Raw genomic sequence first — 236,399 nt, forward strand, 5'->3', positions numbered from 1 at the left:
GCTCTGAGGGCCTGCTTTGGGCTGGTCCGGGTCTGCCTTCCCTGTAAGCCTACTGCATGAAGGTTTGGCTTCAAGTCCCCTAATCTACTTAACATCAAGAGGGGCTTGGAATCAGCAGGCAAGAGGCAGAGTAACGTGGGACACCCGGACAGCACTCCTTCTCTGGGGCCTGTGGCCCTTCCTGCTTATCTGTTTCCTTCCCTTGTCCCTGCCATGGACCCGCTAAAGGGCTGATGTCCCAGTCTCCCATATCTTCCACTTGGGCACCAGCCCTGGCTGACCCCATCTCTCACTCCACACCAGGTTTCTGGGACAGAATCTGACTGCCCGGCTTGGAGTAGAGGTCACTGCTAATCCAATAAGCTGGGAGGGAGAACAACTCTTGTGATGTTGAAGGCTTTGTTTGGGTATGGAGTATGGTCGGCTCCCTTAGAGGTCCTGGCGAAGGCCAGAGAGCTCTCGTCCCAGGTTCTCAGCTGCCTACTTGCATCCATGCCACATCCCAAGGCTGCCTGTGTCCTAGCTTGACCAATGACACCTAGAGAAGAAGTATTCAGTGACATGAGATTCAAATTTCAGCATTGTGTGAGTTTCCAAGGGCGGCTGTAAGAAAGTTCCACAAACTGGGTAGTTTAAAACAATAGAAACTTACTGTCTCACAGCTCTGGGGGTGTAGAAGTCCAAAATCAAGGTGTTGGCAGTGCCAGGTACTCTTTCAAGCCTGCAGGAGGATCCTTCCTGGCCCCTTGAGCTTCTGGTAGCCCCAGGTGATCCTTAGCTTGTGACAGCATCACTCCATCTTCACATGGCCATCTTTTCTCTGTCTTCAAATGGTGTTCTCTGTGTGTGTCTGTATCCAAATGTCCCTCTTTTTTTTCTAAAAAATATTTATTTATTTGGCTGCATTGGGTCTTCATTGTGGCACATGGCCTCTCTGTTGCAGCACATGGACACTCTAGTTGTGGTGTTCAGACTTAGCTGCCTGGCAGCATGTGGGATCTTAGTTCCCTAACCAGGAATCCAACCTGAGTCCCTTGCCTTGCAAGGTGGATTCTCAACCACCAGACTACCAGATTCTTAACCACTGGACCACCAAAAGTTCCTGTCCTTCTTTTTATAAGGATGTCTAGTCATACCATAGGATTAGGGCCCACCTTAATAACCTCATCATAATTTGATATCTACAAAGACCCTATTTCTTAAGAAGGTCATAGTCTCAGGTACTGGGGAGTTAGGACTTCAGCTTATCTTTTTGGGGATGACAATTCAACCCATAACAAATGTCCCTAAATAAAATGTAATGGGATCACCACCCTGCTCATTCTGTGGCTAGCTGTGACAGAGACCACGTGTGAATTGTGAAATACTTATCTGGTCCTTTACAGAAAATATTTGCTGACCCCTCCTTAAAGGATCAGGGTGGCGGTGAGGGGAGTTCACAGAAGGAGAAGGCTGGGGGTGTGGGGCATCCTGGGCTGAGGGGACAGCAAGGCTAACCACAGTGAAAACCAGGATGTACCTGAGGCACCATGAGCCTGGAGCTGTCACAGACCAGGTGTTTCAGGAGCTGGAGTTAAAATCACAAAGCATCTCTGGTTGAAACGTCTTCAGAAATGCTCCAGGGTGGAGTGGGTGTGGGAGCCCTTTTGGACAAGCAGCGCAGGGCACACCAGGAAGGAGACGCCTGGGAGGAGCTGTGGGGGTCCCGCTGAGGAGAAAGCCCCGGTCAGGCGACTTTCTCAGGAGCGCTGTATCAGAAGCTCCTCTCCCATCAGGCCCCATCTTCCTCTGGCTGCTCCAAAGGAGTTTGCTTTTGAGGATGACGGTCCGGTTCTCGATTCTCAAGTCAGGCCCTCTTTGGCTGCAGGTGTCCTGGAAGCTCTTGGGCATGTCGCCTGCCAGGTGGCGAGATGGCAGGTGGTGAGATCTCTCGTTGTTTCCGTAGCAGCTGGGCCACGGGAGCCGCCCATCTCCCACGCCCCAGCCCAGGGCTCATCTTCTGGCTGGGCTGGTGGCCTGACTGCACTCGGGGCCGATGACATCACCCGAGTCCGGCAAAAACAACCCCGCAGCAGCCCTGTTATCGAGGAAGCGCCGGGGGACTGCGCCCCACTTGGCTGCTGGCAACTGCGGCTCCAGGGACGTTCCTTGACTTGCCCAGGATCACAGGGCTAGGCTGGGTCTGGCTGGGCGGGCACCTCAGCCTCCTGCAGCCCTGGTCCAGGCCCCCTCATCTTTTCATTGATAATATAGCAACACTGAAAGAGAAACAGTGAAAGGAAAATCTCTCAGATCCCACCACCTTCACACAGCTCTACACATGCTAAGTGTGTGCTAAGTCGCTTCAGTCCCGTCCAACTTTTTACAACTCTATGGACTGTTGCCTGCCAGGCTCCTCTGTCCATGGGATTCTCCAGGCAAGAATACTGGAGTGGGTTCCTATGCCCTCCTCCAGGGGATCTTCGTGACCCAGGGATCAAACTCGCGTCTCTTATGTCTCCTGACTTGGCAGGTGGGTTCTTTACCATGAGCACCACCTGGAAGGCCCTATACATGCACACATTCTTTAAAAAAGCATTCTGATGTGCTGAAATTGTAGAGAACACACACACACATGAGTATAATAAAACTGGGGAAATCTGAACGAGGTCAGTGGATTATATCATTGTCAATATCCCCATTTTGCAAAATGTTACCGATGGGGAAGATTGTAAAAGTGGCAACTCTCTGTATTATTTCTTACAACTGCATGTGAATCTGCAATTACCCAAATAAAACATCAATTAGAAGAAAAACAATTGTATGAAGCTGAAATCCATGAGTAGGCAGCATTTCATGTTAAACCATTTTACCCTAAGATAATACTGCAAACATTTCTGCAACCCTGGCAATTTGGCAATAACCATCTCCTTGCTGCACAGCATTTCATTGTGAAGGTGTAAAATCCTTTATTTAACCATTCTTCTTACTACATCTTAAAACTTATTTCTTTTTTTTTTTTCTTTTTTGACTGCGCCTTGAAGCATGTGAGATCTTAGTCCCCTGACCAGGGATGGAACACGTGCCCCTGCTCCGGAAGTTTGGAGTCCTAACTCCTGGACTACCAGGGTCCTTGTTTCTAAATTTTAGGCACTGTGAATAATGCAGTAATGAAAATTACTGTGCATATAGCACCTCTAATTCTTTTGAACTACTTCATTAGACTAAATTCCCAGGGACTGGGAGTACTGGGCTTAAGGAAGGCTGGAGTTCTGTGGTTGTATTGTATTCTATTAATGTTTTGATATCTTTATTATTGCCTTTTTCAACCTACAGACTGGCTTTTTCCCAAGAAGTGAAAATTCTCTGCTGAGCCTTTCAGCATTCAGATTTGTAGGAAAGAACCAAGGACAGCCCCACTTGTTCCTACCCACATAATGTCACCTGGGATTTGAATGGCAGAATGCAGGGGCAGCAAAGTTCAGCGAGAGGAGCTGTCACCGCCCACGGGGATCTTGGCAGGCATCCCGGGACCTCGCCGATCCGGGTGGGGTGACACCCAAGACTTCCTCCCCAGCGAGACAAAGCGGCAGAGGCTAGGCGGGGCCTGCGACTTCCCCGAAAACAGAGCGGGCACTTGCTCGGTCTTCTGGGCGCTCCTTTCCTTTCTAGAACTCTGGGATTCGGCTAGGGGCGCCAGGTGGGGAGGGCCCTGGGTGACAGGCCCACACTTTTCCTGGGTGATCGCCGCCCAGGAGGCGCAGCAGGGCGAGCCCTGGGCAGCTGCCCATCTCCAGCTTTCTTCGGGCCTGGGCCCCGCCCCACCCTCCGGGGTGAGCCGCCCGCTGCTTGGGGCGCAGGTGGGCGCTAGTGTGGGGGCCACTAGCCACACAGCCTGCTGGGAGCCAGGGGCCAGCCTTCGCCTGCTGGGGCTGTATTATTTCATATTATTTTATCTTAATGAATTTGTTTTATTATTCAAAAATTTGTTTACTGTATACTTTACTTAAAATGTTAATATTTTATTTTATATTATTAAAAACAATTTTATCATTTCACTTTATTTTTATATTGTTTTATTATTACATTTTGTTTTATTCTTAATTTAATATAAAGTTTTATTAATCTAATTCGATTTGAGGAGGCAGTTAAGATGGCCAGATTAAAAATAGTTGAAGTTGAATTTCAGATAAGCAGCAGATTTTTTTTTTCTTGTTTAGTATGCCCTATTTACTATATGTGTGTTCCAAATATTCTGTCTTGTATTTTTATTTAAATCTGGCAACCCTGAGTGGCAGAAAGCCTTTCTTTGTAGGGATCTCACTGAGAGCCTCAATACCTTTCAGAAAGTAATTGAGGCACTTCATGTGAACTGGGGGTGGGCAAGAGGCAAGACTCTGTGTCCCCTAGCTCCTCCTCTGGCTGGCCTAAAAAGCCCCACTGGACTAAACCGATTGCCAGCATCTCTACAGGGGCCAGAGAACAAGATGGCGGGAGTCACAGCGTCTGTGGTCATTGTTTCTGTCCCCCCAGATGTGAGAAGGGGACCAAGTGGCACTGAAGAGCGAGCAGATTTGATTTTCCCAACCGTGACCAGTCCACAGCCTCTGAAAGTGTTCCTTGTATCCATCTCCTGTGAGCCTCAATCTCTGAGTGTGGGTCCGGGGTTGTTGGCAACTGTGGAATCTGGGCAAGAGGTAGACACCTCAGTTTCTCCATCTGTGAAATGGGGCTATCGTTGGGGTTACACAAAGCGAGGAGTGGTAGGAAATTGCTTGGTAAACTGCAAAGCACATATACTCAGTGGTTCGAATATGTTGTACTTTCTCCATCAGTTTTCACTGAGTTGCTAGGTTGTGTCTGACTCTTTGCAACCCCATGGACTGTAGCCCACCAGGCTCCTCTGTCCTTGGATTTCCCAGGCAAGAATACTGGATTGAGTTGCCATTTCCTTCTCCAGGGGAACTTCCCAACCCAGGAATTGAACCATATACCATCTCTCCTGCATTGGCAGGCAGATTCTTTACCACTGAGCCACCAGGGAAGCCCTGTCAGCTTTACTGTGGTATAATTCACAAACAGCAGCATTCACCAGTTTTAGGTCTTGACCTATGTGGATGCTTATGGTAGAAATTCATATGGTAAAGGAGGATATAAGGTAAAATGTCCAAGACAGAACCCTCTCTCCCTCATCTGCAACCTCCAGACCTGCTCCTCAGAGGCAACCAGTTTCTTCTATGTACTTCTGATTTTTTTAAAGCATGCAGATGCTTTTCAGTACGTGTGTATTTGTAATTGCATAGAGGTATATATGTGTATATGTACGCAAGCTTATAAAACATACTGTGCAGACTTCTGCACCTTGTGTTTTTCACTTGCAAGTGCATGCTGGAGCTCTTTTCCTGTGGCTATATCCAAAGACAGCTGTCCTGTTGTTCCCAACCATTTCCTCTTATAAATAATGCTGCACTGCAATCAATTCCTACAAGTGGAATTGCTGGCTTAATGGAGACATGCGATTAAAATTTGATAGCTGTTGTCCAGAGCCTCTCGGAATGGCTTCCCATTTCCTTTTCCACACTCTGCGATTTTGCTTCACCCTCACCAACTTCCCCATATTTTTGTCACTCTGATAGGTAAAAATTGGCAGCTTATTTTAATTTGTATTTTTAAAATTATGAGTTAGGCTGAACTTTTCACATATCTGTTACACACATGAATCTCCTTTTCTGTTGAGTCACCTTGCCTGTTCTTTCTACTGGGTTCTTTATCTTTATCTTTTAAGTTCCAAGCATTCTTTGCAGTTAAGGAAATTGGAACATTGTCTTTTGTATTGTAACAAATATTTCTCTCAATTTTTCAATGGTCTGACTTTCTGTATTTTTGCCAGGAAAGAGTTTTATGCTTTTTAGAATCAAGTTAATTAATCATTTCCTTCTAGGTTTACGGAATTAATACCATACTTTTCTACTTTGACATTACAATAGAAATATATTCATGCTTTCTTCTTATGCTGTCATGGTTCGATTTTTACATTTAAATCTTTGACCCACCTGCAATTTATTCGATGTGAAGGAGAAAGGTATGGATCCACATTTAATTGTTTTCCAAATGGCTAGCCATTTTCCCAGTACTATTTACTGAATAATCCATTCCCCTAAGCAGGTATTGCCAGCTTTATCATATTCTAAATTTCTACCTATAGTGAGTCTATTTCTGAACTCTTTATTTTGTTCTATTGATCTTTCTACCTATTCTTATATCTGTGCCAAATTTATCCAGCTTTATCATGTATTTTTTTTTTACTTAGTTTTTTTTTTTAGAAATTTGCTGGCCATTTTTCACTCATATTTTTTCCAGGTGAATTCTAGTGTTATTTTATCAATATAGTGGGTAGGCAGCCTGAAATAGGTATTACAAAATAGTTTAATCACATCTTGGTATGTGATTTGGGGGAAAGGTAGTAGGAGTTGGGTAAGTGTAATACACTAGCCCTATAATTCAGAAAATTATATTATAGGTATGTGGCAAACATACAGATAAGCCTAAGGAAACGTCACATTTTCACAATACTGTCTTTTGTTCAAGACCAAACATGTCTTTCCGTTTATTCAAGTCTTCTCTTTTGTGCCTCAGTAAAGTTAACAGCTTTTTGTTAGATTCATGTTACTACTTCTGCTTCTCTGGTGGCTGAGACCGTAAAGAACCTGCCTGCAATGAAGGAGACCTGGGGTTGACCCCTGGGTAGAGAAGATCCCATGGCAACCCACTCCAGTATTCTTGCCTGGAGAATCCCATGGACAAAGGAGCAGGGGGACTCCAGTCCACGGAGTCGCAAAGAGCTGGATTCGACTGAGCGGCAACATAAGTGATGATAGAAGTGATGGCATCAGGATAAAAGGGACAGATTGATTATAGCCAGAATGTAAGTGGCACAAATACAGTAATTGATTTCTTTTACTTGCTTGTTCACAGCCATTGCCTGGAACAGTGCCTGGGTCATGGTGAGCACTCTGAAGATGCTTGACTGAATGAATGAACTGGGCATAAAATTGGCATAAGATTGGAGGTTCAAGCAGCATCAAAGGTATTAAGGTAGTGTGATTAATTTTTATTCCCTTATTTTATGTCTTCCCCATTATCTATAATGGAGTTAGGTAATGCCTGGAATGAAATTTTTTCCCTATGTTTTTGGTCAAAGCGTTTCCAAGGTGGCATTGCACTAGATGGCCACCAGAGGGCAGGGCTGCCCTACTGTCCGGGACAGTAACCACCAAGTTTCTTCTAAAGCCTGGAAGTCACGTGGAGGTTTAGTTACACGTCTGGGGACCTTCCTGGTGACAGGAATCAATCCCACTTCTCCCTCACTCAGGTATCAGCTTCCCAGATTGGAGGCAAAAGCTTTTGTGTGAGGAATACACCCTGTCCCATTGGGTCCTGCGCCTTCTCTGAACCAGCTTTTTATTTATTGACTGCTGAGCCCCTTCTGAGCATCTTCTCTGGGATCAGCAGTCAGTGGGACTTGATTACCCCCACGAGGCTTGTCCTTTCTGATTATAACCTTCAGATTCACACAGGGAAACTCGGGCTTGGAAAGATGCCAAGCTTGGCAAAAATAAATAAATAAATAAAAAGAGCTTGATTTAGGAACCCATCTTATTTAAATGTGTGTGTATTCAAAAAGCAAGTTGTACTGGTGCAGAAGTTAGGACTTGTGAGAGGATCCATTCATTCTCCCCAGATAGGCACCAGGTCCCTTTTCTGCTCAAGGCCCCGGGGGAGCAGCAGACCCTACCCTCAAGAAGCTCACAGTTTGGTGGTGGTGGTGATGGGGGAACAGACAAGGAAACACAGAGTGTGAAAGTGGTGATTAGTCCTATGAAGGAAAACAGGTTGGATAAGTGCATTGAAAGTGATGGGCCAGTGGTGCTGTTGGTATCAAGAAGTCAGGGAAAACTCTGATGAGGTTAATTTTGAGCAGAGACCTCAGTAAAGTGAAGGGGCAGAACTAGTGGCCTTCTGGGAGAAAGCAGCCAGGGACAAGATGTGCAAAGGCCCTGAGGCAGGAGTGTGCTCAGGTGGGAATCTGTGTGCGGGTGGAGAATGCAGGTCCTGGAGAGGCACACGACCCCACAGACCCTGCAGGCCATTGTGGACTTTGCCTTTCCCTCTCAGCAGTTGCATTGAAAATTGTGGAGGCACAAGGTGGTGGCAGGGGGATTGGTTATCCGGGTGAATTCATAGTGGCTTTATACCCGGAACTGTCAATAAACGCTTGTTGAACTAAGCTATTCTGGTCTGATTTGGCTTGAAATCATGACTTCCTGGCTTGCTGCAGGGAATGGAAAAAGCACCACAGGAAAAAACCTCCAAAGGAAAAACTGCCCCAATTTTGGAGGTTGAGAAAATAAAAAGGAAGACTTTTTTTTTTTTTTCTCACTATTCTCCATCAGGAACCAGAATTCTAGCAGGGCAAAGCTCCTGGCTAGAAATGCCCAACCAGACCTTGAATTTGGCAGACGAGCTGTCTGAAGTCCAGGGCAGTGAGGTGACTCATCCAGCATCATGGTGGCCACCTGGGACTCAGGAATGAGGACTCTTGCCCTGCACTGTGTATCTTTCACTGCTTCCTTCCTTTTCCCAGGCTCCCAGATGGGCCATGTTCCCACAGTATGAGTTGCCCCTGGCCTGGGATTCTGCTGAGGTCTGGCTACTTGCCATCTTGGCCAAGTTGCTCCCAGCCTCCCCAATCTTGCCCTGTTCTTCCCAGGACCCCCAGTCGGCTCTGGTCCTCTTTCCTCTTGGCTGACTCCCTGGTTCTCTCACTCCTAATTCAGAGCAGAAATAGATTTGATCTATGGCTGATGCTGTCATGCAGTGCTGATGAGAGAGAGAACTTGCAGTGTCTGTCAAAATTATAAGTGCCATGTCCTTAGACCTAGAATCCCCCTGCAGGATTTATCCCATGCAGACACACGGAGACTCGTGCTCAGGGATCACTGTGGAGGGCCCTGCATTGCGAAATAGCCCCCTCTGAAGTGACCCCTCTTGAGAGTCCCTTGGACTGCAAGGAGATCCAACCAGTCCATCCTAAAAGAAATCAGTCCTGAATATTCATTGGAAGGACTGATGTTGAAGCTGAAGCTCCAATACTTTGGCCACCTGATGCGAAGAACTCACTCATTGGAAAAGACCCTGATGCTGGGAAAGATTGAAGACCGGAGGAAAAGGGGACAACGGAGGATGAGATGGTTGGATGGCCATCACCAACGCGATGGATGTGAGTTTGAGTAAGCTCTGGGAGTTGGTGATGGACAGGGAGGTCTGGCGTGCTGCAGTCCATGGGGTCACAAAGAGTCAGACATGACTGAGCAACTGAACTGACTGACTGAAGTGACCCCTGCATCCTGTGACTCTGCCACCTAAGCCCTGAATGTGACTGTTGCACTGGGCACAAGGCCTCCTCCCTCTCTCCATTTCTGGGTGGGTCTCATTCAACCAACTGCCTTTCTTGTTGTTGCTGGCTGCACTGGGTCTTTGTTGCTGTGTGCGGGCTTTCTCTAGTTGTGGTGACCAGGGACTGCTCTTCGTTGAGCTGCGCGGGCTTCTCTTTTTGCGGAGCACAGACTCTAGGCACACAGGCTTAGTTGCTCCTTGGCATGTGGGATCTTCTCAGACCAGGAATCCCTGGTCCCATGTCCCCTGCATGGGTGTGCTCAGTTGCTCATTCATGTCTGGCTCGTTGCCCCCGTGTGGACTGTAGCCTGCCAGATTCCTTACCAGGCTCCTCTGTCCATGGGATTTCCCAGGCAAGAATACTGGCGTGGGTTGCCATTTCTTCCTCCAGGGGATCTTCCTGACACAGGGGTCAAACCCATGTCTCCTGCATTGGCAGGCAGGTGCTTTACCACTGAGCCACCTGGGAAGACCCCTGCATGGGCAGGTGGACTCTTATTCACTGATAAGAATCAAGGAATTCCCACCCAATTGTCCTTTTATTTTTTATTTTTGAGATATAATTCACATACCATAAAATTTGCCATTCTGAAGTGTGTATTTCAGTGGTTTTTAGTGTATTCACCAGGTTGTGCAGCTATCACCACTGTATCATTCCAGGACATTTTTGTTACCTGCAAAAGGAACCCTGTACCCATGAGCAGCCACCCATCCCCATTACCCTCTCCCCTCAGCCTTAGGCAGCTGCTAATCTGTTTTCTGTCTCCATGAATATGCCTGTTGTGTACATTTCCTGTAAATGGAATCGTACAATAGAGGGCCTTTGTGTCTGACTTCTTTCACATAGCATAATGTTTTTGAGGTTCACCCATGTTGTAGCATGTATGAGTACTTCATTCCTTTTTTGTGTCCAAATAAAGTGTCATTGTATACCATAAATGTAAATCACATTTTGTTTACCCATTCATCAGTGGATGGATATTTGGATTCTTTTCATTTTTTTAGCTGTCATGAATAACGTTGCTGTGAACATTTGTGTACAAGTGTTTGTTTGAATATGTTTTCAGTTCTCCTGGGTCTATATTCAGGGATGGACTGAATAGCTCATTTGATAACTCCCTGTTTCACTTTTTAAAAAATATTTGGCTGCACAGGGTCTTAGTTGCGGCATGTGGGATCTATTAATAGTTCCCTGACCGGAGCTGGAACCTGGGCCCCCTACATTGAGAACACGAATTCTTAGTCACTGGACCACCAAGGAAGTCCCTCTGCTTCACTTTTTGAGGAACTGACGAACTGTTTTCCAACCAGCCCATCATTTTACATCCCCACCCGCAGTGTGTGAGGCTTTCAACCCCTGGCCTCTTGAAAGTCCCCACCAGGATGCACTGTCTCCTTTCTTGGGATGAATGACACACAGCTGTGCAAGCCAGACACTTGGGAACCGTTCTTCAAACCGCCTGCATTCTTGATCCCTTCAGCCAATAAGTCCTCTCAATTCTACCTCTGCAAATAATCCTCAAGCCTGTCAGTCCCTCCATCTCCCTGCACACACCCTGTCCACCGACATGACTCACTCAAACAGCCTATGTCATCTCCTCTTGGGATCTTCACCTCCAACTTGCTCCCTCCAATCTATTCTCTAGCAGAGTCACTTCTTTAAAATAAATTTTTTCATATTTTATTTTAATTGTAGGATAATTACTTTACAGTATTGTGATTTTTTTTTGCCATACGTCAACATGAAACAGCCACAGGTATATATATGTCCTTTCCATCGTATACCCCCTGCCACCTCCCTCTGCCTCTTATACACACCTCACACCTCCGCCTCCCACCACTAAAGTAAATTTTTAAACATTTAAGTAAGAGAATTTCCTGGCAGTTTAGTAATTAGGACTTTGCGCATTTACTGCCGAGAGAGCATTTAACCCCTGGTTGGGGAACTAAGATTCCACAAGCTTCAAGGTGAGGTCAAACATAAAAAAATAAAAGTAAGTTTTAAAAATAGAAGATTTAAGTAAAAGTTATGCATTGTGCTTCTGTTCTGTCATGTCTGACTCTTTTCGACCTTATAGGCTGTAGCCCACCAGGCTCCTCTGTCCATGGGAATTTTCCCAGCAAGAATGTGGGAGTAGGTTGCCATTTCCTCCTCCAGGGGATCATCCCAACCCAGGAATCAAACCTACGTCTCCTGCGTCTCCTGCGTTGGCAGGCGGATTCTTTACTACCGAGCCACCTGGGAATCCCAAAAGGTATACATACACATGGTAAAAAGAGTCAACTACTATCAGATAATACAGTGGCCCACAAGGCCCTCTGTGCTCTGCCTGTTACCTGCCTGGCCTCGTCTCCTGCCTCTCTCTCTGGCTCACTACAGTGCAGCCTCCCAAGTCTCGTCACTGTCCCTCAAACCCACCAGGAGTACTCCGACTGCAGGGCCTTTGAACGTGTGGTTCCCTTTGATTGGTATGGTACACTCTGTCCTTTGTCTCTTTCACCTCTTTACTTAAACATCACTAAGCGATACCATCTCTGGCCCATCTTCTAAAACTGTAACCTCCTTCTCTTATTTCATCTTTCTTTCCTGTTTTTTTTTTTTTTTTTACTCCCCATAGCACTTACCACCCTGTGTCCTACATTTTTTGGTGGGGGTGTTTGTGCACATGCTAAGTCGCTTCAACTGTGTCCTGCTCTTTGCGACCTATGGACCGTACCCCACCAGGCTCCTCTGTCCATGGGATTCTCTGGGCAAGAATACTGGAGTGGGTTGCCATGCCCTTCTCCAGAGGATCTTCCCCACCCAGGGACTGAACCCATATCTCTTAGTGTCCTGCATTGGGAGGTGAGTTCCTTACCACTAGTGTCGGGGTGCTGCTCCTTAACTTCTTGCAGGATCTTAGTTCCCTGACCAGGGATGGAACACAAGTCTTTGGCAGGGGAAGTGCAGAGTCCGAACCACTGAACCACCAGGGAATTCCCCTGTATTCTACTTTGGATTTTACTTATTTATTATCTCCATTTCTAGAGGAGAAACTCCATTTTTTGGCTGTTTACATCCATATCCCTAGTGCCTTGAATAAGACCTGTCAGCCAAGTAGCTCAGTAGATACCTATTGAATGAATAAATGAATGAAAGAAACTCAACTGTTCTGCCTCTCATCTCTTTCCCCTCCTCCAGTTCTCTAACTCAGGGGTAACCATTCTCCATTGTTTCCCTGTTTCTCTAAATAACGTACAGCTGCTGCTATTTCTGATTTACCCATTTTAAATATCTATCAACTTCCTCTGACTGTGCTACCTCTTTCCATGGTCCCCAAACTGATATTTTACATTTAGTTAAATCATTAGGACTATGGAAATATTGTTCACTGCAAAGACAAATTTGCACCCTCATTATGTTTCCTTCCTTAAACAGCTTTTCCTTTTCCTAGAGCTTCTAATTGCCTGTGTCATTCCCTGCGATGTTTATTATTATCATCATTCTAATCCTGATCACTTTTGAGTGTGGCACTATATTAGAGATTCTAAGTTGTTTTTTTTCCCCTCCATGGTGCTTATCACAATTTGTTATTATGTATTTACTTGATTGTTTACTTTCTTAAATATCTGTCTCTCTTTGGAACGAGCTTCTAGAACAAAGCCTGTTTTGTTTACCAGGGTAGTCCCCCACATCCAGTACTAATAGATCCTCAATATATATTTACTGAATAAACGAACAGCAAAAACTGGCAACATATATGTCCACCAGTGACTGGTTTGTTAGGCAAATTGTAGAACCTGTCTCTAACGGATAGTATTTAGTATTTAGAAACAAGGAACTATGAAGGCTGCATACTCTTTCAGATTATCACTGTTTTGGTTCTTATCGCTGCTAAATCTCCTAAATTTTGCAGCTTCAAAGTAACTACTTCATTACCCTCAAGGATTCTGTGTGTCAGGAACTGACTTCCGCATTGCTTTTAAAACTTAACCTAACTTGTGTTTTGTCTTATAAGACTGAATGAAATATGGTTATTGCAGAAAAGCCAGAAAATGTAAACAAAATATCAAACAGAAAAGACTTGATAGTCTCCCTCCTCTAGCAATGAGCACTGTTAACATCTCCAGCGTGTCCTCTCCAGACTCTTTGTGTTTGTTTTTGTGTAATTCCTTCCAGGCTTAAACAAATGTATATACAAATCCTTCGTGCTGGGTTGTGATCTGTATTTTCTACTCACCAACACACTGTGGCTGTCTGTTTGTATCAGTAGAACCAACCTCAGTTTCTTTCCTCTAAAACACTTCATAATATCATTTTATGTTTGTTCATTTGTTCTTTTTTTTGGCTGTGCCAGGTCTTAGTTGCAGCATGTGGGATCTAGTTCCCTGACTGAGGTTTGAACCTGGGCCCTCTGCATTGAGAGTTGGAGTCCTAGCCACTGGACCACCAGGGAAGCCCCTGTTCTTTTCTTCATTGAACAAATGCCTGCTGTGTGCCAGACCCTGTTCTATGTGTTCAGTGTACTGTGTTTGTGGAGCAGATGTCTGCTCTGTCCTTGTGGGGCTTACAGTCACTCCAACATGTGGAAGCACCATGGCTTATCAAGCCCATCCCCAGTTCATGAGTGTTTAGGTTGTTTTTAATTTTTCCTCTTACAAACACAAAAGCCCTCCTTTATATATCTTCATGGACGTTTTCATGCACTTTCTTTTTTAAAATGTAAAAAATTATTTTATTTTTTAATTGATGATTGCTTGACAATGATGTGCTTGTTTCTGCCATACAACAGCTTGAATCAGTCTTAAGCATTTTTGTATCCTGTTTCCTGTGAGCCTTCCTCCCCACCCCATCCCCATCTCACTCATCTAACTTGTCACAGAGCACTGGGCTGGACTCCCTGTGTTATATAGCAGCTTCCCACTAGTTATCTGTTTTACACATGGTGGTATGTATATGTCAATGCTACTCTCTGAATTTATCCCACTCTTTCCTTCCCCCACTGTGTCCACAAGTCCATTCTCTACATCTGCATCTCTATTCCTGCCCTGCAAATAGGTTCATTGTACCATTTTTCTAGATTCCATATACATGCATTAATATACGGTATTGTTTTTCTCTCTCTGACTTTCTTCAGTCTGTGTAACAGGTTCTAGTTTCCTCCGCCTCACTACAACTGACTCATATTCATTCCTTTTTATGGCCGAGTAATATTCCATTGTATGTACGTACCACAACTTCTTTACTCATTCATCTGTTGATGGACATCTAGGTTGCTTCCATGTCCTGACTATTTCTTTAGCATAGAATCCTAGAAGTGAGACCTCTGTGGTAACAGGCAGGCACATTGGCAATATGGAGATGCAAAACCAGATTGATGTTCAGCCAAGTTGCTTCAATTTACTGACTTCCTCACCCGTGCCCAGTCATGAACGCAGTTGTTATTCAGTTGCTAACTTGTATCATGAATGAGAGTCCATTTTTTTTTGCCTCTCCCCTGGCCCCGGGTATGAGCACACCTGAAAATTTCTGTGGATCTGAAAAGTGGGAAATAACTGTCATTGACTTACTTTCCCACTGTGTCCTGTGTGGATGCGGTGGCCAGGATCCTGAGGCTTCTTGGATGCGGTGGCTGTGCCTTGTTCTATTTTTGTTTCTGGTGACCTTATTCACACCCACTGGTGCTTTGGTCTCTCCGAGCATACTACCTGTCAGCCCTCTTAGGGAACAGGCTGTCTTTCTGACTCCTTTCCTGGTCTTTACAGAGAGCCCAACTGTGTTAAACACACAGCTCCTGCTTTGCTTTAGACTCCCCCAACCCCTCCATCCTCCTTGCTCTGCATTTGTTCCCAGCAACTCAGAATCTCACTCTCCTGTCACCTGTAGCCTTGAAAGACTGATGTCAGTTGAAGCCCTCTCTTCAAGGTCATGAATGAGAGTATTTCCAAAGACAAACAGACTTTGCCCAGACCCCCTGAGCCCCACCACTGAGGCTGGGCCCGTCTTACTGTCACACCAGGATCTGGTTTGTGACTACACACTCCCCGCCTGATGGTGACACACCTTTTCTGAGGCACTTCTAGGGGAGAAGACACATGACAAAGGCCTGAAGTGTGACGAGACGGGACTCAGCTGCACCGACACTGATCCTTCAAGGCCCTGTCCCTCACTCCTTAAGACAAGGCCTTGACCTGAAGGATTATTATGGGGTGGGGGGCTTCAGACACCGCAGCAGAACGTGAAAGAGGGAGCATTGTGTCATTCATTTAAAATTTATTATTAATAAAATTGCTTTCTTACAAAAGGACTATATGCTTATTTTAGAGAATTTGGAAAATTTAGAGACAAGTGAAAGGAAGAAAACAAAATTTCCCAGTTAGTCTCTGAATAAGCACTGTTAGCATGTGGTGTGTGTCCTCTGGAGCGTCTAATTCTCTTCTGTACACTCTGTCAAAACGGTGAAAACAGTGTCAAAACACCATAGATACTGATTTATCACTTGCTGTTTATTACTTAATAACAGCTTGAATGTCTTGCCCTGTCATTACAGGGTTTTCTATTATGGGAGGGATTTCTGGACCCTCAGGTCTGCAGCAACCTTCTCATTCACTTAGATTGCTGGCCCTGCCCTCTGGCCCCAGGTCCCCCCACACCCCCACTCCTCCAGGCCGTACATATGGCCAGTCTCAGGACTGGGGGAGGGTGCGTGTCCTTTTCCCTCCCCTCAAAACCTTGAGTTTTGAGTCTGTCCTTCCAGAAGGCCAAGCAGACTCCCAAGAGGGGGGACCAGGGGAGGTGGGTTGCAGAGGAAAGACCCCAGGGTTTCTGAGAACTTCTGAGAGGCACCCCCTTCCTAGCCTCCCGCCTCCCTTCCTTAACCCCACCTGCAGCCCTCTGCTCTTCACATCCCATTACCCTGGTCTGGCCATCATTAGCGTCTAAAACATTCACGGGGCCGCGAGTCACCGGGCTCCCAGGCCTTTGTCATCCATCCACTTGAGCGGAGCACAGTAGGCTGAAGGCCGCGGACACAATGGCAAATGGCTACCCGCCTGCGCTGATGCAGGCCCTTGGGCTCCCCTGAAAGCCTCTCCCCTCCTCAAACTAACCGCCCCTCCTGTTCCATCTGGGAAACCTGCCTCTTCAGCTCAGGACCCAGCACACCGCTTCTCCTCTCAGCTCCTGAGCTTTTTAAAAGCAGCAGAAGAAGATGTACCCCTTTTGTGCCCCCCCAACCCCCCACCGCTGTGGCCCTCCCTCCGCCCCCTTCCCATTTAGGCCTGCGGAATGGAGGCAGCAGTCGCCCAACGAGAGGCCACGTCTTTGTCAGGGGAAGGCAGGGCCTGGTTGACTCTCTCTCTCCCTCTGGCTTCAGCTGAGAAGCCAGGGCCCTTGGATGACCTTTGTTTCCTCTCAGTGATGGTCCCAGGGCCAGTGTCTTCAAGGGCTGGATGGCAAATGGTCCCCAGAAAGACCAAGTCGTGATTAGAGCTTAGAATTTTCAACCCCACTCTTCACCCTTGAGAGAAGGGAGAGGGGCTGGAAATGGAGTTTCCTGCCTACGTGAGGAAACCGCCATAAAATCCCAACAGTGCAAAGTTTGGGGAGCTTCCAAGTGGATGAACACTTCCACGCCAGGAGAGGGCTGCACCCCGACTCCACAGGGACAGAAGCTCCTGTGCTCGGGACCCTCCCAGACTTAACCATGTGTATCCCTTCATCTGGTTGTTCATCTGTGTCCTTTATCATATCATTTAATCAGCTGGTGAATGTGTTTCCCTGAGTTCCGTGAGTGGCTCTAGCAAATGAATCAAACCTGAAGAGGGAGTCACCAGAATCTTCGTTTTTTAGACAAACTGGACAGAAGTTGTGGGAACTTGGGGACCGACTACTTACGGTTGGCATCTGAAGTAGGGTGGCAGCAGTCCTGTGGGTGGGACTGAGCCTTTAGCCTGTGGGATCTGACACTATCTCCAGGTAGCGAATTGAGTGAAATTGTAGGTCATCCGGCTGTTGTAGAGAACAACACCAGCCACATGTGGGGAAACCCCAGCCCCCAACCACATATTTGGTGACCAGAAGTGTTAGAAGTGAAGTGTTTGGTGTGAGTAATAAAGGAAACACACAGGAAAGAGAAAGAGGAGGGGAAAACTGGGTGGTTTTTCTTGCACAAAGGAATGAAAGGTCACATCTTTGTACCTTTGCCCTCCCCTTTAGCTATGTTGAAAGACAATGCATGGCTTTCTCTGTAGTCACTTCTCTGTCTTTCAAAAAATCACCCCCTTTTTAGTAACAGTTTATACTGAGATATAATTCACATCCCATACAACTCACACACTTAAAGTGTACAGTAAAGTGACATTTATAATATTCAGAGCTGTGCAACCATTACCACAATCAATTTTAGAACATCTTCATCACTTTACAAAGAAACCTCATACCTGTTAGCAATCACTCCTTATTCTTCCCAGCAGCCCCAACCCCTGGCAACTATGAATCTACTTTCTGTCTCTACGGATTTGCCTCTTCTGGGCATTTCATATAAATGGGATCTCACAGTATGTAGCTTTTACTATCGTGTCTCTTCTTCCAATTAGCGTAAAGTTTTTAAATATTTGTCCATGTTGTAGCATCTATTTTTACTTCATTTCTTTTTGTTGCTAAATAATATTCCATTGTATGGATATACCACATTTTGCTTATTCACCAGTTGATGGACTTTTGGGTTGTTTTTCCACTTTTAGATACTATGAATAACACAGCTACGGATATTCATGTATAAATTTGGGGGTATATATCTGGGGGTGGATTTGCTGGGCATATGGTAACTCTGTATTTTTAAAAGATTAAACCAAGGCATGTTAAAAATTTTAAGAGTTTACTTGAGCAAAAATTGATTTGATTAGGCAGCATCCAAATCCAGCAGATTAAGAGGACGTCTGAGGAACTGTCCAAAGTAAAAGACTTTTGGACTTCCTTGGTGGTCCAATGGTTAAGAATCCAGTTGCCACTGCAGGGGACATGGGTTCGATTCCTGATCTGGGAAGAGACCCCTTGCCGTGTGGGAACCAAGCTGTGTAGCAACCAAGCTGTATACCGTAACTACTGAGCCTGTGCTCTAGAGCCCACGTTCTGCAACAAGAGAAGCCACCACGATGAGGAGCCTGCAAACTGCGAATAAGACTCAACGCAGCCATAATAATAAATAAACAAAATATAAGGCTTTTATGTCAGAAGGGATTGGGAACAAAGAGATTATACTAGCAAAAAGCAGGTTGGTTATTGCAAAGTTACTTCCCTTTAGGGATGGCCAGGGCTCATCAGGCAGATGACCTAACTAGTGCTGGTCAGGTGATTTCTGAATTCTTGATTGACTGGTTTAAGATCCCATTTCCGGGAAAATGGAAACTAATTAAGTCTTGGTTTGGTGACATGGAGCTTAGCGTAAGCAACTCCATCTTGGGCCTGTTGTCTTGTTTTTAACAAATGTTTAACTTTTGGAAGAACTGCAAACTATTTTCCAAAGCAGCTACATTATTTTGGTATGGTATGGACCTAACAGAAGCAGAAGATATTAAGAAGAGGTGGCAAGAATATACAGAAGAACTGTACAAAAAAAGAGCTTCATGACCCAGATAATCACAATGGTGTGATCACTCACCTAGAGCCAGACATCCTGGAATGCGAAGTCAAGTGGGCTTTAGGAAGCTAGTGGAGGTGATGGAATTCCAGTTGAGCTATTTCAGATCCTAAAAGATGATGCTGTGAAAGAACTGTGCTCAATATGCCAACAAATTTGGAAAATGCAACAGTGGCCACAGGACTGGAAAAGTCAGTTTTCATTCCAATCCCAAAGAAAAGCAATGCCAAAAAATGCTCAGACTACTGCACAATTGGACTCATCTCACACACTAGTAGAGTAATGCTCAAAATTCTCCAAGCCAGGATTCAACAACATGTGAACCATGAACTTCCAGATGTTCAAACTGGATTTAGAAAAGGCAGAGGAACCAGAGATCAAATTGCCAACATCCTCTGGATCATCGAAAAAGCAAGAGAGTTCCAGAAAAACATCTACTTCTGCTTTATTGACTATGCCAAAGCCTTTGACTGTGTGGATCACCACAAACTATGGAAAATTCTGAAAGAGATGGGAATACCAGACCACCTGACCTGCCTTTTGAGAAACCTGTATGCAGGTCAGGAAGCAACAGTTAGAACTGGACATGGAACAACAGACTGGTTCCAAATTGGGAAAGGAGTACGTCAAGGCTGTATATTGTCACCCTGCTATTTAACTTCTATGCAGAGTACATCATGAAAAATGCTGGGCCGGAAGAAGCACAAGCTGGAATCAAGATTGCTGGGAGAAATATCAATAACCTCAGATATGCAGATGATACCACCTTTATGGCAGAAAGTGAGGAAGAATTAAAGAGCCTCTTGATGAAAGTGAAAGAGGAGAGTGAAAAAGTTGGCTTAAAGCTCAACATTCAGAAAACTAAGATCATGGCATCCAGTCCCATCACCTCATGGCAAATAGATGGGGAAACAGTGGACACAGTGGCTGACTTTATTTTTCTGGGCTCCAAAATCACTGCAGATGGTGATTGCAGCCATGAAATTAAAAGATGCTTACTCCTTGGAAGAAAAGTTATGACCAACCTAGACAGCATATTAAAAGCAGAGACATTACTTTGTCAACAAATGTCCATCTAGTCAAGGCTATGGTTTTTCCAGTAGTCATGTATGGATGTGAGAGTTGGACTATAAAGAAAGTCGAGAGCCAAAGAATTGATGCTTTTGAACTGTGGTATTGGAGAAGACTCTTGAGAGTCCCTTGGACTGCAAGGAGATCCAACCAGTCCATCTTAAAGGAAAGTATTCCTGAATATTCATTGGAAGTACTGATGTTGAAGCTTAAACTCCAATAGGTTGGCCACCTGATGTGAAGAACTGACCCATTGGAGAAGACCCTAATGCTGGGAAAGATTGAAGGAGGTAGAAGAAGGGGACAACAGAGGATGAGATGGTTGGATGGCATCACCGACTCAATGGACATGAGTTTGAGTAAACTTTGGAAGTTGGTGATGGATAGGGAGGCCTGGTGTGCTGCAGTCACAAAGAGTTGGACATGACTGAGCGACTGAACTGATACTGATACATTATTTTACATTCCAGCCAGTCACAAAACTCCCATTTAAGAGTAAATATACTATAAGATCTTATTTACTATCTTGAAATGAAATTTATACATAAGATAACCTTCCCACACCCATCATGAATAGAAAATATTTCAATATAAAGGCCCAACTACAGTGTAAAGGAAAAATAAAAGGAACATAATAGATACATTAAAAAAATGTGATCCTGGACTCAAAGACAGGCCTTCTTGGGTGACTTAGAAACTAACCCTGAAGGCGGCTCCCCCAGAGGGTTTGCCAAAAGCTGGAACCCCAGCCCCATATCTCTGGCATTAAAGACACTGGCCCAGGGGACGTTTTGAAGGAAACCACTTTCACCTGATGTAGAGGTTTTGGCCAATTTGTTAAAAAAAACAAAACCGCCTTTCAGACATCCTTGCACGACTCAGATCACATGCTCACACACATGTGTGGGCGCAGATGCAGAGTCACGGACTTGGGGCCCTGGCAGAGCAGGTCACGATGCACCAGCTGTGAGGGCCTGGCGTCACTACCCCAGGGCAACCAGACATGGGGGCTCTCTGGGGCTCAGGCCGGCTGCTTGAGGATTTGCTGTCCAGGTTGCTTTGTGGAGAGCGTGGAAGTGGAAGTCAGGCCCCCAGCAGGCAGGGCGCAGAGATGGCACTGAGCTGAGTGCCTGTAAAAAGGCCACTTCAGCCCACTCCATGCAGCCATTGTTGGCTCTGGAGGAAGGAGGACGGTTCCGGGGGCTCTGAATGCACTAATGGATGTGCATTATCAGCGTCCTTCCTGGCCACACGGCACTCTCCCCACCTCCACCCCTGGCTGGAGAACTCTGCATTCTTCTGGAAAAGCGGCTGCCATTCTGGAGGCCCTAACAAAGGCATTTCCCCACAAAAGGACCATTAGGACCACCACTGCGTCAGGCGGTAGCTGCTGGTTTCTGGGTTCTGGAGTCTGTTTTGTTCTCAATGTCCGGGACACCTTCAGCAAGACCCCACCTTCAAGAAATCTGCTCTGATTGCAGAGGAACAATTCCTCCGTTTGGAAAAAAGGAATTAGGGTAGGGAGCAGTTCTTTTTTTAAAAAAAGTTACTTAGTTTATTTTTCGCTGTGCTGGATCTTCATTGCTACACCCAGGCTTTCTCTAATTGCAGTGTGTGGACTCCTCATCATGGTGGTTTCTCTTGTGGAGCACAGGCTCTAGAAGTTTGGACTCAGTAGTTGTGGTCCATAGGCTTACTTGCTCCACAGAATGTGGAATCTTCCCAGACCAGGGATGGAACCCATGTTCCCTGCATTGGCAGGTGGATTGTTATCCAGTGGACCACCAGGGAAGTCCCAGGGAGCTGTTCTAAAGGAACACACGTGGTTCCATGTGGCCACACATTCATGTATAGCGTGCAGGAGAAGAGAGCCTGACATTGCTAACACAGAACTGTGAACCCAAACCCACAGGCCCCTCTCCTGGGGCGTTGCAGGGTATAGAGAAGCAAGTGCAGAGTGCTCTTTGCCTGGGGCTGGCCACCTGCAGGCTGCCTGGACCCCTAAGGTGGCTCTGACCAGGAAAAGAGTCGATAATTAGTCGAAGGACTCCATGGGCTTCCTTTGGAATTTGGAGAGGAGAGAACAGACAATTGACTGGCCCCTGAAAGGGGATTCAAGTAGAAATTTAAAGAAAAATAAGGCATAAAGGAGACCCAAGAGAGTGATGAACAGAAAGGGCTTAGCTCCTTGGCCCAGGGAGTTCTGCTGTCTCCACTCTAGGCCATCTTCTGTGAGACTAGTTATCATCCACTACAGAATTTGACTCTAGATCTGAGCTTAAAACCATAGAACATCAGGGACTTCCCTGGTGATCCAGTGGTTAAGACCAGGCTCCCAATGCAGGGAGCCCTGGTTCAATCCCTGGTCGGGGAACTGGATCCTGCATTCTGCAACTATGAGTTCTTATGCTACAACTAAGACCTGGTGCAGTCAAACAAATAAATAAGTGTAAATATTAAAACAAACATAGAACATCAGGCCTGGAAGGGATTGAGGGGCCCTCTTGTCCACATCCCTAGTCCTGGCCTCTGTTCAGGTAAAGAGCCTGAAACCCAGAGGAGAGACACCATCCAGCAACAGGGCTGGGCCTGGAACCCGGGTGGGCTGCCCTCCCGCTGCCCCTGCCTGCACTCTTGACTCCACTTTGGGCCTCAAGGGGGCTGCAGACCAGTTCCTGGGAGGGTCATGGATGCTGGTTCCCCAGCGCCTCTGGCCTTGCTCCCCTGCCCCCAGCATCCTGGGCATCTAGATGGAGGCCCAGGAGGTTGCAAGGGTGCGGGCATTAGCGGATAAAAGCAGTCTCAAGAGTCTCTTCATGAGGCTCCTTTGGCTGTAATAAAGCAAATTAAAACCCCATTCAAAGGTCAATTGAAATCTCTTCCATTCCCATTCTTTGCACAAATTGATTCCTCTTTGCCCTTGGGGTCAGACTGAAAGCCCTTGAAATGGTCCAGCCACAGTGCTGAGTGGGGGCGTGCAATAAGTGAAATGGGCTCTGAGTAGGAGTGTGTTGCTGGGGATAAAGGGGGCTGCTGGGACCCTCCCCCGGTCCCTGGGCCATCTGGGGCCCGGGAGACCTTCTCCTCCATGGTGCTCCAGACTTCAGGGTCCTTTGTTGGAGACTAGCCCTACCTCTGCTCCCTGACTCCCATCAGGCTCCCCTCGGAGGAATTCATAATTAATGTTTCTATTGACAAGAATCTAATGGCATTATAATAATAGTTTGAATTTCTTGCACTTGCTTATGAGTCTATTTACTTATAGCTGTGTCAGGTCTTATTTGCGGCATGCGGGATATTTCATTGTAGCATGCGGGCTCTCTAGTTGAGGCACACGGGCTCAGCAATTGTGGCAGGCAGGCTTAGATGCCTTGTGGCATATGGGATCTTAGTTCCCCAACCAGGAATTGAACATGCATACCCTGCATTGGATGGTAGATTCTTAACCACCAGACCACCAGGAAAGTCCCTGCTCATGAGTCTTAAGCACTGTGGACTGAAGCTTTGGAGGTGCCCAGAGAAACTTACAGAAGTTAATAACTTGCTCAAGGTCACAGAGCTCATGCTTTCTACCTCCACACCAAACTGCCCCTTAGTCTTCTCCAGATCACTGAATGGCCCCACACCTCATCCAGCTGCTCAAGCCAGAAATCTCTGAACCATCTTTAACCCCATCCCCTCCTTTGCTTCATTTCCACATCTGCTCCAAGTCCTATTGATTCTGACCCTGCCTTCCAAAGAGGCCATTGGTTGTTTGCTCTCTGATTGGTTCTTGCTCCCTAAAAGCTATCTTTTCAAGAAGTTGTACTGGATCTTGTCATTCCATTGCTTAAAACCCAGCAATGTTGCCCTCTGTGCTTGGCATAAAATCTAAGTTGTCATCTTACAACATTCACAGCCTTCAAGGCCTGGCCCCTTGTGTCCCTCATTTCAAGGATTACTCCCCTTCCCTGCTTCCTCTCCAGCAGTGCCAGGAACCCCTTCTTTTCTCTGCCCCAGGGCCTTTGCACACTCTTGCTTCTGCTAAAGACTTTCCCCTCCCCTTCCTTCATAGTCTTTATCATTGTTGTTATTGTTTAGTTGCTAAGTCATGTCCACTCTTTTGTGACCCCATGGACTGTAGCCTGCCAGGCTTGTTTGTCTATGGATTTCCAGACAAGAATATGTATTTATCACAACTTGAAGTTATTTGTGGACTACTTCATTATTATTGACTTCCCTTTAGAACTGAAGTCCTCTTGGGAGCATAGACCGGATCTCTCCTGGTACACGGAGTGGTCTGTAAACATTCCTTAAATGAATGAGGCCCCCAGCTTGACTCTCCAAGCCGCACTTTCCCCACTGCCCGGGAAGCCCCATGTGAGCATCCACTGGAGGCCTGGCACTTGGCGGCAGGCATGTTGAACAGCAGCTGCTTCACCGTCATGGGGTCTCAGCCATTCCCCACCAGACACCACCCCCTTTCTGATCCTCCTGGTCCACTCCCCCAGAGCCATGCCTAAATCCTGCCTGACTTCCTCCTCTCATCCTTTCTGCCCAGCATCCAGTCAGACCCCAAGGCCTGGCCCTGGCCCTTTTCTGACCCTTCCTCCCTGGGGTCCTTCAGCTTGTCTCTTCCTCTCCAGACTCTCTCCGCACTGTGTCCTCCCTTCCCTCCTCCACGGCTGGAGGGCAGAGAGCCCCTGCCCAAAGCCTGCTCACCTTCCCGCCCTACTGTGTGCTTCCCAGGGGCCCTCCTCTCTGCAGGGCCGGGGTGGGCGGGATCCTGCCTCCTGCTCCCATTCATTGCCCCTCCCACCCCCGTTTCCCTCACTGAGGATCCACCTCTACTTTGCTCTCTCACCAGGAAGCCCCCCTCCCTGGCACCCATAACACACTTGCTGTCCTCTCTTCTTAGCTCTGAAAGAGGAGTCATGGGGCGCCAGAGATACCCCAAAGCGGCCCGTGAGCCATGAGCTGCTATAGCCAGGGAGGGTTGAGCTTCTTCCTGCCGTCCCCACCAGGCATGTTTATGAAGGGGCAGGTGCTGGGCTATTTGTAATCCAGACACATTGTAAGGAGGGAGACGACCTCTCAGATTCAGGTTCGAGTAGCCTACAGAAGAGGTCTGGAGAACGTTTTAGAGGATTGTGAGCAGTGTGGATCACAATAAACTGGAAAATTCTGAAAGAGATGGGAATACCAGACCACCTGACTTGCCTCTTGAGAAACCTGTATGCAGGTCAGAAAGCAACAGTTAGAACTGGACATGGAACAACAGACTGGTTCCAAATAGGAAAAGGAGTACGTCAAGGCTGTATACTGTCACCTTGCTTATTTAACTTATATGCAGAGTACATCATGAGAAACGCTGGGCTGGAAGAAGCACAAGCTGGAATCAAGATTGCCGGGAGAAATATCAATAACCTCAGATATGCAGATGACACCACCCTTATGGCAGAAAGTGAGGAAGAACTAAAGAGCCTCTTGATGAAGATGAAAGAGGAGAGTGAAAAAGTTGGCTTAAAGCTCAACATTCAGAAAGAGACATGTGCACCCCAATATTCATTGCAGCACTGTTTATAATAGCCAGGACATGGAAGCAACCTAGATGTCCATCAGCAGACGAATGGATAAGGAAGCTGTGGTACATATACACCATGGAATATTACTCAGCCATTAAAAAGAATTCATTTGAATCAGTTCTAATGAGATGGATGAAACTGGAGCCCATTATACAGAGTGAAGTAAGCCAGAAAGATAAAGACCATTATAGTATACTAACACATATATATGGAATTTAGAAAGATGCTAATGATAACCCTATATGCAAAACAAAAGGAGACACAGATGTACAGAACAGACTTTTGGACTCTGTGGGAGAAGGTGAGGGTGGGATGTTTCGAGAGAACAGCATCGAAACATGTATATCATCTAGGGTGAAACAGATCACCAGCCCAGGTTGGATGCATGAGACAAGTGCTCGGGCCTGGTGCACTGGGAAGACCCAGAGGGATCGGGTAGAGAGGGAGGTGGGAGGTGGGATTGGGATGGGGAATGCATGTAAATCCATGACTGATTCATGTCAATGTATGACAAAAACCACTACAATACTGTAGAGTAGTTAGCCTCCAACTAATAAAAATAAATGAAAAAATAAAAAATAAAAAAAGAAAATGTAAAAAAAAAAAAAAAAGCTCAACATTCAGAAAACTAAGATCATGGCATCCGGTCCCATCACCTCATGGCAAATAGATGGGGAAACAGTGGAAACAGTGGCTGACTTTATTTTTCTGGGCTCCAAAATCACTGCAGATGGTGATTGCAGCCATGAAATTAAAAGATGCTTGTTCCTTGGAAGGAAAGTTATGACCAGCCTAGACAGCATATTTAAAGCAGAGACATTACTTTGCCAACAAAGGTCCATCTAGTCAAGGCTATGGTTTTTCCAGTGGTCATGTATGGATGTGAGAGTTGGACTATAAAGAAGGCTGAGTGCCGAAGAATTGATGTTCTAAACTGCGGTGTTGGAGAAGACTCTTGAGTCCCTTGGACTGCAAGGAGATCCAACCAGTCCGTCCTAAAGGAGATCAGTCCTGGCTGTTCATTGGAAGGACTGATGTTGAAGCTGAAACTCCAATACTTTGGCCACCTGATGTGAAGAGCTGACTCATTTGAAAAGACCCTGATGCTGGGAAAGATTGAGGGCAAGAAGAGAAGGGGAAGACAGAGGATGAGATGGTTGGATGGCATCACCGACTCGATGGACATGGGTTTGGGTAGACTCTGGCAGTTGGTAACGGACAGGGAGTCCTGGCGTGCTGTGGTTCGTGGGGTGACAAAGAGTTGGACACGACTGAGCGACTGAACTGAACTGAATTGAGCTTCTGCAAACTTAGGCTTCAGAGAGGCTCCCTTCCTCAGTCACTGTCTCCAGCCTTCTCTCTGCAAATAACTCTTGAGCACCGGTTCTGACCAGGCACACTTGCCAGGAACTTCTCATACACTGGTTTGGGAACTGTCCCCTTATAGGCCAGGGGCACCAGCTGAGTGGGCCTGAGGCACGCCCCCCTCCACCACCCCGTGACCCAGACCATAGCAGGAATGAAGTGCTCCCTTCAGCAGAGACCCCAGATGGGCCCAAGGAGCCCTGAGAAAGCACAGTGGTTCTGACTCGAGATGGGACTGGCAGCCTCCTTGGCTTGCCCGCTGCGACTTGGAGCGTAGACTTGGAGTGAAAGTGAAGAAGGGAGGCCAGGATGGAGGTGGGAGTCACTCTGACCCTCCAGGCTTGAATTGGTGCTCGTCCTAGAGTTTTCGAAATGCAAGCCTTGTCCCAGAGTCTTCTTCTCCCCAGTGAAATGATGTCTATTGCCTGACCCCGGGGGCCTGGAGGCTGGGGGGCCAGGCCACCCTCCTCATGTCCCCTCCTGTGATGGGCTCTTGGCCACCTGGTCCTTGCTGCCTTCCGCCCAGCCCTTCCTCTCCCCGCGGAGGCTGCCTCCACACCTGTCTCTGTTACGCACTCACACCCTAGTGACATCGCTTTTCCAATTAAACCCTCAGAGGTGAGAAGCTGAGGTGACGAAAGGAGCCCTGGCCCTGTGCCCACAGCCAGGTGTAGACGCATCACCCCGCCCCAGGAATCCTCACCGCAAGCCCTCCGAACAACGCATCTGCTCCCCGCCAAAGACTCAGGTTGGTTTCGGTCTCCTTCCATCTTTTGCCCCTTCCCTTCTTCCTTCCCTCTTCACCTCTCTCCCTCCCTCCCGCCTCCTCCCTCCTTCCTTCCACCCAGGCAGTTTCTCTTGTCCCTAGCACTTCCATGATAATAAGGATAAGGGCTGACTAAGGCCAGGCCCTGCTCTACCATCTTTACATGTATCACTTCCTTTCAGCCACATGACAGCCACATGGGCAGGAGCAGTCATTTCTCTCATTTTGCAGATGGGACAACTAATACAGAGTAGCTGGGAATTTACTCCGAGTCACCCACAGCTAGGCAGTGGGTGAATAGAATTAGAACCAGCCATTCTGGCCTCAGAGCTGTGCCTTGTTTTTTTTTTTTTTGGCACCACACACACACACACAAATCTGTATTTCTACATTGGAGGAGTAGAAAAGAAAGTAGCCCTTATACTGGGCCCTATTCAGTGGCAGTTTCTTGTTTCATAGGGTTAAGGCAGACTTTGAGGAAATGAGAGCTGTTTGGAAAAATCCAGGTGGAGTTGCTTTGTATGTTGTGATGGGTAGAAGGGATGAAGTGAAGTGAGAAGGCCCCTCACACCCTCCGTCTTGCCTCAGACTATGTCCTGGGGGCAGAGAAAGTGCCACTTTCATTTCTGCTTCTTGGGATTGTTGACGGCCATGTGGTGATAGAGAATGACCAGCAGGAAGAGCATGTTGGCGAAGATGGCGAGCTGCACATCTGTGATCATGCTGATCAGCTGGGCTCGGCTCCCCAGAGGTGTGTTGTTAACCCTGACACCACATTGTGCCATCCATGCAACCTCAGATGGAGAGAGTGTCCGTGACTTCTTCCCTGACACTGATGCCACCTCTTAGGTATTTCAAGAAGCTGTCTCTATCTGCTCTCCTGCCCTACCTTCTCCCACTGCCAGCTGGACAGGTCCCTAGGCCCTGGAGCAGAGCACTGGACTCTGGATCACCCCCTGCTGGCTCCAGGCTCCCACTCCTCTGATCATTCTCCTCACTGCCACAGAAAGCTGGTTCTATGGCTCCTTTGACCCAATCACTGAATGGCGCCCAGCTGTTTGCCGCTGGCCTCTGACTGTTTCCAGTCTTTTCCCTCTCCCTCTACCACCTGTACCAGCATTCTGTGGACATAAGGCTTTTCCTGCTTTGAGGCCTTTGCACATGCTGTTCCTTCTGCCTGGAATGACTTTCCTCTCTTCATCCCAGTGACAGACTGTATTAAGGCTCAACCCACCTCAGCATCCCATTCTTGGGGAAGCCCTTGCTAACCCCTTCTACCCGGCAGAGCAAGTCACCTCCTGATGCATGCTAGGGAGGCTTGAGGCTCTGTGGAAGCAGTCTAGCTCCCCTAAGGTATGCTGAAGAGGTCATGTGGCCAGACTGCATGGAGATGAAAATGTCTGAGGATCCCCAGCTTTTCTTGCCCCTAGTTGAGTCTTCCCAGTCAGGAACCAGTTACATGAGTGAGCGGCTTCAGATGATTTATAGAAGCCAGGCTTTGAGCTCCCCAAGCTGATGCCAAGTAGTGCAGGGATGTGTTGGTCCTGCCAAACCTTGGCCATACTGCAGATTTGTGAGCGAAATAAATGTTGTTTAAAGCCATCACATTGGACTTCCTTAGAGGCTCAGTGATTAAGACTTTACACTTCCAATGCAAGGCATGTGGGTTCAGTTCCTGGTCAGGGAAGGTCCCATGTGCCATGTGGCCAAAATGTTAAAACCAAATAAGTAAATAAAATTGGGCCTTAGCAAAAAAACCCAGCAAGTTTTGGGGGTAGGTTGTGATCTAGTATTAAATAACCAGAACAACCATTATTAACACTCTGGTATCTTTTAATTTTTTTAAAAAATGTTTTCTCTATTTCTATCTCTCTGTATTTATAGTCATTCCCTCCATTTCCAACGATGATTGGCTCCAGGACCCACTCAGATACCAAAATCCACAGATGTTCAAGTTCCACAGTCAGCTACCCCTATCTGCAGTCCCACTGCCATATTTCCTCCCCTCAATATACAGTGGTTATTTTTTATGTTTAAACATCTACTTTATTTTGAATGACTGCAAAGTACTCCATTGCATAGCTTTACCATAATTTTTATAAGTATACTCTACTGTTTCTATAATTACACCCTAGATGTTTAGTGTATTTCATTTCACTGCCACTATGAACAATGTTGTGTGAATAGTCTTAGATAGCATTTAGGATAACTGTCAGGTATTTCCTCAGGAAATTCTGGCTTAAAAGGTAAAGGCTTTGGTACAGAATCCCTCATCTTTCCATGGCTTTTCTTACAAGTCTCCTGTGTCTATATCACCTTCTTTTTTGGAAGAGGAAAGTGTTCCACTGTTGGGAGGCCAGGTTCTTCCTCTGAACCTCACTCTGCTTAAGACTTGGATCATTTGTGTTTTCTGACTCTCATCTGCAGCATCAATTTTCCCTTCTCTACTGTATTATTCCCATATGCAACCATGTTCTAGTAACTCTCTGCCATCTTTATCCTAGGTCTTATATTACCCTCCACCACTACTCCATATTCATCATTAGATTTCTAGAAAGAGTTTTTTTTAAGCCAGGATCAAAAGTGGAAGTAGTTAAATTCACAAAATTAATAGGGAGACTTAAAAAACATATATCTATTAGTAACTAATGAATTAAGATGATAATCAGAAAGAATATAGGTATAGAAAGGATATAGAATATTTGAGCAATCATATAATACATATTCTTTTGAAGTTTACATAAAGCATTAATCAAAACAGACCATATGTTCATCTATTAAGCAGTTCCCCAAATTTCAAGGGACTAGAAGCAAAGTGTGTTCTTTGACCACAGAGGAATTATGCTAAAATGTAGTTTCAAAACAGATCTAAAAAACCCCCAATGATTGACAGTTAAACAGAGCACTTCTCAATAACCTACAGGTCAATTAAGATATCTCAATGAAAACAAAATATTTTAAACTACATGGTGATAAAAATATGATATATCAAAACTTGTGAGATGCAACTGGAGCTATACTTAGAAATTTATAGCCATAAATACACATGTCAAAAAGAATAAAGGTTGAATATCAATTATCTAAGTGAAAGCATTTATTTATAATATCAAACTCAAGAGAATAGAAAAAGAATAGCTAATTAGAAATTAGAAGGTAAGAAATTACAATAAAAGTAGAAATTTTGAAAATAGAAAAAAGTAAAGGTAGCAGAATATCATCAACATTGAAATTCATTCTTTAAAAATACTAATAAAATTGTAAGCCCCTAATAAAATAAATAAAAAAGAGAGAGGACATATTAATAAATTACCAGTATCAGAGATAAAAGAGGACCATAGAGATTCCATAGATACTAAGATGATAATAAGAAAACACAATAAAAATTTCAAGCCAAAATATTTTAAAAATTTAAGTGAAATGGACAAAATACCTAGAAGTGCTAAACTTACACAAAGAGAAGTAGACAACTGGAATAGTGTTATTTAAGTAATTTAATCTGTAGTTTAAAACCATTCAACAAACAAGCAACCTTAAAGACCTAGGTGGGACCACTAACAAAGCAAATGTTTGGGAAAACATTTAAGGAAGAGATAAACACCACTGTATATAAACTCTTCTATTAAATTAGAAAAAATGGGAGCCAGTGGAGGGATTTTCAACTTGTTTTAGAAAGCATAATTTTGACACCAAAACCTAACAGGAATCCTACAAGAAAGGAAAATTACAGGTTGATCTCATAAACATGGATGCAAAAATATTAGATAAAATATTAGCAAACTGAACCCAATGCTATATAATGGTAGCACATCATAATCAAATTGGGCTCACAGAACAGGAATGCATGGTAGGTGCAACACTAAAATAAAAAATGTAATTTACCACATTATCGGGGAAGAGAGGGGTAAATCATATTATCATCTCAGACAATCAGAAGCACCTGCTCCAGGCTTTCAAAGAGGAGCTAGTGATACAAAGAAGCAAGGGCAGTGACATCCTTTCTGGTGACATCAGTCAAAATGGGAATAGCAAGCTCCCAACCTGAACATAGAAGTGACATCTGTGTCCAAAGCCTGACTTGTGGCCTCTTGTTCCCAGTAGTGGTCTGTTTGTCTTTCTCATTGGATCTGATCAGTGGCCATGATTCCAGCCACCTTTTGTCTCTGCCCATTTTTGGATCCTGGTTGCCCAGGCTTCCCAGTGATTCTAAATGTGATTCAATGGTCTGTCAGTTCACATCCCCTAAAGTTGGTTCTGCTACATGTAATTAAGAACCCAACTGACAGAGCAGGACAGAAGCTGGGTCAATCTGCACTTTTCCTGGTCTGGCTCTTTTGCCACCATCAGCTGCCTCTTAAAGTTATAAAAATAATACAGAGAAAAATGAGAAACTCTGATCGAGAGGGCTCATAAGCCTGGCAGTGGCAGGGGTGGGGCAGGAGTGGTTGGAAGAGGAAAGATGGACAACAGTGGAATTTGTTCCAGCTGTGCAAGCTACATATACAGATGAGATGAGTGTGGGCTTCTCTGGAAAACAGAGATGATCATGTTTCATGCCTTTGAAGGACAACTGACCAAGGAGATCTTCAGGGAACTGGCGGTGATGGATAAGCTAAATCTTACTGCAAGAGTCTAATTTTCCCAGGTGGTTGGAAGGTGAAAGGGTGTTTTAGGAGGAAATAGCATAGACAAAGAGGTGAGGGCTCGAGAAAATAGTGTTTATGGGAATGTGAATGCTGTGGATGGTTGAAGTGCCAGGATACAAGATGGAGAGGTGAGAGATGACCCTGGAAAGAGGCCAAGGCCGGTTAATAATACCTTATTTAACTGTTAAGGAGCGTGAATCTCTCTTGTGACCCCAAAGAAAAGGATTGCTTTAAAGCCAATGTTGCCAACCAGAAATTCTCAAGGGTGTCCTGGAGTCCAAAAGAGCATCTGAGAATAAAGAAATTTCCTGCAAATGACACATTAAGCAAGAACCTTTTTGAAGTTCAGTTTAGTTCCAGAACTCCTGTTCTCCCCCACTGTTTCCCACAATTTGCTTTTGCTTCTTTACTCCGGGTTAAGATAGAGTCTTCCATTGCAGGTTTGAGTGCGATTCTTTCCTCCTTGGCTTGACACTGGGGCCCTCCAACCTGTAACTGAGGGATTGTGACAACTCCTGACATTTTCTCATCACAGTTTCCAAACGTTGGGGAAATCAGAGGCATCACAGACGCACTCCCTGGGTGGTGATATTTACCTCCAAATGTGAAAGAGGCAGATGCCAGCCCAATCAGGCACACAGGTAACTTTGCCCTCTTGTCAATGATCTCAGCTGGCAGGCTAGGCCAGCCCCACACCGGGGTGCTAAGCCTCCTGCTCACCGTAACTGGAGACCCAAAACCATCCTTAATTAAGTTCTTTCCTGACGGCTGCCAGGTGTGCCCTTCAGCAAGAGAGTGTTAATTCCAGCCTCCGGGGGGACAGAGATCCAGACCCCTTTCCGGACACGTCTGCTCTCCAGTTCAGCCCCTACCTGGAAACCCCCTCCCGCGCCCCCACGGCCCCCCCTTCCTATGGACGGGGGAGTTGCCTGTTACGTTGCAGCTGCCGGGAAGTCCACTCAACGTCTAGCGCCCACCCGGGCGGGCCCCGCAAGTATATAAAGACCGCGGAGAGCGAGTGGGACAAGACGGCGCGACGGAAGAGAACGAAGGGAAGAAAAGTGATCGAGAGGCCGCTGAACATCCTCTCCCCGGCGCAGCGGGAGCCGCCCGAGGCAGCTTCCCGGTGACAGGTAAGGGCGCAGCGGCGCGGAACCTCAATCTTATCCCCGGACCCCCTGCTCCGGGGGGCCTTGGGATGCTGTCGCCCAGCTCCGATCTCAGAGGCATCTTTTGTCTCGCTGCCGTCCTGAATTCTTTGAAAACTTTCTGTGCTGGGCGCGGCGTGGGAAGCCGCTGGCAGCGGAACCGCAAAGACTGGCCTCTCTGGACGGCCGGAGAGCCGCTGCGACGCTGAAGGTGGTGACTTTCAGGAGTTGGCGGCCGCGTCTGTCCCGGGGAAAGGGACTCGTGAGGAGTCCTACCCGTATTCTGGGGAGACTCCAGGAGACCCAGTCTTTTGGGACTTCTGATTTGCCGGGTAGGTGTCACTTCTTAAAAGATACCATATACTCTAGCGTAAATTGATGTTGAAAACGGGGGCAGAAAAGAAGAGGCTAAAAGTCACAACAAACTCCCTGCGTTCCAGACTTCTTTGAATTCAGATTTTTGAAACTTCGTTTCCCTGTCCACCTTAGCGACCCCGACGTGGCTGCGCTTAGAGAATGACACAGTCTGCTCTACAGGAGCTGCTGGTGTTAAACAGAGGTGGCCGGATGGGAACTGTCCACGGTCCTGAACCACCCCGTCTCTGCCCTCAATAGGATCGCAGAAGGGACCTCCAATCCAGCAGATCTTAGATCGCAGGGCAGCAGCAGCAGCACTAGGAGGTGATGGAAGCTCAGGCAAGACGCAGGCTCAGGCAAGGTGGGTTCCCAGTGAGGGAGGGAGAGTCTTCAGAGCATTTGGATCCCCCAAATTCTTCGTGTATAAATGGGGAGCTGGTGGTTCTCACAGAAGTGCTGGAGGAAGCACTTGTCTTGTTTGTGTTAAGATCTACAGATCATGGCTTATTTAATGACATAATATTCCTTTGACATTGTTTTAGGACTTGATGGGTGTGTATCCAGGTGCCAGGATGAAACTCTGCTCCTCTGTTACTCTAATCTTTGCAGACTGGCATGGCCAGTGTGCAATTTTAGAGGGCCAATTTTACAGGGGGGTGGGGGAGAGAAGGACTGGGAGTGTGGGATTAGCAGAGGCAAACTAATATATATGGGATGGATTAAACAACAAGGTCCTACTGTATTCAATATCATGTGATAAACAATAATGGAAAAGAATATTAAAAATGAAATTAAATAAAACAAAATGTTTTGTTTAGCTCATAGATAATTTACCAACACATATCAATTTCTAATTAGTGTTGTTCTGTTATAGTTAATGTCAAGATTAGCAAATTACAAGTTCATATTTACTTTTCCAAGATTTCAATTATTTGACACTCCCTACTTACAAAAAGCACATTTGACATCTACCTATTACTTTATTGCTTTAAAAACATGACAGTATAATATTTGTTTATTGTAGAAAAATACAAAAATATACATGAGCAGAAAGAAGATAAGTTGCTTTCAGGAAGCTACCTAATATTTTAGCAGGAGACTGCAGCTCTGAGAGGTGGGGAGTGAGGATGTTATCATGTTGTATAATATAGCCCATGGGGCAAGAGAGGAAACACTGTCTGAGACTTTTCAGGAAGGTCTGATATCATGAGGTAGGTTTTTAGAAAATGGAAGTCATCCCAGAATGGACAACTTTGAGAAGAACTGAAATATAGTCGAGGTGACTGTCAGACCTGTATGACTTTACTTTCTTCTCTACTAAGATGCTATTTTACACTTGTCCATAGTATATAAGGCTTCCTAGGTGGCAGTGATGGTTTAAAAAAAAAAAAAAAACCCAATTGCCAATGCAGGAGATACAGGAGACTTGGGCTGGATCCCTGGATTGGGAAGATTCCCTGGAGGAGGGCATGGCAACCCACTCTAGTTATTCTTACCTGGAGAATCCATGGACAGAGGAGCCTGAGGGGCCACAGTCCATGGGTTTGCAAAAGAGTCAGACACAACTTAGTGAGTAAACAATGACAACAACAACATAGTAGTATAAAACTACCACTTTTCTGCTTCTCTTTTAAACTTGGGCATTTTTACTGAGTGAAATGTGCTGTGTGGTCTCAGAGATTTAACATAAATTACCTTGTCCACCAAATTCAGGCTTGTACTTGAACTGGAGCACCAAAAGTCTACAACAGGAGCAGCCTGTCCTCGGTCACAACTGGACGCCAGGTTGACCAGTGTTCTCCTAGTTACCCTGTGATGCAGATAGGCCGGCTCACTGGCTACCAGCACCATCTAATGGCTGCTCTGAAAACACTCGGGCTGTGCTTGGCAACCATTCAGAAGGGAGCCCTTTTGGCTCAGCTTTTGGGGAAAGGAGTGGGGTGGGACAGAGAGAAGGAAGTGGCTTCCTGAAGCAGACAATGAGAGCCAGGGGGAAATTTCACTTCCAAAGCTGTCCCTATAAAAAAGATTTGGCCCATGCCTCCACAAATAGGAGATTCCTTTGGGTAAATATTTTTAAATCAGAAGAGACAATTAGTCATCTACACCTTAATATAAATTTCTTTTCTTATTTCTTCCATAACGGCTGGGTTGAAAAGACCTGAAATCTAGAATGACTGTGGCGTGCATGGTGACAGGGCTCAGGGTCATATTGGAGGGGAGACCTTTGTGAGGGGTGGCAGGGCAGTGTGAAAGCTAGAGGGATGGGGGAAATGTTGGGCACAGCGGGCAAAAGGCAGCATTGATTCTCCCTTTTACTGCGTCTGGACCTCTTTAAGCATCTGCCCAGTGGTGCTTCCTGATTTCTCTGAGAAAGTGTCTTTGGAAGGTGTTCATGATGTGATGTAGTTCTCTTCTGCTCTGTGTGATCATGTTCTTCCTTTCCACACCAACAGCATCTTCAAGTCCAGCTATTTCAGACTATATTTGAGAGACTCAGAGAACAATAGGAGGCCTGACGTATATTGTATTCAGGAGATGAACCAGTTTTAAATGGGGGTCTACTTTAAAAATAAATCTCTAAAATGTCTGCTTCTCATATCTTTGGAAGCAGGAATACGTCCATAACATGCTACATTAAAAAAAGGAGTTCTCAGGGCTGCCAACCTTCCAGTAGAGGTTGAGTAGTAGTATATTTCTCCTACATTAGAAAAAAATAAAAATAAAATAATAAATAAATCTCCAAAGTCACAGGGGTCTAGGAAATAGTGATTCCCTGAGTGGTTTATGTACAGGACATCAAAATGGGTTGGCTGAGGTTTTGGCTCAGTTGGACAGAAGTTTCATTGGCCATTATGCAAACCAACTATTCATAGGAAGTGGAGTTTCTGAGGAATGATAGAATCCTGGTGGAGAGGAGTAGACCATCTCAAGCAGGAATTTCACAGTCGTTTGTCTTCCAAAAGTTACTCCTTGAATCTAGAGTGTTAGAACTTTAGTTTCCTGAAGATGGGGAAATAGAAAAGATCAGTGATGGAAACAAGAGAACTTGGCCATACCTCATTGTGAAAAACCCAAGTCATTGTCTCTTTTTGGGTCTCAGTTTCCTCATCTCTCAAATAAGGGGCCATACCAAATGACCCCTAAAATAGTTTCCAACCCTAACATCCTTTGGGGTCTAATTTTTAACAGGCGATAAAGGGAAAACTGCAGTTTACCCACTGCCCTCCTCTCTATTACAACTCACACGACCACCCTGCACACCAACCTGCTCCTTGAGCTGCTCTTGTCCTCAAAAAGCCTTGAGCTCCACAAATGAGAGTATTGTTAATGTTGGCTCACGGTCCTTCCTGATGAGTGGCCAACATTGTTCTGCTCCTTGCAGGGGTCCCACTCATCTTGTTTGCCTCTGCAGAGCCTCAGCCAGCCTGGAAGATGCCGAGATTGTGCAGCAGTCGTTCGGGCGCCCTGCTGCTGGCCTTGCTGCTTCAGGCCTCCATGGAAGTGCGTGGTTGGTGCCTGGAGAGCAGCCAGTGCCAGGATCTCACCACGGAAAGTAACCTGCTGGTATGTGGGCTGTGGCCACCATCTTGATTTGGGTATCAGATGGTACTGGGGTGGGGACAGCACAAACAAAGGAGCATGCAAAAGGAGAGATTCATTTCCAGAGATATGGCAAACTCAACCAAGGGCAGGAATAGACCTCTAGGGTGAAGTAAGAACTGGGCCAAGGAAGGGAGGAAGCAGCTTCAGGGAGATGGGTTTACTCCATAATGTCCTCTTGATTATCTTTACTTCCTGCCTTGTCTTCTTGTAAAGAGATCCACTCCTTTTAAGCTATTTAGAGATAGTGCCATTAAAATAAACAATACTAATGATAGTAATAGCCATAATTGCTCCCTCGACTGACCCTACCTCTTCTTTCAATCTTTTAGCCTTCAAATTATTCCTTTTTAGATAACCTCATATGACTTTCCATTTCCATTCAATTTTACTTTCCTCGTATCTGCTACCAGTTACAAAGTCAGGAAGATAATATCACAAACCGTCTCTAGAAGGAAAAACTCAGGTGCCATTTTCCACTAACTGGTGCCAAATGCCTTTTGCTTCTCAAGGACTGACCTTCTGCAGCCTTTCCATAGCATATAAAAGCCCTTTGTGCCAGGCTGGAACTCCCTCTAGGTCACCATGGCTTGTGTGTGTATTTGTTATTATTTATTTGTATTGGGAAGTATAAATGAGGAACAATACCAACTAAAGGCTACAAGAAACACTACTGGTGGCCATGACTAAGTTCCATCCTACTGCCCTGTACCTGCCTGGCGAGGGTGGAATGCACATCACTACATTCTGTGTGTTTTGTCAGTAGAGAAGCTGAGTTAAGGTGGAAAAAGACTTTCTCAAAAACAGATCAGATTGCATGTAGAATATAAAATAGAAGTAAAGAGTCCAGGAATCCTGTGAGCTCTATTTCCGAGAGACCCAAGAGACTCTTGATTAGAGACACCCATTGCACAGTCTTTCCTGTTGAGAGCTCATCAGGGAAGAAGCACTGGCTGTGGTCAGAGTCTGGAGGTTCTAGTCCCAGTCCCAGTTCTGTCAATGGGCTGTGGAACCTTGCCAAGTTCCTTTCTCCTCTCTGAGAAATTGTGTGTCATTATGTGTCCAGGGGAGAGGAGTATGAGATAATTTTTGTTTTCCACTGTTACTATTCTGCAGTGTTATAATTCTAAATTCCTGGAGTATGAAGTTCCCAACTCAACAGAGTAGGTGGGATCCTTCTTTTTCCTCCTTGGTTGTCCAGAGTAACTGAAAACTCAAAGGCTGCAGTCCCAAGGTCATTTTCCTAAGCAAATATGTGCCACAGTTGTCTAGTCACAGACAGCAGACAGGGCTCCATGTACAGGACTCCATGACCCCTGCGATGGAAATAATCCTGACTTCTTATCCTTCCATCCAGTTAGAAAGGCACAGGGAAGTGAGTCGCCCCCTCTCTAAGCTCACTGATTGAGGCAAAGACAGGATCAGCTCGGAAGACCTGAAAGAACCAGAGAAAGTGCCAGATGGGTGTGGGCAAGTTTGGAGGGAGATGGCTAGGGGAGGGCATGAGGTACGTTTGCAGACCACTGGGGTACGGCTGAGGCATTATTGAAACCACAGGCCCTAGAAGCCAGACTTCTCCCAAATTTCAACCCAATGCCCTTCCCAGACTCGAACTGAACCATATTTATTTATTCACTATTCATTAAGTGCCGACAACTACCACCCACCTGCCATTTACTGACGAATTCCTATATATCTGGCTTATAAAGTTTAGGACGTTTACCCTACCCACAAAGCTACAACACAAGTACACCATGGATTGGGACGGGGATTTTGTTGTAACTGCTGGGCAGGGGTACCAGGAGCCCAGGGGACAAAAAAGGCGCTATCCGAGCTGAGTCTCAGACGTCTGGGGATGCTCAGAGGTGGGAGTGGGTAGATATCCTCCGCAGTTAGCCCAGTGGACGACCCCGCACGTGCGGAGGGAGTGGAGGGCGCTGGCGGCGCGCGTGAGGGGCGGGGGAACGCCGCGGGCCGGAGTGGGCGGGGCCTGACGCTCTCGCTGCTCTCCTGCAGGCGTGCATCCGGGCCTGCAAGCCCGACCTCTCCGCCGAGACGCCGGTGTTCCCTGGCAACGGCGATGAGCAGCCGCTGACTGAGAACCCCCGGAAGTACGTCATGGGCCACTTCCGCTGGGACCGCTTCGGCCGTCGGAATGGTAGCAGCCTCGGCGGAGTGAGCGGCGCGGCCCAGAAGCGCGAGGAGGAAGTGGCGGTGGGCGAAGGCCCCGGGCCCCGCGGCGATGGCGCCGAGACGGGTCCGCGTGAGGATAAGCGTTCTTACTCCATGGAACACTTCCGCTGGGGCAAGCCGGTGGGCAAGAAGCGGCGCCCGGTGAAGGTGTACCCCAACGGCGCCGAGGACGAGTCGGTCCAGGCCTTTCCCCTCGAATTCAAGAGGGAGCTGACTGGGGAGAGGCTCGAGCAGGCGCGCGGCCCCGAGGCCCAGGCTGAGAGCGCAGCCGCGCGGGCTGAGCTGGAGTACGGCCTGGTGGCGGAGGCTGAGGCGGCCGAGAAGAAGGACGAGGGGCCCTATAAGATGGAACACTTCCGCTGGGGCAGCCCGCCCAAGGACAAGCGCTACGGCGGGTTCATGAGCTCCGAGAAGAGCCTAACGCCCCTTGTCACGCTGTTCAAAAACGCCATCATCAAGAACGCCCACAAGAAGGGCCAGTGAAGGCGCAGCAGGCAGGGGTCTCTCTCCGCGGAAAGTTGACCCCGAAGGCCTCTCTTCTGCCCTCCTGCCGTCTCGCAGCCCGGGTGAGGACTCGCCCAGGCAGTGATGGCGCCAGGTATCCCACTTCTTAAAGCTGTCTGTAGTTAAGAAATAAAACCTTTCAAGTTTCACAAATATTGACTGGGTGAATTAAAAACGCATATCCATCAAGTAAAGAGCAGCACATATTGGAGGGGCGATAGTGGTTTCCATGTTACTACGTGTTAATATGTTTCACAGGATATACTGAGAATCAAAGGAAAAGGTACTTCCTCCCCGCCCCTAGCAAATGGGTCTTCTAGGGGTCAAATAAGGTGATGGTTCAGTGTGCTGCATTTCCCACTCTCCATTGAGTGCGAAAAGGCTGATCAGCCAGCTGATGATTCCTCCGAAAGACAGGATTCCTCCTATTACTCTGGTTCCCACCTAAGTCCAAGAGCCAGTGAGTCACAGATGAGCCCCAATGGGAACTGGGAGGGCTCTGGGCTCCGAGGTGGGACGTTGTGGTTAATGCCTATGTGGATCTAGCGATCTGTGAGAACTTAGGCAAGTCTTTGAACTTCTCCAAAGTTTAGTTATCTCATTCCTTCCTGTTATGAGTGCTGTGTGAGGGTTAATGAGAAACTGGAGAGGTCATCTTTTCATCACTGAGAGGCTAAGTGTGAGATTGGTATGGGTTCAGATTTGACTGCTCTCCCAGGCTACCCTCAGATACTCTCAAACATAGGGTCTCACCCACACAGACATATACCCATGGAGACACGTCTGTAGAAATAAAGTATGCACAGATGCTTCTTTCAGCCTCTGGGGCGTAAGATTGAAGTCTGTCTTGACCTGCTTGTCATGCCCAAGCTCCCTCTACCCCAGGTTGCCCAGTTTCAGCCTTCTCTTCCTGCTCAGGCCTCAACTAGCCTAATAGCTCCCTAACCAACTGGTATCCTGGTCTCCAATTGCTTTTCCCCCAATCCATTGAACAAACTCTTCATATTAATGTATATATAGAAAATCTTGCTTTCTCCACATTAGTTGGCTCAAGACACAATCACCCCACTGCCACTCTTCCATCAATTCCCAAACAACTGGGCATGACACATACCAGGGCCCTTCTCTGTCAGTTTCACTCTCCTTACCAAACTTCACTTCCCTGGTTTTATCACTTCTTCCATCCTCCTCCACCTTCTGCCTGGAATTCTCCACCATTCCCCTCTATTTTGAATGTTACACTGTTTTCAACATGAATCCGGGCTCAAGTCAACTTCTGCTGGGAAAGATGGGATGTTTTGCAGTCAAGCCTGCTCATTTTCAGGGTTTCTGAAGTCAGCCCCTCTGCACTTGGAGAGCTGTCCAGCCCAGATGGCAAGTTTCTTACCGCACACACATATTGTGCTCTTTTCTTTCAAGGAAAGTAAGCTCCACGAGGGCAGAGGCCAGGGGTTGTGTTTCTTATGTCACCAAGATCTTTTCACAAAGTTGGGGCCACTGGTTTGTAGTCACACATTCAGAGAGTGCATACACAGAGATGCACATGGCCATGTCAACTGCATCAGTCGATGATACAGATCAAAACCAGCTGGGGAATATTTCTGTATGGCACTTCTATATTTACTTCCATATTTTGATATGGATGTTCACAATTAAAACTGGAATGCACCTGGGAAGTCCTGATAGGGGACAAGAAAGCCAGACTCAAGATAAAGTCTCCCTCAATGTGGGTTCTATGAAATGGGGTTGAATCCTAGTTGCTGTAATGAAGCAATGTTCCAGGCCTCATCTGAGGATGCTCCCACGCTGGGAATCCTGGGCCTCCTGTTTACATCTTGGTAGCTTCCTTTCGGAGAAGGCAATGGCACCCCACTCCAGTACTCTTGTCTGGAAAATCCCATGGACGGAGGAGCCTGATAGGCTGCAGTCCATGGGGCTGCTAAGAGTTAGACACAACTTTGCAACTTCACTTCACTTTTCACTTTTATGCATTGGAGAAAGAAATGGCAACCCTCTCCAGTGTTCTTGCCTAGAGAATCCCAGGGACCGTGGAGCCTGGTGGGCTTCCATCTATGGGGTCGCACAGAGTTGGACACGACTGAAGTGATTTAGCAGCAGCAGCAGCAGCATCCTTTCACTTACTCCCCTTCCGTTCAAGGCAAGTAAAGTAATAGTAGGTGGGGGTGGCTAAATGTCAGTGGTTAATGCTGGTGGTATTTTCAGATCCTGTTTGCGTCTCAAAAAACCATTTACTTTAAAGAAATCAAATACACAACTGTGCAGTGACAACATTAACATTTATTTGAAAAGGGCACTGGGAATTCACAACTAATAGTCCCAAAGAATAATCTTGCTAAGAGTCCTTCTTCCTACACACTGAACACCCCCCACCCCCACCCCAGTCCTCCTTCCCCTTCCTTCAAATTACTTTGATTCGATGAGTTCAAAATACAGAAAACTTCCACAGGCACTAATTCTGCACTCACATATAAATACATCAGCAGTTATATACAAACACTGTCAACTATGAACTACATTATACACACATGCACACGCACGGGCACACACACTCAACCAGGTCATGAAGGTCTTAAGTGGACACAGACATGTTATAATGTATGAGTAACGCTGCAGCATTTGTGGATTTACAGCCCTGCCCTCCACAGGCCAGAATCAACAGCCGTGGAGGAAGAGCTCAAAAGGGGAAGGTGATGGGCTGGGGCCCCAAGGTCCCCTGAAGGAGAAAAGCCTTGGTCAACCTAGTTGGTGATAAAAGACAGAATGGAAAACAGATCACAGAGCCCTCCCACAGGTCTGTGTCCCCTCCCAGCTCCCCCACTTGGCAGGCTGCACCAACACCCTTCTGCAGACTTCAGTCCTAGGCCAGATTTGGGATAAGGGGCATTTTAACTAGAAGGTTTCTAGGGTCATGAGATGAAGAAGTAACACGCTGCCCTAAGCCTTCTCCCCGGACATAAGGCAGATATCTTGTTTCAGCACAACCTGCCTTTTCAGGGTCTATGGGTCCAGAGAATTGGGTGTGGCCTGCCTTGAGGAGCCTCCCTCCCTGTCTACCATCAAACTTAATATTCAGCCTAACAGCTCAGGTCTAGTCTCTTCCCATAAGCCCCAACTGGCCAGCTGCCATTTCATGGTCATGAAAACGAATTGGGAGAAACAGCCTCACTTCTCAATGAGACACTTTCTACCCAGGGACAATGGAATAGTATCTGGAAGGTTTCCTGACCCAGGGGCCCCAAGTGAAGCCAAGAGGTCTGGCCTTTTAGGCATCAAAGCAACTGCAAGGCTGTTCTGATCCTTAAGCCAGTTGAAACATATCCTCTGGGACTGAGAACACCCGGAGCAAAGGGCAGTGCCTCCTTGACCCTTGCACTTCAGGCACTTTAGATGGTCCCAGCCCTGCCTTTCACCGCTCATTCGTCTATACTGATGCTTGAGGTGGAGGGCTGGACAGAGGAGAATGTCTGAAGACTTTTCTATTTCTTCTTCTGATCCACCCAGGCTCCTTCTCTGGGGAGGAGGTGTTCAGAAGTCAAGAAATCACTTATTTCTACTTTTCAGAAAGAGGAAAATGGGAACAGGCACAGGCCATGGTGGATCCCTTTGCAAGGAAAACCAGAAGGAGCCTCCAGGGTCACACTGGGGCTCTCCTCTCAGCTGCTTCTGACACACTCATGTGACTCAACCAAGTTCAGTGAACTTCCAAATCCCCAGTACATCCGTGCTACTGGGTTCTGTCAGCATTCGAGCCAATGGGCCCTACCCCTTGCCCATGAAGATGAGTCTTCAGTGGTTTGGGGGAGAAACTGGTTTGGATGGCTTTGTTAACTCAAAATCATAACACAGAAGGGTAGCAAAGAGGGTTGGTCACTTGACACAGTGTCACTAGATCCCATAGGGCTTGGAAGGCAGGAAGAGTGATGCTAGGCTGAAAGCCTGGGTACCCACCATCCTCTGCTTGCCTTCTCTCCTAGGGTTTGGGAGGGCCAGGGGAGGGTGAAGGAGACTGCTTAATTTATTATTGAATTGTTTGAATTAATGTTCATCTTAAACTTTCTGATTCCGAGGCGTCTTTGACTAGAAGCCAGATTCTACAGCATGTCAGCAGGCAAGCCAGTATTCCACTGAGTGTGATTTTAAATTGAAACTGAGAAGAAAGCCACTCAAGATGCAGTCAGGTCTCCAAAAGCAGCACATCTCTGCTAGGCAGCGATGACATAGAGAGAAAGCTGTTTCAGACAGAGGAAACAGCAGTGGAGTGTCTGAAGACAGACATCCTGTACCTTTTCCTTCACTCTGTTCCCAGGGTGGGGATGAGGGAGTGACAGTAGACGGACTCGGAGGTCTCTGGTTCTGGGGCTGGCACTAAGAAGGAGGCTCTAGGGAATGACTCCCATGTCCCAGAGCCAGGACCCCCAGGCAGGGCTCAGAGTACAGATGCCACGGGGTGGACCCCACAGTCAGAGAAGCATGAGAGAAACAGGGCCTCAAGTCAAAGCCGAGCAGGGGAAGAGCCAGTGAAGACATGATTGTGGTTCAAGATTTAGATTTTCTCCAACATGTCTTCCAAAGGTTACTTGTCTTCAAGTTTGTTTCTAGTTATTTTAATCTTGGTTTCTTAATAAAGAGATATTAAAGTAAAGAGAGATCTCAGTCCATGCTTATAAAGTTGGGTTGAGCATTAGCCAAAAGCCATAGCGCAGAGCCAAAGGCCATGGTGGGAGCAGGGGCCAGCCCCCCTTGTCCCCAGAGTCATGTAGACCCTCTGCAAGTTGCAGGCTCACAGCACAGAGGCAGCGATCAAGGCAGGAAACTACAGGAATGAGGGTCAGACAGCCCCCCTATCCAACAAGTTTACTGCACATGCAGTAAGAAAGTACCTAGGTTCAGATTCTTCTGGTTTGGGCAAATACAGCTCTCTGTTCTGATAACCCGGCTCTCACAGTGCACCTGCGTTGGGCCATGCACAGGGGTGTGATCCGGGGGTGGGGGGGGGTGCGTCTCGAGAAGACTGACCTCTCCTTAGCAGAAAGGGCCTGCTTCTGACCCCACCCCACACTGTCTAAAACTGTACCCTCAAAAGGGGTTCCTTTGGGTCAAGAAATCTACTCACTCTCCCTCTTTTCAAAAGCAGTTTCTCCAGGGAGGAATCATTTGACCATTCTCCCCTTCTTGTGAGTCATATCAGCTCAAAAGTTACAGGAGGTTAGACTGGAAAAGAAGCAAAGGGCTACCCTGGGCCAGAGGGTGCTTCCCCAGAAAGAGGCCCAGGGAAGGTTCTGCCAGAGGTGGCTCACATTGGGATCTTCAGGAAGAAAGGCATCAAAGAGAGAGAATCAACTTGGAAGAACATGCCTCTGGACGAAGGAGCGGAGATGCTACAGAGGGGGACAGACTTGCCCACTTCTGCCTGCTGCTTCATAACAGGAGGCCAGCAGTTGGGGAGCAGGAGCCCCCTCTATTAGCGGCTTCATCCTCTGCTGCCCCCCACCCCTGCCATGGGGTGTCTACCCCAGCTCCTGTTATAAGGGCTCAATATTAACCAACATTAGAAAGAACCATGGAGAGGCAGCAACTGGCAGCGTGAGCCAGGGAGTGGAAGAGACATCAAAGATTTGGAGGCCTTTGGTCCCTCAAATGGGGGAGGAGGAAGGGACGCTCTGGAGATCAACGCCCACATGCCACTGCTTTGCAGGAGGAGCTGCCCTCACTTCCTCCTTATCACGTCTTCAGCTTCCTGTGACCAACTGTGTCTCCATCTAGTTCCCTCCTGGGGGAATGGGAACTGTGCCGCTCCCTGCCCAGGACCCGCCACCCCCATCCCCCGCCGCCCCCATAGAAGCCATCACTCACTACATTAAGCACAGCTTCCTGGGACCTCAGCCTCTCTCTGCAGGACCTCCCCTCCACCCCCCGCCCCCTCACTTTTGGCCCCAGGCTGACACAGAGGAGGAGACAACAGGCACAGGTGGGATGCTTATTGGCCCCAGAGGGGCAGGTGGCCGGATCTCCCTCAGGGAAGACAAGGAGGAAGCGGGGAGGGGAGGGGCCCATAGGAGGTGAGGGGGCCCGGGGCTCCACCTTGCTTCACTGGGGAGGTGCTGCTGTCCAAGGTGCTTATTCTCTGAGATCCCAGTTAGATTTCCATGTCATAGGGATGGGCGTGAAAGCTAGTTCCTCCCTCAGACCCTGCCCCTCGAAGAAGCTGTGTCTTGAATTCAGTATACGCAGAGATCAGGAAACTTCATCTCGTAGACAGGGATCGAGTGGTTCTGAGGCTGGCCATAGGCTGCAGTGATGGTTCCTGATGGGCTTGGAGGGGGCCTGGGGCAGAAACACAAGGAAGAGACATGAGGAAGGGGTCCAAGGGTTCCACCTTGTGCACCAGAGCAGCTGATTGAGGTTTCTCTTTGAATAGGGACCAGAGATTTTGTCAGTCCGTGGGTCCCAAGGTTTCAAGCTGTTCTAGAACCTTCAGCTTGAAGTCAAGCTTCATTGCTGGTTCTATAGTGACTGTTGCTTTAGAAAGTAAAAGTACTAGCTTGGGACACTAGGACCACTGGGTCTTTTCCAGGGTTCACTGAGCTGTCTTTTTCTCTGTTTCCTTATCTGGGGAGAACTGGTGGCCGAGCCCTGGAGACAGAGGCTGCAGGCAGGGAGGGCTAAAGACAGGTGTGAAAGGAGGACTTGGGGGTGGGGTACCTACACTGGGCCACAGAGGTGGGGATACCCTGCCCAGGGCTGCCACTTACCGGATAGTGATTTCAAAGATCTGATTGAGTTTGCTCTGCAGCAGTGATGCCTAGAGATAAACAGAGAAGAAAGTGAACTAGGGGTTCCCCACACCTTGACTCCCAAGCCTACTGGTGCAGCATGCACTGGAGGTACGAGGCACTGCAATCTTAGGAAAGAAACTGCTGTGAGATAAAAAAAAAAAAAAGAAAAAGGAGCTGCTGTGGGCTTGTTTCCAGTGCTTCTCAGTGGACCCTCACAGTGAGTTCAGATCAGACAGAGGGGCCCAGCAGAGGCCTGCCGGGGACAGCACAGAGGCCAGGCACCCCAGAAAGGACTTCAGCAGCAGTTCTAGAAGGGCCCTTAGCTCCTCCAGGTGAGGCAACAGGGCCTGCTGGGAAGAGTCTGGAGGTTTGGAGCTGGTTCCAGCTCTTTCCTTAACTCCCAAGGAGCAGCTGTGCAAAGCTCGTGTGTCAGGGAAGACACTCTCTCTGGTCCTCTTTGGTTCCAACTAAGCCCATGGACACAAAGAGTGAGATTGCACTCAACTCTGAGCTCACAAAATAAGCACCTCTCGAGATGGGACAAGAACTTAGTATAATATAGACCCAGGAAAATCTGTATTATACTTACTTCTATTTTTATATACCATAATGCATATTAATATAATTATTATATAAGAGGTTTGAATATATGTATATATATTAGAAATATATATATTAGAAAGTTACATGCATTTTTATGGAGAGGAAAATGTACAATAAAGTATATTATCTGTAACTTCAGATATTTACAATTATGTTTCATTGTTACTAAGATGGACCCTGGGTCTAACAAATCCTGGTCTATCATTTTCAAGAAATGTTTGCACTCCTCCCTTACCCAGAGACTTCAGACTGTCTTTTTACTTGTCTGGTGCCCTCTCATTCAAATTTCTTTTCCAAGGCCAGGTTGTTCCATTCTACCCACCAGTGTCCCCTAGTTGGAAGCAGCCCCATAGCTAATGCTGGCCATCTTTCCTGTGTCACAGCCCCTCCTGTCATCACTCCATAATGTGAGAGTCCTAATGGCAACCTCACAGAGAAATAATGGAAGATGCTCTGGTGAACAGTGAGTGCTATTTATGTTCTTCCTCTGATGATTATTATTATAATCTGTTCAGTACAGGACATGCTGAGGTCAGGATTTCTCCCTTATATGAAAATTTTGACGTCTGGAGGGATATGACTAATAGGCTTTTGGTTCGTAGGGAATCAATGCAGTGTTGGGATTTAAATCCTAGTGTCTGGTGACAATGGTACCAAGATCTCCTAGAAGCTCAGTCCTGCTCTGGACACACATCCTGCGTCCAGTTGGTCCTGGGATGGGCCCCATTCCGCCTCACTTACCCGGGCCCCACAGTGCGCTGCGATCTCCTCAAAGGGCGCCTTCTGGAACTTCTCCACCACCTGTCGCCGCCGTTCCCGCTCTTGCTCCTCAACAGCCACGCTGTCCACTGTGGCAGAGAGCCGGGTCAGCACGTGGGTCCTGCCCGCTGATGCGGCCCCAGATGGCCACCAGCTTTCCCCTCTGCCGACGAGGGGCAGGGTGGCACGGAGGGTGCAGTGCCATCACTTGGTCCTGGGAGGGCTAGACCCTTTCCTGATTCTGCCCGAGAGCTCAGCCCCCTTCCCTGAGAGTCTGAAAACTAGTTAAGTAGACCCTTAATCGGGGCTAAAGCTCCATGTAGCTGCACTTGCTACTGGGACTTTCTCTCTCTCTCTCTTTTTTTTTGGTGTGTCCTATTCAGAATTTTATTTCAAAATGATGATTCACTTCCCCACTCACATAAATGTATTGTACATTCCCACTCCTTTGAGACTTTAAATGAAATGTTTTCATCTTTATCAAGAGTTAACTGACATATAACATGGTATAATTTTAAAGCACCAGATGTTATGATTTGATACAGATATGTATTGTGAAATTATTACTACAATAATTTTATAAATAATTATAACATATCTGCCACTGGGACTCTTAAACTAAGTTTCTGGAGCAGGGTACTATGGGGGTAACATGAAAAGGGACATTAACAATGGAAAAGACAATGAAAAACCCCTAAGGCAGAGCAGTCTGAGGCCATTTAGTTTAAGGCTTCTACATATTCCTCATGGCCTCCAAAATGAAAAAAAGATATATATAGAGAAAGGTATGAAGTATGTTCATCATGCCCAGCTTAAAAATACAGAGCAGTGAAACATTCAGAAAGAGTACCAAGAATGATGACAAAAATAAACATTTGTTATCAGCAGAAAAATTCTCTAATTCGGGATACTTTACTACCCAATAATTCAGATGAGGTAATAATACCGCATTTTAAAATCCACTGCCATTATTATGTATTAATAGGATTTGGTCTTAATAGCTTTCATTGATCAGCTTGCTCTTTTGTATCATACGCCACCAAAAAAATTGTCAAAGTATTTATACAAATTAAAATTCCTTTTTTACTGTCTGATTGGCCATAACCCTCAACCAGATACTTTTAACGGCAACCGTTAGTAGAAAAAGGGTTCCTGGCATAGGACACTGACCCCTGTTAAGAGGGGGGACTTTTAATTGCAGCTTTGGTAGTTGTGAAGAGTTTAGAGGAAACTGCCAGGCTCTCCCCTGACATCTGTGTGAACCACGCTTGGGAGGGCAGCAGACAAGTCTCAAGCACAGCCACACACACCCCAGGACCCAGTCCCACCTGCCTCTCTTCGGGGGCCTCCCACTCACCAATGGCCTTCTTCAGCGTCTCGTAGGTGATCTCCTCGGCAGGCACTCGCTGTGGGAAAAGGGAGAGAAGTGCACAGAATGCTCAGGAAGGTGGAGAAGGGGAGGGAGGAGGCGGCAGCCTCAGCTTCCTCAGTTACCTGGTAGCCCCTTCACTTCTCAGAAGACTGTCCCAGTGGGCAGAAACTCCCTCAGGACACCCGCATTCTTGCCAGGGTCTCTGGAAGCTCTGTGCCTCTAAGCAGGCACAGACCCGCTAACTGGAGGGGAGCAGTGAGCGATGGAGGCCATTCCTCATGAGCCACCAGTCTCACCTGAAGGAACTCACTGTCCCTTCCCTCTCCTCTCCCTCCTCCCAGAGAGTCCGCTTAAGTCCCCTGGGAAGAAAGCACTGTAATTCAAACAAGTTTTCAGAAAAATGTCACAGAAAATATTCAAAACAAGAGAAGGCGGTTAGCAAACATAATCTCCTATGAAAATTTCAAAAACTGACTAACATTTTTGTTCCCTTGTGGCTCAGCTGGTAAAGAATCACCTGCAATGCAGGAGGCCTGGGTTCAAGCCCTGGATTGGGAAGATTCTCTGGAGAAGGGAAAGGCTACCCACTCCAGTATTCTGGCCTGGAGAATTCCATGGACTGTCTAGTCCATGGGGTTGCAAAGTCGGACATGACTGAGTGACTTTCACAACAACATATGTGTAGGATTCGCGGCGAGTCACTCAATTGCACCTGCAAAATATGTTATCATAGAGAACAATTGTTTTACTCTGAAGACTCATTCACTCTGAAGGTTTATTCTTTGTATGTACATTCATCCATCCGTTCACCCATCCATCCACTGTCAGTATTGACCAACATCAGGTGGAGACAGGGAACCATGCGGTAGTGAGAGAATAAAGGAAGACAGATCACAGGCTAAGGGCAGGTAGAGAGCAGCTGATGGAGGAGGTGGGCCACAAGCTGGGCACTGAAGAAAGGGAGAGTCATGAATGTGGAGGTGGAGAGGAAGGGTGATTGCAACATGGGATTCCATACTAGCAAAGACACGGAGATGAATGAGATAGCAGGGGGGAGACTGAATACAGACCAGCCAGACAGGAGGGGAGACGAAATGGCCAGGCACCCCTGCTTCCAAATGGCTCTGAATGCCAGGCACTGGGTTGGGAATTTGACCAAACCAGCATTTGTTGATCACCTGCTACGAGCCCGGTATTTGAGGGTTACAGGGAGTCACCGAGGGACTCTGGAGGAGTGGGGAAGGGGTATGGTGGGCTGGCTTGTAAACCTGGCTTGTGACCCACCTCCCCCATCAGCTTCTCTCTACCTGTTCTTACCCAGTGATCTGTCTTCCTTTACGCTCTCACTACCCCATGGTTCCCTATCACTTCACCTGTGAATATCTGATGTTGGTCAGTACTGACAGCAGATGGATGGGTGGATGGATGGACAGACAAAGAATAAACCTTCAGAGTGAATGAGTCTTCAGAGTAAAAGTGTAAAAGGAAGTGGAAAAGCGTGGCAGAGGGTGGAGGCCCCCACATCTCTGCTCTAGCTACTCAGACATACCTGGGCTGAGCTGACTCTCAAAGAGGGGGAGGAACCCGTGTCAGTGATGGGGAGGCCAGCAGGGAGCAGGTGGCTGTGTACCCAGAGGAGTATTTCTCTTCCTTCTGCTGCTTTACTTTATTTATCCTTTTCTAAGGGTCTCTCAACTCTTGGGAAGGAAGAATTATAACTACGGAGGGGACAGCAGCCAACTACACTGTGGTCCTAACACGTGTGAGTCTTCCAGACCTGCAGAACCAGAAGGGCCTTGGAGGACACCTGGCTCAACCTCATTCCACTTCTTCAGTTAGCCCGAGTCAGAGCTTCCTTCCTTCCATGGGCTTCCAGACAAGCCTTGAAAAGCCCTGCCCTGGAGGTCTGCCCCAGTAACTGAGGAGTTGAAGGAATGGCTGAGGGCATGGTTGGGGGAGGCTTGATCTTGATCCCATTGATTTGTCTTTGCCCCAAGCCCACTGGGGAGAGGCTGGGTGTCCAAGCTGCCCTCCATGGCTATGCCAGGCTGTTCTTGCTGAAGGACCCTGCACATCTTGTCCCAATTCCACCCAGATGTATGTCCTCCTTACTTCTTGCTAAGATCCCTCTCATCTCTATTAATTCCCTTAATTGGCAGTGAAGTGTGAAAGTCACTCAGTCGTGTCCAACTCTTTGCCACCCCATGATTATACAGTCCATGGAATTCTCCAGGCCAGAATACTGGAGTGGGTAACCTTTCCCTTCTCCAGGGGATCTTCCCAACTCAGGGATCGAACCCAGGTCTCCCGCATTGCAGGCGGATTCTTTACCAGCTGAGCCACAAGGGAAGCCCTTAATTGACAGAGTCACCATTAAAAGCATCTGTACTGTGGGGAGGGGATAAATTGGGAGATTGGAATTGACATATACACACTACTATATATGAAATAGAAAATTAATAAGGACCTACTGTATAGCATGGGAACTATACTCAATACTCTGTAAAGGCCTATATGGGAAAACAATCCAAAAAAGAGTGGATATATGCATATGTACAACTGATTAACTTTGCTGTACAATGGAAACTAATACAACATTGTACAACTACACCCCAACAAAAAAAAACTATAAGAAAAACAAGAGTACTGTGTCCTGAAGCTTCTGCTCCCCCGGGAGGCCTTTCTCCCTCCTCTCTGCCCTGCCCCCATTTCTTTCTCATTTGAGGGAGTAAATTTGGTATTTCCACTAGGACTCCTTATTCTCTCTTACTTGTGGGTACATCTGCTTTATTTTATGAGGCAGAAGTAATTATAGCAGAAGAGATATCACATGTTAATTTAAACAGAAGAGATGATAGAAGAAACAGCGATCTTTAAGCCACATCGTTCTCTTTAAAAAGCACCTTTCTTGACATATATGGAAGAGACATTGTGAAAGCTATTTTTGCCTTCATCTTCTGCCTGAGGCCTTCCAATTTCCAACACGGATCAGGTTTACCTCCATTGTGAATGGGGAATGACAACCAGCAAACCTTTCAAGACTGATTTTTAGAACATCCTCATGGGAGTGTATGGAGGTTCAATTACTTTTTCCAGATGGATGGAAATGTCTAGGATATATATGATGAGAGTCAGAAAGAAAACAGCACTTACTTGAGAAATTTACCTTCCATGCATCCTTAAATGCATAATGCAGTTAAGGGGGCTGGATCATGGAGTGTTTGACCACCTGATCAAGAAGGACACTCACCTCCTCCTTCTCTGGGCTGTTTCTCGATTCCACCTCCACCTGCAGGGAAATGGTCTCTCCAATGCTCTTCCTCTTGGATAAGCGATCCTCATCTGGGAAAAGAGAAGCCTGGAAGCTACAGTCCCCCAGCCCGGGAGAGGGAGCCAGAAGCATGCCTCCAGCACCATCTCCCATCTTCCCGTCCTCCCTCCCCCAACCCCTCCTGGCTTGGCTGGGTCCTCGGAGGGTTCAAAGGGATTTATACCCTGAGGGCTACAGCTGGAGTTTATAGAGGACTGAGCGACTTCTTTGCCCCTCTTAGGCTGGTGAGTTTTGTTCTTTAGAGCTAAGATTTTGCAATCATTGATGAGCACAAAGAAGCTGCTTATGACCAGAAAGCATGGGCGTCGCCTGCTAACAGCTCCAGCCGCTGTCATTTGCGTAGCATTTGCTCCTACAGGCATTCGCGTCTTCCCTCTAAGGCAGGTATTGTTAACATTCCTATTTTACAGCCAAGGCAACTGAGACTCAGAGATGCCAACGGACTCAGCTAAGAATTTTCAGGAGGGAAGCTGCAGAGAATTGGGTCTCTGACTCCGCAGGCCATGGGCGCTCTTTACAGCACAGTGAGGGGTCTCCCACGCACAAGCCAGGCTATCTTGTGGGCCAGTTACTCCAAGGACCCTGCACGGAGGGGCAGAGGTGGGGAAGTTGAGGATCTCACCACGGAGTCCCAGTGTGACATCCAAGTTGCCGTAGAAGGTGACGGAAGAGCTCACAGGTCCCTTTCATTCCTGCCCTTACCTGGCCAAGAAAAGCCAGAGGCAGGCTTGGAAGTGCTCGAGCAAGGCTCCTACCTGTCAGCTGAGGGATGTAGGGCACACAAAGCCTGTCGGCATTGTAACCACTGCCACCCAGGACTTCACTGATCTTGCTCTGGCGGAAGAGCAGCTCAATCACCACTCCGTCAAGGTTGTGAGTCAGCCTGGGAGACAAGAGAGCGGGGAGAGGCACGTGAGAGCCCTGGGTAACAGGCCGACTTCTGGATGCCCTTCCTTATTATAAATGTAACACTCAAGGGAGTGCCCTGGTGGCCCAGTGGTTGGGATTCCAGGTTTTCACTGCCATGGCCTGGGTTCAATCCCTGGTTGGGGAACTCAGATCCTGCAAGCTGTAGCAAGTAACACTTATTATACGAAATGAAAGACGAGTGAAAGGAAAAAAAAAAAAAAAACATCTGCAGTCCCACTTCCCAGAGAAAACCATATCCATATTTTGTGTAGGCTCCCTCAGTCATACACATTTATGCACACATGCAAACATTCCCCTACCCTCCACAGTCCTGTTCCAGGACCTATTTTATTCACCTAGTATGCACTGACTATTTCACATGAACTACTCTTCCAAAACATTGTGGGTGGGCTACCAGTTGTCTAATGGTATGGACAGGCCATAATTTATAAAGCCATCCTTTATTGTGGGATATTTTGTTTTTGCAGAATATCTTTTCCTTGAGTTCCCCTGATGTTGAAGTGACGCTGGCCCACAGACTACAGTCTTGAGAAGGCTGCTTGGATTGGTGGAGTGCCTTCTCCAGGATGTGCTCCCCTGGGCTTGGCCAAAGTATCTAGAGGCTCTATCCCATACTTGATCATACAGCATGCTGAGACAGCTCAAGGCGGGGATCACAGTCACGTGAGGGGGATTAAACTTGACCCAGGACTTCTGCGTCACAGGCAGGGTCCTTTTTCTGCCTGTGAGCCCATAGAAGCCCGAGTCCCTGGCCTCAGGTCACCCACTTTCTTGCTCAGATGCCCTGGGTGTTTTCTTGACCGTGTTCCCGCTGTGATCCTTACCTGGGCCTCTCCACAAACACGTCCTCCGGAAGCATATATGGGGCCTCTTTCTTCCTGGTCTCTATCACCTGAGGTTTGGGAGGAATTGAGAGAGGAGCTGGGTTCAGTGGGGAGAGGGAGATGCAAACGGGCCAAGAAAAGAGCTCCCGCCCCAACAGAGTACTTCCTCTCTCCCACGCAGTCCCTGGCAGAGCCCCCAGAGCTGAGGGAGAAACTCAGACCACCTAGGACCTCGGGGCAGCTCAAGAAGCCCAGGAGGACTGCTCAAGCTGTCTGTAGTGACACACACGCACTGAATGTCCTCCATAGACAGGGCACTTTGCTCCCAGGAGAGTTCAGTGTCTTGCTCCCATGTCCTATTCCTGTTTTCTGTTTATGCGTGAGAGAGGAAGCAGATCGCACTGTTCCCAAAACCCACAGGCACCCAGAGCATCCTGATGGAAAGCGACACAGTGAGTTTCCCTCATCATCCTTTGCAAATTTTTGACAAGAAAAGTGACAGCTATTAAGATGGTGAGAAGTGGGAGGACAGTTGGCAACAAAGTACGTGCAGGAGGTGAGGAAGCCATGAGGCAACTATTTGTACTGAAGAGGATGTCAGCATTGCTTTTCCTGTCCTCCTGGATCAGCCCACGGCTGGCAAGGTCCTGCTTCGTTCAGGGTGGTCTTTGGCACAGCAATACAGCATTTTCCTCCATGCCCCCCAGCCGGTCAGGTTAGCCGAGACCTCGGCTTTCTTGTTTACTTTTGTATGGCTGGTGTATTTTAAAGTTAATCCTACATATGATATCATTCTACCTATACACAGTTCAGTATGTTTTAAAATGTCTTTTTGCAATAACTGAGAACATTGGATTGTAGACTGGCTATAAGACAATACCAAGGCATAATCAGTCATTTAATTAACAATTTTATTATGTAAATAGCAGAGCAATTGAGCAGGAAGGTGTCCATATTTTTTTAGATATGAATACTGATGTATTTAGAGGTGAAACGATGTGATAATCAAGGTTTTTTTTAAGCATATTTCAGCAAAGGAAAAGAAAAAGAGACAGATGAAGCAAATGTGGAAAAACCTTCCTAAGTGTTTAATCTGTGTGATAGCTGTGTGGATGTTCACTGCCCTACTCACACTGCTTTTGTGATATTTGAGAACTTTCACAACAAAAACATTTTTTAAAAGTAGTTTCAGTCCCAGATGACCTGAGAGGTGTGTACATGTGTGCTTCTGGGGGTGAGGGGGGCATAGAGGGGCAGGAAGTAGAGGGGGGCAGGTAGCAGGCTGGGAAGAGGTACAGGATACTGACTATGTTTGATTGCACCCTGCTATGTCATGCCCTGCAGCAGAAGATGCTCTGCTGGGGATTTCTCATCATTAATTCTCATGCCTAGACTAAGCACGGAGCTCATACAATTCAGCAAAAGGTTTTTCTGGGGAAGCCCCAAGTCAAGGGCCTCCTGAGCTCTTGGGGTCATGAGGACACCAACCTCATGGATGTGCTGGCAGAAGGCAGGCACCGTCGTGAGTTGGCTGATAAGGTTCAGGTAAGCGGCGCCCAGTGCGTAGAGGGCACAGCGGTTGTAAACAGGCAGGTTCTCTTCATTGACCTGGGCCACATCCTGGGACAAGACAGAGGGAACAACCCACTGTCCAGAGGGTGCCCACTCTCCACCAACCTCTCCCAACCTCCCTTAGAGATGACCCACCACTCTAGACGAAGTCTCTCCCTGCATTTGTCCCATAACCTTCTGGGGGACAGAAGTCACTGAAGCAAACGGTCCCTAGAACAATCCATGAGTTGGATGCCCATAAATACTCAAGTGGAGAAGCGATAACCTCAGTGCCCCACTTTGCAGTTCCAGCTGTAGCAACCTTGATTGTCCAAACCCTCATGAATCCCCACTTCAAGGATGCTGTCTCCTTCACTACAGACCTTGGATAATTCTTGGAGGACTGGATTGGTTTGCTATGCTGGATTCACACGTTAAACTGACAAAGCTATGAGAGTTACCAGGGGCTGGGACACAGAGGAATCTCACATTCTAGAATGAAGACTCTTATAGCATCTGGGTTGATCTTGCAGGATTTAGTACCATCAAGCAGGTAGCTAAAGAGTCTCTGTGACAGAATTCCCGGGTTCACCACCATTCAGAATATGATGCCCACTTAGCTTCAGGACCCTGTGGACCCTGGCCTTTGAGGTCTTAAGAACCTACTTCAATTCTTAACATCCTGGGGAGTGTACTTGCACCCAGGCAGACCTTGGAAGTCTAAACTGTGTCTAGTGCCACACTGGCTGCCTGAGAGTCATGACGGGGGCTTGTTGAATCTCTAGGTCCCCGAGCTTGGGTACAGTATGGGGATTATATATTTTTAGCAAGTGCCTAAGGCAATTCTGAAAGCACAGCTAGTTTTGGGAACCAGGTGACGTTTACACAAACAAATTTGTTTGGGAATCACTGCTTCCCTGGTAGCTCAGCTGGTAAAGAATCCACCAGCAATGCAGGAGACCCCAGTTCAATTCCTGGGTTGGGAAGATCCCCTGGAAAAGGGATAGGCTATCCACTCCAGTATTCTTGGACTTCCCTGGTGACTAAGATGGTAAAGAATCTGCCTGCAATGAGGGAGATCTGGGTTTGATCCCTGGGTTGGGAAGATTGCCTGGAAGAGAGCATGGCAACCCACTCCAGTATTCTTGCCTAGAGAATCTCCATGGACAGAGGAGCCTGGCGGGCCACAGTCCATAGGGTCACAAAGAGTTGGACTGAGCGACTAAGCACAGCACCAGGCTATGAGTACTCTCTTAGTAATCTATGAAGTCTCATTCAGACCTTGCAAGAGACCTGAAATACTATGGGTGAAGTGATGTTTTTGAAAGATCCTGTTCCCTGGGTCTCCTTTACTCTGAGGATGGGTCAAAGCCATGAATTCAGCATTCTTTGGTGGTTACCCCAGCAGGACCATGGTTTGTGGTCTTCAGAGGCATGGCCGATTAAGGGCACAACATACCTGGGCTCCAAAACACAGTAGTTAAAACAGTGGCCACTTGGCACTCTCATTAGTGTTCAAACAGGTCCCCTCCCCTGACCCTAACCTCTGTGTCCTGCCCGCACCAGGCCCCACCTGGACGGCCAGCACCAGGCGGATGAGGTCCACCACCACCTCCTCATTGGCCAGCTCGATGCTGATGAGTGCCAGCAGGCCATAGAGCGCCTCGTAGTGCTTCTGTAGGTTCGTTTCCTCCTTACAGCTCAGGTAGATGTGTCTGTAGAGCTGCTGGGAGTGCTGGAGAAGTGGGTGAGGGTGGGGGCAAGGCCACGGTGGATGGGGACAGGAGGGGTCAAGGGCATGGAAGAGCAGTCTGAAGGGGGTGACGCAGCTCCACCTCCTTCCTCCTGTACCCCCCCTCCGTCCTCAGGGACAGGATACCTTTACAGTAGACCCCAGTGGAATGGAGCACACGCAGGAATATGTGCTTAGGGAAGGTGGGGCCAGTGAAACCAGCAACAAAAGCTGCCGCCCAAACACAGGGGAAGATGGTCAAGCGATGGTCTTCCTCTGGCTTGGGATGAGTATGAACTGGGGGCTTGATTCCCTAGAGGGGTCGGCTGGTCATTCTGACTAATCATAGTCAGAGAGGAGGAAGCGGGCTCTGTAGGCATGGCCAGTGGTGATGGCCGCTGGGGGCTCAAGGCTGGGGTCCACAGGGCCTGACCCACCCAGGTTTCAATGTGTCTTGAGGACACGCTTGCTCACCTTCTTCATGAAGATGGTGTCCTGCCGGGAGCACTTGTCCACTTTCAGCTTCAGAATAGAGATGTCACTGAGGGTGCTGTGGGGGGACAAGAGGGGTCACCTGAGACCTGGGGTGAGGCCAGCAGGGCTCATGTGGTATCACTGGGCTCTGCCCCAGTCCTTAGCTGTACTAATGTCTCCCTGTGTCTTCCCACCCAGGTTCTTAGCCTGATTGCCACTTTCTCTCAAGTTCTCAAGCTCCTGTCTCATTTTTAAAAAACTGATCCAGATTACCTTCTCCCTCACTTTCTTTCCTCCCTTTCAGCCCCCAGGCTACTGATGACCCTGCATCCTCTTCTTCCCTTCCTACCAAAGAGCTCCCGTGAGTACCTGCTCTTTATCTCCCAAATCTCCACTCCCTCCTTCCCTCTCTTAGACACAAGCACCCTTTCAATCTCCTTCCCTTGCAAGAATCCTGGGTCCACGTCCATGGTCAACTCCTTGGTGAGGGGTCCCCACTGAAGATCTGCACTGTCCTCCCACCTGAGGGTGAGACCCTAACGGGAGCCTTCTCCCCCATCACATATCAAATTGTGGCAGAGGGGGAGACCCCAAGTTCACCTGATGGTAGAGAACTTGTGACGGTTGCCATGACGATCAATGAAACTGATGAGAATCTCTAGAACGAAGAGACGGATCTCTGCGTCCTCCATGAGGGCGGTGGAGAGAAGGCGGTCAAGGAAGTTGCTGGGCAAAGCTGACATCATGTTGTTGCTCTGGAAGCCAGTGGATACCTGCAAGGGAGCCCGGGACTGCATGCCTAGGAATACTGGTCCTCCTGGCAGCAGGGAGGAGATGGAGAAACAGCCAGCAGAAGCTGGGTCCCAGGCACCCATCATCTCTAAACATCCCCCAGTCCAGTTCCCCCTGTCCTTCACCTTAGGCAGCTTTGGGGAACCCTCCATCATCTACTGAGGCAACCTGCCAGCTCACTTTAGCTGAGCAGATGGGGACAGTATCCAGGGACATTAAACTGCTAAAAGCAAGCAGAGGATGAGCATTGGAGGGGAGCAAGGAGCCAGAGAGTATCTGAATCTAAAGTTCCAACCCATTACGGCACACACAGTGAATGTTCACCATGAACACACTTCATCAGGAGCATGAACAGCCATAAAGAAAAGGAGAGATAGCGGAAGAACTTACAGCTGGGTTGGCGAATTAGAACCCACAGACATAGTCACAGTCAGAGAACACACATAGAGTTTGTTTACACCTCTTCTAGCTAGGCCATGATGGTGGTCTTTGGATTAAAGCCTGTTGGCATACTGAGACATCTCATCTGCGATGTTGTCAAAAAACAGCCAAACAGATTTACTGTTAAGTCCATATTGCAAAACAATGCCTGTGATGATTCAGCAGGCCCTTGAGGCTCTGGTAAAGCCTAGTGGCATCAGTGTTCACTGAAGGGGGATGTATTTAAGGTGTGTCCCCAACCATCACCTTGGTAAGATGCTGGGTACAAAATTAACCAGGGTAAACTCAGCAAAGAAATGGCAAGAATACACAGACCAAGGAGGTAGCCAGATGAGGGTATCAGTAGAAAAAGCCTTTCTAATAAGGGGTGACATGAAAGGTGTGGGCTGGGAAGTGGGGACGGAAGGCCTGATCAGGAGCAAGGGGGCTGTGCCGACTAGCATGGTTAACACAAAGACAGGTTGAGGGATGATATGGAGGTTCTAGGGAGGGAATGGGTACTAAGGGCCTTCCAAGTTCAGTCTGAGAAGTTCGATGTCTGGATGTACATCAATTGAAAACTGAGATCCACTCTTTAACAAGGAGCAATCCATGAGGAACAACATTTCTAGAAAATTCTTCTTGGTTGTATTTAAGATAGGTAAGGAGTGAGGGAGTAACCAAGAGAGTAATCTAGTTGTGAAATGTCCAGAGTTTAGGCCAGGGCTGTGCACAAAAATACCTGTGGCGCTTGTTATAAATACACATTCTAGGACCTCACTCAAACTGATGGTTCAAAGTCTCTAGGGAATCTATATATTAAACAAGCTGATCATGGGAATGGCATTTGAGAACAATAAATCTAGGCTCCAGTGATGGCTGCAAAGATGGAAGGAAGACAAATGCAAAAATATTGCTAAATGGAGGGTGGGGGCGGAGATTCCCTGGTGGTTCAGTGGTTAGTTAGCACTTGGCACTTGGCACTTTCACTTTTGGGTCCCAGATTCAATCTCTGGTCAGGGAACTAAAGTCTTGCAAGCCATATTTGCATGGCCAAAAAACTTTTAAAGATAATTTTTAAATTAAATTACCTAAAATAATTATAGTTATTATTTTTAAAAAACTGATAAAGGTAAAGATGGTGACTGGGAGACTGAGGTGTGCATAAATGCCAAAGGAGAAACAGGTGGAGGGCACCTGGTGAGATACCTGGAAGGAGAAAGAGCAGGAACCAGTAGATTCCATCTCAATACAGAGATAAGGTTTCAGTGACAAGACCATCAGTATCTGAGAAGGTATCTTTGTGAAAGTTAGAAACAGGTGTCCTGCCTGCTCTGGATAACCTAGCCTTGTGGGTGCCCAGCCTGCCTAGTGAGTGGAACACAGGTTAGATTTCAGTCCCCTACTCACCCCTCTGGCTGGATATGTTTGTGCAGTGTGCAACCTGTACAACAGAAAGTGGCAGCCTTCTCTTGGTCCCTTGGAAGGAGCTGCCTCCTGCGGAGGCAGAGCAGGAATGGGGACAGGAGAGGCTTACCTGAAGGAGGGATTTCAGCAGCATAATCTGGGTCAGTCGGTTCCTGTTCTCCCTATAGAGCAGAGATACAGATGATCACCAGGATGGTGGTACAGATACAGAAGACCCCACACTTGTGTGCCCAGTGCTCTCTTGTGATTAGATTCTCCACGAGGCTAAACCTGTTGGGTTACCCAGGACAGTGACTTCCAGAGGAATGACGCTGACCAGCCGGTGGTAAAGAACCTGCCTGCCAGTGCAGGACACATAAAGAGATGCAGGTTCAATCCCTGGGTCAGGAAGATCCCCTGGAGAAGGGCAGAGCAACCCACTCCAGTATTCTTGCCTGGAGAATCTCCATGGACAGAGAAGCCTGGTGGGCTACAGTGCATGGGGTCACAGAGAGTAGCACACAACTGAAGTGACTTAGCACACACCCCCCTCAAGGTGGGAGATTGTTACTGATGGGACAGTCAGTGGAGTTACGTAGGATCCAAAGGCCCATGAAAGGCTGTGGAGGGATTTGAGAGCAGAATGAGAGAAGATATGTGAGAGCAGAACCAGGGAAGTTAAGGTGGAGGAGGAAGACAGCCCAGAAACGTGGGAAGGGGAGTTGGCGGAATCCAAGAAGGGAGAAGAAAGTAGGGTAGACTCACCCAGTCCTCCCTGTCTCCATGGGATGGTGCAGGGAAGGCAGCGGAACCTTGCTCATGATGAAGAGGATCACCTCGGAGCGCTGGTAAGTAGGCAATGTGCTGGCAAAGGAGCCTGCGGGGAAAAGACAGAGGAGAGGGTTGGCTCTTGTAAGGCTGGCAGCTGCGGGGGGGCCCCTGCTCAGCCTTTCAGCCAAACAAACTACTGTGAGGAGTGCCAGCTGACTCTTCCAGGCTCCCATCCCTTGACCTGTTATTCCCGTGGCTATGGTGAAGGCCTGTGGGACCTAGAGGGGACGCTCCAGTGGCACTGGAACAGGAAGACTCTGAGGCCTTACAATTATGTGTGGACTTCAGAGTTCTCCCCTTCGATATCCATGTGCATACCCACAGTTTCCTCCCTGTCCTCTTTCCTTCCTTTTGTCTTTCTTTCTCTCACCTCCCCTCCAATACTTTGGCCACCTGATAGAAGAGCTGACTCATTTGAAAAGACCCTAATGCTAGGACAGATTGAGGGCAGGAGAGAAGGGGACGACAGAAGATGAGATGGTTGGATGGTATCACCGACTCAATGGACATGAGTTTGGGTAAACTCTGGGAGTTGGTGATGGACAGGGAGGCCTGGCGTGCTGCAGTTCATGGGGTCACAAAGAGTCGGACATGACTGAGCGACTGAACTGAACTGAACTGAACCTGTCCAATCGCTCAGACATGGAAGGATCAGGCAGGCCTAATGGGGACTAGGGTGCAAGAAGAGTTCACCTCTGTTAGCCTCTGATCTGAACTCCAGGCTGAGAAACCCAGGGAGATTGTTCTGTGATCTAACTCAGGCCTGGCCCCAGGGATGCTGTGAGCTGTGTGCACTGTATGCTGACTCCACTTCCTCCAGTGTCCGTGCATTAACACGAAGTGCGAGGGTGCGTGCTTAGTCTATCAGCCGTGTCCGACTCTTTTCGACCCCATGAAAGGCAGCCCGCCAGGCTCCTCTGTCCATGGGGATTCTCCAGGCAAGAATACAGGCAAGAATACTGAGTGGGCTGCCATGACCTTCTCCAGGGGATCTTCCCCAGCCCAGGGATCGAACCCAGGTCTCCTGCATTGTAGGCGGATTCTTTACCAGCTGAGCTACCAGGGAAGCCCTAACGCGATGTTGAGTGGATGACAAACCTACAAGGCCAGGGACTAACATCCTTGGGGGAATGGGGACTGCCCATCTGCCCCTTCTTCAGCAGGTCTAGCCCGGTCGACTCCCCCCGCCACTCCCAGGCCCCGCCCCTCCCGGGGCTCACCTATGGTCTTGATGACTGCCTCCTGGAACATGCGCTCTTCGTGTTCCTTGATGATCTTGGTGCCGAGGCTGATGGCCCCGTCGTAGCTCCCAGTCAGAGCGTAGTCGATGCTGAGCCGCAGCTGCCTCAGCAGAGTGTTGAACATCTCCAGCACCGTGGGCCCTGAGCGTAGCGGGGTGGGAGACCTGACATCTGGGGCTGACACTCCTGGCTCACTGTCCCCTGCCCAGGCTTACTGGGCAAGCCCAGGCCCACTTCCAGCCAGGGGCTTCCTCTGACCCCCCACCTTCCCCGGCTGAGTTCTCCTCCTGGATAACTGCTCTGACACCTCCCTACCCTTGCCCTTTTCTGGAAGGAGGGACAGCCCACTGCTAAGGGCAGTTCTTCATCCTTGAGGGGGTTCCCAGCCCCCGTTCCGCTCAAGATCCCCCCCTTACCCACAGAGCCGGTGGCGGCGATGACGGCAGCTTCCGACAGGACCTCCACGATGCCCGCCCGCACCGTGGCCGCGCTGCGGCTGTTGGCATCCAGGTGGCTCAGGAGCTGCTGGATAACCAGGTGGGAGTGCTGCGGCTGGGGGGGAGGAAGACGTGCTGGTCCCCAAACAGCAACCCCCCACGTGGCCTCTGAGCCAGGGCAGCCCTCCAGGAGGACCCAAGGTTGTGTGGACAGAAAGTGAGGTCCCAAAGCTAGCGGGCACTAGAGGGGGCGCCCAAATACCCTGGCTCCTCTTCCTAAGTCTCTCCCCCCTCCGTGGTCCAAGGAGGAGTTGAGTCAAATCCCAATGAAGACTTGGATTTCCACGTATTTCCTGGGCCCTTTCACTTCAAGTGGGTCAAAAGTCAGTTTAAAAATACTGTCTTCCTTTTCATTTCCCCCAGGTCCCAGGTCTTAAAGTAAGGGCCACAAGCGGTCACATGGTTTAATCCAGTGCTGCTCAAAGTGTGGCTGATGGTCTGGTGCCAATTCAAGATCTGTCTGATGCCCATTTACATTGAGCTAAGGACAGAAATTGAGAGTAAGTGTTGAGTAAGCAATCTGACAAAGCCATGGCAGCCAGTTACGGTCTGTGGGTTTATATTTAGCATGAGGTTTTTCACTTACTTTTTCTAGGAATTCTTTTTGTGTTTTATAAAGCATAAGTCTCTGACATATTAGAAATAAAATGTTTTAAACCAGTCCTTCTCCACGACTAGGCCAAGCAGCACCAGTTCAGATGACTAGGGGCTGGTTTTCTCCAGGTGTGCACCATCCCACTCCCAGGGGTACCCTTGACCAAGGGGACAAGCTGAACCTGGAGAACCATCATACCTGAATTGAGTACATGATGATTTTAAAGCAACGGATGGCGAACACCTTGGGTTCCCAAAGAGAATGGTTATCCAGATGGCTGTGAGGGAAAAAATGTGGAGAGTAACTATGAAATGCAGGTGATGCGAAGAAGGAGGAGAAGTCTTGGTGGGAACATAACCTGTCCTGAGAGACTCAGTCCCTCTTGAAGCTTCCAGGTAAGTAGCAAGGGCTTTCAGGTGCAGGTGAGAGAACCATGAGAAGTCAAGAAACAGGGTCTGTGGCTGTGGACTTAGGAATGAAGCCGAGTGCCTTCCTTTAGCCTTGGGACTCCTGCCAACTCCTCTCCCCAAAACTGTGATTGGCCACTACGTGGTAGCTTTTGATGCCACAATGCAGAAGAATGTGGGCACAGAGAAGGGACCAACTTGGCCGCAGCCCCTCAACTGTGACACCTGCTTCCTTCCTCCCGAGTCAGCAAGGAGGTGCTGGACCTGAAACAGTTCAAAGCTGGAGGCCGGTGGGCAGGGAAGGGGAACACTCACATGAGAACAGGCTTGATGGCGTTTTTGATGTTGCCAAAGGCAGCCCGGCCCAGCAGTTCCCGAAGGCACCTCTCAGCTAGCTCTGCCGGGTTCTCTTTCTCCTTCTCTGGTGCTTGGAGAGGGGAGGGGGACCGGCTGCGGAAACACACAGCCCGTGGGTGAAGAAGGATGGAATGCACAGTCTGAGAGTCAGCTTTGTGCAGGCTTCCTGTGCTTCCCTCATGCAAATGGACCCAGAAGGACAAGCAGGAACTTGATGTAGGCTGTGCAAGGTCACAGGGAGATGACAAAGCTCTCAGAAGTTGAATGGGGTAAGGAAGCCCAGAGTGGAGAAAGATGGTGGGAGGAGGGATAAAGTTCTTTTTCTGGACACCCTAGGGATAGACCTGATGGGTCTCTATGGGAAGGAAGGTGCCCTGAGCACCATGGACATGGGGAGGTGCAGACCATAGGTATCTCCATGTCCCCAAGGCTTTGGAAGGGACAAGAGATGAGATAAGAGAGGGATGCAAGCAGAGTTGAAGAAAGCAAAAGAAGAGGGGAGAGAGGAGGGAGGGCAAAAAGCAGGAGGGAAAAAAAGAAAGGCTCAGGAGGGAAAAATGGGTGCTGGCTTGGGTGTGACTCAGTGGTACCCGAGTCACAGGGAGTGGGCTCAGATCTGGACAGGAGTCCCAGGATTCCTCATCCTTAGACCACCTGAGACCACCAAGGAGCTTGTCAGAGATAATGCTATTCCAGGAACAACCACCAGAGGGCATACTAAATTTCCCAACCAGCTCTAGTAACACAGTATCAACGGAAAGAAAGTGGGGAACTCAGATCTTCACTTGGTGTCACGCAGAGCGGAGGTGGACAGCACCAGGAACCTTTCTCTCCATCCCATTTCACAGAGGGAAAGAGCAAGTGGCATGAACAGGATGAATTCATGTCTGGGGGTTCCCAGATTAAAATCTAATATCTGGAGCTCATGTCAAATGGCTGCTGGCTGCTGGGCATTTTTTAAGGACCTGAAATATCATTAGGAAGTGAGGGAGAAGAAGGGCCCTCTTCAGCAAATTGAACCATGTTGTTCAGTTGCTAAATCAAGTCCGATTCTTTGCAACTCCATCAACTGCACCAGGCTCCTCTGTCCTTCATTATCTCCTGAAGTTTGCTCAAACTCTTGTCCATTGAGTCAGTGATGCCATCCAACCATCTCATCCTCTGCCACCTGCTTCTCCTCTTGCCCTAACTCCCAGCATTGGGTTCTTTTGGCATTTAAAAACCTCTTTGTCCTGCTGCTTCTTGAAAGACCGAGGAAACCCGACTCTTGGTTTTTTGTGTTCAGCACACACTCACCCCAGGGAGCCCAGCACCATCACTGCTTTTCCTTCAGGAATTCAGACCTTAGGGGGTACAGAGGGCTAGCAGAAGGACAGAGCCAACGTTCCCAAGGAACCAACTTTGGGTGTGCTGTGGAACAAGCCACAAACGCCAAGATCCCTGGCCTTGGAGCTAGGTTTTACTAACCAGCCCCAGCTGTCTGGTTGCCGAGCACCCTGGGAGGGCTGCAGAGTGGCCGTGCAAGCCGCTCCCTCGCCTGCTCACCTCTCTGCCTCCTCCACGTGTTGCAGATTGAAAAGCAGTGATGGCACGATCTTGTCCATATGCTGTGGGTCCCAGATATTGGCCTGCAGTTCGTCATTCACCGTCTTCCTCACCACTCCTTGTAGACCTTTGATGCCTGACATTCGGATTCTGTAAAGAAAAGGGGGACAGGGGCCATGACGTCTGCAAACCTTGGCAAGTCCAGCTTCTGTGACAAGGAGGGGAGCGCAGCAAGGGGTTTACAGATGCCCATAAAGGCAGAGGGGAGCCCACCTTCCACTCTTCGTGTGACTGGGCCTCCTGGCTGGCTGCCTGAAAGCCATGTCTTCCAGCTTGTCTTGGAGATTCCTTGACTGACCTTGCCCTGTACCACCCAGGTTTCATCCCTAAGGTGCCAGTTTTCTCCAGGCTTCTTAGTACCCAGCTGGGTTTTCTCCAGCTTGAGACTAAGATATAAGGGCCCAAAGGTTTGCCAAGAATTGACAAGGCAGAAACTAGGGTTGAGGGCAACTTACAGGGGGAAGAGATCTGGAGGGGGAGGCACAGAGCTGTCAGGCTCTCGGGCACAAGGGGGTCTTGGCTGGGACTAAACTGGCTGAGAAATCAGAGGACACGTGAGTAACAGCACAGAGTGAACCCCTTTTGCACAGGTCCATTCTCTGATGAAAGTGAAAGTCACTCAGTCGAGACCCACTCTTTGCCACCCCATGGAATTCTCCAGGCTAGAATACTGAAGTAAGTTAGCCTTTCCCTTCTTCAGGGGATCTTCCCAACCCAAGGATCGAACCCGGGTCTCCATTGCAGGCGAATTCCTTGCCAGCTGAGCCACAAGGGAAGCAATGGAGTAGCCCTCATGGTCAACAAAAGAGTCCGAGATGCAGTGCTTGGATGCAACCTCAAAAATGACAGAATGATCTCGGTTCGTTTCCAGGGCAAACCATTCAGTATCACAGTAATCCAAGTCTATGCCCGACCAGTAACGCTGAAGAAGCTGAAGTTGAACGGTTCTATGAAGACCTACAAGACTAGAACTAACACAAAAAAAGATGTCCTTTTCATTATAGGGGACTAGAATGCAAAAGTAGGAAATCAAGAGATACCTGGAGTCATAGGCAAATTTGGCCTTGGAGTACAAAATGAAGCAGGGCAGTATTAAGAAGAAGTGGCAATAATACATAGAAGAACTATACAAAAAAGATCTTCATGACCCAGATAACCACACAGGTGTGATCACCCACCTAGAGCCAGACATCCTGGAATGTGAAGTCAAGTGGGCCTTAGGAAACATCACTACGAACAAAGATAGTGGAGGTGATGGAATTTCAGTTGAGCTATTTCAAATCCTAAAAGATGATGCTGTGAAAGTGCTGCACTCAACATGCAGCAAATTTGGAAAATAGCAGTGGCCACAGGACTGGAAAAGGTCTGTTTTCATTCCCATTCCAAAGAAGGGTAATGCCAAAAAATGTTCAAACTACCACACAATTGCACTCATATCACACTAGCAAAGTAATGCTCAAAATTCTCCCAAGCTAGGCTTCAACAATACATGAACCGTGAACTTCCAGGTGTTCAAGCTGGATTTAGAAAAGGCAGAGGAACCAGAGATCAAACTGCCAACATCCGCTGGATCATCGAAAAAGCAAGAGAGTTCCAGAAAAACATCTACTTCTGCTTTATTGACTATGCCAAAGCCTTTGACTGTGTGGATCACAACAAATGGTGGAAAATTCTGAAAGAGATGGGAATACCAGACCACCTTACCTGCCTCCTGAGAAATCTGTATGCAGGTCAAGAAACAACAGTTAGAACCGGACATGGAACAATGGACTGGTTCCAAATTGGGAAAGGAGTACGTCAAGGCTGTATGTTGTCACCCTGCTTATTTAACTTATATTCAGGGTATATCATGCGAAATGCTGACTGGATGAAGCACTAGCTGGATCAAGATTGTTGGGAGAAATATCAATAACCTCAGATATGCAGATGACACTACCCTTATGGCAGAAAGCAAAAAAGAACTAAAGAGCCTCTTGATGAAAGTGAAAGAGAAGAGTGAAAAAGTTGGCTTAAAACTCAACATTCAGAAGACTAAGATCATGGTTTCCAGTCCCATCCCTTCATGGCAAATAGAGGAGGAAACAATGGAAACAGAGACTATTTTTTGGGCTCCAAAATCACTGCAGATGGTGACTGAAGTCATGGAATTAAAAGACACTTGCTCCTTGGAAGAAAAGCTATGACCAACCTAGACAACATATTAAAAAGCAGAGACATTACTTTGCTGACAAAGGTCCATCTAGTCAAAGCTATGGTTTTCCCAGTAGTCATGTATGTGAGAGTTGAACTATAAAGAAAGCCGAGAGCTGAAGAATTGATGCTTTTGAATTGTGGTGTTGGAGGAGACTCTTGAAAGTCCCTTGGACTGCAAGGAGCTCAAACTGATCAATCCTAAAGGATATCAGTCCTCAATATTCACTGGAAGGACTGATGCTAAAGCTGAAACTCCAATACTTCGGTCACCTGATGTGAAGAACTGACTCACTGGAAAAGACCCTGATGCTGGGAAAGATTGAAGGCAGGAGGAGAAGGGGATGACAGAGGATAGATGGTTGGATGGCATCACTGACTCAATGGACATGAGTTTGAGCAAGTTCCGGGAGGTGGTGATGAACAGGGAAGCCTGGTGTGCTGCAGTCCATGGGGTGGCAAAGAGTTGGACACGACTGAGTGACTGAAATGCACTGAACTGAGTATCCACTGTGCTGACCCAGGTGACAGGACAGCCCTGCGGGGGGGGGGGGGGGGGCCTCTTTCCTGGCTGTTTATTTCATCCTGAGGTTCCTTTTTTTAACCAAAACTTTTTCTGATGATAACATAAAACATGCTAATTATAGAAAAGTGCAAAGATGATTTATCCCCTGCCATCACCACTTAAAGATAATTATCATTGGCATTTTGGTGTCCTGCTTTTCTTCTGTGTATAATAGCTAACAGAATAAAGAACTTGCTGCATATCTAATTTGTATTGGTTTTTTTCACCCATAGCATTCTATTACAAGCATTTTCCTATATCATTAACTCACAAACACGTTGAATGGTTACTTGATACACTGTTATAAGAACTTTCTAAACTAGTCTCCTATTGGTCATTGGTTGTTTCTAAATTTGCTTCTGTAATAATGCTACAGTGGACATCCTTTTATAAAATGCTTTGTTGTTGTTGAGTTGCACAGTTGGAGTTGCTAAGCCAAGTCCGACTTTACTACATTCCAAATCATTGCCGTGAATGGAATTACTGAATCGAACGATAAGAAATAAAAGGCTCCCAATTTTGCCAGATTCCTCCCCCACCCCCATCACACAAGCTGCAGGAGATGGCTAGGACGTCCTCTCTGTTTCTGCCTCAGCACTGGGGATCTCATTTTAAACAACCGCTCTAATTTTGTAGCTCAGAAAAATCCTCACATCTTGTAGCCATTTCAACTCCTATACCCCTTATTGGAGTTGAGCAGTTCTTCTGAACATTTAGTTGCAATTTGTAACTTCAACTTCAGTTTTAAGTGCTGTTGCCAAGGTTCAATCCCTGGGTCCGGAAGATCCCTGGAGAAGGGAATGGCTACCCACCCCAGTATTCTTGCCTGGAGAATCCCACAGACAGAGGAGCCTGGAGAGCTACAGTCCATGGGGTTGCAAAGAGTCGGACACAGCTGAGAGGCTGAGTGCATGCGCACCAGGGTGCTAGGCTGAGCTTTTAACCCAGAGAACATAAATGGGCAGTGGGGTTTGCCTAATGCACCAAGATGCCCTGGCCCAGGACCAGTTAGACTGCTGGCAATGGACACAGATTCCCTGGGCAAACAGCTACTCCCATCCTGAGCCCCAGTCAGCACCCTGAGCCGAGGCTTTTCAGATTGGAGAAAAAATTAACTGGAATACAGTTCTGTTAACTATTGTTGGCTTCAGGTGAAAGGTTCTCCGTCGTGCAGTCCAGAAATAAATCCCAGACATGCTGGACTCCTGTCCCACCCAAGAGAGTCTGGCTGGAAGGGAAACCAGGCCCGGGGGGTGGAAAATTTCCTATTCAGGGTTTCGCTCTTCATGACTATGAATTAATTTTTATTCACTCTTTCAATTTCCCTAGAATCCCTTCCACATATGAACACATTTCATTCCATGACACCCAGCGCTGACTGACTGGGCCTGAAGAAGCAGCTTCTTACTGCTCCTTGTAATGGGCTCAGTGGAGGTCTGCCTGCATGCAGGGGGCCTAGAGAGTGTGAACCCAAGGGATTTACAACACACACACACACACACACACCCCCCACACCCCTATTTACGAGACCCAAGGATAGTTCTTAGAAGGGAGCTCTGGGCTCTGCAAAGGCTGCGAAGGACCAGGGGAGAGCTCCTGGAGAAAGGATGCAGGGAGGTTATGGATGGGAGACAAGAGGAAGAGAGAATCGCTTTTCACCCCTCAGCCTCCCTTCCATGGGTGGCAGGTGCCAGGCTGTGGGTGCTGAGGGCACTACCCAGCTGTCAGGAGCAAACCTCAGCACCCTTCTCCCAATGTTCATTCGCTGTCCATGTCAGGACATGGTGTGACTGCGCCTGCTCCCCTCCTACTGTGGATTGTGTATATGTGCACGGTTGTAGGGGTATGGATGTGTGATTGCGTGTGGGTTTCCCTGGTGGCTCAGACAGTAAAGAATCTGCCTGCCATGCAGGAGACCCAGGTTCAGTCCCTGGGTCGGGAAGATCCCCCGGAGATGGGCATGGAAACCCACCTCAGTATTCTTGCCTGGAGAATTCCATGGACAGAGGAGCCTGGAGAGCTACAGTCCATGGGGTTGCAAAGAGTCCTACACGACTGGGTGACTAACACAACGTGACACGTGGGTTTGTGTAGTGAACGTGACTGTGTGTGTGTGGATGTCATTGTATGTATGTGTGTGGTTGTGTATGCAATTGTGTATTGTGTGATGGTGTATGCGTGTGAGTGCGTGTAAAGCGGCACGAGAAGTGTCCCCTCCCCTCCCTTCCCCAAAGCAGGGCTCTGCCTGGGTGATCAGCATCCCTTACAGTCACACCTGGTTACCGCCCTGGCTCTTCCTCATCGCCTGCTTCTGGACACACCCCACCTGCTCCATCCCCTTGTGCCTCTTCACAGCCACCTGGAGTGAGCTGGCTGCTGCGGGAACCAGCACTGGGGAGACAGGGGGCTCCTTCCTCCCCCTGACCCCCACTGGCCTCACAGAGGCACTGCAGCAGCACCCAGGGAGCCCCTGGCTGGTTCCAGAGAGGGGAGACTGGGGAGCCGGGGTACTGCCAGCCAGTCACACGGGCCCTGCCCCAGAGCAGTCCTGAGGCTCAGAAGCTTTGGGAACTGGCAGCCCGGGGGATGGAGGGGTTTGCATCCTGGGGTTCCTCCAACCCAGACGATCAGCCATGGTTTGCAAGCAGTCGTTAAGGGCACACGGGGCTCCCTGACCCTGCCATCACACATCACGTGGCACTCCCGAGTCCCTTGGGGTGCTGACGTGATGCAGGAAGGAGCCAGCAGCTGAGTTCCGGAAAAAAGCCATGGAGAACTGGTCTCCTGCGGGCGTGCTGGCCACCCAGCCTCAGCCTTCCAGCCCCTGCCTCCTCCGGCTCCTGAAGCTTTGTCAGGTGAATGGCTCAGCCCTTCTCCTTCCTCCCTCCTCCTTTTCCTTGGTTTCCCATCACCTCCCAGAGTTGATAACGTACTCTTCACAGGCAGGGGTTTACTTTTCATCCTTTGCACCTTTCAGCTCCAAGGACGATGCTTAGCACAAAACACCAATGTACTGCTTCATCGGCCTGATGCTGTGTCGTGATTTGTCTATCTGTGTCAGCCTATATTTGTGTGAATTTCTCTGTGATGTTATTTGAGGGGTTTAATTTCTATGTCAACGAGTCTATTTCTGTGAGTGAAGTATTTTTGTATGAGTGTGTGTGCATGTGTGTGTGTAAAAGTGTGCTCTGTCATTTAAGATGTTCATCTGGGAAGCACTTATTCCTTCACTCACTTACTCAACAAGTATTTCTTGAGTGCCTGCTGCTCTCCAGGCACTTGGCATGCTTCAGTGAACGAAACTGATTCCTGCCCTCACAGAGCTGACATTGTAGTGGGCAGAGATAGACAATGAATGAGAGACATATGCAAATGATGAGACATGTTTGAAGGGGAAATAAAAATAGAGCAGCATGAGGGAGAAAGGGATGGAGCATGTGGGAATTTTCAGGGGAAGGCGTTGTTGACAAGGGGATATTTGAGCAAGGCCTGGAAGAGGTGAAGGAGTGAGCTGTACAGATCCACACAAGAAGCATTTCAGGCAGAAGAACAGACAGTGCAAAGGCCCTGTGGCAGGAATGTCCCTGGTGTGTTTCCAGGCAGCAGGGAAGCCTGTGTGGCTGAAGGGGAATGTGCAGTGGGAGAGGGGATGAGATGAAGTCAGGAGGGCAGCAGGGATCGACCAATGCGAGGATTTTGGCTTTTTATTTTTGGGTGTACATTTGTGGGCTTCCCTGCTGGCTCAGACAGTAAAGAATCCACCTGCATTGCAGGAGACTCAGGTTCAGTCCCTGGGTCAGGAAGATCCCCTGGAGAAAGGAATGGCAATCCACTCCAGTATTCTTGCCTGGAGAATCCAATGGACAGAGAAGGCTGGCAGGTTACAATCCATAGGGTTGCAAAGAGTCAGACACTACTGAGCGAATAACACTAACACACTGTTTTGATGGAGAGTGGTAAGTGGGAATATTTCTGGGGTGTGTAAGTGCATGCACTTCTGAACAAAAGAGAGCATGGGTATGGGTGTGTGTGTGTGTGTGTGTGTGTGTGTGTGACTGGCTCTCAGATTGGGCTCAGAGGACCATGACCTTACACCTGACTCTGTTTTCTGCCCCTTGAGGCTATTCCTTTAGAAATCACGTATTGGGAGCACAACTCTGCCCACGCACTCGCCTAAGTCCTGCTGGGAAACTTTTCCCTGCCAACAACACCAGAGCTGTGGTAAATGTGGTAAAATTAGACACGCAGTACAGGCTGGGAGCTCTGGGGACCCACTGATGCTCCTGCCTTATACTCACTTAGTCTTGATCTCCAAGTCCTCGTGGCTGGAGTGGCACATCTCACTGAAGCGAGACACAAAGAAATCGTAGCTCCGATGGTAGGACGGGGTGTCCTCCTCGATGTTGGCGAACTTCACAAACTGTGTGTGGGGGGGGAGAGGGAGAAAAGACAGGAAGGTGACCCGCCATGCCCCCCACCTTTGGGCTCTGGCACTTCGTGTCCCCAGACCCTTTGCCATAGGAAAGCCACAGGATAACACATCTGAGGAAACACACAAACCCCTGGATCCAGCTCTAGTATGCTTCCCAGAGCACACTGTGAGATTTGAGAACCAGATTCTGGAGATCTGAGTACCAAATTCTGCTTCCCTTTCTTGTCTACATGAGACAGGAATCCCTGGCCCGTCCCTGCTAGGTGAGCAGAGAATGGAAGAGAAACGGGGAGCTCCGTCACGTAAACTCCTGTTCCCATTAACATCCAGAGCTGCCCCAAACACACAGGCTTCGTGGCTTCACGGAGCAATGCTGCAGTTGAGCAAAAGTCAATCCTAAAGCACAGAGCACCACCCTAGAAGGCATTCTGGGAAACCAGGGCAAATCTGAACTTTGATTGGAAACCGTAACTACATTTTATTGTGAAAATTTTGAGTACATGTTGAAGGTGTACCATTTCAGTTCATTAAGTCTTGCTCAGCATTCTCAGCTGCTAGATCCCTTCTGCCATCACTGTGCTGCGAATTTGCAGTTCTGAATAGGGACTTGATTTCTACTGAGCCCCGCAGGGAAGCGAGAGTCACAGACTGAGTGGAGTTAAATTACCCAAAATGAAATATAATTCTTACAGCTTATTTTGCTTAGTACCACAAACAACTCTAAACAGATTTGATTTAGACTATATTCTCCATTATTCTGCCTTGTACTATTATTCAATTTTTACAAACCTTTGTTGGTTCAAAAAGGACATACTGTTATTACTAAAATTATCTAGTTAGTACACTCTCACAATATTCAGTATCATCAACCTGTTTTCCCCATTTAAATACTTAAAAGTTGCTAATAACTTTTTTTCAGATGAAAATTAGCAACCCACAAGCATTTTTAATTATTATAGTGTTTTGTTCTTGCAATAATAAATACACATTTATTTTCTGCTGACTCATAGATCTCAACATGCAAAGCAAATAAGGAAGTCTTTCCTTCAAAAATACATCTAAAATGTACATATGTATTTGGAAGTGATAATTCTGCTATTAGCAATAAATCCAAATGACATTGTTTGATTTATTGATGTGGCAATGCAGAAGAAGTGTAGTGGTAATCCATGTGATCACAAGATCATCAATTAGACATAAGTTTGGGAGTTCCAGAAACAACGATAAAGCTGTTGTTTGGCTATGTGATCTTCCTAAACCCTGCAGGCTAGAACACAAAGTCAGGCTGATACCAAGTGAGGGAAAGTCACTCAGTTATGTCTGACTCTTTGTGACTGTATAGTCCATGAAATTCTCCAGGTCAGAATACTGGAGTGGGTAGCTGTTTCCTTCTCCAGGGGATCTTCCCAACCCAGGTATGGAACCCAGGTCTCTGGCATTGCGGGCGGATTCTTTACCAGCTGAGCTACCAGGGAAGCCCAAGAATGCTGGAGTGGGTAGCCTATCTCTTCTCCAGTGGATCTTCCTGACCCAGGAATTGAAACAGGGTCCTGGTGGCTTAGAGGGTAAAGTGTCTGCCTGTAATGCGGGAGACCTGGGTTCGATCCCTGGGTTGGGAAGATCCCTTGGAGAAGGAAATGGTAACCCACTCCAGTATTCTTGCCAGGAGAATCCCATGGATGGAGGAGTCTGGTAGGCTTCAGTCCACGGGGTTGCAAAGAGTTGGACATGACTGAGCGACTTCATTTTCTTTCTTTCTTTCTCCTGCGTTGCAGGCGGATTCTTTGCCAGCTGAGCTACCAGAGTTGATACAGAGGTTGGAGCTAAATACGGGTTCATGGTTGCTCTTAACCACCACCGAGATGGTCCCAGGCTTCCCTGCTGGAATCAGAAGCCTGGCTTGGTCCATCAGGTGAGAGAAGTCATGCAGCTATGTGGTTCTAACTATAGATCTGCCTCTAACTGGTAGGAGGACCTCTGAGTGAGATATTTGACTTCTCTATGTCTTGGTCTTCCCATGTGAGGAATGAGCAGCCCAGTCTTCATTCATTATAGTTTTCTTTTATTGATACTCTCTCTACTTCAAATATGAAAAGGCAGTTTAAGGTACGACTGAGTATGCAAGAGTATGTGCATTTCAAAACAATTAAAACAAGACTGAAGAAGAAAAGAGACCAGTAATAAAGAAGGAGAAATTGTTAAAGAAAGACTTGGCCCCTGAGACTTCCCTGGTGGTCCAGTGGTTAAGAATTTGGCTTCCAGTGCAGGGGGCACTGGTTCGATCCCTGGTCGGGGAACTAAGATCCCATGTGCCCTGGAGCAACTAGCCCACCTGCGGGCAACTATTGAGCCTATGCACTTCAGAGCCAGAGCTCTGCAATAGGAAAACCCTGAGCAGCACAATAAAGATCCAGCACAGCCAAAATTTTAAAACATAATAATAACTAAAAAAAAAAAAAAAGACCTAGTCCTAAATATATATTGACTGTGTAGACCCAAATATATATTAGGAGAATGAATAACCAGACTTCATGGTCACTGGTGTGGGAGTTGATGGGCTAATAGCAATGATGTTTAGAACATACACGTATCAGGTACTACCCTAAGCATTTTATATGCATCAGCTATTTCATTTCATGAAATGACTCTAATTTAGAGAGATTATTATTCTCACTTTGAAGACAAAGAGACCAAGACCCACAAACGTTACATAATTGCCCAGGGTCCTGCAGGAAAAACCTGGGTATCAACACAGAGGCCTCACTGCAGGTCTCCCCAGCAGAGCTCTCTGGCTTTGCTCTTGATTCTGGCTTCCTCTAGCGCCTCAGACCAAATGACCCAGGAGCATTGCTTTGGGGATGGGGGCAGTTGTCAGGGGTAATGGGCAGAAGATGAAGACACCGCTGGAGAGGACCTTGTGTAAACTAAGTCACTTCAGTCGTGTCTGACTCTGTGAACCCATGGACTGTAGCTCGCCAGGCTCCTCTGTCCATGGGGATTCTCCAGGCAAGAATACTGGAGCAGGTTGTCATTACCTTCTCCAGAGGATCCTCCCGACCCAGGTATCGAATTCGCATTTCTTATGTCTCCTGCATTGGCAGGTGGGTTCTTTACCACTAGCACCACCTGGGAAGCCCAGGTGGGGACCTCTGTTGTTGTTCAGTTGCTCAGTCGTGTCTGACTCTTTGCAATCCTGTGGACTGCAGCACACCAGGCTTCCCTGTCCTTCACCATCTCCTGGAGCTTGCTCGAACTCATGTCCACTGAGTCAGTGATGCCATCCAACCATCTCATCCTCTGTCGCCCCCTTCTCCTCATGCCCTCAATCTTTCCCAGCATCACAGTCTTTTCTAATGAGTCAGTCTTCGCATCAGGTAGCCAAAGTACTGGAGCTTCAGCTTCAGCATCAGTCCTTCCAATGAATATTCAGGGTTGATTTCCTTTAGGATGGACTGGTTGAATCTCCTTACAGTCCAAGCGACTCTCAAGAGTCTTCTCCAGCATCACAGTTTGAAAGCATCAATTCTTCGGTGCTCAGCTTTCTTTATGGTCCAACTCTCACATCTGTACATGACTACTGGGAAAACTTTGACTATATGGACCTTTGTCGGCAAAGTAATGTCTCTGCTTTTTAATAAACTGTTTAGATTTGTTATAGCTTTTCTTCCAAGGAGCAAATTCTCTGTCTCTGAGGCCTAGAATTGCCCAGGAGGCTACAGCCTCCCGGCTTAGGCAGATTATACCATTGCCTCGCTCTCCAAGATTCTTGCTCTGTTACAAGATCTGGGGACGAGACTGTACTTGATGCCATCCAGAGGGTGTGAGCCCCATTTATTACATTATGAGTGGCATCAGGGCTAATAAAACAGCCACTTTTTGGTACCAGGATCTCTGAGCATCCTTGGGAACCTTTGGTTTGGTAGCTTGATAGGAGGAGCTTCCCTTCCCTGAGTCTGAAAGTTGGACAACAGAGATGACCTGGTCAGGGAATGCTGGCCTGAGTATCCCCATGGGTGCTGCTCCAAGAGAGCCCACCTTAAGCTGCTCCTGAGTCCTCCAGGACTGATGAGAGGAGGCCAAAATGGAAACTTTGGTAATCGTGGTTCAGAGGATCAAATCGGAGGGCCCTGGTCATGGGGCCACACTCACTGTAGAAGTCCACCTGGGGAACATGCCCAAAGCTGGCTGAGACAGGGGCTGAGACTCTGGGCTTTAAAGCAGAGCCTCCATTTCTCCTATTAGAGGCAGAACAGTGTCATGATTATGAGAATAGGTTTGAAGCCAGACTACTAGGAGGCTGATCTGAGGCTCTCTGTGCCTCAGCTGTCCCATCCGTACAATGGGGCTAGCAAGAGCAGCTGCCTCATAGACTTGTATGACCAGTCCATCACTGTTAACAGTTGCCACCCCATTTTTCCCACAGTGGATTTCGGGCTTGCTGTCAGTACTCCATGAGTTTCCACTGGGCCTCTGTACTTATGTGACCCTCTAATGTTGTTAAATGCCTGAAACAGTAGGAACTTCCTGTCTATTTCATGCCGATCACCGCTAGTTCATACCTTAAGAATGGCTTTCGTTAAAATGCTGCTTGTCTAATGCATAAGATTGTGAAATAATAAAGTAGGGTTTGTTTTATTTTTTAAAGACATTGCCATGATGAAGAAGGTCTACATAGCAACAAACTGGAGACTGTGAAGATGTGACACTTTAAAGGTCATAGGCACCACTAGAGCCACCCTTTCAAAGAGCTAATCAAAGTTTCAGCTCTTCATACACAACAAAGGGTGCTATGCTTGCAGGAGTTGCTCACCCACCCTCTGGCATAGGCAGGAAAGAGCCACAGTTGTATGAAAACTGAGAGTTACTAAGGGATTGGGTCAATAGAGAGAAAGCAAGCTCCAAATATTGACATTGCAAAACCAGCCCTCCCTGGGTCTGGAAAATGGAAGCTGAGCTGCTGGTCGGCCTTACTTCAGCGCTAGCCAAGTCTCTCCAAGCACAAGCCAGCCTTCTCTCTTCCGTAGTTGGCTATTCTGAGCCACACAATTTCCTGCTGTCAACAACAGAACCATGGTTTGAAATACTGGGCATAGAGAAACCCCAACTCTGTGGATCTACGACTGCAGGCCTTTTTACTCTGTTCACCTTCATAAGAAGAAAGTTGTTTTGTTGCTCTAAGATGAACCCTAGCTGGAAAAGATCTCATAAACCGCACTTTTCTTTTTTTAAATTAGAGGCTAATTACTTTACAATATTGTGATGGTTTCAGCCATACATCAGTATGAATTGGCCATAGGTATATATATGTCCCATCCCTCTTGAACCCCCTACTGACCTCCCCCGCTCCATCCCACCCCTCTAGGTTGTCAGAGAGCACCAGCTTTGGGTTCCCTGCGTCATATAGCAAACTCCCACTGGCTATCTATTTTACACATGGTAATGTGTATGTTTCAGTGCTATTTTCTCAAATCATCCCACACTCTTCTTCTCCCACTGTGTCCAAAAGTCTGTTCTTTATGTCTGTGTTTCCTTTACTGCCCCACGAGCAGGATCATCAGTACTATCTTTCTAGATTCCATATATATATACATATATGTGTTAATATGCAATATTTGTCTTTCTCTTTCTGACTTCCTTCACTCCGTATAATAGGCTCCAGGTTCATCCCCCTCATTAGAACTGACTCAAATGCATTCCTTTTTATAGCTGAGTAATATTCCACTGTGTATGTGTACCACAACTTCCTTATCCATTCATCTCTCAATGGACATTTAGGTTGCTTCCATGTCCTAGCTATTGTAAATAGTGCTGCATTGAATATTGAGGTAGATGGGTCTTTTCCAATTATGGTTTCCTCAGGGTATATACTCAGTAGAACCACACAGTTTGACTTTAACATCCCCTACCCACTACCCATTCTCCCATCTGCTTTTGTTTACAGCTACTCCTGGGAGAAGTTTTCCTTAAAGCCGAAGGAACAGTCCTACTGTGACATGTTGGTGCCTGCAAATTGCCTGACTGCCGGCCAAGGTGAGTCCCTCCACCTGGGGCACCCTCCCCTGTGTGCATGTGTGCTAAGTCACTTCAGTCGTGTCTGACTCCTTGTGACCCTACGGACTGCCCCACCAGGCTCCTCTGCTCATGGGATTCTCCAGGCAAGAATACTGGAGTGGGTGGCCCTTTCCTTCTCCAGGAGGATCTTCCCGACCCAGGGATTGAACTCGTGTCTCTTACATCTCCTCAACTGGCAGGCAGGTTCTTTACCACTAGCACCACTTGGGAAGCCATAGGACACCCTCCCCTGTCTACCCATAGGACAGCTTTCCTCCTTCAAGATTCTTTGCAAAACTGATGGTGGCTTCAAAAACTCCTGGGAAAGCCCAGTGTTGCTGCCCGAAAAGGTGACCTCTCTGGTCCCAAGTAGCCCCATGTACTAGCCAGCCTCCAAGGCCTACACTCGGGAAGTACAGACCCAGGGAAGCCTGGGCTGCCTGTGCTCTGAAACCCCCATCATTTGCTGGGGCTGACCCCCATGACCTGAGCTATTCCCCCGGCATCACAGTTCTGCCCCCACCTCCCTTCATGGAACCCACTTCTAGCCTGCTGGTTTTTAGCACTGCTGACTTCTACCGTGGTGTGGGAGACAAGAGGATTTCTAGTCTATAGGTGACAGTTAAAACCACAAGAATTGATGAAATTGTCCAGAGGGAGCACACAGAGAGGAGGATAGAGCAGTAACCTCGGAGACCACAGACATCTCAGGGGGACATGGAAGAAAAGAATCACTGAAGGAAACTGTATTAGTTTCCTATTGTTGCCATAATAATTTAGTGTTGTAATAAATACCACAACTTAGTGGTCTAATGCAACACAAATTTATTACTTTATTACTTATTACAGTTCTGGAGGTCAGAAGTCTAAAATGGGGGCTTCCCTAGTGGTCCAGTGTTTAAGAATCCACCTTGCAATGCAGGGGATAAGGTTAGATCCCTGGTCCAGGAAGATCCCATGTGCCACGGGGCAACTATGCCAGTGCGCAATGACTACTGGGCCAGTGCGCCTTAGAGCCTGTGCTCAGCAACCAGGGAAGCCGACACAGTGAGGAGCCCAAGCACCGCAACTAGAGAGTAGCCTCCTCTTGCTGCAACTAGAGAGAGCCCGCATGCAGCAAAGAAGACCCAGTACAGCCAAAAATAAACATAAATTTTAAAAAAAGTCTCAAATGGGTCTGCAGGGTTTCATTCCTTCTGGACGCTTCCAGGAGAGCATCTGTTTCCTTGACTTTTCTAGCTTCCAGAAGCCACCCACATTCTTTGGCTCATGGCCCCCTTCCACCATCTTCATGGGCAGCAGTGGAGCATCTTCAAATTTCTCTCTCTCTATTCCTGATCTGCTGTCTGACTCTGATCCTCCTGCCTCCCTCTTAGAAAGATGGGAGCACATGGAGAATCTCCTTATCACAAGATCCTTAAGTTAAGGATCCTTTGATCCTTAACTTGATCAAACCTGCCAAGTCCATTCTGTCATCTAAGGTACATTCATGGGTGTCAGTGATTAGGATGTGGGTACAGGTAGAGGACCATTATTCAGCCAACCATAGAAACTAAGAAGGATGGGCCAGGTGGGAAGAGCTGGGGTGACAGGGCCAGAAGTCAAGGGAGTATGAAAAAGGTGCAAATCAACAGGGAGAAATGCCACCAGAGATAGAAACATCAGCTGGAAGTTGAGTGAAGAATGGGTTGTTTGCATGGTTTCCACAGATTTCTAAGTGTAAAGACCAAAAAAACCCAAAAAAAAACTTTTACAATTGAGAGAGCTGGCTGTAACCACCCTGACTTGGGATGACACTTAGCATCCATAAAAGTGGGTTGCCAGACACTCCTGCTACTTTTAGATGCTCAGTGCCCAGCACACTCCATGAAACATTATGCCCCAAAGTATTTAACTGCATCCAATCAAACATTCAGACCCAATTCTAATCTGTGGGAAGTCTAGGAGACAAGAGAGCAAAACGAACACCACAAGGAGATAGTCAGACAAATCCAGAACATGGGACATTCTACAAAGTGATGACCTGGTCAATACCATGAAAAATGAAGAGGGACAGGAAAGGGGCTGGGACAGGTTAAGAGACGTAAGAGACATAGAAAACAAAATAAACACATGATCTATGCTGAATCCTGATTTGAAAGACAGTAATACAAGACAATGTGGGGACTATGAGGGAAATTTTAATTTGAATTAAATAATTTTTTAAAATCAGGGAATGATGGCTAGTTTTGTCAGGTGAGCTAAAGGTACTTTGTGGTTATGCAGAATGTAAATTTTTTTAGTTTTCTTTCCCTTGCTTGTTTTGTTTCTTTCGTTTTATACTGGAAGAGACTTGAACTTATATTTAGACTAAAAGAAGGAATCAGAAAAAGGGGAAGGGTGGAGATATGGAGAGAAAAATAATGGATGTAGGGAGATTCCTGAGGAAAAGGGAACCTGTGGAGAAGAAAAAGATGGATAAAAGTTGAGGGACCCTAAGCAGATAGTCCCCGTTTTCTCAGTGGACAGAAGAAGGCAAGGCCACCTCTGAGACTGAGGAAGCAGATTCAGGATGGTGCTTGAGGAGACAACAGAAGGTCTCTAGTGGTTGAGAGAAGGCAGTGGTCAAAAAATGGATAAGGAGCTGCCCTGAAAGCCCAAGTCAAAATTTAAAGCATGCCTCTGTAGATGCCCCAATCCTCACATTAGGCGGTTTTCTGAGGGTGGTTCTTTGAGTGGGGCATTTGGGTGCAGAAGGCAGAGCATGGCTGCAGCAGGTAGACAAGGAGCCTGGTTCCTACTGGGTCTGGCGGGGAGGCCAAGAAAGGGCTCCCCAGAGGGAGCTGACCCAGGTAGAGGGGAGGGAAGGCGTCTGAGAGATGAGGTCCTGAAGCAGTGAGGGTGGTTTCTTAGTGGCTCAGACGGTAAAGAATCTGCCTGCAATGCAGGAGACCCGGGTTCAATCCCTGAATTGGGAAGATATGCTGAAGAAGGGAATGGCAACCCACTCTAGTCTTCTTGCCTGGAGAATTCCATGGACAGAGGAACCTGGTGGGCTACAGTCCATGGGGTTGCAAAGAGTCAGACATGACTGAGCGACTTTCACATTCACAGAGCCTCCAGGCAAGTCACAGCCCTTCTGCTTTACCGGAAGGAGAGACCCGCCCCCCCACTACCAGGTCCCACATCACCCCAACACGCTTCAAGAGCTTCCCTCCCCTCCCAAGGGACTTGCTTCTGTGCTGCCTCTGAGTGTGCTTGCCTTCAGGCTGGGGTGCAGTGTAAACACAAAGGGCTGTATGCCACAATCTGAGATGAAAGCACAATTTTTAAAAATTCGGGTAAAATTCACAGAACAAAAAATGAACCCTTTTAAAGTGCAAAATTCAGTAGCATTCAATCCGTTCACAATGTTTTGCAACTAAAGCAGAACCACAAAAGGAAACCCACATCTTGGTCATCAATCAGTCATTTTCTATTCCTGTCCTCCCACCCACCCCAGCCCCTGGCAAACACTAATCTGCTTTCTGTCTCTATGGATTCACCTATTCTGGTATCTCATCGAAATGGAAATACAATATGTGACCTTCTGGTTGTTTCCACCTTCTGGCTACTATGAATAGTGCGGCCAGAAACGTTGGTATACAAGTATTTGTTTGAGTATCTGTTTTCTGTCCTCTTGGGTACACATCTAGGGAGAATTGCTGAGTCATATGGTAATTCTATATGTTTAATTTTTGGAGGAACCACTAAACTGTTTTCCACAGTGTCTGCACTGTTTTACATCTCTGCTAGCAAGGTACGAGGGTTCCAATTTCTACACATCCTCACCAACACGTCATTTTATAGGATTTTAATATATATAAACAACCTAGTGGGTGTGAAGAAGTAATCTCTCTATGATTTCCGACTTGCATTTCTGTAATAATTAGTGATGCTGAGCATCAATTCATGTGCTTTCTGGACATTTGTATATCTTCTTTGGAGAAATGTCTATTCAAGTCCTTTGCCCATTTTAAATTGGGTTTTCTTTTTGTTGTTGAGTTGTAAGAGTTTTTCATATATTCTGGTTACTGAGCCCTTATTGTATATGAGAATCACAAACATTTCCTCTCATTTTGTAGTTGTCTTTTGTTCTGTAGTGTCCTTTGAGGCACAAAAGTTTTTAATTTTGAAGAAGTCAAACTTTACTTTTTCTTTTGTTGCTTTTGTTTTTACTATCATATCTAAGAATCCATTGCAAAATTCAAGGCCATAAAGATACACCCATATATTTCTTCTAAGAGTTCTATAAGTTTAACTCTTATATTTAGGTCTTTGATCTATTTTGAGTTAAATTTTTAAAAAATTTATTTGTTTATTTGGCTGCATTGGGTCTTAGTTGTGACCAGAGGGCATTTGGAATCTTCCCAGACCCAGGATTGAACCTACATCTCCTTCATTGCAAGGCAGACTCCCCCACCACTGGGCCACCAGGGAAGTCCTTGAGTTAACTTTTATACATGCTGTGAGGTAGGGATGAAAGTACAAACTTTAAATCCATGATCCTTCATAGTATTTTTTAATTTACACTAGCTTCATATATTAGATCATTTATGTAAATAACCTCAGCATTTTCATATTTAATATTTTCAGTTTATCCTTAGAGTGACCTCAAAAGTCAGGGCACATGATCACTGCACTGTTGCCAGAACTTACATTTGGATCCACCAGGCAATAAAGCAGGTGTGCAGAAGTAAATCTCTAAGCAAATAGTTGAGCTTAGTTGGCTCCATCATCTCCTGACTCCTGATCCCTCAATGTCACCTCAAGTTCAGATATTCTCATTAAAGACTTGAAGGGATCAAATAAATTAAAAAAACTATACTGCATATGATATTCAGGAATGGTATTAGCAAAATCATATTTTTTTGGTGACAAATTTCAGCATAGCTTCAACCCTTGGGGTGGTCAAGCACAGGCTGGATAAATATCCATTAAGAAAGAAGAAACAGAGAGAAGTCTCAGGCTTGCAGAGAGGGAAGGAGCATCTTTCTGCTAGCAAAGGCTGCCTCTGAAGCTGAACTCCGAACCTACTGCAATTATCTGACTCATTTATAATCACCTGTCCTTATATAATCTCCACTGTCTGCAGTACACCAATCATTAGTCAACTGCTCTCATGCTAATGCAGTGATTCACTGTGATGAGGAATCCAGGAATTTGCAGGACCTGGAATTTTCAAGGCTGTTGCTAATAAAATGCCTACCAGAGGCCAGGATGTGCTGCAGGGAACTCTGGGGCTGGCAGCCACCTGCTTCTATATCTCCCCCTGAGGAGATGCCCTGTGGACACACTGATGACTGGTTTATCTTCCATTTAGATGTTCTTTTCCAGACTATAGTTATCTTAAACAGAGCAAGTCAAATGGTATCTGAAGCTGTTGCCAGGGCAACATGACAAAAGACTTTACCCTTGCTACTGTATATGTAATTTGTCAAAGGCAGCTGGTTCACAGAGAGAGGAAAGAGGGGAACAGGTAGTTAGTTTTGGTCTTTGAAAGAAGAGTTGAAAGACTATCTTCTGGTTAAATCAACTTTAGAAGAGGAAAGCAGTTGTGACCTATGTAATAAAAATTCAGAAAAGTCAGGTTGGGAAGGCTAAGAGTGCAAACCTTAAACTTTCCTTTTTTTTCTGGTGATATCTGTAAAATAGTTACATGTCAGGGCTTTCAACACCAAGCTGCTTGAAGGCCTAGAGCTGAAAGTATTCCCTGAAGGGAAAGAACTGAGAGAGAGAGCAAGAAATTGAAGAAAGCAACTGAGATATTCAAGTAGGACAGATGCTTAGGAAGTTGGGAGTTCTTTTTGTTGTTGTTGTTTTAAACTTTTTATTTTGTATCAGGGTATAGCTGATTAACAGTGTTGTGATAGTTTCAGGTGAACAGTGAAGGGACTCAGCCATACGTATCAGTTCAGTTCAGTTCAGTCGCTCAGTCGTGTCCAACTCTGCGACCCCATGAATCACAGCACGTCAGGCCTCCCTGCCCATCACCAACTCCCGGAGTTTACTGAAACCCATGTCCATCAAGTCGGTGATGTTATCCAACCATCTCATCCTCTGTCGTCCCCTTCTCCTCCTGCCTCCGATCCCTCCCAGCATCAGGGCTTTTTCCGATGAGTCAACTCTTTGCATGAAGTGGCCAAAGTACTGGAGTTTCAGCTTTAGCATCAGTCCTTCCAACGAACACCCAGGACTTATCTCCTTCAGGATGGACTGGTTGGATCTCCTTGCAGTCCAAGGGACTCTCAAGAATCTTCTCCAACACCACAGTTCAAAAGCATCAATTTTTCAGCGCTCAGCTTTCTTTATAGTCCAACTCTCACATCCATACATGATCACTGGGAAAACCATAGCCTTGACTAGATGGACCTTTGCTGACAAAGTAATGTCTCTGCTTTTTAATATGCTGTCTAGGTTGGTCATCACTTTCCTTCCAAGGAGTAAGTGTCTTTTAATTTCATGGCTGCAGTCACCATCTGCAGTGATTTTGGAGCCTAGAAAAATAAAGTCTGACACTGTTTCCACTGTCTCCCCATCTATTTCCCATGAAGTGATGGGACTAGATGCCATGATCTTAGTTTTCTGAATGTTGAGCTTTAAGCCAACTTTTTCACTCTCCTCTTTCTCTTTCATCAAGAGGCTTTTTAGTTCATCTTCACTTTCTGCCATAAGGGTGGTGCACAGCCATATGTATACCTGGATCCATTCTCTCCCAAACTCCCCTCCCATCCAGGCTGCCACATAACATTGAGCAGAGTTCCATGTGCCATATAGTAGGTCCTTCTTGGTCACCTATTTTAAACATAGCAGTGTGTACATGTCCATTCCAAACTCTCAAACTATCCCTTCAAAGTTGGGAATTCTTGACACAACTGATAGTTCTTCTCTCCACACACCAGAAGCAGATAGCAGCCACTTGTTCAGGGACAAGTTATGTTATAAAGTTTGGACTGAGCTCAATCCACTCATGTTATCAGTGAAAAGCCAGGCTCATGAAAGATAACCTGCTTGAGGTTACCCAGCTAGGAAAGGGCAGAACCAAGCCAGAAGCCCTGCTTCCTGCTTCCCCGTGATCTTTCCACTTATCTGATGCCTCTGTCCTGTGAACATCAGTTTGTTCTATCTTTGAAAGAAGCACAACATGGACAGCTTTCAAAGTATGCTCCATGGAGTCAGGGGCCAAGCTTTGAGGGTGCTGGGCACCGCCTGCTCTCAAAGGAATACCTCCCTTTCTACTTTAATATCTATTGGGGCTCCACCTACAATTATTTAAGGGAAAAATCATTTTAAAAATCAGAAAACAAATAGGGTTGGATCATAACAAAGCTGACCCAGAGGTTCTGCCCCACTCTTTCCACCATGCCCACCCTCCAGGACCCCTTGGACCTCCTTACCGAGTTGGTGCCGAGGATCTGCAGATTGGGTTTCTCCGACTCAAGCAGCTTGGCCACCATCTTGAGGAAACTCTCCACGAAGAGGTTGATGCTCTGGCAGTGACAGGCCATGAGCAGTTGGTCCAGCGCCTCCATGGCGATGCACACGTATCTGGGGAAAGCAGCACCACTGCCATCACTCAGCCTCATGCTGAGTACTCAGTACTCATCACAAAGTACTCAGCCTCATCACTCAGTCACCTGCATCACATGTCTGGGACAACCTCGATGGCAGTGCAGTGACCACCTGGCAGCATCCAGCTAATACAGCTCTTCCCAGGTTGCCACGTCTGGACAGCTGCTCTATCCAGCCCAGCACGGAGAAGCAGAATGAAGCAGAGCTGCAAAGGAGCCCAGAGATGAATTCATCGAGCCCCTTACTTTACACACGAAGAATATGAGGACAGACAAGGTATACTGTTTCATGAGGAAATTTGAGCAGAAAGAAAAGCAAGCAAACCCTAATAACCTCTATCCTTTATTCACAATTCTACTTTCAGAAGCAGCAAAAAACAGGACTGAACATTCTGCTACCTGCCAGCCCTTTAACCACTTGGTAACAACAATCTCTTTTACCATGTTCTTTTCTTCTCCGTGCTAAAAATACTCAGTCCTGGGAATTCCCTAGCAGTCCAGAGGTTAGGACTCTGCATTTTCACTTCTGAGGGCCTAGATTCAATCCCTGGTCAGGAAACTAAGATTCCCACAAGCAGCGTGGCATGGCCAAAAAAAAAAACATTACATTGAAAAAGTAAAAATACCCAATCCTTTCCAGGCTAGCCTTTGTAGAACAACCCCTAATTGTTGTCTTCTTCAATGCCTCTCTTAAATCCCAAGAAAAATGCCACAAATCAAATTCCTACTGAGAATTAGGGATGCATGCCTAAACTCAAACCCAACATTTATTCCACGATAGTGACATAATGAGCATATGGTCAGGTAAGGCATGTCAGGAAAGATACATCCCCCACTTACAAAGCATTCTAAAGAAAGCAAAGCAGACATACACAGAAAAAGGTTATTTTTAACTTCTAATAAGCGAGCCTCAGCAAAACTAACCTGGTTAAAAATGTTATAGTTTTCATTAAGGAGTTAGGTGTTTGGGGCAGAATGCTAGATGTCTCCCCTGGAAACTATTTTTGCCCTTCTCACTGGTTATTTAGAAGTTTCTCTGAACTGTGGCTGTTCACCAGGAACATTTCCCAGCCTCTTCTGTGGCTAGGTGAGGCCACATGACTTAAACATTGCCATTAAAATGAGGGGGAGGGATGCAAGCAGTGTTGAGCATCACTTGCTTGAAAAACAGGCTTGCCCTGTCCTCTGAGTCCTCTCTTCTCTCTTCCTGCTGTTTGTGGAGTGGGAGCAACTGGATGGCCAGAGGTGAAAGTGCCAGATGACCTTGTGGAGCAGAGCCCACTGGCCCAGACTGGACTATTGCTTGAGAGAGAGAAAAAATACTTCTTTACTGCTGGTTGTTTTTCAGTCGCTCTGTCATGTCTGATTCTTTGCAATCCCATGGACTGCAGCACGCCAGGCATCCCTGTCCTTCACCATCTCCCGGAGCTTGCTCAAACTCAAGTCCATCGAGTTGATGATGCCATCCAACCATCTCATCTTATGTCACTCCCTTCTTTTCCTGCCCTCAATCTTTCCTAGCATCAGGGTCTTTTCTGAGTCAGCTGTTTGCATCAGGTGGCCAAAGTATTGGAGTTTCAATTTCAGCATCAGTCCTTCCAATGAACGTTCAGGGTTGATTTCTTGTACTGCTGGAGCCAGTATATTTAAGTCTCTTTATACCTAAATAACACAAGTATCTGATAATCAGATTTAGGAGTGCTTTAGCAACCTGAGGGCACAAATAAAAGTGAATCCTGAGCAATCCAAAGCAACTCACAGGCAAGAGAAGTAAGGGCTGAACATGACTCCATCCTGCAGGAGGGGGGAGTCACTTGAGACTCCGTGGATGAGGAGTGTGGCTCACGTGCCTATTAGAGGGCGGAGATCCCTCTACCTGCAGAGCCGAACCACATGGAACAGAAAAGTACTTCCTGATACAAACAAAATGCAGGCCAGACAGAGAGAGTGGACAACTCCAAACCTACCTGGGTGCTGAGGAGTCAGGCTGATGCCTGTAAGTCAAAGCAAGTAGGAAAAGGCCTCTCTTCAAGAAGCTGCCAGAGTCAGGTTTATAGGCCGTGTGTATAATAGGGGACCAATTAAAAGATTTATTCTGAGGACCTCCCTGGCAGCCCAGTGGTTAAGACTCCAGAGTTTACCGCAGTGGGTGCAGGTTCAATACATGGTGGGAGAACTAAGATCCTACCCATGCCAAAATAAACAAGTAAGTAAAAATTGAAAACAACTTAAGATACTAGTGTCTTAAGTTATTAAAATCTTAAGATCTTGCAGACCCAAGCCTGGCACATTCTGGGTCCACTGTGTAGGTCATGAAGCAGGCTGACTCTTGCAGGGTTGAGGGAGCAGTCTTGGGTGGGGCCCTTCCAAAGGGCTGGCAGTGGAACAAGGACACATTCTGGCAATGAAACACAGCAGGTGGGAAATGGGAGCAGGCAGCAGCATGGAATTCTATTCTTCTATGAATCATCCCAGAGCATCCCAGGTGACACAGTGGTAAAGAATCCGCCTGCCAATGCAGGAGATGCAAAAGATGCAGGTTCAATTCCTGGGTTGGGAAGATACCCTGGCGAAGGAAATGGCAACCCACTCCAGTATTTTTGCTTAAAAAATTCCATGGACAGAAAAGCCTGGCAGGCTATGGTCCATGGGAGTCACAAAGAGTCAGACATAACATGAATCATCCCAGTGTCCTTCAATATGAAGGGTTTCACCATTATTTTACAGAGTTTAAATGAGGGAAAGGAAGGGATGGGGTGGGGTTTGGCAAAAGAAGAAACTAGAAGACCTCCCAAGCCCCAGAGTTTAGATTGCTGCTTTTCCTTTTCCTGTAAAAAATTCCCAGAAAATCCTGATAAGGAAAACTGTCCTTTGCTAGCTGGGGTGGGGGTGGGGGGTGGGGGTGGAATCGGCTACTTACCAGGAGTGGAAATTTTGATGCAAAGTGAAAACTATGGTAGAAGTGAAACTGAAAAGTAATGAAGTTTAAGGCCCCTTCTTTTTCTTGAAGATTTTTATTTTCTTTTGATGTGGATCATTTTTGAAGTATTATTGAATTTGTTACAATATTGCTTCTGTTTTATGTTTTGGCCTTTTGGCCAAGAGGCACGTGGGATCTTAGCTCCCCGACCAGGGTCAAACTTGAACTCTGTGCATTGGAAGACAGAGTCTTAATCACTGGACCACTAGGGAAGTTCTAAAGCCTAGTTATTTGAATACGTACATGCTGTGTGCTAAGTCACTTCAGTTGTGTCTGACTCTGTGTGACCCCATGGAATCTGTAGCCCGCCAGGCTTCTCTGTCCATGGAATTCTCCAGGCAAGAATATTGGAGCAGGTTGCCATTTCCTTCTCCAGGAGATCTTCCCAACCCAGGGATCGAACCTGCATCTCTTAAGTCTCCTGCATTGGCAGGCAGGTTCTTCACCACTAGCGCCACCTGGGAAGCCCCTTTGAATACACTCTCTTTCAATCCTCATCTTTAATCCTAACACTAGGGATGGAAGGGCTATAATTGAGAACTTAAACTTTTCAAAGTATCTTAGAAGACTAGAAGTTAATGGGATCTTGGAACCTCCTAGCCTAATGCTCACTGCTTTGGTCCTATCTTACCATAACCTTCCTGGGTATATCCTATGCTTTAAATCCATATTCTCAAAGGGAAGAGAGTATGGGTTTCTCAGGTGATGTTCACTGAGCAGGACTGGGACAGGGTCAGTCTCAGCAGAGATCTAATCTGAACTTGGGATCCTGGAAGGGGTCCAGTGTAATAATAGGTCTGAAAAACAGACCTGAGTTGTTAGAGCAGGGTGGGGAAGGTTGAAGCTGGTGAAGACTAACCTACTGCAGGGGCCGAGGGGAGAAGGCAAGAGCAGGGCACAGACCACAGCAGCAGGGGATGACCAAGGGTCTTGGATCCACTAGTAGGGCTTCTCAGCAGGTGGAGAAGGCAGAAATCAAGGAATCTGGGATGGACTGGAGTTCATAGGCAGTAACCGAGGTCAGGAGTAGCCAGTTAGTAGGTTACAACAACAGGAACTCAGGGTCATGGGCCAACCAAAGCAGAAGGTGAGTTATAACAACTGAGAAAAAGACGCAGGGGGCCCGGTGCTTGGGGAGAAGCAGGAAGTTCCTTGAATTGAATTCTAGAATAGGCAGCTGCTTCTGCTTCCCTGGTGGCTGGGATGGCAAAGAATCTGCCTGCGACGCAGGAGACTCCCTGGGGGAGGATCCCTGGGAGCAGGAAATGGCACTCCTGGAGAATTCTTTCCTGGAGAATTCCATGGATATGGGAGCCTGGTGGGCTACAGTCCATGGGGTCGCAAAGAGTCAGACACGACTGAGCTACTAACACGGTCACACTTTCTGCTTGAACACCTCTTATTCAGCAAGGAGTGGCCTTAGGACCCTCTGGGAAAGGAGGAGCCAGCATGCAAGGTCTGGGAACCAGACTTGGTGGGAAAGGAGTGCAGATCTAGGGTCAGAGATGGGGACCAGCCAGCAGAGAGAGGGGGCAGCTTTAGCTGGGCCAGTCATCACTTGAGAATCACTCAGAGTGCTGCAGCCTTGACAAAGAACCTCTCATTCTGGGCAGTCTGAATGTATGTAGTCAAGTCCCACCTACCGGACAGAAACTTCCTGGTTTTAGGAGCCCAGAAGCAGGGGTTGACGTCAAGGGAAGGAAGGATGAACCTTCCCGTCTGGTAGGAATCTGCAAATCTCTGTTGAAGGGTCAGCTCCACTCTCTAACAGGGTTCAGGGTCCCTCTGGGGACTGTGTATCTCTCGGGAGCCCCACTAAGTCAGTTCCAGGCCCAGGCTCCTGGAGAAGTAGCCCAACTCTTTTGGCATGGGTGTCTCCATCCTCCAGTCACTGGGAAACCTGACGATTCATTTTTTAAAATAATTTTTAAAAAACTGATTTATTTGGCTGCACCAGGTCTTAATTGTAGCATGTAGGATCTTGGATCTTCATTGTGACATTTGGGATTTTTTTTTTCTTTTCTTAGTTATGGTGTTCAAACTCTTAGTTGCAGTATGTGGGATCTAGTTCCCTGACCAGGGATCAAACCCTGGGCCCCCTGCACTGGGAGCTTGGAGTCTTAGCCACTGGACCACCAGGGAAGTCCCACTCTGACAGACTCTAATGTGGCCTTCTACACATGGTCATTGCTCTGGGGTCACTGTCAGTCGACCCCGAATCTCAACCACAACTGCTGTTACCTCCCTTGCTCTTCAGTTTCTAGGGGTGTTCTAGCAATTGGGCTGAACTGGAAGTAGGAAAATAGGAGGAATTCTTGCTTTTTGTTGCTCTGCATCTCACTGTTCATCGTAGCCAACACCAAGGAGAAATACCTTGAAATTCTTATCTTATTCTCTCTCTGTCCACATTGAGTTATCACCCCTGATGCTAAACATGTGCCTATCGAGGAGGGTGGTTCTACCACTCGGTCAAACACCCAAAGTTCTCACTTATATGGTCAAATCAAAAACACAAACACGATGGCAGGGAGACAGCTCCTCACACCATCTCACCTGTCTGCAACTGAATATTCTGCTACTCCAAAGCTGCCATCAGTGATTAGGACAATGGTGATGAGTGTGGTAAGAAAAGGAAAACTGAGTGGGGTAAGGAAACTTGGGGAAGAAGCAGAAAGAGACCCAGAGAACAGATCTAACAGATTTCTCTTCTCCCAGTGTTTATGATTAGAGCCCCCAGTGAGGCCATCAAGGCTTTAAATACTTAGATGCTGCAATGGCTGTTTTTAACAGACTGATGCCAATTTTGAGTGACAGTTCTGAGGGTAGTGGAATGCTTCTAAGTGGCTCTGCTGGCTACAGGACATTTTTTACTGAGAGAACCATCACTGCACAAAGGGCAGGCAAAATTAGTATTAAATGTTTAATGTCATTGCGTGCATATTAGTTTCAGGTTCAATCTAGGATAAAGATATTTTTACTGTACTTGCTTGAGCCTGCTTTATAATATGTCAAGGCGATTTATATAATCAGCATGTTCAGTATATTCATGCCCTTTTTATTGAGCATGTTAACCTAATTTTATTATATTAATAGAAAGGGATCATAGAAATGAATTGCTTTCAGTCTTGCTTTTCTATCAGGGATAGCCTAATGTAAGAGTGGCTGGTGGACCACTATACACTGTTGGTGGACCTCTATACACTGTTGGCACAGTGAAGACTTTCACCCTCTGGTTCTCACTCCACCTTCCTCATCAGGGGGAAGGGGCCTTGGAGGGTGGTGGGGGTGACAGGTGGTAGCTGGGGGGCAGGACAGAGAGGGTCCAGGGGGGTGATCACTGCAAAAGCACAGAGGCCAGAGGGTGAGGAGGCGGGTTGTTAGCTAGTCCATCTGGAGTAGGTGGAGAGCAGCTATGGCAGGTGTGGTGGGTTTGCCTGGGGTTAAAGGCAGTTTGGGGCTTCCTTTGTGGCTCAGTGGTAAAAAAAATATCCGCCTGCAATTCAGGAAACACAGGAGATGCAGGTTTGATCCCTGGTTCAGGGAGATCCCCTGCAGGAGGGCATGGCCATCCACTCCAGTATTCTTGCCTGGAGAATCTCATGGACAGAAGAGCCTGGCATGCTGTCATCCATAGGGTTGCAAACAGTCGGACATGACTGAAGTGACTGAGCACGCACGCAAAGGCAATTTGGGGGCAGGTCGTGGAAGACCTTAGAAGTCAGGCTGAGGAGCTTGGACTGGAAGCTAAAGGAGCCAGGACAGTATAGCTTTGGTTCTGTGTTTTGAAGATCATAGCTAGCAGTATTGACCCGGAAGGGCCAGAACAGGAATGATGGGAAGCAGGGAGACTATTTCCAAGGCCACTGCAGTAACCCGGAGTCTGCACCAGGAAAAAGGTGGGAGCAGAGGAAAGTAGAGGATGGATATAAAAGGCTTCATGGAGAATAGAACCAATGGGACTTACAAACAACTGCCCTGGATCTGCTTTTCCCTCTGTCCCATCAACAGTGCCACCAGAAACATCTTAGTGTCCCCCTTTACACCCACCCCACTCCAGATTGTGACATTAACAGACATGTCTCTCTTGCAGTTGCTTTTTTCATTGAGGACCCCAAGTATTGCCCTAAAAATATAATATTATATAATTTCTGAAAATCTCTCTCCTCCTCTCACACTACTTACCCATATCGATGACGACCCACGTCACGGATGAGCCTCTCAGAGAGGTAGGCACCAATGCGATCAAGCTTTTCAGGAGCTGAGAGGGCATAGAAGGTCAGCTTCTCCATGTTGGTCTTCACCAGGCCATCCTGTAAAAGACAGGTAATCCTCACTGGGGCCATGTGATGGCTAGAGGAGTTCAAGTCCAAAGGTAAGTGATCATTCAATTTAATCAATTTACCAGAGTTCCCATCATGTAGGTGACAGGTAACATGTGGGTTTCGGGGATACAGAGATGATTAAAACATAGACCCCACTCTCTAGGAGCTCACAACTTAGCCCAAAGTATGCTAGCTATAAATAAAAATAGTAAGTGATAGAAATGTACATATGTATGTGCATATGTATATGATATGGGTTTACACACTTATATGTATATGCTCATGAATATATATATATATGTGTGTGTGAAAGCATGTGTATATGGATGGATGACAAGACTTCAATGAAAGCAACCCAGAATTAAAACGTTTTGGATCTCCAAAACCAAGAAGTAAATAGAAAGAAGGCAGCTCTATAGCTTTCGGGGAATTGTCCAGAGGATGCTGGAAATGTAACCCCCCCACACCTGCCCATCAAGAAAGGCCACTGATTTCCAGAGAGCAAATCAAGTACATCAAACCTTGACATTTCTGAAACCACACGACCCACATTGCAGTCTAACAGTTGAGTGGCGGCTTGGAAAACCAAGAAACCAGGCGCCTCGTGTGCCCACCTGACACCTGGCAGATACCAGAGGGAGCACATAGGAGACCATGAGCTCTAGAGCCAAACCCAGGAAGGGAAATGCTCACACCTGATGTCAGGGAAATAGTACCCTCCAGAGAGTTAGCAGCTCCAGGAACTATCACCCAGAGAGAGACGAGTGAGTAAGGTGCTCAGCAGCGGCCAGAAGCACCAAGACAAACTTCTGAGCCCTCGGCAGATCTTGCCTTCAGAGGGGTCCGAAGCTCCTCAGCCTTCACTTCCAGCTGCCTCTGGTCATTGACAGGGCTATGGCTGTGGTTCCAGGCTGAGGGACCACAGGCTGTGGTTCCAGGCTGGGGGGCTCGCCTCCCCTTGTGGCCCTGGTCGGGTGAGATGGTGAGGGGCACTCTGGCGCCAGGAGATGGACCCACCTCAGGATCCTCAGGGAAGATGTTGTCCACCAGCCTTTTGTACCTGGGGCGCAGGGCACCGCAGCAGCCGCACACACCTGGAACAGGAACGAGAATGCCCTGTGAGCTACGCCTCCCGGGACCAGGCTAGGCGGCTTCTGAGAAACCAAATCCAGGCTGGAAACAGAAGGGTCCCTCCGTTAGAGCACCAGGGCCTCAGTCCTTCCTGCTGTTTCCCCGCCCCACTCCCACTCTGAGACATTGCCTTTCTTGTTTGGTGTCTTTTGCTTGGGGATCAGGCATAGGTGCCAGCAGATCAGAATTTGTTCAGGAAACCGGGCCATTGAGCACACGTGTGTGCGCACGCACACACACACACACACACACACACACACACACACACACACACATACACTCACACACTCTGGGCCAAGACTATATAAAACTGCCTCTTGCAGCCCAAGACTCTTCCCCAGGTCCTGGGAGATCGTCCAGCTGGGAAGAGCAGTTACTCCACCTACTCCACCCTCTCGCTTTCTGTCCACTTCTCCACTCTGGTCCTCAATCTCCTTTACCATCCTCTCTCCTGGGGCCATTTCTATTATAGAATGTTCTGTGAAACTATGATAAATTAACATTGCCATTAATTATTAACCTTTGAAAATGCATCTTTAATACAATGAGACCACGGTGTTTGAAAGCCGTGGTCTTTGAAAGCTGGAGGGCTTCCGGGGGCCACAACACTAGCCCTCTCCCACCGCAGATTCTCACCAGTCTGGGGCAAAACAAAAGCTAAGAATAACGTGGGCTTCCTTGGTGGCTCAGTGGTAAAGATTTCACCTGTAATGCAGGAGCCATAGGAGACTCAGGTTTGATTCCTGGGTCAGGAAGATCCACTGGAAAAGGTAATGGCAACCCACTCCAGTATTCTTGCTTAGGAAATCCCATAGAGGAGCCTGGTGGGCTACAGTCCACGGGGTCACAAAGAATTGGGCACGACCGAACTGACCGAGCAAAAGAATAATGTACGTTTTCAGAAAGCTGCAGACTGACGTGAGCTCCTTTGTGAGACAGTGTTAGGAAATCAGTGATAATAGAACAAACCTTGGGAAAATAAAAAGTTGATGATTCTAGAGGTCCCACCGTAAAAAGTTTTCAATTAGAACCACTGCGCTTTTCTTCCCTTTCAACCTCTGCAGACACCTTCCTTGGCAGATCCCAGCTGTACCCTCCCAGAATTGGGAAGGGGAGCAGTGACCCCTGAGGGAGAGGAGAGGATAGCAGGGAAGGGCCTGGGAAAGTCCACCCGCTTCCAAAATAATTGCCTTCTCACTCTACCAATTAAACACTTAATTTTGTTTGTACAAATGCTCTACTTGAAATGCAAAAGTGCCCTGGAAGAATCAAGCCTACGGGTCATTCAGAGAAGAATGAACTACTTTAGTGGGAATTACTTTAATCACACAAAGAGCCACAAAGAGCTTTACAGCGGAGAGAAAAGCGGCTGGGGGGCGGAGCAGGGGTGGGGGTGGGGGGACCTGGACTGGGAGGGGGTCGGGGGTGGGCGGCACCACCAGGAGGAGGAAGGAACGGAGCAATCTAGGCTCCCAGGGAGACTCAGGTGTTAGGGGATGGGCGAGTCCCTGGGGAAACAGGGGCACTCCAAAGGCAGGATATCAGATTTCTGATATCAAGGGATCACCAGAGTCCCAGTGTGTCCCCCAGTCCCCCACCCACCCCAGGCACAAGGAGGATGGTGGAACCAGTCCATGGCTGCACACTGGCCTCTGGGTTCCATCTTTCTGGGCTGAACTGGCACTGGCATCGCCTCATCTCCTCCCTGCCCGCCTGAGAGAAGGTGTGAGGGCTCCAGCTGGCTGGCATCCAGAGCTATCTCTTGTGATGGGGCAGCTCCCTGGGGGGACCCTGACCTCAAGGCTCAGGATTGAAACCTGCCCTTGGGCCCTCTACTCAGAGCAGCCATCACTGCACTTCTTCTAGGATGCCCCGGAGCACGGGCCCTGCACGCTAAAACAGGGCCCGTTTGCATCTTCAAGGGAGTCAGAACTAGAGACAAGGAGAAATTAGAGCCCCCAAACCCTCCAATGTCTGTCCCATTTTCAAACCTTTCTGAAGGACCCATGAGCTGGGACCTGCCCTGCACTGAGGCCAAGCTCACGGTTGTTAGAAACCCGGACTTGTCTGAGAAAGCACAAGCCTATTTTGGGTACTCGGGGTAGAAACCTCGGTGCAGGGGACCCTTTTCCAGCATAGAGGCCCCCAGAAGCCATAAGGCAGGGGGAACCTATCATATGGAGGCCCGGGCATTTCCCTCCTGCGGGGAGAGGTGAGAAGACCGAAGAACAAGAGAGGTGAGTAGGTGCCCGGTCAGCAGAGCTGCCCTGCTTCTGGGTGCTTCCAGACCTACAGGCTTCCCCGGGGGCTGAGACGGTAAACAATCTGCCTGTAGTGCAGGAGACCCAGGTTCAATCCCTGGGTCAGGAAGATCGCCTGGAGAAGGAAATGGCAACCCGCTCCAGTATTCTAGACTGGAGAATCCCATGGACAGAGGCTACAGTCCATGGGATTGCAGAGTCGGACACGACTGAGCACCTAACTTGACCTACACCCTAGCAATTCCTTCTTGTCCACACTTTCATTCCAGCCTCCTCTGACCCCTGGAGGGCAGGGGCTATTTGAGGCCAAGTGGGCAACAGCATAAGTTTCCAGTCAAATCCTGGCACTGCCACTTCCCAGATGTGACGCTGCGCAAGGAGTGGCATTCTGTGGGTGTGGGTGTCCTGGTTTAGCGCTTGGGGTTGCTGTGAGGCCAAAGCGAGTTTATGCTGCAAAGCACTCAGGGCAGATCACCACCAGCCGCCCTCCCCTCCGCGTTCCCCAGCCCAGGGCGGCAGAGCCGTCCCCAGACTGCCAGCTGGTCCACGCTGGCTGGTACCTCTAGTGCAGCTTCCCCACCATTCACTTACTCAGTAACGGTGACCAACTGGAGGCCTAAGAAGTGAGAGTCCCAGAACATTCCTTCAGAAGACCTAACCTCACTGGCCTATGGGTCTGCAATGATAACGACCTCAACCTCCAGTCACTGCCGGCCGGCTTCTCAAAGTCAGCATTCCCGAACTGCAGCAGCCTCAGCACCAGCTCCACAAACCTCAATGCAAATATGACATATTTCCAGCATACACAACAGACCAGAGTCAAATGCTGTTGAAAGATAAAGCAAGAGGCTCACTGGAGAGAACCCACGGGACTGGCTGGCTGTTGGAGGGTCACCAGGAGAGCAGCTGTGGTGGGTAACTAACAAGCACTCTTCAGAAAAGGGTCTGAGGATGAATAAATCTATGAAACCATGCACACCAAATCCCCCATTTTAGATTCGCAGGCAAATAAGCTTACTAAAGCCTCTGAAAAGTCATAAGGCAAAGAAATCTATTTAAAATTTCAAATCAACATCTCCCCATTTTCCACTGTTATAAATAGCAACACGATGAATACTTTTAATATTCTTTTTTCAAGGCATATGTATTGCCTACTATGTGGGAGGGCTTTCCAAGTGGCGCTAGTGGTAAAGAAACTGCCTGCCAATGCAGGAGATGCAAGGGACATGGGTTCGACCCCCTGAGTCAGGAAGATCCCCCAGAGGAGGGCATGGCAACCCAATCCAGTATTCCTGCTTGGGAAATCCCATGGACATAGGAGCCTGGCAGGCTACAGTCCATAGGGGTTGCAAAGAGTCAGACACAAGCAACTTAACATGCATGCACTAGATGGGAACAGAAAGCTATACACTACTGTAAACAGAGTACATTGGAAACAGTGCTATTTTTTTAAGGTCTTAAATAGGATTTTATTTTAGAATACAAGAAATAATTAAAATAAGTGGATTAAGTTTGAAACTTAGCAAAATGAAAAGAGAAACACAGAGTTAAAATATGAGAAGATGTTAAGGAAACAGAAAACAAATAGCAAAATAATCACAAAATATAACCTCATTATTTGAAAATACTCATAGGCAAACACCAAAAGATACATCAAAGAAAAAGAGATATACCAAATAATAAGTTTAGGAACAAAAATGGAACATACACAGGGAGAAAAGTGTTGAAAAAGGAACACCAGTAAATGTGAATATCAGATGAAATGGACACTTTTTAAAAAGTGTAAAATTAGTGAAATTGGCCCAGTAGTATACTTGAATAGACCAAGACCAGAAAAGAAATCCAAATGGTATTATTGATCTGTCTCTACAGAAGGCACCAAGGTGACTGTTGTCAACTCTTCAAACAACAGGGGTTATTGGTGGCAATTATGCTCCATAGAGTCACTATTAACAGAAATAGTGCTAATTTTGGAGTTTAAAAGGTTTTGAGTTTAAGTCCCAGTTCTGCCATTTGATCTTTGAGACTCAGTTTTCTCATTAATATAATAAGAGAAGATTTCCATCTAAGGTACAATCCTATGATTAAAGTCCCAGACCATGTGCAATAGAATCTAGAAAGGGAGAAAACACCTTGAACTCTGCTGGTTGGGGGAAGGCTTTTCAGGAGAGGACAGACAAGAAGATGAGGGGCAGGAGTCACAGGGCAGTGGCTGCTTTACTTCTTATGTTCCAGTTCAGTTCAGTTCAGTTCAGTTGCTCAGTCGTGTCCGACTCTTTGCGACTCCATGGTCTTCAGCATGCCAGGCTTCCCCGTCCATCACCAACTCCAGGAACTTACTCAAACTCACGTCCATTGTGTCAGTGATGCCATCCAACCATCTCATCCTCTGTTATCCCCTTCTCCTCCCACCTTCAATCTTTCCCAGCATCAGGGTGTTATCCAATGAGTTGGTTCTTCACATCAGGTGGCCAAAGTATTGGGATTTCAGCTTCAGCATCAGTCCTTCCAATGAATATTCAGGACTGATTTCCTTTAGGATGGACTGGTTGGATCTCCTTGCAGCCCAAGGGACTCTCAAGAGTCTTCTCCAACACCACAGTTTAAAAGCATCAATTCTTCAGTGCTCAGCTTTCTTAATGGTCAAACTCTCACATCCATACATGACTACTGGAAAAACCATAGCTTTGACTAGATGGACCTTTGTTGGCACACTAGATGGACCTATGTGTCAGACACAGTGCTGAAATACTTCACAAGCATCAACTCATTAAGCCTGTAACCCCATGGGGTAGGTATTGTTTTTATTCCCATTTTACAGATGTGGAAGTTGAGGTACCAAAAGGTTAAGTTACCTGCCTAGAACCTCACAGTTAATAAGCGGCAGGATTTGAAACCCCAAAATCTACCTCTAGAGACAGTAGTGTTCTTAGGTACTATTCCAGAGAAGGGATGCATTAGCTAGGGAGCTAGACCAGGCTCATACAGAAAGGTAAGGACCACTAGGGCAGTGCATCTTGAAGGAAACCAGAGTATGTCATCCCAAATATGCCTCTTTGACATAAAAAACTGTCTTGAGCTAAGGCAAGCAAAATAGCAGCAAAAGGCAGAAAAAGCTCCCCCCCTTTTGCCTAAAGACAGGAAATAAGTGTTTCTCTTACTTTAGCAACTAAACAACAACGACAAACTGGAGGCAGATTTTTAAGAAGTCACCAGAGAAATCTGCAAACAAACCTTGTTAAACTAACCCTTATCCTCCCACTTATTTCTTCACCCTTTACTACCCACAGGTCAGTTCTTCACAAATGCATTGTTTCTTTGCCTAAAAGGTATAAAACCTTTGCTCTGGTCACTTCTTTGGGTTTTCGTTCTCTTGCGAAGGCTTCCATCACATGTGAAAATTCAATCACACTTGTCTGCGTCTCTCCTGTTAATCTATCTCTCTGTCAGCTTCATTTTCAGACTCAGCCAGGGACCCTAAGAGGGTCAAAGAAAACTTTTTCCTCCCCTGCAACTACAAACTGTAAAGAGCACACTCATCATCCCTCTGGGGATCTTATTAAAATGCAGATTCTGCTTCAGCAGAACAGGGCTGGGGCCTGAGGCTCTGCATTCCCACCAGGCTCCAGGGGATGCTGATGGCCCTTGTTCAGGGACCACACTTTGAGATTGCAAGGCACCAGAGCACAGCAGCTAAGAATTTGGGCTCTGGAGTCAGGCAGGCTCAGGTTGAAACCTCAGCTCTCCTAACTTCTTACTTGTTTGATCTTGAGTAAGTTACTTAACCTAAATCCAAGTTTCCTCGTATGAAAAATGAAGATGATATGGTTCCTTCTTAGCAGAAAGTGAAAGTGAAGTCACTCAGTCGTGTCCAACTCTTTGCGACCCCATGAACTGTAGCCTATCCGGCTCCTCCGTCCATGGGATTTTCCAGGCAAGAGTACTGGAGTGGGTTGCCATTTCCTTCTCCTGCCTTCTTAGAGGGCTGCAGATTAAATGATAGCATCTTCCTGGCTTCTCTCTTTTTCTTTTTTTCCTCTAAATTCCTAGAAGGAAAAATACAGAAGACCAGACTGGGGCCAGACTGAGCACCGCCTTGAACAGGATGAAACGATTCGATTTGGCCTAGATGAACCGTGAGCTCTGGGAACCTTGTGAATCGCCCCAGGTGAGGGGCAGATGCCTGAACTGGGTGATATCAGAAGAATCAGCAAGACAAGAGGGCTTCTGTGGGAAAGAAGAGGAAGGTACGAAACACGACTGGGGGCTTTCTGTTCCAGCGACTGGAGACCACAAACTCCTTGACTGAAATGGAGGAGACCGAGGTGGCTGGGACTAGGGGAGCGGCATCATCTAGTTTGGATCATCCAGTTAGTCGTGGGGAGCGCTGAGACTCAGGAGAGACCAGGCTGAAGATCTGAGGGTCACCGGCGCTCAGTGACCACTGGTGCATCAGAGAGAACCTGATTGCTCAGGGGAGGAGGGGCAGGGTGGAGGAGCAGATCCCCAAGGACTGCTGCCTTGTCCACTTCCTCTGTCACTTTCTTCCTGTTTTCCCCACCCACTACTTTCCTATAAAGCCTTTCACCTTTCTTTTTCTCATTTCTCTGCCCGTTCCCCAGGGTCCTCCAAGCTAAGGCATTTGGGGACTTCAAGTTGCTCACACTGACCCCAGAAATACTCCCTTATTAGCACCCACTCCATCAAAACCCCTGTCTGATTATCTAATTCAAGAGATGCTGGTAGCTGATCAATAGTCTTCCAGAGGGCTTATGCATTTTTCTTCATATGCATTTGTAAAGGCTTGAAGCCAAGTAAAATAACGTCTAACAGTTGAACTTTGAAAAAATTTAGGTAATGAAGAGTATTTACATGAGGAAATCAGCATACAAGTATCTGAAAACTATCCTGCTATGTTGGGCTCTAAAGTTTGTTTTTTAACCCCTTTACATACCCAGTTTTAAGAAAAGTAGGAAGCAAAGTTAATAGCATTGTTTTGGCCAGGGGTTGGGGGTGGGGGAGTATAGAAAATGTTAACCACTTTTTGTTTGTTTTTAAGGAATCACAGTAACTTTCAAAGGAGGATGGGGTAGACAACTATGAAGCCATAGAGCTGACCATATCCTAATTCAAGGAAAGGAACACAAGAAAGGATCATTGAGGGAAATAAACCCAAAGCTATTTACCAGTTTAAATCTGCTCTACTTAGAAAGTAGATGATCAGTCATATAAGTGAAGAGAGTTAGAATCTCAGTCAGAAGGCAGAAAACCCTGAGTGGCACATAAAGCTTCCTGGGTAGGTAATCAAAGCAGCAGATAAAGGTCTCCTCTCTGATAAGGCAAAGAGCGGAGGGCCTGGTCAGGAACCCCTGGCCTCTGCATGCAGCTCAGGAGGTGACCGGAACTCACAGGCACCCCTTGAAAGCTTCCCACCAGAAGAAGGTCATTTCAAAGTAGCCACAACCAGGCCAAGGGAAAAGAAGCCCAAAGAATAGAAGATATTTAAAAAGAAATTGAAAACAGTTCTTTGTTATGAGAGATTGTGATACATTTTAGCATATATTTCTTTAGTCTGGCTTCTAATGGTATTTATTCTTAATGTTCATACATAGAAGTATATGGAATTCAACTCACAGCCAAGTGCCTATTAAAAGAATCTTTTAGATTCTGAGCCATTTTATTTCTAAGAGAGAAGCACTCTCTACTAGGGCCTTCTCCCCCTCTCTGGGGATCAGGTCTGGCAGATTAAACCATGGATGCCAAAAGTAAATTTAATAAGGATGCTTTTCTGTCACTAGGACTTGTCTTACCTAATAATTTTATACCATTTTTTAAGAAAGAGAGGGAAACGTGATATGGCCAGTTTCACTGGTAAATATAAAGCTGCTCTGGTTTTACTTGAAAAATCAAATCAGTGAGATTAACAGAGTGTCTAATGACACTCAGTGGCTTCATTCCAACGGCTTCCTCCAACTTTCCAAACTCTAAGAATCTTTAGACCTGCCCCAGTCATCTCCCTATAGTTCATCCTGCCCCAACCTCAGGGGCCTCCTTGCACACCATCCTGCTTCAGGGCCCTTGACTTAACATTACCCACCTGGAGTGTTTCTCTGTGTTTCCTCCAGGCTCCCACGCTCATTTCCCTCAAGGGTCTACCCCAGTGTCACCTAACCAGAGAATTTCCCCAACCACCATTCTCCTTTCATTTTCTATCCCTATTTCCCTTCACAGCATTTTTTACCAATCAACATCCTTTGTTTGTGTCCACACTCTGTCCCCCCCACTTTGAAGGTAAGTTTCTGGAGGGCAGGAAACGTGCCTATGCATCCCAGAGCCTGAACAGGGTGTAACCTGTGGCAGGGAGGTGGGGGGAATGGTCACACACGTCTGTTGAATAAAGAAAAGAGTGTGTGATTGGGAGAAAAGCAATCATGGATTTCAAAGTCAGTAAGGGAAAGGAATGGCAATCTACTCCAGTATTCTTGCCTGGGAAATCCCATGGACAGAGGAGCCTGGTCGGCTACAGTCCAGGGGGTCGCAAAGTCAGACACGACTGAGCGACTAACACTTCCATTCACTGTAAGGGAATGACAGGGCATTTAGCAAAAGATCCCCGGGTGCTCACAAGACCTTGTCCTGGGAGGGCTAGGGGAATGTTTCTATTGAGAACCGTTGGCTGCAGTTCCTGAATCCAGCTCAGCTTGTCTTCTGGGGTTGGCACCTGAGGCTCAGAGCCAGGCTCCCTGGGGCCAAGCTCTCTCCAGGTGTGTGAGTGGGGCAAGGGGGTCTTTGGTTTCCACTGTTCTGCCCCTTCCTCCCGCTGGCCCTCTGCCTGCTGGCCCCAAACCCCGCCAGCCCCGCTTGCTGGCTCCGATCCAGCCTGCTCATCTGAATCTCCTCCTGTCTCTGAGGAGGGGCCCGAGGTGATCCTCTGTGACTCTGGCGCACGGCCAGAGTAAGAAGCCCTGGCCCAGCTCTCTGCCTGGCGGCATGTGATGGCAGATCTCACAGTTGCTGGCAGCGTCTGTGGACTCTGACCTCTCACTGGCAGCAGCTGTGTCCTCACACCTCCCGCATACAGTTGCCCTGGCCTCTTTTGCTCTGCTTGCCTGATTCTGTTTTTTCGACTCAACTGACCCCTTGATCAGAGCTTACTCACTACCTAGGGTGATGGGAGGCTTGAAACAAGCAAGCGCTCTCAAACACCAAGCGCATCATGCTGCTAGACATCCAGGCCACTTTCCCTCCAATTCCCTATTTCTAACCCAGCAGTCTGCCAGGCCCCCTGAGGTATAACATTAGATTCTTTAGATTGATTCATCGCCAATCCAGCCTCTGTCATGCTGATCTTTAATACCTAAAAAATACCACGGTTTACCACCTCTGTGCCAAGCACTAGGCCAAACACTTTACAAATATTTTTCGTATGTATAATACTCATAACAAAGCACCAAGGTATGTGCTATTGTTTTCATTTTATCCAAAAGAAGCAGGATCAGAGATGTCAGATGCCTTGCACAAAGTCACACACCATGTACTCGTCTGCAGTATTATGTGTGTGTGCACTCAATCATGTCTGACTCTTTGCAAACCCGTGGACTGTCCCATGGACCCCCACGAGGTTCCTCTGTCCATGGGATTTCCCAAGCAAGAATACTGCAGTGGGTTGCCATTTCCTTCTCCATTTCTGCAATAAGGCTCCCCTAATTTTTATTTCCCATCACTCTCCCTCAAAATAAATCCTCAACAGTTTCTCAGTTCACCTTGCACTCTCCTTTGCCACAGCTTCCACGCTAGGTCACCTCCTTGACACCTGATATCCAGTCCTTGTGAATGCCACTGGGCCCATTTCTTTGATTCCATTCATTCTCTGGGTAGTTTTGAGGTAAATCTTCACTTGATTTAGTTTGCCGCACAGCCAAGCCGTGAACGTGGCTCACCACTCCATTACACGTCAACCCTGCCACTTAGCATTCAACAAGGAGATGCCCTGTAAAGGTGGGGGTTGTTCTGCCCTCATGTCCTTCCTCTTGGCACAGCTCTTGTCCAGCAGCCAGAAGCCACAGCAGAGTCCAGCTGTGAGAAGGACAGGGTGGTCTGAGGAGCAGACTGAGGGGGGCCATGCAACCATGCTGAGGCCCACAGCTGCAGAGGAGAGAATGTTCAGGTGATAGGGACCAGGCAAAAACTGGAGACGGTAAAGGAGCAGGGCAGTCAGAGCCCCAAGAGTGTCCTGGGGGCCTAGAAGTCATCACACTGGACAGGGTTGAGGGGCTGGCAGACCCCAGCTCCTGCTGAGTCCTCCTTAGAAGACCTTCATTAATAACACTCCCAACTCTAGGCTTTACTTCCTCTCTGCCAGCTAACTTCTGTATACCCCTTGTACCATATTATCTTTCTTTAGAAATTAAGTAATTAATAATTTTTGGCTGTGCTGGATCTTCATTACTCAGCATGGCTTTCTCTAGCTGCGGAAAGTGGGAGCTACTCTTCACTGTGATGTGCCAGCTTCTCATTGTGGCGGCTTCTCTTGCTGCAGAGCATGGGCTCGAGCGCAGGGCTCTGTAGTTGTGGCACACAGGATTTGTTGCTTCCCAGCATGCAGAATCTTCCCAGACCAGGAGTCAAACCTGTGTCCCCTGCAATGGCAGGAGGATTGATTCTGAATCACTGTGCCACCAGGGAAGTCCAGTACCACGTTATATTACATGATCTTCTACTTGCTTCCTGCTTGCTCAAGCTGTTTTTCAGTGAATCATATTTTCTACCCCCAGATAAACTGTAAATTCCTCAGGTCTCATTTCCTTCCAACCTCAGTACAGTATCTGGAGCCCAGCAGGACTCGAGGAAAGCTGGCATGACGCGTGATGCCTTTGATCAGCGTGAGATCCAGGGAAGTCACCTCCTCTCCTAGACCCTGGTTTCCTTTTTATAAACATCAATGCCATTATCCCCATTCACCAAGAAAAATGCCTTTTTGCTCAAAATAGTTCATATTTATTTTCTTAGCTTTACAATCCCCTTGTAAAGGCAAGGGCTGGACTTGCTCGTCCTTACCAAAGAAAACTGAATTCTTTTTAAACAATTTACAATAAAACTTAACCCACAGCTAATGGCACAGACACTCCTTTGAAATGAATTGGAGGAAACAGAACAAAGTTCAGACAGAAAGGGGCGTTAGATTCAAGTACCTCCCATGAGGACCAGGTCTTGTGTCCAGCTGATGTGAACTGAACTTTAGCACTTTGTACAGTATTCTTGCTGGGTGGGGTGGGGAAAAGGAAAAAGTTTGAAATAGATAGGTTCTGCCATCAAAGAACTTACTCTCTCGTTTGGGACATAAAACCCACCCACATTGAAAGTCGATGATATTTCACAATGAGACTGAGAAGCCCCAAAACTGAAGAAATCTCTGGGAGTTTGATGAGTCCAGGAAGGCTTCCTGGAAGAGGCAAGACCTGAGGCGGAGAGAGCTGGTAAGTACTGGTGAACCCATGAAAGGAAAAGTCAACAGGTCTTCAAAGGGAAAAACTTTAAGAAAATCATAAAGGTTCTCTTTTCTCTTTTCCCCTTTTTCCTTATTTCAGATTTTCAAATGAATACATGCTCATGTATATAAAAGTGTAAAATAGGAAAAAAATTTTAAATGAATGCAAACATCACTTATAATCACACTGTTTGTGATTATTAACATTTTAATGTATTTGTTCTAGTTTCCATGTTTATGCATATTTTGAAAATAGGCACATAAAATTGGGATCATACAGTATAGCATTAAAACCTATGTTCTTATACTGTATCATCTCACTAAATTTTTTCAGAACCTCATTTTAGATGTTACTTATTATTCCATCTTTTGACCAGATCCTCATGGCTGTTTCCAATTTTTCATTATTCTGAATGATACAGTGATTTCCCTTCGATAATTAAAGCCAGAAATTGTACTGGGAGAGCCTGATCTGGTTTTATTGGTGATAAGGAAATCAAATGGCGCCAGGTGGCTGAGAGGCCAGCAGTACAGTGGAGGGGGCATCTGTAGGCACCAGGGCCTGGTTGTCTTGTCCAAGGGTGATTCAGGATCGAAAGACCAAGAGGAGGTGCTGACGCAAACGTGTTTGGGGAATGAGGCAGAGTCCGAGTTTCCAGACAGATTTTATTGGAAGTGGAATTAAACAGCAGCTGAATTCTCCCTGGGGATACAGTTTGGACCAGGCTGTGTCTGAATTCACAGACAACCAGTAGCTGTCAGTAGCCTGACTTTTTCAAACTCCATCACTTCCAATACGCTCACTGCTTTCCGGCCAATCTTGGCTAATCTGATTGCCATCCTAATTGAGGATGGGCATTTAAAAACAGAGAAATGTGTCCAGTTGGGCTTCTATTCTTTACCAAAGGTAAGCTTCCCTGGGCTTGGGTATCACACTTCAAGCAAATAATAGATAAAAATAAACAGAATATTTTTCCATTCCTTGTCTCTTGGAAACACTAACAGCATGAAAAATGTATCCCAACTATTTTCAGGAACCAGGCAGCCTAATTTCCAACCCTAGTTCCAGCTCTCACAGGCTGTGCAAACTTAGGCAGGGTTTCATGCTTTCTGTGCCTTGGGCTACTCATCTGCAAAATGGGAGCAATAGAGCCTACTTCACAGGTTTGTGGTGAAGCCTAGATAAGCTGCTGGAGAAGGGCTAGGCTACCTACTCCAGTATTCTTGGGCTTTGCTGGTGGCTCAGTATTCTGGCCTGGTGAATTCCATAGACTGTATGATCCACGGGGTCACAAAGAGTTGGACACGACTGAGGGACTTGTACTCACTCAGCTCTCACTAGATAAGGTAACACAAGTGAAGTTATTAGAACTGTCCAGGCATATAATAAGCATTAAAAAAACAGTATTGGCATACCAATATGGTAGTTATTATTAAAATCTCTTCCCTAACTTAGAGAGAAAGTGTGCTAAGTTGCTTCAGTCATGTCTGACTCTTTGCGACCCTATGGACTGTAGCCCACCAGGGTCCTTTGTCCATGGGATTCTCCAGGAAATAATACTAGAGTGGGTTGCCATTTCCTCCTCCAGGGGATCTTCCTGACACAAGGATTGAACCCTGGTCTGCATCTCCTGCATTGGCAGGTGGGTTCTTTACCACTAGCGCCACCTATTTAGGAGAGAGAAGGCAGGATAGAATAAAATGGAATTTTAGAGCAAGAACAGCCCTTAAAGACTTTTGTTTTCATTTTATACTTGGAGTGCACAAACAGCTATTAAGAAATCTAAATCCAAATCCACATAGACAAACATGACCTCTGGGATGCCCAAGGACAAATCTCCGAGTAGAAGCACAGCTGATTGGGGGTTATTCTGACCAACGGCAGCAGCTACTGTGTTTTCAGGTAGGCTGTGCCAGGCACCACTCTATGTGTCTCACCTGCATCCATGCATTTACTCTTTACAAAAGTCTATGAGGTTGATACAAGTATCCTTGTTCTGTAGATGGCACCAAACCAAGGCTCTTTCAACATGTTGGCTTGTAGAAAATAAAGCACCGAGGTCTCAGGCCTCCAATACCATATATTGTTGATAGGTAAAAACAGAAATGAAAATACAATCAACAGAAATGTGGACCAAATAATCAGGATCAATCTAATTAAGTGTTACACATCCAGAGTAGGATTGCTAAGAAACGGAATTGGAACATGTCAGAGGAGGCTAATTTTGAACATTATTTATAAGAGAAGGATCCCATTCAATTGTGACAAAAAGAGAGCCTTCCATGAAGCAAGAGGGTAGAAAGAAAACACTGACAGTTCCTGAATGCTTATTATATTATGTGCCTAACTTAAACACTTTCCAGTTTTTTGTTTGTTTTTTTAAAATCCCATGAAGTATTATCACTTTCCAGAGAGGTTAATTATTTTGCCCAAGATCACTCAGGGAGCAAGGAACAGGGCCAGCAACAGAACAAGGAAGGCCCTCTGATTTCAGAACAACACAATTTGAAGTGAGAGTAAATATGTCAGGCAGGGATATGAAGAAAAAGTACTTGAGTAGAAAATGATAAAATTTATGTATAACTGATGATGGGGGAAATCTAAGCCAGCTCCGTGGACTGTACCCACACCAGTTTCCTGGTATTGATACTGAACTATCCTTCTGCAAGATGCTAGTATTGGAGGAGGCTGGGTGAAGAAGGTACGGGGGCCCTTCCTGTACATTTCTTTGTAATTACTTATGAATCTATATTTCAAAGTAATAAGTATTTTAAAATTTGTTTATGGCTGAGCTGGGTCTTTGTTGGGGTCTTTGTTGCCGTGCTCTGCCTTTCTCTAGCTGCAGGGCATGGGCTTTTCACTATGGTGGCTTCTCTTGTCGGGGAGCATGGGCTCTCGGGTGTGCAGGATTCAGTAGTTGTGGCCCGGGGACTCAGTTGCCCCGTAGCAAGTGGGATCTTAGTTGTTGGATCAGGGACTGAACCCGTGCAAGGCAGATTCTTAACCACTGGACCACCAGGGGAGCCCTCAAAGTAAGAAGTTTTTTTTTAAAGGGTGGCATATAGGACTTCCCTGGTAGTACAGTGGGTAAGAATCCACCTGCCAATGCAGGGCACACCAGTTTGGCCCCTGGTTGGGGAAGATTCCACATGCTGCAGAGCAGCCAAGCCCATTGCCACAACTACTGGGCCTGCCCGCCTACATCCTGTGTGTCCCAACAAGAGAAGCCCACGCACCGCAGTCAATAGGCCCCGGCCACTGAAACTACAGAAAGTCCATCAGAAAAAAAAAAAGAAAGAAAGGCTGGCATATAACGAAGGCAGAGTTCACCTCCTTTGAGAGGAGACTGTAACTAGGAGAGGAACCTGACACGGGACTCATCTGCTCGTGGGGTGGGGAGCACGGTGTCACACCAGAGCCTCTCCCACAAGTCCTTTGGGTGGCCAGCCAGCCCCACACTCAGTGGCCGACACCTGGAGGGAGAAATAAGGTTTGCCAGCACAGATACTGAGCACCTCTCACGGGCCCCTGTTGTGCCAAAGGCTTCCTGGGGATGTGAAATGTTAGCAGGACACAAGTCTGGCTTTCGGGGCCCTTGCAGTCCAGTGGGAGAGAAAAGGCGCAGTCAGTCAATAAAATCTAAGCAGGCCTGGGTGTACTTTTCTTGACGTTTCTCAAGGAAAGTTTCATGTGTTAACAGCAGTGACTCAAAGGTAAAGGCACGCTCCCTAGGCTGGGTTGGTTAAGGAAGACTTCTCAGGGGCAGTAGAATTTCAACAGAGCCTTACAGGAAGTGCAGGGGAGGGGGAGGGGCAGCACAGGCAAGAGAAACTGCTAAGTAAAGGATTACATGGGGCTTTCCAGGTGGTTCTAGTGGTAAAGAATCCACCTGCCAATGCAGGAGACATGAGACGTAGGTCCACAATGAGGTACCATTACACGCCAGTCAGAATGGCTGCTATCCAAAAGTCTACAAGCAATATATGCCGGAGAGGATGTGGAGAAAAGGGAACCCTCTTACACTGTTGGTGGGAATGCAAACTAGTACAGCCACTATGGAGAACAGTGTGGAGATTCCTTAAAAGACGAAATAGAACTGCCATATGACCCAGCAATCCCACTCCTGGGCATACACACTGAGGAAACCAGAACTGAAAGAGACACGTGTACCCCTGTGTTCATCGCAGCGCTGTTTATAATAGCCAGGACATGGAAGCAACCTAGATGCCCATCAGCAGACGAATGGATAAGGAAGCTGTGGTACATATACACCATGGAATATTACTCAGCCATTAAAAAGAATACATTTGAATCAGTTCTAATGAGATGGATGAAACTGGAGCCCATTATACAGAGTGAAGTAAGCCAGAAAGATAAACACCAATACAGTATACTAACGCATATATATGGAATTTAGAAAGATGGTAACAATAACCCTATATGCAAGACAGAAAAAGAGACACAGATGTATAGAACAGACTTTTGGACTCTACGGGAGAAGGCGAGGGTGGGATGATCTGAAAGAACAGCATCGAAACATGTATATTATCAAGTGTGAAACAGATCACCAGTCCAGGTTGGATGCATGAGACAAGTGCTCAGGGCTGGTGCACTGGGATGACCCAGAGGGATGGGATAGGGAGGGAGGTGGGAGGGGGGTTCAGGATGGGGAACACATGTAAATCCATGGCTGATACATGTCAATGTATGGCAAAAACCACTACAATATTGTAAAGTAATTAGCCTCCAACTAATAAAAATAAATGGAAAAAAAAAAGAGAGACGTAGGTTCGATATCTGGAGCCCCCGGAGGAGGACATGGTAACCCACTCCAGTATTCTTGCCTGGAGAATCCAGTGGACAGAGGAGCCTGGTGGGCTACAGTCCATAGGGTCACACAGAGTCAGATATGACTGAAGTGACTCAGCATGGGACTATGAGCTGTGTGACCTCAGACAGGTCATTCAAGCTCTCTGCTGATTTCTTCATCTGTGGGAAATGAGCAAGGCACCTAGCATGAGCTGGTACACAGTGGAAAGTGGAAAGTGAAGTCGCTCAGTTGTGTCTGACTCTTTGAGACCCCATGGACTGTAGCCTACCAGGCTCCTCCATCCATGGGATTTTTCAGGCAAGAGTATTTGAATGGGTTGCCATTTCCTTCTCCAGGGGATCTTCCCAACCCAGGGATCAAACCCGGGTCTCCCACATTGCAGGCAGGCTTTACCTGCTTAGCCACCAGGGAAGCCATCACACAGTAGGCACTCCATAAAGGTGAGCTCTCTGGTCCCTTCTTCCTGTTTCATAAGCATTTTTCCTGTTGCTGAATCGTCATCAGAACTATCATTGTTAGTGTGGCTTAAATTTCCAGGAAGAAGATCTATAATCATTTACTGAACTATTTCCATATTATTTGACATTTATCTCGTTTATATTTTCATGCTATTAAAAAGTAAGGTTGACTATGACTGTTTCATGTTGATGTTGGAAGAAATCAACACGATTCTGTAAAGCAGTTATCTTTCAATTAAAAAATAAATAAACTTAAAATTAAAAAAATAAAAATAAAAGGTTGAAATGAGTTTGTGTACCTTACAGATTGTTTCACTTTCTGGATTATCTCCTAGGATAGAGGTCCAGAATTTGAGTCAAGAGATATGGATGTTTTTAAGACTTGAGACTTTGATCTGCCTCTTCAGGGACAGAAAATGGCCAAGACTAGATTGAGAGCAGGTTCCAAGCAGAAGCCTCTCAAGTCCATAGGATATAAGAAGCTCTGACTGCCCAGGTAAAGACTCCAGATTTGATCTTCTAGGTAAGGGGGAATTATTTGAGGGTTTGTTGAAAAGGAGGTGTAAGAGGATGAGACTAGTGTACTTTAGGAAGACCAATCAAGAGTAATATGATCACTGGAGTTTGAGTTTAGAGACAGCAGAAGAAGGAAGGCCATCAAGAGAAGGAGCTGGAACCAAGACATAGGGAAATACAGGTGGTGGGGAAAAGAAAGAGAAAGAAAGAGCCAGATGATGCCAAATCTGGGACTTCCCTGGTGGTCCAGTGGCTAAGACTCCATGCTCCCAATGCAGGGGGACCAGGTTTGATCCTTGGTCAGGGAACTAGATCCTGCATGCCACAACTAAGACCCAGGGCAGCCAAATAAATATTTTTTCTTTTAAAGGAGCTGGAATGAAGACATAGGGAAACATGGGTAGTGGCAAAAGAGAAAGGAAGAGCCAGATGGGCCAAACCTGAGTGAGAACAACCCACAGCTGAGACTGACAGCACAAAGGTGAGGGGAGGGGCCCGAAGTCTGGAATTAATGACAGAAATGGGCCTGTCTCACCCCCCAGCAGTGGCTTCCTGCCCACACTGGTCTTGGAAATGGATTTAGAAACTGCCACTGTGGAATGACAATGTCAGTAATATCATATCACCACAGTGATGTGCGAGGTTGGGGACCGGCCATGAGAAAGAAGGTTGATTAGGGCCAGAACACCACCCAGTAAAAGCAATGCACCGAAAGCCGAGTACAAATCTGGAAGGCAAACAACAGAGAGAAGCCTGTAGCATTGCACTCTGTTTTCTGATGTCTATTAATCATAGGCATACACTACCACCACGATGTTTGCAAATGAAGGAACCCAGTGTAACTTAGCCAGCTGGCTGCAACGTATATGAATGAATAATTTAAGTGCAAACCTTATTAGCATACTTTGGAAGACCAGGTGACAGCTTGGAAAAGTGCCTAGAGTGGAATGTTGGATGAGAAAGGTTATGTATGTACAAAACTATATCCACAGTATGGCCCAAGCTATGAAAATCAAGGGCTTCCCTGATTGCTCAGATGGTAAAGAATTCACCCGCAATGCAGGAGACCTGGGTTCGATCCATGGGTTGGGAAGATCCCCTGGAGGGGGAAAGGCTACCCACTCCAGTATTCTGGCCTGGAGAATTCCATGGACTGTATGGTCCATGGGGTCACAAAGAGTCGGACACGACTGAGAGACTCACTTTCTATATTTCATATACTTTCACATGAAAATTATGATTAAATTAGGACAGGGGATTTGGAGAAAAGAAAAACAGCTTGACCTGCTGGTGTATCAAACCACAGGGAATTTTCTCCTTGATTTTCATTTCCATGAGCACTGTATGGATATTTGCAATTCCCTCTTGCCTCAGTTTTGCTTGTCTGTAAGCCTAGAGAAGGAAATGGCAACCCACTTCAGTATTGCTGCCTGGGAAATCCCATGGACAGAGGAGCCTGGCAGGCTACGGTCCATGGGGTCACAAAGAGTCAGACACGACTGAACGACTGACAACAACAGTGAGCCTGGTGAGCAGGGTCTGCCTTCTCTGAGCCTCTGCTCCCTTTCCTGGGCTCACTTCACTCCTCTCTCCTTTCCCCAGCTCTTTGTTGCACAGGGAACCACTCCCACTCTTGGCTGTGATGGGACATTTCTAATTTAAAGGATGCTACCGGCTGCTCACCCTTTTCCTCCTCCATTTTTCATTTCAGCTCAGCCGTCACTAACCCCTCCAGGGTTGAATTTTAAATCACTACTGGGAGAGGAAAAACTTGCTGTGGAATTTTTAATAACTTTTATTTCAGTACACTTGGAAAAGGGAGGTGGGGTGGGGGGAAGTATGGCATGAGATAAACTGTGGCCACCACAAGTGCGTGACGGCTTCTCTTTTCACTTTAATGTCACTGACTTCCAGCCATCCTCAGGGCCTGGACCTCCTTTCCCTCATTTAGAAAGTGACTCTGGTGCAGATCAGACAATGAATCTTTGTTTTACTCGTTGCTCAACACCCAGTATCAAATGCTAGCAAATACAGAGATCTTTAAACCGAGTTATCTTATCAGTATATTTGTGTCCCACGATGGGTCTAGCGAACACGGTTCAGGAAGTCTAACTAAATACGAGGCACTCAACATTCCAGATTGTCCAAGTCTGCACTGAACTCAGCTTGTAGATGGATGCTGTCTGCGCCTGTCATCTTCAAACTGTTATTAATGTCTCAGTATTATCAGAGCTCATCACAGCCTGCTTGATAAAATCTAGGTTTCAGCTTCTCAGCATGGGGAGTGAAAACAAAGATCAGACTAGAACACAGCTGCCAGCTTCCTACAAAAAAGCAATAATAATAACAAGGACTCCCCGACACTGTCTCAGATACGGGGGCTGGTAGGTAACATCAGCCCTGACCCTGTACGATCAGCCCGGGAGAACCAGCGCTAGGAGGTTCAGAGATGGAATATCAGCACTTTTCCTCTCCTTGGCTCAGAAATCCCATTCTTGTACTGGCACCTGCTCATATGTACAGGGAAGCAGATATGAATGAATTGGTGGCTTTGTTTGGAATAACCTAAATGTACCTCAATAGGGAAATGACTACATAGACCAGGGAACATTCATGCAATGGACACTGTGCAGCAGTTGAGATGAATAAAGCAGAGCTGAGAGCACCACTATGATAGCTCTTCATGATGTCATGTGTGCAAAACCCTCACTGGCCAAACCCTCACTGGTGCATGTGTAAATATGTGGGTGAAATATGCTGTAAGGTCACACAGAGCAGGGTCATCAGGGATCACCTCCAGCGTGGAATGAGGAGATGAGGGAGACACCAGTCACTTGTGGTTATTTAAATCAAACAAAATTTAAAATTCAGTTCCTCAGACACACTAGCCACACTGTATGTGTCCAATAGCCAGAGCTGGCTAGTGGCTACCTTACTGGACAGTATAATAAAAGAACATTTGCATCATCGCACAAAGGTCCTTGAAAAGCTCTGATTTCAAGCTTTACTTTTTATTTGAATTTCCTTTGCCAACAAAAATATTTTATATTACTCCTCACCAAACTTGAAATAAATGTAACTGTTAATGTTTCTCCCATTTTCTTCTTCAGGATGAAACTCCTCACAATATCTGATGGGAATCACTTTCTGTTCAAAGATATGGAATCCAAGAGTTCAACACACACACACAAATACACACACACACAAACCGTTTTCTGTACTTGCTCAGCTTGGTTCTCACTGGAGCTGATTAAAGACCTGGCGTCATCTCATTTATTCATGCACACACCAGGCAAACAACACAAATGAATCGAGTCCATTAGACATAGGTAAAAAAAAAAACAAAAAAAAAACCAGGATGCACAAGTCCTCATCCATAACATGTTCTCAAGCAGCCATAACAAAAGGACAAGTGTCACTTGAGTCAGAGAGCCAGCGTGCTGGGACATCAGAGGGTGGAGGTGTCATTTCAGCTTAGGTGCTTCCCAACAGAAATGAGGAACAGATAAGGTGGTGACAGAGAAGGGAGGGCCTTCCAGGTAGGGGGAACAGCACCTGCAAAAGCTCGGAGGAGCCAAGTCCAAGTCCAAGAGAGCCTTTGAGAGAAGTCAGTAGACCAGTCTGTCCAGGGCTGTGTGACAGAAGCTGGGGTGTCAGGCAAGGGTCAGGTGGTGAGATGCTCCCGGATGCAGGGAAGCTGGGGTGTCAGGGAAGGGCAAAGTGGTAAGATGCCCCCGGATGCCAGGCCAAAGGGGAGGACTGTCATTACACTAAATAACAACCGGGTCACCTTTTATTGTGCTTTACAATGCATAAGGAATCTACTTTCAGAGTCTAGATGGTTGGGGCATGGCCAGGAAGTCACAAAGAATGTGACGGCCCTGGCAGAGGAGTAAGACAAGACCCTGAACTAGGTATGTGCAGCTGGAGGTGGGACACATGTGGGGGAGTCATGCAGGGTGAGCCTGCAGTGCAGGCGGCCGGGACATATTCAGTCTCTGGCCCGGGGTGAAGCAGAAATAAGTGGAAAGGGGAATCAGTAGGAAGCAGAGGCTTCTGATGCGGGGTTTCACCAGCCCCAGAGCCGAGGGGCGACATTTGGGAGCAGGACCAGAGATGGGGTGGGCGGAACGCAGGCTAACCTCAGTCTCTCTCCCTCTTTTTACACAAGAGGGCCACCAGACAGAGCTGACAGCTGAAGGGGGGGTGGAGGGGCTCCCTAGGAGCCACGTTAGAGACAGGAATGGCCGGGCCTCTTGACTTTGGCACAGCATCCGCCATCACAGAGGGAGGCGAGGAACCCGGAGGGCACCGGGCCACTGCAGTTTGGGGCAGGGAGTGAGTTTCAAAAAGTGAAAAAAGTCCAGAGAGGAAAAAAAACAGTGAGAACTGAGAAGGCAAAGGCAAAGGGCCCAGCAATCAGGACTCAACTGGTGATCTTCCAGACAGGTTTTCAGTGGAGTTGACCTCAGAATCTCAAATAAAATGAGCCAAGGGGGGAATGACTTTTTAAAAAAATATTTATTTATTTGGCTGTTCTAGGTCTTAGTTGAGGCATGCAGGATCTAGTTTCCTGACTGGGGATTGAACCCAGGCTCTGTTGCATTGAGAGCGCGGAGTCTAAGCCATTGGACCACCAGGGAATTCCCGAAACGACTCTTAAGGGAAGAGAAGAGGTAATCTCAGCTTCCATGACTGCTGGTTTAGAAACATTGGGAAATATTATATGAAACATTGATTTAAAAACACCACCACTGACAGTGCTTGGTCTGCCTCTGTGTGGTTCATGGGAACACACGGCGTTGGAGGCTCAGCCCTTACCAGGTGTGAATAACTGAGGAAGTCCAGACTGCCTCCAAGATCAGCAGCAGCACAGGCCCCAGGGCTGAGGGTGAACCTCTGAGGTGGTCTTGAGACCTTCTGCTTCCATTGTGGCCTTAGGACCCTGGAGCTATTTTTATAGCTTTGATGATAGAATTACTGCTAACAGAGCATTGTTGGCATTTTATAATTTAATTGGTACTTACTTTACAAACTTCATCAGTATAAGCAGTGTGTTGGTTACATATAAAGAAGGAAATGCTTTGTGGGCTTTTAAAACCCAGAGAATCCAAATAAATGAGATCAAGGAGGGTGGGGTGGGGGTTAATAATTATGCATAGCTGTCTGTAAGGTGTTCTGAGCTCATGATAAGAATTTGTTCATCTGAAATTTATCCATCTGGATATCTACAACTCAGCACATTGAGGCATTCATTTTTTTTTTTTCCAAGAACACAGAAACTATGGGGTTAAGAAGACTTCCGATGGATAACTCGTGCCCTCAAAGGGTCTGCAGCTCAGAGAGTAGAATCCATCACAGGAAAACAACACAGTGTTAGAAATTTCACTGCTGATTTGGTTTAAGTTTGAAGCTAAGAACCATAAACCAGGACTCGGGATTTACCATTTATGCTTTCCCCATTCCCATGATATTAATATGTCCAGTTTCCTACTGTGGTCACCAGGCAGCCTATAAAAAGTAAGGTTACTCACCTCTCTCTTTCCAACTAAATACATCATATCAAATATAGAAACCGGAGGAAGCTTCATTGTTACAAAGCCAAAATGATTGAGAGCAAGAGTGAGTGCTTTAAATATACAGACGAACTAACATTTAAGACGCAGACTCTTAAAGGCTAAGATTCCAAGATCAATCATTCAAAAGTCCAAATATATAATCAGAGAGTCTGTCACAGCATGAGCAGTGGGGCTGGAACACAAAACAGGCACCGTGCCCGGAGCTGCTAAAAGATAAAGCCGGACCACGGGGTGACCCTGGCGCCAGAGGGGAGTTTCAGAAGCAACACTTCTGAAATGCAAAACAGAATTAGGAGCAAGCACAAGAATTCTGCAAAAAAAAAAAAAAAAGCAAAACAAGTGCTAGGTTGAGCCACACTAAAACTGTCATGTAAGCAGCAGTTTAAGCACAGCCAAGACCCATTTTTAATGATGCAGTTCTAGCGCACATGGGCCTACTGGGTATATACCTGCATGAAGAAGAGTGTCCCTCCAGTAGGGCCTGCCCACACTGCAAGAAGCAAAAAGCAGACAGTGTGAAAAAGCAGCTGAGCAGGCTGGGTCCTGAAAGCAGAAACCCAGCTGGCCAGGGACAGCTTCTTAAAAAGTTCTGAATGAGGAGTGGTGATTACATTCTCTAAATCAGACCCTCAGCCTCTGGAGGGGTGGCTCTGTTACTGCTACGTTGTCATTAAAAAGGATCTGTTGATAGTAAAATATGTATTATGACCTCTCCTATTAACATCTACATCAGCTAACATTAAGCTCGCACTTTGCATCTGGAACTGTTAAGAGGGTTGAATGAATTATTTTATTCAATCCTCCCAGCAACACTGAGGTGGGATCTATGTCCCCATTTTACAGATGAACAAAACGAGGCTTAGCACAGTTGAGAAACTTATCCAAAATCACACAACTGTTACCTGGGAGAGTGGGATTCAAATCCAGGCCTATCTGACTATAGGGTTTTCACACTTCACCCCAGAGCTGCAAAGGAGATACTGAGATTTATCCACTTCCATGTGCTATTAGAAAAAAAAAAATCCAATTTTAGCTAGGGAGATGTAGATCTTTGTGCAGAGATGTCACAAGCCAGCACATTATTAAGAAACAGGTGAATAATAAGGCTATTAAAAGGCTATGCATTTTTAGGAGATGACATCCCTGGGAGATCACAGAAGCCCCAAGGAAGAAATGGAAAAATCAGTCCTGCACAAACACCCAGCCCTGCTTAGCCACTGGCCATGTCTGTGCTGACGCTGAGACAGAGCTGCAGGCCTGGTCAAGCTGGCCTGTGTCCTGTCTTTAAGGTCCAGCAAGAGTCAGCAATGCCATTGGCAGTGCTCAAAAGGCCTTGCACCAGATGGCTCTCTTTATAGGCTCTCTGCCCACTGCTCTGCCGGCTCTGTCAGCCTCCCAGCTGCCAACACCAGGCTGGACTTCCTGGGTCAGCTTCTTCCACTCTCCGCTCAGTACGTAAGTTTTCCAGCAGTGTGTGCCCCGACCAGCAGCTCTCAATGAGCGCTTTCACTGGGGTGCTGGGGACCCTGCTGGGCTTCGGGTAAGAGCTCGGTGCTGGCTGGCACAGGTCCCTGGCTGTCTTCTGGCACACCAACTGCCAGCAATGCAAAACAGACCTTCGATTGTTTGCATGCCTGTTTTCTTCTTTCCCTAGCTTTCCTGCTGTCTTATTGCAATATAATTCACATGCAGTAGATGCACAGATCTTACCAGTTCAGTGCTGAGACTCTTGACAACTGTTTGTACACTTGTGTAACTGCCGCCCAAGTAAGACAGAAAACTTTGGGATGTCCCCAAAGAGTTCTCTTTTCCAGCCAACCCCTGCACCCAACCACTATCTGATTTCTAACTTCTATCAGCATTGATTTGTTTTTGCATGTATTCTTGCCTAATGAGAAATACAACTGCCAACATCCGCTGGATCATAGGAAAGGCAAGAGAACTACAGAAAAACATCTACTTCTTCTTCACTGGCTACCCTAAATCCTTTGACTATGGGGATCACAACAAAATGTGGAAAATTCTTAAAGAGATGGGAATACCAGACCACCTTATCTGCCTCCTGAGAAATCTGTATGCGGGTCAAGAAGAAACAGTTAGAACTGGACATGGAACAATGGACTGGTTCCAAACTGGGAAAGGAGTACATTAAGGCTGTATATTGTCATTCTGCTTATTTAATTTATATGAAGAGTACATCATGCGAAATGCTGGACTGGATGAAGCACAAGCTGGAATCAAGATTGCCAGGAGAAATATCAATGACCTCAGATATGCAGATGACACTACCCTTATGGCAGAAAGCAAAGAAGAACTGAAGAGCCTCTTGATGAAAGTGAAAGAGGAGAGTGAAAGAGCTGGTTTAAAACTCAACATTCAAAAACTAAGATCATGGCATCTGGTCCCATCACTTCATGGCAAATAGATGGGGAAACAATGAAAATAGTGACAGACTTTATATTCTTGGGCTCCAAAATCATGGCAGATGGTGATTGCAGTCATGAAATTAAAAGATGCTTGCTCCTTGGAAAAAAAGCTATGACCAACCTAGACAGTGTATTAAAAAGCAGAGACATTACTTGCTGACAAAGGTCCATCTAGTCATAGCTATGGTTTATCCAGTAGTCATGTATGGATGTGCGAGTTGGACTATAAAGAAAGCTGAGTGCCGAAGAATTGATGCTTTGAACTGTGGTGTTGGAGAAGACTCTTGAGAGTCCCTGGGACAGCAAGGAGACCCAACCAGTCCATCCTAAAGGAGATCGGTCCTGAATATTCACTGGAAGGACTGATGCTGAAGCTGAAGCTAAAATCCTTTGGCCACCTGATGCAAAGAATTGACTCATTGGAAAAGACCCTGATGCTGGGAAAGATTGAAGGCAGGAGGAGAAGGGGACGACAGCGGATGAGATGGTTGAATGGTATCACTGACTCAATGGACATGAGTTTGAGTAAGCTCTGGGAGTTGGTGATGGACAGGGAAACCTGGCATGCTGCAGTCCATGGGGTTGCAAAGAGTCAGACATGACTGAGTGACTGAACTGAGCTTGCCTAATTATATCTAAAACATAATTAGAAGATGTTCGATAACCATCCACAGGCCTTTGATGATGAAAAACACTTTGGATCATATCTATGTTCTGCCATTAAAAGACATGCTCACTATACAACATGTGAAAAATATAAAATAAGGGGGTTTGTGTGTGTGTGTGATTTAAAAAAATTTTAATGAAGCATAGTTGACTTACAATTTTGTATTAGTTTCAGGTATACAGGAAAGTGAATCAGTTGTACACATACATATAGCCACTCTTTTTTTAGATTCTTTTCCCATATGGACCAGTACAAAGTATTGAGCAGAGTTCCCTATGCTCTACAGTAGGTCCTTATGAGGTATCTATTTTAAATAGTTTGCATAGGTCAGTCCCAATCTCTCAATTTATTCCTCCCCCCATTTATCCCCTGGTAGCCTAAGTTTTCTTTCTACATCTGTGACTCTTAAAAACTCTTATAAACTCTTTTAAAAACTTTCAAAAAATTAAAAACAGAGCTACCATATGATCCAGTAATTCCATCCCTAGATATATACCAAAAGTTTTTAAAAGAGTTTAAAAATCACCTGGGGTCCTATCACCCAGAAATAACCACTATTAGTATTCTAGTGGGTTTCTTTCAGGGTTAGTAGACATGCATTGATGACAGGTTCTCTAGCATGGCATTAGCATTTTTTGTAAATAAATAAAGCTTGTTGCTGCTGACCTCAGAGCAGGTCATGTGGAGTTGCCTGTGTAAGAGACAGCTCCACCAAAAATCAATCTGCAATTTCAAGCACCAACTCTTGTGGTTCATTTGGGGCCAACATCTGAATTCACTGCTTGTTTTCTTCGGGGGGATATGTCTGACACTCTTTTTTCCACTGGCAGTCACATGACCTCTCCTGGGACCTGAGTTTTACTGCGCAGAAGGACAGTGGCTAGCTCCTTGAGATATACTTTGACCATATACCTCCACAACGTGAATAACGCATTTGCCATTAAATCAGACCATCTATGGGCTTCCCAGGTGGCGCTGTTGGTAAAGAACCCGCCTGCCAATGCAGGAGACACAGGAGATGCAGGTTCAATCCCTAGGTTGGGAAGATCCTCTGGAGGAGGAAATGGCAACCCACTCCAGTATTCTTGCCTGGAGAATCCCATGGATAGAGGAGCCTAGTGGGCTACAGTCCATAGGGTCACACTGACTCAGATACAACTGAAGTAACATAGCACACACACAGATCATCTGCAACAAAATCTCCAAACTGGACCATCATTTCTCTAGCTACTTTCATAAGAATGCAGTCACAGACATGCCCTTGATATTATATAGATTTTCTTTGAAAGATGGCACTTTAATAACATTCTTAATTTTAAGTTGGAGGAGTTTTCTAAGGATCCAAGAATACGATGGTGTCAGTTGCTGAATCTTCTTTTATATACATCCCAAGGAACAAGGTAACCAACGCTAGGTCATCTTCCCAGCATGAATTATGCTCCAGAACTCTTTTTATCTTGCAAAACTCTGTACCCATTAAACAACTCTCCACACCCCATCCCCTCAGCCCCTGGTGACCTCTGTTCTACCTCCTGCCCATGAAGCTGACTGCTCTAGGTATCTCACATGAATGAAATCACACATGGTGTGTCATTTTGTGACTGGTTTATTTCACTTAGCACAATGTCCTTGGGGTTCATCCCTTTCATGGCACATGTCAGGATTCCCTTCCTTTTCAAGGCTAAATAATATTCCACTGAGTGTGTATACCACATTTTGTTTATCCATTCATCTGTCTAGATATATTTAGCTAGCTCCCACTTTCGGCTGTTTCTCATGATGCTGCTGTGGGCATGGGTGTACTGTATCTTTTTGAGGCCCTGTTTTTGCTTTTTTTGGTACATATCTAGGGATGGAATTACTGGATCATATGGTAGTTCTTTTTTTAATTTTTTTGAAAAACTGCCATACCATTTTCCATTGTGGAAATTATTTCCATTTTACATTCCCACTGGCAGTGCACAGGGTTCCAATTTCTGTACACCCTCACCAACAGTTGTTATTTCCCACTTTTTAAAAAAATATATAATAGCCATCCTAATCAGTATGGAGTGGTTTCTCACTGTGGTTTTGATTTGCATTTCCCTAATAATTAGTGATATGGAGCATCTTTTTATGTATTTGTTGGCCATTTATATATCATCATTGAAGAAAGGTCTATTCAAGTCCTGTTCCTGTTTTTAACCAAGTTGTATTTCTGTGGCTGAGTTGTAGGCAGTCTTTATATATTCTGGATAGAATTCCCTTATTAGATACAGGATTTGCAAATATTTTCTGGGTTGCCATTCCATAGGCTGCCTTGTCTCTCTGTTGATGGTGTCCTTTGGTATATCAAAGTTTTAAATTTTTAGGTAGTCCAATTAATAATCGTGTTTTAAATAAGAATCCATTTGAACTAGAAGAGAAAAGTGTTGGAAAAAATCCAGACCTGGGTTTTTTCTTAGTTAAGCCACTTAATGAGCTGGATGACCCTGGACAAGGCATTTAATTTCTCTGAATTTCATTATCCTTATGTGAAGATTGTGTGTGTTAGTCGCTCAGTCATGTCCAACTCTTTGTGACCCCACGGACTGTAGCCTTCCAGGCTCCTCTGTCCATGGGATTTTCCAGGCAAGAATACTGGCGTGGATTGCCATTTCCTTCTCTAGGGGATCTTCCCAACCCAGGGATTGAACCTGGTCTCCCGCCTTGCAGGCAAACTCTTTACCATCTAAGCCACCAGGGAAGCCCTATATGAAGATGGGAGAGGGGAAAAGAATATCTACCACGTAAGGCTTTTGTGAAATGTGAATGCACATAGAGCAAAAATCAGAGTTCCCAGCACTTGGAAGACACACGCCTCTTCTCCATGCCTACCCCAGCATACCTATCAGCAAGTATCGATTCATTCAACGGGACCCCAGGACAGGCACTGTTTGATTAACAAAGGGATCATTATCCTGGTCTTATCAATGAGGAAATGGACGCATGGCCAGGTTACATAAAGAACCCAAGACCACAGTGCCTACACAGTTACCACTTAGACCTTCTGCTATGGATGTACCCCTCACCCCCAGTCCCTGCTGTCTCACTCACAGGACAGACCAGTCACCCCAACCCAGGTGCAGACATAAGAACTGGGAAACCCTTAAAGACCATCCAGTCCAGCTCTCCCAACTTAAAAGATGAGAGAATATGAGGGAAGTTGAGAATCTTGCCCAGATTCACACAGCAACATTGCCTGAGTCACTCTGCCGGCCAACCCTCCCTTCCAGTGCGGCAATGAATGCCCTTGAGAGAGCAGAAGGGAGGCCTTGTACCAGGTCCAGCACCACCCACTCCTCCCCGGAACGCTCAGCCCTGTTCTCCTCTGACAGTGTTGTCTGGGGAAGAATAGGACATTCTCAGCAGTGCTGGAGAACAGAACAGCTTTAGGGGTGAAATTTCTCAAGACAGACAGACAACTGGATGTGTTTATTTAGCAGCCCCTGGATCCAGGCCTGCTAGGAGGGCCAGGCCTCTCTCGGGGGTTGAGGAAAACAATGGGATGACCCTGGTATTTTTTCCCCTTTCTACCCTATTGTATAAGCCCCTCAGCCAAGGTCAGCATACCAATTAATGCAGGTGTCCTTGCACTCCAGCCTTGAGACAGAAGGAGCACAAGGGAGCAGAGTGCTTTATCCAGGAACATTTTGGCCAAGCGCTTCCAAGCAATGAGAAACAGACATTTCATTGCTTTTGCTTCAAAAGGCCTTTTCATCTTTCTTGTTTTGTGAAGGAATAATGCACAGATGATATGAATGGAAATCAAAATAAGGATTTGCCCATAATTATGCCACTAAGTAACCTTGCTTTTTGAAGAAAATGATTGTATCATTTATTCTGAGATCCATAAGCCAAGAAAGAAATGTGTAGGAATGACTCTCTAACTGCCTTAACCATCTCATCGGTAGGCCAAGTGGCTATTTCTCATGACTAACACCATTAAAATCTGGAGGAAAAGCCAAGTGGTTATATTCTGGCATATTCTTTATTCTATAAAGAATATTTTATTCTATACAAAATTATGATCTATGCAGGAAGGCATAGTAAGATGATAAAATATTATTGTCTCTGACCTTGGAGAGATTCCTCAGCCCACCATCACTGGTATATTAGAAACCTGGATTGCCACGTGTGTATGCATAGTTGGATGAATGACACATATAACTATTTTACAGTTCAATGCAAATATCTGAGCTCTTACTACATACCAGAGATTTCCCCTAGGTGCCAGGAAAAACAAAGAAGATTAAGATAGAGGTTGTGTCCTCAAGAGGTTCACAGATCTACTGTGTAAAGAAATAAATGACATTTAGTGTGACAAACACATGATAAAAATAACAGCAAAGTATAAGATACAGTTGGGGACACAAAGAGGGCTTGGCAGAGGCTGCAGAGCTCTGAATTTTTTCAGCATCCATCCTGTATGATTCAGCTCTAGGAGCACCTCCCGCACAAGTAGTGAGAGGCTAGGAGTGATGCTAGGAATGCATCGCTTTAATACAAGCAGGGCCTTTCTAGAGATCTTCACCCAAGGTCTTTATAAATGTGCTTGTACCTTAGAGGTTCTGATTTATAAATGCTATTTCACATGCCATTCACCTGAAAACAAAGTTTGGATATGGAGAGAAGTCTTTCCAAATAGTTATGATGAAGCTTGGAGCCCTACCAAGCTACGAATCTCCTGGTTCCCAGGTGCTTGAATTTACCTGAGTCATTCTATAGGGTAAGGAAAAAGTTGGCATTTGAGCCCAGAAATCCTAATTCTCAGATTTATAGGCAGACTTCAGGATGTGCATTAGGGCACTGAGCTTCCAAGTCCTCACCAGGCAGCCATATTCCTAGATGTAAAGCCACAAATAAACTACGTACAAGCTACTAAAATATTCTGTTTGGAATTCTCTTGTGGGGAAATGTGCTGTTTGGCATAAGATACTGGTCAACGCCATCAGGTACAAAAGCAGTGTTTTAATCTCACATGCAGTTCTGTGACCACTTGCTCAGGAGACAGTGGAGAGAATGAACTTCACCCAGCTGTGTGACCTTGGCCAGATGATTGGTCTTCTGAATCTCTGTGTTCCCAGCTCAGCCACTGATGTAACAACATCCACCACCATAATGGTTGTTCTGAGTGCGGACAGTGCACCAAATGACTAAACATCGCTACAGTTTAGTAACGCATAAGGATTTAGCATATTCTAAGGACTTAGATGAAGATGTCATTCCTGTCCTCTTTGTGGTCTAAGAGATTTTCTCATCTTTCTGGTACAGAGATGAGAGGGACACAGTCATGGCCCACCAATCTGTGGATGGTCTTCTAGGAGACAAGCAAGTGTTCAACAGAATGGGCGTTATGCCCCCTCTCAGGGCTCCCATCTGGCAGGCAGACTTCCCAGGGTCAGGGGCTCAGCTTGCCATTTCTGCAGCAGCTCTCGAGTTTATATTCTTATTACCCAAAACTTCTGTCTAAGGATTTTAACAAATACAGTCAAAGTATGACATAATGCATCCTCATAAGCAGGGATTATCACTGTTTCTGGAGAGGGCATGGCCATGCCCCAGAAGCATCCACAAGAATTACTCAGATGGTGATAATATTCCCCTTCATAGGTACCATGTTTTGTAAAGTAAATACATTTTCTCATTTGACCCCCTCTCTCAGGTGTTGCTAGTGGTAAAGAATCTGCCTGTCAATGCAGGAGACGTAAGAGATGAGGGTTCCATTCCTGGGTCAGGAAGATCCCCTGGAGGAGGGCATAGCAACCTACTCCAGAATTCTTGCCTGGAGAATCCCATGGACAGAGGCACCTGGTGGGCTACAGTCAATAGGGCCGCAAAGGGTTGGACATGGATATGACTGAAGTGACTAAGAATGCAGCATGCACATACAGAGCAAATTAATTATCCCCATTGTTATCGGGGAGGAAATACGCTCAGAGAGAGGAACTAGGGACTTAAGGCTTGCAGGTGGCCACTGGGGACTTGGACCACCATCCCTCTCACACACACAGCCAAGTCCCAACCCCACCTCTCAGAGGCAGCAATCGCTGCTTCTAGACTGGGTGCACCTGAAGATGTAGGGAAGGAGTTTTAAATTCATGAACAAACTATCAGAAAAGCAGACGCTCCTCCCGTGAACAAACGTCTCGATCTCTAGAGTCTTTCTCGGTTCTCCAAGCCCTGACTTGGGACCTTGTTGTTAAGAACAATGCAAAGCAGGCATGTGTGGGACTCAGTGCTGGTTGACAGCCCCACCCTTCTGCCCATCTGTCTCTCTTTGTTTTCCGGATCATTAATTTTATTTTTTAATTGAAAGATAATTGCTTTGCAGAATTTTGTTGTTTTCTGTCAAACCTCAATGTGAATAAACCACAGGTATACATGAGAGGCAGCCCATGCTCCCGTTTTTCATGACGTCCCTGGCACTTGCCTTCTGTCTTCCACTCAGCCTACTCTCCTGACTCCTCTCTTACTTACCCTTTCCTCATCTAGGTCCACAGACTCTTCCTGGGGCCCTTTCTCTCTCTGACAAAGTAAACAGTCATAAAGGAGGTGGGCAGGCTGCCAAGAAGCAGAGGCTCCAACCAGAAGTGACAGCTCCTAGCTTCTCTGCTGACCGGCCTGTAAGCAAACAGAAGGCATGTCCCCTCAGGAGTTCATGCCTATTGTGTGCACTCTCTTCTCTCCCCAGATTAACATGTGCCACTCTCTGCGGTACATGGAGCTCTGCAAAGGAAAGACCCATATTCTCTGAAACATCTGGAATATTCTAGGGACAGCAGTGTAGGAGTTGGGGCAGGGGTGAGCCCACTCTGGAGTTGGAATGCCGAGGTCCAAATCCCAGTGCAGTCACATAAGTGTGCAGCCACAGGTGGGTCACTAAAACTCTCAGTATCTCAATTTTCTCATTTCTAAAATGAGAATAATAATTCCCAATCCCCAGAATTTGGGGAGGATTAAATCAATAAGTTCTTTTGAATTCTGATGCTAGAGAAGATTCCTGAAAGTCCTTCGGACTGCAAGGAGATCAAACCAGTCAATCCTAAAGGAAATCAACCCTGAATATCTGGAAATCAACCCTGGAAGGACTTATGCTGAAGCTGAAACTCCAATACTTTGGCCACCTGGTGAGAAGAGCCGATTCATTGGAAAAGACCCCGATTCTGGGGAAGACTGAAGGAAAAGGAGAAGGGGGCAGCGGAGGATGAGGGGGTTAGATAACATCACCAACTCAATGGACATGTATTTGAGCAAACTCCAGGAGATACTGGAGGACAGAGGAGCCTGGTGTGCTGCAGTCCAAAGGGTCACAAAGAGTCAGAAATGACTTATCCACTGAACAACAAAAAAAATCAGTAAATACTTAAAAAGTGCTTAGACTACTGCTTGGCATATAGTGGTGCCCAATGGATGGAAACGAAGTTATAAGGAGATAAATTTTAGAAAAGACCTCTAGCTCAGGGTTCATTCATTCAAGAAGGATCAAAAAGTAGGTTTTCGAGCATCTGCTCTTCACCAGGCAGTGCTCTGTGCCCTAAAGATGCAGAAGGGAACAAGAGAAGTGAACGGTGGGAAACACAGACAAGAGGAATACTAGATTGTGGTCAATGGCTGTGCAGTGAATTAAAATATAATAAGTCCCCTACATACAAGTGAGTTTGGTTCGAAGATCAAGTTCATAAGTCCAACAAAGTTAGCCTAGGCACCCAACTAACACAATTGGCTATGTAGTACTGTACTGTAATAGGTTTCTAATAATTCTCACATAAATAATACATACATAAAAAACAAACACCAAAAATAAACATTTTAAATCTTAGCGTATAGAACCTTGAAAAGTGCAGTAGTACAGTACAACAGCTAGTATCTAGGAGCTGGCTTCAAGTGAACAGGCAAGAAGAGTTACTGACTGGAGGAGGGAGACAAGGTGGGAGATGGTAGAGCGGAAGGAGCTTCAGCAAAAGGAGATGGAAGGAAAGCTGCAATTTCACTCATGCCATGATGGCACAGGTGCAGGTTCCTTGCTGGAACCAGATACACATTTGCCTCTTTGAAAGTGTGCAACTTGAAGGTTCGTATGTAGGGAACTTACTGTAAGGCAAGCAAATGAGAGGGATAGACAGCTTCCATGGATTGTAGAGGCAAGAATGGCTTCTCCAGGGAGCAATTCTCAAAAGACATGCAGAGTGACATTCATCCATGAAGGGAGAAAATAACATCCACAGCTTCGAAGGTGGGCGAGAGCCTCGGCAAGTCCTGGCTCATCTAAACTAGGAAGGAAGCCATGAGCAGAGTCTCCAGCAATTTCTGAGGGAGGAGTCAGAACCCACAAACTCCAATTTGGACCAGTCTTCATATTCTACAAGGGGCTTCCCTTGTGGCTCAGCAAGTAAAGAATCTGCCTGCAATGCGGAAGACCTGGGTTCGATCCTCGGGTTGGGAAGATCCCCTGGGGAAGGGAAAGGCTACCCACTCCAGAATTCTGGCCTGGAGAATTCCATGGACTGTATAGTCTATGGAGTTGCAAAGAGTCAGACATGACTGAGCGACTTTCTCTTTCTTTCTTTTCTTTCATACTCTACAAACTGGGATACAGCCAATGAGAGGAACTATATTTTCAAAAGAAAAATAGAATTTAGGTCAATACTTTTGAAATATCTCCTTCTTAAGGAGGAACTCCAGGAGGAATTTATTGTAGCATCTCAAAAAGCTGTATTTGTCCTAAACAACTGCTTTAAAAAAAAAAATTTATAGATGCCATGAGTTTTGCAAATGACTTTTCTCCTGTGAGCTACAGGAAGCTCAAAACTGAATTTGCAACAGGGCTAGGTGGTAGGTACTTTTTCCCTGATATGACTTTATTTTTGGCTTTTTTCCTTCTGTTTTACTCTTAGATTTTCTTTGAGTTGATCTCTTTATTGTAGCACAGTGTGTGTGTGTGTGTGTGTGTGTGTGTGTGTGTGTGTGTGTGTATGTATGTGCATGTGTAAAATATATGCTCCAAATCCTCTTTAGTACTAGCTAGATTATAATAAATGTACTGTTTGAGGTAATTTAGCACCTATTTAAAAATAAACAAACTATTTTTTACATCTTCTTATATAACCCACATTTTATGTACCACGGTAATTTTTTAAGTTTCAATTTACCTTATCCCCACCTGCGCCCACTCTCACCCACCCACACCCATCACTATTTTTTTTAAGGGGCAAACATCTTCTACTATATATGCACAGTTGTAACTGGTCCAAAACTTTCTCACTCCTGCAGCTGTAGCATCTATCTCTTTCTCTTTTCTTCACCTTCCCATCACCCCCCCCACCCCCGCCCACGTACATTCTGCACAGTGCCCCCTAGTTTTCATTTCTTTAAAGCATCAGTTGAGCAAAATCAGCCATTGGACAGTTTCAAACTCTTCCCCAGCTCCTACTGCTCAGAGGGATGAATGGAAAACTCCTTATCCTGACAAAATCTCCTTCTCATCACACACTTCATCACCTGAACTCTGCCCAGTCCCAGGTAGCTCCGCTAACTGCCCCTGGACGTCTTCGTTCCCCGCCTCTGTGCACTGACACTGCTGTGTCTATCTGGCGCCCCGCCCGCCCCGCCGGGTACCCACCCTGACAGCCCTCAAACCCTCACACAAACGCTTGCGGTCCTCTGAAGCTCTCTAATGGTTCCACCTCCCAGGGGTCTCTTCCAAATCAAAATGTTGCTGGCTGACTGTTTGAAGAGTAACTCCATTCCACCCTGCAAAACTGTGTAATTTTACTGAACCTGTCTCTGTATTGTTAAGTTTTTTGCAGGTTGTTACAACTCGTTTGCCCACTGGAATTGGCATCTTTTTGATGCTCAGTGTGGTATCATATAAAGTTGATACTCTCCAAATACTTGACAGTTCATGTCTCTTTCCCTTCAAAATACAAAGCATAAAGCAAATGACAGACAAAAGGTTAAATCCTCAATAAATAAACTAGTCATATTCATATGACAATTCACTAAAACGCAAAAGGTTAGAAAACATAGGAAGTTTTAACTTCACTAGTAATGAAGAATACAAGTTAAAATGTTGTTTGCTATCAAATTAACAAAGATAAGGGAAAAAATCTCAATCTTTAAAGCTTTTGAGAGTGAAAGGAGATAGGTACTCTCATAACTGCTGGTGTAATCAATACAAATTGAAAACAATTTGACAATATGTAAAAGCTTTAAAATGTCTATACACATTAGTGTGTGTGTTCATGCATGCATGCAAGTCGCTTCAGTCATGTCTGACTCTTTGTGACCCCACAGACTATAGCCTGCCAGGCTCCTCTATCCATGGGATTCTCCAGGCAAGGATACTGGAATGGGTTGCCATGCCCTCCTCCAGGGAATCTTCTCAACACAGGGATCTAACTCACATCTCCTGCAGTTTTTGCATCGCAGGCAGATTCTTTACTGCTGAGCCACGTGGGAAACCCCAACTCACTGGAGGGTTAGGGACATATTCCGAAGTCCAGAGAGAGCCCTGGGCACCAGGGACTCCTCCCAGGGTTATAATACTGAATCTTTATGAACAACTTAAATGTACAATAAGGAAATTATATGTCCATTAAGTGGACTGTTACAGGGCATTAAAAATGGCAGCCAGTGATTCTGTGTTAACTTGGGGCTGGGGGAATGCTTATATGTAAAGTTAAGTAGAAAAAAAATAAAATACCAGATTATAGGAAATGAATAATTCTAACCACATAAACAAATGCATGAAAGAAAAGATATCAAAACAGTAAAAGCAGTTATACTTGCTTATAGTTTATTGTGCTTTCCAGGTTTTCTAGAAAGATTGGATGACTACCAGAGGGGGGTGCGGAAAAGATGCTTTTCTTTCTTTTTTGGCAGTGTGCCGTGGCTTGCAGGATCTTAGTTTCCCGACCAGGGATCGAATCCGTCCCCACCCCACCCTCACGTCCTGCAGTGAAGTGCAGAGTCCAAACCACTGAATTACCAGGGAATTCCCAAAAGATGCTTTTCAAGTAGATTTTTTTTCTTTTTTTATACCAGGAACAGCATCACAAGCACTGTTATTGAGCTTTGAGACATAAGTTTTCATTTATTTTATTTTTGCACCTGTTTTAAAACTAAGAAACAGAGAGACAAGAGAAAGTTGAAGAAAGGGGAGGAGAGAGAGAGTGAGGGCAACTCTCTGACCCTGATTAATCCTTGCCATGAAACAAGCATTGTTATCTTGTGGAGCCAGGAGACAGGTTCAGAAAGTCAAGTTCAAGGATGTCTGAGGGCAGAGGCGCCACCACAACCAGGCTACCACGCCAGGATCAGGCAAGAGAAAGAGAAACCAAAGGGCAAGGCAGGTGAGCACAAAATCTCAGGGGTGATTTATAAAACAGCGTATAAGGGTAGTTCTAGTGGTAAGATTGCAGTGGTTTTTTTCCCCTCCTCAATTTTCCAGGTTTTCCATAAGGTGATATGAACTTTTTGTTTTTATTTATGTGCAAGAAGAAAACTGCAACTGTTTGAAATCACTGAACTGTGAGCAGCAAGAGAGAAAACAGGCTCTACTCATCCTGAATTCCCTCCTAAGGGGAATACAGGGGTCAGAGGGGAAGGGGGGAAGAGTCTCACAACCCCAACTTGAACCATATGCTGCACCTCGGGGCTGCCTCAAGGATTCAGGGGACGAGGGTGGAGTGTGTGTGTGTGTGTGTGTGCATGTTGTGGGAGTTTCCTGTGATGAGGAGCAGCAGGACTCCATGGAGCTGTCTGCAAAGGTGAGCCGTTGTGTCACAGGTGGAGTCAGCCCCCCCTTGCATGTCTCCCCACCATCCACAAGTCACACACAAGCGCTCTGTAAGGCACATTTACAGGAAGCTGTGTGCCATGGCTGTTTTCCCTACAGTCAGCTTTCTGGATCACAAAGCATGAAGAAAGGCATGTGTTGGGGATGGGGCAGCACCTAGAGGTGAGGAGGGGTTCGTTAGGGCAGCTTTAGTTTTAGGAGGATGGGGCCACCCAGACAGGGGTTCTGGGAAAAGCCATCCCAATCGTCTTCACATCCAGCTGCCCTGATTCCGAGGGCAGCATTTCTTAGAGAGCTTGGCCTCACCTCGGGGTGTCAGTGAGGGGCTTCTAGGCAAGACCACTGTGGCCTCATCCCTGGGGAAAGGGTTAGGGAAACTTCTAATTATGTAATTCTAACATATACACACACACAGAAAAACCTAATGGGAATCCATTTTTTGCAGAGAATTTGCCCAGTCTTCCTGCTCCAGTATAAAGTGCTTTTATTTTCCCAGGTTCCTTGTCAATCTACATTCATAGGTATAAACAAGATTATGGGGAGTCACCTGTGGCCTTTTGGAGAGCTATTTCCAAACAGTGACTGGGGTTTAGGAATGAGTGAGGGTTCAGAGCGGCATGGTTAAGTCTGGTGAAGGGAAGCAGACGTGGTTCAAAGGCTTGAGTGGTTAGCTAGGTCAAGGTGACTTGTGTGTTAAAGTGGGAGGTTGGGGAGATGATGCAAACACGCATCTTCAGGAGCCTCAGAGAGGAAGAGAGAAGGGCAAAGGCCCAGGAGGACCTGAAGGGCACAGGCTCTTGAGTGATTTGTCTTGTGAGTGCAGAACCTCCTATAATGCACTGTCACATCCAGGGGCCAGCCCTGAGGCTTGCACAGAACTGGGAGATACATAGGTATCTTGTTATTTAATACAGAGATGTGATTCCAAGAGACAAACCCACCTGTCTAAGGTAAAATAGCCATGATCTGACTGTGGGTTGAGGTGGGCTGATGCCAGGTCTAGGATTCTTTCTGTCCCAGATGATACCGTGTCCTCTAGTAAAGACAAGGGACCCTTATTCTCCCATAGATGGGAGGAAGAAGATGGGGGAAACTGAGGACCCAGAGAGACTGAGATGTCGAGGACAAGGGAAGTGAGGAGGAAACAAGAGGGGAGATGAAGACCTGTCTGGCATCACCATGCAGCTGAGAGGCAGCAATGGGAGTGAGGTTATGCACATTGACAATGGATCCTGTAACCAGGTACATGGTCAAGGGACACCTTTACCTAAAGCTCTTAGGTGACTGTTGGCTCCACACAGGGGCCTCACTGCCCATCAGTTAATGAAATCCCTGGTGGCATTTTCCTAATGAGCACTTACCTAGGGCATTAGGGGAGGAGTACTGGGCTTGGAAGTCCCTATTCTCATTTTGCTCCTTTCTATATAACTATATCACCCTGGATAAACCACTAGAAAAATAAGAACCAAATATAAGAAGTCTATTGTTCTACACCTTCCCAATCTCCCCATTCACTTCTTATTTCATCATTCAACTGCCTCTGAGGACAGAATGATTGAAAGTATGACATGGACCCTTTCTTTGCAAAGCATTAAGAAAATACTAAAATCCAGGCCAACGAGCCCTCCCCTTGGAGAGTGGGTGCCTCTCACAACTCCTGAGACAAGGCTTTGCACAAAAACTCAGTGATTATCTCCCAGCCAGCACTGGTGAGACTCTGCTGCAGGCAACTGCCCAGAGGATTCCTTCATTATAACCTTTCTATGAATGATTCAGGGGTGAGGACCGTCGCTGTTTGTGTCTGGAGGAATAAGAACATATTATAAAAGAGACCTGAAAATCTGTGATGTATCCAAAAATAGCACCCAGATACGCCAGCTTCCCTGCTCACCTTTCTGTACCATCCAACTCTTCCTTGACTTGCCTCATGCAACAAGGGTAGTTTGGGACCCCCACTGCTCAGGTATCCTGGGATCAGTCATCAAACAGTCTTGGACTGAATGCTGCCAGGTGACCCAGCAGAACTAGCACTCCTAATTCTTACCCACTCTGATGGGCCTTGTCCTAACTCCTTCCCCACTGCAGGTGCCCCTGCAGTCACATGCTTTTGTCAAGTGATCTGCAGCCTTGGGCTGCTCACTCTGCAGAAGAGAATGGGGGGGGAGGGGGGGGACAGAGAGTAAGAAAATATAGCTCTCTCCTGGGAACCTCACAAGCTTCTAGCTTATAAAACATAACTGCCTTGCTACCATTTCTGCCGAGTCCCCACTGGCCAGCAGCACACGCTGTGAAGTCAATCCCCTCCCACTCCACTCCCCGACCTCGGCCCATTGGGAGAGAAAGGATACTTGCTGAAGGGATCTGCTGATGTTCCCCATGGTTCAGAAATGCACATGTGTGACCAAAGCGGGCAGGAGAGGAGGCTGATCATAAGGTGGAGTGTCTCTAAATAACGAGGCCCACCGACTGCTGAGCCTCTCTGTACTCCGCTCTCAGCTTCCAGTGCCTCCAACAAACTTTGTGACTCAGTGTTTGCAGAGTGAGGCAGCCAAGCAGACTTGGTGATGGATTAAATCCAGAATGTGCTTTTCTTCCAACACTCACCTCTTGGCTGCCACCTGAGCCCCTACCTGGCTGCGGGGGTGGGAGCTGAGCATAGCTCCAGCTCTTCTGTTGGCCCTAAATAGCTACCAGAGCCTGAGTTCTGACGACTTTGGTCCATGGGTATCCTCTCTCTCTTCTCTGTCTCTGTCTCTGACACACACACAGCAGCTGGAGGCTCTATAATGCAGTTGATTTCCAAACTGGTCTGGGTCTCCTGTACTCCATTCCTCCAGGCTGCAATCTGGACCCCGAGTGCTCTTTTCTTCACCCACACTGCCTCCAAACCCAGAGGAATTCCTGGAAATTTTTAAGGCAGAGCAGGGCATCATGAGGGTCTGGCTAACTGTTGCACATCAGTTGAGGGGATGACCGTGGAAGGGGGCAAGAGAGATCGGGTGACAGACAGAGGTGGCCACCCAGAGCTGCCTAGCACCCTCGGCAGCGTCTCTCCCCTTCAGCACGGCCGAGGGCATACCCGGAAGTTCGAGAGCTTGGGTCCCACGCGCGGCAGGGGAGAGCAGAGGCCAGGTCCATCCAGGGGCGGCGAGACCAGTCTCCCAGAACTGGCTCGCTGGCCGGCCCTCTGCACCGCGGGCGCCGCCTCCCACATCCTCGGAGCCCGCACAAGGCAGCCAGTGAGCGTCTCCCCGCAATTCCGGACCGGCTTCCCGCATAAAACTCCCCAGCACAACCTGCTTTTGTTAATTCTGCAAATGCTGTCACACGACCACCTCCACCAACACCCCCTGTCTCCTCGGCACCAAGAGAGACTCGCTTTCCCCGAAACCCAGCTGCTTGGGATGCCCCGAGTCCCGCCGCACCCCGACGGACCACCGCCCACGCGCCCCAGAGCCCTCAAACATGCAGCCCGAAGGAGCACAAGGACCCCTGGGTCTCCGGTCCTGAGCATCTTTGTCCTCCCAACGCAGGCGCGCGCACACCGAGCGACAGAGAGAGCCCAGCCGGGCACAGAGTCCGCACCCCCTGGCCTCGCCGGGGCCCCGCAGGGGGACAATGGTACGCGTCCTGCAAGTTTGCCAGCCCGGAGGCAGAGAGCCCTCCTTACCGTACATCTTGGCGGGGCGAGCGCCTCCCGGGAGGCCGCGTCGCCTGCAGCCAGCCCCCGGAGGCGCCGGCCTTTCATTCACAGCCGGGTTGGCGGATGGCGGCAGGCGGCGGAGGCCGGGGCGGAGCGGGAGACGGAGCGGGTTCGGGAGCGAGAGCGGGGGCCCAACGCGCGAGGGCAGGGGCCGGGAGCCGCGCGCCCATTCAGCAGCCGGGGCTGAGCGCGGCCGGCCTCCGCTCTGGTTTCTGGGCTGGGCTGCGCCGAGAGGGGCGGAGGCTATGCTAATATTGTCCCTACCCCCGGGCTCAGTCACTGTCTGGCCGCCCCGCCCACACCCATCCCGCCCCGCCCCCTGCAATTCCCACCCTCCTAGAAACCCAGATCCTTAGAAGCACCTTTCCTGGGCTGTCGACCCCAGGCGCTGGATGGAGCGTTTTCCAGCGGCAGCGTCCCCTATGGGAAGTGACCCGCCCTGCTCCGGTTGGAATGCTTAGGCCGACAGCTAAGATGTCCCGTATAACGTGCGGGGGCCCCGAGGGTCAGCAGGGGTGCTGAAAACTGCAGATGTAGCACCCCTACCCCAAATTTATCTAGAATGCGTTGGCTAAGCCAGGGGGCGCCAAGTAGAGGAATTGGGTGGGGGGAGTATCACCCCCTCCCTTGGCTCCCTTAATAAATAAACCCCGTTCCCTAATCAAGCCCTTAGCTATTACTCTCCCAGCCACTCTTTGGTCAAGTGCTCACTACAAAATCGCGTCCTTCCTGGGCCAAGAATGCAGGAAATGCACCCCGTCCTACCCCTTAATCGCTGCAGGAAGTCACTTGCTCTTCCTCTCCCGGATTCACACGTGTAATTCACATGCTCCATGTCCAAGATACTCTCTACCTATGCCCCAGGGATCACTCTCTGGACTCAGACACAGAGAGGCAGAAGGTTCATGCCCACAGCCTGAAGACAAATTCTAGCCCAGCTCAGGGCTTCCCTAAGGCTTCTTACCCAGCCTCCATTTCACATCTACAGCATGGTTGAAGGGGTTTGTCCTCAAAATTCTGCTAGTAGAAGTTCCTCTGACGTTGGGAAACATTGAAGGCAGGAGGAGAAGGGGATGATGGAGTATGAGATGATTGGGTGGCATCACCGACTCAGTGGACATGAGTTTGAGCAAACTCCAGGAGATAGTGAAGGACAGGGAAGCCCGGTGTGCTGCTGTCCACGGGGTCCCAAAGAGTCAGACACGACAGAGCGACTGACAGTAAGAACTGAAGTTCAGGAGGAGAGACCCTTAAAGATCTGCTGGATCATTGAAAAAGCAAGAGGATTCCAGAAAAACCTCTATTTCTGTTATTGACTACGGCAAAGCCTTTGACTGTGTGGATCACAACAAACTGTGGAAAATTCTTAGATGGGAATACCAGACCACCTGATCTGCCTCCTGAGAAATATGTATGCAGGTCAAGAATCAACAGTTAGAACAACATGAAACAACAGACTGGTTCCAAATGAGGAAAGGAGTATGTCAAGGCAGTATATTGTCACCAGCTTATTTAAGTTCTATGCAGAGTACATCATGCGAAATGCCAGGCTGGATGAAGCACAAGCTGGAATCAAGATTGCCAGGAGAAATATCAATAACCTCAGATATGCAGATGATACCACCCTTATAGCAGAAAGCAAAGAAGAACTAAGAGTCTCTTGTTGAAAGTGAAAGAGGAGAGTGAAAAATTTGGCTTAAAACTCAATATTCAGAAAACTAAGATCATGGCATCCGGTCCCATCTCTTCATGGCAAATAGATGGGGAAACAATGGAAACAGTGACAGACTTTCTTTTCTTGGGCTCCAAAATCACTGCAGATGGTGACTGCAGCCATGAAATTAAAGAACGCTTACTCTTTGGAAGAAAAGCTATGACCAACGTAGACAGCATATTGAAAAGCAGAGACATTACTTTGCTGACAAAGTTCTGTCTAGTCAAAGCTATGGTTGTTCCAGTAGTCCTGTATGGATGCGAGAGTTGGACTCTAAAGAAAGCTGAGCGCCAAAGAATTGATGCTTTTGAACTCTGGTGTTGGAGAAGACTCTTGAGAGTCCCTTGGACTGCAAGGAGATCCAACCAGTCCATCCTAAAGGAAATCAGTCCTGAATATTCATTGGAAGGACTGATGCTGAAGCTGAAACTCTGATACTTTGGCCATCTGATGCAAAGAACTGACTCATTTCAAAAGACCCTGATGCTGGGAAAGATTGAAGGCAGGAGGAGAAGGGGATGACAGAGGATGAGATGGTTGGATGGCATCACCGACTCAATGGACATGAGTTTGAGTAAACTCTGGGAGTTGGTGATGGACAGGGAGGCCTGGCATGCTGCAGTCAATGGGGTCACAAAGAGTTGGACACGACTGAGCAACTGAACTGAACTGAACTGACCGTTAAAGATGATATCATGTCTTTAATTTTAGTGAAGAGGAAACGGAGGCTGTGAGAGGTTAATTTGTGTTCTTTTCCTCGGTACACTGTGCTGTGTGTCCATAGGCCAGTCAGCTCCCTATCTGAACCTCAGCTTCTTACAGACCTGTTAGAAAATTTATATAAAACCTATGTAAGTACACACTGGCACTCATATATACCTTTTTTTTCCTTTCTCACCCAAGGCAAAGACAGAGCCAGGGAGAGAATCCAGGTCACTGGACTCTTGGAGCAGTGCTCTCTGTTGTATCCCAAACCCATGCTTCCCATTTCTCTACGGCCTCACCACCGTCTCCCACTTGCTTGATGTTTCCAAATTTTGTACCTGTCCCTTTATCTCTTTACCTCTCTTAGCAGCACATGCAAGTTTTAGGGGCCCCATGGGAAATTCTGAGAAGGTTCCTGGAGCTCACATTTAATGGAGACCCTCGGGTAGCTCCAAGAAGCTCATCTTCTGTTGTTCAGTTCTAGGATCAGGTCAGGTGACTTTGAGATTTACTGAGAGTCACTTATGCCCTTGAACCAGGGCAGAAGCAAGAGAGTGGAGTCTAGCTCGGTCTGGACACGCAGAGATACTCCTACCCCTGCAATCTGTGCAGCACAAAATATATTCATTAAACATTGGTGTCTGCAACACAGTGGGAAACACAGTGTTTGCCTTTAGAGTGAAATCTCTAGCAGAGATGACAAGACAAATGCGGATAAAAATATTACATGACAAGGAGGAATATGGTAAATTGTGCGTAAGAAGCACGGATCTCATTTAGACATACAATATAGCACAGACCTTATTTAGACATTACAATATAGACCCTATTTAGACTTTCAGAGGGCTGATAGGCTAATTCATTCTTTTTATCAAATATTTACTGATAACTCTGTTTAATCTCTTTTATACATACAAATGGAGTATATAAGCACAAATTTTATAAGCACAAATGGAAGGTGCTCAGGAGAGGGGAGACATGCAAAAATAATAATAAAGTGTAATAATTACTTTGGTGAAGATCCATAGAGGAAGCAGAATGGAGCTTCAGGAAGGAAAAAAATGTTCACTATGGACTTTGAGGAATGGGTAGGATATTAGATGTGGAGATATGTAAACATTAATAATTTCAGCCAGAGGGACAACAGTTTGCAAAGGTCAGGATGGCAGAGGGGAGAGAGAATGTGAGACACAGCCTGTAGTTTCATCTGGTTGGAACAGAGTTAAGGATGAGGAACAGACATGGGAAGGGAGGGGAATTCCCGGGTTGTCTAGTGGTCAGGGCTCTGGGCTGTCACTGCTCTCACTGTTCAGGTTCAATCCCTGGTCTGAGAACTAAATACCCACAAGCTGCCAAGTAGGAAGGGAGGCAAGAAAGGTGGTCTGGGGCCATATCGGGAGGGCCTTGAGCATCCAGTCCAAAGGTTTCCTGTTAGATCGAAGGCTGGCAGATTTAGCAATTAAATTTGAATTATGAATAAATAAGGAATAACTTTTAGTGTATGTCTCATGAAGTATGGGAGACATGTTATACTAAAAAAATTTTTTATCTGAAATTTAGATTCAACCTGTGTTTTATCTGGCAACTTTAGTTGGTACCATCCTTTGGGAAAGTGATTCTGGATCCTTATAACTGAACCAGGCCTGGAGTGGTCCTCCCCCTCCCCCTAACCTGTATTCCCAATTAGATCCCATTGGTATGTGGCCCCTAAAGGCCCAGGGATGGAGTCACTCTGGCCAGCCTGCACCCTTTGCCGGGGTGCTTTGGCCTGAGCACTCAGGTCCCTCTGGGTCTATACATTCAGTGGTGAAGGAATCTGGCCCATACCCAGCTTCTCTGAAGTATAATCAAGATGTTTAGATAAAATATGTGCAAAAGATGGTGCTGTAGAAGGCTAAGGTAGCGATGTTACATACAAGGAAGCTGGAACACAATCTTCCAGCTCACAGGTCAAAACAAAAGAGCAAGGACTTCCCTGGGGGTCCAGTAGTTAATAATCCACCTTCCATTGCAGGGGATGCAGGTTCAATCCTGTGTCCCCTTCCCTCAATTTAACTGGCATTTGCTCCTCCCCTTCACCTATATTTCCCTCCCTCATTACTTGGGTTTGGACTGGAGAGGGTCTTGGGCTGAACAGACCAAAGCAGTTGCTCTACTTTCCACCCCATTCCTGGGCCAACAGCAGTGCACCTGCTGTGGCAGCCACTGCCGTCAGAGCCCAGGGGCCTCCTGGGACTGGTTGGGTCAGGCCAGAGGAACTTGCCTTAGAAAAGCTTATTATTCTTTGGCCAAACTTATCCTGATTAGCCCAGTCACTCTGAACAATGTCCTTTGTTGCGGCAGCTCAAAGGATCCCCTCTGCCGTGAGCAAGCACCACAATTCCCAGTTTCCTTTTGAACCAGAGACTAAATTGCCCTGCATAACAGAGAAAGGCAGGCTTAGGAGCAGGAAGCAGTCTCCCACCATCACACAAAACACAAGTCCCTCACTTGTACCCAAGATTCCATGCCAACAGGCCTGTTCTTTAATCCAAGACTTCGGCTTCCTGAATCTCCAGCCTCCCACGCCCCCCTCCCTCCCCCGGCACCCCCTCCCCCCCAACTCATCCAAATCTGCACAGAAGCTTCTCATCTTCCCATCAGTCACACAAATGCAGCAGCTCTTGCTTGGGTACCAGCCTTGAGTGGCCAACAGCTTTAAAGGGCCTTCCAGAGGGACACAAGAGGGGAGAAAGTGACAGCTCCAGAGAATTCAGCTTCAGGGAAAATATGTCAGGAGACCCAGTGAAGGGCTGAAGGATAACCGGAGGGGAGAATGGGCCCCTGAGACGTCAAGTAGCTGATTTGCTGTGAAGCTTGAAATAGTCAGGATTCCTGACTCCAGGCCTGGTGACTTGAACCCCTGGCACCTCTCCCTTAAAGCAGGTACCTTGACCTACTTCTCAGAAGCCGCAGGGAAAGAGCAGTCTATAAAAACCATAGCCAAATACAGTAGCAGATGAGTATCCAAGGGCTGAAGACGGCATCTCCATAACACAGGACACCTCAGGAGCTGGGTCAGGGGAACATGCTCTTAGCCAGATCCCTGAGGGCTGCTTTGGCTTGAAGGGGTGTCTAGAGGGGGCACAGAGCTGCCTGCTGCTGGGAGAGCAGGACCTGAGTGTCTAGGGTGGAGAAGGCTACTTCAGACAGATTGTTACCTCCTCTAAACCAGAGTTCACCAGAGAGTTTGTGAAGTTTGAGATATTGATTACTGACAAGCTGAGGTTTAGAAGTACTAAGTCAGATCTCCGGCCGTCATCCTCCTCTCTGCCTTTTGTTTACCCTGTGTTTTCTCTCCAGACTGGTCAGGCTCCCTTCATTGGCTGCGGCTCCCTATGGTCCCTGGAGAAGTTTCCTCTTCTACTTGAAGCTCAAATGCATGTCCATGTTGCTTCCAGTTAAGAAGCTCAAGCTTTATCATGCCCTTAGCCTGACTCTTCCATCCTTGCACTCTCTCCTTGCCCCCAGCTGTCGGGAGGCACCTACTCCCCACTAATTACCTCCCATCTCCAAGTGTGATCCTTGCCCTCACAGGGAGACCCAAGCCCACCCACACTCTAAGTGACTTGAAAGCCCCATTTTGTGTCATTTTCATTTATTGATAGATGTGACTTAGAAAAGAAAACACTGGAAAATGCACAGCTGGGGGGAAAAAAAACAAACATCTAGTTGATCAGATAGATGATCTCAGAAGATCAAATCTGGCTTTCCAGGCCATGGCTAAGGAGAACTGCATCAAACAAACCACAGCCAGAAGGAACAGGCTTGACCAGAGGCTGGCCAACCTGGCTAAAGAGTGGTTTAAATGAAGTTGGGTGAGAGGAAGAAAAACACCTCCAGAAAGTTGCAAACCTGGCTACTGGGGAAGAAAATTGAAGATGATGCTGAACTGTAAGACCTGAAAAGTGGCACTTGGGGGAAGTAGAGCCCTAGGACCTCAATGGGGCCAGATGCCAACACTCTGAGGAAGTTACCCTGGCCAGTCTGAGCCAAACCCTGGTTCCTTGGCCATGTCTATTCACTGCCTTGCAGTGGCTGTGAACCTTGAAATCACCCCTCATTCTCCCCCCAAATGATGCTGGTTTACCTGCTCAGCTTTTGGCAGCCCTGAAATTAGAAATCCCTGGCTCCTTTTCCACTCCCTGGACTCTGGAGGCCACAAGACTCCTCTTTGATAATCAGCCCAATTATCAGCTTCTAAATCTCCAGCCCAGTTTTCTCTGCTGGCTCAGGGATGACAGCTCACTTTAGTCTCGTGACAGGATGCTTAACAACTCTCAGGTGAAAATAATGGAGAAGCTCAGACATCTATTTATGTATACCAACATGCATGTAACCAAAAAAGTCAATTTGATTTTGAACCTGTTAATATCTGATGCCTGTTAGGTCAGGATGACTTGTGTTCTAATTTACAGAACATGCATTTATCGAGAGCCTATTACATGCAAGAGATTCTGTATATGCAGTGAGGAGAGAGAACTAAGAACATCCTTGCCATCTAGAAAAGTGACAGTCTAGGAGAGTAGGTAAGTGAAGACAGAAAAATGACATGTCAGAGGAGAGATAAAAATAGTCCTAGGATGTAGACTGAAAGCTACAGAATGCGGCTTTAAAAAATTAAAGAAAACACAAATAAATAGAAAGACATCCATGTTCATGGATTGAAAAATTTAATATTGTTAAGATGTCCAGGGACTTCTTTGGTGGTACAATGGCTAAGACTCTGCACTCCCAATGCAGGGGGCCTGGGTTCAATCCATGGTCAGGGAACTGGATCCCAGAGGTCACAACTAATAGTTTACATGCTGCAACCCAAGATCCCACACGCTACAACGAAGATAGAAGAACCAGTGTGCCACGACTAAGACCCAGTGCAGTTAAATAAGTTTAAAAAAAGAAAAGATATCCATAGTATCTAAAATGACCTTCAGGTACAATGCAATCCCTATTAAAATTTCAACGGCATTTTTCTCAGAGGGAAAAAAAACCCTAAAATTCTTGAGATGTGAGTGCTAAGTCCCATTCAGTCATGTCTAACTCTTTGCGACCTCATGGACTGTAGCCTGCCAGGCTCCTCTGTCCATGGGACTCTTCCAGGCAAAAATACTGGAGTGTGTAGCCATGCCCTTCTCCAGGGGATCTTCCCGACCTAGGGATCAAACTCAAATCTCCCTGAATTGCAGGCAGATTCTTTATTGTCTGAGCCACCTAGGAAGCTCAAATAAATATTACAAATATATATATATATGTACATGTATATATATATATATATATATATATATATATATATATCTAGTGAAAAGCTGGATCCACCACCTGAGGGCTGTGGAGGCTGCAAAACCCAGGAGCTATTCCTCCTGTTGAGGTCGATGCCCTTGAAGGTGGTGGTAGAGGTCATGGCACTGAGAAGCAATGCAGGCTGGCCTGGGAGCCAGGCACTGGAAGGGTCTGATTGAAAGGGAGAGAACAGTTCCACATCCCAGAGCCAGTGACCACTGCAGGAGCCTCTGCCTGAATCAAATGCTTTCAACTGGAGTCTGGTTTTTAAATTTTTGAATTTTATTTTTTAAAATGTATTTTAAATCAAATGAGATATCACTAGTTAATTATTTATTTTGGTACTGAGGACCCATGGTTAAAAACAAAACAAAACAAAACTGTGAAGGTGTGAAGCCTCTCATTATCATGCTGACCTTGCTGCCCTATATGGAAATTATGTCCCCATATTACTAGCAATTAAGCATCAACATACAGCCTCTGCTGAGCCAGGATCTGTCCATCGTGATTGAAATAAGGGGGGAGGGAGCTTTGCCATAGTACAATATCACAGGCATTCCTGGCCTACTTAGAATAGCCACTAAAGCACTCTCTAAGGCTTCCTTCATGAGCATTCTCTGGGCTACCTTAAAGACACAGAAAGAGAACGTGATAAATGCACTCCAATATTTCTATCTTCCAAGGTCTTTGAATTTAGTCCTCAACTTTATACCCTACTGCACCTCAGCTTTGTTTAGTGTTTTCTACTGTGACTAGGTTTTAGGCAACCCACCAAGAAAATATTTAGAAACACTTCCAACTACACAAGCCAACAAGTTAAATTCAAATTTCTAGGAAATATACCCATGTCAATAAATTCAGCCTGAATCTAAAATTTTGGGTTTTTTCCTCTTTAGAAAATCCACCCCCATGTGTGTTTCCCCTGTTTTCTTGTAAATTAGCAAGTCCTGGTGTGTGGATGTTTATGCGTGTGTGCACCTTGTCTATAGTATGTTCTGATCACTAATCCCAGGTTATCCTTAATAATTGGCCTCCCTGGATGTGCTGGTACCTAATTTTAGTCAAATGTTTGGAGTTAATGAGGAGGGAAGGGAGTAGAGAATAAGGATAATCGGCTTCCTTCTGCTCGATAACTCCCTTTGGTGACGCTTCACATAAAGCAATAACAGCCTCATTAAACAAGGGGCAGATTGTGCTTGGACTGGTGATGTGCCCAGTGAGGTTTAGGGGCACAAGGGTCCACGAGTTCTTCAAATATCCACGTGGATCCCCACTGTAGTTCTTGAGGAGCAGCACTTTCTTGATCAGTGCCCGTTCATATAAGTGACCTGGTGAGGCTGTGGACTCAGTGGACTTGGTCATTTGACAACTCATGGAGTTTGGCTTTAAGTTACCTCTGTTCTGTGAGAAATGAGTTTCTTTTTTTTGTCACAGTCTTAGAAAATGTTACAATTTCTATTATGATCTGAAAATCTAAGAATTTGAGCTTGTCATTTATTTTTGTTTAAGTAAACTAGATCCAACAGAAGAAGTGACATCATCCACAGTCCTTTAATTCTTTCTGACTTTCCTGTAGTTTGGCAGGAGCAAACAGTTGCTTCTGATGAGCAACAATCAAAGACTTTATTTATCTTTTAATTTTTCTACCACGGTATGTCGTGGACATATCGTCTCTACACTGTATACTAACATGTTTATTGCTCTCAGTCTTAAGTAACCAGCTAGCATAGTCCCTTTCCCTTCCATTTCCCCAAGGTTCTGTTGCCTACAACCGTCTCCCAGCACCAATTTCTCTGTATTAGTCAAGACTCTTGGTCCAAATAGCATAAACTAACTCTGGCTAACTTAGGCAGAAAAGAAATTGACTGGAATGGTATAGGATCACAGAGTCAATGGGAAGCTCAAGATAAAAATTCAGCCAGGAACCAAGAGAGATGGAGCATCCAAATACAGTCAAGATTATGCCACTAGAAGAAGGCCATCATCATTGGCACCACCACAGTTGGCTGCTGTCACTCTTGGTGTCAGAAAGGATGACCCCTCCCCACATTAGTACTCTAGACTCCTCTAGTATTGCAACAATAAAAGTCTCTCCTTTCCTGTCTTCACATCCCTCCCTCAATATTAAAAATCCTGTGCAGTAGCATCTGACTCACCAAGCTAAGATCACATGCTAATACCTTTGGTAGAGAACAAGAGCTGTCCCCTTTGGGTTCTACAGTGGGAGGTGGAGTTCTGTATCCCACATCTTTTGTTTTTTTTTTCTGGCTGTATCATGCAACATGTAGGATTTTATTTCCTAGCTAGGGATTGAACTTGTGCCCCCTGCACTGTGAGCACAGCATCCTAACCACTGGACCACCAGGGAAGTCCCTCCCACATCTTTTGGATTCGCTTAAATGAGAAAGGTGTTTGAATGCTAGTGGTCCCACTGCATTTCATCCCCAAAAAAGTCTACTGTAATCCTTAAACAGAAAGGATTTAGAACACATTGCGAAGAGAGAATTAATGCAACATAATTGATTAAAGCTGATTATTTTAATACATTTAATTTTTAAAATTTATTCAAAACTGATAATTAAAACCGCCCATGTCTAGACAAATTTCTTCCTAAGATGTTAAGAAGACAGACTTGGAAGATGGATTGAAGAGTAACTATTGATAAACCTTAAAAATTCATGAGAAACTAGAGAGGACTTGAAACAGGGTTGACCTTGTATGAAACAAAAGAGTAAGTTCTGCTAATTACCAGGTTGGGGGTGAATATTGACAATTAATAGAATCCTCTGGTTAAACAAAGTTGCTTGCTGTGAACACCTAGAAAGTAATTAAACGAACAGTTGGAGCCAGTATGAGTTTGTTAAGGACAAATCAGAGTAAATGCTTTTCTTTCCTATTTGAACCAATTAATAGATTTGCAGACCATTGGTAGAAACAGGAGGTTGTTAGAAAGATTGTTAACTTTAGAGTTAAAAATACCTTTAATTTGCTTTCAATATAAAAGTAAAATATGAAAATTATAGAAAAGGCAGATAGAGTTTTCTAGTTTAATAATCCCAACTATTATGTGCTTCCTTCCCACTGAAAAACACTAAAATTACAATAAAGGAACAAGAAAGGTAAAAATTCATAAAGATAAAGTGATTACAAGAGGAGATAAAAAGAGCAGTAATGACAACAAATGTTTGGAAGGTGAAAAATAAATGGATGAGTGGTAACTGATTTGGTAGAGAAAAAAATAGCTGAAAGCAGGTGCGTACAGAAGATGCCAAAGAAAAAAAGACAATTTGGGCAGCAGAACCCCAGAAAGGCTCAGGAAAAGGCAATATGAACCTCAGACGTAAGGAGTAGAGTTAAAAACAGAAGAACCGGGTACAAGCCCCGCCTGTTTACACTCCTGATAATCATTTTAGTGAGTTGCTTTTAAATATAAACTAACAGTCAATCAAACCTTTAAGAAAAGCATCTAACATGAAGGACAGAGAACAAAACACAAAACAAATAAACAGTAAAAAGGACTTGTAGGATATAGAGACAGAAGAAAACTTTATATTTCATATCACCAAAGAGAGATTTTATATCCATGAAAGATGACTTATTTTACATGGCATTTGTAGAGCCATATGAATTTATTATACAGGCAAGAGGCAACCAACCGGGAAAACCTCGCACATGTAAGAGCACTCTTGTTTTATTTTGTTTTATGTATTGGCATTTTTAAAGTGTCTTTAACTTTTTTAAGGGTTTTAGAGTTTGATTTTTTTTTTAATTACAAGCAACAGAAACTAACCCTGGGTAACATAAGCAAAAATGCAGTTCATTAGAAGCTAACAGAGAGTTCACTATATCAAAAGCATAGGTGACAAATCAGAATCAGAAAGGGCAGAAGCCAAGTGTGCTCTGGGCTCCTGGCAGCAGAAATTAAGAGCCATTTTGATCAGGGCATGACTGCTATAATGCATCTGTTCCAACTTTTCTTTGCTGCTAGAAAACAGAGCCAGCCCCACTGTCCTAGGTTAGGCCAGGTATACACCCTCTGGCTAGGGAAGCAAAAGATACAGTATTAGATAGTTTCACTAAAGGTACCCCAGTGAGAAAGGGAAATTTCCCCCCAAGAAAGTCAGTGATATAATCAGAGGAGGGAATAAAAATCAGAGTGAAAACCACACCAGATTTCTACAATATCTATGGCTAAAAATAAGTTTGGAAACTATTAATCTGCAGAATTCTATTTTTTTGTTTTGTAATAGTAAAGAGTAGTCCATCAAAAGTATGTACAAAAAGTGTATTAATCAATGACCTTATTGGACTTTAAGGTTGTTTTTTATTTTTTGCTTTTATAAATAGTGCCTCAGCAAATTTCCTTAGAGCCCAATTTTTGCAGTCATCTTTATTAAGGAGTGGTCATTTTGGTCATCTTTACAGAACATTTGTAGACAAGTTGGGAATTTGTAGGCTGAGTGGATTACATATGAAAAATGCTGCTGTTCATTGATACTGATTCACAGAGATTTTACTAAAGTTATGTTGATTTTGCCTTGGCCTTTTTCTATTCAATAACTTAAAAAATAATTTTAAAGAGGAGAAGTATTAATATTTATTTATTTATCTGGTTGCATTGGGTCTGAGTTGCAGCATATGGGAACTTTGCTGTGTCATGCCAGATCTTTCCTTGCAGAGCTTGGGGTCAGTGGTTGTGACACTCAGCTGTTGTGGCACACCAGCTTAGTTGCTCTGTGGCATAGTGGGAATTTTAGTTCCCCTACCAGGGATCAAACTCACATCCCCTGCATTGCAAGGCAGATTCTCAACCACTGGACCACCAGGAAAGTCTCTTCTGTTCAACAACTTTATGGATGATTTAAATATAACATTAAAGACATACTTAACTTACAGATGAGATAGATCTAAGAATAATAACAAATATAATAGAATATTATCAAACTTCAAAATGATCTGTATGAGCTAAAACACTTGGTCCAAACCAACAAAATTAAAACTTATAGGAACAATTTAAAAGTTCTGTATTTGCTTTAAAAAAAAATCAACTGTCCAGAGACATAAAGGGTAAGTGCTATTTGGATAGAAGGTCACACAGAAAGGTCTGAAGGTTTTGTTAAATGCAAGGTCAATATAACTCAACAGTATGATATAGCTGCTAAAAAATAAAGACTATCCAAGTGTAATCTTAGATTATATTGAAATTAGTAAAAATCTAGATCTCGTATGGTGTTAGCCCCTTGTAACTTTTGCCATGGTCAGACTAAATAGAGGTTGGGGTTTAATTTTGACTGCTTACACCTCAGAAGACTGCATTGACTGGTTTGATGCAAGAGCTGACTCATTGGAAAAAACCCTGATGCTGGGAAAGATTGAAGGCAGGAGGAGACGGGGGATGACAGAGAACGAGATGGTTGGATGACATCGCCAACTCAATGGATGTGAGTTTGAGCAAGCTCCAGGAGATGGTGAAGGACAGAGAAGCCTGGTGCACTGCAGTCCACGGAGTCACAAAGAATCTGACATGACTGAGCAACTGAAAACAACACCACCTCAGAAGAGGTATTAACAAAATGGAGTGCATCCAGAGAAAGACATCTGAAAACTATAACTTGCTGGGTGTTTACTATGTACAAGGTGCCACTCTGAAAACATTTAAAAACTTATGAAATTGGTGTAAACTTATACCTATTTTACATATGGGAAAACAGAGTCATGGAAAGTTAAATATCTTCCTCAAGTTTACACAACTGAAAACTGGGACTGAAACCCAGCAGTACAACCCTAGAGATAGCTTGTTAACCACCCCACTCACTGCTTCTTTATTTTGTAAAGCAAAACACACACCCCCACCATGTAAGTGTGATTTGAGGGACCCTGGGCTGATCCTCTGCAGAGAAACATTTCACTGGTTAGTTGGACAGTACAAACAGACCGATGCACTTGACTTTTATAGTTCTTTTATATATAAATTTAAATATCTAAATATTTCACAAACTGAAAGTCAGCTGAGAAAATATTTTGATAAAAGGGAGAATTGCCCATGGGTGCTAGACAGAATTGCTTCATTCCACAACTATTTATTGAGTACTGCAATGTACTTGACAATGTGGTAGACCCTGGTAACAGAATGCTGAAAAAGACTATTATTTCTTTGCCCTGGAAGAGGTAACCTGCAATAAAGGACTGAAAAATAGAACAAGTGATATTAACAAGTGTAGTTGATGAATAAGGAAAGAAGAGGAACTATGGGAACATATAGTAGGGAAACCTTCTTCAGTCTAGTGGGGTCGAAGTTTGGGGGTGGGGGTGTATTTCCTTGGGAAGTGAAGGCCAAGTTGAATTAGTCAAGACTTTTCCCAGAGAAAGGGATGGAAAAGGAAAGAATTTTCCAGCAAGCAGAGCTGTTCAGATAATTCCAGTAAAAGACAATGATGGCTGCAGGGTGAAAAGAGGATGGATTTTCTAAAGAATGTCATGCATACCATTGATCAATACTTGAGATTATTTCAAGTGCTTCACAGATATATACATCATTTTACTAATTGTGTGTTTATTTTAATATGTATTAGAAAAATATATACAGGCTTCCCAGGTGGGGCTAGTGGTAAAGAACCCGACTGCCAATGCCTGGAGAATATGCATGGACAGAGGAGCCTGGAGGGGCACAGTTCATGAGGTCTCAAAGAGTTGAACACGACTGAATCGACTTAGCATGCACGCATAGAAAAATATGTAAGTAGCATATCAAGCCTGTGATTTCCCAGAGAGGATTATTTAAGATGAAACTTAGGATGGTTAAGACACTTGAGTTTTAAAAAGAAAGTCAATTAAAATTATTAAACAAAGAATGATACTTGTGGCATTGCATTTAGAGAGCACTTGGTGGGGAGCTAGGCGGCAGAGTTAGCTGGGTGTACCACATGGCCCAGGGTCAGCCCCGCCAGTAATAGTCTTGTCCTGCCTCCCTTTCCCCTACCTTCCTGGACTCTTTCTCTACACAATGTTTGCCCCAGGTCTTGTCCTCCTGTGTCTTGTTCTTGATATTTCTCTCTCTGCTCATGTGTGAAGAGCTTTCTCTCACCATCTCTTTATCACTGGGTTTTACAGCCCTCTAATTCAGACTGTTAATATGAGTTTCAGCTCTCTTAATAGAGTTTCCTTTTTTATATAAAAAATTTTATCCCTTTGTCTTAAAGTTTTATAGATGTGTTTATATAAACACAGAGGTACACACTCCTCCCACCACCGCTGACTCCTGTTCTCAAGCCCACCTGTAACTCCCAGTCCTTCCAGCATCATTGTGAATTCTCATCCCAGGACGTGCTATCAACACCTTAGCAGAATTAGAGGTCAGTTCCAGCAGTGATAACCTACTGCATTCAGATGGAGCACAGCTGAGCAGGATGACTGGGTCTGTGAATGAGGTTCAGTGTTTGAACACGCTCCCTGCCCACTGCTGCTGGGGCAAAGCATTCATCCAAATGCCACAACTCCATACTCCAACAAGGATGTAGAAGAGGGGCTGTGACACAAGCATGGCACACAACAGGGAGTACTTAACATGCAAGAGACAGGCTCCACACGCAGAGTCACCCTCCAGTGACCACAGAGTAACCTTCTGTGTGGAACCAGGATCTGTCTCACACCTCTAGCCTCAAGCCCGGGGAAATGTGCAATGCCTGGTTCAGGTTCAACATCAGGGAAGGGAGACAAGTGTGTCCTTGCCATGGTCTGGAGCAAGCAGGTCTGAGTTCTGGAAACACTTTCTTTTCTCCTTTCTCCCTGTGACCCACAGGCAGCTCTGGGAATAACCAGTTGTGGCCCCTAGCCACATGGTTTAAGGGACAGCCAGAGATTTAGTTCTGCGATATCACGGCGACTATTTTGGAACAAAGAGGAAAATGGGAAAGCAAAGGGCTGGTAGTAATATCCCTGGACACACTCCCCATGATGGAGGCCACGTTCCTGGATGTCCCAGCTTCCATTTCAACCTTGAGCTAATATCAGAGGATTCAGTGTTAGGACTTAATGGGTGATATGGAGGTTTCCAAGAGCAATAGAAATCACTGGGAAAGAGTCCATGAGTAAATTCTGTTACAATCCCTTTTTAAAAAAATTTATTTAGTTTCTAGTTGAAGGATAATTGCTTTACAGAATTTTGTTGTTTTCTGTCACACCTCAACATGAATCAGCCATAGGTATTCACGTATCCCCTCCCTCCCATCTCCCTCCCCATCCCACCCTTCTAGGTTGATATAGAGCCCCTGTTTGAGTTTCCTAAGACATACAGCAAATTCGCATTGGCTATCTATTTTACATATGGCAATTAACATCTAAAAATACATCAGATAGGGAACTCCCTGACTGTCCAGTGGTTAGGACTCTGTGCTTTGACTGGTGAGGGCCTGGTTCAATCCCTCATTGGAGAACTAAAATTCTACAAGCTGAGAAGAGTGGCAAAAAAAAAAAAAAATCGTATAAAATATTGTAACTGAACAAAGTTTAAAAAAGGAAGACCATAGAATGTGAAAATGATCCATGGAAAATACAATTTATTGAAGTTTGCATTTCTAAAAAATCTAGATTTATGAAAATTTTTATTGCTAATCCTTAGCTTCTACTTGGCAATTGGTCAGAGTAGAAAAGAAAAAGAATAGACTTTTATACACAGGAAAATAGATAGAGACCACTGATAGAAATTAGATAAACTATCTAACTCTAAACTCTTGATAGAAATTAGGTAAATACCAAACAGCCTAGAGAATCTATTATATATTTATAGTATAGCAAAAGTGAAATAATAAAAGCCAGCATCAGTTAGATTCAAGTAAAGAATACAAAGGGAAAAAGCATTTGCACAATGATGTATTGATAGTATTACTTATAATGCTTTAAATAATTTAGAAACAACTCCTAAAGCTCTCACAATAAAGATATGGTTGAATAAGTGATGACATGCCAATAAAATGGAATATTATATAGCCATCAAAATAGCAAGGGTGATGGTCGTTGAAATGTGTATATTTGGAAAAACACAGGAAGACAAGGAATATGTAGGCAACAATTTCAAGTGAATGTGCATATTCTAGTGCAGGTTAGAAGTGATTTTAGAGAGGTGTATTTGGTGTATGGGTTTCCTTTTCTGTAAAGATAAGTGCATAATAGAAAGTGTATATAGGCATACCTCATGTAAAAGATGGGGTGGGAATAATTTCTTTTTTCTCCTTGCTTCCCAGGGGAGCCATAGGATGAATTTAAGTGGTTTGAACTTCTTGGATGAAAATATTAATGCTTGAATTGGTGAATGATTCAGATACTTCCTTGGAGACATCAGAGAATATCCATCTGTCAACTGTTATGATGTTTTAATTTAATTTAATGACATTAAAAAACACATGATTAATTCTGGTTTTTTTTTTTAAGATTCTAGAATGCTTCCCCTCACATGACTCCCCCACCGCCTCCATCATATACACACATCCAGAATACATTAAAATTAGAACTTATTATTTGGCATTAGTAAGAAAGGAAGAGACGGAATCTCCAAAGTAGTTACCGTCTGTGCCTCCACACTTTTCATATTTAATTCGTTTACTTACTTCTCCCACTTGGCTCTTCCCTGCTGCACACGCACCATGCTCTCTCACACACACACATACACACACACACCCTACAAATTCCACTAACACCACCCGGAAGTGGGTTCTGTGGATCTGTTACCAACCAGGGTTCTTGAACTCCTTAATCAATAGAAAGTGGTAAGAGGCCAGATGAGAAGTTCAGGCAAGTCTTTATTGGGACTCATGCTAGAGCATGAGGAACCAAAAACAGGTAATGGGTGCCCTGCTTGCTCCCTGAGTTGGGCAGGGTGGGGGCAAGCGCGTCCCTTAGATGGGTTGAAGGTAGAAGAGCCTTGGGTTGGGCCAGAGGGTTGGCTTCGATGGTCTGCCCACCCCTCTGGTAGTTCTGTATGCAGGTATGGTGCACAGTACCCCGCTTTGGCTCGCCATACTTCCGAGTTGGCAGATGGGTTTTTAGTCTTTTTGTATCTTGTTCATAATTTGCCCCAACTGTGTATGTACTCAGTTATTTTTAGTCCCTTACAGTTTTTTTGTAGTCTATTGCTAGAGGAGACGTTTGTCCAGGTATAAGAACTGCAGCGAAGGGTCCCAGGTTCCAGTTTCCAGCCTATCTCAGCTCTGCCATTAATGATACGGTACTGAAAACTGAGAAATTCTAAATCTCTTTCTTTTGTCCTTTCCCTATCCGGGGTTTTCCCAGTACCAGGGATGATGTAACAGGCCAACCTTGCCTCAGAACCAGAAAATAATGGGCAGAGTTGCAAAATCATTCAGAAAACACTTTATATGAAAACAATGAATCTTTAATGATAGAAGGAGATAATTATATCATTATCATATAATGATAAAAACATATTTAAACATTGAATTTTAACATGACTTTTCTCAAAAACATAATGTGTTTCATTATATTGAAAGCTGTGAAAAATAGGCTCCAAAATGACATCTGACGCTTGTAAAATTCTGCAAAAGAAACTACAGGATGGTGATCTGATCCATTCCCCTATGAGAGAGTACTCAAGATACATTATTAAGAAATCAGAATACAAAACAACATATATGATAAGAGATCAGTTTTGTAACATACATAGATATTCGTGCATTCAGAAAATTTAATAGTGACTGTCAGTGAAATGGTGGAATTGTAATTTAGATTTTCTTCTATATAATTTCCCAGATTATAGAAGATTTCCACTTGTCTCTCATAAGTGTGTGCTAGCTTCATCACAAGAAGAAAATCAGAAAAGTTATTAATAGAAAGCAGTACCAAGAGTCTGGGAAGAAGCCTTGCCATTAGGTCAAGGGGCAGCCGGGTCAGGAGCCGGCAGCTATCACAGCTCCTATTAATGGAGCAGAGGTCAAAGAGGACCTCATCTGTGAGGGACAGACTCTTAAGAGAGGGTGGCCAAAAAGGGCTGGAGAAATCAATCAGGACTGAGAAGGTAAAATGGCAGATGAGACAAAAGCTCTTTAAGGCTTAGCTCAGACGGCTTCGCAGAGCATCAGTAAGGAAGCTTAACTGTGACTATGCATTTGGAGGACTTCTGCTGCAATCTTCTCATTGTCAGAAAAGAGCCTCAGAAGAGCTCACCTCATTCCCTCAAAGCTATTCCGTGGCTCCCTGTCTCTCAGGGTGGTGACTTAAGTGCTCTTGTTATTGTGATTGCTGCCGCTGTTGGCATGATGAAAGGATATCACATAATCTTTGACCAGGACTGGAAATCCTGACCAGGGCTGCTTCCCTGACTTCACTCCAGGTGGACCCCCAATGTTATTCCAGACTGGGATGGATTCACAGTATTTCTGTTGTTCTCTTGGCTCTAAACTTGCTCCCCCAAACCTACTGCTTGGGTCTTGGGACAAGCTCTCATTAGCTTGTCTCCTTTTTCCTGCTTTTTCTACTACTTAAAAAAAAAAAAAACAGTTAATTTGCCTTTGTTTTTATCAAAGATAAATTCTCCTTTTCATTCCCATAGTATTTAAATCTACAAATAAAGCTGAAAGAATAGTGTAAGAACTCTCATGTATCCCTCTTCTAAACAGAAAAATTGTTAATATTCTTAGACCCTAATCCTCCGCTTGCTGCTTGCTGCTTGCTGCTAAATCGCTTCAGTCATGTCCGACTCTGTGCGACCCCACAGACGGCAGCCCACCAGGCTCCCCCGTCCCTGGGATTCTCCAGGCAAGAACACTGGAGTGGGTTGCCATTTCCTTCTTCAATGCATGAAAGTGAAAAGTGAAAGTGAAGTTGCTCAGTTGTGTCCGACTCTTAGCGACACCATGGACTGCAGCCTACCAGGCTCCTCTGTCCATGGGATTTTCCAGGCAAGAGTACTGGAGTGGGGTGTCATTCCCTTCTCCAATCCTCCGCTTGGCTTTCTGCAAATTCTCAAAATGTGTTAGTTGAATGACTTTTCAGAGATGAGCAAAGATTTTTTGGAAAGAAGGTGTTTATGCCAGACATTGATGGATGGGTTGGATTTTGGTCAATATTTTTTTTTCACTTTGTACATGCCTTGCATATATATGTAAGAGCATCCATGTTTAACATACACACACACACATTACATATTTTCTGTCACCATTTGAAATTAGGTTGGAGACTGCAAGATACATCACTCCTCAGTTTTTCAGCATCACCTAAGAAGAAGGCATTCTCTGGTATAGCTATGCTATAATTACAAATCAAATATTATTGCTCAGTCATGTCCAACTCTGCAATCCCGTGAACAGTAGTCTGCCAGAATCCTCTGTCCATGGGACTGTCCAGGCAAGAATACTGGAGTAGGTTGCCATTTCCTCCTCCAGGGAATCTTCCTGACCCAGGGATCGAACTCATGTCTCTATGTCTTATGCATTGAAGACAGTTTCTTTACCCGCTGAGCCATACAGGAAGTCCTATCACACCTTAAAAGACTACTATCTAACATTTAGCTCATATTCAAATTTCCCCAGTAGCCCCCAGAAATCTCTTTTATAGCCATTTTGAGTTTTTGATTAAAGATCTCATCAAGGGTTACATATACATGTGGCTGTTGAGTCTCCTTAACCTCTTTTGATTTAGACCAGAACCTTCACATTTTGTTTTTATTTATATTTTTCATGATGCTGAAGTTTTGAAGAATTCCAGCCAGTTTTCTTAGCTAATCTCCCATATTCTGGATTTGTCTGATTATCTCTTTATGATTAGATTCAGATTAAACGTCTTTAGAAAGGATACTTTTGATACATAGGCAATGTTCTGTGTTTCTTAACACATCACATCAGAAGGCACAAAACATCGAGTTGTCCCACTGTGCTGAATTTGACCTCTAGGTTAAGGTGATGGCCTCCAGATCTTTCTATTGCAAGGGTACGTTGTCCTCTTTGTACTTAATAATCAGTGGAGAGATTTTTTGAGACCATATGACTATCTTAGCATCTGTTGATAATAATAATCCTTGCCTGAACTGGGGTTGCAACATGGTGCTTTTGCTAATTGTCTTCTCTTATTAGCTGGCATTCTCTGTCAAGCAGAAGTCTTCAACGAGTCTCACGTGCTCTCCCACAGCCGTCTTCTGACTACTCCTGCCTCCAGTCTGGCTCACTTCACTCCATCTGCTGCCAGAAGCAGCATGCTTAATTGCAGATCTGGACACATTCATGCCCTGTTTAAAATCCTTTAGGGATAAGCTCAAATCTGTGATCTGGCCCCTCTTACCTCTTTGGGTTCATCTCCCTCTGCAGCCCCTCATATACTCCACCCAATCTATCTACACTTCTCAACCACAGCACCTTACTTGACACCCTTGGGCCTCTGCACTCCCCTAGTCACTTGACCTGCAAGACCCTTCCCCACCCTCCAACTTCATCGGACCCCTCTCTTGTGTTTCCAGCTCTGGCTCATGCACCAGCTCCTCTGAGCCTAAAGTCGAACAGGTGCCTTTATTGGGGAGCTCTCATGACACCTGTGCACATACCTATCATTGCATGGGTGACCTCAAGTTGAAAATGTTTGCTTGTCTTTCCCACCTGATTGATGCTCTTTGTGGGAAGAGGTTTGTCTTTCATTTCTGGCAGACGAGAATCCAGCATGATGTCTAGCATTAAGTAAGGACTCAGAAAATATTTTCCAATGAAGAAACTCACATTGCCTCAAATTCTTAAGTAAAGAATGTGACCGGCTTCCAGAATAACTAGAATATATGCTCTTTTAAGGGCAAAACTCAAGTCTTACAAATCTTTGTTTTGTGCACACCTTTCACCCTATTGCTTATTCATTAGAATTAGCCTTGAAGCAAGCAGCCTGACACTTATTTAAAAAAAATATGGTTGTATTACTTTTTATCTGCCCAGTATATTTTCCTTTTGAGAGTTGCTCCTCTTCTGACTAACAGGAGGGTCAATCCCTTGCCTGGTCTTCCCACACTATTGGGCTTGTAACATGAACTAAATGTTAGAGGGCTTATTTCATCCTCCTGGCCACAATGGTTGGTTCAAGTAAGGACAGTTGGTCTAAGCCAGGCCCGTTAGAGCTGTCCCGGGACTTTTGAAGGAGCCAGTGAGAAAGACAAGCAAGGAAAACAACGTAAGAGTCCCCCTTTGTCACAAGGTTGAGAAGAGGCTACAGTGAGAAAGAAGCCACCCAAGGGCTAGCAAGTCAACACAAGGGAGACAGAACTAGTGGCATCGTTTAAACCCCTAAGCCCAGTCGCATCTGAAGAGTCATGCTCTGTGTTTTTTTAAACCATACTGTTGCACATATTAATTTTCCATATAATCGCTATATAATACTCCATTGGACACTATTTCTATCACTATTTTTACCCAACATACAATTTAAAAAATTCAAATTTGGCAATTTTCAACTCTGCCCTAGCTGTTACTTTTTAAAATTTATTTTTATTGAAATACATTTGATTTATAATGTTGTGTTAGTTTCCGATGCACAGCAAAGTGATTCAGTTATGTGTATACGTGTGTGTGTGTGTGTGTGTGTGTGTATAGTTTCAGATTATTTTCCCTTATAGGTTATTACAAAATATTGAGTGTAGCTACCTGTGCTAAATGGTAGGTCCTTATTGGTTATCTATTTTATATATAGTAGTGTGCATATGTTAATCCCAAACTCCTAATTTATCACTCTCTCTCCTTTTCCTCTTTGGTACCCATAAGTTTGTTTTCTATGTTCATGGGTCTGTTTCTGTTTTATATATAATTTTATTTGCATCATTTTTTAGGTTCCACATATAAATGATATCATACATATTTGTCATTCTCTTTGTGGCTTAATTCACTTAGTACGATAATCTCTAGGTCCATCCATGTTGCTGCAAATGGCATTGTTTCATTCTTTTTTTATGGCTGTGTAATGTTCTATGGTATAAATATACCACATCTTCTTCATTCATCTGTCAACGGACATTTAGGTTGCTTCCATGTCTTGGCTATTGTAAATAGTGCTGCAATGAACATTGGGGGTATATGTATCTTTTCCAAGAATGGTTTCCTCTAGATATATTACCAAGCGTGGGATTGCTGGATCCTATGGTAGTAAAGTGTCATGTTTTAGACTTCCTGGTACATAAGTAAATACTTTCCTTCCCTCTTACCCTTTAAGTTGACAAAATTCTGACAAACATATAAGATCTGATTCCAAGACATTTCATATTTAGTTAGCAAGTAAACTGAGATGAAGAATTTCATCTTTGTTTAGTTCTTTACTGATGTTTGAGAAATTATGTAGAGATGGAATCTTAAGTAAGTTGAAAACCTGGACTTTCATTTTTCTGACCCTTGCTGCCAAATTCCTTCCGTAGGGAAGAGGCAGAAACCTGGCTCGAAACAGTGAAGTGAGACAGAGAAGGGCAGCGTTTCTCCCTTCCAGCCTATGTCCGTGGTTCCCCGGGTGCCCCAGCAGTACATCTCTGTCGGGCAGGAGGCCACAACCTTCCAGCCATTCTCAGCTTTTGTGTCCCCCTTCAGGTAAAGAGAAGGAAATGGCAAACCACTCCAGTATTCTTGCCTGGAAAATCCCATGGACTGAGGATCCCGGTAGGCTACCGTCCATGGGGTCGCAAAGAGTCGGACACGACTGAGCGACTTCACTTCACTTCAGGTAAAAAAGCATGGATCCCAGTTCTGCCCTGAACTTGAAATCTAAGTTAAAGAAGATACACAAGAGTGATGACTGTAAGTTTCAAAAGAACAGCTTGGTGAGCGTAGGGAAAGGAAGAGAGACTTAGCTTCTCTGTTGCCCGTAGGATGGGATGGTGAGTGAGAGCAATTTACTTCCTCTGAGTCCCCTGGTTTATGTAATTAAGTGCCTGGGGATTCCAGAGCATTACCTCATAGCAAGATTAACAAGTACCAGGAGCACTGACACCCAGACGGCCTGGGGGAGGGGTGTGAAAGAGGCATCAGCAGAGAGAGGGAGGGTTCAGGGCCAGGCCCGGCTTGGGGTGGCCTCTCCCTCCTTCTCATGGCTGTCATGGGGACTAGCAACACCACAGGCTTAATAATTAGCTTAGTCTCTGCACTGCGGGTCGTGTTCAGAGGTTTCTCCGGGCAGCAGATTCCTGCTCCGTTGTTCCACCTGTGCACCTGCCTGGCCTCCACGCGGCCCAGCCCCTGCTGCCTGCCCGGCAGAGCCTCTGTCTGCTCCCAGCACTAATTTTCCTGTTGTCCCTGGTGCCACCATCATCGCCGCAACTCCAGAGGAGCCAGGCTGTGCGGAGCGGGCTCTGCAGTCTCCCCAGGTGCCCACAGAGAGCCAGGGCCGCCTGCACACAGCTCTCCGCAGCCAGGGAAAACCAGGGGAGGGCTGGCCCTGCATCCCTGACTAATGATCACGCCTTCAAGACGGATGCAGCCTGTGACTCAAACTGTGGAGGCACTGCAAATGGAAAAGAGTGGGAGGGAGCAGAGGGACACAGAGGAAAACACGGATGGGGGGAGGGAAGAAGGAGAGAAAAAAGCAAAGGAACCAAGGTCTCTGAACTTTGAATCTAGAAAGGGCTCTCACGCCCGTGGCCTCTGCAATCGTTGAAGTACAACATGCTGGCACGAAATACCTTCATACAGCAGTCTAGCAGTCCAGTTTGATGTCACTTTGGAAGAAAAAGGGAACTGAAGTTATTAAAAGATGCTACTATAATTGCAACTACTGTAATTTGCAGCACAATGTAATGCATACTGTTTTATGTCAATTCAGTGTTATATAGACTATGAGATCTTTAGGACAAGAGCCACGTTTCCTTTTAAGTTAGGAAACTAATAATATATGTCAAAACAGTTTTAGTTTGGTCCCATTCCAAGAATTCAAGCCTGTCCAGGAAGAATATTTAGAGACAAGTTAGGTTCAATTTTTCCACAGGAAGTTGTTATGTCTTGGGGTATATCATTTTATGTATGTTATACCTAATATACCTGTAATAACAAGCTATATTATAAGAGGGGATTTGCTTTGTATGTGCAGTGTGTATGGACACATACGTATCTATATGTATGTGTGTGCATGTGTGTGTAGACTATAATTCTACAGTTGTATTTAAAAGTTCATTTAATATTTTAAGACAATTGTTTCAATCCTGTAAGACTAACATTAACTTTTTATTTAAAATATTTGTAATATACTGAAATGAAATTCATAAACAATGTAGCCTACATAATCACATGATTACCTAAAATTGATATATATTCATGACTTAAAAAGGGTTTCCCTGGTGGCACAGATGGTAAAGTGTCTGCCTGCAATGCGGGAGGTCTGTGTTCGATCCTTGGGTTGGGAAGATTCCCTGGAGAAGGAAATGGCAACCCACTCCAGTACTCTTGCCTGGAAAATCCAATGGCAGAGGAGCCCTGTAGGCTTCAGTCCATGGGGTCACAGAGAGTCAGACACGACTGAGTGACTTCAGTAACGATAGTGAGTGGCTTAAAAAAGCAATAAATAAAAGTAATTTATAATAAGACAAATTGTATTTTAATACATGCTCAGGCACAGCTTAACTAAAGATATAGTGAAACACGCAGATGTTTGTGCCTACATGTAATGAATAAGTTTGCATTTAAGAAAAGGAAGATAATACTCATCTGAATACTGTGATCTTTCATCTTTGTAGTTAACATTTAGAAAGAAAGGTTAAACAAATATGCTTCTGCATATGCTTCTACATATGAATCAGACAGACACAAACACAGGCTGATACAGGTGTGTTGACTCAAATACCACGAGCAACGTTGCCATCAGTGACATGAGATTCTGAAATTTTGAACAGCTCTTGGTAAAACTCCCAACAAAACAATATGCAGTCTCCTCTCAGTCTAACTAGCAGTTGCATTTGAGGAAAATTCAGTATATGGTAAACCATGTAAATGTCTTGCGCCTGTTTACAAGATGGTTGGATGGCATCACTGACTCAATGGACATGAGTTTGAGCAAGCTCCAAGAGATGGTGAAGGACAGGGAAGCCTGGCAGGCTGCAGTCCACAAGGTCGCAAAGAGTCAGACACGACTGAGCGACTGAACAACAATGTGTAAAATAGAGTTCACAGCTAGGCTTAGATAAAGACAGAAGGGTTTGTGCCTATGTGAATTTCTGACAGGCTTGGAAAATTGCGTGGGAGGTGGGACAACTCTCCATGTACAGGCTGTCCACACACTGTGGGGTGTCCAGGATCTCTGGCCGTCCAAGCCACTGGGGCTCCTCAATCATTGTGGCAGCCAAAATAGACCCACAGGTCCAAATACCTCCCAGGAAGACCATTCTTCTTTTTCAAAATTGTTTTGTCTATTCAGGGTTCCTTGAGATTCCATATGAATTTTAGGCTTGAGATTCCATATGAATTTTAAGATGGATGTATCTATTTCTGCAAAAAAAAAAGTATCACACGGATTGCACTGACTCTGTAGATAGCTTTGGGTTGTATTGACATCTTAACAACATCAAGTCTCCCAATCCATGTACTTGCATTCTTTACACTTATTTTTCCTGAGCCCTTTTTGAATTTTTGACTATTGGAACAAATTATCTTTTCTTTGTATCTGATTTTCTAAAATCTAGGACACTGGTCTGTGCCCCATATACACCCCCTTTCCCTCTGTTTTCTCACCACATCTACATTAGGAATCTGTTTTCTCTATTTCCTGATAAACTGTTGGCAGGAAGGTAGAGTCTATCAGATGTCCTTTCGGCAAACTAAGACTTCCAGCAGGGTTGCTAATAAAGAGATTCCAGAATTAAATGAGATGTTAACTAACTTGCTGATATAAACTTCTCCAACTCTAAGATCCTAAGATGTGTTTTATTTTTCCTTTAGACCATGAGTCACAAACTTTTCTGATAGTATTTAATAAATATTAGTAAATATTTTGGGCTTCCCAGGGGGCCCTGGGGATAAAGAATCTGCCTGCCAATGCAGCAGACTCGTGACAGGAGCTCAATCCCTGGGTTGGGAAGATCCCCTGGAGAAGGGCATGGCAACTCACTCCAGTATTCTTGCCTGGAAAAATTCTATGCATAGAGGAGGCTGGTGGGCTGCAGTCCATGGGGTTGCAAAGAGTCAGACAGGACTGAGCGCTTGGCAGCAGCAGTAAATAATTTAGACTTTGCTGGCCATATAGTCTCTGTTGCAACTATATAACTTGGCCAATGTAGCATAAAAGCTGCCATAGAGCCATGTAAAGAAGTATGAATATATGCCAAGTGAAAAAAAAAATAAAGCCAGGCACAAAAGGCTGTACACTGTATGATTTCATTTGAAATGTGAAGAATGGGCAAAGCAAATAGAGACAGAGGGTAGATTAGTGGTTTCTAGACTCTGCATGAGAGGGGAGAATGGGAAGTGATGATGAGTATCTTTTGAGTGTAATGACAATGTTTTCGAATTAGATAAAGGTGTTTGCACAACTCTGAATATAAAAAAACTCTGATTTATAAATTTTATTTTTTAAATAAATTTTTATTGGAATACAGTTGCTTCACAATGGTGTATGAGTTTCTGCGTACAGCAAAGTGAATCAGCCGTATGTATACATACTTCCCCTCTGTTTTGGATTCCCTTCCCACTCAGGCCACCACAGAGCACTGAGCAGAATTCCCCATGCTGCCCAGGAGGTTCTCATTAGCTATCTATTTTATACATAATAGTGTATATATGTCAATTCCAATCTCCCAGTTCATCCTACCACCACTCCAATTCCCCCTATGGTATCTATACATTTGTTCTCTATGTCTGTGTCTTTATTTCTGCTTTGCAAATAAGTTCATCAATTTCATTTTTTTGGATTCCACATATAGGCAATATTAGATGATATTTGTTTTTCTCTATTGTATTTCACTCCGTATGATAATTTCTGGGTCCATCCATGTCTCTGCATGTGGCATAATTTCATTCCTTTCCATGGTTGAGTAATATTTCAAAGAGCCAGACATGACTGAGCGACTGAGCACACACACAGACAGACACTACGTTCCATTGTATGTATGTACCACATCTTCTTTATCCGTCCCTCTGTTGATGGACATTTAGGTTGCTTCCATGTCATGGCTATTGTAAATAGTGCTGCAAAGAATATTGGGGTGCATGTATCTTTTTGAATTATGGTTTTATTTAGGTATATGCCCAGGAATGGGATTGCTGGGTTATCTGGCAGTTCTATTTTTAGTTTTTAAGGAACCTCCATACTGTTCTCCATAATGGTTGTATCAATTTACATTCCCACCATCAGTGTAAGAGGGTTCCTTTTTCTCCACACCATCTCCATCATTTATTGTTCATAAATTTTTTGATGATCGTCATTCTGACTGGTGTGAGATGATATGCCTTATTGTACCTTTACTTTGCATTTCTCTAATAATTAGTGATGTTGAGCATCTTTTCATGTGCCTCTTGGCCATCTGTATGTCTTCTTTGGAGAAATGTCTATTTAGTTCTGCCCATTTTTTTATTAGGTTGTTTGTTTTTTTGATATTGAGCTTCAGATGCTGCTTGTATATTTTAGAGATTAATCTCTTGTCTGTTGCTTCATTTACAAGTATTTTCTCCCATTCTGAGGGTTGTCTTTTCATTTTGTTTAGGGTTACCTTCACTGTGCAAAAGTTTTAAGTTTAATTAGGTCCCATTTGTTTATTTCTGTTCTTATTTTCATTATTCTAATATGTGTGTCAAAAAAAAATCTTGCTGTGATTTATGTCAAAGCATGTTCTGCCTATATTTTCCTCAAGGGTTCATCCATTTTGTTACTGATGGAACCTGGGCTGTTTCTAAGTTTTGACTATTTTTTGTTGTTATTATACATATTTATTTTTAGTTTTTTTAATTAAAATTTTTTTCCCATCAATCCCAGTCTCCCACTTTGTCCCACTCCCTTTCGCTCTTGGTAACCTAAGTTTGTTTTCTACACCTGTACATTTTTTTTTTTTTTTACTATTTTTAATGATGTGGGCTAGGAACACTCTTATACAAACCTTTTTGTGAACACATATTCTCTATTTCCTTGGATAACTACCTGAGAGTGGAATTGCTAAGTCCCAGGGTATATAAGTGTTTAGATTTATCAAATACTGTCAGATTTTCCCAGACTCCCACCAACAGTGTATGAGAATTCCAGTTGCTTCAAGGTGAATTAGACATTTTAATCCCTCAGATTATCTATCTATTCTGCTGTACTTTCTTTACAGAGTAAAGAAACTTCACACCAAACTAACAGTGTTTCTTTTTTAATGTCCATGGACACCTTCTCAGAGGGGACCCTGGAAATTATCACTTGGTTGGTGGAATTTCTCTGCCTCCAAGATTTTTCACTCCTATACTCCAGTGTGTTGACCATGTGCTGACCATGACTCAAGTACTTTTCTCAGATCCTTGACCTTTCCATAAAGTTCTTGGATTTCTGGCTGCCTTTCACCTGAAGCAGCACTTCCAAAGCCTGCTTGACAGCACATACCGTGGCAGCTGCGGACTCCCAGGATCTGGTCTGCACCGTGAAGCTCGACAGAAGCCTTCAGCTGTCACAGACCTCCTCTCCCCTTCCAGCAGACAGCGAGTTAAAAACTAGAGCCTGATCTGCAACTACCCAGAGGGATTTTTTTCTTTACTTCCTCAATTTAGTGTGATTATTAATTTGGTTCTGTTTCTGGAAACAAATAGCCAGTGCTAAGCAACTCACTGTCTTCTATTTGTAATTCTGATGCTGCTATCTTTTCAGAGGTGTTTATTTTTGCAGCTGTATAGCTTGGCTTTCTGCTCCTCTGCTTCACATTTTCGTCGAAAATCTTTTTGGTTGGGTTAGAAGGTCTGCCCCGAAACACAACCATCTTCATGTTAATGAGCAGCGTGCTGTGCCTTGCTAGCATTCCTCAGAAGATGTAGCACACACGCACACAAATATCCAATGCTGTTCTTTGGCTCTTTCTAATTTGCTGTTTGCTTCAAATATCTGTGCTCCTTATTATTTTCTCTTTAATACTTGTTTTTTGAATCGTCAGTAGCTACACATGGTACAAAATACAAAAGGTACAAAAAGTATTCAGTGCAAAGTCTCCCACTCTTATCTCTCAGCCCCCATCCTTTTCCTTGGGGACCCGCAATCACCAGTCTCTCTGCATGTTCAAAATCCACGAGTATGCACACTTCTTAAACAAACAAATAAGAAACCCACTCATTGTGGGTGGTGACATTGGTCTGTGCCTAGCTTTTTCCCTATCTCTCTTGGAGAGAGTTTCCTATCATCAATACAGAGTTGTCTTGTTCTTTTCACCAGCTGCCTGTCACTGCGTGTGTGCATGCTCAGTCATGTCCGATTCTGCAACCCCATGGACTGTAGCCCACCAGTCTCCTCTGTCCATGGAATTTTCCAGGCAAGAATACTGGAGTGGGTTGCCATTTCCTACTCTAAGGGATCTTCTCAACCCAGGGATCAGACCTGCATCTCTTGCATCTCCTGCATTGGCAGGCAGATTCTTTACCAACAGCGTGTACCATAACAGAATCTAAAACCTCCTGATGGACAAATAGGTTGTTACTGATCTTTTAGATTTTGTTTTTATGATCAACCTGTTAACCAGATGAAGAGAGGTGAAAATAGCAGTCATGAACCAGCAACAGTGTCAGGGATGCCAGCTGATCCTGTGAGGTTTTATCAGAGTGTATGACATTTCCCACACAAACCGGCTGGCGAGTATTTAATGATGCTTGGCAGGCTTTCTGTCAGATCTTGGCTGCATCCTCAAGGAGACTGGCTACCTCCTGATGAGGTATTGCAGGCTGACATCTGGTCAGCTCTGAATATCAAATCTAGCTTCCCTTCTCTCCTCTTTTTTTCAATGCTCGGTGTGATAAAATAGAGAAATAAAAGACAGAAATAGTAAAGAGCATGAGAGTTTGGAAGAAAGAAATTTGTAGAAACTTGATCAGAACAACAGCAAAAAAGATTTTTAAAGGCAGTATTTGAGGAGGGTAAAGCAGGGGTTGGTAGAAAGGTAAAATTTGTGAATAAAAGCAAGAAAAACAGAAAGAGCAAAGAGAGGGGAGGCAATAGCCCAAATTCAGAAGATAAGGAGAAGGTCAAACAGCCTGGAGCAAACATTTCATGCTGAGAAGCAGTGGCCAGTGAGGCAGGACAGGCGGGGTGAAGCGGGTCACAAACGAACTGAACATGTGGATGGTAAGTGCATCCTTCATCTCTGAGGGTCTAAAATGAGTCTTGCCATGATGTAGTGCACATTTCCCCAACTTCTTCTTTTTTGTCTGGAGTGTCTTAATTATTGGTCACCTGTTCTTCCACATAATATGTAGAATCACCTTGCCAGTTTCCTTTTGGGATTGCATTTGTAGTGGCATTGATTCAAGAGATTAATCTAAGGAAAATAGACATCTTTAATTTTTAAATACTCAAGAGATTTCATTTTACTTCTCAAAAGATGCTGGCAAATAATTTTTCAGCCCAAAGGCAAATATAACCAATCCTAGAAGGGAATAAGACATCAATGAGGTGCAGCAGAAACAACAGGCAGTAGAAACAGACCAGCAAAGACTTCAGACATAGAACTTTTAGATACAGATTATAATATAAACATGCTGACTGCATTTAAATACTGTAAAAGAATAGCTTAAAATATATTCCAGCATAAGGAAATTATAAAAGTTGGCAGAAACGTAGTTTTACTCACTGTTCTCTGCCCAGTGCCAGGACCATTGCCTGGCACGTGGGAAGTATTGATCAAATATTAATATTTGTTGAAGGACTGACTGAATAGCTACATCCTAGGCCTCTCACCTGGGCTCTTGAGGCATATCTAACTGCCTACTGGTCTTCATTAGGATGTTCTTTTGTCACCGTCAAATTATGTCCAACAAATTCAAAACCTGCAGCATATTCAAAACAGAGCTCACAGTGTTACAGTGTTTATCCTTGGACTTCCTTATTTCTATCAGTGACTCAGACTCTGCAACTTGAGGTCACCCCTTCCTGCTTTTTCTCTTTTTCCCTTACACCTAACAATCGCCGAGAGTCTTCTTTGGTATTTCTTTCATCTCTCCCTTACTATCCATTCTCATGTCCACTATAGTTTAGCTTTTTTGTTATTACATAGCTGAATAACTACTGGGCTTCTGATGGCTCACCACCCCTATTTCTGTCTATTTTTGTATTATTCCTAAATTAATATTTTTTGAATAATATTCTGTGCATGTTAATCCCCTCTCCAAAAATTACATGTGCATTATCAGATAGCTTTATCAGAATATCTATCTGGCTTTCAGTCATCCAGTTCTTCAACAAATATTAATATTAATTTCTATTTTGTACCAAGTTTTAGTACTAGGAAATAAGTGAACTTCAGAGATTGAGTTCTTGCCCTCAGGAAACTTGCTTTCTAGTGGGGGAGATAGTCACTTGAAATAATAATTACAATTCAGTGTGACAAATGTTATCATAGAGGAAGTTCAAAAGTAGGGTAGAAGCCCATGACAGAGGCAAACTTGGGATGTTTAGGTAAAAAACAGAAGTTGGAGGAGTCTTCCCAGAGTAAAGAACTTTCAGTCTGATTTCTCATTATTCCCCTAATGCAACTTCCTGTCGCTTTAGGCATCATTCCTTCTATATCTTATTTTTTCTTTAAGATCCGTGTTAAATTTCTTCCCCGGATTTCACACCCATGATGTCATTTCCTTCTTGACTCTGACAGTGATAGTAATGTGGTACAGAGGGTATGCTTGGTTGAATTTATGTATGTATACATAGACAAGTACATGCATATACACATTAGGTAGAATCATACAGAAATCACTGAATATTTAGCCATTTTTAACCCACAAAAATGGCACTTCCATATGATCTAACCATATGACTTGAAAACTTTGCCTAAGGCAATGCCTGAATAAAACCATTATACAAATTTATAGTTTAGATCAAAGATACAAACTTTTAAGCAACCCCACAGATGTCCTCTTATACAGATTCTAGCTAAGTGTAAATTCTCATTAATACATTTTACATCTGATCACATGTAAGCATATAAACACATGAAATGACAAACTCATTCACAAATGTCCTTACGTATCATACACCCAAAACACACACACCAAACTGACAGATGCACAAGATAAAAATCTACACACACACATTCACCAGAGCCAGCACATTGGTATACACGTAGATTTCTGCACATGCACTTGCATAAACACATTTCTATCTTGATGTATCCAGAATAAGTCTCAAAATTTAACAAAGTCAGACATATATTTTCCCCTAGGGGCAAATTTCAACCCACCCACTTTTTTTTTTTTTTTGCCTCACCATGCAGCATGTGGAATCTTAGTTCCCCAAATAGGGATGGAAACTGAGCCCCTTGTAGTGGAAGCATGGAGGCTTAACCATTGGACTGCCAGGGAAGCTCCATCCACCCACTTTTAAAAATAATTATTTTGAACTTATTTATTTTAAATTGAAGGATAATTGCTTTACAATATTGTATTGGTTTCTGCCATAGGTATACATATGTCCCCTCCCTCTGAAACCTCCCTCCCCATCCCTCCTTCTAGGCTGTTACAGAGCCCTGGTTTGAGTTCCCTGAGTCATACAACAAATTCCCATTGGCTATCTATTTTACACATGGTAGTGTATGTTTCCATGCTACTCTCTCCATTTGTCCCACCCTCTCCTTCCTCCCACTACCTCCATGTCCATAAGTCTGTTCTCTATGTCTGAGTCTCCGTTGCTGCCCATCCACCCACTTTTAATCTTTTTGTAGACCTAGAAAATCAGATAATGAAGTGATACAATGATGTTTAAAACTAGAATTAATAAGCTCTGAGCAAGGACCTGAAGAACTCTGCTCTAAGTAAAAGTGCTTTTGCATTAATACACAGACCCTGAAACATTCACTCTGCTACTCAAAGGCCTTTTTAGGCTGTGCCCTCAGTAAGATTCCACCTTAGAGCTGAGGTAAAGCTTAAAGTTAGTGAGGTGTTATGTGCCTTGTCCAGAGAAGGCCTTTTCTGTTGCAAGTCCCTGCCAGCCCTCCTTTCCTTCTGGGTTGAGTAAAACGGAAACTAGCCATGGGGAGGATAAGCTGGAACCAGTTATGGAATGGATTCCCGGGAAGTCATGACAAGCAGTAGTCACAGTTGTCACAGGCAGACAGTGGTCTTAGCAGGGAATGGCTGTGGCTGGAGTGGGATCTGAAAATATAGTGAGAAGACACTTGTTTCTTTGTTGTATATGCTGCTTCCCACCACACAGTCTCTGTCTGGTTTCCATGGACACCAAGATCCATCATAGGAACAGCACAAGAAACTCTTGAGCAGAGAAAAATATCAGACCAAGTCTGCTTTTTTAACTCTTAAACCCATGTGAAAATTAGGTAGGAACTGTTTTTGTAAACTTTTTGTATTGCAGCAAAACATCTTATGGAAAAGTGCACAAAACATTAGCGTGCAGCTTAGTAAATTTTCACAACATGAACCCACCTTTGTAGCCATCACCCAGATCAAGATACAGAACATGACCGATGCCAAGACCCTCTTTACACCCCATTTAATTCACTAAGCCCCTAAATAACCAGAATCCTGACTCCTAACACCATGGATTAGTTTTATCTGTTTTTGTGTGTGTGCTTAGTCACGACCCCCTAGACTGTAGCCTGCCAGGCTCCTCTGTCCATGGGATTCTCCAGGCAAGAATACTGGAGTGGGTTGCCATTTCCTTCTCCAGGGGATCTTCCTGACCCGGGAATCGAACCCAGGCCTCCTTCATTGCAGGCAGATTCTTTACCGACTGAGCTAGGAGGCATAATTGGAATCATCCAGTACATACTCCTCTATATCTCGTTTCTTTAATTCAACATTATATTTATGCAAGTCATAGCAGTAGTATAGTATTATATAGGGAAAATATAGTATTCCATTGTAAGAATCTGCCACAATTTATTTATCCATTCTGCCACTGCTGAACAAATAAGTTGTTTCCAGTTTTTGACTAATAGTACTGCTATAAATATTCCTACATCAGGAATATATGTCTATCTGATAAAGAATATATATCTAGAACATAAAAAGAATTCTTACAAGTCAATAAGAATAAACTCAATAAAACATTGGATGAGATAATTGAACAAGTACTTCATGTAAGAGAAAATGGCTTATGAATATATGAAGTCACCCAATCTCATTAGTCATCAGGGACAGACAAATGACCATTAGATGCTACCACAAGCCTACAAGGAAGGCTAGCATGAAAAGACTGACAAAGTTGAAGACCAATGAGAATTTGGAACAATTGGAATGTTCATTCCCTGTTGATGGGAGTATAACTTGATAAAGCAAGTTTGGAAAACTATTTGATAGCACCTATATGCCCTATGACAAAAGAATTCAACCCTAAAGAAATGTGAATGTAAGTAAAGTGCTGCATGGCATGTAGGGTCTTAATTTACCAACCAAAGATAGAATCCATGTCCCCTGTAATTCAAAGGCAGTATCTTAACCCACTGGACCACCAGGGAAGCTCCTGAATGTAAATACTATGGTAGACTTTTCCTGTAAAATGTTAGAGTTGCATTAAGCTGCAAATAGGCATGACTAGTCATCAGCAGACCAATCACTTTAAGCCTTCTTTCTATTGTCTACAGAATCAGCATAGTTCCTACTTTCTTTGATTATTCACAAATTCTTCAACATCCCTGCTGAATCTTTACCAGAACTATTAAAGACAGCTGGGTAAAAAGCAGAATCCTATCTGGTAAAAAGCAGAAATGCAGAGATTTCCTTCTTTCTTTCATTCTATTTCCTGTCATTTTCTTCTTCCTGCTTCTCTTCCCTTCTTCTTTCTTAAACTTTTTATCAGGTTATTGGATGCCATTAACTGCAGCTAGATAGGCAAAATAGAAACTTTGGTTTGTGCCAAAATCTCTTCTCCCTAGTAACCAGATCATTATGGCTGGAGTATCCAGAAATCTGAGGAAGAGCATTTTAGGCAGAGGGAAACTAAATACAAAGCCCATGAGATTCAGGGACTTCCCTGGTGGTCCAGTGGTTAAGACTCCGTGCTTCCCAACCCAGATGCCCATCAGCAGACGAATGGATGAGGAAGCTGTGGTACATATACACCATGGAATATTACTCAGCCATTAAAAAGAATTCATTTGAATCAGTTCTAATGAGATGGATGAAACTGGAGCCCATTATACAGAGCGAAGTAAGCCAGAAAGATAAAGACCATTACAGTATACTAACACATATATATGGAATATAGAAAGATGATAACGATAACCCTATATGCAAAACAGAAAAAGAGACTCAGATGTATAGAACAGACTTGTGGACTCTGGGAGAAGGTAAGGGTGGGATGTTTCAAGAGAACAGCATTGAAACATGTATATTATCTAGGGTGAAACAGATCACCAGCCCAGGTTGTGTGCATGAGACAAGTGCTCGGGCCTGGTGCACTGGGAAGACCCAGAGGGATCGGGTGGAGAGGGAGGTGGGAGGGGGGACCGGGATGGGGAATACATGTAAATCCATGGCTAATTCATTTCAATGTATGACAAAAACTACTGTAATGATGTAAAGTAATTAGCCTCCAACTAATAAAAATAAATGGAAAAAAAAAATAAAGGATATGACTGTGTTAGAATAACTAAAAAAAAAAAAAAGACTCCGTGCTTCCACTGTAGGGTGTGTGGGTTTGGTCCCTGGTCAGGAAACTAAGACCCCAGATGCCACATGGTATGTCCAAAAATTAAAAAAAACAAACAAAGAGTCCATGAGGTTCAAATGACTTGGCATTCAAAGAATGGGAGGAAGATGGCATTTCACTCTAGTAATTCACCTGGCACCCCAGAAAGTCTCCCAAGAAATCTGCACTTTGCTCTGAGTTCAATTCATTGGTGAAGCATAGGCAATCTTCTCCCTGTCTATATCACTGAGTACCACTTGCCACAAACTCCTTGCTACATTCCACTTCCTGTTGGCATCCCTGCTTCATTGGTTTGGCACTTTCAAGATGGCTTGATCCCATAGCTGGCAAACTGGTGTGAGCTGTCATATGTGAGCTCAACTGTGGCTGTGGATGGGGGTGGGGTGCCTCATCTCCTCTCTCTGGGGGCTTCTCCATTAACTGCCAGGACTTCTTCACAGCTAGAATTCCAAAAGTGAGCATTGCAAGAGAACTAGAAGAAAACCACACTGCTTTCTATTATCTAGCTTTGAAAGTGTCATTAGCATTACTTACACCCGTCACAAAGCCACCAGATTCAAGGGACGGAAGACATAGACATCCCCCGCAACACCTCTCACGGGGAGAAATGGCATTCCCATTATAAGAATATTATATGAGAACCTTGAAGACATTATGCTAAGTGAAACAAACCAGTCAGAAAAGGACAAATACTGTGTGATTCCACTCAAATGAGATGCCAGGGGTAGTCAAATGCATAGAGACAGAAGGAGAATGGTGGTTGCCAGGAGTAGGGGGAAAGAGGAGGGGAAGCTGATGTTTAACGGGAAAAGAATTTCAGTTTGGAAAGATGGAAAAGATCTGGAGGTGGATTGTAGTAATGGTTTCATACAATGTGAATGCACTTAATGCCACTGAACTGTACACTTTAAAATGATCAGAATGGTAAATTTTATGCATATTTTCATTTTACAGAAAATACCCTATGGGGTAGGAAATATTGTTTCGTCACACAGTCCTATAGATGAGAGTAGGATGAGTGTGTAGGTGTCTACATGGTAGCATAATATTCATGTCCTCTGATACAGTGCAGTGCATGCTCAGAACTAAAATCCTGGAACTCACACGTAAGATAGAAAGGGCTAGTCAGAGTATCTTCCAAGGTCCTTGTATTGCTCAGGAAAAACTCATCCCATGCCAGATGCTTCTCTAAGTTTTTTCACTCCCCTCCATCATCTGCCTGATTATTATATTACCCTTCAGAATCCCCAGGTCATTGTTCTGCATTTCTTTCAGAGTTTATAGTTATCAGTGGGAGACTTGGTCTGTAGGGACTTTCACTGCCAAACTAGAAAGAGAGCTTCTCAATAAATTGAATCTAATACAAAACTATTCAGTATGTGTATTAGTTTTCTGTTGCTGTATAACAACAGCTTCAAACATTTAATATCTTACAGTTCTGTAGGTCAGAAATCCCGGCAAGGAGTAACTTGTTCTCTGGATCAGAAATCTCATAAGGCTGCAATCAGGGTGATAGATAGCTGTGTCCTCACCTGCAACTCAAGAGTATCATCCCATATTATGCAGGTTTTTGGCAGAATTCATTTACTTGAGGTGGTAGGATTGAGGTGCCCGTTTTCTTGCTAGCTATCAACTAGGGATTCCCTCTCAGCTCCGAGAGCCCACTAAGGTCTTTGCTATGTGGCCCCTTCCATCTTCAAAGCCAGCAATGGAGAACCTCCCTCACGTTGAATCTTTTTCACTCTCTGAATACCTCTCACCAGAAAAAGGTTTGTCCCATTTAAGAACTTTCCTTAGCAACCTTCCCTTCACAAGAGCTTCTCTTGTGGCTTAGCTGGTAAAGAATCTGCCTGCAATGCAAGAGACCTGGGTTTGATCCCTGAGTTGGGAAGATCCCCTGGAGAAGGGAAACGTTACCCACTCCAGTATTCTGGCCTGGAGAATTCCATGGACTCTATAGTCCACGGGATCGCAAAGAGTCAGACACAACTGAGTGACTTTCACTTTAACAACCTGAGGTCTGGCCCAGGGAGAATAATCTCTCTATCTTAAAAACAACTGAATCTAACCACCAAACACAAATTGAGGGATATTCTAAAAATAGATTCAGATTTTAAAAAGACCGAAGATATATGGCAACTAAATGATGCTGGATGAGGCTCCAGACCAGGGGTAAAGAACATAGTTACAGAGAATACTATTAGAGTAAATGGTAAAACCTGAATAAGGATTGTGTTTGATCAAAATGTCCCACATGTTCTTGGTTCAACGTGCCCTCAGTGTCTCAGTAATTTTTTCATGGTGTTCCTTGGCCAAAAAAAAAAAAAAAAAAAAATCTAGCTCCAAGCAACTTATTAAATGCTTATGCTCTAACAATTTAGTTGCCATTTGAAAAAAATATTACACATATACTGAAAGAAAAATGGTATTTTTATTTCATTCTTAAATAACCACAATTATTTACTAATGGGATTTATGCAGCTACTGTGCACTGTACAACTTCTCAAATCCTGGAATCAGTTTGGGTAAGACCACCCTCATTTCCTGTTCTCATTGATTTTTGCACTGTATGTTTTATCACAAACACTGAAAAAACCCAGCTTCCCAAGTATATGACATTTCCAAGAAATATGGCGCCATCTATTGTTAAAGCTCTACATAACCTCAAGTGAGTAGTTTTGCTTGCCTTGAAAGTTCAGAATGTATGAATAAAATATCACACAGATACCCTCCATGAATTCACCGCGGTGCTGAGGGGCACCCAGTGCACAGTTTGGGAACCACAGGATTAGACGATAGTTTTGTAATAATGTTACGCTTCCTCCAATTGATAAGTATGCTGTTGCTATGTAAGAGAAAGTCCTTGTTATTTAGGAAATGCACATCAAAGTGTTTATGAATAAAGACATCTGCAAACTACTTTCAAATGATTTAGACAAATTGTGTGTATAATTGTGTACACATAGTTAGTGAGCACAACTGATATAGGAAATGAGCAAAATATTAACAAGGAATCTGGATAAAGGGTTTACAAGGTTTTTCCCCGCCTACTATTCTTGAAATTATTTCAAAATAAAGATTTCTAAAAGATGAAATACAAGACTATATTTCAAGGTATATATACATATATAGTAAAATAATATTTAAATGCCTGGAAATTAGAAGCGCCAATTCAAATAGTTACAATGTTTTGTAGAGTGGGAAGAGGGATATACATTTGGGGAAGAGTACATACAATATCACAGATGTTTTATTTCCTAAGGTAAGTGGTGGACACTACACAGATATACATTACATTATCATTCATATATTTAACTATGTCTGACATACTTCATAGTTTATTTTAAAGAATAAATATGTAGAATCTGGACTTCCCTAGTGGTACAGTGGATAAGAATCTGCCTGCCAATGCAGGGGACACTGGCTAGATACTTGGTCCAGAAGATTCCACATGCCGAGGGGCAACTAAGCCTGTGTGCCACAACTACTGAGCCCATGCTTTAGGGTCCTTGAGCTGTAACTGCTGAGCCTGTGTGCCGGAGCACCTGAAGCCTGTGCTCTGCAATCAGGGAGGCCACTGCAACGAAAGGCCCACACATCTAGAGACTGGCCCCTGCTTCTGCACAACTAGAGAGAGCCTCCACGTAGCAATGAAGACCCAGTGCAACCAAAAATAAAAGTTAATTAATAAAAATATATGTAGAATCTTTCATAACAGATAAAACATAAAAAATATGAGTAAATGAAAGCATACTGCTGTTATTTATTGGGGATTACCATATACTTCATGGGCAGCCCTGACTGCTACTACACACCCGTGTCATGCCAACATTGTGGATTAAGAGGGCTGACTCCAGAGCTCACATTTCTAATACCCATACTATATCTTCCAGCTCCATACACAGTGAACATACTTCTCTTTGCTCTTTTTATCTTAGACCAGAAAAGAAAGCTAACTTTCTTGCTTTTTCTGTTTTAAACTAATTTAACACAACTAGTAAACAATATGGCTGTACATATTCAAACCTTGAAAACATCAATATGAAAAAATGATAATAAATTTTAGTCTTTAGCACATTTCATGGCTCTCATGCTCAACAGTATTATACCTAATGTCTTTAATAGTTGAAGATTTGACATTTTGTAACTATACTTCCACAATATCAGTTCTATTACAGGGCCAGTATGGCAGAAACCAACACAACATTGTAAAGCAATTTTCCTCCAATTAAATAATAAGTTAAAAAAGAAGAAATAAAAGAAACAGATGTTTATTGATTTATCAAATCATACTGAGAGATCAGCATCTGGAAAATCAGTATAAATCCAATTCTTTTAAGCTTTAAACTATCAAAATTCTAACTAGGACTTATATTTCATAATTGTAAAGAATTTTAGAAGCTTCACCGAACTAAATTACATTACTTGTTTACTATGGAAACAAACCAAAATAAGCTTTTTCCTTAATAAGCATTTAATGTTTCAAAATTAAACATTAAAATGCTTGAAAAATCTAACTTAAAATAACTGTTATAAAACTTTGAGCCTTTAGTCACTATCTTCTTGCAATGTATTTAAAACGTTTACACCTATGTGAGAACAGAAGCAATGCTACCTTCCCCCTCATAATTTAGTGGGAAATTGGCAGCCATTCTTTTTCAGGGCACTAAACAAACGTTTGTCAAGTTCTATTCATCTTCTGTAGCTAAATATATTGACCCAAAAAGCGACAGTTGCTCAAACTGTTTTCTATTCTAGAAGATGCTTTCTTGTCTCATCGCTTAGAACGAGAAAAGTGGTTATCTCAGAATTATGATTTTCTTGTTATATTTTCAGCTAAAGGTGAGAACAAGATGGGGTTAAATGTGGATGAGTAGCAGCGTAACGAGATAAACTGAGCTCACAGCTACAATCACAAACACCTTGACAGAAGTTAAAGTATAAGAAAGGTCTAATCTGAACGTTCCACCTGCAGGCCAGAAGTACATAATAGGGACCCCAAGGCAAACATAATATTGGGGGGGGGGGGGTGTCAGCGCCCATGGGTACTGAAGAATCCACAAAAAATACACCAAAACGGACCGTGGTCTACTTGGCATATCCGCGCCGATGGACCTTGAACTAATACGTAATTTCAGCTACTTCCAGCCTGAGAATCTGCCTCGAACAGTCAATAAATTTCTACCACTCGGCTGCGAACCTAACAAATTTCTAGGTCCTGAACCCCACCCTGGACACAAGGTCGCATCCTCTCTGAAGTGTAAAACTCAGCCAACCCCCGTGAGGCCACCTTTCTTCCTAGGGCCGCTGCCGGGCCAGATCGCCCGACCCTAGGGAGCAACCTCATCTCTGGGGCCTGGTGATGACGTCACGCGGCCCCTTGCTAGCATCGCGAGACTCTTTTCTCCCTCCCCCCAGTTCCCTACGCTCCCAACCGCCAGCGCCCGCTGCCAGGCAGCGGCGGGGATGGCGAGCCGCGGAGCCGAGGCGGTGACGAGAGCAGCGGTCCCGCCATTGGACGAGGAAGCCTGAGGGACGGGCCAGCGTGGTGAACAAGCAGAGACCGAGGCTGCTGGCCCCGAGAGAGCGAGGGCCATGGAGGCCAGCATGCCGAAGCGGAAGGAGCCTGGCAAGTCCCTGCGCATCAAAGTCATCTCCATGGGCAACGCCGAAGTGGGAAAAGTGAGTACCGCGCTGGGAGGGGCGGGACCGCAGCGCGGCGGAGCGACGTGCCGATTGGCTGGGAGGGCGGCCACTCAACAGCCTGGTCGCCCGGCCTCCTCCCCGCCCCTGAGCAGGCCTGGGTCTCCTGAGGGATCTGGCTCCAAGAGGAAAAACTCTCCTGACCTTTTTGACCTTTGGGTCGCCCCCCTTTGACACCTAAGAAGGTGTCTCGAGTGGCCTCTAACCGTTGACTATATCCCAAAGAGAGAGGAGGCCTAGGTCCTCATGTCAGATCGTCTGCTTGTATAACATGTCTGCGTTCTGGGTGACCCGTACAGGACTTTGAGGTGGAGAATAAAAGTTTAGTTATCCCAGCAGAGCTTGGGAGCTGATAACTTACTGGGCTGTGTGTGAGGATGGGGATTTGTAAAATTTACTCTGTAGATGTGGAGCCCAGAATCTACATTTCATTTGTAAGAGAGCGTAACTGATGCTGAAATGTTTCACAGGGAGGTGCAGTGGATGTCAAGGAACTTGCATTATTTTGTCTTGTTTGTGTTTCTCTCTGATAGTGTCACCACATGCATTATCGCAAAGAAGTCTTAGATCCACTGTCTTTTTCTATGGTGCTTCTACTGGCTATCAGCTCTAAACTCTCCCATAGTATTGGGGGTAGGGAGGGCAAGAGGTGAACAGAGGTCTTTATCCCCATGTGAATTCTAAGACCGCCTCTTCATCCTAATTGCCTCTTCTTCAGGATGGGTGGAAACTGTTAATTTAAGAACCTTGTAAGGTCATTAAACCAGTGATTGAGACAGAATTAGAATCTGGGTCTTCACACTCCCATTGCAATGTTCTTTCCATCATTGTTGTTTAGTCGCCAAGACTCTTTTGCGACCCCATGGACTGTAGCCCGCCAGGCTCCTCTGTCCGTGGGATTTCCAAGGCAAGCACACTAGATTGAGTTGCCATTTCCCTTTCCAGGGGATCTTCCCAACCCAGGGATCGAACCTGGGTCTCCTGCATTGCCGGTGGATTCTTTACCACTGAGCAACCGGGAAGCCTCCTTTTCCAATCATTATTTGCTGTCAAAATCAACTCCTAGTAGGATCTACATGCCCAGAGAGCTGTTAATGGGAGTGTTTATGCCAAAGACCTGCACGTAATTGATGCTCAGCAGATGTTTATTAGTGTCTTTTCTTTACATTTTTTTTTTACAAATGCTAGATTTATTTATTTATTTTCATTTATTTTTATTAGTTGGAGGCTAATTACTTTACAGTATTGTAGTGGGTTTTGTCATACATTGACATGAATCAGCCATGATTTTACATGTATTCCCCATCCCGATCCCCCTCCCACCTCCATCTCTACCTGCTCCCTCTGGGTCTTCCCAGTGCACCAGGCCCGAGCACTTGTCTCATTTTGTATTGTTTATATACCTATGCATATGTATGTAGTAACATAGCTGAAAGTCGATGATTACTTAACATCAGCTATGTGCCAGGCATTGAAAAAAAAGAAAGACCTCTAGAAGGTCATATACTAAATACTAAACTGGCTAAGTGAGCATGCTCACTTTTAAAATTTTACTATGCACATGGGTTTGGGTGAACTCCGGGAGTTGGTGATGGACAGGGAGGCCTGGCGTGCTGCGGTTCATGGGGTCACAGAGTCGGACAGGACTGAGCAACTGAACTGAACTGAATGATTAAACTTTAGAAATAGTTTAATATGTCCAGTGTCACCACGTTCATGTAATATGGTTCTAGATTTATTAGCCAATGCAGTTAGGGAGAAGGAAATAATGTATGAAATGCTGAAAAGGAGAAAGCAAAATTGCCATTATATGTTAATGATATGATTATTTATCTGAAAACCCAAAGAGAATTAACTGAAAACCTATTAGAAACAATAGACAAAATTAATATATAAAAACTTCAGCTTTACTGTATCAGAATTATAATTTTTGGACTATATAATTGAAAAACTGTTTTAATGTACAACAATGACCAAAATAAAGTACCCAGGCTTAAACTTCAGAAGATATAGTAGGTCCTAGGACCTATATAAAGAAACATTTCTACAGAGAGACATATAATTACTTAGACAAGTGGAAAGGTATGTGTCCTCTTAATTAGGTTCACTCAATATTTTGGAGATACCAGTTCTTTAAAATAATCTACAAATGTCATTCAATTATAGTTAAAACATCAGTAATTTTTTTCTTCAGAACATAATAAAAGGTACTAAAAATCCTTATGAAAAATTAAATGTGAGACTAACCAAGAAAATTGAGGAGAAGAAATGAGAGGAAACTAACACTACCAGATATTAAAACATATTTTAAAGTTACCAAGCTTTTCCTGTTGATACTGGAAAGTAAATACAGAGACATTAGAGAAACAGATTGGAGTCCAGAAATAAACCCAAAAGTATAAGGAAATTCAGTTTACAACAAATATAGTTAAACTGGGAAAGTAGGGACCATTTAGGAGAAGGCCATGGCAACCCACTCCAGTACTCTTGCCTGGAAAATCCCATGGATGAAGGAGCCTGGTGGGCTGCAGTCCATGGGATCACTAAGAGTCGGACACGACTGAGCGCCTTCACTTTCACTTTTCACTTTCATGCATTGGAGAAGGAAATGGCAACCCACTCCAGTATTCTTGCCTGGAGAATCCCAGGGATGGAGGAGCCTGGTGGGCTGCCGTCTATGGGGTTGCACAGAGTTAGACACGACTGAAGCAACTTAGCAGCAGCAGCAGCAGCAGGGACCATTTAATAAATACTTTTGTTACAACTATTTACTGTTTGGGGGTAGAGTGGATTCCTTCTGAATGCCTTTCTCAAAAATAATTTTTTCATAGATGAAATATTTAAATATAATTAAAAAATGTTTGCCTTAGTTATAAAAGTAAAACACACTCATTTTAAAGGATTTAGAATATGTAGGAAGATATACAGATAAATAATTTTAGGTTAAAAAGACATGCCCTAGTAAATAGTCCTTGGCTCAAAGGACAAATCAAAGCAAATGACAAAATAACTAGAAACCAATGAAAGGAGAGAATCCATGCCAAAACCTTCAGGGCAAATTGAAAGCAATCCTAAAAGGAAAATGAATTATCTAACTCATTTCTAAAAAGGAGACGTTAAAAACTAAAAGAACTTAGTAGTTGTACAACTTTGTGACTATGCTTGGAACCACTGAAATTGTACATCTTAAAAGTATGAATATTATGGTATAGTATAACTGAACTTTCAAAAATAAAAGAACTTAAGACAGAAGAAAAAGGGCACCAAATATGAGAGAAAGAACTGGAAAGATTAATGAAAAAGAAAAATGCCTAAAATTTATTTTAAGAAAAATAGAGAAAGCAAAAAATTACAAGATTAGTACTGAAAATCACATTCTGGAAGAAATTAAAAGAACGATTAGAGAATACTACATATATTTAGTTCTGTGGGAACATATTTCAAAATATAGAGAAAATGGAGGATTTCCTAGCAAAATATAAATTACCAAAATTGACTCAAAAAGAAGTAGAACACGCAAGTGACCAGTCATACAAAAAGAAATTGGAAAAAGCAATTAAAAGATTTACTATCCAAAAAGGTATCAGGATTAGATGGTTTCATGAAAAGATTTATTTAAGCTTTAAATAACATATAATTTCAGTTACTTAAGTTATTCCAAGGCAAAGAAAAAGATGAACAGTACTCCAATTTATTTATATAAAGTTATGGTTATTTAAATAGCAAAACTTGACATAGTATCAAAAAAGAAAAGTATATATACTATTTTCATATATACATACAAATGCATAATTCCTAAATATCCATGAATAGAATTCAGCAGCATATCAAAAATTTCACTATTAGCAAGTAGGGTTTATTCCCTAAATGCAAACTTGGTTCAATATCAAGAAGTTAATCATCATAATTTGTTTATATTCTAAACCAACTTTTCTGTTAGGCGATGTGTCTTTCTTACCAGTTTTTCTGGTTTGGGGATGTTAGAGTTATTAACTTTTTGCCAGCCATATGAGTTACAAATATTTGCCCCAGTTATGTTCTTTGAATACTTGGTGTTTTGCCATATAATTGCTTTTATTACTATTTGTATATATTCAATTATGCCCATCTTTTTTAAAATTGAAATATAGTTGATGTACAATATTATGTTAGCTCTAGGTATGTTACACAGTGATTTGACATTTGTATACATTATGAAATGATCATCACAAAGTCTAGCAACCAACTGTCCCCATATGAAGTTACTGCAATAATATTATTGACTGTATTCTCCATGCTGTATAATACATTCTAGTGGCTTACTTCTTTTATAACTGGAGGTTTGTACCTCTTGTTCCTGTTTACCTATTTCACTTCCCCATCCCCTACCCCCTCTGGCAACTACCCATTTGTTCTCTGTATCTCTGAGTCTGTTTTTGTTTTGTTTGTTAGGTTCCACATATGAGATCATATGGCATTTGTCTGTCTTTGACTTATTTCACTTAACATAATACCCTGTTAAATTTCATTCATGTTTTCACGAATGATAAGGTTTCATTTTTAAAATGAAAAAAATAAAAATTTAAAATTTATTTAAAAAATAACAGTAATAGTCCATTATGTGCATATATATATATACATATAATATATATTTATACCATATCTTCTTTAGCCGTTCATCCGTGGATGAACACTTAGGTTGCCTCCATATCTTAGCTATTGTAAATAATGCTGCAGTGAACATCAGGGTGCATATATCTTTTTGAATTGGCGTTTTTGTTTGCTTCAGGTAAGTACCCAGAAGTGAAATTGCTGGATCATATGGTTGTTCTATTTTTATTTTTTTGCCAAACCTTCATACAATGTGTTCCATTGTGACTGCACCAGTTGAGAATCCCACCAGTGTTGCACAAGGATCCCTTTTCTCCACATCCTAACACTTGTTATTAATTGTCTTTTTGATGACAGCCATTCTTACTAGTGTAAGGTGGTATCTCATTGTAGTTTTAATTTGCATTTCCTTTATGATTAATGGTGTTTTTTTATGTATGGTGTGAGAAAGTAGTCCAGTTGATTCTTTTACATATAGCTGTCTAGTTTTCCCAATACCGTTTATTAAAAGTGGTGTGTTTTCCCATTATATATTATTGCTTTTTTGTCATTGATTGACCATCTAACTGTGGGTTTGTGTCTGGGTTGTCTATTCTGTTCCATTGATCTGTATGTCTGTTTTTATGTCAATATCCTGCTGTTTTGATTACTGCCATTTTGTTCTATAGTTTGAAATCAGAGGGTATACCTCCAGCTTTGTTCTTTTTCAAGATGCTTTGACTATGCTTTTCTGTTTGTTTTTTTTATGGTTTCTGGGTTTTCTGTTTTGGTTGAAAATGTTTTCGGATATTCTACATATATTGCACATTTTCTTGTGAAATTTTTATTGTTTTAATTTGAGATACTTAAATCACAAATTCACCTGTAATTTTTTTTGCATATAAGTCAGTTAAGGACCCAACTTAATTTTTTTTTCCCTGATGGATATTCAGTGTGCCAGTAACCTTATACTAAATATTTTTCCCATTGACTTTATTATTTTTTTGTTTTGTTTTTTCCCAGTGACTTTAAATATCACTTTTGTCACTTTTAAAATTTTCATATATAATGGGGCCTATTTTGGAGCTCTCTGTTCTTTTCTACTAAACTACTTGTCTATTTTTATGCCAATATAAGACCCTCTCAATTGGTTTCAAACTATATTTTAATACTTGTCAATGCAAATTCTCACCTCTTTCTACTGCCTTGTCCCTTTCCTGTTTTTTATACTTCAATTAGTTCTTCTCAGATAGCTGTTCTTTCATATGAATTTTAGGATAATTCTATTACCTGCCTCCTGAGAAATCTGTATGCAGGTCAAGAGGCAACAGAACCGGACATGGAACAATGGACTGGTTCCAAATTGGGAAAGGAGTATGTCAAGGCTGTATATTGTCACCCTGTTTATTTAACTTATAGACAGAGTATATCATGCAAAATGTTGGGCTGGATGAAGGCACAAGCTGGAGTCAAGATTGCAGGGAGAAATATCAATAACCTCAGTTATGCAGATGACACCACCCTTAGGGCAGAAAGTGAAGAGGAACTAAAGAGCCTCTTGATGAAAGAGGAGAGTGAAAAAGCTGGTTTAAAACTCAACATTCAAAAAACGAAGATCATGGCATCTGGTCCCATCACTTCATGGTAAATATATGGGAAAACAATGGAAACAGTGACAGACTTTCTTTTCTTGGGCTTCAAAATCACTGCAGATGGTGACTGCTGCTGTGAAATTAAAAGACGCTCTTTGGAAGAAAAGCTATGACCAGCCTAGACAGTGTATTAAAAAGCAGAGATATTACTTTGCTGACAAAGGTCTGTCTAGTCAAAGCTATGGTTTTTCCAGTAGTCATGTATGGATGTGAGAGTTGGACCATAAAGAAAGCTGAGAGCCGAAGAATTGATGCTTTTGAACTGTGGTGTTGGAGAAGACTCTTGAGAGTCCCTTGGACTGCAAGGAGATCCATCCTAAAGGAGATCAGTCCTGGGTGTTCATTGGAAGGACTGATGTTGAAGCTGAAACTCCAATACTTTGGACATCTGATGCGAAGAGCTGACTCATTGGAAAGGACCCTGATGCTGGGAAAGATTGAGGGCAGGAGGAGAAGGGGATGACAGAGGATGAGATGGTTGGATGGCATCACCGACTCAATGGACATGGGTTTGGGTGGACTCCAGGAGTTGGTGATGGACAGGGAGACCTGCTGTGCTGCGGTTCATGGTGTCATAAAGAGTCGGACACGACTGAGTGACTGAACTGAACTGAGTGTTTAAATTGTCTACTGGAGTTAAAGGACTTCCACGTACCTTAATCTCATGAATAATTTAGAAAAAGGCTATATTTATTTTTCTCTGATATTCTGAGAGAAAACATTTGAAAAGTGCTTTCAAGCTGTAAGGTGTTTTTTAAAGTGTAGCTTTTTAGCCGTAGTCACTCCAAAGAAGTTTTTCCTTCAGTTCCCAGTGAGCTTATTAAGTACTTTTTAAAGCAGCTGTCCTATTTAATTTAGATTGAGGTTCATCAGGAAAGTGAGCAGAATAAGCTTCATCACCAGTGCTTCAAGTAAATTATGTTTCATGAGTGCTAAGGATTGCTATTAATGTATAAGTCATTTTAAATCACTTTTTCATTGGCACTGAGCTAATCTCTCAGATGTGAAGATACAAGATAAAAGGAGTAAAATACCGGTGCTTGCCTTCAAGTAATTTACTGTCTAGCTGAAGAGATAAAATGATGTACAGGTGAAAGATAACAAAGCAGTGAATGATAACAAAAACATTGTATATATATTTATATATACATCTATATACATGTGTAGTTTGTGTTAGAGGACTTCAGATGTAGGCAAGATCTCTTATAATCAGAGTGCTTTGGGATAAGTAAGATTTGGAAAGAAGGGAGAAAGCTCATTCCAAATAGGAAGGAAAGTAATGACAAGAGTCAGGAAGTCAGGCCTGGAATTTGGCAGAAATGGAGGATTTATTTTAGAAGGGTTTAGACAGAAGACAGATTAGGGTCAGATTATGGAGGGTCTTGAATAATGGACAGAGGAGTTCCGATGTTGAACTCTTGGCAGTGAGAAGCTGCTGAAGATTTTTAGTTAGAGAAGTGAAATAATGTTAGCAGTATGCAGTGTTGATTGAAATTGGGAGGGAAAGGAGGCATAAAGACCAATAAAGAATTTCCTATAGTTGTACAGGAGTAGATAATGAAGACCTAAAGTAAAGTGGTATCAATGGGAATTAGAACAAAGAGAAAAAAAAAAGAACGAAGAGAAAGATCGAAGAAACGGTCAAAAAAAGATTTAGAAAGACTCAGAGTCAGATATGACTTTAATAATTTAATCCTCTGTAATTGGGAAAATGGTATCATTAATGGAAACAGATGTCAGCAGAATGAGCTGTCTGCTGTTTTTATGTATAAGATTAGTTCATATTTGGACACGTGGAATTTGTAGAATGGTTGGACATCTAGGTAGAAATTGGTCTAGTAGATATTTGGAGATGTGGATCTGGTCTGGGGAGGGAAGTTGAGATAGATATTTTAGATCCTTTAGAACAAGTATTTTAGATCCTTTAGAACAAGGATTGAGCACTAAATTGAAAACAAGAGTTTTGAAATAATTTCCCTTTAAAAACTTCGCCTTTAGTACTTGTTTCCGTTATTTTATAATTTCAGCTTTTAAAAAAGCATTGTCTCATAGGGGTAGATGAAGAAACCATAATGAAGAAATGTGCTTATTTTTTATGGGTTCCCAGAGTGTCTTTACTAAAAGCTTTTATTTTTACCCTTTTAGAGCTGTATTATAAAGCGATACTGTGAGAAGAGATTTGTGTCTAAATACCTTGCAACAATTGGAATTGACTATGGAGTCACAAAGTGAGTACATATATTGTTTCCTTAGGCTTGCAAATCACATAGAAATTCAGAACCCCTCTAAACTGATCTGTCTTGAAATAGATTCTGAAGATAAATTGGTACAGAGAGGAATGAGACCTTTACAGACAGCAGTGATCATGTCATTTGTTTATCATGGAGCACGTTCTGTTTGCCAAGCCTTCTAAGTGGGATGTAGGGGCTGGTGATGGGCAAGTCAGCACAAAGCCTGACTGGCAGACATACCTTTTCAGGAAGCATGTGTCTATGTAAGCAGGTCCTGTTAGCAGGTGTGTTTTTAGAGAATTTTGAAATATTCACTCTAAGAATTTTAAATATTATGTGAAAAATTTTCTATCAGAGAACTTCCTTTTAGTAATCTTTTTATAGCATTTTGAAATCTAGCAAAAATTATCTGGGTAGAGTGAAATTGGGTGTCAGTGGGGATTTATTTGGAGGTGGATTGAAATGGGTTGAGCTTGGGGAGATAGAGTCACATTAGGAGGAAAGCACACTGTGGAAGTGTAGAATGGAGGTAGATAGCTCATCTCCGGAGAGGTAGCTTCAAGTGTTCACTATTCTGACCCCGGCCTGCCCCTCCCTTCTCTCTTATTACATTCTTTCACACACTTTACTCTCCATCCACACTGAATTCATACAATCATACTTTTCTCTCTCAGTGCCATCCTTCATGCTGTCCACCTGAAATGTCCTTTCCCCTCGTCTCTCCACCTGTCAATCTCCTCAATCTGTAAAGTATACATGTTCCCATGAGACGTTCTGAACATCCCCTTTATCGGTCAGGACTCATTTTATTTTACTTTATTTTATTTTTTTATTTTTTTTTTCCATTTATTTTTATTAGTTGGAGGCTAATTACTTTACAACATTGCAGTAGTTTTTGTCATACATTGAAATGAATTAGCCATGGATTTACATGTATTCCCCATCCCAGTCCCCCCTCCCACCTCCCTCTCCACCCCATCCCTCTGGGTCTTCCCAGTGCACCAGGCCCGAGCACTTGTCTCATGCATCCAACCTGGGCTGGTGATCTGTTTCACCCTAGATATACATGTTTCGATGCTGTTCTCTTGAAACATCCCACCCTCGCCTTTTCCCACAGAGTCCACAAGTCTGTTCTATATATCTGAGTCTCTTTTTCTGTTTTGCATATAGGGTTATCGTTACCATCTTTCTAAATTCCATATATATGTGTTAGTATACTGTAATGGTCTTCATCTTTCTGGCTTACTTCGCTCTGTATAATGGGCTCCAGTTTCACCCATCTCATTAGAACTGATTCAAATGAATTCTTTTTAATGGCTAAGTAATATTCCATGGTGTATATGTACCACAGCTTCCTCATCCATTCGTCTGCTGATGGGCATCTAGGTTGCTTCCATGTCCTGGCTATTATAAACAGTGCTGTGATGAACATTGGGGTGCACGTGTCTCTTTCAGATCTGGTTTCCTCAGTGTGTATGCCTAGAAGTGGTATTGCTGGGTCATATGGCAGTTCTATTTCCAGCTTTTTAAGGAATCTCCACACTGTTTTCCATAGTGGCTGTACTAATTTGCATTCCCACCAACAGTGTAAGAGGGTTCCCTTTTCTCCACACCCTCCCCAGCATTTATTGCTTGTAGACTTTTGGATAGCAGCCATCCTGACTGGCGTGTAACGGTACCTCATTGTGGTTTTGATTTGCATTTCTCTGATAATGAGTGATGTTGAGCATCTTTTCATGTGTTTTTTTGCCATCCGTATGTCTTCCTTGGAGAAATGTCTGTTTAGTTCTTTGGCCCATTTTTTGATTGGGTCATTTATTTTTCTGGAATTGAGCTGCAGGAGTTGCTTGTATATTTTTGAGATTAATTCTTTGTCAGTTGCTTCGTTTGCTATTATTTTCTCCCGATCTGAGGGCTGTCTTTTCACCTTGCTTATAGTTTCCTTTGTTGTGCAAAAGCTTTTAAGTTTCATTAGGTCCCATTTGTTTATTTTTGCTTTGTTTCTAAAATTCTGGGATGTGGGTCATAGAGGATCCTGCTGTGATTTATGTCGGAGAGTGTTTTGCCTATGTTCTCCTCTAGGAGTTTTATAGTTTCTGGTCTTACATTTAGGTCTTTAATCCATTTTGAGTTTATTTTTGTGTATGTTGTTAGAAAGTGTTCTCGTTTCATTCTTTTACAGGTGGTTGACCAGTTTTCCCAGCACCACTTGTTAAAGAGGTTGTCTTTTTTACATTGTATATCCTTGCCTCCTTTGTCGAAGATAAGGTGACCATAGGTTCGTGGATTTATCTCTGGGCTTTCTATTCTGTTCCATTAATCTATATTTCTGTCTTTGTGCCAGTACCATACTGTCTTGATGACTGTGGCTTTGTAGTATAGTCTGAAGTCAGGCAGGTTGATTGCTCCAGTTCCATTCTTCTTTCTCAAGGTTACTTTGGCTATTTGAGGTTTTCTGTATTTCCATACAAATTGTGAAATTATTTGTTCTAGTTCTGTGAAAAATACCGTTGGTAGTTTGATAGGGATTGCATTGAATCTATAGATTGCTTTGGGTAGTATAGCCATTTTGACAATATTGATTCTTCCAATCCATGAACATGGTATATTTCTCCATCTGTTTGTGCAGGACTCATTTTAGTTGAAAATGACAGTTGTATTAAAATTCTCTGCTAGTCATAGGTGTTAGCATAAATTATCTTGTCTTATTATTTGTATGTGTTTAATGTCTCCTGCTAGATTATGAGCTCCATGTAGAGAGGCTATTAGAATAAATTATCTCCAAGTGCCTGATACAGTGCTAGTACACAGTCCATACTCAATAAATAATTATTGTTAGGTAAGATAGATGTTGGACTGTGAAGAAAGCTGAGCGCCGAAGAATTGATGCTTTTGAACTGTGGTGTTAGAGAAGACTCTTTTGAGAGTCCCTTGGACTGCAAGGAGATCCAACCAGTCCATCCTAAAGGAGATCAGTCCTGGGTGTTCATTGGAAGGACTGATGTTGAAGGTGAAACTCCAATACTTTGGCCACCTCATGCAAAGAGTTGACTCATTGGAAAAGACCCTGATGCTGGGAGGATTGGGGGCAGGAGGAGAAGGGGATGATAGAGGATGAGATGGTTGAATGGCATCATCAACTCAATGGACATGAGTTTGAGTAAATTCCGGGAGTTGGTGATGGACAGGGAGGCCTGGTGTACTATGATTCATGGGGTCGCAAAGAGTCAGACACGACTGAGCGACTGAACTGAACTGATCTGAAGATAGATGCAGCTAAAGAGGAAGTTTGCGACATTAGAATATGAGGGCAACATTCAAGAAGGTAGACTAAAGTCGTGAGGGGTATCTATATTTCAGGGCGCAGGATTTCAGTGATATGGTAGTATATCCTGTTTAAGGCAGTTTTGTTTTGAACCCATATTAGTAGCTAATTTATTCATCTAAGAAGTGAGAGTTATGATGTCATGCCATAGAGCTGTGGTTTAGTCAATAGACTATAGTCATCTCATTATCTGAGGAATATTGGTTCCAGGACCCCCTGTGGATACCAAAACCTGCCAATGTTTAAATCCCTTATATATAAGATAGTGTAGTACTTACTATACACATTCTCTCAATACTTTAAATCTTCTCTATATAACTTATAACACATAATAGAATGTAAATACAATGTTAATGCTATGTAAATAGTTTCTACTTTGCAGCAAATTCAAATTTTGCTTTTTGAAATTTCAAGGGTTTTTTTTTCCCCCTGAATATTTTTGGTCCAAGTTCAGTTGAATCTATGGATATAGAACTTGCGGATATGGAGGGTTGATTATGTTCTGTTTCTGGTTGAAATTTTTTTTTTTTTTTGTCCTTTGGTGAGGAAGAGAATATGGTTGACAGAAACCTAACTCGTCAAAAAAAAAGAAAAGAAAAAAAAAGGCTATTAATCAATTCACGTAATCCAATCATGAGAATATAGCTGGGTCTGAGAGATCCCTGGAACTAGGGAGGGATTTCACAACATGTCTCTCTCTACCTTCTGGCTCTCTCTCCACAGCTGCCATTACCTCTCAGGCTTTCCAAAACTAATCTCAAATTTAAAAATCCCAGGGAAGGTTTTGATTGTCCAGGTGGTGACAGGCACCTTTCCCCAGCTCTGTTAGCTGTGGCTAGCAGAGTGGCATCAAAAAAGAAGATGGAAGAACCCATTTAAACCACAGTTGGCAGGAGGAAGGAAGGTACTCTTTGAGCAGTCAAAACAATGGAAGCCCACTCCATCCTTCAAATCACAGTATGCTTAAGAACTACTTGTAGAGTCTGTAAAAATGAAGATTCCCAAGCCTCATCCAGTAAGTTTGTGATTTACTGGGTCTCCCCCTCTTTCCATAATTATGATTCGGGTAGTCTTCAGGTCACAGTTTAGGAAAGCACTGGCTTGAGGTAATGAATTACCATTTTTCTTAAGGTAATATCCTCTGTCAGACTTCTGAAGTAAACTGCCCTGTTTTGAGTTCCAGTTTGTAAACATAATTTATGTTACTTCCTGATTTTATAAACTTCAGTTCTATCCCTTCTCAGCTGCTATGTGACAAAACTTTCTAATAGGAGTTGTTATATAAGATCTTTTCCAGATGCTCTCAAACTCTTAAATATTTTGTTTTGTTTTGCTGTTCTCACATCCTTTTATGAGACAGATCCTCCTGATTTCACAGTTGTTAAAATGAAAACAAATGTGCATCTTAGAACTGATGAAATATGGCAGAGAATTCAGGACTGAAGAAATCATGATAAGATGAGTAGTGGTTAGTCTGATTTAAATATACAAGTAATATAAAACAACTATAGGAATTATGGTTTCAGAATAGAAAGTACATGTTATAAACTTGGAAAGGGAATTATAATCATAAACAAAGCAGGAGGTAATATAGAAACAATGAGAGCAGGTGCTGTTTCCTTGTAGTCCACAGAGGGAGTCCTACCAATACTGTCTGAAGCATGTTACTTAAAAATCAGAACTCTAATCTGTTGATTTATTGTTAATAATCTCTATTCTTAACCTTAGAGGAATCTTTTAGGAAATCCTATTTCTGTAATGAAGAACATTTATATTTAAAACTCAGTAATTCCCCCCAGTTTACTTGAGTTTCTTTTTCTTTCTTTTGTTAAACTCAGTGAAAAGTAAAATTTTCTTTTATTTTAAATTAATATAACCCCAATTTTATAAAAATATTGATGTTTATCTTTCTTATCTACATATAAAATAGAAGTTTACAGTGATGCTCATCTGTGTTAATGAAGGTTTTTTTTTTTCTGGGCGGTAGGCTTTGGGATTACTTTTAAGCTTTCATCTTTGTACTTTTCTTTAGTGTTTAAGTTATTTATAATGTTTCATTCATTCACTTTCCAGGAGTTATTTTTCTCTAAAAAATAAAGGGGCTAGGAGCAAGAATGCTATGATGTTAGCAGTAGTTAATTCTAATGTGAATGGTTGTTATTTCCCTTTTCTTTTCTCTACTTCCAAATTTCTGAAAACAGATTAACTGTTATTCTTGCTCAAATGAAGATCATAAGAAAATTAAACAAATCATTAAAATAATAATACAACTTTGTACTATTTATTTTACTGCATGGTAACAAGCACAACCAGTAGTAATTAAGATGTCATGCTAAGTGAAGTAAAACATTTTGTTTTTCTTCATCTTGCTCCTACTGTCCCAAATAAATTTGTTTTAGCAGCACAGTAATAGCTACCATTTGTTTTGTACAGGGTATAGACTGAACTGTCGTGGTAAGATGAAGCCAAATGGGGGTGCTTGTTCTAAAAAAGGCTCTTAAATTTCATACGCATAACCTTTTGAAATTCATAAGCAACATAAAATGATATTAACATGAGTACAGAAGCCATGACCCTCTTTGGGATTGTTTTCATTTGAACATTTCAGGGTACAAGTCAGAGACAGAGAAATCAAAGTCAACATCTTTGATATGGCTGGACATCCCTTCTTCTACGAGGTAAGAAAGCCTTTCTGAGAAAAACCTACATCCGGTACTGTCAATGGGTTGAAGGAATGCTCCTGAATTATCAAAACAACCAATATTCAAGTCATGTGTAAAAATAGGTAAATTTAGCCACTGTTTGTGTCTTAACTTAATGGACATCTGTTGGTCTTTTGTACTGTCTCCTTAAATAGTGGTAGGAAATTTTGTTGCTAATCTTTCAAACACTTAGATAAGACATTTTGACCTTCAAAAGACTGTTGCTTTTCACTTTGTGCCTTAGCCTAGAATGTGAAAAGATAATTACATTCATCCTGAGACAGGAATTCAGAAGTGAACCCTTCATAGCGGGGTTCTAGAGGGATTTTCTCGGGCACTCCTCAGTCGTGTGTTCTCTTTCCCCAGAAGAAGTTAAAGCAGCTTCACTTCGTTTACTTTCATCTGCTTATCTGTCCTCAGTAGTCTCAAAGTGAATTTCATGGCCATTCTCTTTTGTGTTTCTTTCCTTGTGTTTTTCTTTTTCCGTAAGGAGTCTCTTTACTCTTTCTAGTTTGGCCATTTTCATTTCTGCTTTTCTTCTTTATTATTTCCTTCCTTCTGCTTGCTATGGATTTATTCTGCTCTTCTTCTTCTGTGTTTTTGAGGTGGGAGCATAGATTATTGATTTGAGATGTTCATCTTTTCTAATGTATGAATTTAGTATTATAAATTCTCCCCTCAGTACTGCATAGCTGTATCCCACAAATTTTGGTATGTTGTATTTTCATTTTCATTTGTACACTTCTTTTCAAAATTTCCCTTGAGATTTTCTGTTTGACCTATGGATTATTTAGAAGTATGTTGTTTAGTTTCCAAATGTTTAGAAATTCCTGTTATCTTTCTGTTAACTGATTTCTAGTTTGATTTCAGAGAACATACTGTAATCAGAGAACATACGGTATGATTTCAAATCTTTAAAATTTATTGAGTTTTTTTTCCATGGCTCAGGATGTGGCCTGTCTTGGTAAATGTTATGTGGGCACTTAAGAAGAATGTGTATTCTGCTATTGATGGATAAAATGTTCTATAAATATTCATTAGATCCTTTTGGTCAGTTGTGTTGATGAATTCTTTTATATCCTTGCTTTTTTTCTATTTAGTTGTTCTGTTGCTAAAAGAGGGGTTTTGAAGTTTCCAGTGTAACTGTGGATTTGTCTATTTCTCTTTTCAGTTTTTGCTTCACATATTTGCAGCTGTCTTGTTTGGTGCATATACATTTAGGATTGCTTTGTCTTTATTATATAATTTTGTTATTGTATACTATCTGCCTGTGTCTCTGATAATTTTCTTTCTAATGTCTATTTTATCTGATATTAATATAGACATTTCTGCTTTCTTTTGATTCATATTTGCATGATACATCTTTTTCTATCTTTGCACTTTCAGTCTGCTTGTATCTTTATATTTGAAGTGACTTTCTTAGAGGACAATGCATAGTTCAATCATTTTTTTTTTAAAGTATTATGCCAATTTTTGTCCTTAGCCCACTTATTTTTCTGTAATTATTGATATGTTGGGGCTTAAGTCTACTATTTTATTTTTTGTTCTCTATTTTTCATTTCTATTTTCTTTTTCCTGTCTTCCTGTGAGTTACTTGAATGCTTTCTGAATTCTATTTTGATTTGTCTATAGTGTTTTTGAGTAAATCTTTCTGCATAGCTTTATTGGTGGACACTCTACTTATTACACTACATGTTATCACAGTCTACTGTTATTACTTTAACAATTTTAGTGGAGTGTAGAAACTATTCCTCCTTTTATGTCCCTTTATCCTCTCCCATTTATAGTCATCTTAAATATTTTGTCTACATACCAGAGAACCACAGTAGTGTTTAATTTTTGGTTAACTGTCAAACATAATTTAGAGAATGAGAGACAAGGAAAGCATATTGTATTCACTCATATTTTTACTTGCCCTATTTTTTCATCTTTCGTTGTGTTCCTATTGCAGGAAGGGGGGGCCCCTTCCAGGGCCAAAAAGGGGGCTCTTGTCTAACACTCAGAAAAGAATTGACTGAGGAGACACACATGCTGACACAAAGCAAGAGACTTTACTGGGAAAGGGTGCCTGGGCGGAGAGTGGTAGGGTAAGGGAACTCAGGAGGACTGCTCTGCCACATGGCTTGCAGTCTTGGATTTTATGGTGATGGGATTAGTTTCCAGATTTTCTTTAGCCAGTCTTTCTGATTCAGGGTCCTTCCTGGTGGTGCATGCATTGTTCAGCCAGAATGGATGCCAGCGAGAAGGATTCTGGGAGGTGGTAGAACACGTGTTGTCTCCTTTTGACCTTTCCCAAATTCTCCCAGTAGGTGGTGGCTTTTTAGCTGCGTGTTCCTTACTAGGACCTCCTGTTGTGAAATAACTCACACAAATGGTTATTATGGTGCTTTCGGTTAGTGTGCCTCCCCTAGCATTCCAAGGCTGCAGCTTTCATCCTTTCTGTTTAGAGGACTCCTTTAGCCATTCTTTTAGTGTAAGTCTGGTGGCAACAGAGTCTCTTAGTTTTCCTTGATTGAGAATGTTTGGGTTTCCCCTTTGGTCTTGAAGAATTTTTTTTTTTTTAATTGCAGGTATGGGATTCTGGGTCGATATTGTTACCAGACCAAACTTGGGTACACTTGCCCTTGCACAGTAAATTCAATTCAACTGACAATGGGTTGCGGTGAAGGAAAGTACAGTGTTTATTGTAGGGTGCCAAGCAAGTAGTTGGAAACTACTAAAACACAAAACAAAACCCCAGATTCCTAAAGGGTTTTTTGTCAAAGCATTTTTAAAGGTGAGGGAGGGAGGGTCATAGGGTATGACATCAGCTGTTGCACAATTCTCTGATTGGTTGATGGTGAGGTAACAGGGCAGGGGTTGGCATTCTCTTTCCTTAGGCCCCAGTAGGTCTGGGGCTGCTTCTTGCTCTTGGTCATTAAGTAATTCATTTCTTCCACTGGTGGTGGTTTTAGCATCTGTAAAACAGCTCAGGAAGTGTGCATCAGATACTATTATCTAGGTATTTAAAAGAGGAGCTATAGCAGAGGATATGGGGGAGGAGTCTGTCCTGAAAACTGCTCCATGGGGTCCTGCTCAGTTACAATTTTTCTTCTTTCTTCTTTTTCAGCATTTGAAAAACAGTGCTTCTTTCCTCTGGCCTCATGGTTTCTGATGAGAAATCTGCTGTCATTTGAAATGTCTTTTCCCCCCACCTTACTTTTTTAACTTCATCACTACTTTTTTAATATAAGATCAGGTCCACTTCATCTTAAACTTAGAAATTTCTACTGTAAAATTGTTTCAACTCTGCATTAAGAAAGCAGCAGTGTTTTAAGCATTGTATTTCATGGGAAAAATAGTACATATCACAGAAAACTTCCTACTTTGCTGTTTTCTCTAATTTCTCTTGAACTGTGTAAAGGTTATTTCTTGTTATATGAGAATCATTTCTCCTCATTGATTATTTTCCTTTTCTTTACTTATATTTCCTTATCACTTGTTGTTTTCACCCAGCTCGTGTACTCCCTGAGCCTCTTAGCCCCAGTAATTTCAATGCTCTCAGGGAAGAATGGGGTTTCTGACCGAGAGATTAATTGGGAAGATTAACTTAATTATCAATAGGTTCAGAGAGGTGTCATTTTCTTTTTTTTCTTCTAACTGCTTTCATGATTTTTTTCCTTTGTCTTTAGTTTTTAGAGGTTTAATTATGATGTCTATTGGCATGGATTTCTTTGAGTTTTTCCTGTTTGGGGTTTTCTCAGCTGCTTTATCTATAGGCTTACATCTCTTGACAAATTTGGGAAGTTTTCAGCTATTATTTCTTTAGTACTTTTTCAGCCCTACCATATTTATCCTCTCCTTCCTGGACTCTGATCTTGTTATAGCTTCACTGGTTCCTGAGGCTCTGCTCTTTTCCTTTTTTGTTTCTTTTTTCTTTTCTTTCTTTTTTTTAAAGTTTATTTCCTCTCTGTTGTTCAGATCAGGCAATTTTTATTATCTTGCCTTCTGTTTCATTGATTCTTTCCACCATCTCCTCCATACACAACTCCTGAACTTTTTATTTCAGTCATTCTTTTTTTCAGTAATTAATTTTTCTAAAATTTCCACTGTGCCTTTGCTTGAGTAGGTGCAGGTAGATAGTGTTTTCCTGAGGTGTCAGTTTGGAGGAGAGTGGTTATCCTGTAAAGTCTTTCCTGGTCTTTCACTAAAGAGAGGAGCCTTTTATTAGGCTTTTATTGGTCTGTACTCATTGGTATTTCCAAGTTGTACTTCTGCAGCTCTAAATTTTGCATACATGAGGAAAAGAAAACCAAGGAAACTCACCTCTATGTCATTCCTCAGGTCCCAAGGTCCCTTGCTTGTCTGCCTTCTTCTCTATACTTTCCAGAGTCTTCTTATGTGTGTTTTATATATATACATAGTGTCCAGGAATTTTATTACTTGTGCTTTGTGGAAATAATAGAGGAAAGTACATCTACTTCATCTTCCCAGAGGAAACGTAATTTAATGGCTATTTAATCTTCCATCTTGTGACACCCAGATATTTAGATAAAATGAATTCCTTTTGATTGTGAAGCCTTATAATGGTTATATCAATTTCACAAGTATAGAATATTGTCAGTAAAAAAGGCATGGAGGCTCTCAGTGACCAAAGTTTGACATAGATTCTGACTACCAGAAATGCTAACATTAATCTTCAGTTCAGTTCAGTCGCTCAGTCATGTCTGATTCTTTGCGACCCCATGAATCGCAGCACACCAGGCCTCCCTGTCCATCACCAACTCCCGGAGTTGACTCAAACTCATGTCCATTGAGTCGGTGATGCCATCCAGCCATCTCATGTTCTGTCGTTAATCTTAATCTTAGGTTACACCAAAGTTACGTAAATGGAGAGTTAGGAGATGCCTGAGAATCAATGTGGTCCAGATTTCTGTCATCGTAGGATTTCTTTCCGTAGCATTCCTGATTGATGGCCATCATTCATTTACCAGATAGCAGCATGCCAGTTTCTATGCTGCAGACTGGGAATACACAACCCCTGTTTTCACGACACATAAACAAGTCAGAGAAGACACATAAACAAGTCAGAGAAGACACATGTTAAACAAAGGACAGAATGCTTGGGAGCACTTAATACCCACACCTAGCTTATCTGGAAAGTCAGGAAATCCTGTTGAAGGAAGCAGTATTTAAACTGAGTGTTGATGGAGAAGTAAGAGTTATGTAGGTTGGTGGGAATCCAGGGACAGTATAATTCATGGGACAGTTTTGAGTGGTGCAGACTGTAAGAGTTTGAAGAGTGATTTTCTTTAGTGATGGGGTCTCACCCCTTCACAAGTTAATCCTTTAGAGTTAAAAACTCCATATTAACAACTTCTCTGTTGTGAAGGCTGCCTTCCTTTGACTTTTGCCACTGATTCCCACCTTGTTTAAGCAACATAGACTGAGTCTGTGCTTCTACAAGAGACATCCTAATATTTGTTAATTTGCTTCTTTCAAGGTAAAACATTTATTATTATTATTAACATTATTCATTTAAACATTTTTTAAAATATTAAAAACATGTTTTATCCATCCTTTGTGGATAACCTCTAGTGAGCTGATAGGGAGCTGAGAACTGAACACAACCTTCCAGATATTGTCTGACTAGTGAAGACGACTAAGTGTTCTGTTACTTTCTGTCATTAGACACTAGAATCTTACAAACGCAACTCACAATTTCAATAGCTTTTTTTAGCAGCTCACAGAAATAGAAGTATAATTAACAGAAGCGCCTAAAATCATCACTTGTGAAGTACCTTTTCTCCAAAATAGCCTTGATCTCACCTTTTTTGTCAAATGTTTGCTGTCTATAGCTCAAACCCTCGTTTTTAACAAAGCCAAAGCTATCATCTTTCTAAGCCCTCAACTGACCAGCATACCCCTTTGCTCAGCACATACCTAGGGAAGCACCCACATTCATCCTTGGGGTCCCAGGCTTCCTCAGATCCTTAGCACCTGTTCTGTGTTGAAGCTTCTGTTATCACCAGTCCAACCCACCAGGTTAACCCAAAGGGCCTGCTGAGAAAATATGGTCCCTAAGTGTGTCTGATAGTGATCTCAGTGGAAAATGTCAGAGAGGGGACTCCCGCCCAAGAGAAAGGTGGCCTGTGTCTTGCCATGAGTCTTGCTTCCCCTCGTGCACGCAACCAAATCCTGGGGTTTATTGGAATGAGTTAGTGGGTCTATAATAACTTTCTGAGGCCTGAGTGATATTAAACTAACAGCTTTCTCTAACCTATAAGCTTGAAAAGTGTGCCATCTCTGCTTTAAAGTTCAATAATCCCAGTTCCCATAGTATCCTATTTAATTAAACTGTGGATTAAGTCTGCCAGGACTCACAGTAGATGCTCTTTGGGGAGATAAGAATAATAGGATTCTAGGGCACCATTGAGTCATCCATTTGGACCTAAGGATACTCAGCTTTGAGGTAATAAAGTCACTCACTCAAGGTAACATAGGTAGATACTTGCTGAACCCAGAGTTGAGTTTGAATCCTTTGAAAGAGAAATCCATTGAGCTTTTTAAATTCTCTTTTTATACACAAATCTTACTTTGGACAGCGTGATCTGCATCTTGCAGTTTTCTTTTCCTCTTTGGCCTCTACTTCTGTTCTTTACTGTAGCACATTCAGCCATTTGATTAAACAAATATGTGTCAAATATTTATACCTGCTAGGCCCAGGGACTGACACAAAGGTGATGTGTGCCTTCACACCACTTATAGTCTAGTGGGCAAGATAGCTAGCTATGCCACTAACTATGAAACTAGACAGGTAGTGACGGCAGTGCTCTTAGAAGTACAAAATGCTGTGCTATTCCAGGGGATATAGAGATTGCATTCAGTTTTGCAGGTGGAGGGGACCAGATGTGAGGAAGGGAGAAGAAAAAGCTACATGAAAGATACAGTATTATAGCTTGACCTTGGAAAGTGGAAGATGAAGAGGTGTCTATTTCCAGTGGAATTAGGAGGGCATAGGACAGGTTTGGGGAATGAGATTATCCAGTTTGAAGTACCGGAGATAGGTTGGGGGATAAGGCTGAAAAGTGGGTAGAGGACTGTTCAGAAAGTGTTAATGTCAGTTATAGGGGTTTGAACTTTGGAGAGTGTGCACTAGAGAAACAGGAAAGAATTTTTGAGCCAGGGCTTTAAAAAAGATACATATGCACAGTATATAGTGTTGCTAGGGAGATTGCTTAGAAGACTTGAGCAGTTGTGCAATCAAGAGATAATATTGGCAACGAAAATGGAAAGGAAGTGATAGCGCAGGAAGCATGGTGGAGGCGGCTTCTGCAGAATTGTTTGAGCAGAGGGACAGGAGAGCAGCAGAGGCTAACACCAGGCTCTCAACCTAAGTGACTCAGAGAAGGGTGTGCTGCTTTCACCACTAGAAGTTCAAGAGAAGGAAAAGTTTAGGAAGGAATGAGGTGGAGGGTTTCCTGTTATATAGAGGTTCCAATAGGACATTCAGCTGGGAGTCTAGAGCTACTTGGAAATGCAGGAAGCACAGAGGAAAGGACTCGTCTTGGAGGTTCTCACAGTTGAAACTGTGCAAGTGGTTGACTTTGCTGAGTTGGGAAGAAGGATAACAAAGAAAGGACAAGGGCCCAGAACAGGGTTTGGGGAACTGTGGCAGCAGACTGCAGTGGGAGCAGTGGAGCGAAGAGGAGTCGGTGGAAGAGAGATGAGTTAAAGAGCCTGGAGAATGTGAGGTGGGAGCCAGGCAACAGGATTCCGGACAGAAGGGAAAGCCCCACTGTAGCTGCTGCAGGAGGGCTGAGGACCCTGAGTACTGAGGGGAAAGGACGACTTCCTGGTCTTCATCATGTTAAATTCATTGATTTTGTTGGCTTGGATTTTAGGGGATAGCTTCCTATGTTTCGATAAGTTAAGAGGCACTTACATCCTCGGTCCAGGTGTCTCTCCATGCTCAGAAACCCGTAGATACTTCATGCCAGATGTGTGAGAGAGGTCTTCATTCTTACCACATATTCAGCAAAGGTCTCAGTGCTTTTCTGAAAAGAACACATAATACATGGCTTCTGTCAAGATTCTTACTGGAATTTTGGCCTGAAATCCCCAGTCTGTCAGTGTGACTTCTCATCCACCTAACCTGTCTCCTTAGGCCTCTCCCACTTCACGCCTTGCACTTCCTGCTCCCTCTTCCCAGAACTGAAGATACGCCCCAGAGGCGAGTTGCCATGGCTGATAAGAACCTCAGAGAATGAATGCAAGGAAGGAAGGGAGAAGGTGCTGATACACATTGTTTTCCAGGCACCATTTAGGGGCTCTGCCTTCATGATCTCAGTTACTCCATAATAACCCTGTGAAGTAAGTAGTAGTATCCCCATTTTACAGATGAGGAACCTGAGACTCAGAGAGGTTAAGGGACTTGCCCAAGATCACACAGCTAGTAAGTAAGTGTGAACCCAGATCTGATTCCAGGGCTCCTGCTGCTTTCCACTGCATATTACACGGACACTCAGAGTTCAGAGTTCCAGAGTTGCCGGTGAGACCCAGGAGTCCTAGGGAGGTTCTGTCCAGCCTCCTGGGAAAAGCCAGGTTTTAGATGTAAATGGCTATACCTTGTTGCTGAGACTGGTGTCATTTTTGCCTTAAGTTCTTTTTAATTGTTCACTCACCTTCCTAGTTCTTCCTAAGAAGAACTTCATTTAATTTGTGTTCTTCTTAAGGCCTACTGATAACAATTAAAGATTGCCTCTGGGGAGTAGAACTGGAGGTGAGGATGGACAGCGTAGAAGGCTGTTAGATCCATTACAAGTCCTTCTATTCAAATAGACTTTATTTTTTTTAAATCATGTTATTTTGATTTTATAAAAAGCCCTCCAAAGACCAGTAGTACAATTAGTAAACAGTATGAATACACACAAGAACACACTTTGCTAAGTTAGTGACTGCGAGATATACTTTTATAAAATCATAGTATCTACATGTTGTGCATCTTTTTTTTCCGTGAAGGTTCGTAATGAGTTTTACAAGGACACACAGGGTGTGATACTGGTCTATGATGTTGGGCAGAAGGATTCCTTTGATGCCCTTGATGCATGGCTGGCAGAAATGAAGCAAGATCTTGGACCTCATGGAAACATGGAAAATATTGTATTTGCAGTGTGTGCCAACAAGGTAACTGTTTTGGAAATGAAATGCTCAACTTTCTAGGTTCATTATGGGAAGAGTGCAGCTCTGAGTTTTGGGGAATAAATAAGAAGAAAAAAATTATGTAATCTGTAATGTTAAGCATCAGCAGCTTTTCAAAACATATGTTCCTAAAAACAAAAACAATTAAAAAACAAAACCTGGCATGTTATCCATTTTTTTCTGGTGCCATGTCTGGGGATGGATATTGGTGAGGGAGCAGGAGAGGTGGAGCCTAGTAGTCAGACTCTGACCTGATTGGAGGAGAGGGCAGAAGTTAGGTGCAACATGGACTGTGGAAAAGTGGGGAAGCAGACCATGTGTGGCAAACGTGATGAAGCCGACTTCCACAGAGACGAGCAGCAGCAGCTTTCTCAGGAGAAAGTTCTGGTAGCAGGCATTTGCCACAGAAAATCAGTCCATATTCAGTGCTAGTAATTTTTTGGCCCTGGTAATTTTATATACTGGTGCTGGGGTTCGCTTAAGAATAGTTTTTGCCTCAGCAGAGGGTTGACAGAGACCTCACTGGGCCTATTCTAGAGGGACAAGGTTGGAATCTTCTCTTCCCCTCTGCCTCCAACTCTCAATTTCAGATCGACTGTACTAAGCACCGCTGTGTTGATGAAAGTGAAGGACGTCTTTGGGCTGAAAGCAAAGGATTCCTGTACTTTGAAACTTCGGCTCAAACTGGAGAAGGAATCAATGAGATGTTCCAGGTAACCTAGCATTTTATTTGTTTTAGAGTTTTGGTGTCTGACCATACCAAATTTTAGCTTAATTATGAGGAGCAGAAAGTAATAGAAGTTTCTTATTAGAACAAGCTGTTTCTTTTCAGAAACAGGTAAGAAAGAGAGAATGGGAGAGAGGGTGAGAATGAGTGTGTGTGTGTGTGTGAGAGAGAGAGAGAGAGAGGGAGATTTGCCTGCTGTCTCTTTTAGATCAGAATTATCGGGGGAATTCTTCAAAATATAAATTGCTGGGCTCCAGGTCCACTGGAAACGTAATGTCTTGTTGGAGCTGAGGAATCTCGATTTTGAAAAACCTCTCTAGGTGATTCCTCTGATTATCAAGTTTAATAACATTTATTATATACTTAAATGGGAGAAAGATTTTCTTTAAAACCACCTTTGGTTACATTTATATGCATAATCAAATGAAAGTATTACTTTGACAAAATAGCCTTGCCATAGCTAATATAATCTTATTTTGTAGCCCTTGGGGGTGCAGTTAGAGACCAGGAAATTATCATTGCAGAATCAGTGAGTCATATGTAAAAGTTCCATCTCCTGAATAGATGGTCACATTTTAGAACTTGGGCTTCCCTTGTGACTCAGCTGGTGAAGAATCCGCCTGCAGTGCGGAGACCTGGGTTTGATCCCTGGGTTGGGAAGATCCCCTGGAGAAAGGAAAGGCTACCCACTCCAGTATTCTGGCCTAGAGAATTCCATGGACTGTGTAGCCATGGGGTCGCAAAGAGTCGGACACAACTGAGCAACTTTCACTCACTTTTAGAACTTAATAATCTTGAATCATTTTAAGGGGAGCCTAAACAACAAATTAGAGTCAACTCTTAATTCTAGTTTCATTTAGAAGTAAGTGGTGTCATGAATAATGTATTTTTGCTTATGAATATATCTGATATTTTAGGAATTTTTAGCATTTCAAATAATGTAGCTATACTATAAAGAGTTGTTCTTAATTACCGAGTGGGATTTCATTTAATCTCTTGTACTGAATCTCCTTCTCACAAGATGTCATCCCTCCTACTAGAGGACAGGTTTCATCCTTGGCTGACAGACTGAATTTGGCATCAGTAGCTTCTATTTCAAGACCAAACATGGTTGATGTTGGTTTGCCACGTTTCTAGTCCTTTGAGTACATAGACCTATGTGAGTATGTACCAATATGTGTACAGTAATGATACTTAACCATTTGAATAGTACTTTATAATTCTGGAGAAGTTTACCTGTTTCATCTCATTTTAGACTCTTAACAATGTGTGGCAGGTATCATTCTCATTTCAGATATAAGACATCCAAGAGTAGTAGTGATTTGTCCAAGAGGTATAAGTAACTGTCTCAATGTCTTTCAGCACTTAACTCTTATTTTTTTTTTTTTTTTAGCACTTAACTCTTAATTGTCTTTCAGCACTTTAAAGATATTTGAGTTTTCCTGTAGTCCTTGAGACTATTCTTTTTTTTTTCATTTTTCCTCTGTCTTTTAGATTGCATAATCTCTATTGATCTGATTTCAATCTGTTAAATCTACCAAGTGAAATTTTCAATTCACTGCTTTCCAGTTCTAGAATTTGCATTTGGTTCTTTTGTACAGTTCCCAGTTTTCTGCTGAGATTTTATCTTTACTCATTTCGAACATATTTTTTGTTATCTCTTTGAAATATATAATAGCTGCTTTACAATTTTTGTTCAATATCTGAACCATTTTGGGTTCAGTTTCTATGGGCTACTTTTTTCCTGACTATAGATCACATTATTGTTTCTTTGTATAAGTAGTGACTTTTTATTTAACATCAGACATTGTAGATAATACACTGTAGAGACTCAGTTTGTTTATTTTCCTCAGAGGAATGTTGATTTTTGGTTCAGCAGGCAGTTCAGTAACTGACAGATTACACTGAATTTGTGTAGGCTTCACTCTTTTGCTTTAATAGTAAGGCTCAGAAGGAAGCCCAAAGTGTGTTCAAAACTCTTCTAATCTAATTTAGCAGGACTCAGCCTCCAAATTCTGTCCCTCTTGCGGATCTTGTCAATTCTTGGTTTTAGGTTTTGTTAGGCTGAGTCTAACTCCTTAAGGCATATCCTTTTTGTGGCATCTCAGCTGGATGCCAGGGGTATTAATGAGGATGTCTCTCTACCTTAACTCTCATGAGTCTCTATCACTAGTTAGTCTTTCTCCCTCTCATGAGTCTCTGTCTCCGGTGAGTCTCTCTCACTAGAGCCAAACTCTAGTATCCCCAGGGTGGCTCTTCTCCTCACACCACTAGTCAGTTCTGTTCTCAGTCTCTTAATAGTTGTTATCTGGTAAGCCTCAGGTGCTTTCATCCTATGCATATAGAGCCTATGTGTCAGTTACAAACTAGTAGGGAACCCCCACATGGACTTCTTGGGGCCCGGCTCCCTCCTATCCAAGGCCCTGCTCTGCAGATTGCAGCCACTTCAGCATCCTCAGGCTCTGACCTCTGCCTCCTTAGCTCAGTGGGACTTTGTGTCTTCTTAGACCCCAGCACTCTGACATGGTAGGCAATGGACTCAGGTAGAAGACAAAGGAGCAGTCTTACACTTGTTGTCCACTACCTGAAAAGAGTTGCCTCATATATTTACTTTTACAGTTGTTTAGCAGGATGTTCCCATGATTCCAACATGGCTGGCACTCAGACAAGGAGTTTGAAGAGACTTTTGACTTCAATTCCAGTATCCTGTATATCACACCACAGCTGGCCTTCTGTTACATTACTTGTTATGAATAAATCCCTCAGAAATTTGTGAGGGTTTCTGTTTTAGATTAGTTTATAGACTAGTAGAAAACCTTACTGATACATAAGCACAGGCAAACAGCTGGGAACTATGTTCCCTATTAGGTTGCTTTTATTTTTTAGATAAATCTAGGGTAGAATTAATGAATAATTAGCCTGTTTTCTTAAAAAAAAAAAAGACTAATAGTATAATAAAACAATTCTGTAAGTACTTAGAAGTAGTACTTTCCTGCTGGTTCAATTTAATAAATACTTTCTTTGTTTCCTATTACTTAATAGACACTTTATGTCAGGAAGGAACTTGGTTTTATCTTACACTGTTAGCACAGAGTAATATTAAGATAGACTAAAACTAAGTCAACACTTCTCTTTTCTTGGTATCTAGCAGCTTTTCCTTTGACACCCTTTTTCACATGTCAAGGTTTCTTGTTTAGGTTGCCAAGTCGATTAGCTGATACTGGAGATAAAAGAGAGGAGTCAAAGAGAAAGAAAAAAATTTAGATGATAATAAGAACTATAGAAATAGCTGAATAAAAAAGGAGGAAGGACTTCCCTGGTGGTCCAGTGCTTAAGACTCCACCTTATAATGTAAGGGTCATAGGTTTGATCCCTGGTCAAGGAACTAAGGTCCCACATTCCTCGGGGTGCAGCCAAAAATTTAAGAAAAGGGGGAAGGCAGATTTTTTAAAAATGGAGGGATGAGAAGATAAGTCAATTTAAAGCCAATTCAGTCACTCAGTCGTGTCTGACTCTTTGCAACCCCATGGACTGTAGCACACCAGGTTCCCCTGTCCATCACCAACTCCCGAAACCTACTCAAACTCATGTCCATTGAGTCAGTGATGCCATCCAACCACCTCATCCTCTGTCATCCCCTTCTATTCCTGCCTTCAATCCTTCCCAGTGTCAGGGTCTTTCTAATGAATCAGTTCTTTGCATCAGGTGGCCAAAGCATTGGAGTTTCAGCTTCAGCATCAGTCCTTCCAATGAATATTCAGGACTGATTTCCTTTAGGATGGACTGGTTGGATCTCCTTGCTGTCCAAGGGACTCTCAAGAGTCTTCTACAACACCACAGTTCAAAAGCATCAATTCTTTGGCATTCAGCTTTCTTTATAGTCTAACTCTCACATCCATACATGACAACTGGAACAACCATAGCTTTGACTAGACAGACCTTTGTTGGTAAAGTAATGTCTCTGCTTTTTAATATGCTATCTAGGTTGCTCATAACTTTTCTTCCAAGGAGCAAGCATCTTTTGATTCCATGGCTGCAGTTAGCATCTGCAGTGATTTTGGAGCCCCCCAAAAGAAAGTCTGTCACAGTTTCCATTGTTTCCCCATCTATTTGCCATGAAGTAATGGGACCAGATGCCATGATCTTAGTTTTCTGGATACTGAGTTTTAAGCCAACTTTTTCACTCTCCTCTTTCATTTTCATCAAGAAGCTCTTTAGTTCTTATTTGCTTTCTGCCATAAAGGTGGTGTCATCTGCATATCTGAGGTTATTGATATTTCTCCTTGCAATCTTGATTCCAGCTTGTGCTTCATCCAGCCTGGCATTTCTCATGATGTACTCTGAATATAAGTTAAATAAACAGGATGACAATACACAACCTTGAAATACTCCTTTCCCAATACAGAACTAGTCTGTTGTTCCAAGACCAGTTCTAACTGTTGCTTCCTGACCTTCATATAGATTTCTCAGAAGGCAGGTCAGGTGATCTGGTATTCCCATCTCTTTCAGAATTTTCCACAGTTTGTGGTGATCCACACAGTCAAAGGCTTTGGCTTAGTCAATAAAGCAGAAGTAGATGTTTTTCTGGAACTCTCTTGCTTTTTTGATGATCTAGCAGATGTTGGCAATTTGATCTCTGGTTCCTCTGCCTTTTCTAAATCCAGCTTGAACATCTAGAAGTTCACGGTTCACATACTGTTGAAGTCTGGCTTGGAGAATTTTGAGCATTGCTTTGCTAATGTGTGAGATGAGTGCAGTTGTGCAATAGTTTGAACATTCTTTGGCCTTGCCTTTCTTTGGGATTGGAATGAAAACTGACCTTTTCCAGTCCTGCGGCCACTGCTGAGTTTTCCAAATGTGCTGGCATATTGAGTGCAGCACTTTCTTTAAGGATTTGAAATAGTTCAACTGGAATTCCATCACCTCCACTAGCTTTGTTTGTAGTGATGCTTCCAAAGGCCCACCTGACTTTGCATTCCAGGGTATCTGGCTCTAGGTGGATGATCACACCATCATGGTTATCTGGGTCGTGAAGATCTTTTTGTATAATTCTTCTGTGTATTCTTGCCACCTCTTCTTAATATCTTCTGCTTCTGTTAGGTCCATATCATTTCTGTCATTTATTGTGTCCTTTATTATTCCCTTGGTATCTCTAATTTTCTTGAAGAGATCGCTAGTCTTTTCTATTCTATTGTTTTCCTCTATTTCTTTGCACTGGTCACCGAGGAAGGCTTTCTTTTTTTTTTTTTTTCTCCATTTATTTGTATTAGTTGGAGGCTAATTACTTTACAACATTGCAGTGGTTTTTGTCATACATTGAAATGAATTAGCCATGGATTTACATGTATTCCCCATCCCAGTCCCCCCTCCCACCTTCCTCTCCACCCGATCCCTCTGGGTCTTCCCAGTGCACCAGGCCCGAGGACTTGTCTCATGCATCCAACCTGGGCTGGTGATCTGTTTCACCCTAGATATACATGTTTTGATGCTGTGCTCTTGAAACATCCCACCGTCGCCTTCTCCCACAGAGTCCACAAGTCTGTTCTATATATCTGAGTCTCTTTTTCTATTTTGCATATAGGGTTATCGTTACCATCTTTCTAAATTCCATATATATGTGTTAGTATACTGTAATGGTCTTTATCTTTCTGGCTTACTTCGCTCTGTATAATGGGCTCCAGTTTCACCCATCTCATTAGAACTGATTCAAATGAATTCTTTTTAATGGCTGAGTAATATTCCATGGTGTATATGTACCACAGCTTCCTCATCCATTCGTCTGCTGATGGGCATCTAGGTTGCTTCCATGTCCTGGCTATTATAAACAGTGCTGCGATGAACATTGGGGTGCACGTGTCTCTTTCGGATCTGGTTTCCTCAGTGTGTATGCCTAGAAGTGGTATTGCTGGGTCATATGGCAGATCTATTTCCAGCTTTTTAAGGAATCTCCACACTGTTTTCCATAGTGGCTGTACTAATTTGCATTCCCACCAACAGTGTAAGAGGGTTCCCTTTTCTCCACACCCTCTCCAGCATTTATTGCTTGTAGACTTTTGGATAGCAGCCATCCTGACTGGCATGTAACGGTACCTCATTGTGGTTTTGATTTGCATTTCTCTGATAATGAGTGATGTTGAGCATCTTTTCATGTGTTTTTTTGCCAGAGGAAGGCTTTCTTATCTCTCCCTGCTATTCTTTGGAACTCTGCATTCATATGGATATATCTTTCCTTTTCTCCTTTTCCTTTCACGTCTTTTCTCAGTTATTTGTTATTTATAAGTCCTCTTCAGACAACCATTTTGCCTTTTTGCATTTCTTTTTCTTGGAGATGGTCTTGATCACTGCCTCCTGTACAGTGTCACGAACCTCCATCCATAGTTCTTCAGGCACTCTGTCTATCTGATCTAATCCCTTGAATCTATTTCTCACTTCCACTGTATAATCATAAGGGATTTGATTTAGGTCATACCTGAATGGTCTAGTGGTTTTTCCCTACTTGCTTCAATTTAAGTCTGAATTTGGCAATAAAGAGTTCACGATATGAGCCACAGTCAGCTCCCAGTCTTGTTTTCACTGACTGTATAGAGCAGAAATTGAATTAAAGATTCACTGAGCATGGCCCTGCCCATCAAAACAAGACTCAGTTTCCCCCTCAGTCAGTCTCTCCCATCAGGAAGCTTCCGTAAGTCTCTTATCCTTCTCCATCAGAGGGCAGATAGAACGACAACCACAATCACAGAAAACTAACCAATCTGATCACATGTACCACAGTCTTATCTAACTCAATGAAACCATGAGCCATGCCATGTAGGGCCACCCAAGATGGTCGGGTCATGGTGGAAAGTTCTGAAAAAATGTGGTCTACTGGAGAAGGGGATGGCAAACCACTTCAGTATTCTTGCCTTGAGAACCCCATGAACAGTATGAAAGGGCAAAGAGATAGGAGACTGAAAGATGAATTCCTCAGGTTGATAGGTACCCAGTATGCTACTGGAGATGAGTGGAGAAATAATTCCAGAAAGAATGAAGAGACAGAGCCAAAACAAAAACAACACCGAGTTGTGGATGTGACTGGTGATGAAACTAAAGTCCAGTGCTGTAAAGAACAATATTGCATAGGAGCCTGCAATGTTAGGTCATGAGTCAAGACAAATTGGAACTGGTCAGACAGGAGATGGCAAGTGAACATTGACATTTTAGGAATCAGCGAACTAGGACTGGAATGGGTGAATTTAACTCAGATTACCATTATATCTACTACTGTGGGCAAGAATCCCTTAGAAGAAAGGGAGTAGCCATCATAGTCAACAGGAGTCTGAAACGCAGTTCTTGGATGCAATCTCAAAAACGACAGAATGATCTCTGTTCGTTTCCAAGGCAAGCCATTCAGTATCACAATAATCCAAGTCTATGCCCTGACCAGTGATGCTAAAGAAGCTGAAGCTGAATAGTTCCATGAAGACCTACAAGACCTTTTAGAACTAACACCCCAAAAAGATGTCCTTTTCATTATAGGGGACTGGAATGCAAAAGTAGGAGGTCAAGAGATAACCTGGAGTAACAGGCAAATTTGGCCTTGGAGTACAAAATGAAGCAGGTCAAAGGCTAACAGAGTTTTACCAAGAGGATACACTGGTTATAGCAAACACCCTCTTCCAACAACATAAGAGAAGACTACACATGGACATCATCAGATGGTCAATACCGAAATCAGATTGATTATATTCTTTGCAGCCAAAGATAGAGAAGCTCTATATAGTCAGTGTACATCAAGGCTGTATATTGTCACCCTGCTTATTTAACTTATATGCAGAGTACATCATGAGAAATGCTGGGCTGGAAGAAGCACAAGCTGGAATCAAGATTGCCGGGAGAAATATCAATAACCTCAGATATGCAGATGACACCACCCTTATGGCAGAAAGTGAAGAGGAACTAAGAAGCCTCTTGATGAAAGTGAAAGAGGAGAGTGAAAAAGTTGGCTTAAAGCTCAACATTCAGAAAATTAACATCATGGCATCTGGTCCCATCACTTCTTGGGAAATAGATGTGGAAACAGTGTCAGACTTTATTTTTGGGGGCTCCAAAATCACTCCAGATGGTGATTGCAGCCATGAAATTAAAAGACACTTACTCCTTGGAAGGAAAGTTATAACCAACCTAGATAGCATATTAAAAAAAGCAGAGACATTACTTTGCCAACAAAGGTCTGTCTAGTCAAGGCTATGGTTTTTCCAGTGGTCGCGTATGGATGTGAGAGTTGGACTGTGAAGAAAGCTGAGCGCCAAAGAATTGATGCTTTTGAACTGTGATGTTGGAGAAGACTCTTGAGTCCCTTGGACTGCAAGGAGATCCAACCAGTCCATCCTAAAGGATATCAGTCCTGGGTGTTCATTGGAAGGACTGATGGTAAAGCTGAAACTCCAATACTTTGGCCACCTCAGGTGAAGAGTTGACTCGTTGGAAAAGACCCTGATGCTGGGAGGGATTGAGGGCAGGAGGAGAAGGGGATGACAGAGGATGAGATTGCTGGATGGCATCACTGACTCGATGGACATGAGTTTGGGTAAACTCCGGGAGTTGGTGATGGACAGGGAGGCCTGGCATGTTGTGATTCATGGGATCGCAAAGAGTCGGACACGACTGAGCGACTGAGCTGAACTGATAATGTATTAAATTAGTATTTTGAGTGAAGTTATTCAACAACAACAGTGGCGCACAGGCATGAAATATGAGCAGGATCACAAAATAATTTTCACTTTGAAAAACATAAAATAGGAAAAAATATTAACAGTTTACAGAATAAGAAAAGACCTATAAGCATATGAAAAGATATACAACCTCCCTTATAAATAAAGGAATGGAAATAAAAATTGTGAGATAACATCAGACTGGCAAAAATGAAGATATATAATAATGCCCAATATTGAAAAGAGTATGGGGAAGTAGGCATTCCCATTCACTGTGATGGGAGTATAAACTGGTATAGCCTTTTTGTATGACAGTTGTCAAAATCCAAAAGTAAAATGCACACACACTTTTATTCAGCAGTTTTGCTTCCAGAAATTTATTCTGAAACAGTATGCCCACAAGTGTGCAGAGATATGTACTCATAAAAAAATATTCCCTAAAGCACTGTGTGACACAGTGTGTGACACAAAACTGGAAACAATTGACCTGTCCAAGAATAGGGAGTTGATTGAATAAATTATGAGTACAGTCAGTCACACCGTGCAATACTGAACAGTCATTAAAGGGAGGAAGAAAGTGTCTATATGCAGCTAGAGAAAGATTCTAAGATTTATTATTATGTGAAAAAAGTTACAAGGTGCTCAGCAGTGTGTTTAATCTGCTCTCTTTTATGTAAATACTTAGGGCTTGGATATGTGTACTGGTACTCAGAGAAAATTATTCTGGAAGGATACTGAAAAAATGTATGAACAATGGTTTACCCCAACGAGAGGAACTGGAGGGGCCGGGAGACAGTTTTCATTTTATACTTTTTCTACTATTTGAATTTTTCTAATAATATTTGTATACTAGTTTTTAATTTCAAGTATGACTATCTGAGAGTAGGATCATAAGCCATTTAAATTCTTACGCTTTTTGTGTGCCTAAATATATATATAATATACATATATGTTCTACATATATGTATTAGTATAAAAGAAAAAAGGTATGTTTGCTTTATTGTGAATTTTAAGTTATTGGGATATATTAAAATTCTTTAAGTTGATGCCTGGAAAGAATTCCTATTTTCCCCAAATCAGTTCTCCTCTGGGCTGTGTTTTCTTTTTGCAGACCTTTTATATATCCATAGTTGATTTATGTGAAAATGGCGGAAAACGTCCTAACACAAATAGCAGTGCTAGTTTCACCAAAGAACAAGCAGACACCATTCGCAGAATTCGAAGTAGTAAGGACAGTTGGGACATGTTGGGAGTCAAACCTGGGGCCTCGAGGTAAGCAGTGCTCTCAGATACTAGTGCTGCCTTCTGCTGTAAAGATTCAGTCATCAGGATATAGTGTGATATCTTCTTGTAATGGGCTAGAAATATGAAGAAATAGATTACTTAACACTACTCCTTCACTGAATTAAGTGAATACCAAAGAAGGAAAATAGAGGGCACAGTTGCCTAATGTGGGAACTATGTCCTGTGTATATTGTGTGAGTACCTTTTGAAATGGTATGCTCTGCTTTTGTTGACCAAGAGTCTAGAAACAAATGTAACCTCAAATATATATACATATTATAACAAAAGAGAATTCTTAAAGCATAGAATTTTTGAAAAAAGAAAGAATGTTAGCAATCAACTTGTTGAAACACTTCATTTCATAAGTGGGAAAACTGGGACTCAGGGAAACTAAAAACACAGTCAGGGACTCCAGGAGTTAGTGGTAAAATTGATTCCTGACCCTGAACCCTGCCTGTCTCTGACTCTTTCTCTGTCTTCCAAAAATCATTGTAGTTCCTCATCTGTATGTGTTTATATTAAATTATTTTATTTTAGCCAAAATAATTATTTTGGAGAAAAAGAAATACAATCACTACTCTTCATGAAAGAAATAAATCATTACCTAGTATGATTATGTAACTTTTTCCCCAGTCTTATTGAAATATAATTGACATACAACACTGTATAAGGTTAAGGTGCATAGCATGATGATTTAACTTACATATATTGTGAAATAATTACCGAAATAAGTTTAGTGAACATCCATCATCTCATAGAGATAAATAAAAAGTTTTTTCCTTGTGATTAGAATTCTTGGAATCTACTCTCCTGCTGCTGCTGCTGCTAAGTCACGTCAGTCGTGTCCAACTCTGTGTGACTCCATAGACGGCAGCCCACCAGGCTCCCATCCCTGGGATTCTCCAGGCAAGAATACTGGAGTGGGCTGCCATTTCCTTCTCCAATGCATGAAAGTGAAAAGTGAAAGTGAAGTCGCTCAGTCATGTCCGACTCTTCGCAACCCCATGGACTGTAGCCTACCAGGCTCCTCCGTCCATGGGATTTTCCAGGCAGGAGTACTGGAGTGGGGTGCCATTGCCTTCCCCATCTACTCTCCTAAGAACTCTCAATTGTTATCTCACTTTTAACTCTATAATAATACTGTTACTATGCATATTATTGGGGTTCTCAGATCTTTTTATTTTGTACCATAGCATTCCTCCCTCTGCTTCTCCCTTTCTACTTTTTCACCTCGATCCCCAGAAAAGAAAAAAGTACATCTCAAAACTGCCTTATCAGCATCAACAACATTAAGTATCTCTTCTCCATTTTGGTCTCATGGCATGTCTTCAGGTTCAGAAGAGAAGAGGAGATGGGAAGAGGGAGACAGTTATTGGTCATCCTTGACTTCTCAGGCGTTACTGAGGATGCTTTAAACACCTGATAGAATTCAGATGACCTTGTAGCATAAAGTTAATTGGTGGCTTTTGCCATCCCAGGTGGCACATTGGTAAAGAATCTGCCTGCCCATGCAAGAGATGCAAGAGACTTGGGTTCGATCCTTGGGTGGGGAAGATCCCCTGAAGAAGGGAATGGCTACCCACTCCAGTATTCTTGCCTGGAGAATTCCATGGACAGAGGAGCCGGGTGGGCTATAGGCCATAGGGTCACAAAGAGTCGGACACAACTGAGCTACTACTATTACTTTTACTATTGTGTATCAAATTCAGCTTTTTTGTTGTTTTGACCTTTCCCTTGCTGACCTGGCTCCCTGGCTGACTTTGTTTGCTGTTTCCTTCTGGAACTACATGCCGGGTCTCCGTTCCCTTTCTGGCCTCTGTCAGTTCTCTCCCTGCTGCTCTGAATTTCCCATCACTGGATCAATTCCTGAACCTCATCTTCTTGCAGAGTCCTCCTCCAGGGGGGCCTGCCCTGATGGCCTCTTGTCCTCATTGCTTCCATCAGCAATTATTTGCTGAGGGCCAAGCGCCTGTGAGGTGCTAAACACTGTCTATTTTCATTTGATCATGTTTGTATACTCACTTTGTATTATCTGTTTTTCTACTTGAATGTTACATATTTGTCCATTGTTTGTTTCCTAGTCCTTTAGTCTCACCTTTGAGAAAGGGTCACGATTATTTCTGGAGAAGGAAATGGCAACCCACTCTAGTATTCTTGCCTGGAGAATCACATGGACAGAGGAGCCTGGCAAGTCCATGGGGTCGCAAGAGTTGGACATGACTTAGCGACTAAACCACCACCACCACCACGATTATTTCAGATATGCTTGCTGCACGAGGTGTTCTGTTATCCAAACAGCTGAAATGCAGTGGGCAGAGAGGGTGGGGGCTCACCTCTCTCCTGACATAGAGCTCTGCTTTTTGTTTGCAGGGATGAAGTCAATAAAGCATATCGGAAACTTGCTGTGCTGCTTCACCCTGACAAATGTGTAGCACCTGGTAGTGAAGATGCCTTCAAAGCGGTTGTGAATGCCCGAACAGCCCTCCTGAAAAACATCAAGTAGGAAAAAGGAAAAAAAGACAGGTGTAGGCCTTGAGTCCAAACAGACTTTCTCTGGAGGTAAAATAGCCAATATGGGTTTTTCCTCCACAAAATTCTTACAGCCCTTTTCACTCACGTGCTGTCATTTGTAAATCAGTAATTTGGGTGCCTGTTTCCATGTCATAGACATGTTACAGAGAGACGAAGTGAAGAGAACCGAGTGCCACTTACACTATCGTTCATTTTTTATTTCTGAATAATGATAGATTTTTTTTTTTTCTCATGAGTTGGTAAGCTCTGTTGGTATAGCATCACTTAGGCACTTTGCTCAGGAAAGTCCACGAAGTTTCTGGAAGAAGGATAGGAGGATCCTTTTGCTTTTTCTTTATTAAAAAAATTCATCATCAGAGGAAAAAAAACAAAACTGGAAGCAGACATAGCAAAACCCCTGAAAGTGTAGTAACCTCACAAGAAAGTTGCCCCTTTACAGTGAGTTTCTTAGGTGATATTTTAAGCATCAGTCTGCTTAATTAATGAATGAACTCTTCGCAGCCCTTCGGAAGTGAAACAAGGTGATACAATCCTGAACTGAGCTCCCCTTCTCCATCACTGGGGGACAGACCAGCCAGTCCTAAGAAAGCAGAGGTGGCAGTAGCTGCAGGTTCTGGTAGACTGGCTGCTGCTAGACCTGACCCTGGGTCTGAGGCCTTTCACTGGCTATGGAAATGAGTACTGGTAGCTGTAGGGGCATCTTCACCTAGGAGTCAGGAGTCAGATCCCAAGACAGAAATGCCTGCAGGTCAAACTGGATTGTGCACACACCCCCAGAGAGCATGACCTGCCTGGTTCAGGCGTGTCTGATGCCCTAGGGGAGCCCCCATAGGAGGCTTATACCTTTCCTTGTTACAGCATCATTTGTCATGACAGGTGGGAAAGGCAGGGATGCATCTCAACAGGGGGCCTCCCGTGAGTTCCCCTTCACTCTTCTGTTCCTGCCTTGCCTCTTAAGGCCACATCTACCGCCACTTCTCTCTTCTTGAATCCCCGCCTTCTGGCTATTGCCTCCTCTGTCCTGTGCAGCCTTCGCTGGGGCCTGGTAGACCAGAGACAGGTATAGATCCTTTGGTGGTGGACGGAGAGATCTTAAGGCGTGTGTAGGAAGAATCTGTTACTTTTGTTTAGGTTCCAAATTTCTGATCAGTAATACTTTTAAGCTGCAGATTACTAAAATTAATTTCAAGTAGAGAAATTCATTCTCTTGCCATCATCTCTTTCTCAGTCTTCAAGAAATGGATGAAGATCAAGTGTCAGGACCGGCCTTCCTTCCAGAGCTCACAGAATAGTGTCACCGCGTGGCTCGTTACACCATCACTCTCATGTTACTCAGATTTTTAGCTGTGACCAAGCTGCATTAATCGGGGCTTTAAAGTATATAAAACTTTGCCATCAGTGAATTTTAAACAGCTATCCCATACTGATTGTCAAGTAGCATTTATCTTACCCTACCTGAAAAGAAAAACCACCTTCATTTAATTCAAACCCACTGCAGGCTTCTGAACCCTTCCCTTCTCCAGAGCAGCTTCGCTTTGTGTGGCTGCCTTTGGCGGCACTGAGCTGGTTGTCAGGAAACCAGAGCATTGTTTTCTAGTAAGAGTTTTCATTTTGATAATAAAAATGCTTTTTTTTCTTAGTAAAATTGAGATGTGAGATATGATTTTTTTGTGAGATTTTCCTCTTGCCTTTTAATTTTAACTAGCTTCTGGGCCTGTAAAACTCAGGCCAAAGTTCTTCAGGGCTTTAATTTTGCTGTAGGCCTTCATCATGCCTAAAGTAACAAACATAGATCTGTTCTTGTGGCAGAACTTAGGAGTCATATGAATGAGGGACCGTGCATGGTGGTGTCAGCCCACATTGACATGACAGTTCACTTGTGTATGTGGCCCTGTGTAAAAACTGGTGCCAGTTTTCATCACTGTCATTAAACACTAGATGGGTCACCTCATTGAGCTACATTGTGCAGATGAACAGTTATAGCAGAGAGAGTTCTCTAGTTCTTCCATTCATATCCTTATATAATCAGTGAGTTGACATTTAGCCTGGTCTTCATTCTTAGGTCTTGCTCAGTTCCCAGCACCTTGATTACTAATGTTAAGGATGGCCATGTACTACTTCATTTATGGAAAAGAAAGTTAAAGGTTCAGGGTCCTAGAATTTTTCTGATTTCCATAATCCTGAGTAGAATGTCAAGAAGGAATGAAATGAAGCCTGATCTGCAGTGAAAAGTAACTTCATATAAAATTTTACAGACCTCTGTGCATTAATTTAAATTCTTGGTACAAATGTATATTTTTTAGTTCAACCTTATTAAAATTCTTCAGCCAGTTAGGATTGCACAATACATCAGTGAAAGTAACAACTAGCAGAATAATTTCAATGGCTAAGAAAAATTTTATACAGAATCTTGTTTTTTCAAAAAAGAACAAGAAGTTTGAACAGCTGTTATTCAAGAAAAGCCATTTCTTCTGCATCTGAGTCACCAAGAATGAACACTTTTAAAACTTGTTAGAAATCCCTGGAGGCTTTTGAAATTAATCGCCAACCTACCTAAGAACTTTAAAATATACCGTTCTTTTGTTCCTCCGTCCCTCTTTCATGGCTCCTTTTGAATCAATATTCTCAACTGTCAATGTGTCTCTTACTTCAGTAATGTCGTTTTATTTCTTTGCATAAATGTGTGCTTGGTAAAGTCCAGACTTGAAGATATTGTGCTGCTTCCCAAGATAAATTGCTCTGATTCTGTAGATTGCACTCTGTTCTTTAAGGCTCACATTTACCTCAGGAAACTCACTTTAGTATTTTTTTTTAATGGCATTGAATTCTCAAATGGCAATTATTTCTTTATACTGGTAAACTAGTACCTAATTTACTGTTCACTAAGTGAGCCATAGATAAGGCAGCTAAATTTCTGAACGAAAGAGAAAATGGGCAGCCCTTGGTTGCTGTGAATCGTAATAAAGTCCCTATTTCTCACAGAACAATGACAGAATCTCAAGGGGGAAGGAGGTATTTCGGTCTCATGTTAGAAGGGGTGGGGGCATGTGCACATTGCCTTTGACAGGGTGTCAGTGAGCAATTTCAGTGGGCCCTAGAATGTCAGTCCCTTCTCCACTACACTCTGTCTAGCTCACTTTGAGTCTGACTACATTTTTGTGAAACTTTTGCAGAGAAATTGAGCCGCGAAATGCAGCTAACCTCCTTCCATTGCAAGTTTTGCAAAGGGAAGAGGGGTTCATATTTCTCATGATAGGTACCTAGCACAACTGTAAGAGACAGTTACTAATGTTTATATGTTGGTGTTTCCATTAAGCATTTCTAGAGGAGGCGAAAGCTTAAACTTGTGGTGTGGATGAGTTAGATCGTGTCTGACAAGCAGTGCAATATGAAGCCGTGCAATAAAGGCTGTGTTGTGAAATGAAGCGTTGGAAAGCTGGACAGTTCGGGTTAACTTCCTGCAGCAATTGCCAGCAGGATGGTCTGCCCTTGGCCCAGGAATGCAGAGTCTCTAAAGAAACTCTTTGCTCTTACGAGGTAATTTATGTATTTGCTTTCTGTTGAAATAATGGAAAATGTTAAAGTTAACAGCTGTCTATGTCTTGTATAGAGAGTGTCATATGTATTTAAGTTGTGTATTTTTATAAAGTAAAGCCAAATTCCAAACACTGGTCTGTGGACTGCACTTATTTGTTGAGACACTGGTCTTTAAAACAGAAGCAAGTCGTCACCAACTAAGATCATATAGATAAGACATCTTGCTTTAGTTGCCAGTGGGTAAAATGGAGGAAATGGTATTCATTGGTCCCTCAGGCTGTTCTAACCTTAATTAAGTTGTGATGAAAGTCTTTTGCTCTCAAAGAAAGATACTAATATTATGTTGGCCTTTTTAATTCAAATGAAACTACTGTTATCTCATTTTAATAATGTAGGTCTAATTCAGCTAATTAGTCCCTGGACAACAGGAATCCTTAAGTAACAGACTAAGGTGAATGCGAATTTGAAAGTAAAAGCCTTGTAGGGCTGGCCCACAGAAGGCTTCAAACCAGAGCTCTAATTTCCATTGTGAATGGCATTCACTATCACCTGAGAATGTGCTCCACTCCTGGGGAATCACTGTACCCTCTCATACTGCTGACGTGTTCTAAAGCAGAGCTGCCAAATCCTCCTATGACCTCCCCCTTGCTCCTTGGTCACAGAGCTTGGCCCAAGAGATGGGAATGTCACCCAAGCTCTGGAGAAGGAAATGGCAACCCACTCCAGTATTCTTGCCTGGAGAATCCCATGGACAGAGGAGCCTGGCAAGTCCATGGGGTCGCAAGAGTTAGACACGACTTAGCGACTAGACCACCACCACCACCAAGATCTTTCTAGTTGGAATCTAGAAAGACAGACTTTCTCTCAGGAGAGAAGGATAGGAGGAGTCCTGCTGATGCTGGCAACCGTGATTCCAACCTCATGGAAAGAATCAGAGCGAATGAAACAGACATTCAGAAAGAGACCATATCCGTATGGCAAAGATGTTCCTTCCAGTCCCCAGGGTCCCCTGAACTGGCTGCTCTACAAGCCCATCAACCACCCCAGAATCCTCCCAATCACTCTTCACTCCCCTGTTTTCTGCTTAAGTTTGTTGGAGTTTGCTTTCTGTTACTTGCAACCAAAGGGATATTAGAAAATAATAAACATTAAGGGTCATTAGCAGGAATGAGAAAGCTACGGTCTGTAGATTGGTACAGTACTTGATAAGTGCAGTGTGACATTTTAGATATTAAGTATATCCCGATACTTGGTGTTTCTGTTTTAAAACAGTAGTAACCAACTGTAAACTGAGAAGAATTAGGTTTACTCGTTTTGTTTCAGAATCAATTTAAGATGCACAATTTTATGTAGCTTTTTTGTTTCCTTTTGATCCATTGCCTGTCAGGGGCACTTCTAATATGGTAAATTTCTTTCTTTCTTTTTTTTAATATGGTAAATTTCTAATCAAACTTTATTGTTAAAACATTCATTCACCATGCATTTATTGAGCACCTACTATATGCCATGCTCTGTTCTAGGCACTGAGGATATAACAGAGCACAGAATCGACAAAAATACCTGCCCTGTGGAGCTTACATTCTTGTTGTTGTTCTTTTTCATTTGTGGAATTTTGAAGAAAGCTTCATTTTTCCTTATAGGTTTATTTCTGAAGAGGCAAATTTGCATTTTTTGACTGCTCTTCAAGATATGCAGTTTTGCAATTAATACTGATTGCTGCTACATATGGAAGACCATGTAGGTTGTTAAAATGCTGTATTAATTTTTTTCTTGAGAACTTGACCACTATCATTATACAAAGTGGTTTTTCCTGTTAACCTGGAGGACATAGTACTAGACTTTAGGGGTTTCTTTATATATGTTTTATATTAAATAATTAAAATATTAATATATTCTGCCATAGCAGTTGATAAGGTCGTGTTCATTTTGAGGGGAAAATACCTAGAATCTCCGTTGTTTTAGTTAATAGTGTTTACCTCTAATTTCACCCAGTTAAAATTCTAATTAGCAGCCTGTTCTAAAGGATACTTGGACTTTAGGAAAATTATTTCTCTGTGCATCCTAAACAGTTACGTGTTAGTGGTAATTGTAGAATCAGCAGATGCAGCCCATGAAAGCACTTGTACTAGGGAAGAGAAAGTAAAAGTCTATGACTGAGAAAAATCGAGGTGCTGCATGTCTCAGATACCAGGATATGAACATTCTGCTGCTTTCAGAATATGAGAGAAAACAAAAAGTTCATGCAATAAATACTGAAGAGAGAGGCATCGTGTTAGGATAAATTTATTTAAGTTTACGGTTTTAACATCACTCCATATAAAAGCAACCTACCAGGCAGTTACTGCCTCTTAGGGGAGATGGCAGTCTTCCCAGGTATCACTCGTGGTAAAGAACCCACCTGCCAGTGCAGTAGACATAACAGATGCAAGTTTGATTGTTGGGTCGAGCAGATCCCCTGGAGAAGGAAACAGCAACCCTCTTCAGTATTCTTGCCTGGAGAAGCCTGTGGACAGAGGAGCCTGGCAGGTTACAGTCCATAGGGTCGCAAGGGTGGACACAACTTAGCAACTAAATCACCACAGGGGAGATGTCAGCATTTATATGAGAAGATGCTAAATCCCCATGCTGTTCCCTCCTGCTCACAGTGCTGGTGGGGAGAGCACCTGGCCCACGAAAGTGATCAGTTTCAAGCAAGGTTAGAGCTTCTGCCAGGCACTCTGGACTGCTGGCATGCTGAACAAGGACTCTTTAGTGAAGCGTCCTAGTGAAATTTTAGATATAAGGAAAATCAGTATGGCTATGTGTGGTGAGGCATAGAGCCAAGCTGCTCTTCATAAGAAATGAACAAAACTTCCAGGGATTGGGGCTACCTAAAAGAAAAGGAAGAAAAAAACTTGGATGAGCAGGAGCTAAAAGCTGGGGTACAAAGAAGGAATACTAGAAAGATCTTAGATATTAAAAATTATTAGATAATCCTAGAAAGACAGCCAATGAGAAGTTCCCAGTGACAGAAACAATCAAAGGACTTTTCAGAACATGCATAGCTTTAGTAATGTTAGTCCCACTTTACAGATAAGAAAACTGAGGCTCAGAGAGGTTAAGTGACGTGCTCTAGGTCAAACAGAAAACTATTCAAATCCAATCTTACCCAACTTTAGAATCCAGGCTCTCGGTGTATGCTGTCAGCCTCACGGTCCAAATTTTAAAGTACTCTGCTTCATATTCATAAGTAATGTTGTACCTGCTTTACCATGTTACTTACATAGATATAAATAGGCCTGCCTTTTTGGTGGGGTTGCTTTTTTTTTTTTTTTAGTTTTGGATCTCATCAAAAGTGAGATCATATTATATATACTTTTATTTGTCTCTCTCTTCTCATTCACTAGTACCTCATAAAAATCTTAATCAATTGGTTTAGATTTAATTCAGTCTTTAGTGGCTGAATAATAATAATTGTGTTGGTATGTCATAGATAATTCAGCCACAGGACTTTGTTTCCAGCTTTCTGTCACTACAAATAATGCTGCAATTTTATCCATGTTTGTATGTTTTTATGAACTAGCAGGGTTTGTTAATTAACCTTTTAAAAAAATTGAACTGAATATTCAGTGGAAGGCTTAAAACTCAACATTCAAAAAACTGAGATCATGGCATCCGGTCCTATCACTTCATGGCAAATAGATGGGAAAACAATGGAAACAGTGCCAGACTTTATTTTCTTGGGCTCCAAAATCACTGCAGATGGTGATTGCAGCCATTAAACTAAGACACTTGCTCTTTGGAAGAAAAGCTATAAACAACCTAGACAGCTTATTAAAAAGCAGAGACATTACTTTACCAGCAAAGGTCTGCACAGTCAAAGCTATAGTTTTTCCAGTAGTCATGTATGGATGTGAAAGTTGGACCATAAAGAAAACTGAGCACTGAAGAATTGATGCTTTTGAACTGTGGTGTTGGAGAAGACTCTTGAGAGTCACTTGGATAGCAAGGAGATCCAACCAGTCTATCCTAAAGGAAATCAGTCCTGAATATTCATTGGAAGGACTGATGCTGAAGCTGAAACTCCAGTATTTTGGCCATCTGTTGGGCAGAACTGACTCACTGGAAAAGACCCTGATGCTGGGAAAGATTGAAGGCAGGAAGAGAAGGGGGTGACGGAGGATGAGATGGTTGGATGGCATCACCAACACGATGGACATGAGTGTGAGTAAGCTTTAGAAGTTGGTGATGGACAGGGAAGCCTGGCGTGCTGCAGTCCATGGGGTTGCAAAGGGTAGGACACGACCGAGTGACTGAACTGACTGAAAAATTGAAGTATGGTTCCAAACACTGTGTCTGTTTCAGGTATACAGCAAAGTGATTCAGTTAGTTATTTCAGATTTTTTTCCATTATAGGTTATTATAAGGTATTGAATATAATTATGTGTGAATAGCCCTGCATTTTTAAAAAAACCACAAAGGTACAATTTTCCTCATTAATGGCCCAAGTTCAAATTTTTGTGCTTAGGAATGAAAAAAACCTCTTTCTGAGGTATGCCCAAGCCAAGAGGGAGTTAACTTGACAAGTTAACAGCAAATTAAAATATGGAATATGATACATCTGAATATTTATTAGCAGGGTTATTTAAGTGAAATTTTGAACAAACTGGTAGAACCCTCTGATGCCTCCAGAACAACTTGAAAATTGTGTCTTAAGGGATATCTGCTGTGAGAATCTTAAGAAATAGCTGGTGGGCAGAGACAGACAGATTCCTTTATAGCACCTGTCAGCCTTATGATTTTGTTTCTGGGTGACTTTCACATCCCTAACTTATTCTTTTGTCATCTTTAGAACTGAGAAGCTATTAAAGGGCTGTTTCCCTCCCTCGCTCCACCCCAAAGCTTAGCATTTTGCACTGGAATCACTAGCATTGCAAGAGGAAAAGCTGCTTTATATTTACCATACTGTATAGAGTGAACAACTGGGGCCAGGGTTTTAGGGGATGGGGTCAGGTTGGCTTGACTTTCTTTTTAAAATATATTTTATTGAAGTACAGTTAATTTCTGCCATATAGCACAGTGATTCAGTTATAAATACTTAGATATGCATGCTTTTTCTTTTCTTTTTTTTTAATCTTTTTTTTTCCATTTATTTTTATTAGTTGGAGGCTAATTACTTTACATCATTGCAGTGGTTTTTGTCATACATTGAGATGAATTAGCCATGGATTTACATGTATTCCCCATCTCGGTCCCCCCTCCCACCTCCCTCTCCACCCGATCCCTCTGGGTCTTCCCAGTGCACCAGGCCTGAGCACTTGTCTGATCAGATATGCATGCTTTTTCATATTCTTTTCCATTATGGCTTATCACAGGATATTGAATATAGATCCATGTGCTATACAGTAGGACCTTGTTGTTTGTGCCTAGTCGTTTCAGTCGTGTCCGACTCTTTGCGACCCTGTGGATTATAGCCTGCCGGGCTCCTCTGTCCATGGGGATTTTCCAGGCAAGAATACTGGAGTGGGTTGCTATGTCCTCCTCCAGGGGATCTTCCTGACCCAGGGGTGGAACCCACTTCTCTTATGTCTGCTGCATTGACACGAGGGTTCTTTACCACTAGCACCACCTGGGAAGCCCACCTTGTTGTTTAGCCATTCTATATATAATAGTTTGCATCTGCTAATCCCAATGGTTTGACTTTCTGCCTTATGCTTATCTATATTATTTGAGTTCTCCCAATGAATGTCAACTACTTTAATCATCTAAAATGTTATATGAAACCAAAAACTAAATATAGCACCCGATTAAAAAAGAGATTCACTCTGAGGCTTGTGTGGGGACTCTACAGTATGGACGCTCTGGGCTATAATTAAATCTTACTTCTTTACATTAGTAGAAACTTCAGATTAAAACAGAAAAAATGCTTTTAATCATTTTGAAGTTTTTTGAAAAGCTAATATAGCATCAGTGCTCTCTGGCTGGAATTTCAGATTCACTTACTGTAGTTACATATCCGCAAAGACACTTTTTCAGATAACACAGAAGCAGTGGAATTGAAGTCAGAAGGCCGGAGACAGAGGCTTACCTGTTAATAGTGTTGTGTCAGGGGCCCACTTCTGAGGTTTGATTCCTCCATTATTAGATGAGGTTGTTGGTTAGATTACACCTGTGGCCCTTTCTGGTCTTCCCAGGTAGCACTAGTGGTAAAGAACCCGCCTGTCAATGAGATGTAAGAAACATGGGTTCAATTCATAGGTTAAGAAGAACCCCCCAGAGAAGGAAATGGTGACCCACTCCAGTCTTCTTGCCTGGAGAATCCCATGGACAGAGGAGCCTGGCAGGCTACAGTCCATGGGGTCACAGAGTTGGACACGACTGAAGCGACTTAGTACACACACATGTGGTGCTTTCTAAAGATCTTTATGTTTTGAGATTTTACAAAGGCAATAAATACTAGGCCTCCATATCTCATGTATATAATTCTAGTGCAACACTCCTGCCCACCAAAAAAAGAAGAGGAAGGAAAAGAAAAACTAATTTAGAAAAAAGTTAGTGAATTAAGTTTTTCCTAAAGTTAACAATAGGCATTGTTGAACCCTCTCATTTCTTTTGATAAAGAAACCCTAAAATTCTTGCTACTTGAAAATATGGCATCTCATTTCACAAAGGCAAATGTCACAGGTCTGAAATTTTTAGCAATAAAGCAATAAGACTCGGATGTTCAAAGATGATCTTTATTCTTGTGAAATGAAAGTTATCCTGGCTCTCAAGCTCACCGTTTTCATCAAGGACTTAAAATTAAACTTAAGGTAAACTTAAAATTTGCCTTCTAAGTTAAGTTAGTCATTTCTGGTTTTAAACATGATCAACTTGAGATTAAAACTCAGTAAATGCAAGGTCCCCACCTCCTCCTCATACTTTCACTACCCGCCTCTTCCCAGGGAAGATGACAGGACTGCCTTACCTCTCATCTTTTGGCCTTCATGGCATCTTTTATCCCAGTGGCCTCACTGGCTCTAGCTGGCCCCACCTGGCCTCCATCTGCTGATGTCATGGCTTCCAGCTTCAAGGTCCCAGCACTCATACTCCTCGGTGTCCAAGCTGACCCCAGGCTCTTCTGCTCCCTGGTCCTCTAAGCACCTCTATACCCTGCTCACCTGGGCAGTCAGTAACATGGGCCACTTTCCCTCAGCCCGGCAATGATGCACAACAGCCCCTCTTTCAGTCATTACCGCTCTATGCCAAGCTTCCTGGTAAATTGCAATGCTCCCAGACTATGCCTTGGAAACCACCTTGAACTTCTTTATCAGGTCAGGGAGTTTATGGTGTGCTTGTAAACTGACTCTAGGAGGCAGGTAAGAGCCCCGGTTTGTGGCTTTTGCCCAGTTTTCATGGCATAAATACTCTTTATGGTTGATTCCAAGTTGGGAAGAGATGCACCAGTAAACTTTCATGAGCTGTGATAACAGCAAATTCCAGCTTAGCTCTGGGTTTACCTGCAGAAAGTGGAGTAGGCAGGGTTTTGTGCATCCTCCAGTGTCTAAGCTCTCCTCACACCCCTCAAGAACCTCTGCTTTTAAATGATACAAATGAACTTAGAAAACAGAAAGAGGCTCAGACTTAGAAAACACTTATTGTTGCTGGGGGATAGTATATAGTTAGGGAGTTTTGGAAGGCCATGTACACACTGCTATATTAAAAATGGATAACCAACAAGGACCTATTGTGTAGCACATGGAACTCTCCTCGATGTTATGTGCCAGCCTGGATGGGAAGGGGGTTTGGGGGAGAATGGATACATGTATATGTATGGCTGAGTCCCTTCACTTTTCCCCTAAAACTGCCACACATTGTTAATCAGCTCTACCCCAATACAAAATAAAAGGTTTAAAGTTGGGGGACAAAAAGAAGATCCTCTTCTTTTATCTTATCCCTTCAACCAGATGGTTAACCCTTTGGGGCAGGGCTTAAGTTTCAGCCTCATCTCTTACAGCACTTGTCACAGTGACTTGCAGGAGGCCCTCATTAATTCTGTTGACTGATTACAGTCTTTAACAATATTGCTGTTAAAGACTTTGAAAACCTCACTCCATTTTCCCTAATAGAGCCCTAAAGGTGACTCACTTCATGTGATTTTCCCTACAGACCAGATGAAATTAATCCAGTGCCCCAAAGCTATTTACTCCTGCACTAGAGTGTATACCCACCATATTGTCAGGGAATTTTAATACAGCAAGGCTTAGGGTTCTGTAAAATGCATTTTAGTGGGTTTGGTTGAAATTAAACTAGTGTATATCATGATGTAAATTGCTAGGTAGGAAGATTGGCTTAACTCACTAGTGGCCTCTGGTCAACATCATCAGTGGATATTAAGTCTTTGATAGTCTTTTAAATCCAAAGTGTATGATTCACTGCAGCAAGGACAGGGCTTCCCTAGTGGTTCAGCTGGTAAAGAATCCACCTACAATGCAGCAAGGACAGATTGAACACCTGCTATTTGCAGAGCACGGTGGGTGCTTCAGGAACTGAGAAACTGTGTAAGACCATGATTCTCAAAGTGGGAGCTGGGACCAGCAGCCTGAGCATCACCCAGGAGCTTGTTAGAAATGCTGATAATTCTTGAGCCCCATCCCAGACCTATGTACTGGATTCTTGGGGGCCCAGCAGTCTGTATCTAGATAAGCCCACAAGAGGATTCTGGTGTGTAATGTTTGAGAGCCACTGACTCTCCGTGGCAGACTGCTGTGAAAAAGCATAGAGTGTATTGTCCCCTGACATCCCTTCACTAAATCTCTCCTGCTTAAATTGACCAAAGTGGTAGGAAAGAACGCATGTCTTGTAGAGAGAAAGAGGTCCTGCGTTCAGAATCTGGGTCTGTCATTCAAAGCTCAGTGACCCTGGGCACCTGTCTTTCTTCTCCAGGCTTCTGTTGCCTTATCAGTGAGTATCTTAAAGTTTCCTCTGCTCCCCAAGTTCCTCCCATCTATTGCGTTTTTGCAAGTCTGCAGGCTTCTCTTGTTTCACTCATTTCCCTTTCTTCTGCCAGCCCTGGGCTGTGCCTCTACTGCTGGGGCAGCACCTTCAGGATGACAGAGAGGGACTCTGTCTAAATAACTCTAGGTTTTCCGAGATGTACAGCTCACAGAGGCTTGGCGGTGCTGGGCAGCCTCCGCCCTACCCCCCACTGTCTTCATGTGTCCGTTTCACCCTAAAACTCTTGCTGTCTCCATTGCTGCTTTTCTGAAGTGACTGCGGTGTTGCTGCCTTAGGAGCCTCTGGCTGAGTCTGACATTACAGAGGGCCCAACCCAGTTACCCTGTGCCTTCAAAAAGAGAAAAAATTGGGGAAGTAACACCCTTTCCCGCAGGGGTGTTTCCTGCTCAAACACCTACTTTTCAAGCCTTTTGTTGCCTATAGGATAAAATCCAAGTTCCTGTCACTTGTTAAGCACTTACTATAGATCACAGACTTCCTCTGCAACTTAAAAGTGTTTTATCTGACTCTAAAATGATCCCTTGGGATAAATATTCTATCCCCATAGTATGGATAAGGAAATATGCTCTTTAAAAGGTTGAATCAATTGTCTAGAACTATAGCATTGCATTGTTGCTGTTTGATCCCCCAAAGAGATGTCCACCCAGAACCTCAGAATGTGACCTTATTTGGAATAGTCTTTGTGGATACAGTGAGGGTAAGGACCTTGAGATGAGCCCATCCTGGATGAGGGTGGACCCTAAACCTAATGACAAGCCCTGAGAAAAGAAGGGGGAATCAATGAGACACCAAAGAAAAGGAGAGCCTGTGAAGACAGAGCAGAGATTGGAGCTATAAAGACCCGAGCCAAGGAGTACCAACCGTTGCTGGCAGCTTCAGAAGCTCGGAGAAGGGCAGGGGATGGAGCAGCCTTGTCCACACCCTCCTTTTGCACCTGAGGCCTTTAGAACTGTGAGAAAACAGATTTCTGCTGGGACTTCGCTAGCAATCCAGTTGTTAAGACTTTCCCTTCCAATCAGGAAGTGCAAGTTCAATCCCTGGTTGAGGAGCTGAGAACCCCGTGCCCCATGGCCAAAAAACCCAAATGTAAAACAGAAATAGTATTGTAACACATGTAATAAAATGGTCCACTTCAAAAAAAAAAAAAAAAAGTCTTACAATATATGTATTTCTGCTGTTTAAAACCCCCCAGCTTGTGCAAATGTGTTATGGCAGCCCCAGGAAACCGAAACAACCACTGAGCTATTTTAAGAGTGGAATGTGTGTTCAGACCGGGGCCTGACTATAGCACCCCTGCTCCATACTGCCTTAGCCAGGCATAACCCAGCCTCCACCTGCCCTCTGTCCCCTTATCCCCTCCCCCCACCCTCCACCCCCCCACCCCCTGTCCAGGCTCAGCGAACTTCTCGGTGTCCCTCTGCTGTCCACGGCTGTGGCTTTGCATTCGCTGCCCCCTCGACATGGCACGCTGTTGTGAACTCACTGTTCACGGTACCCTCCCAGTGCATTAAAGTCCTAACCCCCAATGTCATAGCATTTGGAGTTGGGGGTATTTAGAGGTAACTGGGTGTAGATGAAGTCATGAGGGTAGAGGCCCATGATGGAATTAATGTCCTTATAAGGAGAGGAAGAGACACCAGAGCTTGCTCTGAAGTCCAAGCAATAAGGTGGCTGTCTGCAAGCCAAAAAGAGAGCCCTCCTCAAGTCCTGGACCTGCCAACCCCTTGATCTTGGCCTCCAGCCTCCAGAACTGTGAGAAAGAAATGTCTGTCATTTAAGCCCCTCAGACTGTGGTATTTTGTTACAGCAGCCTGAGCGGACTGAGGCACAAACTGGCAAATTCTTATTGAACTTTGATGTCCAACTCAGATGCCCCCTTCTCTGGAATTTCTCTAGACTCACCTCTGCTGCCCAGGCACATTTCATAGATTTCTCCTCAGCTGAACGGCTGTCTCTCCAGTGTATTACTTCTCGGCAGACTAAGACCTTATCCTTTCTTTGTGTTCTTGGTTGCCTAATAAAAGCATGGTCAGTGTCTGATGAGTGAGTGAGTGACCTCTGTTGCTGAACTGTGAAACAGATTGAAGATCTCTCAACCACGTGTTTTCCAACTGATTATGAAAGAAGTCACAAAACACAACTGAATGTTGATAAAAAGGAGCCTAATGGAGAGGGCCCTGATGCTAGGAGGGATTGGGGGCAGGAGAAGAAGGGGACGACAGAGGATGAGATGGCTGGATGGCATCACTGACTCGTTGCACATGGGTTTGTGTAAGCTCTGGGAGTTGGTGATGGACAGGGAGGCCTGGCGTGCTGCGATTCATGGGGTCGCAAAGAGTCGGACATGACTGAGCAACTGAACTGAACTGAACTGAATGGAGAGTAAAAAAATAAGAAAAACGTGGGTGCCCTTAGCATCCAAATATGTTCTTTGTTAACCAGTCAAAGCTTGGCATAATTTCCTCAGTAAAACTTAAGTATTTTCCTGGTTTATAGAAGTTCCTCGGAAAAGTGACAGGGGAGTTGGCTTTGTCGGGAGTCAGGCCTAGTCCCTGAGGACCAGCAGAGTCAGTACTGTTGAAGGCCTATGCAATAGCCATTTCTCCTTTCTTCCTTGTTGGTAGAGTCCTAGTGTCTGTCCCTACACTGTGAGGCCCAGGGTGAATCATGAGTGACTGAAGCCGTTTATGGTGGTGAACGGCTTCTTCTTCAGTTCTTCTAGTGACTGATTTGGAAGTGGGCATGTGACCCTGCTGTAGCCAAGAAGACATAATGGACATTCTAGGGAGCTCCCAGGAAAGAATTCCATCCTCCTGAAAAGGGCAGCATGGGAGGAAACTGTTTCTCTTCTTCTGTGGAATAATGTATCTGTGTATGATGCTAGATTGTGATGCCAGCTGGCCAAATGGGGAGAGGTAGCCTGTGATGGCAGAACTGATTCCCCAAGGGTTGGCAGGGCAGAATCTGGAAAGCAACATGCCCCTTACAGATGGGCTTGAGCCACCAAATAACTAGCCTTAGACCTGTTTTAACCAAAGACTTGTTATAGAGATATTTTCTCTACCGTTAAGCCATTGTGAGTTGAGTTTGGGGTTACTTAGGACAGAAATAATCCCAACAATTCTAATACAACCCAACTACCCCAAAACACCTCTGGCCCCACTCCAGGAGAGATGACTGAGAATGCCACCATTTGCAATTGATTAAAGGAAAGTTCTGTGTGTTAAATTATAAGTTTTACCCTTGAAAGGGATTAATCACTGAGCTTTTAACACCTTAGAATTTATTCATTTGTTCCTAAGCATTCCTTCCTCCATCAAGCATTTATTAAGTGCCTTTTCTATGCCAGTCATTCTGTTAGACTCTGGGATAAAACACACACACACACACACACACACACAATGAACAATGAGTATCAATTTATAGCTAACAGTCAAATCCTTTATAATATTCTCTCTAAAGTTATTTAAATGTATGTTTGTTTAAAGGCATTTTTGAACTTGGGCTTGACTTAAAAAGAATTCCCACTTACAGCTACATTAATCCAAAATCGTGAACAAGATGAAAAGAATGTAGATGACTTGCGGGGAAGCTTTTATTAAGAGAAGCAAAGAAATACCCCTAAGAACCTGCCCTGAACCTAGAGCCTGTTATACAGAGTGAAGTCAGAAACAGAAAAAACCAATTTCTTATATAAACGCTTATGTATGGAATCTAGAAAAATGGTACTGATGAACCTATTTGCAGGACAGGAACAGAGACGCAGGCATAGAGAACAGACTTTGGACACTGTGGGGGAAGAAGAAGGTGGGACAAATTGAGAGATGAGCATTGACAAATAACACTACCTTGTGTGAAATAGATAGCCTGTGGGAACCCTCTGTACAGGTGCAGGGAGCTCAACCTGGTGCTCTGTGATGACTTAGAGGGGTGGGATGGGGTGAAGAATTGAGGGGTAGATTTAAGAGGGAGGAGACATATGTATACTTATGGCTGATTCATGTTGTGTGGCAGAAGCCAACATGATATTATAAGGCAATTATCTCCCAATTAAAAATAGGTTTCTTTTTTTTAAAAAAAAAAAAAAAAAAAAGCTTGTCCAGCCTTAAGAAAGGGATAAAGAGAGCAGTGCAGGGAAGGCAAACGGGCACTCACCGCCAGAGCCAGTCTCTGACAGCACAAGAAAGAAAGAGCAAGAGGCCTCCAAGCCAGCAGCAGAAAGACTGACTCAACCCTAACAGCTGCCAAAAATAGCAGAGCAGAGTTACAAGCTTTCCTGTCCAAACAGATCTAAAGCTGGCAGGTAGTCAGGGGCTAATAGTGAATGGAAGGGTCAGAGCCATCTCAACCAGAGACCCTCACAAGGGGTTCTGATCCTCGCTCAGCTGTGAGCAGAGCCGTCACTGGCTTCCCACTCGGCAGGGCTGGGTGCATGGAAAGCCAGAGGCACCAAGGAGGGGAGGATGGGTGACAGAGTTGCTCCAACCCACCCTGAACCCACTTCACTGAAGTGAGTTTTAATAAAGTGAAAAAAGAAATTTTTAAAATAAGAGTTATAATTTTTTTTTAAAGGACCAAGTGTTTGGTCTCATTTTGAAAAAGCTTAGCAGATATCCCTGAATATAACACTTTCAGAAAGATGCTGGCTCTGCCCAGTGTCCCCCATGTGGCAAAGGAGGATTGGAAGGGGGTGGCAAAGCTTGTTAGCTAACTTTATTTCCACCACCCCTTGAGTATATAGCATCATTTCTTAAGAATGCGAGAGGGAACGTAATGCCAGTGTGAGTTATTTAATAGTTATAAAAATCACTATCTGCAGAAGCACATGGATATGATTAACCTGCCCATGTCTAATTTGAGTGTAAGTCAGCACACCAGCAGGGCCTGAGAACTTTGTGGAATGACTCCTAGAGAGCGTTACTTAAGTCTGGACCACTGTTTTCTGGTAATTATCATTTTGTGTCTTCCTGTCCATTATTCCTTGATGGTCTCATCCTTTTTTGAACCACTTTTTCTCCCACATCAGCTATAGCTGGTTAGAACACATCATTCCTCCTGCTTTGCTTTCCCCACGGACCAAAGCTAACGAGCCCTAGCCAAGCCGGGGGCAGGTGATGGAGGGCTATTCCCCCAGCAATGTCCAGTGAGGCTGGGCAGGTCAGACTGCACAGCACAGCCTGAGGTCAGACATCTGGGTGTACACTTGGGCCATGCTCTTTACCAGCTGTGGGACCTTGGGCAAGTGATGAACCTAGTCTCAGTTTTCTCATCTGTAAAATGGACATATAGTCATCTTTCTGCCATAGAACCATGAAGATTACATGAGATGAGTAAGTTGGGACCCAACCAAGGAATATCCTGGATGCTAAAGATTTTAGAATTGAATCTGAAGGCAGTAGGAAAACCATAGACACTTTTTTTTTTTTCCTGTGATTATAGAACTATTGTTGTTTATTTATTTATTTTTTTAATTTTTATTAGTTGGAGGCTAATTACTTTACATCATTACAGTAGTTTTTGTTATACATTGACATGAATTAGCCATGGATTTACATGTACTCCCCATCCCAGTCCCCCCTCCCACCTCCCTCTCCACCCCATCCCCCTGGGTCTTCCCAGTGCACCAGGCCCGAGCACCTGTCTCATGTACCCAACCTGAGCTGGTTATCCGTTTCACCCTAGATAATATACATGTTTCAATGCTGTTCTCCTGAAACATCCCACCCTCGCCTTCTCCCAGAGTCCACAAGTCTGTTCCATAGACACTTTTTGAGGAAGTAAAATTGTCTGAACTGTGTGTGCTTCCAGGAGATATGCCAAAGACAGCAAAAAGGGGGTTTGGAGAAGAATCTTGGAATGAATCCCATGAACCTCAGGCATCCATTCTTCTGTTGGGCCCATAATGTCCTCTTGTTCCCAACCAGGCATCATGGAACAATGCCAATTAGGTGACATGGAAGGGAGAGGGACCCACAGGAGGGCCTCTTCCTTCCCAGCTTTATCTTGCACTAGAAGATTTCAAGGGCCTCTTTTCTCTCAGAAGAAAGTACCTTTTTAAATGAGACTTTTAAAATGCTTTACAACCTCCATATTTTACCTGCTAGTGCATTTAGTGCAGCATCAAGAGTAGAAACCCTGCCTGGAGAGCATGTCAGGAACCTCCCCTGATCTGTGGAATATTGTCTCCCCAAACTGTCCTCATCCTGGTCTCCAGAAGCTGTGAGATGCTGCCTTATGTGGCAAAGGGGATTTTGCAAATGTGATTAAGAGCCTTGATGAGATGATACAGGTGGGCCCAAGTAACTGCATGGGTCCTTCAAATTGGAAAACCTTTTTCTGGCTCTAGGGTGTGACTATGGAAGAAATGTGAGAAATACACTATTGCTGGCCTCGAAGACTGGGGAAGAGTCCCTGAGGGAAGGACTGTGGGCAGCCTCTAGAAGCTAGAAAAGGTAAGGATTTAAGTCCTCCCCTAGAATCTCCAGAAAAAATGCAGTTCTACCAATGCCATGGTTTTTGCCAGTGAGTCCCATTTTGGACTTCTGACATGCAGAATTGTAAGCTAACACACCTGTACCATTTGGACACTAAGTTTGTGGCAGTTTATTATGGCAGCTGCAGAAAAGGATTACATTTACCAGGGACCTGCTCGGCCCTCAGCACAGGGCAATCAATCAGCAGTTTAAAACCCAAAACAGAATCATTGTATCAACAGAACTCACAGACTATGGGAGAGAGAAGTGTTAGCTGCTCAGTCCTGTCAGACACCTTGCAACCCCATGGACTGTAACCTCTATCCATGGGACTATCCAGGCAAGAATACTGGAGTGGGTAGCCATTCCCTTCTTCAGGGGATCTTTCTGACTCAGAGATCCAAACCCGGATCTCCTACATTGCAGGCAGATTCTTTACTGCCTGAGTTACCAGAAAGTATAGGTATGGAAGTGTACAGTGAATGGCATAAAACAACAGAAATGTACTCTTTCCCAAG

At 44.2% G+C, this 236,399-nt stretch overlaps 4 protein-coding genes and 1 non-coding gene across 11 annotated transcripts; 3 read left to right on the top strand and 2 right to left on the bottom strand.

The window, feature by feature from the left end:
* Positions 1-28,441: 28,441 nt before the first annotated feature.
* LOC110122855 (dolichyl-diphosphooligosaccharide--protein glycosyltransferase subunit 4-like) lies at positions 28,442-28,543 on the bottom strand. Its single transcript, XM_020870425.1, has one exon. It carries the CDS (start codon positions 28,541-28,543, stop codon positions 28,442-28,444), a length of 102 nt encoding a protein of 33 aa, XP_020726084.1.
* A 7,998-nt stretch (positions 28,544-36,541) lies between these two features.
* LOC139031767 (small nucleolar RNA U109) lies at positions 36,542-36,678 on the top strand. The gene has a single exon (XR_011484267.1). It is a non-coding gene; the product is annotated as a small nucleolar RNA U109 (small nucleolar RNA).
* Positions 36,679-37,404: 726 nt separating this feature from the next.
* Positions 37,405-40,422, top strand: POMC (proopiomelanocortin). The gene is made up of 2 exons (XM_020870510.2): positions 37,405-37,536; positions 39,589-40,422. The coding sequence occupies exons 1-2, from the start codon at positions 37,405-37,407 to the stop codon at positions 40,246-40,248; spliced, it is 792 nt and encodes a 263-aa protein (XP_020726169.2). The 3' UTR covers positions 40,249-40,422.
* Positions 40,423-42,547: 2,125 nt separating this feature from the next.
* Positions 42,548-138,042, bottom strand: EFR3B (EFR3 homolog B). 4 transcript variants are annotated; one of them, XM_020870442.2, is made up of 23 exons: positions 137,769-138,042; positions 95,941-96,017; positions 94,784-94,911; positions 87,448-87,598; positions 73,848-73,969; positions 66,735-66,884; positions 65,148-65,282; positions 64,624-64,702; positions 63,750-63,855; positions 63,313-63,474; positions 62,027-62,138; positions 61,392-61,443; positions 59,243-59,415; positions 58,643-58,718; positions 58,010-58,171; positions 56,374-56,505; positions 54,886-54,953; positions 53,887-54,014; positions 53,051-53,142; positions 49,786-49,834; positions 48,411-48,517; positions 47,043-47,092; positions 42,548-46,614 (listed from the first exon to the last, which is right to left on the bottom strand). In XM_020870442.2, the coding sequence occupies exons 1-23, from the start codon at positions 137,773-137,775 to the stop codon at positions 46,509-46,511; spliced, it is 2,424 nt and encodes an 807-aa protein (XP_020726101.1). In that variant the 5' UTR covers positions 137,776-138,042; the 3' UTR covers positions 42,548-46,508. The 4 variants fall into 4 exon arrangements, with proteins under 4 accessions (XP_020726101.1, XP_020726099.1, XP_020726098.1 ...); XM_020870440.2 differs by having other exon boundaries at positions 63,750-63,858; XM_020870439.2 differs by having other exon boundaries at positions 63,750-63,885; positions 137,769-138,041.
* Positions 138,043-179,714: 41,672 nt separating this feature from the next.
* On the top strand, positions 179,715-220,563 carry DNAJC27 (DnaJ heat shock protein family (Hsp40) member C27). 4 transcript variants are annotated; one of them, XR_002309362.2, is made up of 8 exons: positions 179,715-179,982; positions 188,370-188,452; positions 194,389-194,458; positions 203,483-203,647; positions 204,253-204,375; positions 214,191-214,351; positions 216,734-216,922; positions 218,124-220,563. XR_002309362.2 is itself a non-coding variant. In XM_020870492.2 (7 exons), exons 1-7 carry the CDS (start codon positions 179,896-179,898, stop codon positions 216,864-216,866), a joined length of 822 nt encoding a protein of 273 aa, XP_020726151.1. In that variant the 5' UTR covers positions 179,715-179,895; the 3' UTR covers positions 216,867-220,563. The 4 variants fall into 4 exon arrangements, 2 of the variants coding, with proteins under 2 accessions (XP_020726151.1, XP_070306972.1); XR_002309363.2 differs by having other exon boundaries at positions 220,212-220,563; XM_020870492.2 differs by having other exon boundaries at positions 216,734-220,563.
* The last annotated feature ends 15,836 nt before the right edge of the window (positions 220,564-236,399 follow it).

Source organism: Odocoileus virginianus, chromosome 2, assembly GCF_023699985.2.
Source record: "Odocoileus virginianus isolate 20LAN1187 ecotype Illinois chromosome 2, Ovbor_1.2, whole genome shotgun sequence".
NCBI lineage: Eukaryota > Metazoa > Chordata > Mammalia > Artiodactyla > Cervidae > Odocoileus > Odocoileus virginianus.

What these genes read in the sequence shown, in the direction of transcription:
- LOC110122855 (XM_020870425.1), bottom strand. Translation starts at nt 28,543, where the DNA reads ATGATCACAGATGTGCAGCTCGCCATCTTCGCCAACATGCTCTTCCTG.
- POMC (XM_020870510.2), top strand. Translation starts at nt 37,405, where the DNA reads ATGCCGAGATTGTGCAGCAGTCGTTCGGGCGCCCTGCTGCTGGCCTTG. An exon ending in CCACGGAAAGTAACCTGCTG is followed by an intron (nt 37,537 to 39,588) that starts GTATGTGGGCTG and finishes GCTCTCCTGCAG; the next exon opens with GCGTGCATCCGGGCCTGCAA.
- EFR3B (XM_020870439.2), bottom strand. An exon ending in CACGTGGAGGAGGCAGAGAG is followed by an intron (nt 65,283 to 66,734) that starts GTGAGCAGGCGA and finishes GTGTTTCCGCAG; the next exon opens with CCGGTCCCCCTCCCCTCTCC. An exon ending in GGCAGTCATCAAGACCATAG is followed by an intron (nt 62,139 to 63,312) that starts GTGAGCCCCGGG and finishes TTTTCCCCGCAG; the next exon opens with GCTCCTTTGCCAGCACATTG.
- DNAJC27 (XM_020870492.2), top strand. Translation starts at nt 179,896, where the DNA reads ATGGAGGCCAGCATGCCGAAGCGGAAGGAGCCTGGCAAGTCCCTGCGC. An exon ending in GCAACGCCGAAGTGGGAAAA is followed by an intron (nt 179,983 to 188,369) that starts GTGAGTACCGCG and finishes TTACCCTTTTAG; the next exon opens with AGCTGTATTATAAAGCGATA. An exon ending in GAATCAATGAGATGTTCCAG is followed by an intron (nt 204,376 to 214,190) that starts GTAACCTAGCAT and finishes TTCTTTTTGCAG; the next exon opens with ACCTTTTATATATCCATAGT.